This window comes from Ctenopharyngodon idella, chromosome 17, assembly GCF_019924925.1.
Source record: "Ctenopharyngodon idella isolate HZGC_01 chromosome 17, HZGC01, whole genome shotgun sequence".
In the NCBI taxonomy this organism is placed as follows: domain Eukaryota; kingdom Metazoa; phylum Chordata; class Actinopteri; order Cypriniformes; family Xenocyprididae; genus Ctenopharyngodon; species Ctenopharyngodon idella.
In genome coordinates, this window is record NC_067236.1 from 2,197,734 (window position 1) to 2,441,526 (window position 243,793).

The 243,793-nt window shown below is 37.1% G+C and overlaps 9 protein-coding genes, 1 long non-coding RNA gene and 1 other non-coding gene across 36 annotated transcripts; 6 read left to right on the forward strand and 5 right to left on the reverse strand.

Annotated features, from left to right (window-relative positions):
* The first annotated feature begins 3,773 nt into the window (after positions 1 to 3,773).
* On the forward strand, positions 3,774 to 20,796 carry shprh (SNF2 histone linker PHD RING helicase). 2 transcript variants are annotated; one of them, XR_007925975.1, is made up of 30 exons: positions 3,774 to 3,912; positions 4,457 to 5,050; positions 5,165 to 5,294; positions 5,807 to 6,025; positions 6,132 to 6,210; positions 6,353 to 6,503; positions 7,225 to 7,321; positions 8,487 to 8,743; positions 9,006 to 9,632; positions 10,358 to 10,609; positions 10,741 to 10,819; positions 11,028 to 11,191; positions 11,282 to 11,538; positions 11,639 to 11,760; positions 11,859 to 11,947; positions 12,035 to 12,127; positions 12,226 to 12,333; positions 12,424 to 12,566; positions 12,677 to 12,850; positions 13,194 to 13,256; positions 13,866 to 14,091; positions 14,171 to 14,308; positions 14,401 to 14,502; positions 15,259 to 15,330; positions 15,409 to 15,597; positions 15,761 to 15,853; positions 15,941 to 16,027; positions 17,962 to 18,243; positions 18,332 to 18,412; positions 19,766 to 20,796. XR_007925975.1 is itself a non-coding variant. In XM_051868509.1 (30 exons), the coding sequence occupies exons 2-30, from the start codon at positions 4,466 to 4,468 to the stop codon at positions 19,860 to 19,862; spliced, it is 4,953 nt and encodes a 1,650-aa protein (XP_051724469.1). In that variant the 5' UTR covers positions 3,774 to 3,912; positions 4,457 to 4,465; the 3' UTR covers positions 19,863 to 20,796. The 2 variants fall into 2 exon arrangements, 1 of the variants encoding a protein (XP_051724469.1); XM_051868509.1 differs by having other exon boundaries at positions 17,962 to 18,140.
* Positions 20,797 to 26,006: 5,210 nt separating this feature from the next.
* LOC127498776 (uncharacterized) lies at positions 26,007 to 28,117 on the forward strand. The gene is made up of 3 exons (XR_007925976.1): positions 26,007 to 26,643; positions 27,546 to 27,660; positions 27,739 to 28,117. It is a non-coding gene; the product is annotated as an uncharacterized LOC127498776 (long non-coding RNA).
* A 1,055-nt stretch (positions 28,118 to 29,172) lies between these two features.
* Positions 29,173 to 35,931, forward strand: fbxo30a (F-box protein 30a). Of its 2 annotated transcripts, none has more exons than XM_051868511.1 (3): positions 29,173 to 29,361; positions 31,599 to 33,664; positions 33,766 to 35,931. In XM_051868511.1, exons 2-3 carry the CDS (start codon positions 31,646 to 31,648, stop codon positions 33,967 to 33,969), a joined length of 2,223 nt encoding a protein of 740 aa, XP_051724471.1. In that variant the 5' UTR covers positions 29,173 to 29,361; positions 31,599 to 31,645; the 3' UTR covers positions 33,970 to 35,931. The 2 variants fall into 2 exon arrangements, with proteins under 2 accessions (XP_051724471.1, XP_051724472.1); XM_051868512.1 differs by lacking the exon at positions 33,766 to 35,931 and having other exon boundaries at positions 31,599 to 32,524; positions 32,701 to 32,907.
* A 1,354-nt stretch (positions 35,932 to 37,285) lies between these two features.
* On the reverse strand, positions 37,286 to 76,873 carry LOC127499080 (utrophin-like). 3 transcript variants are annotated; one of them, XM_051869190.1, is made up of 19 exons: positions 76,449 to 76,873; positions 73,075 to 73,205; positions 72,811 to 72,979; positions 71,788 to 71,911; positions 67,503 to 67,750; positions 63,465 to 63,543; positions 62,564 to 62,624; positions 61,893 to 61,954; positions 61,621 to 61,695; positions 60,717 to 60,918; positions 58,958 to 59,043; positions 58,493 to 58,650; positions 55,712 to 55,878; positions 49,476 to 49,587; positions 48,556 to 48,692; positions 44,214 to 44,252; positions 43,481 to 43,552; positions 39,312 to 39,435; positions 37,286 to 38,080 (listed from the first exon to the last, which is right to left on the reverse strand). In XM_051869190.1, the coding sequence occupies exons 1-19, from the start codon at positions 76,581 to 76,583 to the stop codon at positions 38,075 to 38,077; spliced, it is 2,187 nt and encodes a 728-aa protein (XP_051725150.1). In that variant the 5' UTR covers positions 76,584 to 76,873; the 3' UTR covers positions 37,286 to 38,074. The 3 variants fall into 3 exon arrangements, 2 of the variants coding, with proteins under 2 accessions (XP_051725150.1, XP_051725151.1); XR_007926038.1 differs by lacking the exons at positions 37,286 to 38,080; positions 55,712 to 55,878 and having other exon boundaries at positions 39,366 to 39,435; XM_051869191.1 differs by lacking the exons at positions 37,286 to 38,080; positions 39,312 to 39,435; positions 43,481 to 43,552; positions 44,214 to 44,252 and having other exon boundaries at positions 48,552 to 48,692.
* Positions 75,487 to 75,569, forward strand: trnal-uaa (transfer RNA leucine (anticodon UAA)). Its single transcript has one exon. It is a non-coding gene; the product is annotated as a tRNA-Leu (tRNA).
* A 4,856-nt stretch (positions 76,874 to 81,729) lies between the features above and the next one.
* Positions 81,730 to 84,090, reverse strand: stx11a (syntaxin 11a). The gene is made up of 2 exons (XM_051868662.1): positions 83,923 to 84,090; positions 81,730 to 83,024 (listed from the first exon to the last, which is right to left on the reverse strand). Exon 2 carries the CDS (start codon positions 83,017 to 83,019, stop codon positions 82,132 to 82,134), a length of 888 nt encoding a protein of 295 aa, XP_051724622.1. The 5' UTR covers positions 83,020 to 83,024; positions 83,923 to 84,090; the 3' UTR covers positions 81,730 to 82,131.
* Positions 84,091 to 93,610: 9,520 nt separating this feature from the next.
* On the forward strand, positions 93,611 to 105,542 carry akap12a (A kinase (PRKA) anchor protein 12a). 7 transcript variants are annotated; one of them, XR_007925889.1, is made up of 5 exons: positions 93,611 to 93,901; positions 96,389 to 96,488; positions 96,615 to 102,884; positions 103,227 to 104,202; positions 104,284 to 105,542. XR_007925889.1 is itself a non-coding variant. In XM_051867773.1 (3 exons), exons 1-2 carry the CDS (start codon positions 100,974 to 100,976, stop codon positions 104,163 to 104,165), a joined length of 2,850 nt encoding a protein of 949 aa, XP_051723733.1. In that variant the 5' UTR covers positions 100,965 to 100,973; the 3' UTR covers positions 104,166 to 104,202; positions 104,284 to 105,542. The 7 variants fall into 7 exon arrangements, 3 of the variants coding, with proteins under 3 accessions (XP_051723733.1, XP_051723734.1, XP_051723736.1); XR_007925890.1 differs by having other exon boundaries at positions 96,615 to 102,713; XR_007925891.1 differs by having other exon boundaries at positions 96,615 to 102,542.
* Positions 105,543 to 105,712: 170 nt separating this feature from the next.
* On the reverse strand, positions 105,713 to 108,957 carry zbtb2a (zinc finger and BTB domain containing 2a). Of its 2 annotated transcripts, none has more exons than XM_051867779.1 (3): positions 108,039 to 108,957; positions 107,179 to 107,362; positions 105,713 to 107,063 (listed from the first exon to the last, which is right to left on the reverse strand). In XM_051867779.1, exons 2-3 carry the CDS (start codon positions 107,349 to 107,351, stop codon positions 105,902 to 105,904), a joined length of 1,335 nt encoding a protein of 444 aa, XP_051723739.1. In that variant the 5' UTR covers positions 107,352 to 107,362; positions 108,039 to 108,957; the 3' UTR covers positions 105,713 to 105,901. The 2 variants fall into 2 exon arrangements, with proteins under 2 accessions (XP_051723739.1, XP_051723738.1); XM_051867778.1 differs by having other exon boundaries at positions 108,012 to 108,957.
* Positions 108,958 to 109,098: 141 nt separating this feature from the next.
* Positions 109,099 to 112,288, reverse strand: rmnd1 (required for meiotic nuclear division 1 homolog). 4 transcript variants are annotated; one of them, XM_051867781.1, is made up of 12 exons: positions 112,138 to 112,288; positions 111,372 to 111,787; positions 111,170 to 111,278; positions 110,999 to 111,074; positions 110,873 to 110,912; positions 110,573 to 110,673; positions 110,333 to 110,439; positions 110,178 to 110,242; positions 109,956 to 110,032; positions 109,741 to 109,861; positions 109,521 to 109,637; positions 109,099 to 109,318 (listed from the first exon to the last, which is right to left on the reverse strand). In XM_051867781.1, exons 2-12 carry the CDS (start codon positions 111,783 to 111,785, stop codon positions 109,286 to 109,288), a joined length of 1,260 nt encoding a protein of 419 aa, XP_051723741.1. In that variant the 5' UTR covers positions 111,786 to 111,787; positions 112,138 to 112,288; the 3' UTR covers positions 109,099 to 109,285. The 4 variants fall into 4 exon arrangements, 3 of the variants coding, with proteins under 3 accessions (XP_051723741.1, XP_051723742.1, XP_051723740.1); XM_051867782.1 differs by having other exon boundaries at positions 112,127 to 112,267; XM_051867780.1 differs by lacking the exon at positions 112,138 to 112,288 and adding an exon at positions 111,892 to 112,120.
* A 133-nt stretch (positions 112,289 to 112,421) lies between these two features.
* Positions 112,422 to 121,037, forward strand: ccdc170 (coiled-coil domain containing 170). Its single transcript, XM_051867777.1, has 11 exons — positions 112,422 to 113,037; positions 113,494 to 113,627; positions 113,706 to 113,953; positions 114,393 to 114,537; positions 114,613 to 114,798; positions 116,484 to 116,801; positions 116,876 to 117,055; positions 117,368 to 117,541; positions 118,551 to 118,793; positions 119,396 to 119,611; positions 120,478 to 121,037. Exons 2-11 carry the CDS (start codon positions 113,517 to 113,519, stop codon positions 120,754 to 120,756), a joined length of 2,100 nt encoding a protein of 699 aa, XP_051723737.1. The 5' UTR covers positions 112,422 to 113,037; positions 113,494 to 113,516; the 3' UTR covers positions 120,757 to 121,037.
* A 1,272-nt stretch (positions 121,038 to 122,309) lies between these two features.
* syne1b (spectrin repeat containing, nuclear envelope 1b) lies at positions 122,310 to 243,320 on the reverse strand. 12 transcript variants are annotated; one of them, XM_051867412.1, is made up of 146 exons: positions 243,086 to 243,320; positions 233,024 to 233,085; positions 223,418 to 223,513; positions 223,179 to 223,262; positions 221,327 to 221,419; positions 221,051 to 221,229; positions 220,701 to 220,897; positions 218,594 to 218,703; positions 218,309 to 218,356; positions 217,099 to 217,131; positions 216,768 to 216,875; positions 216,450 to 216,587; positions 215,284 to 215,448; positions 215,083 to 215,195; positions 213,880 to 214,048; positions 213,695 to 213,791; positions 210,051 to 210,253; positions 209,797 to 209,961; positions 209,420 to 209,572; positions 208,594 to 208,737; positions 208,341 to 208,508; positions 207,078 to 207,236; positions 206,660 to 206,824; positions 206,389 to 206,523; positions 205,982 to 206,140; positions 205,687 to 205,895; positions 204,763 to 204,871; positions 204,514 to 204,678; positions 203,978 to 204,145; positions 203,710 to 203,886; positions 203,017 to 203,157; positions 202,549 to 202,709; positions 202,289 to 202,439; positions 201,899 to 202,126; positions 201,724 to 201,822; positions 200,860 to 201,047; positions 200,606 to 200,729; positions 200,102 to 200,268; positions 199,793 to 199,946; positions 198,728 to 199,353; positions 198,463 to 198,642; positions 197,678 to 197,828; positions 197,405 to 197,563; positions 197,128 to 197,310; positions 196,943 to 197,044; positions 196,120 to 196,323; positions 195,153 to 195,360; positions 194,941 to 195,053; positions 194,197 to 194,402; positions 193,870 to 194,019; positions 192,963 to 193,254; positions 192,474 to 192,646; positions 192,083 to 192,392; positions 191,428 to 191,592; positions 190,045 to 190,401; positions 189,820 to 189,956; positions 186,190 to 186,367; positions 185,901 to 186,083; positions 185,181 to 185,324; positions 184,014 to 184,169; positions 182,966 to 183,130; positions 182,488 to 182,660; positions 180,861 to 181,014; positions 180,619 to 180,762; positions 180,379 to 180,543; positions 179,761 to 180,078; positions 179,247 to 179,402; positions 178,484 to 178,657; positions 177,661 to 177,987; positions 177,246 to 177,398; positions 176,995 to 177,162; positions 176,545 to 176,721; positions 176,310 to 176,456; positions 174,333 to 174,458; positions 174,071 to 174,247; positions 173,427 to 173,692; positions 171,148 to 173,308; positions 170,340 to 170,677; positions 170,033 to 170,177; positions 169,708 to 169,926; positions 169,215 to 169,483; positions 168,659 to 168,824; positions 168,210 to 168,365; positions 167,914 to 168,066; positions 167,624 to 167,806; positions 167,349 to 167,486; positions 167,051 to 167,236; positions 166,816 to 166,938; positions 166,243 to 166,425; positions 165,504 to 165,647; positions 164,183 to 164,371; positions 163,380 to 163,520; positions 161,561 to 161,680; positions 159,709 to 159,870; positions 159,381 to 159,575; positions 159,098 to 159,259; positions 158,222 to 158,413; positions 157,134 to 157,268; positions 156,876 to 156,976; positions 156,611 to 156,764; positions 155,897 to 156,028; positions 155,489 to 155,638; positions 153,933 to 154,142; positions 153,746 to 153,847; positions 152,218 to 152,337; positions 151,840 to 152,040; positions 151,580 to 151,753; positions 151,150 to 151,281; positions 150,791 to 150,987; positions 150,568 to 150,700; positions 150,116 to 150,298; positions 149,817 to 149,966; positions 149,417 to 149,593; positions 148,484 to 148,639; positions 148,216 to 148,371; positions 147,924 to 148,094; positions 147,701 to 147,834; positions 146,945 to 147,149; positions 146,495 to 146,677; positions 145,975 to 146,121; positions 145,659 to 145,813; positions 144,001 to 144,148; positions 143,794 to 143,888; positions 143,462 to 143,696; positions 141,749 to 141,943; positions 141,049 to 141,174; positions 140,816 to 140,971; positions 140,022 to 140,180; positions 139,288 to 139,454; positions 138,819 to 138,981; positions 138,549 to 138,736; positions 137,739 to 137,889; positions 137,479 to 137,661; positions 136,600 to 136,737; positions 136,334 to 136,525; positions 135,897 to 136,230; positions 135,549 to 135,617; positions 133,841 to 133,983; positions 133,592 to 133,718; positions 132,614 to 132,825; positions 130,948 to 131,148; positions 130,259 to 130,387; positions 129,959 to 130,171; positions 128,392 to 128,484; positions 127,020 to 127,078; positions 122,310 to 123,255 (listed from the first exon to the last, which is right to left on the reverse strand). In XM_051867412.1, exons 1-146 carry the CDS (start codon positions 243,150 to 243,152, stop codon positions 123,006 to 123,008), a joined length of 26,427 nt encoding a protein of 8,808 aa, XP_051723372.1. In that variant the 5' UTR covers positions 243,153 to 243,320; the 3' UTR covers positions 122,310 to 123,005. The 12 variants fall into 12 exon arrangements, with proteins under 12 accessions (XP_051723372.1, XP_051723371.1, XP_051723370.1 ...); XM_051867411.1 differs by lacking the exon at positions 243,086 to 243,320 and adding an exon at positions 235,156 to 235,396 and having other exon boundaries at positions 122,310 to 123,252; XM_051867410.1 differs by lacking the exon at positions 243,086 to 243,320 and adding an exon at positions 235,156 to 235,395.
* Positions 243,321 to 243,793: the final 473 nt, after the last annotated feature.

The window sequence follows — 243,793 nt, forward strand, 5'->3', positions numbered from 1 at the left end:
CGGAGGAGGCAGACCCAGCCCTAGCTTTGCTCTGTCCCGTCCGCGCTCTGCGCCTGTACGATCAGCTCTTTGTCTGTTACGGAGGCCAGCAGAAGGGAAAGGCTGTCTCCAAGCAGAGGATGGCCCACTGAATAGCGGATGCCATCGCCCTGATGTATGAATCCCAGGGCGTGCCTTGCCCGCTCGGGTTGAGAGCCCACTCCACTAGAGGAGTGGCCTCTTCCTGGGCGCTGGCGCACGGCGCCTCGCTGACAGATATCTGTAGAGCTGCGGGCTGGGCGACACCTAACATGTTCACTAGATTCTATAGCCTTCGTGTAGAACTGGTATCTTCCCTTGTACTTGCTTCCAGCAGCCGGTAGACGCGAAGAGCCCGTTCTAGTGTCGGCTTGCAATGCCACTCCCGCCCACTGGGCCGGATACGTGCATCCTTTTACTCCAGTCAAGTTCCCCGCTTGGCGAACCCTGTCGAGTTCCTCCGCCTCCCCCTTCGGCTCGGACATTGCAGAGTGTCTGATGCCAGGCCAAACCTCCGTCACTGATGTTGACATTTGGCTGGGTGCCATATGTCGTGACTCCTCCACGTGAGTGGTCCCATGTGTGTATTTGTCCACGGTCAACTTCCCACGGTGAGCCTGTGTCTTTCCCTTAGCAGAGCCAGCTCTGCTGTCACCTGTCAGATGAGTCTCCCCCTATTCAGGTGGAGCCATCCCAGGGACTCCATATGCGTACTGCCCATGGCCAGTCCATATGTGTATTCTCCACGTAAATTCCTCCCCTGCAGGGTAGGTAGTGGTCTTCGCAGCGTCCCCTATGGGTTCGCTTCCCCAGTGTAGTCTAGTTTACTTAGTGGGTATTTCGGAACAGCAGTAGACTCTCTCGGCGTAAGCTCGCCCCCTTCCCTGTCCCATTGGTGCGCTGGGTGGCTAGAGCTTGCGCTGGGCACTGGAAGGGGTTCATAACTGTGGCACTTTATTTGGGATCCCAATTCGCCAGTCACTACTGACGTACGTCGAACGTGACCGACTGAAAGGGAATGTCTCGGTTACATATGTAACCCTCATTCCCTGAAGGAGGGAACGGAGACGTACGTCCCGTCGCCACAGTTTCTGTACCCTCGCTGCAGTGCAGACTAGGTTGTCTCCTCAGCGAAAAACAGAGTGTGATTGCATCTGCTCCCCTATTTATACCACCTGGGGGGGGGGCGGTGCACATTATGCAAATATTGCACGCCAACTCCATTGGCCTGTTTTAGTTCACTCGAAGCTGATAGGGCTCTCTAGCTATATCCCAATTCGTCGGTCACTACTGACGTAAGTCTCCGTTTCCTCCTTCAGAGAACGAGGGTTACATACGTAACCGAGAAGATTTCAGTAAGCTACTGTGTCTTTCAACATATTTTCTATATTTTTATATGTTTCATTCTGCAAAGAGGAAAAGATGATCGCGTTCACTCACGATCCATGACAAGTGACAGCTGTTCAAGATGAAAACTGAAAAGTGACGCAGTCTTTGTTCAACTTTCTTTTCATAATATAAATAATTGCATAGCCTAGGCCTATTTACTTACCCTGTAAGTTTGTAATCAGAAGCTGCCTTATCATTAAAATATAAAAATAAAAATGATGGGTAGCCTATGACAGATTTTTTACTGCCCATCAAAAGCAACCTCTGAGATATATATATATATATATATATATATATATATATATACATATATACATATAAAACCATACAAAACCATACCACTTTTGAAAGTGGCAATTTTATCGGGTTGAGGTCAGGACTCTGTGCAGGCCAGTCAAGTTCCTCCACACCAAACTCACTCATCCATGTCTTTATGGACCTTGCTTTGTGTACTGCTTTGTGTACAGTCATGTTGGAACAGGAAGGGGCCATCCCCAAACTGTTCCCACAAAGTTGGAAGCATGAAATTGTCCAAAATGTCTTGGTATGCTGAAGCATTAAGAGTTCCTTTCACTGGAACTAAGGGGCCAAGCCCAACCCCTGAAAAACAACACCACACCATAATCCCCCCTCCACCAAACTTTACACATTAGGCACAATGCAGTCAGACAAGAACCGTTCTCCTGGCAACCGCCAAACCCAGACTTGTCCATCGGATTGCCAGACAGAGAAGCGTGATTCGTCACTCCAGAGAACACGTCTCCACTGCTCTAGAGTCCAGTGGCGGCGTGCTTTACACCACTGAATCCAATGCTTTGCATTGCACTTGGTGATGTAAGGCTTGGATACAGCTACTCAGCCATGGAAACCCATTCCATGAAGCTCTCTACACACTGTTCTTGAGCTAATCTGAAGGCCACATGAAGTTTGGAGGTCTGTAGCTATTGACTCTGCAGAAAGTTGGCGACTTCTGCGCACTGTGTGCCTCAGCATGCGCTGACCCTGCTCTGTGATTTTACGTGGCCTAGCACTTTGTGGCTGAGTTGCTGTTGTTCCCAATTGCTTCCACTTTGTTATGATACCACTAACAGTTGACCGTGGAATATTTAGTAGTGAGGAAAATTCATGAATGGACTTATTGCACAGGTGGCAACCTATCACGGTACCACACTTGAATTCACTGAGCTCCTGAGAGTGACCCATTCTTTCACAAATGTTTGTAGAAGCAGTCTGCATGCCTAGGTGCTTGATTTTATACACCTGTGGCCATGGAAGTGATTGGAACACCTGAATTCAAAGATTTGGAGGGGTGTCCCAAAACTTTTGGCAATATAGTCTGTCTGTCTGTCTGTCTATCTATCAAACTAAATCTATCTATCTATATATCTGTCTGTCCTTATTTATTGTATTTATTTATTTCAGTTTATAATGATTTGTAATAATTACCTTTCAATTTCCTATCATTTATGTCATTTTGTCATCATTTTATTGGATTATTTGTGCCCTACTGCTGCATAGGAATGCTATTTTGTCCTTTTTGAAACTGAGCCAGACAGTGTTTACTTCTTTATTAATGGAATAAAACACTAATTTCATCTATTTAAGCCAATCTTTAAAATAATTGCTGGAGGTTTGTCATTTTGTAAACGCATTAACACCATAGACTTAGACTCCCTGTGTTCTACTACCAGTCACTTTTGTGAACGGACATAAAACCCATTTTTTCATGGACTTTTCGATAATTTTTTTACATTATTGACATTGATTGTTTAATATCCTTACAAATACCATACGAATTCATATATGTCATCTCTGGAAAAAATTTGGGATTAAACGTGTTAATTATGACAGGTTTATACTGGGTTGATAATGAAAATTAAAAATCAAATACAAATTAGTTTTAATTTGATTTTTGATACAGTTCATGCTTCCCCGAATGAGGAAATGAAATTGCATTTGAGCATTTGATTTATCATTTGAGCAGCTGTTTTTAAACTTTGATTTATTATTTGATCTTTTTAAGCATTTGAATTTTCATTTGAATTTTGTTAGGAAAAAACTTCCATACTGCAGCTCAACAAACCAATGTCTAATACTAAGAATTCTGTTTACAAAGTAAACAATTTAGCAAAATATTCAACAAGACGTGAATACATATCTGCAGAAGACTACACTACATCCATCATAATTAGCCTACGGATTATAATAATTCAATTTCCACGTGACCCATTTTTTCCAAACCAAATACATTATATCTACCTAAATGTATATGAAATATGACTAAGAAGACTCCTATACTTCGCTGTAAAATGCTGTTTAACGCCATCTAGTGTTTGAGATATTACAGTGCAGTGGCATTGTTTTGGTTCAGACTGACGTCGCTTCCTGTATTTTAAATATGGCGGATAAACGCATGAGAATGTCCCGCTGGTTTTGGAGCTTATAAAAGTTATTTTATGACATTTATTTGCGGCTGATAAGAACACATCCCAAAGCAAAACAAAGGTACATTTCGACTGCTGATGAAGCGGTATACTGATAGTCTGTAATCTGCATCGTTTGACTTAATGAATGGAATATATCATTTCAATTCTGATATTGTTTATTTACACTGACATTCTACAGAATTGTTTTCAGTTGACCTTTTTTTTAATATAAAAATCATGTATTTGTATATTTACCAAGTAAGTAGATTAGTGCAGTAACATCGATCTGTTACCACAATTGGTTGTGTGCATAATTTAAATAGAATTATAGCTACAGTCTGACATATTGCAGTGTAATATAGTGCAGAATATGTGATTCTGTAAAGGAGAGACTGTGTAGTTTTGTAACGGTAAGATTTTGTTTAAACATCTGTAGATTCGTGTATTTATTTGCACTGTTTTAAAAATTGCCATAATACCCATATATTTCTGCTTCAAATTAAAGTGGTATACAAATCTGCTCATGCTTGCTGTTGCATTTAGTCTCATTTAATTTGAAGTATTTGAATTCAAAATGGTAAATAAATAGGATAATTAAACTTTGTGTCATTACATTTCTGCAGGTTTCCACTATGAGCAGCAGGAGGAAACGCGCGCCGCCGGTGCGCATGGACGAGGAGGCCAAGAGGAGAGTGGAGTGGAATATGCTTGAAGATCGGAGAAATGAAGGAGATTGTGAAGACATTCAGGAGTCAATCCCAGCACCGTCAGACAGCTGTCAACCTGGACCAGTGATTGAGAGCAGCCAGGAAGAGGAAAGCCAGTGTTTTATATCTTCTGCAGGCACAGAAGAAGGACCATCAGAAGAGCATCCAAGCTGCTCCATAAAGGATTCTCTTCCTGATACCATAGAACTGAATGTCATGCCTCTTTCTGCTCTCGAACAGGGATGGAATGCGCTGATTGGAGAGTTTAACCTGTATCCAAAGATTCCTTTTGTGCTTGGAGACGATTCCTTCTGCCTGCAGCAAACAGGTGACACACTAACTTTGAGACTGAATAGTGATGAATTGGAGGTTGAGACGGGCAGAAGTGATCCTGTCTGTCCTGTGCCGATTGAATGTTCCTTTGGTGGAAAATTGTTGGAGGATCTGGATTGGCTACAAAAGAGAAAGGTCATTAAATTGTGCCATGCTTCAGGAGATGTATCAGTGAAGGTGTGTATTTCAAAATCATAAGAATTAAGCGGGATTGTGATTTCAATACTCTAATCATTAAAACATAACATTAACAAATCACTGTGTTTTCTCTCCATTTGCTTTTTTGAACAGCTGAAAATTTTTCTTCTCGAATCCGGGTTGGGCAGACCAGAATTCCTCAGTGAAGGAAATGGGCGCATTAAAAAAGCCAGTCAGCTTCTGCAGAAATTAATGGAATTGTTTCATGACTTCGTCATCCCTGGTAATCTTAAATATCATTTTAATATGCCATCAATTAGATTCTCAGCAAAAAGTGTAGCGGGAATGCTAGGGGGTCTGTAAAAGATGTTTAGAGAAAAATTGCAAAAAAAGAAAAAAAATCAAGATGAATATAAATAAATATTAATCAGCAAAAATTTGATTCAATCAAACTTAGAAAATTAGATAAATAAATAAGTAAATACAGTACTGTAACAGTAAAGTACTATAATGACGTAAAAATGTAATAACATAACTTAATAGAATCTAAATATTCTCCAAATAATATTTTAGACACATTTTAAATATGTCTTTATGCAGGAAACTATATAGATGCCTTTTAATCTCGCCTGTTAAACTCAATTGTTTTTAAAAACTGCGACAAGCTGAAATGATCGCCAAATGGCAAAATATGATGCAGATTCTGTGCATAGACATTAATTAGAAAAAATATCCTGTAATATTCTTTTATGATTTGACTTTATTCCATTGTGATTTCATTTTTTGGGTCAATAGAGGTGATGGAGAATGAAGAGGAGGAGTGTGACACTGATCTGGAGCGTCAGAACGTTGAGGAGCTGTACGATCATGTTAGACACCTCCACCAGACAGAAGCAGTGGAGCAGAGCTTCGACGTCCAGCACCCTGGCCTCATACCTGTGCTGAGACCCTATCAGAGTCAGGCGGTCAGCTGGATGCTGAGGAGAGAGAAGTACAAAAGCAGCACCACTCAAGGTCCAGATGTGTTTTTCAAAGGGTTTATCATCATCATCTTTGCTGTATGTCAGCGCATGAAAAGAATTCTCATTACTAATTTACAGTGTTTGTATTCCTTGCACAGAGCAAAGGTTGCATTTTCTTTGGAGGGAAATGGTCACGATTTGTGGCAAAAAACTCTTTTACAATCCCTACACCGGATGGTAAGAGTATTTTCTACTTGGAGCAAAATATACTGAAACTGTAGTTAAAACAGATGTGCATGAAATATCCAATAATATATCATTTAGTTTTGTTGAGCAGTCATGCAAGTCATTGTTCTAATTACCCTGACCTCAATCACAGCTTGATCCGAGAGTTTCCTCTTGCTGGTGTGGACTGGCCTGGCGGGATCCTTGCTGATGAGATGGGGCTTGGGAAAACCGTGGAAGTACTGGCCCTTATTCTGTGTAACACCCGGCAAAACCTGGAGCACGGGGTTCTCACTTTACCTGTGGTCAGTTTACAATTACATGTGCCCTTAAGTGCGTGCAAATTAGTTTACAGAAAAAGCTCTGTAGTATTGTAATTTCAGTAACACTTTACAATAAGGTTCCAATATTTGATGCATTAACTAACATTAACTACAAATATGAGCAATACATTTGGTACAGCATATAGTCGTCTTTGTTAACGATAAAAAAATGCAACTGTTCTTTGTTAGTTCATGTTAGCTCATGTCCAACTTTTGATTTTAATAATGTATTAGTATATTTACATTAGAAATTAACATTAACTAAAATTAATAAATGCTTTAGAAGTATTTTTCATTGTTAGTTCATGTTAACTAATATGGGGGGCGCACAAGTACTGCAGGGGGGAAAAAGGGAAATTGCAACGTCGTTCTAGTGCGTGAATAGCGGTTGATGCTCTGTCTTTATAAAGAGGCATTGAATGCCAATGCCAATTCCACTGAATCGTTCTTCTTCAGATCGCTGACTTCTGAACTAGCCATCTAAACAAGCCTGACATAGAAGTTCCTCACCATAGAAAGACAGATTTTTTTAAAAAATAAAGGTGGGGCGCGACTGAAAAAGTTTGAGAACCACTAAATTATGTTAACAAATGGAACCTTTTTGTAAAGTGTTCCCAGAATTTTCTAATAACTGGCAACGGACAATGAAATATTTCTTTGGCTTTCCAGAAATGCAATTTTTTTGTGTCTCTGTCCTCTCCAGGGACGATCTGTGAATTACTTTGTCCCTCCTCCACCATTAGAGAGACAACGAACCATTAAACATGAGGTGAGACCCAAGGAGAAGATCATTTATCCAGGTAAAATGTTTTTAGAAACGTTTCATTTTACCAAATTTGATTTAACCAAATAGGACAAGTTCCTGGATCAACATCCTGATTAGTCCTGGAGCAGCATTCATATCAGCTATTTTTGGGGTAGGGAAAATATTTTAAATTAAAGGATTAGTTCACTTCAGAATTAAAATGTCCTGATAATTTACTCACCTCTATGTCATCCAAGATGTTTATGTCTTTCTTTCTTCAGTCGAAAAGAAAAGATGGTTTTTGAGGAAAACATTCCAGGATTTTTCTCCATATAGTGGACTTCAACAGCTACTAACGGGTTGAAGGTCCAAATTGCAGTTTAAATGCAGCTTCAAAGGGCTCTACATGATCCCAGATGAGGAATAAGAGTCTTATCTAGCGAAACAATCAGTCATTTTCTAAAAAAAATTAAAAATATATATACTTTTTAATCACAAATGCTCGTCTTTCACTAGCTCTGAGATGCTCCACGCATTACGTAATCATGTTGGAAAGGTCACGTGTGACGTAGACGGTAGTACACGTTTACAAAGCGAATGTGCAAAAACTAAGTCAAATGGCCTTTACAAAAAAAAAGTTAAAACAACTCTGTCAGACAGTTTTGAAATTAGAGGAGAAAATGAGATGGAGTTCTTCATCCTACCTCGGTACTTCAGCCTACGTCATGCGTGACCTTTCCCACGTGATTACGTAATGCGTGGCGCATCGCAGAGCAGTGCAAGACGAGCATTTGTGGTTAAAACATTTATAATTTTTATTTATTTTTATTTTTTTTTTTTAGAAAATGTCCAATCATTTTGCTAGATAAGACCCTTATTTCTCAGCTGGGATCGTTTAGAGCCCTTTGAAGCTGCATTGAAATTGCATTTGGGACCTTCAACCCATTGGTAGCCTTTGAAGTCCACTGTATGGAGAAAATTTCTGGAATGTTTTCCTCAAAAACCATCATTTCTTTTCGACTGAAGAAAGAAAGACATAAAAATCTTGGATGACATGGGGGTGAGTAAATTATCAGGAAATTTTAATTCTGAAGTGAACTAATTCTTTAACATGTCATAGGTTAGATAATGTTATTCAAGTACCAGCTAAGGTTGTTGATCCAAGAACAACATCTATTTGCATAAATAAGTTATTGCATTCACTTCCTCGCTCTTTTCAGCTGTTCGTGAGATGCTGTTGACTGCGATCAAGGAAATGAAGGTTGGGAAAGGAGCGTCAATCAATGCCATTTTTGCATATTTACGGACCATGTACAAGTACGACACCCTAAAGAACCGTAACCACATAAAGAAAATCTTGACCAAACTCATTAGTGAGAACATTGTGGAACAGATCAAAGGACGAGGGCTAGCAGGATCCTTCAAACTGGGGAAGAACTACAAAGAAAAGAAGAAGAAGCCCGCCGCTCATCGAACTGTGTGTAATTTTCACTTCTTCTATAGAGTTTTAAATTTTTATTTGGTGTATTAAAAATATAGATTTTTTTATTTAAGTATACATTATTATTATTATTGATGTTATTTAATGAGTTAGCTTAATAGTTAGCTTTTTAATTAAAAATATTTTTATTATTTTTTGTCATTTTATTGTGTAGTATCAATTTCATAAAACAAATAACATTCTTTAAATGTGTAGAATGGAGCATGCACTTTTTTCATGTTTTGTACTATTTTTGCAGAAATCTTTTGACAAGGCCACTCCAAGGAGAACATCTCGTCGAGTTTCTTCTCAGGATAAAGAGGCATCGCTGACCTCTTATACCACAGCTTCAGATTCTGAAGACAATGTTGAACCTCCTCTCCTGACAGAGGAACTGAAGTGTGAGCCAGATTCCCTTCTGGACGCAGAGAATCCACAACAGAAGACGTCAGTAGACATCACAGATGAAGATGATAAAGAAACCGCAGACAAACCCCAACATAAAATGACAAAAAACATCCATATCGAGAGTACTGAATCAGATCTTACACAAAACTTAAAGCCTGAACTCGAAACCCCAACTAGAGCGTCTGTGATCCCGTTTAATACTTCAGATTACCGCTTCGAGTGCATCTGTGGAGAGCTTGGGTTGGTGGACTATAAGCCACGGGTTCAGTGCCTCAATTGTCTGCTGTGGCAGCATGCAGAGTGTGTCAACTACAAAGAGGAGAACCTAGAAACCACTCCGTTTTATTGCCCTCATTGCCTGGTGGCAATGACACCTGTGTCTACTGGAGCCACTCTTATCATCTCACCCAGCTCCATCTGTCACCAATGGGTGGATGAAATTAACCGGCACATTCATACTTCCTCCCTTAGAGTGCTGGTAAGGACCAACTAGAGAGCAACTACTACTACTATTTAGTTAGTTTAACCAGTAGTGGGGACCTTGATTCTTTTTGATCACATTGTTTATTTAAAAGACTTAAAGGGATAGTTTACCCAAAGATAAAAATTCTGTCATCATTTACTCACCCTCAAGTTGTTCCAAAGCTGTATGAATTTCTTTCTTCTGCTGGTTACCCATATTTATTTTTGGGTGAACTATCCCTTTAAGGCCTGTTCTAACCAAGAACGATAAGTTATAAAGATAACTATAATAACTATGTGTTTATTATAAGCACACGCTGCAGTTTTGTCATCTGCCCACTTTAAGTGCTCACTCTCTTTAAAGTCGAGTGGATTCTGATTATTGCTCATCAGCTGGAAGAAAACGGTCTGAAATGATTCCAATGATATTTTTCCTTTATATCGTTATAGTATCATAGAACTCGAACTATCATTCAAACTTTATAGTTATCATTACAGTTATCGTCCTTGGTGTGAACGGGCCTTTATCCTCTGTTAAATGTGGCATGAAACGGAAGCTGTCTTTTCTTCTCTATTCTGACATGTATATCTGAGTGAAATGGTTTCCCGAACAAGAAAAAATGTAGTGCATAAAACATTTATTTATATTTAATACTGCAGTATTCCTTAAAAAAAAAAAAACAAAAAAAAAAACAAGAATTGTCTATTTTGATTTCATGGTGACTTGAAACTTGTTTTTAGGTGTATCAGGGTGTGAAGAGACATGGTTTCATCCAGCCCCACATTCTGGCGGAGCAGGATGTGGTCATCACCACTTACGATGTGCTGCGCACTGAACTCAATTACGTCGACATCCCCCACAGCAACAGCAAAGACGGCCGTCGATTCCGCAACCAGAAGCGCTACATGGCCATACCGAGCCCTTTAGTGGCCGTGGAGTGGTGGCGTGTCTGCTTGGATGAAGCTCAGATGGTGGAGTGCACCACAGCTAAGGTGATCACATCAATGTCACATTAATATTACTGATATTTATCTTGTTCATTTTTAATCTCAGAGATAGCACAATCAGAGAACAGCTTCATTTAGAAAGGCAAGGATGTTAATTTTTATAAAAATCTATTCAGGCAGCAGAGATGGCTTTGCGTCTCACATCTGTTAATCGTTGGTGTGTCAGTGGAACACCTGTGCAGAGAGGTTTGGAAGGTGAGCAGAATTAATATTTCATTCAAAAAATATCTTGATATGTATATATACATACACACTACCGTTCAGAAAAACAGTTTGGTACTTCCTTAAATTTCCAGAGTAATAGTACAAATTAATGTGTAAAAACTGATTACCTAAAAGGGAAATTTTTAGACAGTTTTATTATGTGATGATAATTGTTTTTGGTTTATATGTCATCTTTTAGACTTGTATGGTCTTGTCCTGTTTTTGGGAGTTGATCCCTATTGGGTGAAGTACTGGTGGGACCAGTTACTCTATCGCCCGTACCGCCACGGCAATACAGGACCACTCTACAATGTCATTGGTCAATTACTGTGGCGATCTGCCAAAAAAGATGTCATTGATCAGGTTAGCAGGTTAACTTTTTGACTTTAATGATCTAATCTTAACCAGCATCTTATCAGTGCTTTAATTTGGCATCATATACTTCATTTTCAGATCCAAATCCCCCCTCAAACAGAAGAGATCCACTGGCTTAACTTCTCCCCAGTAGAAGGACACTTTTACCACCGTCAGCATGAGGTTTGCTCCCAGGATGCTCTTGTAAAGCTAAGAAAGATCTCTGACTGGTCACTAAAGTTGGGTAGTTTGGACCGACGTACCGTCTCTACCATATTATACCCTCTCCTGCGTCTACGTCAGGCCTGCTGCCACCCGCAAGCTGTCAGAGGAGAATTTCTGCCCCTCCAGAAGAGGTACTTAGAAAAGATTTTAGATGCAGTTGATCAATTTTTTTGGGCAATGAAGTGATCTGGTTAATTACGTCCACATTGATTTGTTTGTTTCCTGTTTAAGCACAATGACAATGGAGGAATTGTTGAAGTCATTGCAGAAGAAATGTCGGGTGGAGTGTGAAGAAGCCCACAGGCAGCTGGTGTGTGCTCTAAATGGTCTGGCTGGCATCCACATCATTAGAGGTATTGTGAGCCTCATTTCTGAACATCTACAGTATTTATGTACCTGTATCTGCCTCAACTGCTGTTGACATTACTGAACGGTTTCCTGTCCTTGCCAGGAGAGTTTGCAGATGCAGCAGAGATGTACAGGGAAGTGTTGCGATCATCTGAAGAACATAAAGCAAGACTGAAAACTGATTCCCTTCAGGTAAATCATTCCAGTTCAACTTCCATCCATCCGTGCAATTTGTTGTTGCTTCTTAACGGTTTTTTTTTTTTTTTGTCTCAAATACAGAGGCTTCATGCAACCCATAATCTGATGGAGCTTCTAAATGCAAAGCATCCTGGGATTCCTCCAACCCTGAGAGATGACAGTCTCAAAGAAGAGGTTGGGTAATCGATCATAGGTTTAAATATAATATATTTTTTATTAAGACAATTAGTTCAGTTTGCTACCATTTCTAGCTCCATGTGTTTTCATCCCAGGCTGAGCAGCTGAAGCAGCATTACATGGCAAAGGTGAATTCTGAGGTTTCTGAAGCACATCAGAACCTGCAACCTGTTCTTCAGCACATTAAAGAGCTAAAACGCAAGGTAAAAGCTGTTATTGTTGAGCTAATTTTTTTTTTCAGTTGAGTTTTATTTATGCAGTTTAATAATTGATAATTGTGTGCTTTGTCCTAGGTGAACCTTCGCTCTCCCTGGTGGCTGGATGTCATACAGCAGGCCATTCAGTACTCCATGGATGACGACCTGGTGGGTCGCATCCAAAATGAGCTCACTTGCAGCTATAAACAACAAGCCAACAAGCTTTCATTGGCAGACAAGTAATCTAGCATCCATTCACTTGACAGATTAGTCAGATTTTTTTGCAGACATAACTTTTTTTTTTTGATGCATAAAAAAATACTATTCAACAAACATGTCTTATTCATAGGTTTCGAGATGCTCGTGGTCTTCAGTTTTTGCTCAGCACTCAAATGGATGATTTGATGAAATCACAGAAAACGGTCCAGGATGCTGTAAAGAAGCTGGAGGGGCCGCCATCTCAGCAAGTCATCGAGGAAGCGACACTTTGCCACCTGCGACCTGTTCGTCTGCCACTGAACAAGTAAAATCTTTTTAATGTTTATAGGTGAAGTGCATACTTTATATTACAGTACCAGGACCAAACTGAATTGAAAAAAAAAAAACTGTTACCAAACAGTGTGATTTAAAAATCCACTTGTGAATATGGATGAATTGAATGTACTAAATTTTTCATTGCACATTATATAACAATAATGCATTGCTAAGTAATATATGTTTTATAATTATCATTGTTTTTGCATTTTTTGGTTTGGAGCTTCTAGTGTTTAGGAAATTACACATTTCACCTTAAATGTCCTATTTGAAGATTGTTGTAATTGTTCATCTTGAATTTAAAATTTGTTCTTTTATTATTCGTCCCATAGCTGTGTGTTTTGCAAAGCTGATGAACTTTTTACGGACTATGAATCAAAACTGTTCTCTCACACGTAAGTTATAATATCATGTTAAATCAATATATCATTAGATATTGAATGTGCAATTTATGATATTTCACCAAGAAATGAAAGTTCTATCGCCATTTACCCTCATGTCGTTCCAAACCTGCATGAGTTTTCTTTCTTTTGTAGAACACAAAGGAGATGTGTAGCAGAATGCTTTCAAAAAAGCACAATAAAAGTATCATATGACGGAATGCACTATATTCCAGTTCATCTAAACCAATAAAAGAAAGTCATATGGGTTTCTAAAGACATTTGGGTAAACTGTTCTTTTAAAACACTATACGCATAAAGTATAGTCAGTAATTATTTTTTGGAAACTCTTAACAATAAGGTTTCATTTGTTAACTTTAACTACATTCGTGAACATGAACTAACAATGAACAATACTTCTACAGCATTTATTAATCTTAGTTAATGTTAATTTCTACGTTCACTGTGAACTAACATAAAAAAACCAAAAACATTAACAAAGGTTAACAAATGCTGTAAAAATATATTTCTCATAGTTAGTTCATGTAAAATAATGCATTAAATAATGTTAACAAATGAGACCTTATTGTAAAGTGTTATATTTTTTTAATGCATTCTGGGCAGAGTAAAGGGGCAGACAGCCATCTTTGAGGAGATGATTGAAGATGAGGATGGTCTGGTAGATGACAGACTCCCCACGACCAGTCGGGGGTTGTGGGCGGCCAGTGAGACAGAACGGGCCCTTAAAGCCATCCTGTCCTTCGCCAAAGTCCGCCGCATAGAGTCTGGCCTTATAGAGGAGGGAAGCTCCTTCATGGAGCTCTTTGAGTCCTGGAAGAAAGAATATAAGGTTTGCGATAATTTTCATGATGAATGATGAATGTCTTCATCAAAATGCCCGACTCACAGACCATCTTGTGCTTTTTCAGCTGCTGCATGAGTACTGGATGTCACTGCGGGATCATGTGTCAGCCATAGATGAGCTGGGCATGGCCACCGAAAGGATGCGTGTGCGGTTACCTGATGAGCCCAAACCCAAAGTGCTGCATATCATAGAACCTCACGAGGTGATGATGACAAAAAGAATTCCATCTGTAATGCTAAATGTGGTTTAAGAAAAGTAAGAACCATTAGTTTGTCTCTATTTACATGTGAACAGGTGGAGCAGAACAGGATAAAGCTGCTTAATGATAGGGCAGTGGCCAAATCACAACTGCAAAAAAAGCTTGGGCAGTTTCTCTATCTCACAAACCTGGAAAAGGTAAAAGGTCTTTCTCACTTTAAAGGAAACTTTTAGTAGCATTTTTACACAGAGTTCACCAATTTTCACACTTTTCTGATCCTTGGAGCTAAGTATTTTTTTGCTACTGTACCTTTAAGAGTTCCACCTTAAGGCAAGATGCAACAGACAAAACCATGTTTTTTTTTTTTTCATGCTCTGTTCAATTTTGAGTCTTTTTAGGGCTTTTTTGCTTCCGTAACATGTCTTCTTTCAGACTAGTAAAATAAAAACATCAAAAATACACATTTTAGTGTTGATTTTTATTACACTTTATCTATTTGCATCTGTAGATTTAAATTATAATACATATATTTAAAGGCCTTTTTTCCTGGCTTTTGGCAGTATTTTTGATTTTTCAGAAAGTTTGTAATACAAAACAATTGTCTGGTGAAAGTTTGGTGATACCTATCAGTTCCCCTATTCACCTGCAGTGTCGTGTCTTAAAGATATAGTACAAAACCTCTGTCATGACTGGCTGAACTTTTTGCATGTGAAATGAGTAGTAATGTCTCTAGATTAGCTTCTACAAAAGTTCCTGGTAGATTAGGGATGATATTTTACTTTACATTGTGAATGCGAGCCTGTCTACACTGTCTAGATTCAAACTTTTAAAAGAGCAGGAAAAATCCTGTTTTGCATAATATATCCTCTTTAAGACCCAGTGTACTTGTAGTACTGTATAGATAAATGAAACTGACGCGTTTGATGTAGTAATTCATGTATTGATTGATTCAGTCTCAGGATAAGTCCACTGGCGGTCTGAATCCAGAACCATGCCCAATCTGTGCTCGACCGTTGGGTCAGGAGGTAAAATAAAAACAAAAATGAATTTGTCTAGTGTATATATGTATGTATATACTCTGAACATGTGTTTTTGATTGATAGTGGGCCGTACTGACCTGTGGACACTGTTTCTGTAACGGGTGCATCGCCATCATCGTGGAGCAGTACAGCGTTGGCAATCGACGGAGAGCTATAAAGTGCGCCATATGCCGACAAACCACTTCACATTCAGAGATTTCATATGTGTTCACCACTCAGAGTGCCCACCAGGGGCAGGACATCCCTGTGAAGGTCAGAGGCAATTCCTGCTATATTTAGGCTTTTAAAATGTTTTTTTTTTTTTACAATGCAGGTAAAATACAATTTTACTTACTGCGATGAAACACTGATGTGTCACTTTTTCAGGCAGGTCCGATATAATTTTTGGCATCTCTGTAATCTCTTTACCCTGTAGGGTAGCCACTCCACGAAGGTCGAGGCTGTGGTTCGAGTCCTAAAGAAAATCCAGATGACCAACCCGGGAGCCAAGTCTCTTGTGTTCTCCACGGTAACGCTCTCATTAAATGAGTTACTACTTCAAAAAGCAGACTACAGCTCTTAACCTTTAACCTTACATTTATGCCTCGTCTCTCAGTGGCAGGGCGTCCTGGATATCATTGCAAAAGCCCTTTTCGACAACAACATGGAGTTTGCACAGATCAACGGAATTCACAAATTTCAGGTTTGTGTTGAATATGATGACAATGTAACAATAAAACGTTAGTCTTTTATGAAGGTTAGTCTTTTATGACTTTTTTCCTTTACTTTTTGTAATTACTAAAATATCTCATTATAAAACGGGGTAGATCCAACACTAAAATGAGCCATGTTTGATAAATGTAATCCTTTCTGTTGCCTTCAATTACCCAGTGTTTTTTTAAAAAAACACTGGGTTTATTGATTTTATTTGTGTGTTCGTTTGTTTGGTTATAAATGAGGCGCAAAAGTCTGTAAATTAAATGAGTCAATTTTAATTCGTCCTGGTTTTTGAAAATGTTTTTTTTTTTAAATATCTGTTTTTAAGTATCTGTTTTTAAATTTTTTTTTTATATATATATATATATATTTTTTTTTTTTTTTTTTTTTTTTTTTTTTTTTAATACAGTTGCAAGAAAAAGTATGTGAACCACTTGCGGAATCTGTGAAAATGTGAATAATTTTAACAAAATAAGAGAGATCATACAAAATGCATATTACTTTTTTGTTTAGTACTGTCCTGAGTAAGATATTTTACATAAAAGATGTTTATATCTAGTCGAAAAGCAATAAAAATAGCTGAATTTATTAAAATGACCCCACTCAAAAGTATGTGAACCATTGATTCTTAATACTGTGTGTGGTTACCTGGATGATCCACGACTGTTTTTTTGTTTTGTGATGGTTGTTCAGGAGTCTCTTGTTTGTTCTGAGCAGTTAAACTGAGCTCTGTTCTTCAGAAAAATCCTCCAGGTCCTGCAGATTCTTCAGTTTTCAAGGATTTTTTGCATATTTGAACCCTTTCTAGCAGTGACTGTATGATTTTGAGATCCGTCTTTTTACACTGAGGACAACTGAGGGACTCAAACACAACTATTAAAAAAGGTTCAAACATTCACTGATGCTCCAGAAGGAAACACGATGTATTAAGAGCCGGGAGGTGAAAACTTTTGAATTTGAAGATCAAGGTAAATTGTACTTAATTTTTCTTCCGGGAAGCATGCAAGTATCTTCTTTTGCTTCCGAAGGGCAGTACTACATGAAAAACAATGATATTTCAACAAAATAAGAATAATTGATACATCTTCATCCTTTTCAAAAGTTTTTGAGTCCCAGATCTCAAAATCATACAGTCACTGCAGGAAAGGGTTCAAATATGCAAAAAATCCTTGAAAACTGAAGAATCTGCAGGACCTGGAGGATTTTTCTGAAGAACAGAGCTCAGTTTAACTGTTCAGAACAAACAAGAGACTCATGAACAACCATCACAAAACAAAAACACAGTCATGGATCATCCAGGTAACCACACACAGTATTAAGAATCAATGGTTCACATACTTTTGAGTGGGGTCATTTTAATAAATTCAGCTATTTTTTATTGCTTTTCGACTAGATATAAACATCTTTTATGTAAAATATCTTACTCAGGGCAGTACTAAACAAAAAATAATATGCATTTTGTATGATCTCTCTTATTTTGTTAAAATTATTCACATTTTCACAGATTCTGCAAGTGGTTCACATACTTTTTCTTGAAACTGTATATATATATATTAAATATGCTATTAATTTAATTAATTGATTTCAAACAAAACTGGAAAAAAAATTTATTTTAGAACTGTTTTTTGAAAAGTAATTTTGTGCTAATATACTTTATTTACTTATTAATTTATGCATTTATTTCAGATGAGACAAACAAAACTCTGAAAATTAAATGAATCGATTTTGAAACTGATGAAAAGTACTGTTAGTTGAGTACAGTTAATGGTTGATGACAATAAACTTAAAATGGACAAATTTTATCCAAATAATCGGACTCGTTGATTATCCGTAGTTACCACTGCACTTCTTTAACCACAAAGCTGTCTCCTCATAATGCATATAAAATGTGAAATGTTGATTGGGGCATTCATTTTTTAGGAGAACCTGAGTGCTTTTAAATACGAGGATAAGATCAACATCTTGCTGTTGCCACTGCACACGGGCTCAAACGGGTTGAACATCATCGAGGCCACACATGTGCTGCTGGTGGAGCCCATCCTAAACCCCGCCCATGAGCTGCAGGCCATTGGAAGAGTGCATCGGATTGGCCAGACCAAGTAGGCATCAACCATGTTCAGCCTGCTCCAATACAAGTTGCTCACATGAGTTTGAATCACAGCATTTCTCTTGTATCAATAAAATGGCACAAATTCCAAAAAGGTTTTTGCATATTTAAACATATTTAGAAAAAACAATGAGGCCTGTGTGATGTTTACAGATTATTCAATTTTTTTAATAAATTTTACAGACCCACATTTGTTCATCGGTTTCTGATCAAGTCCACCATTGAGGAGCGAATGCAAGCCATGCTAAAAACAGCAGAAAAGAGGTGAGTCCTTGACACACAAGGAGGGTATTTTAAATAAATAGTCCTTGAAATCCAAATTTTAGTGCCTTTTAATCTATGCATATTTAACCCTCTATAACCATCCTCATACAAGTGCACTGTTAGAAGTTCCACCTTTTTAAATATGTCCCATTCCAATTCCTTGGTTGAAAAGGAAATATGTCAACACAGTAAGGAAAACTGCATTTGTCAAGCCACTTAATGGGATCTTTAAATCAATCTACGAGTAATTGTACTCTTAAAGGGATAGTTCACCCTATACAAGTATGAAGTAATCATTTACTCACCCTGGTATTGTTCTAATGCTGTATACCCTTCTTTCTTTTATGGACCACAAAAGGAGAATTTATTAAAAATGTCCCGCTCATGCTCGTCCATACAATGGCAGTGAATAGCGACCAACATCAAGCTTTTTAAAAAAAAAAAGATGCAAAAGTATCACAGAATGATCCCATGTGACACGTGCCATATATTCCAAGTGTTCTGGGGGTATACGATAGGGTTTGGTGAAAAACAAACCAAACTTTAATGTATTATTTAATTAATATTACTTATACATTAATACATAAACTTGGCCGTTGGCCTTCTCTGCACACCTGTACAATGTGCGCATTCGTAAGTCTCTGTTAGCACCGCAGTTCACTCCGTATCTCCCAGAAAAAGCACACAAGTTGTGAGAAATCAAGATTAACAAAAACGTGACATACCTCCTTCTCTGAGGTGAATATATCCGTTTTATTCGTCATAAGTTATCGCGTTTACATCTATCAACTGTCATTTTGACTGTCGTCAGAGTTCCGGTCCTGTGATATTTGACTCGGTGAAGATAGTACACGGATAATTTTTGGGGGATTTCTAGGCGTTGTTTCATGTCGTGCTTTTGTTAATCTTGATTTCTCAAAACTTGTGTGCCTTTTCTCGGTGATACTGAGCTAATAGAGTTACTAATAGAGTTACTGCAGCGCTAATGGAGTTATATGAACGCGCACTTCGCCAAACCCTATTGTATACCCCCAGAACACTTGGAATATATGACACGTCGCGTGGAATCATTTGATAATTTTGCGTCGTCTTTAAAAAGCTTGATTTTGGTCGCTATTTACTTAAATAGGCGAGCACAAGCGGGACAGTTTTATTTTTTTTTAATTCTCCTTTTGTGGTCCATAAAAGAAAGAAGGGTGTACGGCATTAGAAATGCACCAGGGTAAGTAAATGACAACTTAATTTTCATTTTAGGGTGAACTGTCCTTTAAGTCTTCTGTACATTTGCATTGTTTTTTTGCTTTGTTTACTGAAAATGACCTTGACTAATCTGTCTCAAATCAACATCTTCAGTCATAGCTCCACGTCCATGAAGCATTCGGAGGCCTCCGTATTTACAGTGGCAGATCTGGCCGAGCTGTTCACAGAGGATAGCGAGGCTCTTGAGTAAATGTCTCTTTAGACCCATCAGTCCAGAGGCCAGTAATGTGAACACTACACTAACACCAGCCAGGAGACAAGCTGCCCACTGCTCTCCAGCACTCCAATATGTTTGCTTTGCACATTCCCCTTTCTATACGGTCTATCTCATGGTGTAATTTATTCATTATACTCAATGTGGAAAAGAAAATGATTTAATGTATCAGTCTTGTATCTGTTTTCTAGATTGATTGATAGTGGGTGCAATTTTTATTAATACCTTGTTGTGCATAAATAAATGTTTTTTAATAATGATTAATGATCCGTATTTAAATTAGAATACATTTCTAATGTTAAACATGCTGTACAGTGGATTAGTTTTATCATTAGCACTCATGTATTTGTGATTAATTGAACAAACATTTTATAAGAAGCCCACTGTAATCACAGTCTGTCAATCTGTACTGTAAAGTTGATAAAACACAACATGTGACATTTTATTGGAAATATGCACTTGTTTTATTTTTAATCTAAATGCATTGTATGGGATTTTCCATTGTTTAAGAAGGAAATAGTTTGACTTTACAGCACTAATCTTTGTCGGAGTGTCTTCCGTTCAGATGCTCCATTTAGTGGATTGTCTGTGTAAAGTTGTAGCAGACCATTTTGAACATTTATCTGGTGCTATTTGCAAGACAAAAGACACCTGATTCAGTGTCTGTAAAACTCATCCAATAAAGAGCCCTTGTAAAAAGTAAAAACAGAAAGTAAAAGGGAAAAAAAAGAGACTTTCTTTGTCTTGGAAATACCATGTACAAAGACAGAGAAACTGAATTCTTTCTGTTAAGCTGTGTTAAAAAACTTTATAACATCTTTCACATCAGTTTGTGATAACCAAAATACAGTCTTACACATTTTCAAATGGACGAAAATTACCAATAAATTTCCTGTTTACAAAAAGAGAAGCATTTTTATTGTATATTTCCATTGTGCAGTTTTCCAATGTAATTTTCTCTCTCAGGGAAATATGCTTAGCAGACTGATCATTTTATTGAATAACCCCTGAAAATTCACTTCAGGCATCGATCGCAATGCCATAGTTTTGCATTTTACCATCTAAAATTTGAAAGTCCCTCACAAGGTTGAATGACTGACCTCTTTCTCTGTCCAAACAGTCTTAAAGACATCAACCCCATTGCAAAGGTGTCACTGAACTGCCCTTGACTCAGTCTGATGGGATTTCTTTTCAAGCGAGTCGTTGGGGTTCCCGAAACTGTAAAGCGTTTGCCATGCCCTTTAAAAACCTACACGGACAAAAGAGTGAGATAAAACAAGACACCGCCCCCGTACCTCCATTCCCTTTGCATGACAAACAAACTCCTTGTCGACCAACGCACTGTGACATGTAGTGCGGTGTCTGCTAAGTGGGTTGTCGGTAGTAATTTTTTTTCTGCTTTTGCCTGAAATCTAGTTGGTTGGTGTTACCTTGGTCTCCCCCAGCTTGTCCTATTCATGTGTGGAATCTTATTGTTGGTGTGGACATCATTCAAGCTGGTGTTCCAAAGCAACTGGAGGTTCCCACTTCATTAGAGCTGTGTTTCGGAGGGCTGGAGAGAGTGCAAGTACTACGTCTGGCTCTGACAGCTAGTTGAGGTGATCACAGAGAAGATTTGGTGGAAAGGGCCGAAGACGGAACTGAATTTCTGGGGAGAAGAAACCAGAAAGATTCTGCTTTAAGGATGACACCTGTTACTCTGGTTCTGACATGGTCTTTGCTCTCAATATGGACAGTAACTTCTGTGCAGATTGACGAAGGTAAGTCTAATCCAACACCTGCAGAGAGAAATATTAAAATGCATTATTTTATTATTACATGGATATAAATCAGTTCGGATTTGGGGATATATATGTTATATAACAGTAAATAATATTTGGATATTTTTGTTTTTAGTATATTTTTCTTTTGGAACACTAAAGCATGTACCATTGCCATATAATGTGTATTAATATTTAAACATTCTTCCCTTCTATTTTGTTCTAGAACTCAATCAGACAGTCATTTGCACCAATGATCAGATGAAAGTTATCATTCCTAGTGTGTTTTTTCTCAACAAGGAGCCGCCTGTTTATGTATGTTCATGCCATTTATATCACAAATAATTCAATCGATTGCAATAAATCATGCCTGAACTTGAATTAAACTGTTTCCACTGTTATGTCTACTCAGGTTTGGGATTTGCAGCTGAATGATCCTGAGTGTCGAGGTGTTGAGGTTGGGAATGACTATGTCTTCAGCATCAAGACAAACTTCACAGACTGTGGCACTATTTTGGTAATCCTCATTAGTGTCGCCAAGGCATTGTGTATAATCATAAAACCACTTCAGATGATTTCAAGGACTGGGTAATGTCCTCAGCCAATTAAAAATTGATGTCAGAACATTAAAGACTCTTAAAAAGGTTGTAAACACTTGTTGCATTAAGACAAACTACAAATTGGGTGTCTGTTTGGCTGTTAAACCTAAAAATACAAACAGTAAATTTCCCTATTTTACAGTCCCTTCATAGACTGAAAGGTGGCCATGTGATTTATTCATAGAATAAACCTTCTAAAAAAATTCTAATAATAAAATGTTATACATCTCATCCATGTTCATAATTATGTGCATTGTAATGAGTGACAACCGTAACGGTTTGATTTCCTTTTTAGGAAAAAATTTATTTATTTATTTATTTTTCACTATGCAAATGCACAGTGTTGTTCGTTTTCCTCCAAATTGGCTGGCTAGTCCATTCAGAGCTAAGAGGGGAGGGCAAACAGCCATGCAGCTCTAAATTATCCTGATTTATATGGAAATGATTACTGTGTTTTCAGCCGTGGTGAATAAGCCGGCCATAATTCAGTGTCGTACTTTATAGTCGTCCTTTTATTCTGCCTTACAGCCAACCTCAAACAGTGCTACCACAACCCATAGGACAAGCTTCACTCTGGCACGGCATAAATCTGTACTTGAGACCACGAGTATCGTTGAGAGCCTCTCTCAGGATTCACTAGACTATTTCTTGTAAAGCCAGTAAAAGGTTAATGTGGCTTTGAGAGGGGACAAATTCCCCCTTTTCCCCCTTTAGTAGTTTTACAAGCTTTTTCCAAACTTGCTGGTTAAAGTAGGGCGTTGTTGGATTAGAAAAATAAAATCCTTGGTTTTTTAAATTAGCTGCTTTTGAGAATTGGATCTAGAGTGGCAGTTTTCTGCTCCCAGTGCATCTTTTTATTTAAACAAAAAAATGTGAAGAAAATAACACAAACATTTGGTGATAGATAGTATCAAGAAGATGATTGTTTACTGAATCAGGAGGTGCGTTTGTAATAGTCAGGGAAATAAAAGGGCACTAAAGTTTGTTTTACCGGATGTGGTAGGGGGCAGTTTCAATAGCACATTGTTTCCTTTTGTTGCCCTTTAACTTATAGCATTTTATTGGCCTGTGAATGTCACTCAGACGTTATTAAAATCAAGAGTTGTTTTGCAATTTGAAGTTAGACGAGACAAAATGTATCACAAGAATTTCAACATAAACTACAAAAGGAACATTCGTCAGGATAAAGTTTGAATGATAGTTAGCGTAGTCTGTAAGGTTACAGTCGTATGAAGAATAGTTTGATGTCTGATGGTTATTTAACCCAGTGGTTCCCAACCTGGGGTCCACGCCCCCTTAGGGGGGGCACCAGAGTGCGGCAAAAATGAAAAGTCAGCAGCGGCTGGTGTGTATACAATAACGCAGTGAAAATGTGTTTATGGTTTAAACCTCTTTATTTTTAAAAAATCCAGAATTTTTCCACTTTCTTCTCTTCTTTTCCTAACATGGGAGCGTGTTCTCCTCATTAGAGCTTCAGGTGAAGGGTTGCCAGTAGTTGAGATGCACCGGTCTACCGACCATCAATCAGAACCGGCCAGTTCCGCATTCAGTTTTGTCCCGGACTTGCACACAAAATGCATTGCAATCATTTCCCAAAATGTAATTTGTGTGGACGTTAACAGAGGCCAGAGATGGGACACGCTGAAGACAGATGCAAAGAGAAGAGCAGAGAAAATACTGTAGGCTACCGGGCAGAGCAAGCTCACTGTTACGATGCTCAGAATATTGGAAGACAATTCTACACATTAAATTGGGGTGGGGGCTTATATGAATGCATTTCTGAAGGAACTGACTTACTTCACAAAAGTTTCGATGACATTTTCTTTTAATCTTACCTCCGTATGATACCTATTAAAGTAGTGTTTATATAAGTGCAGTGCTGGTGCTGCTTTGTTTACAGAGGTAACCAAGGAAACTCTACACTGCAAAAATGCTTTTCTTATTTAGTATTTTGTCTTGTTTCCAGTCTAAATATCTAAGAATTCTTAAATCAAGATGCTTTTACTAGATAAGTAAAATGACAGACAGATATTTTTTCTTGTTTTCTAGAAAATAAAATCAAAATGAAGTGAGTTTTTGCTTAAAACAAGCAAAATTATCTGCCAGTGGGGTAAGAAAAATAATCTTGTTTCTGTTTGAAATCTTGTTTCTTGTTACTGTCCCAAACAGAAACAAGATTATTTTCTTACCCCATTGACAGATAATTTTGCATGTTTTAAGCAAAAACTCACATTATTTTGATTTTTTTTTTTTTTTTTTTTTTTTTTTTTTTTTTCTCCAGAAAACAAGAAAAAATATCTTGTCATTTTACTTATCTAGTAAAAGCATCTTGATTTAAGATTTTTTAGATATTTAAATACTAAGTAAGAAAAGCATTTTTGCAATGTATTGCTGCTGTTCCATAAGCACCACCTTCTGGTAGAGAGTGAATTTGCATTTTTTTTTTTTTTTTTTTTCAGGCTTTCTTATATGTATGGAGGGGGGGCTTCATGGACAAAAGGTTAGGTTGGGAACCACTGATTTTGGGGTTGTGAACCCATATGTAATTTGAATACTTGGACAGTTAAAAGAAATTTTGAAGTTTGAGACTTATTTAAACTCTGAAAAGTTAATATGCCTTCTTGTGGGTGGGTGGGTGGATGGATGGATGGATGGATAGATAGATTGATTTTCAGATAGATTGATTTTAAGATGGATAGATTAGATATTAGATATTTACTCAATCATTAAAAGCATTTTTTTATTTCTGTTTTAATTCTCCCAGGCATCGAATGATACTCACATCATGTTCACCAACACGATCCGTAACAACGAAACAGATGTCATCACCAGAAGCTACATCAACATCACATTTGCATGCCGATACCCCATAAACTACACAGTCCAGCAGCAAAACGGGGAAAATCTGATCAGAGTGGATGTCCGGTGAGCTTCTTATAGTCATGACATCACCAGTTAATTAAGTCTGCAACATTTGTTTCAAAGCTCAGTCTGTCTGGGACTCCAGCACTCTATATGTAGTAGTGGCTTTAATTATCCAAGCTTAAAAAAGGCTGAGCCCCTCACTAATTGTTTGTTTGTATGTAAACACAATAAAGGAAGCTAATGCGAACAAAAGACTGCCCTGGGGTCTAACTCAAGTGTTTCCTTCAATATTCATTAAGCGAACCTTTCAGCCTGTTCAATGAGCCTTTTTTCACATTCTCTGCCCCACAGGACAATCACTCTAAACACGGAGGATGGAAATTTCTTGGTTTCTATGCTGCTCTATAAAGATGAAGAGTTTCAGGATAAATGGACCACTGTTCCTTCTCTCACACTTGAGGACAACATCTATGTCAAAGTTTACATGGTGTGTGTCGAACAGAATAGGTGATATTACAAACTACAAGCTATCAAGGGCTTTCATGAAAGCTGCGGTGCATTTCTTTATGCTGCAGCTGGGAAGTATATGTAGCTGTTTGTTTTCAGATAAACAGAGCTTTGTTTCATTAGTCATGTTGTTTGGGTTAAAACATCCATCCATCCATCATTACTACTTTGAATCACAAATTAAACATGGCAAACAGAATTCCCTTAATTATTTTCAAATAAGAATTCTAAACATCTTTAAATGTGCTAATGAAGATTTTCTGGACTTTTGTCTTGCAGATTCCAGCGACTCTTTTTCTGAGAGTGGAGAGATGTTGGGCCACACCAACCAACGAAACTTACAGCAAAATTCAGTACACCTTTATTAGGGACAGGTCTGTGGCATAATCAATTCCATCAACATTTTTAATGCAGCCATGAATTTTTAATATGTTTGACATGAGCTTTTGTGAATCAGGCATTAAATTTTAGTGATTTAAAAACAAATTTTGTTTATTAACTCCCTTCTATTGTGTAAAATGCCCTCCTTCACAGCTTCATTACTCCTTTGCTTGTGTTTTAAGTGCTTCATTCAGTCATAATTATCACCAGTGGTGTGAAAGGACGTTGAGACACGCTGTTGAAACCGTTGCTAAAGGAGCGGATGACTAAACAAAGTATGTCATGTGACGACAGTCTGCGCCCGGCCGTATGCATTTCAGTTTAACAGCTGTGCTTATCCTTGACTACCCAGAGAGACTCTCCACCAGGAAAAATCTATGAAGCATGTAATTTATGGGAACAATAGAGAAAACATGTCCAATTTAAATATCATTTCTTGAGTACAAATATCATATTGCCAACATTTCTCTTCACATCAGCTGTCCACTGTTATGGAAGGACCAGACGTTAGCCATCATGAAGAATGGTCAAGGACCAGAAGCTCTGTTCAGGATACAAATGTTCAAGTTTGTTGGCAGCTCCTACACAGTTTTCATGCACTGCAATGTCCAGATCTGTCATAACACAGGAGGAGTGTGCCAGCCTGTAAGTCCTCACTGACAAGATGATTCACATGTTTTGTGGTCAATTTTTTAATGTTTTTGAAAGACGTCTCTCTTGTGCTTATCAAGGCAGCATTAATTTCATTAAAAATACAGTAAAAACTGTAATATTTTGAAATATTATTACAATTTAAAATCACTGTTTTCTATTGCAATATTTTTTTAAAAATGTAATTTATTCCTGTGATTGCAAAGCTGAATTTTCAACATCATTGCTTCAGTCTTCAGTGTCACATGATCCTTCAGAAATCATTCTAATTTGCTGATTTGAAAAACTTTTCTTATTATTATCATCACTTTTGTTAATGGTTGTGATGCTTAATATTTTTGTGGAAACTGAGACATTATTTTCAGGATTCTTTGATAAATAGAAAGTTCAAAAGAAAAAAAGTTTATCTGAAATTGTTTTTTTTTTTTTTTTTGTAACAATGTTCTTTACTGTCACTTTTGATTAATTTAATGCATCCTTGTGAAATAGATTTATTAATCTTACTGACCTGAACAGTAAAGAACCTAATGCTTATCCAACACCCATCAAAGTTATTCAGCGGCATTATGATTATCTGTCAAGGTCAATAAAATGCACAAAACCACCTTTAAAGTACTATAAAGTACCATAAAAGAAGTCCACATGACTTGTGTACATATGCCAAATCTTCTAAAGTCTGAAATCCTGAACTTTGGATTCTTTTCAGGCCTTGCCAAATTGAATCGCCAACCTAAACATCTCCTTTTATATTCCATAGGGGGAAAAAAACATGCACATGCAACATGAGGGTGAAAAAATAATGGCAATTTTCTTGTTTTGGTGAACTTTGCCTTTAGAAATGTAGAAGTTGAGAAACATTGTTTGCATCTTAGTAACTTTAAACCCTTGGACCACAGAACTGCTCTGCTGAAGATTTATCAGTACGGACACGCAGGGATGTTGCATCGTCTCACACGGTCTCATATGGACCAATCGAAAGGCTCAAAGCCAACATGAAGAATACTAGTCTGAGTAAGTCTTATAAACTCTTACCATACTTATCAATGTGCTCAGACGTATTTTTAATGTCTATTTGAACATCTCTTCCAGGTTCAAATATGCCCTCTGTTGAAACGTTTGTTTTGGGTGGTCTGCTGTTCATCCTGATTGTCATCACAGGAGTTTTTGGGAAACTCTGGCTGCAGAGCAGAAACTCGTATCCAACCCAAGAGGCCCAACTCACCCTCTCCAACATCCACCATATCTCAGAGGTGGCTAGCTAACCTGGGATCTCATGTACACACAGTGTTGTATGAAATATGTTCAATTTGGAAGTGTTGTCTGCTAACCTGTAGTGCATTTTATGGTAGTTGTTCTTTTTGTCTTTTATTGTGAAATAAATAAACAAAATGCTTTTTGAATTTCTAACAGCTTACTTATCATATGAGTGTGTGTAGTATGAATGTAATAAAAGTCCCTTTAAGTGTTATTCTATAGTCTTTGATGTAATCCAAATCCGGACGTACTACATTCGCCATGCTGTCATTATCATGTGACCTTCCAGCGTCAGTTGCATCGCTTTACTATCCCATGAGGCAACGGAAATGGCAGCAAAGTGTCCATCGTACACACTTCAGAATCTCACCGGAAGTAGCAGGTCATCCGGGCACTTTTTGCCTACATCTTTTATGAGTACTGTGAATTCGGACATACTTCTTTTGTCACATACTGTTTTTTGGCTACTATATAGTATATAGGGAAGTTTGCGATTTCGGATGCAGTTAGTTTGATATTTAGTTATCTAATGCAATGACATTTTTGCAATTTTAAGTGTGACATAAGTGAAGTACTGAGGGTCACTGTACAACATGAAGTATTCTTTGACTTTAGTTCTTGCTTAGAAACCAAAAGTTTGTTAATATTTATATAATAATTATTAGGTTTTAAACAAGCATGGTTTTCATTAATATTGGTAATAAATTAGTTCATTAGGTAGATCAATCTAATGGTTTTAATTAAGCAATCTATTGTATTTGTTATGCAATCTATTGTATTGCCATTGTTGCATGAATGAATGACTAGGACAGGTTTTAAAATCTCTCCCCAACATATAACAATAATAATGCTTGATAAATGAAGTATTAGGTGTTAATTTCCAAATGTACTGAGACATGTTGAAAACAACTTCTGAGGACATTTGAAGTGATCCTCACTAAAAATCAGCCAAATCATATTTTGTCATAAACCTACTGATATCCACAGGTGTCTTGTGAGGGTTAGGGCTAGGGTAAAGTACACATTAATAATTATTTCAAATAAGTATGAAAACCATTGTGTCTGGGATAACATAGAAATCTGTGTGTTAAGGGACTGAATTGTAAAACAAAAAACAATAGAAGGACGTATTGGTACAGTTAATGGTATCATATGGTACTGGGGTGCTTATACCATATAATGCCATTTACATGGTACTCCAAAATATTGAAAACTATGGTAGTATCTAAACAGCATGGTATTTCCATGGCACTTTTTGTGTGGATATGTATGTTTAGTCTCCGCCCATCTAGGGCCTCAGTTCACTTAAGTACAGTGAGACAACAGATTTCAACAGAAACACCGACAGACAGCAGTGAAAACATTATCTCTGTCATTTAACTCGATGAAATATTAATAATTAATTAAACACGTCATTGTCCACAATCAAACTACTGAAGACTCGTCACAGATTAGACGGTAAGACACTTTCATGTCTGTTTACTTTGATTAGTTTCCTTACCGGCTCAAACCAAATAGACCCGGTCGTTGTTGAAATAGCAAAATACGTATTTCCTCTTTTTAACATGATCTATGTTTGTCAGTGTAGGACTTTTATTAATTGCGTATGTGTGTCGTTTATTATTTTATCCTGCAGTTCGCAGCTAACCAGCTAATGCTAAAAGGCTTTGTGTTTGTCAGTTAAACGAATGAAAACATTGACCTGTCATACTATAAACACGAAGATGTATGAGGATGGTTAATTTGCGTTAAATCGTTGATTATTGATCTATAGGTGATCATGGTAATGTCAGGTTCATATTGTCAGTCGTTATACTTAAGTTTTAGGAACAACAACAAAAGCTGCATCAGGTTTCATCAGGAGTTTGACTGGATTTAGTTTAGTCATAGTGCATTTGTAAACATGTTTGGCATCGTGTCATATTTGGGAAACATTTCGTGTTTTGTATCATATCATATTCATTATCATGTCATAGGTTTTAGACCCTTGATGATTATCTCAGCTGTCATCAGTTATCACTTTTTGGCAAATGAGTAGTTTTTCATAAAAATAATGAGATTTAACTATTTAATGATCTGTTTTTCCATGTCAGTTACAGTATAAGTTCAATACATCACATAGCCTACACCTTAAGCAAAAAAAAAAAAAAAAAAAAAAAAAAAAACAGGGTAGAATGGAATGAGTAATACAATTCTAAATATTTTAAGTAATAACATAAAAATATTTCTATTTAAATATATATATATATATATATATATAATTTATTTATTTCTCCTTTCTCCACTTTGGTTGTGATAAGGTTCTCCATCTCGTTTCATGGAATGCATCCCATCTGAATTTTATATTAAGAATAAAATGTATTATAATTATTATTATTATTATTTTATATTATTATTATGTAAGAGTTATACATTTCTGTCATATTTTCTTTAATTTCATGCAGTAAGGTGGTTAATATAGCATAAGCATAAGTCTTTTTTGGAAAACTTCTGGAGTTTATGTGTGTAGCTCGTGAATTTTCACATTACCTGTCATTGGAAAATTATTATATTAATCATTTCTATGTGCGCTCTACTTGACAATTACTTATCCATTTTTGTTTATTATTAGCAACATGTTTAAAATGAACCTATTACAATTTCAACTGGATTTAATTTATTTTGTGCTTTACAGGAATAGGTATATCATCTGCTTTCTGTTCCAGCACAAAATAAAATGCAACCAAATGAGCCTCTGTTTCTGACATGCATCAGTATACATCTGCAGACTATCAGATTTAATTGTGATAGCTTTTGTAAACAACATATGTCTACTAATAAACACAAATGTCTAATAACTGTCAGTAGTGCAAGTTTGAATGAATCCATAGGTTCTTGCACAAAAATGTAGCCTACTTCTGTATGCACATCTTTGATACTGAAATCCTCAAGTCATGTCATGTTTGGGATCATTTTGACATGCTGTTGCATGCTGTTTGTTGCAAGTACTTAAGAGCGATTGCTTGTGCAACTGTTATATTGCACATGAGCACTAGATACCAAACACCTAGTGTTCAAAAAAACATCCTCAGATGTGTTTTGCTGTTTCAAAAGCAGCCATCACAAGACATGTGGCAGGACAACACGCCGGCATTGTACACAAACGTTTCACAATGTTTATGCCCAGCTGGTATTACGAAGACTATGTTGAAAGTCAGCTCGATAGTTCAAAGCTTACACCACAGTATGACAGGATTCCCCCCCCACTTACCCCAACTGACTCAGACAGTTAGCATTTAGGTCATGCCGGCTGAGTCTAACTGCTTGTGTCCAGCCAAGCCTTGTCATGTTGGAGAGAGAGAAGCTTCTTAAATGACATAGCAAGATTTTTATGGAAGTTTCTTTTGGAAGCCATGTCTGATTCCTGTAACATGCCGTTCAGAAACAAGGGGTCATGTTCCTTCTCAGTCCTCGAAGAACCGGCGTGACCGTGCAACATAAGGAGAGTTGTGAAATGGCAGTGCGATGGTTTAGTAAACACACTGCTAGAGGGCAACTGTTTCTGATTTACACTTATCCCTTTTAAGAGACAGTGGGACTTTCCACATGAATGGCATGCATAGATGTTAAGCCATGTGATGTTGTATACAAAGACACCCCACATGTGTATCCAAAATAAGATCAGGTCTAACAGTCTGTTTTCTTTTCTTCCACAGTGTTTGCCATAGCCTCTCTGAGTTAAGTCGACTCACTAATAATTTCAATGGAGGAGCTTCATATCCATTGCCTGAAATGTGTCAACCGCCGATGTATGACAAGACCGGAGGCCAGCATTTCCTGTGACCTCATGGGTTGCCCTCTTGTGTGTGGGGCGGTTTTCCACTCATGCAAACTGAATGAACACCGCTTACTGTGTCCGTATGAAAGAGTCCCGTGTCTGAACTGTGGATTCGGATGTCCATTTACCCTTGCCAGGGTCAAAATGGCACAGCACCTTGAAACATGCCCAGCCAGTGTTGTGTGTTGCACTATGGAATGGAATCGATGGCCAGTGAGTTACACAGATCACAAGTCCTATGAGAACTTGAGTAAGGAGGTTTTTGATGTGGAGCAGCTTGACGTAGCTTTGGCCCTCCAGGATCAGCGAATGTTGCTGGAGTCACTTAAAGTGGTGACCACCGTGACAAAAGCTCTGGAAGAGCAAAATCAGGACAATTCCAGTCCCCAGGACCCTGAAAATGAATTGACTGAAATGGATGAGGAACCGTATGATGGACCTTACACAGCTTCAGTGGAAGACAGTAGAAGCTTTGCTGCCACTTTGGACATTCTCCGTAGTGCAAAGAATATTGACTTGATTGTGAACAATCCCAATGGTGAGGAACAGATAGGAGCTTGCAAGGGTGTCAGGAACGGCGATGGAGACTTTAGGAATGATGCAACGAAAGAAAGTGACACTGATTCAGATTCCGATCTGGGAGCAGTAGGTGGTGCTGACTGTCCTTTTCCAGTAGACCCCGAAGACGAAGGAGATGATTGGTTGGAGACCAGTGGATGCGGTGAATCTTCTGAAGAAGAATGCGAGGTGAATGGTGGGATAGAACTCAATGAACTTCATGATGAAGGGGATGTTGACAACCAGGTCAGTCTTGAAAGGATCAATGGTTCTTCAAATGTTAGGCAGGTTTTACCAGATCATTCCATACCTGTTTTAGTAGAGGATCCAGAAATGGCCCACTTGCCCCAACTACCTCTTCCTTTGCCTATCCCTCTGCCTAACCTGATGCACAACAATGTTCTGCACCATTTGCCTTTTAGAATTGAGGATCGATGGCTGGAGCGCAAGTTGGAGAATCTCCAGGTACTCAGGGGCATGAATTTGTTTACAATCAACGGTCGAAGGTCTCTATTATCCAACCCCTATTTATTCAAAGTCAAGATGGAGGACAAGGCGGTGGACACGTCGGACCTTGACGTGGCAGATGATCCAATGGGTCTCCACGGCATTGACCTCATCACTGCTGCCTTGCTCTTTTGTTTGGGGGACTCACCCGGAGGTAGGGGCATCTCGGACAGCCGCTTTGTAGACAGGTATCGCATTGACTTTGGCACACAGACCTTCTCCTTCCCTTCTGCCATACTGGCTACCAGCACCATGGTAGGGGACATTGCCTCAGCATCTGCCTGCGACCACGCCAGTCCACAACTCTCCAACCCCAGTCCATTCCACACCCTCAGATTAGACCTTGTTCTGGAGTGTGTGGCTCGCTATCAGACCAAACAGCGCTCAATGTTCACCTTTGTGTGCGGACAGCTGTTTCGCAGGGATGAATTTTCCTCCCACTTTAAGAATGTCCATGGGGACATCCATGCTGGCCTTAATGGTTGGATGGAGCAAAGGTGCCCGTTGGCATATTATGGATGCACCTACTCGCAAAGAAGGTTCTGCCCTTCGGTACAGGGTTTCAGAATAATCCATGACCGACACCTGGGCTCATTTGGAGTGCAACCTGGGTTAGTAGCTTGTCCTGATGAGCCTCTATCCAGAACTGACACCTGTCAGTTTAGGTCCCACTGTGACCACCTTAGTGACCTGCCCTTTGAGTTACTCCAGCACATTGCGAGCTTCCTGGACGGCTTTAGCCTGTGCCAACTCTCCAGAGTGTCTTGCAGTATGAGGAACGTGTGTGCCAGTCTTCTTAAATCCCGTGGCATGGTGGTCCTGCTCTGGGGGAAGATAAAGCGAGCTGATGGATCCTCATCCTGGCAGATACAAGACAAGGTAATCAGAGAGTATTCACCTTGTCATTATTTCTTAAAACACCAAGCATAAAAATCTTTTTTTACTATCTAAGTTGTTAACGCTAAGTTGTTTGGTTTTAGGTGTGGCGGTTCAGTACTGCGTTTGACACTGTGAACGAGTGGAAGTTTGCCAACATTTCCAGCATGGCCGACCACCTCAAGACGTGCAAGTTTAACACGATATCACGGAGGGAAGAAGCAGTCCCACTCCCGTGCATGAGTTTCACAAGAGAACTTACTAAAGAGGGACGCTCTCTACGTTCAGTGCTTAAACCGGTGATATAGACTGTAGAAGATGCAGAATGCAGAAGAGGAATTCATTTTATAATACAACATGCCTTATGTGTTTTGGTGAACAGCAACATAATCATTAAAACGAGCCTCAACTTAATAAACCACTTTTGGAAGTGATGAATTTTTTAACAATATCTACCTGTTGTATTGATGATGGTTGTGCTGTCTTTTTTTTCTTTCTTTTTTACAAATTCATTGCTTTTGTTGAGATATGTAGCTGCAAACCAGAAACACTGAATTGTTGAATGGTGATGACCAAATGGAAAACCATTGTGTGCATTTTTGTAAAGCAAGAATACAAGATGCATGTGTTTCTATCATGTAGATCAGTGATTCTCAACTGGTTTTATTTTGGACCCAGATTTACATTGTACATGAAATGGTGACTGTACACAATATCAGGCATAACCCATATTTACTGTTGCCTTGAATTTCAAGCAAACAGTCCATTTTGGCATTTAATTTGACAGATAAATTTGCTCCAAAATACAGTTTGATTGGATATCAAGCATAAGATACGGGAAGTGTTCTCCCTTTATTTTTTTTCACTATCCTACCTATGCTTGACTATATGGTTAGTTGCATTTGATTATAAGCATTTTCCCCCTTCTGTCACAGAACAGATCTGCAAACCACCATTTGAGAACTTTAATCTTTAATCTCCTGATTTCTCTCTCATAGATTTAAGAGTCTATAAAGACAGTCTTAGACATTTTTCCTTTTAATCAGTCAGGCAGAACTAATACATTACAATAATTTCTCTGAGAAGCACTGAAGGTATTGAGTTTTTGATACCGTCACACATGACACTTCCAGTGGTCATCCTCTGTGTCTTTTGAAAAGTAAACAAACATATGTAAATGTGCTTGATCTATGTTGATGGCATGTGCTGACTGACAAATTACATTTTACAATCTTCCTGATTGTGAGTCGCTGCACAAAACCTGCAGGACAGGTACAAGACTGCAGTTGTAGCCTGTCAGGATTCTTTGATTGCACACAGTGCATGTGCAGATGTACTTTTTTGTGTCTCAGGGGTTTAACATGAAGCATATGCCATTATAGACAGTTTATCTGTGAGAAACTTGATTTTAGCTTGTGATTCTTCCACTTTTATTTGTTAACAAAGTCAAGACAGTTTACAGTTCAGTTTACTGTATCTTTTCAGGTGTGCCGTTACAATGTTTTAGTTTGTTAACATTCTGAAATGTTGCAATATTTTCATCTGGAGAGAAAGCAATTATCTCAACCTTGTTTTTAGGTTAAGCTGAGATTTTTTGTAAGGAATTAGCTGTGTGATGTTTTACTCCATGTGCTTTCTACAAATCATGAGTATGACGGTCCTTATATTTGTGTTGAGTGATGAAAATAGGAGTTTCTGAATAATCTACTTCAAGCATCTTTGAAAAACTGAAGAGTCATAAAATGCTTATTTTTAAAGACATTATCAGATTTGACATCAGTTGATGTGCACCATGTTGTTGTTGTTTTTTCTAAAATTATTTTTTCCCCAAAGGAACAAAATGCATTCATAAATTGCGTAAACAGTGGGGAGCCATTTTTTGTTTTTTAAAGAATTGTTTGCATTTATTTAAATATATTTACTCAAGGTTTTCCAGACATATATTATTGTATGAGGGGACTCAGGTATTTAAAGAAGAGTTGTGCATAAGATTTGGTTGGTTTATTTACATTTATGTGGTTTTCATTGTATTTTTATTTTGAAAGTTAGTGTACAGTCAGTTCGCTCTCATCTCCAAACCATGTCACTTTTGTAATACAGTTTTCATATTTGTGATCTTTGTGGTTTCATAGGACTTCATGCATGTCTCAACCCCCCCATTTTCTATTGTAAATAGTTAAAAACTTTGTCTGTCTTGGTTAACTTAGAGTTGTTTCATTTGTATCATCATTTGCATTTTTTAAATATTATTTAATAAAGTGTGAAGAAATCCAGGTTGCCAGTGTGTATTTATTAAGCTTCAGATATGCAGCCAACCAAGTGTCAAAGATTTAAAATAAAGTCATTAAGCAAAGCTGGCAGAGAAATGAATTTTTCCAGTTTGACATCGATCATGTAATGGTTAGATAATCCTTTTCTTTACTAATTACTTTGCATTTTTTTTAACCATTGAAATATTAAAAGTAATCTAATAAGTAATGGGTCCACATATATCACTTAAGTGCATTATGTGGCTCTGATTTTACAGATTATAAATTGTAATAAAATCTCTCTTAATTGTTTTGTTTTTAAAGTGTTTCACCACTAGGTGGTGCTGCTGCAATTGAGAATCAAAAACCGCCGTTCTTTTTCACTGCACGTTTCTTGAGAGAAATTCCCAATTTGCTAATGAAATAATGAACTCGCTTCCTAAGACAATACTTAATGTTCATTAAAGTTGCTTCTGAATAGCCTATATATCACCATTCACGAGACAATATATCTCTATAAAATACTTTACGTCTCCTTTTCAGACTATTTCAGTATAATTTCGCCTCAGCACAGAAACATACACAGCTGGTGGAGAAAAAAAAACATTGATAAATGTCCTGACTGTATCCAAGGGCGAGGGGGCTCATCTGCTTCAGTAACCGAATGGAAATTGGCTGTTACAGCAAAAATCTCATGAGGGGTTTGACCGACAGGTCATACCACAACCGGTCATCAGGTTTCTGTTTAGCTAAACAAAGAAGCATGTAACATTTTGGAAGCAACAATGTTCTTCAATAAATGATGCGCGTTCCTTTAAAGTCCATCTTTAGAGAAAGTATTAATATATGCCCTATTTGACAAAACTCCAGTGTTTAAGCTTTTAAAGCTGTTTAATCCTTAAAGTAGTGATCTTTTTTGTTAGCAACATCTGCTTTGCATTATAATTTGCCAGTTATGTAATACAGTAATTACCAATTACATAATGAATCATGATGAGAGTTCCTTGAACCATTAGCCCATTAAACAGGCATTAAAAAGTTTCCATTGTCTCCTAAAACATAATAGAACATTAAACGTTAACTTTGTGTCTGAGCAGCCTTAATAGCATCCTGGTTTTAGAAACTGCGTTGTAACTGGCAGTCTGCATAAAAACAGGAAAAAATCACTGACAATAATCAAACAAAAGGAGATATCAAAATCCTCCAGTTCAAAACATCACTAATTAATCACGTACTATTGATATTCAGTTGAGTTTGAGACTGTTTATGAGTAATCTTTTAATTAAATGAGGCCTAAATGTGATTATAAATGATTAAAATTTGATTGAAAATACAGCAGGAACATCTGAGACAAATATATTTATTACAATGCAAATTTTCCAGTCAAATCCAATTAAGTTTAATGGTGGCAAAAGCTTTTCACAGCAGGACCAATAGCAAACAAGTGCATTTTCAATATAATTGTAAAGATTTGTTGCGACACCACAAGATGCATAGAAATATAGCATCATATGTAAGTAAACAAATGTATAACATTATATTGTTTCAGTCATCATTTTATGGAACAAAGATGGGAAACATCTATTACATTATCCAATATCACAAAATTGGAAGAGACACCACTTGTGTGGTTATTTTTCAAATTCTAGTTGATTTTGCCATAGATGGAAAAACAGTGCAAAATCAAACACAGAAAGAAAGAAAATCACAAAAAAACAACAAAAAAATAAAAATAAAACAAAATGAATGCTAGCAAAACCTTTGCAGCGCTACATCAGAATCCTTCCACAGTACACATTAAAGCAGACTTTGCATTGCTCAGAACTGACTGTCATGTTTGTGTAAATTTTTATCAGTGGCATTAAAGCATGACAGCAGTCTCTGTGGGAGGAAGTCGCGTGGGGTCTGATCTGTACAGTCATCCTCTAACGAACAGCTCATGGATTAACAAACACATCTGCACTGCGGTCGCCTACAGATCTTATCATTTTGAGAAGCAGAAGACAGTGACGATGAAAGTCCTGTCACACTAAAACTGCATCAGTCATCTTGGCGTGTGGTGTGAGATGAAATCGTATGCAAAGAACTCAAACTTCAGATCCCAGGCCTCCACTATCTCATCTGATTGAAGGCCGAGTCTCATGTGTAGTCACGAAAAACATCCTCAGACCTAAAGGAAAGAGGGTAGATACTAAATTAAAACTTAAGTTTGAACACTTTTTTAAACCAAAATAGTATAATGTTTAATATCGGCCTATCGGCATTCAAACCAAATATTTTTATCTACATTTAGCATAGGCATATTTAATCAGCATGTTAAGAGCATTTCATTTTAACAATGTTATAATTGGGTAAATTATTTGTAGAGGACAAGGAATTAAAACTTTTTTAAAATTACTAGTTAACTTTATTTTCTGCTCATAATGAGAGCATTTTTGATGATCTACATTGTTTTTCTTTTTTCTTTTTAGTATATACGTGTTTTAAGCAAAATATAAAAATGGTCTAGTCAAGAGGAAAATCCTTTATCTTTACAGTATCTTTTAACAGTCACCTTCTGCCATAAGTATTTAAATGTAAAAAATAATAACAGCCTGATAAAACATCGGATCTTACCATTTAATATTCATATCCAATTGGGCTCAACTGACAAATTTTTAATTTTTTTTTTTTTTTTTGGCTTTCTGGACCCAATATCCTCATCTTTGATGACTATTTTGACTGTTATTTATTTTATTTTATTTTATTTTACAAAGAACTACTGCTGACCTGGAAATATATATAACTATTTCAAAAATGTATTGTTTTAAACCTGGACCTCTTGGAACTTTAATTGAATACTCCTGTTCTATATAGTATGAAGATGTGTAGTATGAATGAAATTCAGACATACTACATCCTCCATGTTATCATTATCATGTGACCTACTGCGTCAGTTCCGTCACTTCACTGTCATTCATAAATCCTCTCCCATGGCCTAATGGGATAGTAAAGTGTCCATCAAATGTGAACTTCAGAATCTCACCGAAAATAGTAGATCATCCGAGTACTTTTCATGGTACTTTTCGGGTACTTGTCATGTGATCTACCAGTGTCCATATCAGTTATTCAAAAATCCTGTGGCCTCACGGGATAATAAAGTGTCCACTGGATGCACACTTCATAATCTCATTGGAAATATTAAGTATTTTTTGTTTTATGAATACTGTAAATTTGGACCACACTATTATTTTTTCACGTTTTTCACCTACTATATAGTAGGTATGTGATTGTGGATGCAGCCACATAGTTGTAGGCTATATGAAGATGTTTTGTTATCATTCATAAGGCATCAGGCCCCCAGAGGCATCAGAAACACATCAGTGCCCCTCAGCGTGTATCAGGTGACACAATACAGGTACCTGTCCGCCTCCAGACTGCAGAGAACGTTCCAGCTCATTCATCATCATCTCAGTGTCGGATGTGCTCTGATGAGCACGTATAGCTGGTCTCTTGTGAATCTGAGTGTGGATTTGGTCTTCACTCCTGCCATTAGATGACCAAGATGACACAGATCATTTAGCATACTCTTTTGCATATTATTGCATTTTGCATCACAGATAATGTCTAATTAATTATCTGTGTTCTCAAAGGAAAGCATCAATATTTTTATTTCTCATATTTATGGGTAAGGATTCCAAGAAAAACTTAACTGCCTCTGAATATATCATTTTTATTAACTGACACACATTTTTAAATTTGACTTTAAAGCCAATTGGTTTAGCCCATTCTTCTGTAGTTTAAGTTTAGTAGAGATTAAGTTTTCAAGAACATCATATTTATTTATTAAACATTTATGCAGAAAAAAATACTTGTATGGTGACTAATCAGTGACATGCATAGGAACAGACAACAAATAAAATGTTAACGCTTATACAAATTTTGCGCAATTATTCTCAGGATCACTATGATTACAGTTTTTTTCAACTGCTTACACACAAAATCCTAACGGCCATGTACACACTAAGTTTCAGGAGTGACAACCGCATTTAAATGCAGGAGTGAATCCCCTAAATTACCATTACATGTGTACAGAACACGACTCAATGCGATGATTGACAGCTTGGAAACCATAGCAACGTTCTGGCGTCTCTCGTGTTTGGTATCCATTATTGTGACCAAAGTAATATTACTGTGACAAAACACTCGTTATTTTCAGCAATTTAATTAAACACACTAACATAGTCGACAGAGGCGTCGTGTGTTGTTTATGTGTGTACAGCCTGTTTCACACAGAGCACTAGGGATGGGCAGATCGATACGAAGTATCGATATATCGATACTGACGTTGAGTATTGAAAGCATCGATACTCAAATTAAAATATCGATACTAAGGTAGGTTTTTTTACCAGTTATTTTGTTTATTTAACAATAAATTTAATGCATACAATATGCATTGAATTGTACAAATAATTTATAGTAGAAGTGTTTTCCTGCTCATCTGAACACGCAAATGCTGCAAGTCAGAACCAATCAATCACAGAGAGCGTTCGCTCACTGCCGACACTACATTCAAACAGGGCTGCGTTTAGTATCGTAAGAAACCATTGATGCTTTTGGGAAACGCAGCCCAGAACAATGCTTAACAGAAGACAGAAAAATATTATTATTATTATTAGTTATTTCACAATAAACAAAATTAAATAGCCTACATAGTTTGTGCAATTACATTTATTTAAATTGAACGTTAAAAGTTCATGTTGATGTTCTGTCAGAATACAAATGTTTCATTTTATGGGTGCAACAGCCTGTCACTGGCAGCTTATGGAAATGAACCATTACTACAGTGACCATAGTTCAGCTAGGCATATAGTAGGCTTATTTGTAGATTTTGCATGGTTTACCAAGTGAACATTTTAACCATGTGTAAACAAAAATATATATAATAAACTGCAATTAAGGCATATTGAATGTTAAAATGCCTTTCAAATATAATGGTAAGTGGGTATCATAACCCATTTTACTCTTAGTAATTCAATAATTGAATAAATGTTAAAATCTATAAATTCATATTAGAGGTATCGTATCAGTATCAATATCAGCGATATTGGCCTTGAAAGTATCGGTAGCGTATCAAAAACAAAATAAGTGGTATCGCCCATCCCTACAGAGCACACTCTTTCTGTGTTGCCATGATCACTCATTATAAGCGTTTTCGGATTTGTTGTTTAAGCTCATCTCATAAAGCTAACGGGTTTATGGAGTTATTAAAGTGCGCAGACATGAATCATGATATTTTGGTGTTATTTTCAGCATAAAGCATTTCGATTTATTTCGGTTTATTCGGCTTATTCTTGTTCGCTGATTTTTCTAGCAAGATCTGGCAACTTGAATGAGTCAGGGCTTGTGCTTTCCCTGTGATTTATCGCGACATCTCCGATTAACATTAAACGTCATTAACAGCTAGTTGTTTTGTGCTTACACACAAAATCTTTACTTGTCACACAATTTCTGAAACCTGACACTCAAACAGCAGAACCACACACCAAATCTGCAAAACCATACACTAATTCTCGGCTTTCAATTTCATAAAACACTTTTTGCAAAACACAACACACAATTCTCTATGTAACACAAAAATCTAACAGGAAGTATCTTGATTTCCTTTTTCAAACACAACCAATCAAAATGCCTCACTAATTCATCAGTGCCTCACACTAACTCCTCACATGTCCAAACACTCATTGCTTTACTTAACACCAACCAATCATGGCTTTAGAATAGGCCTATAAATAGGCCAAAGGTCAAGTTATAGGCTTTGAACAACTTTTCTGTTGTTTACTTGCTTCCATATTCATCATTTCTAAACCCTATTGAAGAATTTTTCTCCATATGGTGCTGGAAAGTGCTTGATCGTCGTCCCTATGTCAAAGTAACACTTCTCCAGGCAATGGAGGAGGCATGTGGAGACACTGACGCTGCCTCCATCCAAGGTTGGATACGCAAGAGAGAACATAGCATGTGACGTGGATGAAGTATTGTGGCCGGACCCAACCAGGAGGAGAGATGGAGCCTAGATACACCCAACCATCTCGCCCACCAACAAACGCACATACACACACACATGTTGGGTTTCCATGTTCTATGGGGACATTCCATAGGTGTAATGATTTTTATACTGTGTATTCTGTATATAAATGTCCCCACAAAGTCAAAATTCACTGGTATTACTATACTTGTGAAGACATTTGGTCCCCTACTAGGACACAAATACACACCATTCCTTTGGAATATTCACCTTTTTCAAAATTATGCTAGTTTTTTTTTTTTTTTTTGTCCAACTACACATGGTTGATTTATAATATTTTCTTACGTATTGTGCAATACTGTATTCACAACCACAAATGCTTACAGTAAAAAAATAAAAAAATAAATAAAAAATAGTTTGGTTTCAATCTTGCTTTCCTGTTTACCGTGAATTTTTCAACATCTCTCTGCCAATTACTTTCAATCTTGTACAGAAATACACATAGCAGCTTATGAAAGAAGAGCTTTAGGTTTTGAATAACTGTGTGTATATGATATATCCAAAAATAGAATATTATGGCAAATGTGTTTGAAAAGTAAGACAAATGTTTATTTTTGAGATGTGTTTGTGATATTTTGAATGCAGTGCTTCATTTTGCAAGAGATGTGAGGCATTTTGCATTTTGTGTGTGCAATTCTTGGATTTGTGTGTAAAGTTTTGAAAAAAAAGAGGCAAAGTTTTGAAAATATGTGTAAGCAGTTGAAAAAAACTGTAATTCAGTTGTAGAATGCGGTTGTCAGTCCCGTATTTTACTGAACTGTGTGTGTACAGAACGCGATTAAGCACTAAAAGTGTTACACAATTCTCTATGTAACGCACAAAAATCTAACAGGAAGTATCTTGATTTCCTTTTTCAAACACAACCATTGTTTCTGTCCAACTACACATGTTTGATCTTTTTTTTTTTATTTTGTAGGCTACTGTGTAATACTGTATTCACAACCACAAATGCTTACAGTAAAAAAATAAATAGTTTGGTTTCAATCTTGGTTTCATGTTTACCGTGAATTTTTCAACATCTCTCTACCAATTACTTTCAATCTTGTACAGAAATGGAGCTCATGAAAGAAGAGCTTTAGGTTTTGAATAACTGTGTATATGATATATCCAAAAATATAATATTATGGCAAAGGTGTTTGCAACATAAGACAAATGTTTGCTTTTGAGATGTGTTTGTGATATTCTGAATGCGGTGCTTCATTTTGCAAGTGATGTGAGGCATTTTGCATTTTGTGTGTGCAATTCTTGGATTTCTGTGTAAAGTTTTGGAAAAAAGAGGCAAAGTTTTAAAAAATGTGTGTAAGCAGTTGAAAAAAAACTGTAAACATGAGCATACTGCCATTATGTGCCTGTATTGAATTAGTCCTGATGGATGAAACAGATTGACCTCACAGTGAGGTCAAATCAAATGATCACTCATCAGTCTGTAAGTTTAGGTGTCACAGCGAGTGACAGAATGACAAACTGTTGTGCACATGAGCGAAACTATCAGGTGCGACTCACATTTTTCCTGTTGACAAGTGAGATTCTGGTACAGGTAAGATGGCACTATATTCTCCATCTCTTTGTGTCGACCTGAAAGTGGACAGATGTGTGAAAGAAAGTTCAGTGTGATGCAGGTATCCAACGGTAAAATAATGTGAAAATGTCTGAAGAGTTTTTTTTCTCTGCAGTTGTCAAAGTGAAATATTCAATTTAGCAAAACAGCTTGTTAAGGAAACAGGCAAAACACTTCAGCTTAAAGCACAACATTTTAAGCCATCCTCGGACACTTGTAATAGAATGAAAAAAAAAGATGCTTTATTTTAAAAAGCCTGCTCATTAGCGGATGCAGACTGGTATGGAAACCTTTTCAGTGTTGCCAATTAAGAAAACCTTTCCTGCTGTGTGAATACACTGTTTCAGCATCTACAGTGGGTCAACATGAATCCAGACACATAAAACACCATGCATTATGAAATGCCATTGCATTAGTTAAAATATTATACCAAAAGTGGCATTTATTGAAAAGAAAAATAGTATAAACAAACCTTTTTGGGTAAAAAAAAAAAAAAAAAAAAAACCAAGAAAAGCTTTTGAGCATATTTTAATACAACAACATTTCTACATTTTAATTGTGGCCACTGCATACTAAGAGCAAATACACTGCTTGAATTCCCTGAGGTCATTTAATGGTTCTGAAGTGGATGAAGGGTGGGTGGAGGACAGAACGAGAGGAGAGGCTGTAGATACTCACTCATACTCCTCTGGACACATGCTTAGAAATCCAACTGGGCTGCAAAAATACAGACAGTAGAGTAAGAAAATATCATGCAGTAGTTGACAACAAGAAGACCTGGTGAGTATTAATCGCACATGGGCATTTCTTCAACTTTTGTGAATTTCTAAAAATAAAACTGTATATACATCACAAGGAATTAATCACATTTTGTTTGAATAAATTCATTAATACAATTTGCAAAACATCTCAAATTTTGTCTGTAATAAACTTTTTATGGTTCTTTTAACATCTGCCCAAAGAACTACCAGTTGGCTAATACTGGCACATTTACAGAAATTTTAATTATTTTGTATTGTCCTTATAAATATTAAAGTAAATCAATATTCATCGTGTGGTAGAATTGATGTTAAACTTTTCTAGACAATTCTTTTGTACATAAATAATATTACCAAAAACACAAAAATTATTACTGCTTTCTGCTCACATGCGATATTTCCATTGATTTTTTTTTTTCTTCTCCACACATGAAGTCTCATGTTTCATCTCAAGCATAACAAGTACATATATTTTTTTTTAAGAACTTTATTATTGGCAAAATTGTTGATTGTGGTGGAAATTACACCATAACTGAAGGATAGTGGTCATTTTAAAAATAAAATAAAATAAATCACACGAAAAATTGGCGGTATGTTTAGGATCATTGTCGTGTTGGAAGGTGAATGACCTGCCCATCTTCAGCTGTTTCGCAAACATAGCGCTTGAACTTAGGTCCAAAAAGGTCAATTTTGGTCTTGTCAGACCATAGCACCTTTTGCCAAGGACTCTTCCAGGTGTGTTTTCGCATAGCGTAAACGAGACTGAGTGTGGCATTTGGCAAAAACAAACACAGCAAACCACCCAAAACACACCATACATACTGTGAAGCATGGTGGTGGCAGCATTATGTTGTGGGGGTGTTTCTCTTCAGTGGGGACTGGGCGACTGGTCAGGATTGAAGGGAAAATAAATGCTGCAAAGTACATCAAAATTCTTGAGGAAAACCTGTGTCCCTCTGCTAGACAGCTGAAGATGGGCAGGTCATTCATCTTCCAACACAACAATGATCCTAAACAAACCGCCCAAAGAACAACGCAATGGCTTAAGGGTAGGAAGGTGAATGTCCTTGAGTGGCCAAGTCAGAGCCCTGACTTGAATCCTATAGAAAATCTGTGGATGGACTTGAAGAGAGCAGTCCATTGCCGCTCACCACAGAATTTGACTGAACTTGAGCAATTCTGCGAGGACGAATAGGCAAATATTCCCAAATCTAGGTGTGCAAAGCTAGTACAGACATATCCAAATGATTAATAGCTGTAAATTAAATCAGAGGACTAATGACTTTTCCAACTCTGTTATTTTAGTTCTTCAGATTTTTCAGATAAATTTTCAGAACTGTTGCCTTTTTCTTTTCTTTTTTTGTTGTAAGGCAAAATTTGTAAATAAAGCTGGAAAACGTTTTTTCTGGAATGGATATAGTGGAAAATGGATAGCTGAGACAATAAATTTATTGCAAAAAATAAAAATGACCTAAAAAGTAGCAAAAATAAATTATGAACGAAAAACGTTAATTACAACTTTTAATTAAAGCTGCAAGCAGCGATGAAAGGGCCCTCGCACCCGAGGCCACCACCACCTGGTGGCCTTTGAAAACAGTGAATAGTGGGTGACATGCATGTAAGCGAGTAAATGCAGTTGAAATATGGCAAAGTCATTTCGACATGCCACACTTCCTGCTGCCAACAGGTGGCACTTTGACTATTACTGAATATTGCCATGTAGATGTCTTCAGGCTAAGACTATTATTGATCGTGAAGTTTGGAGCAGATCGGACATTGTTTGCCTGAGTTACAACAGCTTCCTGTTTCGTGGCATTAATTGCATACTTTAGCCAAGTGTTGAATGATTTAACGTGTTTCTAACATGTTCGGTACTTCATGGCATACTTAAATGTGTTTCTGGGAGTGAATTATTGTGCAAAGCATGCCATTTCCTGTTGTCAGCAGGTGGCGCTATGACTAACTGAATATTGGCATAGAGATGTCTTATCTAGGCCAGGACTCTTATCAAACGTGAAGTTTGGGGCAGATCGGACACTGTACAACAGCTTCCTCCATGGCGAAACATCCGACTTTGTCAGGCCGCCACAGACACGCCCTTCAGTGAAAACTCAAGATCTTTGCAATCTAACATCGCTAAGGCCTTAAGATTAGACTGACCAAATATGACCTTGATCTGATTAAAGCTCTAGGAGGAGTCTGTAAAAGTACAACGTCTGGAAATGGCAAAAACTGCTAAAATTTTGCAGAGAAAATTCAAAATATCTCACTTCCTGTTGGGTTTTCAGATTTTGCACCCAGGGATTTTTTGTAGGTATTGAGCTGTTACATATGTCTACCGAATTTTATACCTGTACGTGAAACGTAGTGTGAAGGGCGCTTAATTGAAATTTTGTAGGTGGCGCTATCAAGCCATTTTGCCACACCTTATTCTGAAAAGAAGTGATGAAAATTTACGTCTGATAAGGGTTTCAGAATTAGGTGATGTGTGTGCAAAGACTTCTGATGTGTGTGCAAAGACTTCTGATGTGTGTGCAAAGTTTCATGAGTTTGAGCATGTTTAGGCCCTCAAAAATGCGATTCATTTCGGAGAAGAAGAATAATTGACTGAGCAATTACAACAGGGTCCTCACACTATCGGTGCTCGGGCCCTAAAAATAACCTTCTGGGAACCAAAAACTATGTTATAATATGTTATATTAACATTACAAGAACATTAAATTTAACGTTATACAAACCAAAAACTAACATTCTGGGAACGTTAGATTAACGTTAGAATGACGTTAGAATAACATTCTGGGAATATTAAGAAAACTTTCCTAACTAACCATACGTTAGATTAACGTTAGAATAACGTTATGAGAATGTTAGATTAACTTTAGAATAACGTTATACAAACCAAAAACTAACGTTTTGGAAACGTTAGATTAACGTTAGAATAATGTTCTGGGAACCAAAAACTAACGTTCTGGGAACGATAGATTAACGTTACATTAACGTTCTGGGAACGTTAGATTAATGTTAGAATAACGTTATACAAACCAAAAACTAACGTTTTGGAAACGTTAGATTAACGTTAGAATAATGTTCTGGGAACCAAAAACTAACGTTCTGGGAACGATAGATTAACATTACATTAACGTTCTGGGAACGTTAGATTAACGTTAGAATAATGTTATGAGAACTAATGTTCTGGGAACATTAAAGCTGCAGTCCGTAACTTTTTTTGGTTAAAAATTATCCAAAATCAATTTTAGAGCAAGTACATAACCAGCCAGTGTTCAAAACTATCTCCTTACCTTAGCCCGATTCACAACAGTAAGCTTGTAATAATGTTTTAAAATAAAACAAGGCGAAACATCGAACTTTGTTACATCTGTCTACCGAACTTCATATCTGTACGTGAAACATGGCGCGAATGGCGCTTAATTGAAATTTTGTAGATGGCGCTATCAAGCCATTTTGCCACACCTAATTCTGAAACCCATATCAGACATAATTTTGCAAAGTTTCATGAGTTTTCGAGCATGTTTAGGCCCTCAAAAATGCGATTCATTTCGGAGAGGAAGAATAATTGACTGAGCAATTACAATAGGGTCCTCGCACCACCTCGGGCCCTAATTAGAGTTTTAAAAGAAAAAATGTTGAAATGGAGACAAAAGTGACTGTATTTGACAAAACACCCAAATACAGCCACACAGTTTCTCATATAATGAATCAGGACACCTAATAATGAAAATGCAAAATGGAAAAGGACACCTAATAATGAAAATGAACTCAAACCTGGTATGATTGTCGGTGCTCTGACATTACAACAGCCAGTGAGAACAGCTGGTTTATTTCAATATTAAAGACTGCCGTGAACATGATAAATGTCCTGTCTCTTCATTTCCCCCACGATCACACTAAACAGACACCTGATTGCTTTTGTAATTAAATTCACATCCACAAGAGGGAAGCAGCATTTGTGTGTTGATGTTAAAGTGGCAGCTTTGGAATTACATGAATGAACGGCCTCTAATTTGTTCCTGTGCAAAAAATGGCACATGAATAGACCTTCAGTAATTTAGGAACTCAGAAAAACAGAAGCATGTTTCCCATGAGGCTGAGTGATGACAGGAAGTCATTACTTCAATAGACAGAGTATGGCATCTTATGGTCAAATTATGATATTGCTTATACACTGTTCAAACAAGAAACATAGACAAATAAAAATCTGTAGATCTCAATAATATCTTAATATTTCCACTAGGAAAACTCACGTCTCCAAATGCTCTTCCTCTAGGATGGTCTGCACGGGCAGGTAGCCGAGCCGAGGGTGTTTGGTGAAGTACTTCTTTGAGCGGAACTTGTTTTTCAGCACCTTGGTGAAGTCCCGCACATCTTCTCCAGAGGTTGTCTGTAACAGAGAGGCTGTAGGGAAATGTTCTGTTGTGCATGAAGAATTACAGTGGCAGGTCTGGAGTGCGTTTAGGTTTGGAAAAAACAGAAAGAAAAAAATAAATATAAAAAATATATATATATATGACATGAGAGTCCCTGAGAGTCCCTTTCTCCTGTTTCAGACATTTGCTCATTTTCCCCCATGTTTTTGTGTACCGTGTAAGGTATTTTAGTTGTGTGTGAAATAATTGTATGGGAGGTTCTGGTCCACTGATTGTTAATGGATTTTTCCATTTTTATTCCCTGAAGGCAGGGCAAGTTGTATTTTCTTGTGTTTCATTATTTATTTAATGGTTTATATCTTAATTTAAGGAAGGGTGCCATTTATTTTGTATATATTTTTCTCCAGTTTATATTGAGTTAGAAAGGAAGTTAGGTTCTGTGTCTTTTGTTTGCATGTTTATTTTGTGTTTAGGTTATTTAGTTGACTTCTTTTGTTTGTTATTTTGGCATTGCCCCCTCCTGAAGTTAATTATTGCTTCCATTTAAAGATCTTTAGTTTCTTTGTTACTGTTTTTCTATGTTCCCTAAATAAATAAATAAGGCCTACATTTTAAAATTTATTCAAATAGAAAACAGTTCTTTTCTAATATGTAATAATATTAAAAAAAAAAAAAAACAGGGTGGTGCAACACCCGCCCTTTTTCCGCCCCTAATTTTTGCGGCCACAGTGAACCATATGAAAACACAACCATACTTTTTTTCTGAAATAAAAGCAGGAAGAGATCGAGATGCTCACAGGGGTGCAGTACTCCACCATGGGGTAGCTGAGATGATGGTCCTTGGTAATCCTTCCCGAGAAAAAACATGTCTGACACACGTTGTAGTTGAAGTGCTTTAGACTTCGATACCTAAAGGACAAACAGATGTTTCACACTGTAACAGCTATATGATCTGTTATTGCCAAGGGCAGTTCTAGGATTTCATCTTCAGGGGGGTTTAGCCCTCAGTGAGAATATGTAGCAAGAGACCACTGCCTAAGTGGTGCCTCTTGAAATCAATGCACTTATAGGCTACTGTTTGACTAACAGAAAATTGTTATCATATCATTATTATAAACAAGTTTTACTGCTAAAAAATAGCCAAAAATATTGACTCAGGGCTCAACACTAAGGATTTTTTAGATCAGATATTTACTTGGCCTGCCAAAACATTTACTGGCCCTGACTAAATAAATAAAGTTATTGCACAAACAGTATAGAGTGCTTGTGAAAATTGTGTGAAGAAAATATATACAGATACCCGTTAAAGCTACACAAGTTGCTTAATTAAGAGCAGCGAGTGATTCTCTCTTTTTCTTTTGTTGTTTAAATAACATTATTAACACAGGAAACAGAAGGTATGTGAGGCTGCTGTCACTTTAAGACCAAATGCACAGATACTGACACACATTCGTTATTTTCTTAACTGCTTACATTCACTTAAGACTGTGTTTACGGGGATACTCATAAAGACGGGCATTTTGACATAATTTTGTGTTTTTGCTCAAGAAGACTCTCAAGAAGACTCGAGTTCTCTTTCGCAGCGTCTTTGCGTTTGAATGGCTTAAAATCACTTGAATGTTTAAACTGACAAGACTTAAAAACACGTGAAAATGATCAACTTTGAGGAAGTAGCATTGGCCCGATCATTCAGATAGGTGATTAGTTTGAGGGAGGCTGAGACGACAGACAGGGGTACTGAAGTCCCCCTAAAAAGGGTCTAAGACCACCCCTGTGAAATGTTTTGTTAAGAAGATTCAGACATGCCACCAGTGCCTGTTGACTGACACTGTCAGATGAGAACAAAAGTCGAACCGAAGTGAATTGGATAATGACACAATTTTCTTACTGTTATTCAACTAAATTAAATCAACACTGAACTGACTTGAGAATAATGACAGTATTGCCTTCTGTAGAGCTGCTTTAAAGTTGAATTGAGTTTATTTCATAACGTACAAACTTGTACAAACTTGTTGTTAATGTTTGTAATGGGTGTGCCCTCATACTGATCACATATGTGACCTGTTATCCATAAATGGATATATGAAAAATTAAAAAAAGGTTCCAGTTCGACAGAAAAACCAAGTGGTGTGTGTGTTTTTCCTCCACATAATTTATTAAAGTTACCGGTTATCGTTCATGCAAATGGCTGCGCCAAAAGGTTATGGGCCCAGGAGAAAAGCAGGTAACCAATGGAGTAGACTGTATTTCGACGGAGATGAAAAGAACTATGATAGACAATATTTCTAGGCCACCTGTGTTTGCTAGGCCTAAAGGACACGATTTTATCAGATCCTCCCGCACGTGATGAGAAAGATGATGAAGATGCCGCCGATAAAAACGAGGACGCATATGCTGAGCTGATTCAGTACCTGGATGACAAAAGTTTGTCTCTTGTAATGAGAGATGCAGCGGACGACGGTAGGAAAGCGCTACAGATTTTGAGAGTGTAAGAATTGAAAATATCAAGATATTTTAAAATGAACAAAGACATTTGCTTTACTGTCTCAACCCCCTCTCTTTTGCTACAAGGGCCATTTGGAAGGCACAAAGGTGTTGAAGGTGATCAAGCCCTGTAGGCCAAGATGTGTGTACATCGGGGGTCTACAAATGGTCACACCTTTAGTACAGTGGGGGAAGTTTTAATTTCCTGATTGGTCAGTTTGAATGTCTCATATTTTGGTTTCAGTCACATGGTCAAGGAAGGGATAAAAGAGGATTGTAACTGTTGCTCTGGGTCTTTGATTCTTGGCTTTTCTTGGGCACTCTCTCTGGCCCTCTCTCTCTCTCTCTCTCTCTCTCTTTCTCTCTCTTTCTCTTTCACTCTCTGTCTCTCTATCTCTCTGGTAACTTTTGACATACATGATTTTATCATCTCATACATCTATTTTGTAATTATTTTAAGTGTAACCATAATCAGATATTGTCGTTAAACCCTTTATATTACAAATGATGTGCTAACTAGTTTTGATTTAGTGTTAACATTAATGTGCTCCCTATTGCAATACAATATTGTCACACTGTAGCAACGCTCTCCCACATATTTTGCTATTATAACTGCGCTTATTTCCGTCGTTGGTATAAGTTGCAGTGGGTGGTTATAGACAAGAAATGTACAGTTTTCTGCCATCTTGCTGATAACGTTTCTTTAGTCGCTCGGCAACCCTACAGCCTGAACCCCTGTAGGAGGTCCACCCTTACAAGAGACTATTATGCTGGTAAAGGAAAACCACAAATAATTAGCCTGTACACAGAGTTAACGTCACTGCAGAAAGTGGCAAACAAGAGCATAGAAGATTATATTATCAGAGCCGAAACACCACAGAGAAATGCTGAAGAGAGTCTCAGTGATGGACTGTTAATTGCGATGATTTTGACTCATTTAAACCATCAGCCATCCATATCACACAAAGTGATGTAAACATAATGCTTGCAGAATTCAAAACCAAGTTGAGAAGTTTAGAAAGTACAAAAGTTTCACACCAGCGCGAGTGATGATAACGTGATGAGACTGAGTGCCCCAGCCCCGGACAAAACGGGCATAAAGCCCATGCTTGCCCGAACCAACATTGCAAAAGACTGTGGTGTAGTTACTGCAAAAGCTCGACATACAAAGATGCAAACTACAGACGCAAAAAGAGAGACAACGTTAAACAAGCCACTGATAAAGAGGACAACAACAAACACACATTTATCTTTAAAGCGAGTGACTGCCAGTTCTACAGAGTGCAACGAAAGGGACTGATGGTGGACACGAATGCGACATCACACATTATTACGGACATTGGAAAAAATTTGACAACAAATTCCAGCTGGAGAAACACTACACTGAGTTGGCAGATGGGACCAGAACGAGTGGACGAGTGGAGTGGCTCTGAGAAGAGGTGACAGAGGTGTGTCTGATTCACACTGAGGGACAACAGGTGTTTGTGTACTTTCTAAAAGCTAATAGTGACACTGTGAAAGCTACTGAAAAGTTCATTGCTGACAGCAATAACAGCACTGAATTCATGGCAAAAGAGTTTCAGTCACTGCTAAGCAAGAACTGTAGGCTATTAGACATGAGGCCTCAGCATCATATATTCACCCCATCAAAATGGGACTGCTGAGAGAAATTGGAGAACATAGAGCCTCATTTATAAAACCGTCCTAAATTTGATCTTACGATAATTTCTCAGATGTGTGTACGTGTGATTCATAGAATGAACGTACACACAGAATATGAGCGTACGACTCTCTTTCAGATGTGAAATCTATAAATCGCAAATGAACTTGAACTTGTGTGCAGCTGAATGGTTTCAGTTCTCCGCATTGTAAACGACACCTAATTAATGTCATTTACATATAAAAGATCATCATCCAAATCCTTTACTTTAGAATGGCGAGCTGCAAGAATAGTTTAGATTTCCAAAAACCTGCAGTAATCTGACAATGAAAAGTGCATACGTCTGCTCAGACCCTGACGTGGCGCTAAGCACTTTTCCATGTCAAAGACCATTTTTATAAATATAAGCGTTGCCGTGGTTTTAAATGTACGCACTCTAAGATCAAATCTGTGTGTACGCATGTTTTATAAATGAGGCCCCCTGTTTGAGATGGCAAGATTTATGCTCCTAGAGAGCAAGCTACCAAAGATGCTGTGGACCTATGCTGTGATTGCCACAGTAATTCACAACAGGTTCTACAATGGCAGAATACAGCAAACCCCATACCAAAGATATGTATCCTCCCAGTCAAAAGAGAATGACTGATCAGACTCCAGAAGAGACTCATGAACCTCAAAATGAGACCAAAAATCAGGCTAGTGCTCAGACAGAGAGAGTTGATCACAGTACACATTACCCTACAAGAAATAGGAGAGCTCCCCAATAATTGAAAGATTATGTTTCTGATGTTGAGTGTGATGACCAGATTCTAACCAATGTTGACTACCGTTACTGAATAAGTGATGTACCACAGACATTCAAGGAAGCTATGAGTTCAAGTGAGTCACAGATGTGGGCTAAGGCCATGAAAGAGGAAATGGACTCCCTTAAGGAAAATGAGACATTTACCCTAATTACGCTATCAGAAGGTAAACATCCAGTTGGGGGTAGATGGGTCCATGCAATCAAAACCAATACAGATGAGACTCAGACATACAAGGCCAGATATGTCGCTAAAGGCTATAGTCAAGTGATGGGTGTAGGTTACAAAGAGATTTTCTCCCCAACAGCAAATATCACTGCCTTGTGCATTAATGCAAATGGCGGCACAATATGATCTTGACCTCCATCAGATGGATGTGAAAACTGCTTATTTGCATGTTCCAAGTGACTGTGAGATTTAAATGGTACAGACAGAAGGATTTGAAGTGAAGTCAGACATAGGGGAAAAATTAGTCTGTAAGCTGAAGAAGTTACTGTATGTTTTAAAACAGTCAGGTAGAAACTGATGTACTAATGTACTAAAAACATATTTAAATCAGTTCATGTGAGTACAGTGGTTCAATATTAATATTATAAAGCGACGAGAATATTTTTGGTGCGCCAAAAAAAAACAAAATAACGACTTATATAGTGATGGGCGATTTCAAAACACTGCTTCAGGAAGCTTCGGAGCGTTATGAATCAGCGTGTCGAATCATGATTCGGATCGCGTGTCAAATCGCCAGACTGCTGAAATCACGTGACTTTGGTGGTCCGAACCGCTGATTCGACACGCTGATTCCGAAGCTTCCTGAAGCAGTGTTTTGAAATCGGCCATCACTATACAAGTCGTTATTTTGTTTTTTTGGCCCACCAAAAATATTCTCGCCGCTTTATAATATTAATATTGAACCACTGTACTCACATGAACTGATTTAAATATGTGTTTAGTACATTAATGGATCTTGAGAGAGGAAATGTCATTGCTGGTTATGCAGAACTCACTGAGCCATCGGATTTCAACAAAAAATATCTTAATTTGCGTTCCGAAGATTAACGAAGGTTTTACAGGTGTGGAACAGCATGAGGGTGAGTAATAAATTACATTATTTTCATTTTTGGGTGAACTAACCCTTTAATATTGCTCCACAGAAGAAATGGTGGCTGATGTTATGACTAAACCAGACAAAACTTTGAGTAGGAGGAATTCAAGAGTTTCATAGTACAGGAGAGGACTGTGTTCATGTTATGTTGTTGTTGTAAACAGTATTGTACAGTATGAGAGCAAGTGGGATTGTTAACATTTGTCATGGGTGTGCCGTCATATTGATCATGTATATGAGAACTGTTATCCATAAATGCAAAATAAAAAAAGGTCTCGGTTCGATAGAAAAACCGAGTGGTGTGTGTGTGTGTGTGTGTGTGTGTGTGTGTGTGCGTGTGTGTGTGTGTGTGTGTGTATGTGTGTGTGTCTGTGTGTGTGTGTGTGTGTGTGTGTGTGTGTGTGTGTTTTCCTCCATATAATTTGTTAAAGTTACCAGTTATCATCCACGCAAATGGCTGCCCCAACACTAACCATTACTAATTAGTTATTTTACATTACTTTTTTTTTTTTTTTTTTTTTGCAACAATAAAAAGACAAATCTCACATTCTTTGGAGTGAGAACTGTTAGATGTGATATGCATGACAGCTCAATTTAGGGGGAAAAAAGTACAGTATTATATTATTATTACATTTTTATTTCATTTTAATAGTATATTTTTTATTTTAATGTTTTTTATTTGTCATGTTTGTTTAATATTTAATGCTAAAAATAATGAAATTACAAATATCAGGATTTTAAACTGTATTTTTGTTCTATTTCCATTAAGATGTTACAAAAATCTCAAACCTAAAAAAAAAATAATAATAATGATAATATAATATAGCTAAAATAATATTAGGTTTGACCTCCTGAGGTGGACAAACAACATTGTCTAAAGGTTATGCACCTCCTTTGCTGAATAAGAAAAAGAAACTTGAATTTCCAGCCCTATTTTGTCCACAGCAGTGACATAAATTTCACCATTATTCACTTTTGTTTTACCTGAAGCCCACCATGGGACACTCTTTACAGATGTTACATCTGGCCTGGTGTTTAGCCGTTTCTGCGGAGGCGACTCTATGAAGTACAGGCAACCACACCATGGACTGTGGCTCCAAATGCATCCAGTCCACAAACTGTTGCAGCTCAATGACATCATCACGGCCCACCTGAAACCCGCCAGCACAGACAAACCCCTCATTCATTACTGCAGTGCACTGCATGACATACTATAATGGAGCTGTCTGAGACTAAAAGCACTCAGATGGTCTATTTATCATTTCAGAAGTGTATTCATCTACAACCCAAAAACTATAATATCCCATCACAACCTTATTAGCCCGAGGGCAAGGGATCCATTAGTAATTTTGAAGTGAAGCAAATGGGGCCAATTGTGGTCATTTGTGTCTCCCCTATGGCATTAAAACTGCTACTACTGTTATGAATCAATTACAGCAGGCCAGTTAAGGCAGGGCTATCAAGAGTCTTTCATTACATGCAACATTAAATGAAAAGAGCTCCACTGTGACCCAAGTAAAACAGTGAAGTATTGGAGGCTCCGTCCAGGGCGACTTTCAGGAGAGCTGAACGGATTTATAAATACTCCATTATACCAGCGGATGTGGTACACATCATAAAGCACTCCATCATGTGATATTATGGGAATGCATGCACACAAATCAAGTGGATTTCATTTAAATATCTCTTGGTAGCTTGTGCATCAGCTGTCATATGAACCGCTAACCGTCGGAAAATGGCGTTGTAAATCCCCTGGCAGGCCTGCCACTCTTATAACTGAGTTCATCATTTATTTATATGTCAAAACTCACTGATGTGTAATGATGAGCCCCTATCCCCACATAAACAAGTCTGAGCATCCATTCAGCAGCTCCCTTTAGGAATATATGTCTCACACACCTGAATTATGTATCATCTTTTATTTGATTTGCATGTCAGTTAACCTTTTTGTTAAAGATTGTCATTTATTAATGTATGTGTATGTTTTTTCCTCAGTAAATAAAGTTTTTTGTTGTTGTTGTTGTTGTTATGGTTATATAATGAAGTTCAACAGAACAAAATTTGACCAAATGATGGACATCATCCAGAGGAACATCTAATTGCTCAGATGTTTCTCACAGATTTGTACTGAAAATATGCTTCCTTAGCACTAATTCACTGGTTACAGGCATCCCATTTAAGTCTAAAACAAATGCGGCTGAATGTAGATCATTTGGTCTTAGAAGAATTTGATGAGAAATATTTGAGTTCATTTTGAGATCTAGTGCAAGTGTTTTGGCAAATCTTAGTTTGAAACATTGTTGATATCTCTTTAAAAATTCTGTGTTTTTTCAGGTACTACCTTTTATGTAGTATAATATAACTGTAAAAGGTCTGTGAAGTTTTAAAGTGTACAACAGATGGAGATTTATTGTTTTCCAAAAGAAAGAACCGATTCTGAACAGCCTGAAACGAGTCAACAGTAATTCAAGTCTATACTTCCTGCACGAACCTACATAGGTTTGAAATTGTAACACATTTGGTCTTTATTGCATTGATACAGTAAAACAGACACCATTGTTACCGTTTGTATCAATGTGTAACAAGTGTTTAGGAAGCATCCGGGGCTTTTTTTTTTTTGGAAGCATCCGGAGCTGAAGTTATGGTAACAGCCGTTTCATTTCCGACACATGCTGTAAGCAGTCGACCAATCACAACAGACCGTCTGACCAATCAGAGCAGAGCAGGCTCTCAGAAAGGAGGGGTTTAGAGTAGGGATGTGCAAGACTATTCGACTAGTCGATTAAACGATACTGCTGCTGCTAGTCCACTTGTAAATATTAGTCGTTTACATTTTCTTTGCACATTTAATGTTTTGCTTTATATTTTTACAAAGTCTACGTTTAAATTAACGTCATGTTAATGTTACATTCTAAAATTAATACATTATTTTGAAAATCTGGAGCGGAAAACAAAATCATTTCAATTTACCTTGTTTTTGCATGTGTTGGTTTTCTCTGTTGCACTCGCGGCGGGTTCAGAGAAATGTCCACTATAGGAAGATGAACAAGGTGAGGGATTTTGACAGCCTACACAAAACGTTTCCATTTTCTTCAATGTCATGCCAAACTAGTATAGCAATTAAGCTTGCTTATAGGCTTGTTATACTACCGGTTATGAGGGACAATATGAAATTTTATATCGGATTAAAGGAGAAACATTATGAATGAAACTTACTTGACTGTTGAACAGTTGCTATATTAACATCCTAACAAAGAGAATACGCTTAAATAATGTATAGTTGTCAGTACACGTCAAGCTTTTCTTGCGATTTTGCCACTCATCATGTGTACAGATACTTTTCATACACAAGAAGCGTGGTTTCAGACATCTAGTCGGTTGCAAAATTTCTGTTTAAACGTTTATGAAATTAGTTGCACATCCCTAGTTTAGAGAGACTGAATCCTTTATTAAACCGTTTCAGACACTGTGAGAAAAGAGGTGATGCCGCAATGTATTATGAGAAAATTAAAGTGTTTTTTGTTTGTTTGTTTTAGCTTGGATGCATGTAAACTTATTGTAAGAGACCTCCAAAATTAAGGAAATTAGGAACAACTATATGAATATATGAATAACTAAAATAACACTGGTTCTCAGGAGAAAAATCTGACACACAAGTCTTCATTTCACCTTGATTTAATCTCATTGCTGTCTAGGATAAACAACTGATATGAATAGAGATATCTCATTATCTCGTTCTGTAACCCATAGGCAGTGTTAACTTACATATTGAAAGCAGCTACGGACACTGGGCTCCATGTTACTCCCTCCAAACGCGGCCGCCTCCCCGAGCTGATGTGGGATTTGGATGCCGTTGTGTAGCAGTAAAGCCAGCTGCCTCTGGTTACAGAGCCCTGCAGCGCTGGCCACCTGAGCGAACAGATCTGTGGAGGACAGCAGGAGCAAAACTCAAAGAACATCACATTATCAGACTAGGAGAGAGAGTGGGTAAGATTTTAGACTTAAGATCCAATTTATAAATGTCTTTGTGAGGGTCACAGCAAGGACAGTGCTGCATACCAAATCCACTTGGACTTTTAAAGACACTGAAATCAAAGTTTGCAATGAAATTGTGCACACATTTTAAAATGTAGGAAAGAAGCTAGCGTCTCACACATAATTTATCTCTATAAATTGAGAATGAACAAAATCTAATATTTTTATGCCACATATTTAATATAAAATACTTGCATTTATACTTGTCCTTTATGGGCCCTTTTGAAAGAGAAAACAAGCCAATCTTCATGGACAATACTTGAACTTTTCCACTTCTTCTGCTATTAAGAGGAAACAGATACAGTAAGAGGTTAATGGTTGATCTCAATGGTAATTTTTTTATGTTTCTGATATTAAAATACTTATACCCCAGTTACTCTGATATTTATAAAAATTATTTGTAAAAAAAAAAAATTGTGGTTCTGTGGGCCAATCAAAACACTGCTCTTAGTTTTAACAGCACAGTTCTGGCTAGAGTTACATTGATGTGCCACAGATATTATGCACTTATTGGGCCCTATCATACACCCAGCGCAATGCATGTGTTTTTTGCTAGTTTTGCTAGTTTAGCCTGACGCAGTAATCATTTTTACGTCCAGTGCCCACGTTGTTTAAATAGCAAATTCACTCGCACCCATCTGTTCGCCCATGTGCGTGCTGGTCGGAAAACAAGGTGTGTTCAGGTGCATTGTTGTCGTGTTGCTATTTTGAGGCAACTGAAACCGACTGCGCCACTGACCAACAAAAACCTGGTCTAAAGTCAATGGCACAGTATTTTTTTTTGTTGTTGTTGTTGTTTAAATAGTAATATGCGCCTATAGGCGGGTGCACAACACAAGTACACTCTGCGCGTGCAGCAGCACACAAACATACCAATTATTAAAAATAAAAGGATTACAATGCGAAAGATTATTATTGTGTACATAAAGATAAAAATGCCTACATGTCATAATGGATAGTCATTCCATGTATCAGAATTACCTATAGTAATGACGAATGAAATTGGCTAATTATTTGACCAATCGTGGCAATACACACATGTATTTAAACTCGTCAGGTTGAGGGTGTCTATATTCAGCAATGTAAATAGCAATCCACCATGGTGCAAGTGCACCTGACTTTTAAAGGGAATGGGAGATGACACTCTGATTGGTTTATTGCATGTTACGCCCAAAACACACCCATGACTCACTGAGAGACTAGGTACAACCCTTTTGGACCATTCGGCTGGCGTGCCGACCATTTTTTCCGTCGTTAAACTAGCAAAAGTGGATTCGGACACGCCCTAAGTAGACCTGCGCCATGCACTTCAGACCATGCGCTTAGATCGTTAAAATAGGGCCCTATATCTTCTATGTCCGGTAAATATCTTGGTGAATAATAACCAATGGTTATGTCTTTACTAAACAGTTTTGTGTCAGCTTATCTTCTTGTCAAAAATAGAAATATTGCTTTAGGACTGCAAATGAAATTAACATAAAACATTACATCAAATATGTATGAGAGCCACCATTAAGGAGGAGATTGTCTGCAATAGTTTAGAGGTCATGAGATTATTTATATTTTTATGAGAATATTTACAGTGGCACTAAAATGTATTTGGTCAATTAAGTCAGATGTAAAAATGTATAAATGTCATTGCATTCTTAGATAAAAATATTAAACCAACAGGAAAGCTTTTTTTCAGGACTATGGACACAACTGCAAAGTATCACTTTTTAACCTTTATTTTAAACCATATATCTATTGTTATATCAAACCAAATAAACTTTTATGTAAAAAAAGTACTTATGTTTATGCATAATATTGCAGTCAAACTTTCAAATAAATGCTTTATTTATTTACTTCTTTTAATAAATGCCACATATTTTGTTATTTAATGCAACATTCATACATCTTAAGTGTGACTAAATACGTTTAGGACCATTGTATTGAAGATAAGACCCATACAGACCTGTCATAAACTTTTAGAAGCCAGTTGAGACACAGATCCACACACAGAGGGATGTTAACCAGATCCGGATGCACCAGCTGTAGTTCATGGTAGATTGTGCAGAGACAGTTTATGATGCATGGTATCTCCAGTAGCTGCTCATTATGCGTGAGTTTGTGTTGATCAAAGACGCTCTGGACTCTGCTGAGCTCCAAAAGGTCCACTGAAACAGACAGACGGTATTCATATATATGATTTCATCTCCACTCATTTCTGGCTCCACAATGAATTCCATTCAGTGCATTTTAATGAAAGTCACCAGAGCGTAACTCATCCATTGGCGTGTAATGAAAATTCCCTAGTGAAAAGGCAGCAAAAAATTATATTTCTTATCGGCATTCATCAGATTTGCAACCAATTATACGTTTCAACAACTACCCTTTCTCAACATTACCCACATCCAAAGATATAAAGAAAAAAGCAGCTGCTGTCTGTTACCAAAAAACCATCCAACTAACCTGACTGCAGGCTATTTCTGCACAGCTTGTACTGTGTTAATGTTATCAGCAAGTTGCTTGCTGGCTCCAATGCTTTCAAAAATCCTACTGCAATTTCAAAGATCAAAGACTCATAGTTAGTGTACCATAAATGTCCCAAAAGTGCCTGACAAAATTAGCAGAGAGAGCTCAAGATTTCATGTTTAAAATTGTCTTTGTTATATGCAGTATTGTTTATTTACTTTGTATTTCCTCCAGTCATTTCGAGTGAGCAGTGAAGAGGAAAGTTCACACTGACAGTAATTTGCCAAGCAATGATAAATGTCCAAAAAAATATGATATTGCAATGGTACAAAATCCCCCACAGAAGTACCATAACTTTGTTAGTCAAGTAAGAAGTATAAGACAAATGATAAGGTATCACTCACAGCAGAGGGCCTTCTGTAGCCGGCGGCTCTTCATAGCTGTGCGGTAAGCGGAGAAACGCACTTGACTCAGATCAGCTGCACAGAGCGGAAAACATTAGGGTGAATTAGGAATGAAGAAAGTTCTAGATACGCTTTATTTTCAAACAAATACTGAGCAAAATACCATCTATGAGAAATCTGCATACTGAACATTTTGTACTTATATAAAGTAGTGAACAACACAGAGAGATTGACAGAACACTTGACACTGATTGACAAGTAAAAGGACAGACCCATTGACTGAAATAGTTGTGTCATCTTTGGATGATCCCATGAGGTGGTCTGCTGCTCGTGACTGAAACATAATTAATAATCATCAACATCAATTCCCTGGTTTGGATTCTGTCAAATCGAAGCATGAAAATGACAAAGATTTGGAAGGTTTCTCACACTTATTTGAAAATCACACTAATTTAAACATTAATTTGTTAATGAATACAATGTGGAATTATTAGTAGCTATACACTATCATTCAAAAGTTTGGGGTCAGTAAGATTTTTTTTATATACTAATGATTTCTGAAGGATCATGTGACACTGAAGACTGCAGTAATGATGCTGAAAATTCAGTTTTACCAAATTCAAAAAGAAAACTATTATTTTAAACTGCAATAACATTTCACAAAATTAATATTTCTATTGTATTTTTGATTAAATAAATGTAGCTTTGGTGAGCAGAAGAGACTTCTTTTAAAAACATCTTTTAAAAAAATCTTACAAAACCCAAACTTTTGAACGGTTTAAGTATTTGGGAGACCTATGGTTAATGTAATACATTTTAGTAAGGGTGACTGTGGAATTAGATTTAAATTTGTGAAATAACTTCATTCTGATGCAAAATTGAACACATGGGAAATCATATTAAGTGCCATAGTGGAGATGAGAATGTATGAAGCAAAACTTACTTGATATAATAAGGGACGCCATTATGAAAAACAGCTCTCTGCCATGGGAACTGAACGGAAACTGGTTGAGGAGACAGGAAGTCATGACACTTGAATAACTTTCAAGCAAAGCAGTTTTTATTGTTTAATGGAAAAAAAGAAAAAGCATTTAAGACAAATTGGGGTTTCCCCACTTTTTGACCAATTTTATGGCTTGTTCAGCTAATTCAAGTTGACTTTATATTTAAAAAAAATATATATTTATAGGGATTGTGTTCTACAAAAGCAATTTCTAGCCAATGAAATACTTCAGAGTTGAGTATAACTAAACAATTGTACACTACCATTCAAATGTTTGAAGTCAGTAAGATGTTTTTGAAAGTTCATCAAGACTGCATTTATTTTGATCAAAAATACAGTAAAAGCAGTAATATTGTGAAATTTTATTACAATTTTTATATAACTTTTCCTGTTATGCAAAGCAGAATTTTCAGCATCATTACTCCAGTCTTCAGTGTCACATGATCCTTAAGAAATCATTCTAATATGCTGATTTGCTGCTCAAGAAGCATTTCTTCTTATCATCAATGTTGAAAACAGTTGTGCTGCTTAATATTTTTTTTTGTGGAAACCGTGATACATTTTTTTCAGGATTCTTTGATGAATAGAAAGTTCAAAAGAACAGCATTGACAATGTAATATTCTTTATTGTAACTCGATTGAATGCATGCTTACTGAATTCAAGTCTGATTGACCCCAAACTTTTTAATTGGTAGTGTACAGTATATTCACTATAGAAATGACTTTTTATTAATTTGCACAAGTTTTCTAGGCCTGGAAATCACAATTTTAAATTTCAAACTGTTTTCCCTGATTATGGGAATGCTGAAAAATGTTTAAAAAAACATTCAACCCAACTTACCAGACAAGAAGTCGTGGGACAAATGTCTCTTATCCGTATGAGAGCATTGCAACTGCCGGTGCAAATTACCCATAGTCCCCTGACAAGATTTTGAAAAAGAAAAATGTTCTCAAATAATCAAGATTGAAAGATTATGACTACAACAGATGGCAAGACAAAAAAATGATGCCTAACATCTAACTGTGCTACCAGACCATAATGCACTGATGGAAATAGACCTCCCCAACAGAGACAAAATGGTAGCTCAGATCAGAGAGAAATTACAGGGCTTTAAAGGCTTTTTCATACAAAGAGAAGACTAAGCAGGGGGTAGGATGGAGAAAAATAAAGACATTGTTCAGGGAATATGAGAAAGAAATCTCTGGTACTTCACTTCTGAAATGACCAGACGCTCATTATCCAACATGCCTGTCTTCAAGAGCCTGTGGAGACACATCTCTGCCAAAATATAATGAGTGCCCTTTTCATCTTGTGTAATGCCACAGTGCCACATCCCAAAAACACAAACGGCGCAACTCTTTCAGTTACATTAATATAACTATTACATGAAATCCCAAGATACTCACTTGGGGTGTCAAATATAGTTGTTTGAGCTCCAAAAATGAGTTAGCTTGCAGCTGCCTGACTGTGGTTTGATGGGGGGGCGTTGGTGAAACAAGGCCCAAGAGTGTCATTGGGCGAGTAGCAGATTAATTATCTATGTTCTCCAGCTGCCCAGGTCGATATGGAAGGTCAATATTTCTGCCTACAGGATCCTCAAAACAACATGACAGTCACACACTCGTCAAGCCGCAGGATAAAGGAGCAATCAAAAACAAACTGGACTCCGTGTGGTCTGAGTGATCCTAATGCGAGATTAAAAATGATCGATTCTTCAAGGTCAGTGCTGGGGTTTGAAAGCATCTTATTAACAGGTCATTGAGGGATGCCAGACTGCTTAGACGATCTGTCCAACTAGCATCTTTATAACTATTATGTGGGTATTATGTATTCTATACCTGAAGTCTGAAATAATCTAAAATTCTCACCTTTAAGTGTGTAAATGACTGAGATAAAACCAGATGTCTCACGTGAGTGCATTTATTTACATTTAGCATGACAATGGATCCATACAGCTTAAAGAGACCATTTTATGCCTTTTACAAAGACTTGATTTTGTTTTTGGAGTAATATTAGAATAGGTCTTCATGCTTAAATGTTCAAAAAACACGTTATTTTTTACATATTTTACATTGTTGCAGCACCTCTCTTCCCAGTCTGTCAGTAACACGATGGCTGCGTCGAAAAAATGCTGCCTCCGCAGGCAGATTAAAGGAAGTAGGAAGGTAATTGTGATTGTGCCACATTCTGTCTCCTCAGATGCCTTTATCTGATGGATTTTTGAAGGCAGCATACATGTATCCTTCGCTGCCTTTGATATCCCACAATCCTGCATGTTCCATTCCCTGACTGTTGAGCTAAAAATTAAAGATGGCATCTAAAATTTTAGGTTGGTGGTCAGTTTTTGTGTAAAGTTTACATTTTGACCAACTTTCCCTACTTTTGATGACATTTCTAGCGAGAAGTTAGTATTGTAGTAATTAAATATTCAATTTCTTGTCACCAAAGCGCTCTCTGTTCTGTAACGCTGCCTCAGAAGTCTGTCCGAAATCAGTTTTGTGAGGTACCTTCATGCGCAAACAGTGCCTGCTAAGTCATTGTCTGACAGAGCAGCGAGGCAACAAGTCAGCTGCCTCGATTTTCAGATGCAGCCTCTGTTTATTTCCTGTCTCTATGAAGCCCCTCCTTCTGAAAAGAGCAATTTGCTCTGATTGGTCAGCTGGATCAGTGTAGTGATTGGTCAACCGCTTTGAGCGTGTTTGGGAAATGAGACTCTCATCCCTTACCATAACCGCGAGTTTCAACAGACGTTTCAACAACATATGTTCATTCCCGGAAGAAAACTCTACAATATAACTCTACAATCAGGGCGTTTCAGGGAGTTCAGAAACAGTAGAGAATAACTACCTTTGGAGTAACTTTGTGCTTAGTAACTTTGCAGACCTTTTACATGCTTAAAGGGTTAGTTCACACAAAAATGAAAATTCTGTCATTTATTACTCACCCTCATGTCGTTCCACACCTGTAAGACCTTCGATCATCTTCAGAACACAAATTAAGATATTTTTGATAAAATCTGATGGCTCAGTGAGGCCTCCATTGCCAGCAAGATCATTAACACTTCAGATGCCCAGAAAGGTACTAAAAACATATTTAAAACAGTTCATGTGAGTACAGTGGTTCAACCTTAATGTTATGAAGCGACGAGAATACTTTTTGTGCACCAAAAAAACAAAATAACGACTTTTCAACAATATCTAGTGATGGCCGATTTCAAAACACTGCTTCGAAACTTTACGAATCTTTTGTTTCGAATCAGTGGTTCGGAGCGTTTATCAAACTGCCAATGTCACGTGAACTATTGAAATTTCGAAACACGAAGCCTCGTTTACTGAAATCACGTGACTTTGGCGCTCTGAACCACTGATTCGAAACAAAAGATTCGTAAAGCTTTAAAGCAGTGTTTTGAAAACAGCCATCACTATATATTGTTGAAAAGTTGTTGTTTTGTTTTTCTGGCGCACAAAAAGTATTCTCGACGCTTTATAATATTAAGGTTGAACCACTGTACTCACATGAACTGTTTTAAATATGTTTTAGTACCTTTCTGGGCATCTGAAAGTGTTAATTAACACTGGCAATAGAGGCCTCACTGAGCCATCGGATTTCATCAAAAATATCTTAATTTGTGTTCCGAAGATGAACAAAGGTCTTACGGGTGTAGAATGACATGAGGGTGAGTAATTAATGACAGAATTTTCATTTTTGGGTGAACTAACCCTTTAAACAGCAACATTACACACTAAAAAGAAAATGTAAAAAAAAGCATAATTGGTCCTTTTTAAAGCGTTGTATTTTAGATAGTGTTGTGCCCATTACTGCACATCTCAGCATTTGACCAATGTAAGTCCATCTTGTTGTGGTCTGATGGCCTTCTGCATACTCAATACCTCTACCTAATCTTCCTTGGCAGGATAGTTTCATCAAACAGATACATTTACTCACATGAGAGGTCTTGCTTCCTTATTTATTGAAATGTCCTTGAGTAGTCAAATTTCTGCCTTATCTCATTCAAGGCTAAACTTACAACAAATATTTCATATTTGGTCATCACATGAGATATGAGACATGAGGAATGAGCTACCTGTGACAGATCTGAGTGTATAATAGAGTTCTGAAGCTATGGAGGTCAAACTGGAATAAACTGAAGACCAGAGAGTGACATCTGTTATACTAGAGTACATTTTCCCTCTTCTCTCAATAAACACTGATAATAATATCTCTAATAGACACATACCATAGACTGATTTCAATCCTAAATAAAAGACACCTTGAATATTAATTAATAAAAAATCATAAAAAATAAAAGTCATAAATTAATAACAGAGTTCATAAGAAGAGTTCCTAATAGAGACTGATAAGAAAGATATGCAAATTCTGGCTTATACCAAAATGTGATAATTTTACCTTATGGTAAATAAACCATCAAGTTGGTCAATAATATAATTCACCACTGTTTTTCATGTGTTTAAAACAAATTTCATCTAGAATTTTATAGGCTGAATTTGAAATCAGGCATTAAAACATTTTGAAACAATTCTGAAACCTGGAATTGAAAATGTACATGCTACTGTTTTAGAACTAACTAACTATATTAGGCTAGTTAACATGAGCTAAAAAAGCATTTATTAATCTTAGTTAGTATTACTTTCAACATTTACTAATACATTATTATAATCAAAAGTTTTATCTGTATTTAATCTGTTATTTAATGGATATGATCTTACATGAATAGTATTTTATAAGTAACGTAAACAAAGGTTAATAAATACTGTAACAAATGAATTGCTCAGTGTTAGTTATTTTATTGCATTTACTAACGTTAACTAATGGAGCCTTATGGTACATTATTACTGTAATTTATCTATTTGAACTCACGTTCTCCAGCACACAGCTGACCATGCTGCGTTCCTCAGAATGCCAGTTCTCATTTTCCATCTCAAGCAGACCAAGCTCCAGTTGGTTCATGGCATCCTGGAGGTCCTGAAGTTTCCCCAGAGCCCAGTCAACCTGGTATTGCCAGCTGGCGGCCTGAGCACTGAACCGTTCCCAGTGCTGCTGAACCTCAAAGGCCCGATCCTGAACCGCTTGAGCCAGCTGATGGATCTTCTCTTCCTGGGCTGTCTCTGTTGGAAGTTAAAAGGGGTTTTCAGTCAAATGACCTCAAACGAGATGTTATATATCATCATTTAGAGCGATTATTTCTTCCACAGTAACAATAACAAAGTTTTGCGGTCTGTGGGTAAAGAGTTTCTGCATAACATGATAGGAAAGTTATATGAATATACGTATGTGGCGTCCTTAACAACATTATTATGGTGACACTCTCCAGCCTCTTAAGTTCATTCAAGCTACACTTCAGACTGATCATTGTTTTAATGTCACATTTGTATAGCATGTAACTGCAATCTGGGGTAAACCAAGCAATATTTCTTTTGGCTTCGGAAATTTCGATTCATAGCAGTGAATCGGTTCGTCCTAACCGGTTCTCTCTCTTATGAAGCTTTTGAAAGTCCAATTCATTCTAAATGATTCTCTCTCTTTAAGTAGCTTTGGAAGGTCTGATTCAGTCTAGTCGTGATACCGATTCGTCCTAACTCGTCCTCTCATATAGTTTTCGAAAGTCTGATTCAGTCTAAAAGAATCGGTTTGTCCTAATCGCTCCTCTCTCTGCTTTGGAACGTTTGATTCTTTCCATGAATTCGGTTCGTTCAAACGGTTCTTGTAAACGAACATATCAAAGAGATGCACCTATTCGAATCCCAACGTGGCATTTCAACTTTATTTCGACAATTTAGTTTATTATGTCTTTGTTATATGTTCAAGATTATGTCATACTAACTGGAATTGTTTATTGATTTATGTTAGAAAACATTAGTTCTGATTATATTATAAATTATATAACTCATAACTTAGTTAAATTATTTGGCAATAAAGCTATTGCCCCCTTAAGTAGTTTCAATGTACTAATACTTTTTGTAAGAAGGAGTACCTGCTCATATTTATTTGTTAACCATGTCAGAGGCATATAGGGTTTTCCAGGACTGAACATTTTAGTTCATAAGACACAGAGACAAAGATTAGTCCTAACCATATTACTGTGGACCTGAACGTACCGTGTGTTATTACTGAGGAATCTAATCTTTCCTTTGTGATCAGATTTACATCCGTACCCTTCAGCACTCTCTCACTTTTCACTTTGTGTCCTATAAGGTTTATTGTCTCCACTGAGCCATTACAGAGACACATAAATCAAGCAGCAACGACGCTATAGACTAAAACTATGACCTCCAGAAATGAAAAGTGTGATAAAACATTAGTGTTTAAATCCAGGAGACGACCATTTACATCAGAAAGACAATACACATAAAATTTGACACTTTGTGGCATCTTTAATAGAAACAGACAACTGAGGACAAGACAAGACTGCTAGGTGAAATCTATCACTGCAATAAAGTGTGGTTAACAGTCAGGGTGATACATTGATAATAATAAGACATGTTTCTTGAGCAGCAAATCATCATACTAGAATGATTTCTGAAGGATCATGTGACACTGAAGACTGGCGTAATGGCTTTGCACACATGCAATGTGAGTAAATTTTTGTTGAAGTCTCCTGTAACGTGTATGTTCAGTTTTGGTTTTGTTTCTCTGCATTCTGTTCCTGTTTTACCTGCCTAAGTTCTTAGTTAGTATCCTTGATTGTTTTTTTGTTTTTTTTGTTTTGTTTTTTATTGCTTAATGTACATAAGACAGGGAACAATCAACAATGTAAGGCACTTCCATTGAAACAAATATTTAGAGTTTACATTAAAGAAAGGAAAAAAAAAACAGAGCAAGGATGAGGACAAAGAGGTAGCCGATGTAGACGTCAAAGAAGAAAAGAGACTAAAATAATAGATATTTTGACAAAGATAAACATAATGTTTCAGATTTTCTATTATGTTTTCTGAAGCATTTGAAACTCTTAACATATTTTTATGTGAGTTTGTGAAAATGCTTAAAGGAGGGCTTACACTTTTTCCATTTACAAGTGTGGATATGATATTTACCCATCAATAAAACAAAATTAACAACATCAGAGAAGGATGAATTTAAATCATACTTAAATAAAAAAGACATCTTGTTGAGTTATGGGAGGAATTGTCTCCATTTTTACTGACAACCAGCTATGTGTATCAAACCAAAATTTAGAAGTAGCATCACAGTAAAAGAAAAGGTGATCAAGTGTTTCAGGAAAAGAAGAACAAAAACCACAAGGATCCACCTCGAAATTAAATCGTTTTTGTATAAAATCACTAACTGGGTAAATCTTGAACATAATTTTGTAATGAGTCTCCTTGACCTTTGGAGCAGCAGGGTATGCCATATAACAGGTAAAAGCTTTATCCCTTACTGAAGTTTCAACATCTCCCAGAAAATAACACTGATAATCACCAGTGATGATACGTTTAAGTTCTTTGTAAATAAGTTTGTTATTACATTTACTGTCTAAAAGGTCTACATTACATATTTTTAAAGAGGGAAGAGAAGCTACCGGTCTAGATAAAGGATCAGAAGAACTGCTTTGGATTATTCTTAACAATCCAGTGGGTATAACACTGCATACTTTATCATAACCTTTTATTGTAATTCTAACCCTGTATTTATTAATAAAATCATTATGAGATAAAAAAAAAAATAGCCATCATCATCTAATAAATCATGAATAAAAATATTGCCTTTGTCATTACCAATCACTTTTAAACAAAGATTTCCTATTAATAACTACAGCCATATTGTTCCAAAGAGTAGAGTTGTGAGGGGAAGTTATGGGTAAATATCATTTTCCAAAAAAGCAATACTTGTTTATGAAAGTTTGATACCTTCAAAGGAATTTTACAAAGATGGTGATCACATCTCAACACAAATTCAAGGCCGCCAATATTTTTAAAAATGTGGTTAGGAATATGGTACCATATTGAGTGTGACTTAAACATTCTTTCAGATATTTTATTCTAAATGTACCAGAGATTCAAAATTAATGGCTCTCAAGCCTCCATGTTCAAAGTACCCTTGATTGTTAACTAGTCTCTCAAACCTGTTTCTGTTCCGTTTGATTACGTTCCCGTTGTATTTATGGCATGAGCTTCATTCTGTGCCTTTGTCCGGTATCGTCTTCACACAACACCGTTTTCAACTAAAAACGGAAAACTCGTTTTGGCCGTTCATTTACACAACGGCGTTTTGGTGGCCTGAAAACGTAAACTTTTGAAAAAACTAATTTCAAAGTGCAAGTTTTTGAAAAAACGATACCGTTGTCATCTCCGTGTAAACTGCAAAAGCATGAATCTGTGAAAACGGTGACGGCTTGTGTATTCCACCTTATTTGTGAACGCGGAATTAAGGTATTTATGTGAATGTGCGAGACTTCCGATTTATTAGCCGCTATAGGGAAATAATGAGAAGAATAGCCTATCAAAGTGCAAGTAAACTATAAAAATAAGGTGGATAGCCATGTTCGTTTGGCGGGAGTGCTCTGTATAAGAATGTGTATGCGCAGGCGTGTGATCTCTACAAAGTGACATCGCCAACTACTAGTCTGTCATTATACAGTGTTTTTAGTCATTTTCGCAGATCCGTGTGAACGGGGATATTTTTGATAACGTCGTCATCTGTACAAAGAAAAAACTTTTTTAGTACGTCACTGTTGTGTAAACATACCCTGCCTAAGTAGAGCATGGTTGTGTACATTTCTCCTGTGATCGCCTTAGTTTTCTTTTGTGGATTAAACTAAAGACTATTTATGCTCTCTGTCTCTTTCATCGTGCGCTTCATTACAGCCACCAGTGACACTGTATTTCTGAAACTCCCATACCCCCATAAATTTCACATCTACCCCCTCCAGAGTTTCAGAGAGGATCTCAACAATGGATCTCAAAATAAATGCTGAGCCTGCAACACCAAACCCTGCAATCAAAAGACTTCAATATGAACTCTTCAATATGGCATTTCTTATCAAATTTTCCCAAGACCAAATGATCTTAGCTTTTCTATCCACAATCATGTGTAAGTTGATATGAAACATAACTAAGAACTTCTGTGCAATAAAAGAAAAACCTCTAAAAAAATAAATAAAGTGTTCCTCTGGGAGGATGCAAAACATTCAAAAACAGTCTCTCACCTGCAGCCGTCTCTGTACTGCTCTGGACCTCCATTGTCGTAGGATGGACAGCCAGAGATAGACACACTTGATTCAGAGTGCCGTCTACATCCTGCCTCTGTCCAATCAACTCTCTGTGCAAGGCCTGTGTCGAACAGCACATTAAAGAAGCAGAGGTGTGACATTTAAACTAAAGTAGACATTCATTACATCTCATTCCAGACACATTAGAGGCGGTGAAATTGGAGATATAATTACTCGAAAAGCAATCAGAAAACAATGCATAAACCCAAACATTAGCTGAGCCGAAAGTGACAAATCGAGGAACAAAATCATTGAACCAGAGGTAAGACGTGTTGTGGTCGATATCAGAAGGAAAACTTTTGATTAATTCTGTGTGGTTTTTACTGATAAAGCAAGATAATATCACCAAATCACATGTAATAATGAGCCACCGACTATAATAATGACATAAAAATGAATATGTGGGGAAAATGAGGTGCATGTCTTTTTTTTTCAGTAAAATACTGAATAACTCAATCACCATTATATTTAAAAGAATACTTCTTAATGTTGTTTACAGCTATATTTATTTGAGGTCTGTTTGTGAAGACAATCTTATTGCAACTGATGTAAATAATGCAATGTTTTAATGCAGTAAATGCAATAAACTGCAATGATAAAATAGTGCCGTACATCTAGGACATCAATATTTCAGCAGTGCAATAACAAATAAAATCATTTCACAGCTTATGCTTGAGGGGAAAAGTAATCAAGGAGTATAATTATTTTGTATTGTATCTTTTTATTAAACTAGTGACATCTATAATATCTAAGGACTGCAAGACGCCTGTTTAAAAAGGCAGCGTAATCAATGTATGTGGGAGGTGCTGGTACAAAGTGGTAAATTATAAAACATTATAAGTGTAAAAATAATATAACATCACTCATAATGGAGTGTAAATATTTAATTCTCCTCCTACTGAAATGTAATGGTCCTTACAATCAGAAATGCCTTCAAGCATCTGTTTTATTTGGTTTAACCTGTGAACATGCACACAGTGAGACTTGCTGCTGCAGTAAAGTATGTACGTCCTCTCTCGCCGGCCTTTGCCGTGTCAGCTCCTCATCTTTCAGCTTTACCCAGAACCAAAGCTCTTCAAGGATGGCTATGAGTCCGGTCCATTTCTCCGCACCGGCCTCCAAACACTCTCTGTGAGCACATGACAATTTAAAAGAAAGTTCAGGACATTATGTTCTATTTTCGTGAAATCTGTTTGTTTACATTGCTGGATATATTGCACAGACCTTCTGCAGGCTATATGAATGTGGTCCACATCTCTGAACTTATCGAGCTCTTGTGCCTTGGTATTTGGGATCTGACCTCTCAAAGCCCTTTTAGAAAGATCAGTCTGGGTATCAACATCTGTTTGGATGTCCTGAGGAGAGAGTATGCAGAAGCTAAAATTGCACCAATTCAAACAAACCTCAATGGACTCTGATTAAGTGATCTTCTCCTTGTTCTCTCTCCTATAAATAGAATTAAAGTGAAGCAGAAATAACACTGCTTCAATAGCTGTTTAATGAGACTAATGCAGGAAAACAAAATCTGGAAAATAAGTGACAAGATCCAAAACATCTGTGGTAGACAGAACACTTGCAAAATAAAGTATTACATCAAACAGCAGACATCTCACCTGCCTTCAGCAGTCTGCTGTAATTCCTACCTCTAAAACTTTCATTTATGGTGGCAGTCACCTTAAAGCCTCCACAGACATATAATGACTGGTTGGTTTATATCAGAAGAAATGTAGCTCTCTTGTTTAGGGCCGCAGGGATGATGTACAACCAAAGAAAGACATCAAACAGAGACATAACAGACAATCTTTGCTTATTATGCTGGAAGCCATTAAAGTGCGAATAACGTTATCTATTCTGCTAATAATTAGAGCTGAAAAAGACTAAACAAAATGACATTTGCCATCATTATTACTGCCAGAGATGTTTAAAAAATTATCACAATCTTGTGTGCTCATTGGTATAAAAAATATTCAGTAGTTTGGGCTGCTGGATAGAAAAAACAACACTGCAATTCAACAGTTTAACATAACTAAATCATATAGCATTTTCACATTGGAGCATTCACCTAATTATTTATATGTAGGCCAACAATGACACAGCAAATGAAGAATGTGAAACTGAGTAATGTTAATAGCCTGCTCTAATCATGCGGTCTGAGCATGGAACAAAGCAAAGTCTTTTACAATAAACTCAAATACTGTATGATATACTGTGGCCTACGTGGATAAAAAACACTGTGAACACTAAATATTTGCCTCAAATTTAAGTTAACAAACGCCAAAATTAAGTTAATAGAACTTAAAAAAAATGATTTTGTACTACATAAACATGTTAATTGCAATTTAATTGAAACGTTGACTTAGCTAAGTCGTACAGTTTAATACGAATGAGATTCAAAAACAAAACAGGCTTTATTAATAATCCAAGCACTCTGAATGAACACACAGGAGAATAACACAATAATGCATAAACGACACAGCTGTTAAACTGAATATACGAAGCGAAGCAAACTTTTTTCTTAAATATCCACAACACAAACAACAAATTGTTAGTCACTCAGCAACAGTGGACCCTGTTACTATAGCAATCCCCCCCGCCCCCCCAAAGGGTTAGTTCACCCAAAAATGAAAATTCTGTCATCATTTACCTACCCTCATGTCATTAAAAAACCCTTAAGACATTCATCTTTGAAACACAAATAAAGATCTTTTAATAAAATCTGAGAGATTTCTGTCCCTCCACTGACAGTCCATACAACTACCACTTTGTCGCTTGAAAAAGTTCATATAAAGACATCGTAAAACTAATCCATATGAATCGAGTGGTTTATTCCAAATTTTTGAAGAGACACAGTTGCTTTATATGATGAACAGATTTAGTTTAGGCTTTTATTGACATACAAATATTCATCAACGCACACATCAGATATGGTAAACAGAAGCTCAAGCATGTTTGCTCGACACGCGAGAACCAATGAGGTTTATTCTCGCTTGTCGAGCAAGTACAGTTGAGCTTCTTTATGTTTGCTGATTAAAGTGCAGTGTCTATTCTTCCGTCGGTCCAGGCGGATAACTATAAGTCTCAATTAAATTGTTTGTGCAAGTAAATTGTAGAAAGTGCCTTTTAGAGCCTTATAAATCTAATATGGCCCTTACTAAGTATATCAAAAGAATTGTGAAACTTGCCATCTTTGAGATAAGCAGTAAGTTTTCTTGATTTTAATCTGAGAATTCCTAGATTGCACACTTGTGGTGAGGAAGACATTAAGAAGAGGTTTTTAAATGTCAATGCATTAATGTTCTTGGTGCCAGCTGCAGTTTATGCATAATGCAATATCTCTCTGTAAAGAATAGAGAGGAATTCGAGATGGTCCTCACTGCAGAACACAAGATCCAGATCCAAGATCCATTCTATGTCCTATACCAAATCTCTGAAAAGAGTATTGAAACTAGGCTTAGAATATCTTTCAGAAAAGCAGTAAAACTGTTTGTTTTTGGAAAATCAGATATTGGCATATTGTTTTAAGACATCAAGAAGTTCATAAATGTCAATGCATTAATGTTTCTGGCATCTCGTAGATACAATCCAAACTGTGTCCTTCCATGATGCAACATCTTGTTGAGAATCTTGTTAGTTATGACCAGGATGGCCGAGTGGTTAAGGCGTTGGACTTAAGATCCAATGGACAAATGTCCTCGTGGGTTCAAACCCCACTCCTGGTAGAACTTCATAACTTTAAACATAATGCAATATGCAATGTTCCACTTTAGTAGAAAATGTAGATATGCAACTGACAAAGTGAGCTTTGTTTAGAAGCCTAGTAAATCAATAACAAGCTTAGAGTACATTTACATGACAGTGATGTACTAAAAACGAGAACTTTTTTCTTTACATTCTTGAAAAGTTTTGCATATAGATAATAGCATTGTAAAAACGAGCCCCGTTCACATGGTTCTGCGAAAAACGCTGTATTATGCTGCCAAGCCAGTAGTTGGAGATGTCACTTTGTAAAGAAACACTACGCACCTGGACTGAACATATAATACGCATACACAGTTTTCATAAATTCTCTTTTTTGTAGTTTACACAGAGACGATAAAGGGTTTTTTTTTGTTTGTTTGTTTTTTTCAGATGTGGTCATTGGAAACAAAGAAACAACAAAATCTATTTCCTCAACTTGAGGTTATTTGCCACAAGGATGACTGAGTGGTTAAGACATTGGACTTAAAATCCAATGGACAAATGTCCTTATGGGTTCGAACCCCACTCCTGGTAATGACCTGTGTTTTTAAAAAGTTTATGCAAAAGCACACCTTTAATGAGGTTATGAAAATGTCTGTATAATTCATGAAAAATACAGTGCTTTGGGTTTGTACCAGAGAATAAACAACTGTGGCTTTCTATGCAAGATTACTGAAACAGCTTTGTTTCATCATTTAATGTTAAAACTTGGTTATTTTACTTTTCTTTTCTTGTGGTGCTATACCGAACCTCCCAAAACATCACTGAAAATCTGCGCCCCCAAATACACATCACAACTAGATCTGAATAAAATGCAACTCCAGTCTAAAGAAAGCAATTTCACATAAAACGCTTTTTACCTTGCAGAGTTTCTGATAACCTGGTGATGTGACAGCCATTCTTTGAAAGTGCTGTAGAAAAAGCATTACTTTCTGCAGTGAAGATCTCACCATAGCCATTATCTTCAGACTGCTGGGCTTGTGTAAGATTCTCATCCTAAAGGATTGCCACTCCTAATGTTTGCACAATTAGCACATCATCTAGGCTTTGAAAGTGCATCCAAATACTCCTACAGCATGTCCACCAACTTAGAAGGTCATTTGCAAGTGTGAAGTAGAGAAATTGGCTCTCCAAAGCAGCAAACAAAGCCAGCACAAAGATCCGACCCAAGGGATGTCCTGTCTTCAGGCTTGTACTTTAATCTTCAAAGGGATACTGAACAATGGAGAGAGGAGTGATTCAGAACCATGAAAATTGAAAGTTGAGCTACGGTGCAAAAGCTTGTTTCCTTGTCAGCAAAAACTCCCTCTGTGGATGAGATGATGCTGAGCGAGAGAACCAGAGTCTGAGTGAGTGGCAGAGAGAAAGAGAGAGAGAGAGATTTGGGGAGAGCACACAGTATGCACACTACAAGACTGCATGATACAGTCTTATACAATCAAAATGAAATCTTTTTTCATTGTAAATGATATTAAATAAACATTGCATCGATTTCAGAATGTCATATTTGATTTGTCTCCTTATACAGAATGAGAATGATTCATCTTGAGCTTCACTGGAAGCAATAACATCTGACTGTCTGTACAAAGAGTCACATGATCAAAGTCAATTTGATAAAGGGACCTAGAAAAATGTCTTGGCTTCTTTAATTATGATTATGAATTACAGGCATATTTAACTATCGGAGAGTACACAATCAACAGTTGTGTTAAATAAATCTAAACTGAACAATCTTAGAAGAAAAGGTTGTATATAGAACCATCAGGCGCCTTTTAGTGGTTCCCTACACAAGATCATTTTATGGATTTAGTTTTAATTAATTTTTAATGTTAATGAATTAAATAGCTCATAAACATACTTTATCACCAGAAAAATTTAAATAACCCATTAAACTTAATTCTTTCATGTTTAATGGGTTATTTCAATTTTTTCTGGTGATAAAATTGAAATAACAATCATTTAAGACACGTCTCTTTGGCATAAGGGGTTCTTTAAAACTGAGTCAAGAACTCTGGGGTTCTACAGAACCACACTAAATCATTTTTTCTAAAAGATGACTGAATTGACCTTAAGATTTTTGTGTGTTTGAACTCCACTCCTAATAGAATCTCCAAATCATTAAATCTAATATATTAATTGTACTTTGGGGGTAAATGTGCTATGACGAAGTAGCTCTTAAGTACCCTGTAAATCAATAACACATTTAGGTGATTAATAAATTTATAGGAACTTAAAAATTTTAACCCCACACAACTGTTCTGCAAGAGAGCTGAGTCACTTTTGATATTTGCTTAATGTTCCTATTCAATATTTTTCACCTGTATATTCATTATTAGATTTCATTTGCAAAATCATTGTTCTGTTAAGGCTTTATAAATGTGTAATTTTTTATCAGAATAAAAAAAAAAGCCCCAAAACTGTCACCCCAGATACAGACATAACAAAACAAATCTTACAAGAAACTCATGAAAAGAGGATAATAAGAGTAAAGCAGCATGGGGTGGGCAGTGAACAAACTGTTCTTTGACCAGGATGGCTGTGTGGTTAAGGCATTGGACTTAAGATCCAATGGGCAAATTCCCACATGAGTTTGAACCCCACTCCTGATAGAAGTGCTACACCTTTAATTGGGCTACTTTGATGTTTATAGGTGCATGTTTCTGAGAAGTGGTCCTGAAGCAGACAAACTAAGGGTATGTTTATACAACAACAATGTATTAAAAAAAAGTTTTTCCTTTGCGGTTTTCACATACAGACTCCAAGGTTGTCAAAATGATTCCCATTCACATGGATCTGCAAAAATGACTTAAAACGCTATATTATGCATGCCAGGCCAGTAGTTGGTGAAGTCTATTGGAAAAGAAACGCTACACGCCTATAGGCTGAACATGTAATACGCATGCTTATGATGTTACCATTTTCATAAATTTATGTTTTTGTAGTTTACACTGAGACAATAACAGTATCTTTTCAAAAACTTGCACTTTAAAACCTGTTTTCAAAAGTTTGCATTTTCAGGCCCCTAAGATATAGAGATTTTCTCTTCATTGACTTCATTTTCTTTAACATTTTAAGGGGGAATTTATACAACAACAACGTAGTGTTTCTTTACAAAGTGACATCGCCAACTACTGGAGTGGCCTGGCATGCATAACACAGAGTTTTTAGTTGTTTTCATGGATCAGTGTGAACAAGGATCATTTTGATAACTGTGCACACAAAAACGCAAAGAAAAAACGTTTTTAGTACATCGATTGCGTTACCATGGCGTTACGAAGGCTGTCCCAATTCGAAAGCTCCTCCAAATGTGTCCTTCGTTTCCCATGAAATGAATGATACAACAGATGAATTCTTTGTGGCCTTGCCTACCCCAGAATTCATTGCGCGCCAGTGACAACAGGATTTTTTTTGAGAGAGAATTACACTTTTAAACTTAAGTATTGGGTTTCAACTTAAATATTACTTAAACTTACTTAAATATCAAATGATACAAATGTAAAAATAATTTTTAAAAAAACTTTAAATCGATTAAAATGTTGACATATCTTACTAAGATGTGATTATATATAGTTTATACTCTTTATTATATGCAGAAATGGACCATGGTGAACATATCACAGTTTGTGAACCATTGTTTGTTTTCAGACAGTTTAATATAACTTTAAAATAAAGTCCAGTACAAACGTTACTGCTACTCATCAACGACAGTTGCTAGACGACAAGAACAATTTCCTGTAGGCTACCCTGTTCAAAAAAACAGCATATGCTGGTTAGGTATGTTTTGAAGCATGAACCAGCTTAGGACCAGCACTTGACCAGCTTAAACTAGCTTATGACCAGCTAAGGTCCAGCATGAACCAGCTCAAACCAGCTTCCATGCTTCAAAACATACCTAACCAGCATATGCTGTTTTTTTCAACGGGGTAGTCTGTACCAGTTAACAACGCACGTTCTGATCTTCGTGGCCTTTGAAGCCCGCGTCCTTCGAAGGATGCAGCCTCTGAAATAGGACGCAGGTAACGTGAAAAGAATCAGGGCTGTCTGAAATCTGCCCCCAACAAAGGCTGCAGTTCCATTTTCCACCACAGATTTACATTGGAAAATTGTGGGGCGCTGTAGAGCTGGGGAGGACTCAGGCACCCTCTGCACTGATTAGTACCACAACACACACCTGCCATACGTTGAATTGTAATAGCCTATATCCTGCTCACTTTACAACTTAAAATAGTCTAGTAAACCCAAAAAATATTTGTTTCAGAATGCTGAACACATTTACAATTTATTATTGATTCGGTGTATTTAGGTCTATGTTTTTGATTAATATTTTGGTGGGGCTGCCCCACCTGCCCTGACAGACGAGCCGCGGCAGGTCCAAAGATGTTTTATTATAGAAAGCAACTACATAATGTTTAATTAAATACACACAAATAGTTTATTACCATATCCTACACCAAATAATTTATTCAGTTGCTTATAGTCAATATACATTGTATTAATTTACTCCAGTATCTTGAACTTTATTTAACAGACACGAGACTCTCTGTTGAGACCTAAAAAGTTCAATACTGACATCTAACGGTGTAACATGGCAGCACAGTATTTTTAAGAACACTTAAACCTGATGGGGAAAATGTGACTTCAAATTTACTTTAAATATAAATAAATATTACTTTCTATGTACTTTATTATTAGAAAAATATTTAGAGTATCAATATGTGTTGCCTGATCTTGATTTAAAGCATCTGTGCACAAAACGAATCTTTAAAATCATCGCTCGAGTCCTAAAACGCTTTGACAGATAATTCATAAGTGTATGCTTGCTGAGAAAGACATTACAAAGGCATTCATAAATGCCAATGCATTCATTCATTGCCAACTGCAGTTAAAAAGTGAATTACAACATCAGATTGTCTGTAGGCCTCATTACATCACATCACAGCAAAATTCACAGAAGAAAAGACCAAAGTTGAAAATTACTAATGCAATATAACAGATTTAAGACATGTAGTCACAATACAGTCTGAACTGAGAAAAATGAAAGAAAATTCATTGTTATCTCATAAATGAAACTGTATTGATAAAAGCAAAGTGATATATATATAGTTTCTTTCTTTGCTGCATATACTGTACATTATTTGAGTTTAACTTATTTTATATTAAGTTAGCTACAAAATTGAATTGTGTGACCCCAAGCCTATATACAAGGCATTAAAACCCACACATGGGAACCATGATGGCTGAGAGGTTAAGGCATTGGATTTAAGATCCAATAGACAAATGTCCTTGTGGGTTCAAACCCCACTCCTGGTAGAACTTCATAACCTTTAATGCAATATATAAATGCTCTACTTTGGTAGATAATGTAGATATGCAACCAACAGAAAAGCTAGTGACAATGCTAACCTTGTTAATGCAATGATAAGATTCTTAAATGGTTTAACCACACTTTACTCTTCTTTCAGAAATTTGCCACTTTATACCAAAAGCACCAGTGTTGTTGTACTGTTTAAACTTTATGAATGTGCTTCTAAATTCTTTTTCAGAACTATCAAAAAGCTTCAAGATACAAATTTAAAACTTGTTACCTCAAATACACAACTACAATCAAAACTGAAAGACGCATCATACTACCTAGTTTAATGTGATGCATTTTCTTTTTAAAAAGAAAGCTCCTTTGTGGGTATGTGGTCATTTAAAACAGAAACAACAGAATCCATTTCCTCAGTTTGAGTTCACTCTACAGTGACCAGGATGGCTGAGTGGTTAAGGCCTTGTGGGTTTGAACCCTACTTCTGGTCGATTAAGTAGAGTTTTAAATGGATGCACTGTGATGCTACATTGAAAGTAAACATGGTTCTCAAAAAGAAGTTGACAGATTTCTCAAACTGATTCAGATGCAAATGCAACAACCTAAAGAGAGAATATACGGATTTGATTCTTCTCAGTGTTCGGTCAAATGAATGGAATTGCTGGGCTTTATTTCCAAACCACTAAACAATTTTACACAATGCCTTTTGCAAGTCACATTGCAGAAGTGAGTTTCATACTTGGGAAACCTACACTGATGCAATACGCATTGCATAAATGTTCTAATGATAAACTCTAGAACAATATGGTGATCAAACAAACATAACAAAGGCATTCAAAGATAAAATAATATTTATTAAATTAATACAACACATCACACACACACAAATGTACCTTAAAATAAAGCAGTAGATTTATCAATAAAACATGTTTCTGTATAATGTTTGCTTGCACTGTACATAGGCGTAAAACACTTGCGGTTTCCTTTTTAATATCTTTTACACATCAAGTGAATGTCCTGTGACACTCACAGAAGGGTAGCAGTGACATTGCAGTATCACTTTAGCTCAATTGCATTGCAGCTCCTGTGGTTTACAAGAAAACACAGTTTTTTGCAATGAACACCATCAAGTGCAGGCACTGGGCATGGGTTGTTCTCTACAAAGTAAATCACATGACATGGTTAACACTTAACACTAGAATCAAACACTGTTGTTTGTTTAATACGCTATAGCTTTAAGATGATTTATTGCAACATGGAAAACAGCAACAGAAGAGCTGCCGACAAGGGTTTTGCTTCTTGTATTTGACAGCCTTCTTTATCTGACTTGTAGCTTTGGCCACAAAGTCTTGGGTGGCATATACATTTGCCTCAATGTTGTCCACCATGGGCCCTTGTTCCTCCACCAGCAGAGCCAGCTGGAAAAACAGATCATGGATGTCTCGGATGCGACTTTCCAACTCCAAAAGCTCCTTGTGGCGATTCTCGATCTCAGTGAGTGCTGAGCGAGCGGTTCGCCCGTCTGTGAGCAAATCGTCGGAAAAAACGTTCCACTTGCCGGTCTCGATCATTTCTTCGATTTGATCTCCGCTCACTTCTTTACCCATGATCTCTGCTTGCCTTTGGATACGAGTCTTGCAGTTGTCCCTCTGTGCCATTTCGGCGTTGTTGTATTCATTCATAGCCTCATGAAAAGAACCTGTTATAGAGACGAACTGGCCGTGTATCATGCGCACCAAAGCTGAATGGGCTCCGTGTTTCTCTTCTAACTCTTTACAAAGCGCATCTAGCTTCTTTATCCGAGCATACAGGTTCTCCCCTTTTGTTTTGATGCTGCGTGCAATTGTGTTCGAGTCACGTTTGATGCTGCTAATGCGTCTCACAGAGGTGAGAAAGCGTGTGTTCTGTTTACCCAGTCTCTTCACCTCCATCCTGAGTTGGGCGATTTCTTTCTGGATGGATTGGGCTTCTCTGAAGGTGTCCTCCATGATGTCCTCGCCCTCGAACACCACCGCATGCTGTTCAAATTCAACATTGTCCACATCTTCTCCGCTATCCACTTGCTCTTCCTCTCTTTGGGCTTTGGTGGCAACACCTCCCAGTTCAGCCAGCCTGTCTCTCATCTTTCCTGGGAAATATACATTAAATCAGAGGGAAATTCAGATTCTTAGACTTTATGACCCACATGACAAGCTTTGACTCTACAAACATGTATGAGTACTTCATTGCCCAGTATGATATTCAACTGGAGGAACATAAAATCAGACACTGTTCACAACACAAGCCTGAAAGTGTGTGTTTTGGCCTCTCGTAAATGGTTTTAGCACAGAGGCAACAATTTATCTTAAAGCTAAACTATTTATATAAGACCAGAAGTGTCTGTGATACAGTTAGTCACCGCATGATGCTGCAAATTTCCCACCCCATATGGGTTAAAGACTAAAAAAGGGTGGGGACTTCCCTTTAGTCCTCTGTTGAACACTATGAGGCAATAAGAGCAAATAAGTGACTTAAGTGCTTAAATCTAAAATCCTGGAGTAAACTAGTTATTGTCTCATTATGAATAAACTCCAAGCAATAGATACACATGTGAACAGAACAATACTCTTATCTAAGACCATCCAGTCTATTCCCGGATGTACAGTCAACATTGTGCACTAATGAAATATGTCAATGTACATAAAACTTCATATGGAAGTGCAGCCAAAAAATAAGTATTGACTGTCCACTATTTTACAGTGAACACTGATAGTTCAGTCTCTTAATTCAGTTAAATATCTAACCATCTTCTTTTTGACTTCCTCAAAAAATCAAGTAGGCTAAGCAAGATCTCTTAAAAGTAACCACAAAATAGTAGTTAAAAACAATAGAAGAACAATAGACTCTGCAGTCGTGCTGTAATTTCAAGTTCCTTGTTTAATTCAGATTAAACGCTTGATTTGACGTTCCGCTAAACAACTTCGCGACAACTTTTTGTTTAAATCAAATTGAAATAAGTTGAAATGATATATAAATTGTCACGTTACCTTATTTCATGTCCCTTCGTTCAATTCAAACGCTATAAACAAGAGCTTTTATCGTTTGCTAACGCGCATCGCCTCATGTCACATTGCTGCAGGAAATAACGTTGCAGTCGAATGCCTGCCTGACTGACAGACTGATGGGAGTTTCCGACAAGTCAAAACACGAAAGTTAACTCATGTTTACTCAAGTTTAAAAATAAAGAATTCCCTTATATATATTTACCATATCCTACTGTAGAGTTTTACTGTAGTAACGTTTGGTATTTGGAAAAAGTCTCTTATTTCTCTCATTTCTTATGTCACTATTTTCATACTATTGTTAAGTTAATGTGGTGCAACATGGCAGATGTCATTTGATTTAATGCAGTGTTTTACCCTTTATTTGTCTTCACTGACACTTTTTAAACCCTAAAATGCCACACTTTCCTCCCATTACCACATATATGTTTAAAATCCCTTCTCAGCATTTTTTACTCGAACGTTTTCAATGTTCACTTACAAATCCAGTGACTGATTCCCTAGTGCAAAATCGATCACTTCTATTTTTACCAAAGGGCTCTTGTCAAAATGAATCCATTTACAATTGTGTCAGTGCTGGAGACTAACTTATAAATAAAAATCATATTATTTTAAACTGTAGCCTGAGTCCAACAATTCTGTCATTTAATGCTGCTTTGTTCTTGTCATTTACCTTGACTGACAACCTACTGTATAAGACAAACAGTTCATTGAATTATTTTGTATAGTCTACCCATTCATTCTTAATATTTTGACGGTTTCTTTGGAAACACCCAAACCGGCTGTCTTCTGAGGTAGGCCTATGATGTTGTAGGCAATTTATGGGTGGGTCTATAACAATTGTTCCTTTTAGAGAGGATCCATAGGCCTGGTTAAATCATAACTTAATCACACCTCCCATTCTGTTTGAATGAGAGGGGATTTTAGAGATACTGGTCAAAATACAAGCCACTTCCAAAGTAAATTCTTCGTAAACTGCTAGCAATTTTGAAAATCAGAAATTATATACAATTATGTCTAGCAGAATTAAAATGTGTTGACGCTCAAAAAAGCGAGGTAAGGTGTTCTGACTATTGATTGGCTTATATTTGTTCTGAAACTACTTCTAGAACAAATAGTAAGCCAAGATGAGTCATAGTAATCATGTGAGTGCAAAAGCAGAAGTGAAACAGTAAAAAGATTTTCTCCACAACATGATAGCCCAACTAATGGCGTTTGCATATGCAGGATAAAATACTTTACATAAGATGTTTTTGCAGTCAGATATTTATCTCTGTAATCTTAGTACTTTTAAAGGGAATTGGCTATTTTGGTCCATGCACTCACCGCACGATGGCAGCAGAGCTTGAATAATGAATTCTCAGAACCTTGTAACCTCTTTCTTCCTGAAGCGGTCACGTTTGAAATCTTTGCTTGTGTGGGTGTGATTGTATGTTTGTGTGAACACTTGTTTGAGCATTAGCTGTTTCCTGTGCGTTTTAGGTAAATCTAGGCAGACCAGATCAGTGTGGGTTTCCTCTTTATACCATGGTTCCTTCCTTACTCTCAGGGTCTCAGGGATTTTTTGCTTCCTGCTGAAACTTTGCGCTTGCATTACGGTTGTGTAGGCTTAAAAATGATGTCAGTTAGAGCAGTTATGTATGCTACCAATACCATATCAGTTCTCAACATTCATAAGGGCAAAACATGCTACTTGCGGCCTGATCAATGTGTTCATTATTTATTTGTTTTTGTGTTTATTTATTTAGTTGCCCTTTTATGAAAATGTAAATTAAATGTTCTCAAGTTTTATCCTCTCAAATTTAAATGTAGTCGATTTTAAACTGCATAAATGGCTATTAGCCTACAACATCGTAAAAGTGCAACTGGCCAAAGCGTAAACGAAAACTAAACATTTATTATTAATTCAAACATTATGAATATCTAAACATGTATAAACTTACCTACGTTACATTATTTTTTTGTTTTAATGTGTATACGATTCGGAAAATTCAAGTAGCTAGCCTACATGCTGAGCTCCGCTGCAACGATTCCCATTTCAATGGTAACAGACTAGCATAACGATTGGCGAAATCCTCTGGGTAGTGCTCGCTACCTCGTAAGCTATTTTATGTTTACAAGAAATCTACACAGAAGCATACTCCATCAATTAACCTCAGAGCACACTTATGTCTGTCTTACACTTACAGTATATCGCTAAAATTAATTTAAAGAAACTGAATGAGTTTTTATTTCCTGAACGGTACTGTTGCATTTTATCTTGAACTGTTATTTTATTTCGTCAAATTTGTGTCAGTACTGTGTTAGCGTTTTTATTGTTTTTATTGCAGTGATTTGTATTTTTCTTTGTGGTTTATGCACATTTTTCCGAGTAATTACGTCCAAATTTACATTTAAACCTTTGTCCATCAGGGCCTGTAGGCTATTAAGCATCTATCTGTTTAGTAACCATGGTATTTGTACTTTAAGGAAAAATTACTTTTTTCAAATCTTAAATCAAGAATTAAGGTAAGAAGTTTATGCAGCCCCAGGTCTTTACTTTGTGCTTGTGCTCATTGTTGAACTGCATACTTGATGTGCAATAATAGATTTGCCTGGTAATATGGTAATTTGTTAGATTTCAATTTTGCTGTTGATGTTTGGAATTGATAGCATGCATATCCTATATGCAACAGTGAGACATCACATGAGGCAACTACTGACATTAATTAAAAACATGCGAAGAAACGTTGTAATTCAAATATGATTACCTCTACAGTCAGATGACAGTGATCAGAATATTTATTAAGCTCGCACCCGTGTTAGAGTGCTGAGATATTGTTGGTTCTCATTGAGATAGCCTACTTTTCTGATATGATAGTAAACACACCCATATTGTTCACTTTAAAGTATGCAACTCGACTCTGAAAGCTTCAACCCTCTGCCAAAATGGAGTTTTACCTAATATGAACCACTGTGTTTCTGAGGTTACGGTTTTGTGCACTGTATATGATATTAAACTGTTTAGGTTACATAACTCTGTTATTGTACTTTCACTGTTTGCTCAATTTGTTTATGCATCTAATTGAATTACACCCTTCCGCCTGTAGTTCCACCTGTCTCTGCTATGTGAGAATAGTAAACAATAATATGCTGTGCAAACACAGACACAGAGTGTTTCCAAAATGAATTACATGGTCAGAATGTCATTTTTTTTATTATTATTACATTAGGATATTAAATCACTTTAGGAAAAAAGGACAAGCAATAGAGTTCATGACCTATCTGCAAGGGTCATGCAATGATTTTAATTTAGGAGCTATTCATAATCAGCAACCACCCTTCTTTAAAATGTAGGAATCTAGTTTTAATTACAATTGTTAGTCGGATATGCAAGAAATAGCACATTATCAGTCCAAGATTTGAGCATATTAGAAAAAGTTAATTAGGCAGATCACATTTGCATGTTCCAATACTAATCATCATACACACATACACAGCTGCTTCTGTAAGGACTTGTGGGTGTCTCAAGCTTTGTGAATGGGTAATATGTTTTTTTTTTTTTATGTGTGTGTGTGGACATAACAGGGAAACGAAACATTTTTACACTTGTATATAGTGATTTACTGATTAACTTTTGAACAAATTTTAATTTTACTTTTACTTTCATTTCGCTTGAACCAAAATTGAAATGACAGTTGTTACATTATATATTTCTAACTGATCTGACCCTGAAAACCAGTTTAGATGGAACCACATAAGTGTTTGTTATCTGACAAACATTATACACTGTGTATAATAACATGCAACATGCATTTTTTTTTATCCTACTCATCTCAGGAAGCACTGTTTTTACCATTTTGGACTATTTTATTTGTAGATATTTATCAAATGATTTCCTGTTCATGTAGTACCTCAAACAATCCTTTAGGTCGCAGCATCGGTCACATTAAAAAATATAAAATACATATGCATCCTTTTTCTTAAAAGTCCTCTGGCTCTCAGTCCTTCTGTAAGATTGCATTAAATGACACCGAGTAATTCACTTACCATTACAGAGCAAGGAACCACAACACACAATTATGCAATCAAACATCCTGCAAGCTGGGTAATTTGCATTCGTTGTCCTCAGGTTACATTTACTAATTCAAATATAATGTCTGTCTTTTAAACATGACGTTAAATCTGTGATTAGCGACACTGAACAGACAAACTGGATGCAAAACAAGGTTGCATGAACAGACAGACAAACTCTCAGGATGAGAGAGATGCATGCCTGTAGTGTATTCGCATGCATCATTTCATCCTTTCCAGGGTCTTTTAAACTGTATAATGCCTGAAGAAAACATCAGCTGGTTTTGGTTAGCCAGGCTGTGACTCAAATTAACTGATCCTGTTAACTTAGTATGAGAATCTCCACAGCAGCTCCAGTGTTTCAGGGCCTTTGATTGAATTAACGTTCATGTTTGTCATGTGTTTAGACATCTTTCTTGGCTCAATAATTGCCTGTTGCTGTTACTGTTCATTTCATTTATAAAGGAACAAAAACAAAGATAATTTGTTGTAATTTCTTAATAACAGCTCTCTGATTAGTCTATTCAAATTAACAATGACACATAAACACTAAAAGAAAACTAGATTTTATTTATCTATTTATTTATTTTAGAAAATGTTAAAGGAATAGTTCACCCAAAAATGAAAATTACCCCAAGATTTACTCACCCTCAAGCCATCCTAGGTGTTTATGACTATCTTCTTTCAGACGAACACAATCGGAGTTATATCAAAAAATATCCTGGCTCTTCCAAACTTGATAAAGATAGTGAAGGGGGCGTGAGATTTTGAAGCCCAAAAAAGCGCATCAATCCATCATAAATGTAATGTATGCGGATAGAGTGGGTTAATAAATGCCTTCTGAATTGAAGCTATGCAGTTTTTTGTAAGAAAAATATCCATATTTAAAACTTTATTAACTATAACATCTATCTTCCGGCAGACGGCCGTACGCATCTATTTACAGCAAAAGAGTAACCTCTGACGTGGCACAGGATGTAGGAGTATCGTAAGCTTAGACACCTTTCACGGTTTAAACAAATAGGGCTGTGCAACAAACTGAAACTCCTCTTATATCGAAATCCTCTGACATTTCTCTTTAAAAATGATTGTTTTAGACTTTTTGACCAGTGTTTTGTTTTGCTCTGTCCTCTGCGCTTCCGTGTTCGTCATTATGTCATGCGTCGGGTCAGAGGTTACTCTTTTGCCGTAAAACGATGCGTACGGCCGTCTGCCGGAAGCTAGTTATTATAGTTTATGAAGTTTTAAATATGGATATTTTTCTTACAAAAGTCCATCACTTCGCTTCAGAAGGCCTTTATGAACCCCTGGAGCCGTATGGTTTCTGAGGTGTTTTTGGGTTGTTGCTATGTGTTTACTTGCTTATTCTCCAAAGTCAGTGACTGTATGCTGTTCTGGTCAGGTTGTCTGTTTTTGTCTGCTGGCTGATAAGCTCTTTTTAAAAGATACTCTTTTTGCTCACATAATTCAAGAACATAAAGTAATCCTGTAAATTAGCAAACACGTGAATCTCACAGCGATTTGCTTGTTTATGGATTTTTAAAAGGACACATATTTGGTTTTAAAATACATGAATTTGGAATGTGATAAAGTCAAAAGGTTATTGAACAGGACTTTCACTTCCTGCTCTGTAGAAAGACAAGTTTCCTGTGAGATTTGGGTTCAACAACTTTGGGTTCAGTGGGATCAGACCACTGACATGTTGTAATACTTTCTCCAAAACATGACCAAAGGCTGATCCACTGAACATTTATTCTGCCCATGATGTGTTAGTTTCCTGACACAAGAGTGGGCAAATGTTTTTTTGGGTGAATTATCATGTTCATGTTAAGTTACTAAACATCAGAGGTGTTTTTGGACTTTCCTTTTGGAAATTTAAATGATCCTACTTTCGTGAAAGGTCAAACTTTCTCTTGAAATTAATGAACATGGCTTCAGAGGGACTTGGATATCTTTGAGAGATGCGCAACATAAGAGAACCATTGCAGGAGTGTTTTATGTGGGGTTGTTTGTCACACTCGTGATGTTTGAGTTCACATGGCCTCATTTAATTTCAAATTGCATTATGATAGAGACTGTTCCTCCTCAGAATAACATTTGACCAGTCAGTTGATTTTAATTCACCTTCTTCCCATACTTTCCGCTTTACTGCTTTTGGGCATGAGCTGCCCAAAATGGCTGGAAAATCTATATTATTTATCTTTACTTCCATTGCTCCCAAATTAACAGGCTTTTGTCTTACTGCTATTACATTATCCATTACCATGACTGTTGGAAGATATTTCAACCATTTGACCACAGATATCAACACGGAATCTGCTTTTATTTGTTCCTACATATTCACGTTGGCTGAGGTAATCATAATAATGATCATTCTTAATAATTTATATCATCCTTGTGCATATACAGTGCTCAACGTAAATGAGTACACCCCCTTTGAAAAGTAACATTTTAAACAATATCTCAATGAACACAAAAACAATTTCCAAAATGTTGACAAGACTAAGCTTAATATAACATCTGTTTAACTTATAACATGAAAGTAAGGTTAATAATATAACTTAGATTACACATTTTTCAGTTTTACTCAAATTAGGGTGATGCAAAAATGAGTACACCCCACAACATGATTTTTAATGACAGCACCAAGTCTTCTAGGCATGGAATGAACAAGTTGGCAACGTTTTGCAACATCTATCGTTTTCCATTCTTCAAGAATGACCTCTTTTAGAGACTGGATGCTAGCTGGAGAGTGATGCTCAACTTGTCTCTTCAGAATTCCCTATAGGTGTTCGATTGGGTTCAGATCAAGAGCCACTGAATCACTTTCACCCTGTTCTTCTTCAGAAATCCAACAGTGGCCTTAGATGTGTGTTTAGGATCATTGTCATGTTGGAAAAGTGCACGAGTGATGGTAGCATCCTCTCTTTCAGTATAGAGCAGTACATCTGTAAATTCATGATGCCATCAATGAAATGGCACCATGCAGCACTCATGCAGCCCCACATAAGGACACTGCCACCACCATGTTTCACTGTAGGCACCATGCATTTTTCTTTGTATTCCTCACCTTTGCGACGCCATACAGTTTTGAAGCCATCAGTTCCAAAAACATTTATCTTGGTCTCATCACTCCAAAGTATAGAGTCCCAGTAGTCTTCATCTTTGTCAGCATGGGCCCTGGCAAACTCTAGGCGGGCTTTTTTGTGCCTGGGCTTTAAGAGAGGCTTCTTTCGTGGACGGCACCCATGCATGCCATTCCTGTGCAGTGTACGCCGTATTGTGTCACAGGAAATAGTCACCCCACTTTGGCTTTCTACTTCTTTAGATAACTGCAGTGAACTTGCATGCTGATTTTCTTCAACCCTTCTCATCAGAAGACGCTCCTGTCGAGGTGTTAACGTCCATTAATTATATTAAATTTACAAAATCCATTTGAATCTCATATAAAAGTTGAAATTGCTTAAATTATTTTGATGAGATAATGTAAAAACATATGCTGACATGAATTATTGATCATATCATTTTTTACAGTGTATAAAAATGTATTATAATTTAAATTAAGGCAAAATACAATGGCTTGCATATGTTTGGAGGCCTTTATTTCATTTTCTCATTTCACTGAATTATAAATCCTACATCCGTAAATAGTGCTGCGTGGATTTACAATTGGATTATAAGAACAGGATTTTGGCTGGGCTTATGTAAGACATTCACCTTTACTGTTCTTGAGCCTGTGTTTATTTTACCTTGTGATTGGGATTACTGAAAGAACTTTCCCCTAAGCTTCCATTCTCAGCATACAGAAAGTGGTTCTCTGTTGTAGACATTCCCTACATGGTGCTCCATCAATGCAACAAGATGTCCAGACTCTGCTGATAGAAAGCAGCTCATCACCATGTTGTTTCAACCATCATACTTCTCTACTAGTAAGTCGTTCTTTGAGAGGTGAGTAGTAGGCCTATTACTGCCACAGTATGTAGCTAAAAAGTATATGGATACCCCCTTATAATGAATAGGTTTGAATATTCCAGTCATTTCTGTGAGGACAAATCTTTCTATAATGCTATACATCATATAATAGAGTATGGTCTTAAAGCTGAAGTCTGTAAGTTTTGCCTCTTTGTCTCCATTTCTGTTTGAAACCTGCAATTGCAGTTATTTGTGGAATTATCATCTTTACGTGGGTTGTGCATCAGCACGGCTCCTCAGCGCAGGTGAATCTAATGTTTGCTGTCAGTATCCACATCGGTGTGGATACTGTACATCCGAATCACAGATTCTACGTCTTGGAAGTATGACCAAAATAAGAATTTTTTTACCGCAAAATGTCATTTGAACAAGTAAGTAACATGTCTGCCACTTTTGTTCTGACCAACTGAGAAAATAAGCATTACAATAAATCGAGCTGCTAATGGTGCCATCAAAATGATAAGATTAATTGTTGCAACTGCTGTGAGAAAAGGCTATAAATGATCTGCCACATGCCAGATAGCCTTCTAGCTGGGACTCCTTCTTTATGTAAACAGACGTGACGTAATGACGCAAAGATGAATGGCTGCATGCTCAAATTTCCCACGGAAACCCACCAGTACCACCCTGAATTAGAAAACATTATTACAAGCTTACCGTTGTGAATCGGGCTAAGGTAAGAAGATATTTTTGAACACTGGCTGTTTATGTACTTGCTCAAAAATTGATTTTGGACAATTTTTAACCAAAAAAAGTTACGGACTGCAGCTTTAAATTATTGTTGAAGCAGGACGGCTGTTTCTGTCCCAGCATAGCAAAACTGAAATGCTGTGGTGTGGAGGAACTTCCTGGCCTGCACACCTCAGACCTGAACCCTGATGAACACCTTCAGGATCACTTGAAACACTAACTGCAAGCCAGGTCCCTTAATAGATGCTTTTGAGTCTAAATGGGATCAAATCCCTTCATTTTCAACATCTAGTGGAAGGCCTTCCCAGGCGAGTTTAAACTTTTACCAGTGAAGGGAGAGATTCATGCTTTTGAAATGTTCGACAAGCAATAAATACATTTCTACGTGGACCTAACATTGTCCATATGGCACTGTCATTCACAACAGAAGTAACATTTGTTTCACTGGAATTACTGGAATCTACAAACCTGTTAATTAGAATTACCTAATTAGGGAGTGTCCACATACTTTTGTCCATTTCATAATGAATTTGTGGGCCATTTGAATTATGAATTAGCCTATTTATTTGAATTTAATATTAATACATTGACATTAAAATATTTTTTTGGCAGTTTAATTGTTTTAAAAACAAATTATATCACAAAAATACATTTAGGACTTTTATTATTATTAAAGTAAAATTAAGTGTTTTTTTCCTCAAAGGGTCCCATGAGAACTGTAGCTTAATTTTTTTTTCCAACTCTGAAATTAACAACGTTTGTCTTTTTTTTAAAAATCACTTTTATAGTTATTCCGTTATGAGTTGTTTTTACAAGCCTTTAGTTCGCCTTAATGCAATACGTAGCCTAAAACATGCGATGATTAAAGAAGCATAATTATGAGATAAATACGTTCATTGTAGAGATTGTCCCTCGGTCATCCCAGGACTCTCTCCCACTGATCCATCGAGGCGTGCCAGTGTGTTCATGTGATGCAGGAAGGATGTGTCCTAAAAGAGTTTGCATCGAGCCAAACTGCATCACTTCTGAGTCCGACCACCGCTCGGCACTTATCTTTGGATATCCTCCCTTTCGCTTTAGTTACATTGGGTGAAAGGGAAGAAACCGAAGAGAACGAGAGAAGGATTGTGAAATGGGAGCTACGGCATCATCCGCGCAGCGGGACAGCAGATGTGAGGAGGACGCGGCGGCGGAGGAGCCCACTGCAGCAGCGAGCGATGCTCAGGATGACGGCAGTCCCGATGACAAGGTAGAATGCTTGAAATCAGCCTCCTGCACAAAGTTTCAAAGGCACGATGTCTGAATCTAAGGATACGCATGGGCTGTATCTCAAAACATAGTGAGCTGCCTATTGATAGCATTTTTGAGGTAATGCACAACATGCTTCTGATGTTAAAGATGTTTGGTTGGTAGACAAAGGAACAAATTATTTCTCAGTGGTTCTCAGTGTTTTTTTTAGCCCAGGAGAATAGAGTTCTCAGTTATGTTTTATCTGTCCGATGTTTCTCCTTGAGTGATAGCCTACATAAAATACACTAAAATTAGACATTTGTTGACAGTACAGAAAATTAATGTGGACAGCAGCTCAGTTAATTTAGTCTTTTGAGTAAGAAGTGAGAAGTGTGAGTAAGTAAGAAGTAAGAAGTGTGAGACTTCATATTGAGATCTATGAGTTTTGATTGCAGACTTTGGTGTTTTGGCAAACCTGAGCACAGTTTGAGACATTGTTGACATCTATTCTGAAACTGTAGAGAGGACACATGTGATATTACTTTTCTCAGAAACATTTTTTGGGACTGAAGCAATAATCTCCAGTTGATCTCAAACTCATTGCTGTTTAGGAGAAACATCTGATATATTTTCAGATGTAGCCATAAGATAAAAGGTCACATTGTCAAGCTCTCTGAAATAAGTTATATGATAATGATAGGGTGTTTTGCTTGGTGTAGGAAATGTATGAGTTATTCATGAAAAAAAAAATATGAAAGTGAGTTTTCTAGACAAAGTGAATTTCCAAAATCCAGTATCCTCATTTGCAGCTATTTACCTGCAGTAATGGTCAAAAGTTGAAAGGAAGAAGATTAGGTGACTTAGGTGTCATATTTATAGATGTTTGGCCTAAATTCACTTTAGTGAACAAAATATGCATTAGGTTCTGGTAGTTCAGATTAGATAGTTTAGCTTAATTTTTAAGAGAGCAAGTTATTGAGATTTGAATTAATTTTTATGTTAAAATCATATTTGTTTTAATATCTCTGTGGTGAATTCAGATTCAGGAAAGCTATATGGGACATATTCTTTATTTTGGCTGGTTCTGTTAAGAAAGACATTGAGGAAGTATCTGCATCTTGTGGCACGAGAACTGCAAGAGTAGACATATTTGGGTAAAATCACACACATATACAAATAATCTGCCAAGTGTTTCTGTTAATTCTGGAGCAAGAATAATATAGTAACACTAATAATTGATGCATCCTCAGTGGCTGGCAAAGAATATGGTATCTTTTTTTTTTTTTTTTTTTACACCTGAACTCTAAACTTCAAATTAAATTTAAAATTGTTTCATCACTACTACGCTGCTTCTTATTATGTTGATTAATTTTCTGGTTTAGCCTTTGATGTTTGCCAGCTCGTTCATCTGCATTATTTTATTGTATTAAATGTGTAGGTTAAGAATTTAAAATTCAATTTCCTTTTGTTTTTTTGAAAGATGGTTTATTTCAACATATCACAACTCTATTTGGCTTTGTCAGTGGTTTTGTACTAATGTGTGCACATTAATGGAGAGGGATATTTGTAGTGCTCTTATTCCCAAAGGATTGATGGAATTTTTCCTTACTGTACTGGGTGCATTGACTTTCCATGTAAAACATGATGAGGTCAGCCATGGTTTAACAGGAAATCTGTGAGATGGCTTTTGCTCAAAGCAGAGCTATCTGATACTCGGATTCCACGAATGTGTTCATTTATTTTGTTTGTAAGTTATCACAAAGGCCATCTTCTTCAAACTACATTGTGGTTAGGCGGTTAACATTCAAAAAATTTAGTCAAATGATATTGTGATAACTTTTGTAAAATGTTTGGGAAATTTCTTAACTTGAATCAGTCTCCATATACCTTTTTTAGTTTTTTGGCCTGACTGAGCAGTGCTGTATACAAAAGCCAAACTAATACTACAAACTCATTGAGATTGTTACTTAAAATAGCATATAGATAAATATGTATAGATAAAGATATATAGATATAGATTAAATGGCAAATCATTTATTATCATGATTTATATCTGCCTAAATAGGCATTTTAACCATAACCCTTTGAGTATGTTGTTGTGTATTTTATTGTCTTCTTATATACTTTGAGACAAAGGACATTAATACTTTCTTTATCAAATTTTTATTGATGTTTTGTCATCTTCATAACATACAAAATGATGTAGACAAACAATCAGCCGTACAAGTAAAAATCAAAACAACAGCAAAAATAAATAATAATAATACAATGAAAATTAACTGAAGAGTAAGAGTAACTGACAGAAATACACAAAACAAATTAGACAGTTGAGTCTTAAAGACATTAATGCATTTTTATAGCATAATTTGTATATTCATTTAGTTTTTGTAATGTTTGTACAATGCAAATTAACATTATTTCTAATTCTATAAGTCATGAGGACGGATAGATAAATCCATTGTTTACCTTGTTGGTCACTCCTTAATTTGTGCTGTCTTTTGCTTAGTTGTTACAGAAAAACGGACAGATCTCCAGATTGAATGTGAAGACAAGCAACCATGCAGATGAATTGAATGGGCAATTTGAAGAGAGAGTACTTGCAGATGGTAGGTGATGCTATGTTATTGCTATTTATTTAATTGTAATATTATTTAATTGTAAAGTATTACAAAACTATTACAATTACAAGCATACATACTCAGCTTTCTTCTTATTTATTTATTTTTTGTCAGTTGGCTCAGGGTTTGTGACTCTGAAAGACGATGGCACAGAAACAACTGAAGACCTTCAGGATATGGATGCTCTTCAACCAAACATTAAGAATGAGAGCACAGAGATGGTCAATACAGATGGTGTAGAACCTGAGGAGGACAACCAAGTTAATGATATCAATGAAGTTGGCTTTAAAAAAATCTTCAAATTTGTTGGATTTAAGTTCACCCTAAAAAAAGACACATGTGAAAAGACTGAAGCAATTGAGCAAGAAGAAAGTGTTGCAAGTCCCTCAGAGGACTCCAGTGACACTCAAGAGAACAGTGCAGTGGCAGCAAATGAAAACATAATTGATGAGACTCACAAAAGTGAGGTGTCTTCCCAGCCTGATGCAGCTGAAGCTTCTCAACAAACAGACAATGAAACAGAGCTCGATCAGGACATGAAGTTAGTGGAACATCATGTGGAGGACGCACCTGAAAAAGAAATGGCAAAAGAAAGTCCTGAGCCAGAGGAACAAATGTCACCAATCAAGCAGTTCTTTACACAGGGTATCTTTGCCAGTTTAAGAAAGAAAAGGAAAGAAGAGGAAATACAAAAAGAGAGTAAGGAAGAGGAACTCAAAAGAATCGAGAAAATTGGTGCAGAGGTGACTGAACATGAGGACAGTAAATGCATGTGTCTTGATATCCCTTATATTCTATCAGAGGAAGAAAAAGATTCACCGGAGAAAGCCGATGACAAGTTATTACCTGAAGGAGAGCTTCAGAACTTTCAAGAGAAAGATAAGGTACAAGGAAGTCCACTTAAAAGACTTTTTAGGAAATTTTCCACAAGAAAGCAGAGAGAAAGTAAAGCTGCAGAAAAGGTGATCGAGGCAGAGGAACAAGTCTCTGAACAGCCAAAGCCATCTTTGGAATTGACAGAACAAGGGAAAGTGGAGGAACCAGTGACTGAGGAACCAAAACCTGCTGAAGAGGAGCTGGTGGCTGATGTAAGCCCTCAAGAGTCCAAAAAGAAATCTGACACTACTGTTTCCTGGGAGGCACTGATTTGTGGTGGCTCCTCTAAAAAAAGGGCTAGAAAAACAAATGAGGATGAAACAGCAGACAAAGGAGGAGACTATGAGAAAACAACTGACTCTCCACTTGGAAGTTCCTTTGAGGGTGATTACGATCATCTTACATCATCTAATGAACAAACAGGAAGTCCTGCAGAGGGAGAGATGGGATCCACATGGAAAACATTTAAAAAAATGGTCACCCCAAAGAGAAAGGTCAGAACTGGAGAAAGTAGTAGCCCTGAGCAGATACCTTCAGACAGTGAGATGAACAAAGATGATTCATTTTCTATGAAGAAACTTATACCAGGGCACAAAAAAAGAAAATCGGAAGCAAGGCAAGAACAAACATCCTCTGATGAGGCTGCTAAGGATCATGATACAGGTGATGAAGATGATGAAACCCCAGCTATTATTCCCCTGTCTGAGTATGAAATAATTGAGCCTGAGAGTCTGAAAGAGGTGAATGAACAGCGAGTTGAAATCACAATAGAACATGAGATGCCAGAGATGACATCGCAAGTGTTAGAACAGGACACATCCAATGACTTGGTGCCGGAAATTGCAGCTAAAGTTTCAAGTAACATTGGACCAACAGTCATACCTGGTCTATCAGAGGACTTTGAAGAACTCACAGACTTTGTGAGCAAACATCAACAACTGAGTGATATACCAGAGGAAGGCATCATTGAGGAAAGCATTGAAACACCAGTATCATCTGCTGAGTGGACAACACAGGATGACACCTTAGCTGAAGACATTGTGGAGTTGACAGCTGATGCGGTCACTGCCCCAGAACCAGCAAGTGAGCAGTTTATTGGGGATGACACTACTGAAATGGTCTCTGCAGTCTCGCAACTAAGTGAATCACCCAGGACATCTGGACATGTTACACCAGTGCCAGCTGAATATAGTGTACAAACATCAGATGTGATTCTACAGGAAGCTATTCAGTCTATCTGCATGACTCCAAGTGTTCAATCAGTAACTACAAAAGATGAAAGCCAAGAATCTCTGGCTGTGTCATTTTCACCTTACATTGTACAGTCTTCCACACCAGAGGAAACAAAGGTTTTGGTTGCACATAAGAAAAGTGAGGCAACAGCAATATGTACAGGCCTAGTATCTCAAGAAATAGAGTCTGTTGAAGAACATCTCCCTGCACACATAGTGGAGGCAATACCTGAAGTGAGTGATGCTGTAACAACTGAATTAGTCTCTGATAACTTTACAGATAAACCTGAAGCTGCAGGACTTGGGACAGATGAGGTCTATGAAGCTGAAATCAAGGATGTGAAGACTGAGTATAAGGAAATAATTGTAAATGAAGAAGAATCTGCCACTGAAACTCAGCTAGAGGCTGCTGAACCTGAAAAAGAGATGAAGCTACCAGATGTTGAATTGTCACCTGCTGAGTTTGAGCAAGCTGCACTCACTGAAGGAGTTGAAACTTTGAAACATGGTATTGTAGACAACATTCCTGACACTACCACAAGTAAAGCCTCAGATGTCCCTGAGGAAGAAATTGAAATGATTGCCTCAGCGGTGGAGTGTCTGGAAAGCAAAGACACTGTTAGTATTATAAATCCAAGTTCAGATCACATAGTGGCAGAGAGATTGAAGTTAGAAGACAATTTAGAAGTAGAAGTTGAATCAATACATGCTGATGTCTGTGAAATACAAGTTGATGTAAAAGATGCAGTCTTATTAGCAGGTGATTCAGCAGTGACTGTAGAGGAAATCAGTGAGAAAATGAATGAAAATAATGATGGAAAAATAACACTGCAGGAGATTAAGGAAATATGTGTAGAGGAAGAGACTGAGAATGTTGTTGCTTCAGAAGTTGTTCAAAATATTGAGGCTGAAAACATTTCAGAAACTGTAGATGAATCATTAGCCAGAGAACAGTTGCCGACTAAGGAGGTGTCACTTCCAGAATCCATATTAGTTGAGGAGGCTGAAGAGATCCATAAAGAAGACATTGATACAGATGTGGATAATAACAAAGTTGAAGACAGTGCAAGTGACAGAATGGACATGGTTTTTGTGAAAGAGAAAGACGACCTTGCAGTAAAAGAAGGGCAACCATCAGCAAACACTGCAAGCAATGAAACAGACAATGATGTTTCTGCTCATACAAATATTACTGATGAATCTCCTGAAATAACTGTTGATGCAGAAACTGAAAATGGAGACATGGTTCATGGAAGAGAACCCACAGTTGTTCCTGAGTTTTCAAAAGATGTATTTGAGCACACAGAAACACCAGCAGAGCTCGAAACTAATTGTGAAGTCATACTGACACCACTAGAGACAGCGTTGTCAGAAGCTGAAGCAAGACCTCTACCAACTGAAATTGTGGCTTCTCAAACAGAGGAGTGGGGTGAAGACACCAAACATATTCCAGAACCACACAAAGAGAATGAACAACCAGTGACAACTGAGAATATTAAGACTGGCAAAGTTTTAGAGATGGTTGCCATTATTGAGAACACAACAAAACAGTCAGGGAAAGAGAAACTTATAATGGTTGAACCAGTAGCACAGGCACTCAAAATATCTGAGCTACCGAAGGCAACAGAACAAGAGGGTGATGCATCTGAAATGACTGTAGTTAATGCTGAAGCAATAGGCGATGACCAGGCCCCAGAAATGACATCAACATTAATGAAAGAAACTGCAGTTTCAGAAGTAAAGGATAAAATGGCTGTTGCAGAATCAGAAAGGTTTGACTCAGGGCTGACTGTGATTGAAGTGGCTCCAACCACAGTGCTGGCACAAAATGATACTGCTTCAAAAATGGAAGTTAGTAATGTGAGTGAACACAAGAATGAAGCAGATGAAGATGTTAGGCTAAAATGTGAACCTCTTGAACAGTTAATAGAAATGACACTGCCAAATAAGTTACAGGTAGACAAGGCAGAAATTAATGATGAAATACCAGCAGTAACGGAAGTAACACCTATAGCGCAGGTACCACCATTGAGCTCTGAAGTTACAGCAGAAATGGCAGACGTTTCAGTTTCTGAGATACAAACTCAAGTTGTGAGAGAACTCAGGGAGGCGACACTTGAAGTGACTGAACCGAAGGTTGAAATGCCAGTGGTAACAGAAGTTGAAGTAGAGACAGCTGTAGTAACTGAGCTGGAAGTGGAGACACCTATTGTCACATCAGTGGTTACAGAACTTGAAGTAGAAATGCCAGTGGTTACATCTATGGCAAAGACGACTGATACTCACAAATCTGTAACCACAGAATCAAAACATATACACTGACACATCAGTGTTGACAACAGTGGTCAAAGAACAAGTGGGGGAGATGCCCACTGTGGTAGTGACACCAGCTACAGATGAAGTAACACCAGTTGTAACTCTAGGCAATGAGTCAATGGTTGTAGCACCAGTAGAAGACACACCTGTTGTGAATGTAGCAGCAGAAACACCAAATGTTGAATCAGTGATTGTGAGGACTGCTGTGGCCCCAGCAGTAGAGATACAGAATGTGATTCCAGTGGTAGCAACACCAGATCTTGGTTCAGTGTTAGTAACAGAGGCTGCATCTTCAGTATTAGAAGCAGCAGAAGCAGCAGTTGTAAGCACAGTTGTAGAAACACCAGTTGTTTCTTTCACAGCAGTAAAACCAACTCCAGCTGTAGTGGCAGAGATGCCAGCTGCAATAGAGAAAACAAATATGTCCCCTGTTGTAGAGATCCCAGCAATACAGACACCATCTGTAGGCCCAGTGAAAATGTCATCAGCTGTAACATCTGTGGCAGAGACTCGAAGCCAAGTAATCGAAACTCCTCTGGTTTCCATCACATCAGTAACTGTAGCTACAGTGACACAGACACCAGTCGTTGAGATACCAGCTATAATTCCAGTGACAGTAACAGAGGCTGTATCTTCTGTAGTAGCTACATCAGCTGTAACTTCAGTAGAATCAGAAAAAAATGTGACCCTTGTAGTAGAAACTCCAGCAGTATCTTCAATTGCAGTGGCAGAGACATCACCTGTGACAACAGTGGAAGAAACACCAGCTCAGATTTCAGTAATTGTAACAGAAGCAGCACCTCCAGTTCCACCAGCAGCAACTTCAGCAGCAGAAACATCAGCTGTGATCCCAGTAGTAGAAGTTGTGAAGTCAACTCCAGTTGCAGTGGTTGAGACACCAGTTGTGTCCCCAGTGGTAGAGACACCAGGTCAGGTTTCAGTGATAGTAAAAGAGACTGCATCTACAGTAGTTTGTTCAGCAGTGACTGCAGCAGTAGAAACACATATTGTGATCCCAGTAGTAGAAACTCCAGTGTTAAAGTCAGCTCCGCTTGCAGTGGTTGAAACACCAGTTTTGACTCCTGTGGTACAGACACCACATCAGGTTTTAGTGACAGCAACAGAGGCTGCACCTCCAGTAGTTGTTTCAGCAGTGGCTTCAGCAGCAGAAACACCTGTTGTGATCCCAGTAGTAGAAACTCCAGCTGTAAAGCCAGCTCCAATTGCAGTGGTTGAGACACCAGTTTTGCCTCCAGTGGTACAGACACCAGATCAGGTTTTAGTGACAGTAACAGAGGCTGCACCTCCAGTAGTTGTTTCAGCAGTGGCTTCAGCAGCAGAAACACCTGTTGTGATCCCAGTAGTAGAAACTCCAGCTGTAAAGCCAGCTCCAATTGCAGTGGTTGAGACACCAGTTTTGCCTCCAGTGGTCCAGACCCCACATCAGGTTTTAGGGACAGTAACAGAGGCTGCACCTCCAGTAGTTGTTTCAGCAGTGGCTTCCGCAGCAGAAACACCTGTTGTGATCCCAGTAGTAAGAACTCCAGCTGTAAAGCCTGCTCCACTTGCAGTGGTTGAGACACCAGTTTTGCCTCCAGTGGTACAGACACCACATCAGGTTTTAGTGACAGTAACAGAGGCTGCACCTCCAGTAGTTGTTTCAGCAGTGGCTTCCGCAGCAGAAACACCTGTTGCGATCCCAGAAGTAGAAACTCCAGCTGTAAAGCCTGCTCCACTTACAGTGGTTGAGACACCAGTTTTGCCTCCAGTGGTACAGACACCACATCAGGTTTTAGTGACAGTAACAGAGGCTGCATCTCCAATAGTTGTTTCAGCAGTGGCTTCAGCAGCAGAAACACCTGTTGTGATCCCAGTAGTAAGAACTCCAGCTGTAAAACCTGCTCCACTTGCAGTGGTTGAGACACCAGTTTTGCCTCCAGTGGTACAGACACCACATCAGGTTTTAATGACAGTAACAGAGGCTGCACCTCCAGTAGTTGTTTCATCAGTGGCTTCAGCAGCAGAAACACCTGTTGCGATCCCAGTAGTAGAAACTCCAGCTGTAAAGCCTGCTCCACTTGCAGTGGTTGAGACACCAGTTTTGCCTCCAGTGGTACAGAGACCACATCAGGTTTTAGTGACAGTAACAGATGCTGCACCTCAAGTAGTTGTTTCTCCAGTAATTTCAGCAGCAGAAACACCTGTTGCGATCCCAGTAGTTGAAACTCCTGTAGTAAAGCCAACTCAATTTGCAGTGGTTGAGACACCAGTTTTGACTCCAGTGGTACAGACACCACATCAGGTTTTAGTGACAGTAACAGAGGCTGCACCTCAAGTAGTTCTTTCATCAGTGATTGCAGCAGCAGAAACACCTGTTGTAGTTGAAACTCCTGTAGTAAAGCCAACTCCAGTTGCAGTGGCAGAGACACCAGTTGTGACTCCAATAGCAGAAAGGTCAGTTGTGAGTCTAGTACAAGAAACTTCAGTAGGAGCAATTGCAGTAGCAGATATACCTGTTAGGATCCCAGTAGTACAGACACCGGCTCTGGTTTCAGTGATTGTAAAAGAGACTGCATCTCCAGTAGTTCTACCAGCAGTGACTGCAGCAGCAGAAACATCAGCTGTGAGCCCAATAGTAGAAACTCTAGGAGTAAAGCCAACAGTGGCCATGGCAGAGAAACCCGTGCCTGTAATTCCAGTAGCAGAAGCATCTGCTGTGACCCCAGCAGTACAGACACTGGTTGTAGAGCAGATAGTACAGACACCAACAACACCAGCCGTGCCTTTGGTAAAAGCGACACCAGTTGTGACTGTGATAGAGACATCTCCTGTGACTACTGTTGAAGACACGCCACAGGAAACACTAGCAGCACAGACACCTGCTTTAGCCCCTTTGATGGTGACACCAGCTATTAGCCCAGTTGTAGGGGCAGCAGCTGAAGCGCCATTTGTTGTGACACCAGAGGTAAAGGAAGCAGTGTTGCTGGTGGTTGAACAGGAAAAAACGGAAGCAAAGGCAACTCCTTCAGTTGTGTCTGATAATGTTGAACCACCACTTGTGGCAGCAAAAGAGGTAAAGACATCAATTTTACCTGAAGAAAAGGTACCCAAGAGTTCCTTGCAGCATGACCCTCAATCAGAATCTCAATCAGAAGTGGAGGATGATGTGTGGGAGGATGCTGTAGATATTATTGGAGATTCTCAGGGTCTAGTGAAACAAGCATCTGATGCTGGAATTTGAGAGTGGCATGCTAAACCAAACGAAAGCTATTGAGCAAGTAAGTAATTTTATTATATTGCATTTAGTTACCAGTCATTTTTTTTCTTTGAAATTAATAACACTGATTTTATCATTTCAGGTGCAAGTTAAACAAGGAAAGATGAGAACTTTTTACACTTGGAAGAGAATGTGTGCACAGCACAAAGTCAGCTGGGACTCACATTTCTCACAACAAAGAAATGACCAAACCACTGAGAAGTAAAATTGCATCATTAAAGTTCCATTAAGTTTATCTGTTCAGTAGATAAGCTGTTTTTTGACATATGAAACCCTTGAAAAGCAGCTATTTTGTCATATTCATACTAAGGATATTTGGCAAAGTATATGTATTATTTTTATGCTAAGCTTATCTCACATGATATCAGGTTGTATTACATATCTAAAACATAAAGTTTTAGGCATAATACAAAATATAAAACATTTGTACACATGCATTATATGCTATAGATTTGAAAGTTTGGCATGTTTAAATTAGGAAACTGATTCTCATTGTTGAAGGCAAATGCAATTGCCTGGTGTTTTAAGATATGTACTAATTAGATTTATTTTGAACCATGATATGCCTCTTGATATACCTCTAGGAGGAATTTCTATTATACTCTAAATATGATGTACACTTTACCAAAGCTATAATATGGATTAAAAGTTTAAACTTCACAATCATGTTCCATAAAAGAGATGATTAGACAGTATTCGGTCAGATTCAGTGAATTTCTAACTGAAAATGACAGATTGTTTAATTTGTTTTACAATAATATTTTACAAAGTCAAAATCTGATTATTTATTTGTTTGTCCACACTGCCATTTGTCATTGTTACAAATTATGTTTAATTTACAGAAATGCCCAATTCAAGAAAATATTTATGTGATTACTGTTAGCATAAAAATTTAAGCATGCAAACTAATGTTGCAATTACTGGCTTGTCCCCATGTGTTTTTTCTCTCTCCAGAGAAGCACTTAACATATAAATGTTCCATATAATGAAGATCAATACACTTTGTAATGCATATGATCATTAAACATTTTTGCATTTTTGTTAATATTATACAAGTTGCCTTGCTGTATTAAGGGGATTTGAAAGCATCTGGCCTGACAGAATAAGCCATTGCAGTATCAATATCATAATTTTAACTTATTCTAAATATTCCTAAGAGTTTGAAACCATCTGTACAGACTGATGATATGGGCTATGCATCTTTGAAGAAGTTGTAATATTAACAATCAACTAAATACAGGCGTATAGTATTGTTCGTGTATTTTGAGATATTTCAAAATGTATGGTTTAATACAAATTATATTTCAAGTTTTATTTAAATAATAAAAAAACTTAATCAGTGTTTGGCTTCTGATCTATGAGAAGTGGATGTACAGCACTAAAACAATTTTCAATTTATTTGGGTAATGGATGAAAGACAACTCAATAAAATGCTGGTTTATTTTTCAACTTTGTGCAATATAGGATGCTTTAAAGAGGCAACTCAGAAGTTTCTGATAGGAAACAGTAAATATAGTTTTGGCATTTTATTAGTTTCAAACAAATTCACAAATGACCTTTTAGTAACACACATATGGAAAAAAAATCCTGAAAGAAAAATGCAGAAAGAAATGTGCAATTCTCTCTGTTTATAACACAAACACACAAAAAAAGTTAAATATTGGCACTGAAACAGACTAATACTGCTTTAGCATGACATTTTAAGAAGGACTGGTAACTTCAGGAGTAGTTGTTGCCAAGTCCTTATTTTGATTTTCCCCCAGTGCATTTTCTGCCAATGGTACAGCTTCACTGTCAGTCAAACACTGATGTTTGGGAACCTCTGAAGGACTTGCAAAAGGAGCTGCACACATGCTACATTTATAGGGTCTTTCCGAAGACTGGAAGAGAGCTTCCACCTGACTGTTGTCTTCACCACCACACAGAACCAAACTCTGTTTGTTGACCATAATGTATGAGTCTGCATCCTGACTTATACAAACATGTCGAGCAGCTTGGTTTGCTCTGCAGAAGTTCTTTCCGCAAGCACTGCACTTATACGGTTTTCCTGTGTGAATGTACATGTGCTCACGCCAGTGGCTTTTCTGAATAAACTTGCGAGCACAGGTGGGACACTCAAATTTTCGGCGTTTCATTTCACGACCCATCTCGGTACCCTCCAGGTTGTCTAAATCAGCAATTTCAGAGGGAGGTGGGGTGTCTTCCATCCACACCTGTTGATCGGTATCACTAATAACATCACTGTCAGCATGCAAAGGGTCCTCCTCTATTTCCTGAGCTTCAAGCTCAATAGTGTGACCATTTTGCATAGACGAAACCTGTGGCTCAGTTGCTTGATTGGTGTGGACAAGTAGATGCTCCTTCAACTTGCACTTCTGGTTAAAACGGATTCCACAATAATTGCAGCCGTAATGCTTTCTGGAGGAAGCACTTCTACTCATTATGCCATATGTGAGGTGTTGGACAACCGTGGCTGCAGGGTTCTGGGTGAGTGTCTCTATGCCGACAGGTTGGGGAGATCTATAATCCATATCAGAAATTTCTGAAAATTCTTGGCCAACGATTTCACAGTTTTTAGCATAAACATCACCCTTGCACATTGAATTAATTTTGGGCCGGCTGCATGTCTGATCAGGTATCTGTATACCATAAAGTGAGTTTGTCAAAGGTACATACTGGGACTCTGGGTTCATAAGAAGACTTGCCTCCTGTAATAAGGGGTAAGCATGCAGGAATTTTACACCCTGCTCAAGGCGAAGAGGGTCAATGGGCTGCGTGGTGAATTTTCCAGTGTACATTAAGTTAAGCAGATAGCTGAAGATATCTGCTTGTATGTCTGAAGGCTTCAGTCGAACACAGTCACTACAAAAGAAAAGCAGAAAGAATCATTTAAATCCAGACCTGCTCTAAAATAATATAATTAAAAGTACTCCAAATGTGATTGAAAAACTTTTTTTTACAATCAAGTTCATGTTACCTGTCTTGATGGATAAACAGCATACGGAAGTAGTTTGAGAAAGCAGCAAGAACGGCCTTATGGGCTTTGAAAAGAACATCCCCAATGGCCACAGTACAGTCACAGAGGAAACCAAACTCTCTCTGAGCATTCAGACGCTTCAGAAGCACAAGACCATGATGTGCCAAGTCCATTTTTTCCCCACCTAAACACAACACAAACGAAAATATTATTATTATTATTATTATTATTATTAATAATAATAATTAGGATTTCAGTAGATTTTTTCCTGATCAATCAATTTATCTTGCTCCTCATTAAATATTTTATTACATAGTTTGGTCACCCAAACTGTGTTTTTTATGTGTGAACTTGTTTCTCTCTACGTATGAGGGTAACATTTCTAGTAACAATATCCTCACAAATACAGTAAAAACCTACTTAAGAGGACACTCAACACATGTAAAATTGGCAGGAGTGTGGTTTAAGTGTCTAAATAGGTTTTGAGGCAACAAGTACGTGTGTTTGTGTGTTGAGGCCCCGCCCATGTTAGTGAATTCCGAGTACAAAAGTTTCCGCGGACAAAATAGGAAACACGCGCTCACGCAAAGAACCCAGTAAAATAACGTACACGTTTTTAATGAGCGAAAGAAATCACACAAATGAACAAAGCAATTAAAAATGTTAATCTTCCAATAACGAAAGCCATGTCAATATGAAAACGGTCAAATTATTAATCATTTACAGACAAGATCCGTGAGTAATCAATAGTGCTCATCGTTACAGGGGTAAAAACGCCGACAACCGGTTTATTAAACACTTGTTTCAAATAAGACCCTTAAGGTGTCACTTACCGTTCTTTCACGACAGAATTCTAATACCTTATTCAGTTTGGTTTGTTGGCTGAAAACGGAGGAAACTTCTTCACCGAAGCAGTACGAGTCTAGCCAGTCAGTGATCCGCTGCTGTTTTCCGGAGAATCACATGACATGCGCGCGCCGGATCGAACGGCTGTCAGTCACAAGAGGCTGATCAGTCAATCAGCTGCATTAGAACATTAGAACATCAGCATGACCTCATGATGTGTTTTAAGCAGCATCAACTAGTGAAATGGTGAATGAATGCTGGAAAATCCAGTTTAAGATGGTGTCTGTGTTGTCATGTTCCAAAAACCAGCTTGACCACATTATAGAGTGTCGCAGCTTTTTGTGAAGTAAAATAAGTGTATTTTATTTCAGTAAATTTTAGTAGTATGATATTATGACATTATGACGGAGCTGTTTAAATATTACTAAAGCTCATATATACATTTCCTGGCAATGTAAGTTGTAAATTGAGGAGGGCTATCAATGTCACTTTCCTGATGATCTTCCATCTAAACATGGCCAAAAACGAATAACACACTGATCGAACATTTACCTCCGGTTTCACAGTCAAAACTTAAGACTATTCCCAGACTAAAATGCATGTTTGCTCTGTTTCAACTGAAAGACACATATCTTAAAATATGTCAGCGCCATTGTTTTGCCTCAAGATGCAGTAATGTTTTTTTTTCTTCTAAGGCACATTTATAAAAAGATACTTAAATGTCCTAGTTGAACTAAGGCCTAATCCTTGTTTAATCTAAGCTCTGTGTGTGAAACCAGGGCTTAATGAACTGTGACTTTTAGTCACAGATTTTCCTAGTCGCAGCTGTTCCAAGATGGTTGACTAGCTAACGACCAGCTCGGACCACTTCAAAACCAGCATGTTCCAAAACACGGCGATCAGCTAAATCTGGATTATCCAACAGAGGTCATTTCAGGACATAGATTCAACAGTCAATTGAATCCAATAACTCTCTGAGCGTCAGATATTGTAGCATTTGAATAAATTAATCTGAGTATATTTGTTCACAGAGATTATAAAAGAAGACACTAAATTAACAGAAACTAAATGAGCTACTATTTATCCACTGTATGTGGATCCTTCAAAAAAACTTTATTTCAGCTCTCAAAGTCACATTAAGAATAACAACAGATTAGATGACGAATCAATGAGTACTTCAGCTTAATTTACAGAAAAACAAAATGATTTGTTGGTTTACAAAAATATTTAAGTCCTCTTGTAAGACTATATCTGTGGGTCCTCAGAAGATTACACGAGCAAGTTCAAACATCACCTTCAGAGAGAAGAAAATAAATAAGTATTATATTGCATTTGCAAAACATATGTACATGATATGTAGACATTTCAAAATACCACATGCCAGTTTTTTTGACAGTGCAGCTGAATACACTTATTTAAACTGTTATTAAAAATGAAAGTGAGCTGGCTGGATGATATTAAATATGTGTACATAAGAGCATTCTGTGTTTTCTAACCTCAATGGTGATCAGCACGACGATCATCCACTCTAGTCTGAGACTGTGTTTCTCACTGAGGTGATTCCTCATCAGGTCTGTCAGTTCAGTGCAGTGCTGCAACTTTTCGTTCACAACCTAGAAAAACAGTGCATATTAGGATCAATGCAGCATTATTCCATCATTTGGTCAGGATAATTATGTCAAAGATATTTGTATTTTTGCAAGTACTTTCACTAACCTTGACTCTCCTGTTAATATTGAGGAACTGACAGGTCTTGTCATAGAGCTGCTCGAGATCTTCTCTGTCCCAGTAGAAATCAGGCGTGATCAGTAAGTCAGAGCTCAGGTTTATGCAGTGCCTGTAAAAGTGTAACGATATTGTGAGAATTAAACAGAGCAGTAGATTATCTCATACAATATAAACCAGATAAAGTCTTACATATGGATCCTGACCTCAGGGAAAAGAGCTCCCCAATCTTCTGCATAACTTCAGCCCTGGACAGTTTCACTCTTTGTCCAGACTTCAGCATCTGGTTAAAAAAGTTTATTGATATAACTGACTAATTTCAATAGGCCCTGTCCACATCTGTGCCATTCAATATACAGAACTATTTCAACTTTCAAAAAGCATCAAATGCTGGCATTACCTATGAAAGAGTACATAAGTGGATCTACCTCAGGAATTGACTGGATGGACTCAACAAAGTTGTCAAGAGAAACCTCCCATATTGCCAGTTTTACTGAAGTTAAAAGCACAAATGCAAGCATCAATATATAATTAGTCTCACAAAGTTTAATAAAAATGTGTGAAGATGCAAACATAATCCCACCTGACAGAGATAAAGCATTGGAAAATGCAAACTTCTCAAGAACAACCTGCTCATAATCCAGCTCTCCGTTAAACAAGAAGATTCCATGATGGAGCTTTGAATTACCCCTGATCCAACAAAAAACAAAAATAAAAGCATGGCTACATCTTAAAGCAGTACCATTACCAACTTTCAAGGAGTATTACATGATTTCAACAGTTTGTATATGTTGCATTAAGAAATGACAGATTTGTGACTGACTCTCCTACTGTATAATTGATTTCTTCATTTTCCCAGTGGATCAGAGCAATTTCATAGGGTTGAATTTCATGCTGCTCCAGTATCCTCATCGCTGTCTTTACCTGGGTATAAAATATTAGCAGGGCATGATTTGTAGCATGATTTTTAATTATGTGAAAGAACCTTTCAATATTTGCCAAACACCTGATTCAGATTCACCTGGCATATATAGATTAATACAACTTTTGAATAGTTTCCAGTTGATATTCGTCTATCAGAAAATCTGCCAGTTGCTTCAGTGTATGTTATAATAATACTTACAGTTTTCTCATCAACATTCCAGAACACCACTGAGCCTTCTCTAAAATGGTAAATAAAACAAAAAATAATTACCAATCAGAAATCAAAACCCAGAAATTCAAGTGATAAAAAAATCATTCAGAATACCTGAAGAAGAACATTGTGCCACTGTCATTTGGCTTTGCAGCATTCTCTGTTCCCATCACCAAAACATTGGAAGCGTCTGAAAAACACATTTACTTACAACAAATAAGAGACTGCATTCAAACAAGCATGCAATGCATTCTTTTTTTTAAAAAGTGACGCAGATGAACTGACCTCTGGGAAATTCTTTGATTTCACTGAAGCCATGAGCTATGAGATCGTGACAGAGTGTGGGTAAATGGTACTGATCTGCAGTTGCGTATGCAATGCACTGCATCATGTCCTGAAAAAAAAATAGCATTAAATACATAATGAAAAGTCATCTTATATATATATCCCATAAATGATTTTATGATAACACACAATAGTCACGCACCTCCTCCAGACTGGGCTGAGTGGTTCGTGATGGCTGTTTGGTTCTTGGTCCCTTAAAGGTCCTTTTTCCGGGCATACCTCCTTGTTTCAGTACTGATTTGGTGGCGGTTGTTGTGGACTGCAATCTCATTTGTATACTCCATGTTTTGGATATTAAATTTAAGGGAATCAGCGCTTCAAAATGTGGTCTTTGAAACATTCCTCTTTGCAATAAGTATCTATGGTGATGTAAACTGATGTGACAGCTGCTCTGGTCTTTAAGAAGGTTTGGTGTAGGTGCAATGGATGCCAGTGTTGAGCAGTTTAACCTCATGGCGCTGACACTGTTTAATCCATTTACTGTCCTGTTTCTAAATCCACAGGCTTGTGTCCATTTCAAGGGTTGATGTAACCTTTGTAATATCTTGAGAGACATGCCTATAAGAATCAAACAGTTTCAGCATTAAGAGTGTTAAATTAGGTCTATATCAACCAGAAAGCACCACTATATTTGTAGCCAAGAGGCCTTTATTTCAGCTGACCTTGAATGACAAGCATGTCAACACAAAGCACTGGTCATTGCTAACCGTCTCGATGGTTCATTAAATAAAGATAAATTTAAGCAAATGCAAACAAAACAGAACGTGTCTGCTTCTTTCTGATCAGCTGACATAAAGCAGATACGCTGTGAATTTCTTTCTGACAATACTGCCAACATAAGCTACACAGTAACTTAAAACTGATTCTGAATATTCAAGGTAATTCATTCGTCTTAACCTTCAGCGTACCTGACGCGTACCGTCCCGCCAAATATTAGAACGTTCGATGACAGAAACTGTTACACAGTAGATATATATGTTTCAACATTCTCACAGATTGACATAACGTTCCAACAGCACGAGTGATCCGGTCACTTCCTGTATTTTGGTGACGTCAAAATCATGTGAGGCAACCTAATGTTGCCCCGCCCCTGCAGAGACATACGACTAATTTAGAGCTTGTGAATTTTATTTGGAACCTCATTATTTTATTTGGTAATTTTCATGTAGATATAAGCAAATCTAAAGCACGTTGCAATATATAACCAAGTTTGTTATGTTTGTTCTCTTAAATATGTGAAAAATAAGAAATCGAGATAAACAATTTCACACCATAAAGAGATACATATCGAAGATTAGGATTTGAAAGTGCGGTCATTTGGCTATTTGTTTGTTTGTGTCCTTTCATTTAGCTTTTTTGATAATTACTATATATTGAACTGTAAACATATCATGTTTTAATTGTCTAGTCAAAGTTATAAACGCTTTTAGTGAGGAGAACTGTAATGCCTCTTTGAACTTAAATAACACACATTTATCAAGATTCTGTAGGAGGTAGATAGGAGGTTATATGTTATTTTTCATATATTCAAATCCATAATGCCAGCAGATTAAAAACTGAATGCATTGTACGTCGCTCCGATAAAAGCATCTACCAAATGCATAAATGTATGAACCATATAAACTGTATAAAACAAGGTATGAACGTAAAATACACTTGTACTAACATTTGATCTTGCGCCCCCTAATGGTTAGAACGTTAAATGTTGTTGTGTTGCTTGGATACCTGATAAACTACACAATCTACAGAGCACCGTGCATTAGTATGAGATGGTTTGATATATCGGCGTGGAGCAGCAACATAGACAAGTGAGTTTTAGTACATTGTGCCAATTTATAGAGTGATACATTCTCATAATTCTTTATAAAAAGAATCGTTGACTTGATTACTTTACTGCCTACTGCTATGACCATATATCATTTGATTTGTGTCATGATCAAAAAAATGGTGTAACATCTTGTAACATTTGTAATAAAGCAGACTAAATACATGCAAAGAAGAAAGAATTTAGTGATTAAAATGTGATATGTGATTGTACCACTTTTAATGTATCTTTTATGATCATCTAGCAATAAAGGTGCTTTTGTTGTTAATTCATAATCAAAGTGGTCCTTGGGGATTAATAAAATAGCATTGCATTGTTTGTAATTCAAAGTTAAATAATATACCCACCGTGATTTATTACTATTATAAAAAGTTATGAATATTCATTGTGAATGCTACTATTGCTATGGTTACACCAGGTTCTGTCTGTCAACATTCAGGTTTGATTGACAGCGTTTTCGCAATGGAGGAGTCTGTAATCCAGCAGCACCTCACACACTATAAACAGGCCATTGAGACAGCCCGTGAGGAGCTGGCCACCCTGCAGGCCAAATACAACAACCTACAATCACAGGTTTATATATTCGCTGGCAATTCAGGTAGTTTTTGGATGCACATTCTTTTTGTGAAATAACATATTTAATTTTAACAGTTCTTGGAAAGCCAATCCAAAATTGCATCTCAGGAAGAGACTTTGAAAAGCTTAAAGGATGCCATAGATAGACATAAAGAGAAAGAGGCGAGACAGGAGTCTCTCATCAGCTCGCTCAGAGAACGCAACTACAACGCAGAGCAAGAGATGATCTCCATCACCTCCTCCAAAAGCATCATGGACATGAGAATACAGACTCTTACAAAGGAGAACAAGGAGAAAATAATGGAACTTGATATCAAGTCGAAGTGAGCATTTATGGTGGTTTGCACACATCTAGCCATTCTTTTTTGTATTTCTGTTTTCTACATTTTAGAATAATAGTAAAGTAGTTTGCATCTCCTCAAAGTCATAAGGTGCTCATCTGAGATGCTTTTTCAAACAGATGGACACATATGAATATTTCAGCTGTGAAACTTGATTCGCGTTCTGATTGGTTCGCTCAGTGTATCGTTCTCAGCCAATCGATTCCCTTTTATAACCATGATGCATCCAAACGAATGCACTATCTCTGCGCGCTATGGAAGTTCTTATTCTAGCCCTCCGCCTCCCCAGCACCACCTGCCTAGATCTGCTAGTGTACATAACACTAAAGCTTATAATAAATTAGTCAATTAAAGCATCAACTATATTTGATTTTATTCCATGGATCCTTTTCTTTTAATAAACACTGTTACATATTTGCAGACAATATTTTGCAGAATGCAGCAAGGCAAAACAGGAAGCCACTGAGACCCAGAGAAGATGTGACGAGTTTATATCAACATTAGCAAACAAAGCCTCTGTAAATATGGCAGGAAAGGTGGATCCTATGGATTATATTGTATCTGTGGTGAGTGTTTTGGTATATGCTTTCTTCCAATACTTTAATATTCTCCTGATCTCTAACATATCTCTCTATGATAAGGTGGATGCATGTTTCAAGGACAGAGACCGGCTGAAGAACTGTATTTGTGCTTTAGAGGAGAGTGTGAAGTTGTATGAGGTGGAGTGTAAAGCCAGCAGAGAAACAGTAAAGAGACTGGCGACTGATGTAGACCGTGAACAGACGCTCTCAGCCTCCAGAGCAAATGAACTGAACTCTAACAGACAGGTATATTTCCAGATCAATAATGCAATTAAATACACACCTTTGTAGAAATCAGCTTGAACTACCCGCAACAAGCATCTTTTAGGGTGAATCTGACAAAACCTTATGAAAAAATATGTCTGGGTTATACACTACTGGTCAAAAGTTTGGAATCATTAAAATTTTTCCAAGAATGCTTTTATTTGATCAAAAATATTGGGAACGTTATTACAGTTTAAAATGATTTAAAATCCTGTGATGTCGAAGCTGAATTTTCAGCAGCTATTACTCCAGTCTTCAGTGTCACATGATCCCAGCTAACAAAAATATGTTCTAAGCACGTTTTGCTAACGTTTCCGTTATGTTCTCTGAACGTTCAGAATGTCCGTTTTTTTTAAATGTCTTTAAAAATGTTTTTTCTTAGTTATACAAACATTAAAGTGTTAGTTCACCCAAAAATGAAAATTCTGTCATTAATTACTCACCCTCGTGCCGTTTTACACCCGTAAGACCTTCGTTGATCTTCGGAACGCAAATTAAGATATTTTTGTTTAAATCCGATGGCTCCGTGAGGCCTACATAGGGAGCAATGACATTTCCTCTCTCAAGATCCATAAAGGTACTAAAAACAAATTTAAATCAGTTCACGTGAGTACAGTGGTTCAATATTAATATTATAAAACGACGAGAATAATTTTTGGTGCGCCAAAAAAAAAAAAAAAAAAAACGACTTATTTAGTGATGACCGATTTCAAAACACTGCTTCAGGAAGATTCGGAGCATAATGAATCAGCGTATCGAATCATGATTCGGATCGCTTGTCAAACCGCCAAACTGCTGAAATCACGTGACTTTGGCGCTCTGAACAGCTGATTCGACACGCTGATTCATTATGCTCCGAAGCTTCCTGAAGCTTCCTGAAGCAGTGTTTTGAAATCGGCCATCACTAAATAATTCATTATTTTGTTTTTTTTGGCGCACCAAAAATATTCTCGTCGCTTTATAATATTAATATTGAACTACTGTACTCACATAAACTGATTTAAATATGTTTTTAGCACCTTTATGGATCTTGAGAGAGGAAATGTCATTGCTCCCTATGCAGGCCTCACTGAGCCATTGGATTTAATCAAAAATATCTCAATTTGTGTTCCGAAGATTAATGAAGGTCTTACGGGTGTGGAACGGCATGAGCGTGAGTAATAAATGACAGAATTTTCATTTTGGGTGAACTAACCCTTTAAGGGAACATTCAATTTTATCATTTTGCAAATGAACGTTACTTTTGAATGTTCTCTAAATATTATGAAACAAGTAGTAACATTTAAAAAAAAAAGTTTCAGAAAAAATATTCAATGAACGTTTTATAAACAATTTGTGCTAACATTTTGAGAACATTATTGAAGATCAGATAACTCTGAATGAACATTCTATTAATGTTACTGGACAAATGTTTTTTTTTTCATAACTTGTTCTTGTTAGCTGGGATCCTTCAGAATTCATCTTGAAGACACTTTTTTCAAAAACATTAAAAATTATATTTATTCCAAACTTTTGACCAGTAGCTTATTTCACTTCATCAGAAGAAGTAAATATATTATGCATAAAGGATTTATTTATTTTTTTAACATTGTGACATTATTTTTAAGTATACATCCTGTAAAGCAAAATCAGTAAGAATAAATCAGCAATAAACTGTATTTTTTCAGGAATTGGATCTAATCTCACTGAAGAAACTAAGTTTAGAAAGGGAGAACCAGACCCTTAAAAACTCCCTTCAGGAGACTGAACTGGCGCTGGCGTCTGCACAGCAGCGCTGTCGCCACTATGAGAATCTGTCTCAAGATCTGGAAAATAAACTCCACAGCTGCCAGAATGAAGCTCAGGCATCTCACAGTCATCACGAGGCCTTCATGAGGAATGTGGAAGCCCTGCTGGATGATCAGTCTCTTCCTGTTCCACATACAGAGAATGATATATTGAAGGCACTTACAGCCCTTTGTACCAGCGAGAAAAGTGCACGAAAGGTCAATTGCATTTCAGAATATTATAAAACAGATTGCATTCTTACTTTTCAACCAATGCTTTCTGCATGCTCTAGTCTCAGATGGAGATGGAAAGCAGGCTGGCAGAAGTGACAGAGCAGTTGTCCAGCCACAAAGAGCATCAGAGCGTCTCAGAACGGAGAAAACAGGAGCTAGTGGACAGAATTCAGAGTTTGGAGGATGAGCTGCTGACTGCTGGAGTCTGCAAAGACGGAATGAATCAGGACAAACAGCATGTGAGGAAGTAGATTTATACAGCCAAAGCCTCAGTTCACATTGTAAAACTTTTCTGGCCACTGTACCAATCTTATTTTGCAGTTTCTCTGAATGTGTGAGATTTTCAGTTCATTAGCCACTATAGGTACATAATTAGAAGAATAGTGCAGTAAACAGTAAAACTACTTGCGCTACAGACCATTGTGTTTATAATTACAACAATACATTAAAATAACAGGTTACACTTTATTTTGATTAGGGTTAGTAGAATAAGTTGACATGAATTAGAATGTATCATAATTGTCCTAAAAAGACCTCTTCTTCTTCTGTAGTACCTGCGGTTTGTGGAGCAGCTCTCGGAGACGCTAAAAGTGGATCATGTTGCTGCAGATCTGGGATTTGATATGAGACTTGAGGCCATTCTTTCACGAGCACAACAGCTGACCAGGCAGGAAGGGACGACGTTACTGGAGACCAGGACGCAAATCTACAGCCTTCAGAGAAAGGTGCAGACATGTCAAAGTGGGCAGAATGAACCTAAGAAACTGTTATTTACTTAAATGTTTTGGTGCATAAATTTTGGGGTTCTGAATGTAAAATAAAACATGTTACAAATTACTGTCAGTTGTGTCAGATTTTACTGACATAAAATTTACAAAATTTATCAAAGCAAACATTTAAAAAGTAAAATAAAAATAATTAAAAATTAAATAAAAAATAGTGCAGTTTCCAAATGTCTAGTTTTGTAATATTTATGGTTTAATAAAAACAAAAACTAACAACTGAAAAAAAAAAAACCCATACAAAACTATTGAAATTTAATTTTAGATATAATTAAACTTTCAATCAAAATGAAAATTCTTCATATTTATATTATAATAAATTTGTCAGAATTATTATATTTTTTATTTTCTTATATATAAAACTTTTAAGTTTCAACTTAATATCAAAATACAAAGTTCTGCCATGAAACTCTAGATGGCGCAGGCTGATAAGTTCTTAACTAAATCTGCTTGCAATCACATCATTCTCTATAGGGCACAGCTGATTGGTTCCTGCTGTATCAGTAGCCAATGAGCTTACTGCTCAACCTTCAAATACTTGGTCAGCATTTGCTGTAGCAGTGCAGCACGCTTTCAGAAACCCTTCTGAAACCACCTTCCCCAGCTCCACCTGTATAGATTTGCTTCGGATACTTCATGTATGCTATATTGTGCAGCAGCAGCATGTCTTACTTGCTCACAGCAGCGTGTCGTGTATGTACTGGCAGTAGCAAGTTACATACTTTCTCTGTAGCAGCAGCAATAACAGCAACAGCATAGCAAATCTATTCCGCCAGGACCAAACATATCAACATTGTCACATCCATTTCAATGCCAAACCCTCAAGAGTTGTCATGACAGAAATGTAAATCTTAAATACAATTCTTTATCTAATTTTTAAATAATAACCATACAGCATTCTTAATATTATTTGATTATTATAATTGGTTATCATTTTCATCCATGGCCACAGCTTAAAGAACATAAGGAGCGTTCAGGAAGTAAAGACCTTCACCTGGAGCTGCTGAGGAGGAAGGTGGTCCAGCTGGAGGAGGAGAAGAGGAGCCGCTCAGCTCTGGCAGTGGAGAAAGATGATGCTGCTTTGACCTGTAAGAAGCTCCAGAAGCGGGTGGATCGACTGCAGGCGGAGCTGAGCACCTTACGCTTCTCCAACACGGAGCTGAAAGCCCAGCTGTCCCACACCAATGAGCTCAAGGTACAGGGAAGAGCCCTGGCCCACAGAGCCATTTCAGCATAAAATACAAAAACATTTTTAATAAAAAATGAAACTAAATAAAAAGTGAATCTGTAATACAAAAATGTTTATCTTAAGAATGCTTTGAGGGCATGATATACAGTAAAAATGACTTCTTTCTCTGTATAGGGTTCTTGATTTGACTATAAGTTTCTTTGGAGTTAAGAAATGCTCCTGTTTCACTATAAGTTCTTCAGATCAGTGTTTTAGTTTCTGAATTCATGTACTGATAAGATGTACTTTGAATACAATGCAAGTTGCTTTGGATTAAAGCATCTGCCAAATGCATAAATGTAAATGTTCTAAATCGAGCAAAAGAACGGAAGTAGCGACAGATCTTTTCTTCCATATTGTGACGTACAACTGAGTGAACTGGATTATCGAAAATGAAATGGATTATCTTTCACCGGAAGACTGAGTTATGACATTTTGATTAAGATTCATCAGATCAAAACAATCGTTAAAAGATTAATTGTTCACAATAAGATCAATAACATGCATTTACAAAATATATTGGGTGAATTGCATAAATGCTCAGTTTCTGCTGTCTTTGGTGCAACAAGATCAAAGTGATGGAACAAAACCAAACCATAGAGGAGCAGTGTAAGAATCTAGGAAAGCTTGAGAAGAACAAGGTAAAGACTGAGAAGAAGCTGACCACCATCAAGTCAGAGCTGCAAAACCAGGAACTCAGATCCAGAGATGAGATCCAACAAGCCCAAAGACTCCTGGACACACAGTGTAGTGCCATTGCAGATCTTAATCACAGTGAGAAACAGGTACGGGTCGACTTAAGACCACATATCTGCATGTAAAAAAATCCTAACCCAAAGTTTTGAATGGTAATATAACTCAGCAAAAAAGAAACATCCTCTCACTTTCAACTGCTTTTTTTTTTTTTTTTTTTTTGAAAATTTCTTAACATGTAAATATTTGTTTGAACATATAAAGATTGAGAAATAGACATAAACTGAACAAATTTCACAGACATTTGATGAACAGAGGGGGGGAGGGGGTCAATATCAAAAGTAACAGTCAGTATGTGGTGTGACACCAGATCCTTTAAGTTCTATAGAGCATCTCGTCCTCATGGACTGCAGCAGTTTGCCAGTTCTTGCTGTGAGAAGTTACTCCACTCTCCACCAAGGCACTTGCAAGTTCTTGAACACGTCTGTGTGGACACATGGTTACATGTGGTTTGGCACTGCAAAGACAATCAGCTGTCCTTCCTGTTTCCCTGTAGCACTGTCTTAGAAGTCTTACATTACAGACATTGCAGTTTATTGCTCTGTCCATCTGCAGTCCTCATGCCTCCTGCGGCATCTTTCTCCTGGTGTTTTTCAAAGTCATTAGAAAGGTCTCTTTAGTGTCTTAAGTTATTGTAACTGTGACTTTAATTGTCTACCACCTGTAAACTGTTGTCTTAAGGACTGTTCCACAGGTGCATGTGCTATATGGTTCATTGAACAAGCATGAAAAACATTGTTCAAACCCTTTCCAATAAAGATCTGTAAAGCTTATTTGGATCTTACTAAATTATCTTTAAAATACAGTATCCTTAAAAAAGGGACGTTTCTTTTTTTTGCTGAGTTATGAACATACTTTTGACATTGTTAAAAGTAACTAGTATGCTTGTACATTGCAGTTGCTGGACTTCTACACTGTGGTTTCTCAGATGTTGGGTGTTGACTGCACAGGCTGTGTGCCAAACTATGAAGTTCTCAGAAGACTGGAGCTTCTGATCCAATCACGTCACTGTCACTGTACTGCTTATCTACACCAGCATCACACGCCTCGCATCTGGGAAACTCCGGTTTCCTCCGTAAATGTTGCTCATTCTCATGAGTCCAAACCCCAGGCTCTGCCAGCTCCCCCTAGTACAACATCTGAGACACCAGTGACCCACGGTGATAATAACCTCTAGTTTAATGTTCATCCTACTGTAGCTGTACAGCCTGAATATCATATGAATTAGATTCTGATGTTCTGGTATCACCAACAGGCTTCTTAACTAGCATAATTTCATGGTTAAACAGCTTTAGCAAGTTATGATGAACAGCATGGCTACACTAGTCCATCAGATAGACCAGCACCAAACCAGCTGGTCTGAGATGGTTGTTTCTGAAGGTTAAGAAATATTTCCAGTTTTAGCTGGTAAGCATGTGCCAGTTAACCTCTGCTGGTAGATTCTTTAAAGGATTAGTTCACTTTAAAATGAAAATCACCTCAAGATTTACTCACCCTCAAGCCATCCTAGGTTTATATGACTTTCTTCTTTCTGATGAACACAATCGGAGATATGGTAATAAATATCTTTATAATGGCAGTGAACGGGGCCAACGAGTTTGAAGCTCAAGAAAGTGCCTCCATCCATCATAAACGTACTCCACATGGCTCCAGCGGGTTAATAAAGGCCTTCTGAAGTGAAATGTTTGTGTAAGAAAAATATCCATATTTAACAAGTTATAAAGTAAAATATCTAGCTTCCAGACCGCCATCCGTATTCAACTTACGAAGAAAGTGTAAAACTCTCGCAGTTCAAACTACGTCCTACGCCTTCAGTTACACTTTTTTAGTAAGTAGAATACGGAAGGTGGTCTGGCGGAAGCTAGATATTGTACTTTATAACTTGTTGAATATGGATACAAATGCACCGCTTCGCTTCAGAAGGCCTTTATTTACTGCGTGGAATATGTTTATGATAGATGGATGCACTTTCTTGAGCTTCAAACTCGTTGGTCCCGTTCACTGCCATTATAAAGCTTGGACACGTCAGGATATTTATTAATATAACTCCGGTTATGTTCATCAGAAAGAACAAAGTCATATACACCTAGGATGGCTTGAGGGTGAGTAAATCTTGGGGTAATTTTCATTTTAAAGTGAACTAATCCTTCAACTACACCTTTCTGGTAACAAAAAGTGTGTTTCAAAAAAAAAAAAAAAAATGAAATACCTAGTTCAGTCATGAAACTCTAGCTTATTGGCTGTCTTGTGGCTGGTTCAGCAGCCAATCTGCCACTTTTTTCTATCTAGGCTAGCCATATATACTTCATTCTGACCAGGTAGCATTATACTGTGTGCTCGTCTTAACCCTCCTCCGCCCCAGCACCACCTGTTTAGATCTGCTACGGGGTCTCTTACTTGCAGCAGCACTTTCATTGTCACTTTGTTTCTTACGGAGCAAGACTTCGTACTTTCTTTGTAGCAGCAGCAGTTTTCTTTCTGTTTTATCAGGGTCTGTGTACTTGCCTGCTGCGTAGCAGATCTAGTCCGCCAAAACCAAACCTATTTACATTAATATTTCTCATTAATAAAATATTGTTTCAAACTTCTCCGAGAGTTGTCATGACTAAAATGGAAGTATGTTGACAATGAATTGACGGCAGTGTTTAATACAACCCTGTGAATATTATTTGCAAATCAGTTCAATATTTAAGCAGAGATTGCTTCTGGTAAGAAAATAATGATTCACAATTAAATTACATTAATCTTTTATTTTAATGAAAAATACTAATCAGCAGGTTATGTGTATATCATATGTGTATTTTCATTGCAAAGGTTTCTTAGGCCTTAGCAAACTGTACATACATAAATACCCTTTTCTTTGATATCAGTGGTTTACATACAGTAAAGTATATATTCATGACAGTTAACTTGAATATTACAGCAGGTAAGTTAAGATCAAAAATTAAAAATCAACAACAAATTCAATGAAATCAATTATCGTTTTAAAACCAAAGGATGACCACATGCCAAAAATACATATAAAAAATATCTGCAATATAGAGTTCATAAATTTTTCATCTTTTTTTTTTTTTACAAGTTATTAATTTGATAAAAGCAATTCCACACCTTTCAGTTTTTTTCCAATAAATTCGATCTTCCCATGATTAAAAAGGCCTTTAGACCTCTTTCGACAGTACCAGTGTTGAGTTAATATCCTATGCTCTATTTTCCTCCCTTGTGTCAAATATGGAAGAACATCAGTAGAACTAACAACACCTGACAGCAGTTTTCAGTGCAATAGGCTTTGTTCTAACATCTACACAAGACTCAGTGACGTACTGTAAAATTAGCAGCTGTACAAGGACATGATAATAATTCACTTTGGCTGCCAAACTCTTAATTATGTCAGTTGCCAATTTAGGTGGAAACCCAATGCTGAGCTGCTCATATGGGTGGAGGCCCGTTGGTGTAGCTGAGCATGGGGTGGAAGGAGCGGGCAAAGTTGTTAAGTTGGGCACAGCTGTAGTCTTCCTCAGACGTAGGCACAAGACAGGCCACGACCACCACCAGCAGCAGGATGATCTGCAGGGGCAGAGCGGCCCAGAGGACACGCTTTATGAAGCTTTTGCACCAGGACGGTGGGTCTTCCTCTTCAGAATGGGAGGAAACGGATCCAGCGGCGCTGCGAGACCTGCTAAACATTAGACAGCACAAAGAGATGGAAATGCTCAGATGCAAAACTAGGTAAGTAAGAGAAATTACATTTGTTGTGTAGCTATTTCTAAAACTGTAGCTAAGGAAACGGATTAGAAGATGTAGGCTTCCATATTTACTGGATGGAATAATTTTTATATTTATCTCTTGTCTGTTATATGATATTTGGAAACACATTAGCTGCCCAAGCTTGACACAGATAGAGATAGTTTGAAATCTTCAGTAGCATTTAAAAGCAAAAGGGACAGTTTATTCTTTATAAATATGCCTTTTTGTTAAAGCGCTGTTAAACAGAGTGAATGCTAACAGGAAAAAGCACAGCTCAACAAGTATCAGATTAAGGCAAAGAGTTCTCCTTAAAGGTGCAGTATGTAGGATTTCTATCCGCTAGAGGTCACTAGAGGCCTATTTGAGCGCGGAATCTTTAAGTTTGAGCGCGGAATCTTGGGACATGTGGTCTTCACCTAAACGGACGGTGCAAAAGAATAGGGATAGGACTCGGGAAAAAATCATGTTCATGGATGTGATTATTAACGTTACTGTAGTATGAAGCAGAGCAGGACCGAGTGTTGTGGGAGCTGAACGAGGCCGCTGGAGCGATTGCGCAACGCATGCCAAGAGCAGTGGAACTTTTATTATGCCACAGTCGCCGGCGCCGCTTCCGCTTTTCCGGTCATGAGTATGAGGTAACACAGTGCTGTTTATCATATTAGATACATTTAAGAGTGTTGAAAATAATGTTATAACGTTACTCTGTGCGTTCGCTCGGTGGCTGCTGTGAGACACTGTTGCACACTGCAGTAAGCTAGATCGATTTTAGAATATAATATTAAATGCTGGATGTCTTGTGTTGATGAATGGCATGCAGTTCATTTTAAAATGTATTGTATGATGGAGAAAATTCTGTATTACTGTTACTAAAAGTAAAGCTGCATCTGATTATGGCTATGTTAGCTACTTGACAAAATAGTGTTTTTCTCTGAAGCATGGTAAAGCATGGTACACGCAGAAAATCAAGAAAATTAGATTTAAACAATAAGACTAAACGTGCTGAGCTTTACAACAAAGTAGTTTTCTATCTATAAATATATCAAAACAGTTGTTCCCTTGTCTATTAAAATGTGTAATATATTAAAGCGTCTTTGGTGTTTCCATGGTCTCTACAAAATAAAACCGGAAACTGAGGAAGACCGAGGGTTAACGCGGATATGACGCAATTGACAGGTGACTCCTTACACGTCCCGGAGCCTTGGTTAAAATTGCAATTTTCTCACGATTTACAAATAGTTGGAAACATTTGGGATATTCTAAGCACTCAAGTGAACAAAATATATAACACTGGCCTAGTGGTTTTTGGATATTTTACTGCGAAAATCTTACATATTGTACCTTTAATATCTGTGTGCAGGTGCTGTGGCCTAATGGTTAAAGAAATACACTGGAAGAAACTAAATGTTTTATGTTCGAAACCAACAAGGTGCAAACCAAGAATAATCACCATTGTGCCCTCTGAGCAAGATAATTACATCTCGGTTACAGCAGACAAACTGACTAATACTATGATACAAATGACTAATAATAATTTAATCTGACTTCCTTGAAACACTTATCACTAAAAAGTGACTGGAAATGCTAATACAGTCATTAGTTATTCATCTGGACTGCAGATGAATGTTGCATTGATCTCATGAGGAGAAAGTCTCCAAAATATAGAACAATATTACTTCATTATCTTTCATTCTGCGCAATCTCTCTTTTTTGTTTATATAGTTTTGAATATTGTACTGAGCTTGAATTTAATTTTATAAAAGTATCCTGCAATGATCTTAAAAGAAGAATTATCTTATAATAGAAAATCTTAAAGGTATAGTTCACACAAAAAAATGAAAATTCTGTCATCATTTGATCACCCTCATGTCGTTCCAAAACTGTATGACTTTCTTTTCTCTGTTTAACAATTATCTTATACCAAAATATAAAAATTGTAACAAAATGTGGTAATTCCATTGTGAATATGCATCTTTAAAGGTGACATTATGGGATTACGTTTCATTTTAATGGGACAATGATCTAATAATTTTTTTAAACATCCTATAATAAAAAAGATATTTTTATTATAATATAATGGGCCATATTATAACGATCTAAGTGCATGGTCTAAAGTGCACAGCGCAAGTGCACTTAGGGTGTCCGAATCCACTTTTGCTAGTTTAAGGACAGGAAAAGTGGTCGGCACACCCGGCACATGGTCTAAAAGGGTTGTCCCTATTCTCTTAATGAGTCGGGTGTATTTTGGGCAGAACGTGCAATAAACCAATCAGAGTCTCATCTCCAATTCTCTTTAAAAGCCAGCTGCGCTCGCACCATGGCAGATTCGCTATTTACATGGCGGAAAAACTGAACGCTTTTCTACTGAGGAAACGGATCTGCTTGTGCACGAGGTTAAAGCTCGCGAGCAGAACATCTACGGGAAAAGCTGGCTTCCACCAAAGCATTCTTATCTTTATGCACACAATAATAATCTTTTACATTGTAATCCTTTTATTTTTAATATTTGGCATGTTTGTGTGCTGCTGCACTTCCCTGTGTGTATAATAAGCAGAATGCACATGCGTTGTGCACTCGCATATGGGCGCATATTACTAATGTGCTCTTTAAATAACAAAACAAATATTGCAGCATTGACTTTAGACCAGGTTTCAGTTGGTCAATGGCGCAGTCTATTTCAGTTGCCTCAAAATAGTAACACGCCAACAATGTGCCTGAACACACCTCGTTTTCAGACCAGCACGCTCATGGGCGCACAAATGGGTGCAAATGCATTTGCTATTTAAACAACGTGGCGCTGGACTTGAAAATGATACGTTGCGCTTGGCGCCGCATTGCGCTGGGTGTATGATAGGGCCCATAGTGGTAATTTCATTGTGAATATGCATCTTTAAAGGGGACCTAATGGGATTATGTCTTTTACATATTAATGGGAAAATGGTATTATTACAAACAATTATTTTATAATAAAAAAATCTTTCACCATGACCCAATACAACTATTTGTAACTGAATAACCCTTTTTAATGCTGGCATATCATGGGAAACCGGACATTGTCACTCCTTTCAGAACTGTCCCAGCAGCTGAGAACCACTGGAATATGTTATCATGTGTTCTGACTTCTATGTAAGGCACAGTGATGTTTCTCTAGTATGTCATCAAACTGAACGGATGGCAGATTGGAGGAGGGAGAAGATGATTGATTAGTCGGTGAAAGAGCAGATGTAACACACCAGAGAGAGAAAAAGAGAGAAACTGTTGCCAAGATTGTTCATTGCAGACGCTTGCTGAATAGACAAGAAAATGAACGGCTCAGCAGCAAGCAGCCTAGCTTATCTATATTTAAAGCCAAGTATCAGAAAAATACATAAAACAAGCATGATTTTAAAAGGTGTTGTGATGCTTGTGCATGGTGCATGAGCTCCCTTCGTAGTGTCTATCTCAGCTCCCTAACCTGAGCAGTGTCTAGAATCACAGAAGATGATGGAAGTCATCAGCATGAGCCTTTAGGTTGCTAATATTTCTGCATGCATATCATGCTGAATTTCTGGGCCACTGCAAGGGTGGTCTGTCAGGGTTGTAGGACACTGTCCACTTAGGGGTCAACCAAGACCCATTAGCGCTAAGGGCCTACGGTCAGTTCATGGGTTGAGTTCCATTATCTTCCGAGTGTTCTAGAAACCAGGAGAAAGGTACCTGTGAAGTGGACTGCTCACACAGGCTCCGGGCTGTGACAGACTACTTTTGCCCCGTGGCTGTTTGCAATGAACAGGGGGGTAAAAGAAAGAAAGAATGTTTCAGTCCAGGCAAATAAAGACAAAGCTACTGATGAAAGAACCCAAAAAAGAAGAGCACCAACAAAATCAAATGAGGGGGTGACAGCACCTCTATGGAGACAAAGAAACTGGTTCTTCATGACACCGTTCTCAGAAAAATGGCCTTGCCAACAAGGGATTCTTAAATATTTAAAAAGCTTTGAAGACGTTTTAAGCTCATTTCATACATTCACTGGACAAATGGCTTGTTTTCTGAGAGTGACTCAAAATCTGCAGAGAACATGTCAAAGGTCATATTTCACCAAGGAAGTTATGTATTACATAAAGATCATAATGAATCCACCATTAAGATTTTTTTTTGCATTCCGATATTATTTTAATAAGCATTTTACCTCCAAATTCTCATTACTGCAATGCAGAAAAAATGTGCATTATAATACAAAAAAGTAGTATAAAAACATTCAAATTAATTATTATTATATTATAATATATAAAATAATATATTATGTGTATATATATATATATATATATATATATAATATTATTTTATATATTATAATACACAGTATTTATGAAAATATTCTTACATTACAGTAAGACTGTTGATTTATGTTATTTAAAATCATTGTATTACTGTGATGAGAATCTGATGCAAATTCTTATAAATAAAAATAAAATAACAGAATGAAACTATAGGACACATTACAGTAATAATTTAAAGGGAACATGTGCTTAAATGTGATTAAAATAATGTTGCAATGCAAAAAAAAAGGCATAATTTTCTTCATGAAAAATATAATTTCAGACTTTCTTATGATTTTGAGGTTAAATATGACCTGGACATATATATATATATATATATATATATATATATATTTTTTTTTTTTTCCATAGAACCAGTATTCCTTGAAGACTATAGTGTGGGAATCTAGAATAAACATGAATGTGGGAAAATGAGTAGAGGAACCAACCAAACCAGAATTTAGGGATGTGATACAGGTGTGACCAGTTGTTTTAAGGATGTAAAACGCACTTGGAGCAATCAACGGGATGTGGAAACAAAACAGGGATAAATCACATCTCCAGTCCTGATGCGGCTCTTGCATTAGAGGAGAGCATGCTGGGATAGGTTCTGAGTTTCGGAGGAACTCTGAGCAATATGCTAATTAGGTGTCAAGTGTGTTTTTGGAGGCCAAGTTTCAGGGACATTCAAGTGTCAAACTACCGCCTCAACGTGACAAGCAAACACTGATCTCTGAAGGGCCCAACAGAACATGAGCGTGATGTGTTACCGATCGCTGGCGACTGGGAGTGCTGCGTCCAGACACGGGGCTTAGGGAACCCGAAGTATCCAACTCATCAGCGGATGACCAAGATGACAAGTCCTACAGAGATTGTGTGTGTTGAGGAGGGTTGGAAAAAGAGAGTGTGAGGAAACTTAAACTAGACATAAAAACTGGAATAAGTTTAGTATAGCACATTAGGGTTATTATAGTTAACTGAAAACTAAAAGTATAAAAAAATATTTTTGTTACTTTTTTAAATAAAATAAACTTTAAAATAAAATAAAAAAACCCCCCTAAAACTAGTTAGTTAACTTGACGTACTAAAATAAATAAAACTAAAACGGAAATAAAATTAATGAAAACTATATAGGTATTGAAAAAAAACTAATAAAAATGGCAAAACAAAATTATTAAAACTTTAACTAAAATTAAAATAAAGAGGAAAATATAAAACATTTTCACAACACTTTCTTGGCTCCTAGAATATTTTATTGTATGAATATCTGAACATACAATATATTAAAAGAAAAAACAGCCTCTGCTTTAAAAAAATAAATAAATTCTAGCTTCATGTTATCTTTTTTATCAGCACTTGAATTTAGGAACGTTTCATAAAAAAAGCAACATTTTAAACAAAAAGCTGAGAAAATCATGTTCTTTTTCAAAGATTACAATGTGCATAAGCAATGCTTTTATCACTTGTTTCTGCTCCTTTTTTCCTGTGTTTTGATCCAGAGATTCTCTACTCTTTCAGAAGTTGTGTAATAGGGCCAAAGACGGAAAGCCATCAATGGCGGAAAGTGTTGTCTCATAAATGATGGAAAATTCTGTCAATGGCGGGGAAAGAGTTGATTCATTTCCAGGCACACTGCCCAGCTAATAAAAAAAAAAAAAAAAAACGCTATTTGGATTTTAATAGGCAAATACTTAGGAGTCTACGGATGGATCATTATTACAGTGATTATTATTTTTCTAGCATGTTATATGTTTGGCAACAGTTCTTTTAACCCTTAAAGATGGTGTGTGTAGCTTTTCTTATCTTAAACACCCATGTAGGAAGATGCATCATGGCTATATTCCAGGATGACAATGTCAAGATTCATCAGAAATAACATCACAAAATTTATTTCCATCAAGAGGTACATAAATTTTTGGTCAAGATCTTGTATTGACAATGCAAGAGGTGAGCACTCTGTAAAGTCTCCTCCAGCACATCCCAAAGACTTTCAATGAAATTAAGGTCAGGACTCAGGGGTGCCAAATCATGTGTAAAAAATGCCTCTTCATGCTCCCTCACAGACATTTTTTTTTACAATTTGATGAATCTTGACATTGTCATCCTGGAATATGGCCATGATGCGTCTTCCTACATTGTTGTTTAAGAAATGAAAAGCTACACACTCCATCTTTTAGGATTAAAAGAATTGTTGCCAAACATATAACATGCTAGAAAACATCCATAGACTTAAGTATTTGCCTATTAAAATCCAAACAGTGATTTTTGGGACAGGCAGTGTATTATTTTAGTCAAAACAGGCAAACTGTGGACATCCATGTTTTTGTGACAACTTACCTGCTGACTGCTGGTGATGTCTAGGGTCTTCTGTAGCTCTCTAATGTCTCGTGTGACCTCCTTCAGCAACAGCTTGAGACGGTTCCCGATCACATGCACCTTCTCTTTGGCTTCCAGACAGTCACTGCCTTCCGAGTGGACCAGCAGCTGAAGGGACATGTCCTGCAGGGACGCCACCTTCAGCTGCGTGTCCAGCAACTCTCGACGGATTTGCTGTGGAACAAGCGGTGTTTAATCAAAACAAGCCAAGCAAGCTGTAACCCAAATATGCTGTATAAACAGAAAAGAGAAATCATTTACCAGAAGCGTTTTGTGATGCTCCTGTAGCGTATCGCTGTCCTGAGTGTGGTCAATCGGGACAATCTCATTCCTCCTGCGATCGATATTCTCCAGCCACAGAAGGAGACCGTGACTCATCTCGTGGAAGTCCTGAGCATTAGGAAAAACAAGAATCAGATGCTTTTACATCATCTGTGTTTTTAGCCCCTAAACAATTACACCTTCCTGCATCATATTTGCTGAATGAAATCCAACACTTGTTTCTTACTCATTTTGGGGAGCTGATTCCAAAAATAGTGTCTGTTTTGTTCTAGCATGTCACACTTTTCACAAAATAGTCAGCATTTTTGGTGTGGAAATCTTGTGTTATCCCTTAAGCAGCAGAAAAACTCCCACAAAGACTTCTGATTCCTGTCTGCCTCTGAGCCAGGTTATAACTATTTGTTTATTTGTAATTCTCAGCTGATTTTCTTGTGTATAACATTATTTTATGCCTAATCCTGATTTCAAGGTTAGAATTGTGGCCAGTGACAGAACTGTGAAAAAACTGTACATGTTCAGGTAAATAGGTAATAGACCTTTTTCTGCAAATCAGCAGCATTTTTTCAAGATGCAGAGCTGTTATGAAAGCAAAATTTATGAATGTCTTCTCAAAGTGTACATCTTCTTATAAAAGCTTCAAGATCAGTTGTTGCTGAGGTGTTTCTTGCCTGGCACTGCATGAGAGCGTGTTGGAGAGCATTCCTCCACTCATCCAGAGAGCTGCTCAGACGTTCCCAGCGGTTATTCATCTCCTTCAGCCGTCGCTGCAGGTCTCTTGCCTCCTCGCTGTCCGACTGCACAAACTCAGCGCTGCAGAGGTTAATGGACAGCACAATGGCCTTACGCTTATCCAGAGCCTTCTGCAGCTCCTGCGTGGAGTCACAGGTCAACAGAGAAAAAAGTGTCAATGATGAACAAGCTGGACAACAAACAAACAACAAAACAACAACAAAAAAGATAACCCTTTCAAACAAAAACAGTTGTTCAAAAAATGTGGCATTCGTGATATTTATAGTATTTATTACAATTTTGAATTAGCTTTTATTTTTATGTTATCATTTTAATGATCAACATGATCAAAAATTTGCTAAAAAAACAATCTGCTACATGCCTTCTTTCGTCTGATTGGTAGTTTATACTTTTTTCGCAAGTAAAAAGCCCTTTATAGTATAATTGTAAAAATGTCCACTTTCAGGTCATGGTTCACAGTCTTTTTGCTTTTAACCATATAAATATCAGCAACTGCACCAAACTGCATATTTTTGTCCAGTTTTGGGCCTCTGAATAAATTTGAGGTGCTTTTCCTCTGCGAGTATGAGCTCCAAATTCTCACTATTTTATACTATATGAGCCATAAAAGCCTGATGGGTCAAATTTGATACTCAACAATAAAACATATACAAACCTTTTTTTTTAAGATTTTATATGTCTAAAGGTTCAATAAACTGTTCAATAAAAAAATAAAATAAAAAAAACATTTCCAAAGCTTTTCCAGGTTCAGTTTTAGTAATTTTGTTATGTGCTTTTGTCATGTCTATATTTCTACATAGCATCAGTTTTAGTAATTTTAGTACTTAAACCTATTGGTAACACTTTAAAATAAGATCTTATTTGTTAACAGTTTTTAATTGTTAACATTTTTACAGCGTTTATTAACTTTGCTAAAGTTAGTTCTGTCATGACAACTCTCAGAGTGTTTGGCATGGAAATGGATATGACAATGTTGATATGTTTTGGCGAAATAGATCTGCTACGCTGCTGCTGTTGGTTATTCCTGCTGCTGCTACAGAGCAAGTACGGGACCTGCTACTGCCAATACATACACGACACACTGCTGTGAGCAAGTAAGACATGCTGCTGCTGTACAATATTGCATACATGAATCACCCATAGCAGATCTATACAGGTGGAGCTGGGGAAGGGGGAGGGTTTCTGAAAGCGTGCTGCACTGCTACAGCAAATGCTGACCAAGTATTTGAAGGTTGAGCAGCAAGCTCATTGGCTACTGATACAGCAGGAACCAATCAGCTGTGCCCTATAGAGAATAATGTGATTGCAAGCAGATTGAATTAAGGACCTCTTAGCCTGTGCCATCCAGAGTTTTAGGACAGAACTTAATTGAAGTATTTAATAGAAATCTTTATGTTCATTTTAGTTAACAGCACATTAACTAAGGTTAACAGACACATGTCAACAAATGAAACCTATTGTAAAGTGTTACCATTGTGTTTCAGTTAGTTTTTTCATCTAATATTTATATATTATTTCAGTTTTATTTCAATTACTTTTCATTGTAAAATAAGATAGTTAACAATAATAACTGAAGTGTCTGACCTTGAGTTTCTTAATGCGTAGTTCGATGGTCTGTATGTCCGTGCTGAGGTCCTGTCCCCGCTGCTGCTCCAGCTCTTCTTCTGCCTGGTCCAGCCAGCTGCAGATGCTCTTCAGGTCTGAGTTGAACTGCTGCCACTGCTGCATGTTCTGCTTCATGCGCATCTCTTTACTGAGAGCCTGAGCCTGCAGCAGCTCCCAGCGCTCGATCACACCTGCACAATACAAATGACAACATCTGTTCAGAGCTCTGCATCACTGCTTATGTCATCTGGGTTACACTTTATAGTAACAATAATATTTAATAACATTAACAATCATTATTACATCGTATGGTGCATCAGACACAAGGAAATCAAAATCCACCATTCATTATTTTCTTAATAAATGCTTCTGATATTATTCAGTGCATGCTATTCTAAAAAATGTTATTTAATCCAAAATATATGCATTTAGCTGCGTTTTCATGATAAAATGCAATCTTTAATACCACGTCTCACCCACTAATAATTCATTTTTTCAAAACATTAAATTTAAAACATTCAAAATAGTTTGAAATGTTATGAAACTTTCATATAGACCTTAGTCACGTTAGACGCCATATTGAATTTAACATGGATGAAAATGAGGCTGCTTTAGTCATATAAAGGTCCAATATCACAATTTTTTTATTTTTTTTTGAAAAACATTGCTGAACAATCGTATGTTGTTAAACAACAGTACAAATCATTGAATACACTGCACTTGCAGCCTTGTTTTCATTCCTGTCAAAAAATTAAATTTGGCACTACCCTAAGGTCTATTCTATATTTCCACACATCTAGTATCTTATGCAACATATATAATGTTTATAATGACATATTCAGCTTTTTCCCTCTGCTCTATTGCTTATATAGGCTACTAACAGCATTAGTTTTAATGAGAAGTTTGAAGAATGCATGTGTTTATATGCATGGCACAGTGTATGATATGGTTTTGTACCTGAGGTTTGGGACTCAGAGCTGTTGGGGTTGACGAAGCCTGATGTCTTGTCTTCCTCGTCTTTCAGCTCAAATCCCACTCGCTTTACTGCATCTATGCTGCCACGGCATTCTTCAAGAAGACGCATCTGATAAAATAAAATATAACAAACAAGTCATTTTATTTATTTAGCAAATGCTTTCTTATTCAAAGCACATTTTTACTACAGTGACAGTTCCCCAAATATAGTCCTATAGTGTTTTCACTTACATAACCCATGTAGGTGGCATCCAGCTCAGGGCCAGTGGGAGTTCGGCTGCGTATGATGTTCTCCGTCTGCTGCAGATGGAAGCAGCTGGTGTTAAGAGCTTTATCCAGTTGTCTGATGTGAGTCTCCAGTGATCCGGTGTCACCTGTAGAGGAACACCAAACACTTATCAGTGCAGGAACAACAGGAAGTTGCTCTGAGCTGCATCTGTGCATTGAACTGCACTGTAGTTCGCAGGCCTGATGCAGTGCATGATCAAGAGATGGACATCACAACATTGCTTTCTCATTAGTCAAACATACTAGGTTCTTCTAATCAAATGTATCATTAGTCAAAGCAGTTTACAATCAGAGTGAATTTATGCACTCCTCCAGAATGCCATTCATATAATATTGTATGTTTGTTCACCATTATTTGTCTGGGGAGGTCAATTAAGAAATATTTTCTTATTTACAATGATGACCTGGCATAATGGAGATTTGATAGTTATGGGCCGACTAATTGGATGATATTTGGCATTTTGAGATGACTTCTTGTGTTAGTTCTGAAAACTGGCGACATCAAGCCTTTTTTTTTTTTTTTTTGCATTATGATCATATTTTCAAGACAATTAAACACATTTTCCCACAGAATTGTCATTTGTGTAATAGAGTATCAATTCTTCTTAATGTAATGCAAAAAAAAACATTATTTAAATTTTTTAGTATTTATAAATCTCATTTATAAACTAGTGTTGTTATTGTTAAGTATAACTATTAAAAATATTTTTAATTGAAATAAAGCTGAAATAAAATAAAGTATAAATATTAGATGGAAAAACTTAAAAAAAACTTGATGCCTTGGCAACTAACTGAAATAAAATAAGTTTAAAGTAATAAAATTACTAAGCTAAAACAAAAATAAATTAAAATAAATTAATTAAAGTTAAATAGAAATTTAAAAAAAGCTAATGCAAATGATAAAGAAAACAAAGTAACTGCAAAATGAAAACATAAAAATAAAAGCCAATTCAAAATAATAATAAATAATATGAAAGTGTATACTTAATATTAAAATAACACTAATTTAAACAAAAATCCTTGTATTACTGTATTTACTGTAATGCAGTAAAAAAATAATGTACAACAGCAATGTGAATCTAATTCCAAAAAATATGTATGTTTAACAGTAATGAGTAATTTTATTGTCATGAAAATAATGTCGAAAATAAATAAATGAATAAATAAATAAAAATGGAATGGTCCACAAATAAAATTCTCTCCCATTTTGACCCTTGTGACCTCTAGATATCGGCACCGGCCATTAAAAAAACCCATATCAGTCGACCACTAATATTTAAAGAGTAAACACTTAATTTAAATGCATTCGATTTTTAATTTCAATTGTTTATTTGCATTTTTTGTAATTCACAGTCTGCTCTGATTGTAAAATACTGTGAGTAATGCTGTCGATTTGGAAATCCAAAAGCATTAGAAACCAAGGACGAACACCATAGTGAACTTAGTGGGCATCAACCTGTGACACTACATGCAAACACTGGAAAACTGATTATACTGTGTGAAACAACACAAATCAAAAGAAGGGTTAGAAAATACAGCCGATGGTCGCAGCACGCGTCTCTGTGCTTTGATTAGGTTTGTGAGTAGAAACTAAAGATCAGGCAACAGACTAGTGAGCGAGTCCCAGATTTCTGTGACTGCTGTTGCCTACCAGCGCTGGACCTCAGAGTTTGCTCAGTAAGTTTTAGAAATGCCTCAGGACTCTCTGGAATCACTACATCTGAAAGAAACATATACATGCATACAGTACAAACATGATTGAATGCTGAACCACACTAAAAACTTTTCAGGTCAATCTCACACGTTTCATTTATATTCTCTTATTACACAACACTCTGAAATGCTTGATTCTGATTGGTCAGTCATTCCCCAATGATGACCGTCGCTTCGTGTCGGGGGTCCCAATCACTCCATCAGTGTTTACTTTGCAATAACAACTGTCTGGATCCCTTACTTATTCTATCTTATGTGTTTATTGGTCTAAAGAGCCCACACTGACCTGAGAGGGCAGATGCTGAGCCCTGCAGGTATCCATCCTCTCCTTGATCTCCTGGTTCGGAGGACAAGGCTCTGCTGGCGCTCTCCAAACCCCGACTCAGGTCGTAATCGTGGTCCCACTCTAGAGGGATAGAGTCCACACTGGCCGGAGTGTCTCGACCCGAGCGTTCGGCCCGCAGAGGAGCGGCCAGCGACGCAGACCGACTGGAGGAGGGCAGAGGGGACAGAAAACCGTCACCCAGACGCTCGCTCCACGGAAAGCTGGACACGTCAGCAGTTTCGTCCAGATCAAACTCCCGGTCCGAGTATGATACGTCATGTTCTTCGTCTGTGAGCTGGATAAAAAGTTATGATTTTTTTAAATATGAAAATAAAATGAATGTAAAAAGAATGCAAGAAAATACCAGTCAGAAAAAGCATCTGATGTATTCAATGTACCGGTAATCTGATAAGTTTCTTGTAGTAGCGTTCCATACGTCCAAACACTTCCTGGCAGTAACGCTGCAGTTCTTCAAGCTCTTCTTCGATCACAGCAGCATCTATCGGTTCACTCTTTTCTAGAAGAGCTTCACCCTGCTGGAATATGTGGTCAATCTTGGCTGTGTTCAGAGTGATCTCTTGCTGGAACGCCTGGACGGAGCAGAAAACCTCCATAAGAGAACGACACAGGAGAATATATGCAGTTCTAAAGAACAGATGCATACCCTCAGCTGTTTGATTTTGGCCTGGACGTCACATTCTGAGAAATGCTCAATGTTGGTTAATTGCAGGTCCATCTCAGTCAGCCAGACCAGGATACAGTCTCGTGCCGTCTCAAACTCCTCCCTCTGACATATAAAGTGCTGTGGTGGGCATAAAAAAATGTTTTGTGATCAAAAAACACATTCAGAGTAAAAGATCACTTGTATTTACCCAAATGGACTGCAAGGTTAATTTAAAAAATAATACTACTAATAAATAATGCTTTAAATAATATTTTAATAATAATTACATAAATTAAACATTAATAAAACATGTATATTATAATATAAATGTTTTAAATTATATATTTTATTAATAATTTTATGAGTAATTATATTAGTATGTATATAATATTAATAATAATAATTTTATTACTACCACAATATTTAAAAGTTATATAATACTATTTATGTAAACTTAAATTTTAAATAATAATCCACCTTATATCATCTAAAAATAAATAATAAAATAATAGGAAAGTTTAGCAGTAATTTATCTTTAAGACAGCTCATGATATTTTTTTCTATTTAGTTCTATATTTCAATACAAAATATTTAACTTTTAATGCTGAATGCATAGACATGAATACTTTGTTCATGTCTATAGTTTAAGTTAAAAAAATTAGTTACAATTATTGCTGGATACTATTATGCATTTGATAAATTAACTTTAATTTAACTTTAACTTATTTTGATGAGTAGTTATTAGACAGAGATGGAATGTTTTATTAGTATGAATATAAAATAAGTTCTTTTCACAGATTTGTGTTAGTATAATATACATTGATGAATGTCTAATTTTAGTTTAAATGTTGGTGGAAAACTAATCAAATGGCTCTGTACCTTTAACCTGCGTAGGACCGAGGACACTCTTCTCTGTAGGTTATCCCAGCGCTGGTTGGCATTGTGGGCCATTTCTCGCAGACTACAGGCCACGTCAGTGCGATTCTCACGTGCCAGTCGCTGATACTGTTTATTGATCAGCTCCAGCTGTGTCAAACTTTCATGCACCTGCCGCTGGAATGTCTGTAAAAGCACAGAAATGAGTGTTGATATAAATCTTTTCACTAATATTACCTTCATTTAGTTTGACTGAATCTCACCTCAAATTTCTTGAGCTCCTCTTTGGCAACAGTGTAAAGGACACCTGAAGAGTTTGGCAGTGCGGCTGTCTTCTCAGACATCGTGAGCCACTCCTCAAAATGCGAGAAGTCATCAAGAAACTTCTGCCAGAGGCGCCACGTCTCCTCAATCCTTTCAAATGAGCACAATTTAGGTTTAGGTTAATTGATATTTAGCAGATACATAACACATGTGGTGCTATTGTTGTTATCATTTTTTTTTTAATAAAATAAAATAAAATAAAATAAAAGTGAAGTACTAAAATTATTAAAACTAAAACAACTGAAATAAAAATAAAAACAAAATCACTAAAACTTAAAATGAAAATGGAAAAAGCTAATTCAAAATAATATTCAAAATATAATAGCATATAAAGAATACTAAAATAACACAAGGCATACTACCATAATACTCATACTACATTCTGCAGTATGCATCCTGGGCACAGTATGCATATTTTTCTGAGTAGATAACCCAAGGTGACCTGATGCACTTGTCAAAATGTGCAGTGTACAAGTGAACATGCCGTATCCCACAATACAATGCGCTCAATTTGACCTTACATTTTGAGAGTGATGATCTAGCCAGAAATCAGGTTGTAATATCAATCATATTAAAAGATACACATTTTAAATAAAATGACATTACAATGCAAAAAAGCTGCTTACTGAACGCACAAAAAAGATATATAGTATATATCTATATAGTAAATAGAAAATATAGTAAATATACTATATATAAAAGTAATATATAATTTTATATAGTAAATATAAAAAATCATCTGGTCATACTTGAGTCTCCTCTCCATGGACATGGCACAGATGCTCCTCCAGCGGCGGTCCAGGCTGCGTGTGGCCTGCTGGATGGAGTCACACTCAGCATCCGTAGCACAGGCATCACAGTCGTGCAGCAAAACCTCACACAGGTTCAGCACAGACGCCACACCTGTGCTGTGCTTCTCGATGTCTCTCTGCAGCTCCTGGACGAAGAACAAAATGAATGTTTTATCCAGAGTAAACGCATAAACTTAACAGGTGTATTTTTGAATGCATCATGTGTACCTGCTGCAGATCCAGTTTCCTCTGGATCTCCTGGTAGTCGCAGGTGTCGTAGACGATGGGACGGGACAATTCGGTCTCAATGTGGGCGAGCCAAGTGCGTAGACTATTCATGTTCTTATCCAACTGCTGAATGGCCACTAAAGTCTCCCGTAACTTCTTCATCCTGTAAAAACAAAGAAATGTTCAACACCTATATACAGCATACTATTTTATACTAAAATCTTTTAATATTCAAATTTATATTATATCGTTAAATTTATCATTTTAAAAACAGGAGGCTTATGAGGTAGGGAGAGGAAAATGTACAGTAATCGCAGCACAATGCGGATTTAAACCTGCATCTCCCTCATGATCACCATGGCTCAACATGACTGCAGCATGTGCGATCCAGCATTTTAAAGTAATTCTGACTAAATATTGTGTAAAATAGTGAGGATAATGCCAACAGATCCACAATGCAGTGTGTTACCTGGCCCCCATGAGGTCGAGCAGGTGCTGCCAGCGTTCGCTGACTTTGCTGAGTTTGTGTTCTATGTCAGAGGCTTTGCTCTCATGACTGGCCCGAGCTAAACGTTCACCCAGCTGCGTGAGCTCATGTTTATTCTCCTGAGCCACCGCCACCTCCTCCTGATAGTCCTGAGAGGCAAAGAGACAGTGCTGCGGTTAGATAGAGACATTGATAAGCATTCACAAAGTTCCTCATTGCAGTTTAGAAGTTTATAGTTATAGTTTATACAATTCAGTTAAATTCTAGTAGCTTTTGAAGAAGTGGCTATCGTTATGTTGTTACAAACACCTCATACAAAAAATGGGTTACAATGTTTTCTCAAAAATACTGTATGAGCTACAGTTGTTGTACATGCTATATTAAGGTATTGGGCAACCCTAACTTTAATTTTTATAAAACAATAAAGTAAAATGAAATAAAATAATATAATTAATTATGAATATTATGATTTAAAAAAATATGTTTAAATAAATTACTTACTTATACATTGTTATATATCATTTAAATAATATATAATACATAATAAAATTATATTTTACATCATTTTACATAATATAATTAATTAATAATTTATTATAAAATATATATAATATAAAATATATAATAATATAAAAATAAAATAACAAATATTTTAGTGATGAGCATAACAAGAAAAGAAATGAATTCAGTGGCAAAGATTTAGATTAGATTGTTACCTTTCGTAGTTTCTCAATCATCTCTTCGATGCTGATGTCTCCATTCTGGGATACTTTGCTTTCCATATGCGTCAGCCATTCACACAACTCCTTGTATTTATCATTGAAGATGGCCCATTCATTCAGCTTCTCACTCATCTGCTGTCTGCGCAGACACAACTGCACAAACAAATGCACAAAATCATAGTCCTTCAGAAATTACAAATATGTCTGTGCATTTAAGCTTAATTTAGGCAGTTTAAATCAAACATTCAGCCACAGCATCTTTCTGTAGCCTCATAATTTGCAAAACTAAAGTATAAACAAAACGCAGTTACGCGTGTCCAAAAGAGAAGAGTTTCTGACAGTCTGTATGTATATACCTACAGTTAAATCTGTCTTGTCAAACGTTCACTCACATCCTGTGGTGTCTCAGCTCACGCACCGGATGCCACAAAGAGCGAGCACGAAAAAATCATACTTGCTTTGCATTCAAGTTTCACTTTGAGCTAAATGCTGGTGCTTTGCATTACTCTCTACAAGCAAAAAACATATGGTAGTATATTCTGCAAAACATACTCTGATGCAGTAATGTTTGAAAAAGGAAATTTAACTAAAGCTGCACAGCAAATATCTACTCTGTTTTCTCTGCATTTAATTATGTGTTTTAGAAGACTATCTGTGGATGTGTTTTAAAACCCTATGGTGCACAGATAGCATCCATGTGAATGTGCCTATGATGATTTGAAAATGTCACCTGCACCAACAATAATGGGCATATGTAGTAAAACAGCACCACCTAAAGGCCATTGTACCTGGTGACAGATCTCCTCCCACTGACGGTGCAGGAGTTCAATGCGTTCCTGCAGCACACGCAGATCCTCTGGACTGATGTAACTGCACAGAGACTCCCTCAACACCGTCAGATGGGTTAAATCCTCCTTCCAGCCGTCAAACGTGCTCTCCAGATCCTGAAAGGAATGTAAAGTTTATTTTCCATCAATTCATTATTATTCAGTTCCACATACTGAATCTGAACTTTGCATACCTTGCAGCGCATTTGTTCAGACTGCAGCTCCTCATGACGATCTGGGAGTGGCTGGGAAAGCTGTCGTTTAAATGCTCTCAGTTTTTCCAGAGATCCACCGATACCTTTTTCACATTTCTCCCAATCCTACAGAGTTTGAATCAAGTAAAATGGTTTTATAGTATCATGCAGTGCTAAACTAATTTAGTGACATCTGATTTACAAACAAATCAGTCTTGTGAGCTAATTCTATGTAATGATTGGTTTGGCGTTATCTGAGAGACAAATTAAAAAAGAATGATATGGAAGTATAAGAAAGCAATATTTGACAAAATTAGGCTGACAGCATCTAACTCCACAATTATTTTAAACTAAAACTCCCTAATTTAACTAATAATAGTGTTATAATTTAACTAATAACTATTGTTTAAATATTTTATTATTCTTATTATTATTTAATATTTATATTTTAGTTTATAATATAATTGATAATTTATTTATATTACTTATATTTATATAATTACTGTAATATTTTTATATTTAGTAACTATACTTATTTAAACACAAGCAATAACACAAAAAACGTCTAGGAAAACTAAAATGAATCAATTTTTGGAAGAATTTTTTAGAAAGAAAAAAAATCATTAAAATTATACAGACATGTAGCAATAAAGACTGCAAATAAAGTCAACCGGTGGCGCTATGACATAAAGAACTCTACCCTGAGCAGGACAGCCAGCTCTTTCTTTTGCTCCTCCAGGCGAACGTTGGCTTGTCTCCAGCGCTCCTGTATGTTGAGCAGCTCCTCTTGTAGAGCCGCCTCGGCCCGTGTGTCAGCAGACAGAAGCAGCTGCCGCCCTGCCTCCACCGTTAGGATGTAACTGCCCTGCTGCCTAAGCAGAACCTTCTCCCTCAGCTGCAGAAACAACAGAGCATCAGCAGGGGTTGCTAACAGCCATCACAAAATCTGAACCAGTGGTGTGCGCGGTGGTGTTTTTAAATGAGGAGGCAAAGTCCTCACTTTTATATATATATATATATATATATATATATATATATATATATATATATATACACACTGTATATCAAATGTAAATTTATGTTATTACGGTTGGTGAGGTCTGAACGCGCTCTGACAACGGAAGTGATGTCTCACATTCATTGAAGTATAAGCGCGAGACATCACTTCCGTCATCAGAACGCGTTTTCAGACCTCACCAACCGGATGCGCAAGGCAGTTGGACATAGTGGTGTTTTAGAGGTGAAAAATGATATAAATACTGTTTGGTTTCTTGCACAATCAATGTGTCGTCACAAGCCGCAGGGTTTAATTTGGATTTGTCTGTACGTGTTTTTTGACTCTTATAGATAGAGTTAGCATTGACAGGTATTATACAACTGACAGACTGCAACGGTTGGAGTTAAAAATCATCATTTGTGTTCTACTGAAGAAACAAAATCACCTACATCTTGGATGCCCTGGGGGTAAGCAGATAAACATTAAATTTTCATTTTTGGGTGAACTATCCCTTTAAGTCAATAGGGACAGAGGAGGCAAGCCTCCCACTGTAACTTCACATGCTGGTGTAACTGTTGGACACTGTTACTTTATAAAAATGAGTGACTTTTACACTTTTTAATGTCACATTTAGTAATATGTTTTTGTTTTTGTAATATCGATTATTTTCTCATCCAGTTTTTTGAGGAGACACTGCCTCCTTTGTCTCCTCGAAGAAAATGCCCCTGATGTGATCCTGGGGCCTAGTTTAGAAAAGCATGCGTATAATGATCCTAAATGTGAACTTACATCCTATATGTTCCTATGAAGGATTTAAAAAATGTCTGTATGCACAAAAATGCATCTCTCTATATAAATTGCGGTTTATTTTTAATTAAAGCGCAATGTGAACAAGCCATTCAATTTTGCCAATAGAATGCCCACAAATATCTCTTTATGGTTTAGAAGAAATACGGCACTTATCATCATTGAGCAATGAAATCCAAGCTCACTCTCTGCAAATGTATGTGTGGTAGGCATGGCCTGTTGCACATTATATTAATGTATATATATATTAATTGCAAATTATATTAATGCAGTGTTATTTTAACATCACTGAGATACTATAGATACTATTAGTTACTGTTAATGTAGTTACTTTTTTTTTAAATACATCTATGTAGGTTTTATGAATTTTTATTTCAGTTTTAGCTTTATTTATTTTGCTACATCAAGTTAAACTCACTGATAGTAAAATAACACTAATGTGTCATCATTTTCAGTACCAAGTATAATTTTTTCCAAGGAAAAAATAGTAGTACGTGTTAGTATATAAAATTATTATTATTTTATTTATTTATTTTTATATAAAAAAAAGTGCTAGTTGTGTGGTGTGGAGGTTACATATGAGGTTCTCAGAGGTCCAAGGATATTTACCTGAACTGCGTCCAGCATGGCTCGTGCCTGCTGTAGTGGGACAGGTGCGCCTGCCTGCAGGGTCTCGGCCTGACGAGACACTTCCATCAACCATTTCCGAAGTTTCTCCCCCATCTCCCTGTAGCGCTGCCACTGACGCAGGAGACTGTCTATGATGCCCCGCCGCTGCTGTGCGCGTCTCACCACCCCCTGCCACTGGTTACTGAGCAGAGCTAGCTTCAGCTTGAACTCATCTCTGGAAACACGGTCACCATGAGTTTCAAATATAAGCACATATTATGAAGTATGCTGATATCTTGTATAAGCACATATCGGATGATGATGTCCCTCACCTGTCGTCCACCTGTCCCTGCTCCAGCATTCGCTGTCCATCGCTGATGATGGAGTGAAGGATCTGCTGTCTGCTGAACATCTCTGCCTGAAACAGCTGTAACAGACAAATACAGCTTTGTTTATTCACATTGGTCATTTATTAGTATCTAGACAAGATTTGAATTGCGTGATTGACACCTAAATGTCTCCTGTCACACACAGCTCACCTCATGAGCTCTCTGCTGCTCCATCAGGCTCTGGAAGTTTCCAGAAATCTCCACTGCAAGTTTCTCTTCCGTTTGCACCAGGAACTCCATCCACGTCTCACACTTCTCCAGAAATGTCTGCTGCTGTAGTATGAGGGCCTGAAGTTTACTGAGAAGAGAATTCACATACTTTAGAAGGTAAACAGACACTTGACAATATCTACTATTTCATTCATTCACCATTTCAGTCGTATCTGACTCTTAGTGATTATATGGGCCATCTCATACACGAGAGACTGTCTATGAATTTTCCTGGGAATGATTTTTTTTCCAGGGTAGGTTGCCAGGTCTTTCCCTAATATCTACTACAGTATATTGTATATTCCCATAAAGGCCTTTACATAAAGATGGGGATTTAACTCCAAAAAAAGTCTAAAGGGTTAGTTTACCCAAAAATGAAATTTATGTCAGTAATTACTCACCCTCATGTTGTTCCAAACCGTAAGACCTTCGTTCATCTTCCGAACACAAATTAAGATATTTTTGATGAAATCCAAGGGTTTTTTATCCCTCATAGAAAGCAACGTAATTACCGTCCTTCAAGGTCCAGAGAAGTAGTAAGACATTGTTAAATTAGTCAACGTGACTACAGTGGTTCAACCTTAATGTTATGAAGTGACGAGATTACTTTTTGTGCGCAAAAACAAAACAAAAATAACGCAGTTCAGCGCTTCCGTGTTTACGTCCGAACGCCGGCTCAGTATTGAGTGAGGCTGTTTACATGAGCACCACATCGCATGCGTGTAATGCTGATTTTGGAGCCGGCCAACACGGAAGCGCTGAACTGCATTCACTGCATACTAGTCTGACAGGGTAGAGAGGAAATTGTTGAATAAAGTTATTTTATAAAAAATTATTTTTTATTTTTTTGTGCACAAAAAGTATTCCCGTCACTTCATAACATTAAGTTTGAACCACTGTAGTCACGTTGACTACTTTAGTATGTCTTTAATACCTTTCTGAAACTTGAATGACAGAAAAATATCTTAATTTGTGTGAAGATGAAAGAAGGTCTTACGGGTGTGGTACGACACAAGGGTGAGTACTTAATTACATAAATTTCATTTTTGGGTGAACTAACCCTTTAATACACACATTTCTAAGGCCACTAAATAATAAACATGATCAAAACATGATTGATAGTATATACTTTTTTAGAAAGTAAAAACACCCACTTTCAGGTCGTGATACATGTCTTTTTGCTGTGAAATATTTACTGATTTTTATAAAGTAAATGTAAGAATAACTTTTATATTGTTGGCAGTATTTTAAGAACATTTACTGGACTTAATCAACTTAGGCTTATATCATTTAAAAAACAAAACAAAACAATCATTATTAGACTTTTGAGGAACATTTATTTGCTAATCTCTCAATCATCGTTGTATTGCATTGCATTATATGTTTTGCCCCCCACAATAAAAACTACAGAGCTTCAGAATTTCATTACTTTTTGGTCAGATTTTTTTTTAGAGCTTGTCAAAAGCTTCAATAAAGTGTTTCATTTAAAAAAAAAAAAAAAAAAACATTTTTCTGACTATTATTTCAATTGTCAGGATTTACAGGGTTAAGAAAGGGTTAAGAGAATGAAATATTCTTCATAATTAGCTGGAGCTAACCTGAATCTCTCAGTGGTCTGAGCTGAGGTGGTGGACCAGATCCTGTTAAGGTTCTGCATGCGTTTGATCTCGGAGTCGTTGAGAGGGAGTCTGTAACCCAGTTCATTCAGCCTCTCCAGATCAGGAGACATACTGCTGAACTTCAGCATTTGTTTCTGCAAAAAAAAAAAAAAAACATTTTATTTCAGGTTTATTTCAATTAACAAAAACAATTTTAATAGTTTTAATTAACAATAAAAACACTACCCTGATTTCTACATATTAGCATTAAAAAAATTCCTATCTCAGCATAATTTGTCCATTCAGGTTTGCATACCTTGAGTTCCTCCATGCGGTTCCAGATCAGTGACTGGTCAGAGGAACCGTTGGGATCCTGGTCTTTCAGAACCTCCTCAGCTTCCACAATCCAGCGGGACAAAGAGTCCAACTGTTCGTTAAACTTCTCATAGTCCCGAACTCCAGCCTGGGAAATAAAAAACCCTCAGTACCAGACACTAAAACACTCTCATACAGCAATGAACCGCTTTGGTATTTCTGATTATTTATTTATTAATAATCAGCTCTGTCAACATTAGAATTTACACCTGCTGGCTGTCCAGCAATTGTTTTGTATTTTATTTTATTGAGTTGTTTATATTGAGAAATGGTTTTTATGTAGTGTGTTATGTATTTTAACCATATATTTCTTTCTAGGGTGACTTGTAACATTCTGTCCAGGGAATACAGATGAAAAATAGCCTTCGGCTAATTCTGGTGCATTTACAGAAATGTTTTATTAATGTGCAATGTCCCTGTTAACTAAACAAATAAAATAAAGTAAAATTATCTCCACTCACCTGCAGCGCAACCTGCTGTCTGCTCAAGCTCTGCTCCACGGCACTGAGGCGTTGGGTGAGAGTCAGATGGTCAGACTGGATGGAGGCCACAGCCGATGTGTCTACCTGCTGTTTGAGCTGCTCTCCCAGCTCCAATAAAACCTGCAGAGATGCCTGGACAGGAGCCTGAGAGTGCAGCAGCTCCTGAGGGAACATGGGATGAGAGGAAATACAACTTGAAATGGATTCTACATTCTTAATGAGGGTGAATATAAAACATAAAACTTAACAGAAGTAGTTGTTATCCCTCTAAAACGTATAATGCAATGCTGTAGAATAATAATGTAAAAGTATTGTTCATGTCTTATTATAAGTCTTAGTTAATGTTAACAAATGAAACCTTATTGTGAAGCGCAACCACATAACCATATTTACGTGCACACACAGACAGACAATCTGAGTTTCACTCACAGAACAATCTTGAATCCAGGTGGACACTTCCTCCTCAGTGATGTCTTTGTGGCTGGCTGTCTTGAGCATCTGGTTTGCTCTCTCCTCGAGTGTCTGGACGCTGGAGCAGCTCTGTCCATAAAGGTCCTTATAGCTCTGCCACAGCTGCAGGAGACCCTTACTGCTCTTCAGACGCTCCACAATCTCCTCCTGTAGACTATTCCATCTGAATACCACAAAACACAAATGCATAAGACATTGACATTACAGGTTCAACTTCACTTAAAGATTACCATATTATTTTACCATGCTATGTACATGTTTCTCCAAGATACTTCCAAAAATATCATAGTACTACCATGATTAATGTCCAAAAAACAATTTGAATTGTCATTGCACCTTTTGGTACTTTTTTGTTAGTTTGTCAAGAATCATTAATAATTAGTAAATACATGCCTTCAATGTAAAAAAAGTTAAAAAACATAATTTTTTTATAGGTTAGTTGTTTAAAAAAAAAAATGAATAGGTTCATTCAGCAACAATGCATTAAATTGAACAAAACTGACAGAAAATAGTAATAATACTGTTTTTACTGTATTTTAGATCAAATAAATGCAGCCTTAGTGAGACTTCTTTCAAAAACAATAAAAAAATATGAATAATTTCAAACTTTTGAGCAGCACTCTATCTATATGGATAAGCAAATGGGTTGTTATTGTACTGATAGAAAGAATAGAAAGGACACTAAAGAGGCATCAAATTTAGCACCACATGCACCTGGCGTTGATGTCTTTTAGTGTGTTATTGAGAGTGTCAGACACAGACGGGTGACATTCCTCCAGAAGCTGATGTGTAATTGATCCGAACTTTCTCAGGCTGCTCTCTTGTTTCTCAAGCTCCTCCTGCAGGTTCTAAGGATATCAGAATAAAGAATAGGTGTCATTTTTCCATTTCAAATTGATAATTTGCAGAGTAATAGATGAACAGGAACTTGACTTACCTGTAGACTCTCCACCTGCAGTCGTGAAGCCTCCAGAGATCCTGTAAGCAGACGGTAGCGGGACACAGAGTAGCGTCCCTCCGTCAGGTAGCCGTTGATCTCTTCAGACGCTTGTTTGTACTGACTCCACTTGTCCTGGACAGACTTCAGGCTGATCTTGAGCTGCCCGATCTGAGACAAACAAAAACATAAATACATCAATAAATTTCGGTTCAAAACCTTAATTTTCTTCATTTTAACCATTAAATTATGGTCTAATTAAAATGAAATACAAATAAATATATAATAATACCAGGTGGTCCAGATTGGCCCATGTGTTATTCAGGGCTTGTAGAGACTCCATGACAACAGCACAAGCCTCGTCTGTCTTGTTTTGGACAAGGGCACAGGCTTGTTCCTCCACTCTCTCCAGCTCTCTCTCCTTCTCCTTCACCATCTCCTCCATTTCCTGTTACATGTGAGATCAAATAAAAAAAATTGTATTCCGGTGGTGGGGAAAGCCACCTCACAGAGGTCATGTTGAATAAAATAAGACTATGTGTCTGGTCAAATAGACAAACCTGACAGTCTTTGAGTGCGTTCTGTACGGAGGATAAATTCTCAATCCTGTGTTTTCTCTTGAGTCTCTCCTCCTGAGCGTTCAGCCATGCCTGAAGACCCTGAACTTTACCCTCATATTCAACCCAGTGTGCCAACAAGCCTTCCAGATATTGCACCTAAAGCAACAAAAATTAAATGTAACAAATGACACATTCATTCTATTTTATAGTACAATCATTATATACCAAACAGTAACAAAAACAGTAAATTATAAATCAGTGTATATATATTATATGTATATGAGTGATAATTAATAAATTATATAACTTAACTAAAATGCTAAATAAAAAACTAAATCAAGATGTAAACTAAAATCCTATATTTTCATCCCTCAATAACTATTGTTCTTGAAACTTATAGAATCACAATGAACTGTATTAACCTGACAATAAATTATTTAATAGGTAAATTATTTACTTATCAACTTACCTATTTATGTATTACCTATTAATTTACCAACTACCTATTATTGATTCTGTTAACAATATTATATAGGGGGCCTTCAGATATTGTGTTGGTGAGGGCCTTCAAGTAAAAAAGATTGAGAACCACTGCTCTATTAATATTGTTTTAATATATTTTATGGATGTGTACCATCATAAAGCCATTAATATTTTTGTTAATATTCTTCGAAGTACCTTAGAGTAACATGTCGTGTAAATACCATGGCACATAAAAATGGTAATGCCATTTCTAACCATTCCTGTGTCGTCATACTGCTACAAAATCTTTTTTTAAGGGCGATTCTCAATTGCAAACATTTAACATTTAATCAGTGCAATGAGAGATTTTAAAATTGTAATCTTAAATTTCTTAAAAAATTAATATTTCAGAATAAAATTATCTACAAAAAGTCTGTTTGAGAATTGCAGAAGTACGATCTGAAGTCTTACTCTCTCTGTAATGTGTGTCTGCAGTATCTGCCAGCGGCAGTTCATGGCACCCAGTTTCTCAGCGAAATCAGTCTTATCACTGCGTTTGCTCTCCACGTCCGCACCGCTAATCTGGAGTACTGACTGATTTACAAAGTCCACAGTGAGCTGTTTGCAGTTGACGTCCACTCTGAAGCCCTACAGGAAGTAGAGTAAAACAACACAGAGAAAATAGTCAGCACATAAAAACAGGCACTCCACACAAACATACATTCATAGTAATTAGTCTTATGTAGATATACTTCTGACTATCGCCATAAAATCCAGTCCAAATAGCAGTAATTTAGAAGAGAATCACCCACTTATACATGAAGGGCCATTTGTTGACTCTAACAGGGGTAAAACAGAAAAATTATGTCACCTTGTATCGCTGCAGGTACTCCTGGATGACCTTTGACCCAACAGCCCCTTTGAGATTTTCCTCATCCTCTCCTATCACTCTCTCCATCAATGAAATCCAGTTCACAAGCTCAGCAATAGCATGACGGGATGCCAGCTTATCCATCTGAGACTAAAACAAATGAACAATATATCTTTAAAAGACAATAAACTAAGAAAGATCAGACAGGAACTAGAAACCTCAGAAATGAAACTAATCCTATTTGTTGGAGCAGATTAGCCTGTTTAGAGAGCGGCATACTCAGAAGTGCTGGTCTGTACCTGGTGGAGTTTCTCTTGAACTATGGGAATACGGGCAAGTAGTTCGGACCACTGAGAGTCTAGACGGGCGAGTTCAGACCGCAGAGTCGCAGTGTCCATCTTCTTCAGTCTGAGCAGCTGGTTTCCCTCGTTCAGCACTGAGGCCTTTAGACTAGAGCGAGTCTCCACCTCCTTACTGAACTCCTGAACAGAACAAAAGACCACAGATGGAACTGCCTGTATTTTATAGTTTTTAGAATTACTTCCTTATTGACATGCAAGGATCTAAATAATTATGCACAAAAAATAATAAAATAAAGTAAATAAAAAATAAAATAAAACAAAACAAACCAAAAAAACTAAATCATCAGCATTCTGTGAGCCACAGTATGGTTCTTCTGGTGAAATTGGTTGACCAAATGCATCAACATCCCATGTTTGTGATTTCTTAACATTAAGACAGCCTGACTAACCAGAAAAGCAGACAGCTGGTCTTTAACAGTCTCCAGTTCCTGAGGACCAGCAACAGTCTGCGTGTTCCAGAACTCCAAGCGTTCCAGAGCTTCCTGTAGCCAGTGACTCAGTTCAGCAGACTCACGCTTATACCTGTGACAAACAACAAGCACATATCACCATGAAGATTATGGAATAAAATCAATAAAACAATGAATTTCAATCTAAAACTTAGCTCCTGACCTAGTTGAGTGCTTCAGGATGGAGTCCAGGTTCTGTAGCTCTTTGTTGATTTTGGTGGTGTTGTTGAGCCAGTGCTCGCCCAAAAGAGTGAGCTGGTTCTCCAGGCTGGAGCAGCTCACAGCTGACAGAAGATGCTTCCCGTCCTCCAGCACCTGATGCAGCTTGTGTTGGTGCTCCATCAGACTCGCCTTCAGGGCCTTAGGTGAAGATAATGGAAGATCAGATTGGAAAGTCGATCATATACAGTTAGTCTGGTATTATTAGATAATCTATCCTAATATACCAGTCATACCCATGTTGGCAAGTTACTCCAGACATCTCATTTTAACATGCCTGAAGGTATTTACTTTATTATGTACCTGATAGAGCTCTATTCTTTCATTCAGTCTCTCCTCTGTCTCCTCCACCAGGCCGACGCTCGGCAGACTGCCCTCCACAGTCTCAAGCAAACGGTACAGGGTCTTATAGTCCAAGACTAGACGACTCCATGTCTGATAAAGTCACAAACATACAAACAGATATGTATGTCATATGTTGATTTTGCTGCTCAAGAAACATTTCTTATTATTATCAGTGTTGAAAACAATTATGCTGCTTAATATTTTGGTGGAAACCATGAGAATTCTATTAATTCTTTGATGAAGAGAAAGTAAAAAAAACAGCATTTATTTAAAATAGAAGTCTTTTGTAACATTGAAAATGTCTTTACTGTCACTTTTGTCTTATTTGAGAAATCTTACTGGCCCCAAACTTTTGAACAATAGTGTGTATAAATTAAAATCATGTTACCTCTGAGATGCACTCAAGCTCAACTCCTTTTTTGTGCGCTTGCTTAAGCACATCCTGAGCGCGAGCTAGCGTCTCCTCCAGAGTCTGACGCTCACGTGGCAAAACAAAGGCACTAGTTTTCTTGTAGAATGTCTCGGTGAGGACCATGTGCCACTCTAAGCCTTGGAAAAATTCCTGGAAATGAAACATTTGGGCACATGTAATGAAGCAATGTTGCATACATTTTTAACACAAATAAGACATAGTTAAGTTTGGTGTACCTTGTGTTTGTCTAGAAGGTTGTGGACATCCTCTACTGAGCTGGCAATCATCTTCTGGCCAGCGGTCATCTTGTCCTGGGCTGTGTCCACCAGATCAATTAGATCTTGAAGAACTCGTTCATACTGATTCTTTAGTGCCATATTCTGGTTTAGCCCGCTCCGTCGAGAGCCCACCGTCATTACCAGCTCCTCATAAGCATCCTGTCCGGCAGACACATGGATAACTTTGAGAAGACCCAGGTATTTGAGGTCTTAACCACTATATTTTAGAGCTATATTGTCTGATTCTCTTTTTTATAATAAAATAGTGCACAAAAGTGCATGTAATAGTAAAAGTGATTGTTTCACCCATGTTGATGCCAATGATTGGTCCTGTACCTGTAGCTTTAGCAGCTCATTGGTGGAGAACTGGTCCGGGTGTAGCTCCGCCCCTCTGGCTTTCAGCTCTGTTATTCTGTGCTCAAAGTCTTTCAGTGTCTCTTCTACCTCTGCAATAGTCTGTCAAAATAAAAGTGACACAGCGATGACACGAGTTCACAGCGATAACTGTACTAATGTGTTGTTTTTGTTAGCTAAAACAAACTATTTAAATAATTTTTGTATAAAAATTAGATGAAAAACTGAATGTTGAAATAAGTTTTGAGGTACTAAAATTACTTCAACAGTAAATTACTAAAACAATAAAAATAAAGCTGAATTAAAAAAAAAAAAAAAAAATGACAACAGCACATTACAAAATGACCATAACTTAAACTAAAATTAAAATTAAAAATGGAAAAATAAAAATGCTAATTCAAAATATGAATGAATACTATAATATATAAATAATACTAAAATAATGTAAACTGATATAAAACTAAATTCACTGTTAATCCAATGCATTAATTAACTTTGGCTACAGTCATTCTTCAAAATATCTTCTTTTGTGTTCAGCAGAAGAAATAAACTCATACAGGTATGGAACAACTCGAGGGTGAGTAAATGAGGACAAGATTTTCATTTTTTTGTGAACTATCCCTAAATGCTTGCTAAAGACAACAACACATAATTGTAATTTGGATGCAAAACATGTTTGCACTACTTCAACACTTAGTCTACTATTTCCTTAATTAAAGGATATTCCTTGAAACATACATCAACAGGAAAAAACAAATACATTTTTCAAGAAAATACTTCATTGTTCATTTATCAAAACAATGGAATACAATCAATTTGAACAGTGTTCCCTTACAGTAATCAAATTGACCCCTGTACACTGTTGACCCTTTAACCAACACTTAAACCTACCCATATCACCAAACCTGTCTCTAACCTTACTCAGTTCCCACCTCAATAGCAGCAAAAGTGTTTTGCAATAGAACATGAACACAATAAGTACATTGTACCTAACAATTTTTTATTTTTTGGACACAAGTACATAGTAGTCAAAGACACCTAATATAAAGTGGGATCAGTCATTGTTATATTGTTCAATTTTCTGTTGAATATCTGGATCCCTCATAGCTACCAAACACCTTTTTGCATTTCTACATTTGTAAATGTAAAAAAGTGCATTAGGTAATATATGAACTGAAGTTTAATGACATTTGTTAGCATTCAAATGTACATTAACAAATAAGCTTTTAATCAGTGTATAACATCTGTTAAAATCATTTGTAGATTTTTAAGAAGTGGATGATTACATGAATTGAAAGTTTAATGATATAGTAAACATTAACAAGCACATTATCTCATATTTCTAGCTATTTGAATATACATTAACTGATGATCCATTAAGCATTATATAATGTGTTGTTATTTTTTTTAATTTATTTAATTTAATTTATTAATGAAAGTTATTATAAAGTGTTACCGACTTGCCTTAAAGGAACTTTGTTAATAATCAAATATGAACAGTTTTTCTTACTTCAAGCTGTTTAGTTGTTGTGTGGTCAAGAACTCCTGCCATTTTCTGGATAACCTGGAACTTGCTTTCACTAATTGCTGTAAAGAGCTGCTGCAACTCCGTCTGAAAAGAAACAGGAACTAAGATGATGTTGCAGTGCTGAATTAAAATACAGAACTGAATGGTGCCCATCAAGCCGGATTCCCACCTGGAAAGCCGTGAGCTCCCGCATTCTGCTCCGCATGGTGTCACAGCGGTGGTCCAGAGCTGAGTCCAGGGCTCCCAGGCGTCGAGACAGACAGTCGAGAGTGTCCTTCATCAGGGTCTGCTCTTCCTCAGATAGACCCACAGAGTCGCCGATCAGGCCCTGGCTGTGGCTGACCTCCCTGGTCACCTCCGTCACTTCTTTTCCCAATGTCTGCGAGGCAAGTAAAAATATAGGTAAGATATTTATAAATGTGTTTAATTTAATTCTACAGCTCTATCTATAGTATTACTTCTCACTATTGGCAGTATTACGCACTGTTAATGCTTACGCATTAGTGACCCATGAATAGGTACAGAACCGTTCAAGCTTTGGGGGTGTTGATGGATGTGACCTACTCTACTCTACTTTGATCGTCGTTCTGAATCTGATCCAGATGAAGTCTTTGACAAAAAAAGGTGTTTTTCTTAGCTTTTTTGTTCAAAATGTTGCTTTTTTTTTTTTACGAAACTTACATTCAAGTGTTGATAAAAGAATGCATGTAGCTAGTAGTGTTTTCAAAAGTACCAAATTCGATATCAAGTCGGTACTGAAATTTTAAAAATGTGATGCTTTGAGCACTCTTGAGCGGATTCGTAAACACCTCTGATTGGCCACTGTGTTTATGCTCTCATCAGATATGTCTGTGATAGGCTACAATGATCAACGCTTCAAAGCATCACATTTTTAAAATTTCAGTACTGACTTGGACCGGTCCGCTGATAGACGCCTGCTTTCAAACGCTCCCGCTTTCAAAACGCTTTTAAACACTTCCGTGTGCTTTCAAACGCTCTCGTGCGTTGATCGTTGTAGCCAATCACAGACATATATGTTGAGCGCGTGAACACAATGGCCAATCAGAGGTGTTTACAAATCTGCTCAACAGCGCTCAAAGCGTCACATTTTTAAAATTTCAGTTTCAATTTCATCGACGTGGTAACACTAAAAGCTAGAATAATTTTTTTTAAGCAGAGGCTCTGTTATTTCTTTTGATATATATTGTATGTTTAAAATATTCTGATGGCCATGAAATTTTGTGAAAATTATCAAAAATGCTGGCGCTGGCAATTTTAAATAATAATAATTAAAAAAAACGCTGGCAGGGAAAGAGTTTATAAACTTATAACCACCATAAAAGATTATAAATAATACTAAAATAATACTCATTATTAGGAATGCTTAAGTGCTTTAACATTTATATAAACATACAGGGTGCAATAGCCTGTATTTTATCTCTAATTAAAAAGTTTTGTTTTTTATTAAAATAATATAAAACATAAACATTCTTTAATAATATAAATAATAGTTTTAATAATTTAAAATGTATTTTTAAAAGTAATTTAAGTTTCTTAGGTTTACATTATTGTCCAGAAGTCACATATATGAGGCTATATAATATTATATTGTTTAGTGTAAAATGTCTTTAATAAGAAACAAACATCTGGAGAACTGAATGTGGGCGAATATGATGACTCATAGGAATTAGATATTAGCTAGCAAAATTTGCCGCCAGTTCAGACCTCATATGTGGACAGTTGTGTCTCAGCGTTCTCCGTCAGCAGCGCAGGGCCAGAAAACAGTGTGTTCTCCACATCATCCACCCAAGAGGAAGTGGCTGTGACTGCTGAATAAAGCTGCTGCTCCATCAGAATGACCTCCCGCTCTGTGGCCTGTAGAAACAATCACACATTATACACTGTTTACCAGGACACCAACAACGCACATGTTAATATAATAAGCTGTTAAGTTAAGCAATAGGTTGTGCATTTTAGTGATTTTACCATGGCTAAGGGGTGTAAATGTTTATAATAGCAAGTAATACAGTTCTTTAGCCTAAGTGTAGGCTGTTAAGGAACTTACTGTGTTGTTACAACTGTCACAACTGTATGCATTAAAGAGCCAGAACTGATTTATAATAATGATGCTACCTGAGGGGTCATTTCCTTTATTGTCTGACTGAATCCATTGTGCAGGGACATGAGGCTGGACTTGTCCTGGACGCGAGTCTCTCTCTTATAAACCGGGGCGGCAGTCTTCACACAAGCAGTTCTGGAGTAAAACTGTTAGAAAATATAAAACTTTCACAAAACACTTCACCAACAGAGAGAGTTTCCGAGTATTACAACTGTGCTCCAGTTACGCAAGAATTTTAGTATTCCCTGAAGGCAGCCGGGCCGCAAAAAGAATAGTGTTAAAGTTTAAATGTAATGATAGTTGAGAACCCAAATACAGAAAGAAGGAAAGAGAGACTGATAGTAGTATGCAACATAGATTGATAATTAGATTTATGAGAGGAATGCCAAGGTCATAGGTTTGATTTCCAAGGAATTCATGAATTAATCAAATTTATACCTTAAATGCAATGTAAGTTGCTTTGGACAAAAGCGTCTGCCAATTGCATTAATGTAAATGTATACTCACTGTATACAAGTATACACTGTAAATGGATTACATTGAATGTATGCACTTTTATTCATTCATGTCACATTCATTCATGTCACATTTTATAACTAATTAAGCAAACTGCAAAAAAGTTGAAAGGTGATTAAAATTTGCTGACCTAAAATATGCATTTTAATTTAAAATCCTGATGAACTACACTACATTTCAGCTATGTGGAGACTGTAAAGTAATCATTGTACCGGTTGTTTGCTGTCTTGCTCCAGGGTGTTCATGAGGAGCTGTAATTTAGTGGCCATATCTTTTTTAAGACTTTCCCATCTCTTTCTCCTGTGCTTTTTCACGGCCTGACTGTCTCCATCCAGCTCTATATCGGGGGACAGGATCTCCGTCGCACTGCAGAAGATTTGACAGACAGAAATGTAAAGCGAGAGCCAATAAAAGTTTGAGGTAAAAATGATAGGAAACAGTGAGCAGCAGTGAGAGAGAAATGCAGGTTCATGATACCTGGCTCTGACGGGTGAAGCTTGTTGGGTGAGTATTTCCTCTCCACGACTTGCTACAGACTTCAACAGCTTCTTTTGCTCTGCAAGTTGCTCTTCAAGCTCCTGAATTAACATAATATATTATCAATCCTCATTTAGTAGATGCTTTCTTATTTAAAACAACTTACTACAGGTTCAGTCCCACTGGAGGACACAATGTTGATAGTTCTAGATCTATTGTTTCGTCATTTAAAACAGTTTTATTCTTGTAAAATGTTACCTTCTGTTTCTGGAGGGTGTCCTGGTGCTGTAGGCTGCGTGTGGAGCGGGCCTGGGCCAGCCAGTCCTGCATGTTCGGACTCTGGGAGAGACTGGAGTCGGATTCACTGGAGTCTGACGGTTCTTGAAGGGAAGCCTTCAGGAAAGGGAAAATGCAAACATGAGTACTTATAGTGGCTTAATAGCCTTTAATACCAAATTTATCTGGTTGGAACTGAATCAATAAAAAAAAAAAAAAAAAAAAAAAAAAAAAAAATCAAAAGATCATCCAATCATGAATCAAATCATCAGTCTTCATTCTCATATTCCGCAATATTCTTGTGAATAACAGCAGGAAAAGAGGAAGCCATGCATGAGATTGTAGTATTCAGACCCAGTGCTGCTGAATTATTCTGCACATGTGACAAGCAAAACACCTATGATATGATATATTATTACACATGTTCTTTCAGGGCCTCTCAATTCCTCCCAAATTAAAGTCGCCTGCAGGACATAAAAGACAACACTTTAAGAGACAGAGAACCTTATAAAAACCATGTCTGGGTCACATTTGACTCCAAAAGAAAAATTTATATATGTATCTATTATTTGCAATGTAATTATGTAAAATTTGATTTTATTTGACTGTAAAATACCTATTTTATTTTAAAAACTTTAAAAATAGGTAAAAAAAACAAAAAAAAAACAACAACAACAAAAAACAAAAACAAATTGTTTTTATTGCTTTTATGCTTTTTTTTTTAATAAATATTTTTATTCTTACCTGTGAACCATTTTAAGATGCATTTTATGAAAGATGATATACAAATAAAATGTATTATTATTATTATTATTATTATTATTATGTACCATTACAATGTTTTTGGGCATGAAACTTGAGGAAACTTGGAGTACCATATAATACAATTATATGTGGTACATGCATAAGTATCACGATTCATTATCTTGACATATATCAAAGTACTATAGTACTAAACATCTAGCCTGAGTACTTTTTAAAGGGTAATATTTAATTTTTAATGTTCCCAAATGACCCTCTAGAACAAACATGTCTAAGTTTCTAGCCTTGATTCAGAGGTCAAGTCCCACCTGAATGTTGATCTGCTTGTCTTGCAGCATCCTCTGCAGCTCTAGCAGGCTGCCTTTCAGCGTACGCAATTTCCTGGTGAGCTGCTCCGCGTCTTCCCTGTTCTCCGGTCGGCCCTCCAGCAGAAGATTCTCGCTGTGTCTGGAGAGCTCGGAGAGAGCCAGCACCTTCTCTTCGATTTCCAGCAGCATGTTCTGCAGGAGCAACAGAAGCGAGGCCAGCTCAAACATGGTTCTGCAGCTCTGCACAGCCCGTTCTCATTCCAGGACCTTACCAACACCTACAGCACTGTACATTATCCATAATCCCTCACGTGCCATGCTCCCAGTAAATATGCATTCTTTAGGATAACAACAGGAATGCATAAAAGTACTTAAAATTTTATCAAAAATTCACTTGTCAAAGTGTCAAGACACTGCATATGCTTCTAAAAAAAACTCAAGGTGTTTCACAGCGGGACATCTGCCAGTTTGTAACCACCAATGCTGCAGCTACCCTCATGAATATGCAATAAGAGGCAGAACAGAATTCCAGTGAGCACCAATCCTCACACAGGAACCCTCTAATATCCTCAAGATCCATTATAACTGTGAACGGTGCTACACTGAGGCATTTACATAATCTGATTACGGCTCGTGCCACAGACGCTTAAGAATCAAGCCATCTGAATGCTGAGAAGCCTTCTAATACTGCTGTTTACAGATAACAAAACTTCCTGTTCTCTTAGGGGTTAACGAAAACACATTAATTTAAAAACACAAAGCAGGCCTTAATGTCGTGAGGTAACACAAAATAATACATTTTCTTTTTTAGATTAAAAAGTAAATTATAAATAATATATATATATTTTAGTACTTGGCAATAGGGGGCGCTCTAACCTGACAGTCTTTGAGTTGCTCTTCCATGTCTGAGTCCTGAAAGCAGGAAGTGATGTTACCACGAGTGCTCTGCAGCCATTGGTCCAGCTGGTCTGCCTGGTTCAGGTAGCTCTGTAAAGCCTGCGCCTGCTGCTGCTTTTCCACACGTTCACTCAGTCGCTCCTATACACATCAACATAAACATCTATAAATATCTACTGCGCATCTTTAAAGAGTTAAAATGTAATACAATTAATTTTTAAATGTAATACAATTAATTATTAAATTATTATTCAAGGTATACCTCAAGAAGTTGCCTTTTTCCTGAAGCCTTCATGTGGATGGTGGCCATTCTGTCCGCCAGCACAGTGAGTGTGGACTGCATGGCCAACTGATCCGCTGAGTCTGAGTCCACGGCATCAGACATCAGCTCTTCTGTGAAGCTGGACTGAAGTCCATCTATATCATCCTGCAGTCTGATAATTTCCTCCATCTGATTCTGGAGGAATATGGCAGTATGACGGTTTTGGTTTTGTTTTGCTGCCATATTCTTATACAGCTCCTATAGTCTACAGCCGGAGCAAAAGCAACAGAGAAAATCTTTCAGAACTTCAAATCTAGAATCCGCTCACCTGATGTAGGACCATTTGTCTGTCAGGACTGAGATCATGCATAGGGGGCTCGTTTAATCTGGTCTCGATGGACTCCATCTTAGAAGAGATGGACTGTAGAGATCCCTGATAGCGCTGTTGCTTCTCCAAAGCCTCGTAGAGTGTCTTCTGCTTTTCACTTATCTGTAAACATGAAGATAATCAAAAATCAAAGACCAGATTTTTTTTTTTTTTTTATTAGGAGTGCAAAAAATTCAACATACGGTGAACACAAAAACAACAATAAAACAGCAATGATAGTAACAGCAAGCAGAAATGACAAACGGTAATAGTAGAAGTATATATGTAGCAATAGCATGTATAATAATAATGATAATAATATATTGCGATGACGGCAACAGTAATATCAATAATAATAATAACAATAATAATAATAGTAATACTAAAGATGGTGATGATGATAATTTGTGTTGACGGCAATAGTAATATCAATAATAATAATAATAACATTAATAACAATAACAATAATAATAGTGATACTAATACTAAAGATGGTGATGATAATATTTTGTGATGATGGCAACAGTAATATCAGTAATAATAATAACAGTAATAACAGTAGTAATAATAACAATAGTGATACTAATACTAAAGATGGTGATGATAATATTTTGCGATGATGGCAACAGTAATAACAGTAGTAATAATAACAATAGTGATACTAATACTAAAGATGGTGATGATAATATTTTGCGATGATGGCAACAGTAATATCAGTAATAATAATAATAGTAATAACAGTAGTAATACTAAAGATGGTGATGATAATATTTTGTGTTGACGGCAACAGTAACATCAATAATAATAATAATAACATTTATATCAATAATATTAATAATAATATCAATAGTAATACTAATACTAAAGATGGTGATAATATTTTGTGATGGCAACAGTAATATCAATAATAATATAATAACATTAATAACAATAATAATAATAATAATAATAGCAATAATAAAGATGGTGATGATGATAATATTTTGTGATGACGGCAACAGTAAGATCAATAATAATAACAGTAGTAATAATAATAATGTAATAATGAAATAATGACACATACCCAACACATACCACACCTATCCTAGCTTCTGTGTCAGTGTGCATGTCTGTTTATTTATTTATATATATATATATATATATATATATATATATATATATATACACACACACACATACATATATATACACACACATACATATATATACACACATTTTTTTTTTTTTTTTTTCCTCATTCACAGTATGATTGCTATTTGTATATATATGTATGCCTAAGCTGAGGTGGTGCATTAAAAGAAGGGTGTGGTGCATTAAAATCAGCATTCGGTGCATTAAAATCGTGTGTGGTATATGTTGGGTGTAGACTTGATTTAGTTGTATTTATATATTTTAAATATATATATTAAATTATTTAAATTATTAAAGATATTCATTAAACCGTTACCCTCCTTATACTAAGCAAAATATCATCCCATCAACATCATCCTATTACTGCTCTATGTTTCTATGATATTAATAACATTATTAATAACAATATCGTCAATAATAATAATGAAAATACTCATAATATTACTAAAACCTTGTATAAATATGTATAATAATAAGTGAATACATGATTAATTAGGATGAGTGTGCCAGATTTGTAAGAGTTGAATGAGGTCTGATCTGGAGTGTTGTGGTTCCGATATACAGTTGTAATGAGGTGAAAAATATTCTAGGGAGATGTAGTCTGTGAGCAAATTTTTTTGTGGTGCTCACCAGATTTTAAATACTGGTGCATCTGACTTTTGAACACAAAAGACCAACGTACCACATTTTTCAGGGTCTCCCACGAGCGCTGAAGATCATCTAAACTGGCTACAGACTCCAGCGTGGGATTGTACAGCTCCTGGATGGGAGCTCTGGTGAGAGTGGCCCTTCCCATGGACATCTACATAAAGGACAGTCCAAGAGAAAACAATGCAAAATAAAATACTTCATGTTAATGTGCTGCAAAAGTCACTGCACTGCTGTCTGTCACAGACTTAAAATGTATTGATTCAGGCTAAAATTAATTGTGCCATATGTTCAGAATGACAAACAGGGTTATGCCAGAATCACCTACTACATTTACCAAAAAGTGCAGTATATAACCAGAGCACAGTACAGAGCACATGTTTCACATACTGTTATGTGAATTATCTGAATATACACCTCATCAATGTTATTATTGTTAACTAAAACTATAACTATTAAAAATCAGTGATTGAAAATAATTTAATTAAATCAAGCTAAAATAAAATAAAATATAAATATTAGATGAATACCTTCAATTAAGAAATGCTGCCATAGCAACTTACTGAAATAAGTTCTAAAGTACTAAAAAAAAAAAAAATAAATAAATAAAAAAATATAGTAAACTATATAGAAATATTCAAAATTATGCAATTTGCTTCTGTTTTGTGAAGGACAAATAAACCAGAATGGATATCAGTTGCAATCTTAAAGGTTTAGTTCACCTAAAAATTTAGCAGAATTTCTGTCATTAATTACTCACCCTCATGTCGTTCCAAACCTGCAAGACCTTCGTTCATCTTCAAAACACAATTTAATATATTTTTGATGAAATCCAAGGTTTTTTTTATTTATTTTTTTTTATCCCCCATAGAAAGCAATGTAATTACTATCATTCAAGGTCCAGAAAGGTACTAAAGACAATGTTAAAATAGTCAATGTGACTACAGTCGTTCAACCTTAATGTTATGAAGCAACGAGAATACTTTATGTGCGCAAAAACATTACAAAAATAACAACTTTATTCAACAATTTCTTCTCTACCCTGTCAGTCTCGTATGCAGTTGACGCAGTGAATGCAGTACAGAGGCTCCATGTTTATGTCCGAAACACCGGCTCAGTATTGGCCGACGCTGTTCACATGAGCACCACAAAGCATGCGTGTGATGCTGACACAGGAGCAACATGAGCCTGGCATTCGGACGTAAACACAGAAGCGCTGAAATGCATTCACTGTGAACGAGTCTGACAGGGTAGAGAAGAAATAGCCATTATTTTGGTTTTGTTTTTGCGCATAAAAAGTATTCTCGTTGCTTCATAACATTAAGGTTGAACCACTGTAGTCACGTTGACTATTTTAACAATGTCTTTAGTACTTTTCTGGACCTTGAATGATGGTAATTACGCTGCTTTCTATGGGATTAAAAAACCTCTTCGATTTTATCAAAAATATCTTAATTTGTGTTCTGAAGATGAAAGAAGGTTTTACAGGTTTGGAATGAGATGAGGGTGAGTAATTAATGACAGAAATTTCATTTTTGGGTGAACTAACCCTTTAACATTTATTTAGTGAATCATTATTTAAATAGACTTTTTTTACACAACAATTGACAAAATAGCACATTATTACTATACAAAACATTACTGCATGCTGTTTCACATACTATTTCATAAATAGTATGCAGTATACAGCATACACTATGCAGTAGACAGAATGTTAGGTTTCCATTCCAAACCTCATTTTCGAAAATGTTTCGAGTAAAATTGAGGTGAAACTGATAATTGCAAAAAGGCAGCAGGGTAAAAGTCTGCTAGAAATAAGATCAAGCACCTAATATTGACATTACTGCTAATACCTTGCTAATGGCTGCTTCAGTGTTAGTGACAGGAGAGGGAGATCGACAGAAAGCAGGAGAGCAGATCCCACTGCTGGTGCCCTCCTCCCCAGACTCCTCTGTCACAGGAGACAGGAGAGACTGACAACGACCAGCCGACATCTGACAGCATCACAAGCAGAGAGAGTCACGAAGCAGAAGATATTAGTCAATCAGTTCAGAGCTGTAAAGTTAATTGATTATGACATGCAAAGATCGCTGAGAGATGAGTTCAGTTAAGAGGGACAGTTTTTAGTAAACACACTGCAATTGATCTCTTATTTTGCATTATTTACTTGTTTTAGTTGTTTTCATGCAAAAATATCTGAAACAAGTTGTATTTACCAGAGAAGCAAAGCTGTGTAAGATAATGCGAGATTTGTTGAAGTTTTTTTTTAAAGCCATGCCAGCTTCTTTGGCTATTTTCATGGCGAAAACTATACTTATTATAGTCATTCAAATTTAAAATAGAAACTAAAGATATTTAAGATCCATTTTTCCTAAATTTGGATTAAAAACCTTTTCAAGGGTAACAAGTCTTAATATCTTATGTCATTTGCTTCTCAAGTAAATTTACCTTGTTTTAAGGATGATTGTATAAAAAAATAAAAAAATATTCTGATTAAACGATTAAAACATGATTAAAAATGATTTTTGTAGTGCACACAATTATTTAGAATACAAGAACAAACAGCAATCACTTTTTGAGACATTTAACACTCCGGTTTGTTTCCTTAACCCACGATTATACTGTCGTGCCCACGTTCAGAATAACAGTTACGTACCAAGACTTGTGACTGGGAATTTCTTTTAATAGCATCACCGTCCAGTTCCTCCAGACTCTCGGTTAAACCCTCTGCATCACTCACTGTCAGGAGCGTGGTGGCGTGTTTAGCTTTCACCGTCAGCATCTTACATTTGGAGTTCAGAGATGCAATCTGCTCCTGGTAGCCCTTGATTTTCTGGGCCAGTTCCTGTTTACATAAAAATAAACAGAAATATGACAGAATATGTTATTTAGCTGCCTTTTATTTTAATGCAAGAAACAGGAAAGATCATCTGGCTAACCACAAACAGTAGACATTAAAAATAAATTCAACAAAAACAAGATCTGAGGACAGTAGCTATGTTTCCATCCAAAGTTGTGAATTTAACTTAAGTGCAAACTTGTAATATTGCATAAAATATTTATGGATAAAACACTGTTTCCATCCCATGTGTTCAAGAGAACTATATCATCACTTCCAGGGAAATTGGTGCAAAATATCTTTAATAAAAATGAAAGTTGCTACAAATTGGAAAGACACTGTGGCTCTTTTTCATACATCATAATCACAATGTGTAAGACAGTTCCGGGTGGAAATTATACCCAACCATCTTGATGACAGACGTTGGCTCAGACATTTTAGACCAACATTTGAGATGCTGTGCAATGAAACTGGTCCACTGGTAACTCCAGTTATCAAATTAAATCCTCTGTTGAGGAAAAGTCATGTGAGTTTTTTGTTGCACATCAAGGGATTTATTTGGTAAATGTGTTTCCATCATAGTTTATGCGCATGTCATCTTTTTGGATTAAAAAATATACATTTTTTATGTGCATTTTTAGAATTTATGCACATCTTGGCATTTCCATTTTTTTTTTCTTTTTTTTTTTAGCTATAATCTATAATAAAAATAGGTGGATGGAAACATAACTAGTGTGGAGCTGAATATACATGACACATCATCAATGTTGCTATTGTTAACTAAAGCTAAAACTATTAAAATATTTTTTGGCAATTGAAATAAAGCTAAAAATAAAATAAAATATAAATATTAAATGAAAAACCTAAACTTGAATGAAAATTAGAAATGTTACCTTAGCAAGTGACTAAGTGGAATTTTGTGTATGCTGAAGTACTAAAATGATTAAAACTAAAACTGAAATAAAAATAAAGCTATATAGAAACATTAAAAAATAATAATAAAAATGACAAAAACAAAGTTACTAAAACTTAAGCAAACATAAAATATAAAAATAAAATCTAAATCAAAATGTTAATAAATACTATGATAGTAATATTAGTAAATACTAGTATAAATAATACTAAAATAACACTGCACCTCATGATGATTAATTTGTGCCTGCAGCTCTTGGATGTTGCTGGTGTTCACAGGTTGGTCCTGAATGACCCGGTGAGCATCTTCAATCATGCCCTGCAGGTTTCTCACTTCCTGTTCATACTGTTCGTACTGCACCACTGCCTCCTAAAACAGATATCACACACATTTATTTTTATATCATGATAGGAATGTCCTACTGGTTTTCTATTGTTCTTAATCAAGGTTAATTATAATTACTACACCCTAACCCTACCCCTTAACCCACCTCGTTCAGACACCTTTGAAATATTCAAATGCAAAATTAATACACTATTTAGTTCCTTTACGGAGCTGTTACATCATGTACACTTAATGATGTTAGCCTAGTTTTTGTGGGGACATTTAATGCAGCAAAACTCGACCCACTCTAAAAATAACCATCTGAATACATCCCTAAATTATAGTCCTTCTGAAAGATCATAAAACAAACACATCATTTGTGCCTAATAAGCAATAAGCACTCAACTCCTGATTAAGGATAATTTATTGTCCATACTCAGAAGATGAAAATTCCGACTTCCCAGTTGGAACTTTTAACTGGAACGCCCCCTCAATTCAGAGTGCCGACTTGGAAACTCAGAGGAACAGCAACAACCCTGACTTAAGAATACAGAATCCCGACTTCCGAGGTAAATGGAATGCAGCATTAAACGTATTTGGTGCTGAGCAGGTGTCTTTATTCCCATCTGGTGCCACCTACCTGCAGGATGTTGCATTGCTGGATGGCAGTGTGCTGCAGTTGACTGGCCTCTTGTTGCAGATTCAGAGCAGTGCGGCAAATGGACAAACTGGTCACCACTTCCTCAGGGACTCTTAGAGCGCTCTGACACTCCTGCACTGCCTCTACCTGCTGCTTGAAGCTCTCCATGTCTGCCAGCAAACGCTGAAAAAACAAACATAATCCATTCTACAAAAAGGGCTTCCCTTCTTTATACACTAAACTATGTAAACCAGGTTTACAGAAAGACTCAATAATTAATCAGAAGAACTTTTCTGTTGTCAGATCTTTAATCACTTACACTACAGCCAGACACATTTTTACAGCTTGTTTATTTAAAAGGGAGCAGAGAAGGTGGGAAAACAGGAAGAAGGACAGAATCAAGCTGAATTGAACTAACTACTAAGCCGGTGCTCCATAACTAAATTTATATTTAAAATCAATTTTATTACCCATATCAAGAACACAACATCTATAATGGAGTCAAGTAGGCTGTGCATGGAAATATACGGCTCAAATAACTTGTATGTTCAAGATCAAAGCAGATTAATGTACCTGTCTTTGAGTCAGTTGTTCTTTTAGACTCAGTCGGGCCAGTTCAGGAGACGTGAGAGTGGCTTGAACCTGCTCCAGAGACACATGCAGGGCCTTCACTTCACTCTCAAACCTCTCCATATCCTAAAAGAAAATACAAAGTCAGTCATGCTGAGCTTTTGTAGTTAACAGAATATATAATATAGTCAAATCTGAGGAAGGAGGAAATAGTTTTAGGGGCTTGAGATGCTCAAACCTTTGCTGCGTCCTGTAGACTTTGCAGTCGTGATCTGATGTTCTGCTCCAGCTCCTCAGTGTGACGGCTCAGTTCTGACACCTGCTGTCCCATGGCCTCCACCTGCAGCGTCTCAGACAGTATCTCCACCTTCTCCTGCATGGCCTCAAGATCACCATGGAGCTCACGCGACTCACGCAGAACAGACTGCAAGGTCAAAAGCACAGATTATTAATTTCACTGTAGACAACAGATATTTGCACCAAAATGGACTTAAATGTTATACACACATTAGATTTGTGTGTGTGTTGTGGTTCACCTGATAGATCCTGATCTGTTCTTGCAGGTGCGAGGAGGAGTTCCAGATGATGTTGGCCTTCACCAGGCTCCTGGCTCTGTCTGTCCACTTCACTATGAACTCAAACATCTCGTTGTACTCATCTAGATGTGCATCGGCCTTATGAAAAAAAAAAAAAAAAAAACAACGCATCACATCACATACAATGTACAACTGATACACATTCAACTGATTCTGTTTTTTTTCTATTAGCTGAATGTTCATTTTGTCTATTAGTAAAACATAATGTATCTTACCTTCTTCAGCCATATAGTCTTATATTCAGCCAGTCGAAGAGTGTGATGATGGATCTCTCGTAATTTGGCAATCGCATCAGCCAGCTGTCTGGCTATCAAAGGGTTACGGCGACCAAAGTCCTGCACTGCGGCTTCTAGCTCAGACAGATTTCTTCCACAGCCATCAAGTTCATCACAGAGACGCTGGAAATACAGAAAGGAGTTTAAGTACTTTAAAACAGTGAACATTTGTTTATAGAAAACACACTGAAATATTATCAATATAAAAATTATTAGGATGCCACACTTACTCTGGCCTCATCTTTTGCCTGGTCAATATCAGTGGCCTTTTCCTTTAGAGTGGCAGAGACAGCCTTCAATTTTTCAGATACGTCATGAATTCTGGAGTTGAACTCTTCTTTGATAACTCTGGTCTTTTGGATGTCTCTCTCCTTGGCTTGAACCTAAAGGTATGGATTAATTCATTTATATCTTATAATATGAAGTATTAGTAAAAAAAAAAAAAAAGTAATATTGTTCAAAACATTGATCTCCTATGGTTTAGTAAAGAAACTAAATCAATAAAAAAATAAGGGTAATTATGTACCTGGTCCTCAATGGACCCCAGTGCCAGGGACACTTCAGCCAGCTGCATTGAGATCTCTGATGGTAAAATAGTATACAGGTCCAAGTATTTACTTTGCTGCTGCTCTGCAAGTTTGTCCACGTTCTGACGATGAGTGATCAGCTCTCCATGCATCACCTGCATAAATTTAAAATACAATTAAGATTCATTCTACAATTCTATTTACATGCTACTACTATAGTCTGTACACTGTGCACAATATGTAAATCTTCTATATGCATGCAAAGCCAGGACGACACACTGAATTAGCTAAAATGTGTAGTATACAAGACATACTGCAATGGGTACTGCATCCCACAATGCAAAATGCTCAACTTCACCTAATTAAACATGCAAAATAGTGTAGCATACTAAAGTTTGAAGCAAATATTGTTGGATTCTGAATACTGTTTCACAATTTTTTTTTTCACCTCCAATTCTTGTGTCAGAATATCCAGATCAGATGTTGGGTTCAGCAGGAGCTCCCTGGAGTCCTGGATCCAGCTTTTGACCAAACTCAGTCCTCTCTCCACACCTTCCCTGTCTAATAGTTCCTGCTGGACTCGAGTCTTTCCTGTCCTGGCTTTCTGCAGGAGACTACAAGAGACACAGATTGCACAGATTAGCATTCAGTCAATAATGCTGGTACAAGCCAATTATCAGCATTGTTCTGTTCAAGCCAATATTGGAAGCAAAACTACACTAACATTAAACTGGTTAGCAATCTGTTTTTACGATTTGCACAAGCTACAAATACATTGGTTACTATAGACAGTTGAATTAATAGTTATTAATGGTCCTAAATAACTAATATTGCACAATATATCTGTCATCATATTGGTGTTAGCCAATATTAGAGTTACTTAAAAACAGTGTGCTCTTGACAGGTTTTAAAAATATTAGCATATTTTGTACTGGACATTATAATATTTTGGTGCCGGATTTCATAATTATTGTTTTGTATTGTTTTGGAGAAATATTACACACCTCTCTAGCTGATCTTGCACGGCCTTGATCTCCTTCAGACTTGGTAATTGCTCATGATCAGCTGTTGGCACAGACACCTCCACATCATGTAGGAGGCTGAGAGCATACTGTCGTAGGAGAGTTAGAGAAGACAGCTCCCTCTCTAAGTCCTGACCAACCAGCTCGTATTGGTCCAGATGTGACTGCAGTGTGGCTTTGGAGGCTTTTTCAGCGGTGCAATCAGGAACACGGCCCTTCAGCTCTTCTGTTACAGCTCTAACCTTCATCATCTAAAAAACATAGTTGTCTTGTTTGAAAAACTATGTAATTCTTTGCGACATTAACCTGATATATATATATATATATATATATATATTCAATATTCCATTTCAAACCATTTGATTTACTATTTAAAATGTTACAGCATTTTAACATTTCCATAATTTGTGTAGGGACAGAGCATCATAACATCAAATGAGTCCAGCAATATTTGTTACCACAAGTAAAACTGCACCTTTTCCCTGAAAGTTCTCCATTCGTGGGCCGTATCCTCCAGCACCCTCTCTTGCCCTCTTGCTACACTGCGTAACCTGGTCCAGCGCTGCCACACTGTGGTCATGGATCGACTTATGGTGGCTTTACTGGCGTCACTTCCAATCAGCTCTAACTGGGACGCTTGCTCTTCCAGACCAGTCAACTTTTCTTGGAAACTGTTCACCATGGATACTAACGACTGCAGGCCAAAGATAAAGCCATTTTTAATTGGTTTATCATCATGTAGACAGTTGAGTAAGTTTATTTTCTAAAGAAAGAGCATACTTATGGCATACTTAGCTCACCTTATGACTCCTGAGTTTCTCTTCAGCTTCCAGGCCCGTTGCAGCCTTGGCTGTGGAAAACTCTGTTAGCTTCTTCTCTGCCTCATTCATCAGCTCAATGACTGTCTGTCTGGCCTCCTGATATGAATTCCACTGGGTAACACAGCTGAAAAGGTCACATTATAACTTTGATTATTATTCAGGTCTACAACAAACTACAATAGTAGTCTTTATCAGCATAAAACTTGGCTCAGTTTACAACAAAAAACCCTTAATATATATAAGAGCTCAAATGTTTTGGAAAACTGTGCTCTGTACCAAACTGTACCTGTTTAAGATGTCTTGGTGGCACTGCAGCTGGTCTCTGACCTCCACACCTCTCTGCTGTGCAGACTCCACACTAAGTCGAAGCTGCTCTTTGGCTGTAGGGTTGACCAGGTTTTCAAGTTGAGGTGGCAATGATTCCAGCTCCTCAAGAACACCCAGGAACTCCTGTTCAGTGGCCATGATATCTTCTTGTTGCCTCAAACATTCCTCGTAATTCTCCACATCCACCCCGAGACTGGCCTGCTGCAAGAAGCCCACAGCATCCTCCAGCCACTCACATGCTGCTTGCATTCTGGAGTGATACTTCTGGCACAAGGCAAGAGCTTGCTCTAAAGTAATCTATAAGAGAAACATTTGGATTCATTAGTTAATAGTAAGCTACACTCTTAAAAATAAAGGTCCCAAAGTTTGTTTTTTTTGCAGCTATGCCATAGAAAGGACCATTTTTTTTGGGTTCCCCCAAGAACCGTTCATGTAACACTTCCTAAAAAAACCCATTTCTTTTAGTGTGAAGAACTTTTTGCGAGATAAAGAACTTTTTGAGCAATGGAAAGGTTCCATGGACATTTAAGTTTCTTCATGGAACCATATATACCAATAAAGAACCTTTATTCTTAAGAGTGTAGGGGAACCATTGGTTGACTAGGAACTCTTACTGGCTTAACTTATTAAGAGGCCTGGTAGGCATACCAGAATCCCAAGTTGGGGCATAGTATCTTAAACACAATATATTATGGTGAACATATATGCAAGGTTTTTGTGCTTTAACTAATAGTCTTGGTTAAATTGATGATTTCAATAGAACTTGCCTGTTTGGAGCTGAGGGCACGTTGAACATCAGCCTCCAGCTTGGCCATCTCTTGTAGACTTGAGTCCACGTGAGCGGGAACGAGCTCATTGGCACTGGTGTACTTCTGCTTCTCTCTGGTGCTAAGAGCTGCCACTATCCTCAACCTCGACTGCACTTCCTCTTGCATTATCTGTTGCTTCCGGATCTCCTCCTGGACCTTCTCAACCTTGACGTCTACCACCACCTCAGAGCCAAGTTCATCTTTGATTTGCTGGAGCCAAGTTAAGGTCCGATTGACTTCGGTCTCAAAGTCTTTACTCTGCACAAACCTGTTCTCACACTCCATAATTAGTTCTCCAACAGATGACTGTAAGGACTGAAGCTCTTCCTGCCAAGAGGTCACCCGCTGCTTTGAAGCCTCGTGTGCAGCGGTATCCATGTGGGATACCAGGTTATCCATCTGCTCCATGAGTCGAGTGAGGTGAGAGCTGGCACCTTGAAGACTAGCGGCCAGGGCATGATAGTTTTTCAGTCTCTCCTCAGCTGACTGAGTCTCCGCATTGACTTTCACCAGTTGCTCTTTGGTGGCCTTCAGCTCAGAATCAACCTGCATAGCCATGGCTTGATGGTCCTCGAAAGATTCCAGAGTGTCGTCGAGATGTTCTACCCTCTGCTCAATCAATCGTTTGAGTCCGTTGTAAAGGCTAACCAGTTGGGTCATTTCTTCAGGTCTCCAAGGTTGACCAGTGCTCCGAAATCCCTCTTTCTTCTGGTTAAGCTCACTGACGGCTTGTCCGAGATTGGTCAATTCCTCTAGAAGGGCTTTATAATCTGCCTGAAGACTGACAACTTCCTCAGTCTTAATGCTGACAGACTGCGTCCCTAAGTTGTAGAACTGTTCCTCAAGTTCTTTAAGTGCTTTGTGGGTGACATCAATAAAGGAGGCATATTCCTGTCGGGCGAGAATGGCTTGCTGTATCTTCTCCTGTTTCTCTTTTGCTAGTCCTAAAATATTATTGTACTGTTGAGGAAGAGCAATCAATTTCTCATCTAAGTAGCAATGGTCAACTTCATTCAGAGTGGGAAGTATTTCTTGACCCGTTCTTTGCACAGTTAGCAGAAGGTTCTCATATTCCATGGCTTGGTCCAATATTTGTTGGTATTTTGTAAGTTGTGAACTTAATTCTGCATCTCCATTCATGAGGTTGATCTCTGGGAAGGTCACAATATCAGCTTGCTTCAACCACTGGCATATCTTTTCAAGATCTGCCTTGAAGTATTTCCTAGTCACCAAAACTTTCTCCAGCTCCTGAAGCCTCTGGCTGCATTTCTGTAGGGCAACCTCGAAGGTATTCTGCAGTTCTTGGAGCTTGTTTAGCATCTCTGATTTCTCTTCTTCAGAGGCATCTTTCATCAAATCCCTACCTTGGGACCACAGGGAGGTCAGCTCACTCTGGTAGGCCCTCAAGCTACTCTGGATGTTCCTGCATGTCCTCACCTGCTTAGACAGGTCATCGGGAAGAAGGGCTATGTACTCCTCTGCTTGTGCTTTCTTCTCATTCTGTTGGACCCAGGTGATAGCTTGATTCACAGCCAACAGGAACTGGGTTCTCTCAGTGAAGGCTTTGCTTAGGTGTTTCCTACGTTGAGCCACTTTCACACTCAAGGACTCCACTTCTGCTTGAGTTTCTGAGATGAGCTGCTGCAGTCTTTGCCTTTCGTTTAGCCCAAGATGTGCTAAAACTCTATCTGCATCACTCATAGCCTGGGCCAGCAGAAGCTGCTTGACTTCCAGTTCACTGCATATGCTGAGATGGTCAAAGAGGAAACTCTGTGCCAGTTCAGGTGGAGGACTCATCTTCATGGCTTCGGACAGGGCAGGCCGCTGCTCTTCGGCCCATTCACGAGCTTCCCTCAAACGGGCCTCAACTTGGCCCATGTCTTCAAGGGTCACAATGGAGTCTTGGATCTTCCTCTCAATGAGGCTCTCTAAATGAGCCCATCGCTGCTCAAAGTGGCTGATCTGCTCCTTCACCAGCTCTTTGTCATCCAGGTTTAAGTGGTACATAACTTTTTGCTTCTGCTCTTTGAGGTCCTCAAGTGTGTTTTTCTTTTCTTTAAGAACAACGGAGAGTTTCCGAAGAGCCTCCAAATGATTAGATGAACTCTCAGCATCAGTTCTACAAAATCATGAAAGAATAATGTAAGTCCCAAAGTCTCAAATTACACTTTCAGTGTACCACTAATTAAAAGTGTCATACAAATACATTTACACTAAATCCTGAGTAATAGGTCTACCTGGCCAGGTTATCCCACTCCTTGGACACTTGTTCAAAGAGGGCTTCCATGGCACTGATACAGTCATGATACTCTTTAGTCCTCTGCAGATCTTCCTCTCTTTGAGCCTGCAATTTATTAGCCTGATGGCACAGATCTAGCCATGCATGACTCAGTCGACCAATCTCTATATGCTCAGGAGACTCCTTCCCTTCTGTCAGCTTACTCACAAGCTCTGTCATTTTAGTCAGAGTGCTTTGTCTGCTTTGAAGCTGCTGGCCAAATTCCTACATGCAACATGAGCACAGAGGATAAGACAAGCATAAAAAGAGAGACAACATGAGAAATGAAAACTCTTTTACGTTATAAATAAATCTCTGTGTCTGTGCGCATTATTCTAAAAATAAAAATGTCTGTTGTCATAATCTGTCATCAAAATGTAATAACTTGTCCATTTTTGTAATCAAGGCCAGGGCAGGTAAAAAATAATATTAACCAATAAAATCATAGCCAACTTTTTCCCACCCTACATTACATTTACCAATATATACAGTATATTAAAATATTTTTTTTATTTTAAAATTATAAACATACCATTTTAAAATATATAAAAAGACATTTAAAAAGTTTTATTATATGCATCAAGATCAGACACATATATTTACTTTGGCTTGATCAAGCATGTTTTGAGCAATCTTGGGCTCCAGCTCCGCAGGTCTCCTGGAGAGACTTTGCAATTGTTGTTCCATGTCCTGGAAAAGTGTTGAGAGTTCCTGTTTTTGCTCTTTAATCTCCCTCCAGCTATCTGACAGCTCTTGAGAAATGGTCATCCTCTCCTCAATCTGTAGAATTAAAAATCATTATTATTAACTAGATTACTTTTACATCCCAAAGCAGTATTAGTTAAGTCTGCATGGTCAAACTCACCATTGATTTGGTTTGCTGTATTTTGGCAGCTGTAGCCCTTACAGACTCATCAGATAAATCGCACACTGAACAAACCAGATCAAGATATGTACTGGCCTGCTCCTGTAGGGCCCTGAAGTGCTTCACCTGTGAAGTAGTCGAAATGTAACTAAATATCATAAAAACACTGAAGTATTGCTTATTCAAATAGTAATAGGCCTATATATTACATTTATATATATATACAGTGGGTACGGAAAGTATTCAGACCCCCTTAAATTTTTCACTCTTTGTTATATTGTAGCCATTTGCTAAAACCATTTAAGTTCATTTTTTTTCCTCATTAATGTACACACAGCACCCCATATTGACAGAAAAACACAGAATTGTTGACAGTTTTGCAGATTTATTAAAAAAGAAAAACTGAAATATCACATGGTCCTAAGTATTCAGACCCTTTGCTCAGTATTTAGTAGAAGCACCCTTTTGATCTAATACAGCCATGAGTCTTTTTGGGAAAGATGCAACAAGTTTTTCACGCCTGGATTTGGGGATCCTCTGCCATTTCTCCTTGCAGATCCTCTCCAGTTCTGTCAGGTTGGATGGTAAACGTTGGTGGACAGCCATTTTTAGGTCTCTCCAGAGATGCTCAATTGGGTTTAAGTCAGGGCTCTGGCTGGGCCATTCAAGAACAGTCACGGAGTTGTTGTGAAGCCACTCCTTCGTTATTTTAGCTGTGTGCTTAGGGTCATTGTCTTGTTGGAAGGTAAACCTTCGGCCCAGTCTGAGGTCCTGAGCACTCTGGAGAAGGTTTTCATCCAGGATATCCCTGTACTTGGCCGCATTCATCTTTCCCTCGATTGCAACCAGTCGTCCTGTCCCTGCAGCTGAAAAACACCCCCACAGCATGATGCTGCCACCACCATGCTTCACTGTTGGGACTGTATTGGACAGGTGATGAGCAGTGCCTGGTTTTCTCCACACATACCGCTTAGAATTAAGGCCAAAAAGTTCTATCTTGGTCTCATCAGACCAGAGAATCTTATTTCTCACCATCTTGGAGTCCTTCCATGCGGGCTTTCATGTGTCTTGCACTGAGGAGAGGCTTCCGTCGGGCCACTCTGCCATAATGCCCCGACTGGTGGAGGGCTGCAGTGATGGTTGACTTTCTACAACTTTCTCCCATCTCCCGACTGCATCTCTGGAGCTCAGCCACAGTGATCTTTGGGTTCTTCTTTACCTCTCTCACCAAGGCTCTTCTCCCCCGATAGCTCAGTTTGGCCGGACGGCCAGCTCTAGGAAGGGTTCTGGTCGTCCCAAACGTCTTCCATTTAAGGATTATGGAGGCCACTGTGCTCTTAGGAACCTTAAGTGCAGCAGAAATTTTTTTGTAACCTTGTCCAGATCTGTGCCTTGCCACAATTCTGTCTCTGAGCTCTTCAGGCAGTTCCTTTGACCTCATGATTCTCATTTGCTCTGACATGCACTGTGAGCTGTAAGGTCTTATATAGACAGGTGTGTGGCTTTCCTAATCAAGTCCAATCAGTATAATCAAACACAGCTGGACTCAAATGAAGGTGTAGAACCATCTCAAGGATGATCAGAAGAAATGGACAGCACCTGAGTTAAATATATGAGTGTCACAGCAAAGGGTCTGAATACTTAGGACCATGTGATATTTCAGTTTTTCTTTTTTAATAAATCTGCAAAAATGTCAACACTTCTGTGTTTTTCTGTCAATATGGGGTGCTGTGTGTACATTAATGAGGGAAAAAAAATGAACTTAAATGGTTTTAGCAAATGGCTGCAATATAACAAAGAGTGAAAAATTTAAGGGGGTCTGAATACTTTCCGTACCCACTGTATGTCTAAATCTGTTCAGACACCCTCTAAGGTGGTTTTAAATTTATATATATATGTCTAAATCTGTTCAGACACCTTCTAAACCGGTTTTGTAACAGTTAGCACAGAATCACTCTCTTGCTCTGTGGCATCTACCTGTTTCAGAGCCTCCTGAAGGCCATAGGGAGTCTGCGCCTGCAGCTCGATTTCCTCTTTAACGGTAGACAGCCACGTCTGACACTGCTGCAGGGTGTCCTGATGGCTGACGTGCTTTTGGAGTTCACGGTCAAGACTCTGATACACCTGATGAGCCAAACATTAAACATTAGACTATGAAATAAATAAGACGACATTTCTGATAATGAGATACTTTATTAGAAGGAGTGCTCACACGCTGAGCCGTGCTGCAGATAGCCGAATAACTGTCTCGGGTTCCCTGCTGGTGTGCCTGGATCTGCTGACTGATCTTGGCCTGGACTTGCTCCGTGCAGCTACTGGTGAGACGATCGCCTTTGTCCTTCAGGCTGGTCAAACGCTCCTCAAAACCAGATATTTCCTCCATTATTGCCTGAGGAGAAGCAGGCCAAATCAGAAATAGAATTGACAAAAATTACAAACTAAATATATTTATGCATATGTATTAAAAAATATAAATATGTACAAACAACATGCAAAATGATACAAAAGGAAACAGACTATGAAATTGTTTTCCGCATGGATTGTTATTTATTTTATGGATTTTTATGGTAGTTTTATTGCTTGCAAGTTGCTGCATTGTTCATGTATTGTTCATGGGATATCTGGAAGGTCAAATTAATAGCTATAATAACAGTGTACACACCTTGTGTCTGGCTAGCTGTTGTGTGGCCGTCTCTAAATTGCCACTTTGCATGGAATCAGAGGTGACCAGCCTGCTAGACATCTGTAACAGCCATTTCTCTACTTCTTGAAGTTCACAGTTATAGTCTTCATGCTCTCTCACGCTCTCCGTCAAACTCTGAACATGGACCTACAACAGACCAGCAAAATGCATGGAACACAGGTAGTAGAGACACACATTTTCAAAGGGTCTTGTATTATGCATGAGAGTACCTTGGCATCACTGCATAAGTCTTGATACTCGGCTTTCAGCTTGCCAATGTTCTCACTGACAGACGGGTCCCGGATCGTTTCAAGAAGTGCATCTCCCTTCTCTATAACCGATTTGACAGCTGACTCATGGGACTGGATGGTCTGCTGGATTGTCTAGAGGGGGACAAAGGAAGCATGTGACATAGTGAAGGGTTTACATGACTCTCTGAAGATGGTTATATTAGAAGCTATGCATAATTGTTCATGCTCACACAAATGGAGATGTGATTTATCATATTGTGCCTATTTATTCCTCGCTCTCTAAATGTTGCCATTAATGGCCACTTGATAAAATAAAACTCCTTATAAAATATTGTAACTAATTCACAGCAATTATCTTAATTTCTCACAAAAATAAAAATAAAAAATTCCTCACCTTATATTTGGCTAGCTGAGCCTTTTTTTGATAAAGTTCAGCCTTTGGCTCCACAGGGGACGCCAGCAGTGATTTTGTCTCTGTGAGCCATTGTGATTGAGTCTTGTATTTGTCCAGGAAGTCTTTGGAGAGCTGTATAGATTTCTCTGTGGCACTAAGCTCTGACCGCAGAGCTCTGATCAATGCCTCCAGCTGGGAGAGTCGGGTGTCGACTTCCTCCTTGAGCTTCTCTGCCTCGGGTTCCTCCAGGAACGTCATGGCACGATCAGTCTTTTCACGCATCATCTTCAGGAAGGTGTGACCCAGCTCCATATCACCCTGCAGAGCCTAAGACATAAAATGAAGAACTTCATATGTGGATATGGACTACCGTTTGGGGTCTGTGAGATTTTTTTCATGTTTTTGAAAGAGATCTCATATGCTTAGGATGCATTTATTTTATCAAAAATACAGTAAGGACAGTAATATTTAAAATAACTCTTTTAATGTATTTAAAAATGTAGTTTATTCCTGTGTTGCAAAGCTGAATTTTCAGCATCAGTGTCACATGATCCTCATTCTAATATACTGATTTGCTGCTAAAGAAACATTTCTTATTATTATCATCAATGTTGAAAACAGTTGTGCTGCTTGATATTTTGTGGAAACCATGATACATTTTTTCTTCATTCTTTGATGAATGGAAAATAGCAGCATTTATTTTTAAAATAGACTCCATTATTGACTCCAAACTTCTGAACAAAAGTGTAAACTTGCACACGTTAAAATATAAAGCTGCTTTATTTTTTTTAATCAAAGGTCATCACTATTATATTTGTCATACCTCTAATTTTTTCATCTTCTTCTCCATGGCAACACGATCAACCACATCAATGGTAGTGGTGCTCACACTACTGAAGTTCTTTTGTGCTGTGCTCAACCAATCAGAGAAGGTGCTAAAGACACTCTGGGATTCTTCAATACTGGACACTTCCTCCTTCAGCTGCTTGATAGTGTCCTGAAAATGCATATAAAATTAATAGTTCAATTCAGCATTGTAACCATTGTGCTGTATTTGCAGTATGTATGTGTTTCAAATCATTACTTTAAGGGCAAAATATCCTCAAAAATTATCTAAATCTGACTTTATTATGATGAGATATCTTTGAAGGAAAGAGTGTCTTATAAGTAAATAATATATTTTTTTTTAATTCTAAAAATGCCTTAGGTTGTCTTTTAAAGGTAAGTTTTGAGTTATAGTCAGTCTTTCACAATTATAAATGGGTTTATTTAAAAACAAAATAATTATGATATGTCCCCATTTAGATAGGCTTCTTAATGTTTTTTGTGGGTTTACTTATCTGTACTTTAGGTACAAAACTGCCTCAAGAAGTTACGTGTAGCTAAATCTCACACAACCACTCTTGGAAAGACTATTCGTAAATAGAGTAAATACTGCTTTTTCTTTTTATTCTAAAAATTGTGAAAATGTTTTTTAGGGTTAGGATTAGTCAGAGGTGATTAAAATTAGATTTATAAACACTTTATAGAAGGTTTATAGTATGTCTTAATTTAGATAGCTAGGTAAATGTGTGTTTCAAGTGTACCAGCAGGTGTAGCAGCAGGGCATGATAACGTGACGTCAGTTGTGTGGCTCTAGTGCTGACTCTGCTGCTTATGGGCGTCTCTTCTAAAACCTGTTGGGCCAGGACACTGAGACCCTCGATCTCCTCCTGATAGGCCAGCACCTCTTCATGCCAACCCTGAAGAATCAATCACAACAACATGTTACTGATTCCATCCATACATATTTTCTACTGGAACAGTTCTTTTGGAGCAACTGTACATTCATGAATAACCTCAACTTGGGTTTGAACCTATAACCTTTGGCGTACCAATACAGATTTATGGTAAATACGCTGTAAAAAGTTATTTTTCAAAGTTGTAAATAAACCTAAAAGATTACTGGAGTACAAAATACGTCTTCAAGTCTTTCTACTTCAAAATTTCACATTTAATTCAATGCGTTAATTGTTGTTTCTGTGTGACTATTTAATAGAAATTTCACAAATAGTAAATCCTACATCATTTTTTTTTTCAGTGAATGTTTCCTGTTCCAACCTTGAGGAGCTGTAGCTGTGCCTCTTTTGTTGCTCTGTCAGAGCGACGGCCGGAGCGTAACTGTCCTTTAGTTTCCATCCCTTTGAGCCAGTTATCCAGCCGCTGGAACTTCTGCTCAATCTGCCGGAGTTTGGCCAGAGCGCTGTTGAGCTGAGATCTGGTCTCACCCAGCCGGGCCTGATACGAGCCCCACTCCTGCTGGACTGTCTCCAGGCATCGGTCCTCTAACTGCGGGTCGCCCCAGGGAATCACCTGCTCTCGGGTTACCAGCAGTGTGTTGAGCAGAGCATGACCTTCTGTACAGTGCACCTGCAGCTCCTGGAGACAGATATTAGTTATTTCTCTAATGAATATTTATATTAAAGCCCCAAATAATCAAATTATTCAGCAGATAATTACAAAAAAACTGTAAATATAAATATGCATGCAATTGTAGATCACAACTGTATTGGCCAAAAATGGCATTACTAAATATAAAAAGCATTAGTCATTAAAAAAGAAAAAAATATTAGAACTCCTGCAAGATGTTTCGAAGTTAAGAAAGATAAAATGAACAAATAAGTTGTCAAATTTGCTCAGCATATAACGTCCGTTACAATAACAATTTCGTCTTCTGACCTGTAGTTTGCGTAGCGTGTCCTCTAGAGTCTCGACATCTCCCTCCAGCTGTGTGTAGCAGCTCAGTCTCTCCTGCTGTTGCTCCAGCCAGTCTTTAAACTCATGCAGACAGCGCTGATACTCCTGATGGGCCGACACCAGCTCCTCCGCTTTGGTAACTGCACACTGTGGCAGAAAAATGTGAGTGCATTAACACATGCTAAATATTCTATATGGTGACCAGTGAGGGATGAATTTTACCTGGGCTTTATTTTTGACAATATTATAGCGCTCTTGCAAGTCTTGAATCTCTAGCTGGGTGACATAGTGCTCAGCCATGTTGGATCCCTTCATGGATATGACGTCCAGAACACTTCTGTGACTTAAAACGTCCTCTAAGAGCAACTGAAATGAAGAGAATGTTTGTAAGACAGGACTGACATTTATTAGAATACAATTATAAATTATTCAGAGACTCAGAGACTCTGACAATATCATCGTACTTTGGCTTTGCCCAGATTGGTGGTTTTGTCTCTCATCTCAGAACACTGTTTGTCTGCAGAGTTTAAAGTCTCTTCCACAGTCTCCATCCAGCTCACAAACTGACGCACGTCCTCCTGGTAACTGGTCCACTGTGACAGAGCACCCTCCAGTTGACTGTTCGAACCCAAACATAACACACTTTAATATAGTAGCTCTTTTTATTAACAACCTTTTTTGTCTGTATAGGATTCTAGAGTTTAAAACATTTTGCTCTTTAAATTATGAAAACGTTATTTCTGAATGTTCTCTGAACCTTTAAAATTGCCAGTTTTTTAAATGTTCTGAAAATATTTTTCTTGGTTACACGAACGTTAAGGGAGCATTACATTTTATAATTTTGCAAACATTATTGGAACGTTACTTTTGAATGTTTTCTACACATTCTGAAAGAAGTAGTAACATTTAAAAAAATTTAGATGAAAATCCAACTTATTTGTTTCAGAAAAAAACTTAATTAACAATGTATAAATAATGTTTTTGTGCTAATGTTATTAAAAACCAAAGAGCTTTGAACAAATACTCTAATAACTTTTCTGGAATAATGTTTGTTCATAACTTTGAAAGAACCTTGTTAGAATGTTAGCCAAAGTTATGAGAAAGTTCCCTGTTAGCTGGGTGTGGGTGGTTTTCATACGCTAGGTTCCGAACAAAAAGAGAAAACGATCATGAGTTCTTTTCATTTGTAAAATTAAAAATATTCATATATATTCATATATTATATATATATATATATGAAACATACTGTCACGATCACCGTCTGTTCCTGTCAGTTCCTGGACTCCATTTCCCATAATCCTCCCTTCCAATCACATGCACACTCCACACCAATCACCAATTGCCACACACACCTGCAGATCATTACCTGGACTATTTAAGACACACACACACCCACACACACACACACACCCACACACACACACACACCCACACACACCCACACACACACACACACCCACACACACCCACACACACACACACACACACACACACACCCACACCCACACACACACCCACACACACACACACACACACACACACACACACACACACACACACCCCCACACACACCCACACACACACCCACACACACACCCACACACACCCACACACACCCACACCCACCCTTTGCGAAGTCTTGATTTGCCTTGGTGATCATTTCTGAGCGTTTTCCCGTGGACTGTTACCTGTTATCGTTTGGACTGTTTATTCTCTGTGACCCTTTGCTGCCTGCCCTGATCTTTGCCTGTTTCCTGGACTGTGATTGTTTGCTGCCTGCCCTGATCCTTGCCTGTACACTGACTCTGTTTGTCTGCCGCCTGCCTCGACCATTGCCTGTCCCAGTTTATGCCTCTGCCTTTGCCCTGTCTGCTCTGTAAGTTCTCTTAATAAACAGCTGCAAATGGATCCACATTCTGTCAACTCATCATTACACATACACTCTACTACCACCACATAATATTTCTTTACCATGGCATATTAGTGTAAATATACTTTTTATGACTTCTATCAAATATAAATTTATTTATCATCGAACGAAGTGTATTTTTGGTTAAGTTTTTGCACTGATTTTAATATGGCCATATTGACCTTTTGCATTGAATAGATGCTGACAGCAGTCCATCCCAGGAGTCCTTGAGGTCCTCGATTTGTTGGCGGACCAAAGGTACACCCTCAGCGGAGGTGTTCCTCTGAACAGACTCTCCTCTTGTTAGCAGCATTTTCAGCTGTATTTCCTTCTCTTGACGTGCCGTCAGTAAAGCCTGGGTAACATGTATGCATTTATGTCAGACCTCTCATTACATGTAAACTACAAGATAAGGGCCATGAAAAGTCAAATACTTTACAAAAATTTTTCAAAATGTGGCCCTGTGCTTAATGAAAACACAGTATATATTGTCCACTACAAAAGTAGTATGTGAAACAGTATGCAATATTCAACAATAAACATTTCAGTAGTGTAGTTTCTATTTTATCTTTGATTTATGTGGCATCCAGTTATCATTTTGAAAGTAATTATGGTTATTTAAGGAGAAATATACTGTATATTCTCCGCTGTGTTCTTCACCTCGAGTTTGATCATCCTGCTGTCCAGCACGTTTTTGTCTGCGGTGGGAGTGCAGTAGGTTTGCAGCATGTGACTGGTATCAGCCACCCAGTTCTGCAGCTCTTTCAGGCCCTGCGAGAACAGCTGGTGCTCGGACACAATGCGGTCGATTCTAGATGCTTTTTCCTACCAGACAAGCACAACATAATTGGATAAATAATCAGTTCTCAGAGATAAAGTGAATCAGTTGCTAAGTATAATATGTGCATGATTCATACATGATCATAACATACAGTTAATAATTAATCATTTGGTAGGGGTAGCATCATATTAGAAATAGTCAATGTGTTAAAAGGAAAGGAACAGCACTTTTTTAGTCATGTTGTATACTTATCAGGTCTGGATGATCCATATGATTTTTTTTTATTAGTATTTAGGCCATAAAAAATACTTACACTGCCCTAAATACATACTTTTTGTGCAACAATTACTTACTTGAGCCCTTAAGACAATGTGAATATGACATCAAAAACAATACTTTCTGAAACTGAATAACTATTCATGAGCTTAATTACTCCATGCAATGTTTTCAGATAAAATGTGTCCTCCACCCTAAATTGAAACACGTGGGCTGTGTCCAAAACTGAAGGTCACTGACTTAACAAATAGCGTTTATTTGAAAATACATATTAAGAAAAATTGTTTCAGATATCATCAATATCATGTTTTAATATAATTCAATATCATTTAGATATCCAAGCAAACATTTCATGACCACACTGCTTATTGAAATAAATGAAATTTTAGATAGATAGATAGATAGATAGATAGATAGATAGACTAATTTAAATTTATGAATTAATTTACTGCTCCATTTTTATGGTGACAAGACATGACATAAACATTGGATTTAGATGTGTCTTAATGTCTTCCAATCTTCATTTGACAGAAATTGACACCCGATAAAACATTTTTAAGGTTTCGGACACAGCCCTATGTGAACACACAGTCTGTCGACCCCTGCAGCACCGGGGACGGGTAGCCATCGGGCAGACAGATGGGACGTTACCTTGGTCAGGTTGCTTAAAGCTAGGTACTGAGCTGAGAGCTGCGAGACACGGTGCACAAAGCCCTTTCCGGCCGTGTGTCCGTCCCACAGCTGCTGGGCCTTCTCCCTCAACCTGTGCAGCTGAGACTCCTTAGAGGCTAATTCCTCTAGCAGAGACTGTGAAAGCATAGGCACGTTAGCACAGAGCAGCATCGCACACAGTCCTGTGTTAGTCAGATGATTAATAAAGCAACATGGCAGCACATGAACAGGACAAACGTTAAGACTGGGGATAAGCGATGTTAAAATGTGCATGACAGAGAAGCAGATTAAAGCATGACATGAAAGCAGCCGTTTTCTACACTCGATCACATGCACTGATCATTTTCTGTACATACATTCGGACATTAAAGTCAACGTAAAGCAAACTGACACTGCTTACTTTGTTAATACACATCCTTGGTCTTATTGTGCACACATCAGTGTTGTGATTATTGTTACTTAAAACAAAAACTAAAAGTTTTTTTTGTTAATTGAAATAACCTTAAATAAAATAAAATATAAATATTAAATTGAAAACTTAAAAAAAAATTAAATAAACTGAAATAAATATTCTGATGTACTAACTAAAGTACTAAAATGACTTAAACTAAAATACAAATAAATTAAAGCTAAATAGAAATATATTTTTAAAAAGCACATAAAATTACAAAAACTAAAAAAAATTATAAAATATTAATAAATAAATAATACTATAATCACATTGGCAAAAAATCATAACTGTCTTTATAATATTTAATCAAAATAAAATAACTTGCCTGGCCTCTAAAATGAATTTGCTTTTCGAATGATGTCACCAAGGCCACGCAGGCTATTTCATAACATTAACCAATGTTAAGCTATTTAACTTAGCCTTCTTTTCATAAGCCAAATAACTCCTGATGCATAAAATCCCTGCCCTACATATTTTTACAAATATTATAAAGTATACATATTTTTCTCATTGAATTTCCAATTTCACTATGAAATACATCACATTATGAAAATTAAATAAGTTGTGAATGCTATTTCATGTTCAGCAGCAATGCCATGAAGCGTAGCTACTCCGATCAGCTAGAATGATGCTTGTGAATGGCTCTTCTGCTAATGGCTGTGAATAGAGATGGTTTTGATTACGCTGTACTACACCTGTAACCTGTGCAGTTCCTGTTTCTTGGCTGTGAGGTCATGTAGCCGACTGCTGCTCTCCCGTACGGCTTCTTCGGTTTCATTCAGCCAGTCCTGGAGCGGTTCAACACTCGTTTCAAAGTCCCGCATCTGAGACTGAAGATTCTGGAAAAAAATGGTCAATGATGCTACATTTAAAGAGAGAATGATTGATTAGCTAGATCAGGAATTTACAATATTTTTTGTCTGCTGAGGTCCTATGATCTAAATTATTTACTTAAGTACACCTTGAGATTGCAAGTAATGTTATAACCTTTCAAGAAATATCGAATAGCATGAATAATAAATGTAGCTATATTTTTAGATGTTGCAGGTAGTTGCTATTGTGTTATGCAAAGGCTTTTTTGTATGGAATCTTGTTTCTGCCATGGAATAAAAAATAAAAGTTATTTGCACTTATCTAACAATACTGACTTTGTTCTCAAAATTGTGATATATAAACTCACTATTATGAGTTAAAGTCAGAATTGCAGGATACAGTATGAACTAGGAATTGTGAGAAAAAGTCCGAATTGTGAGATAAAACCTTTTCAAGTTTTTATTCCCTGGTAGAAACAAGTTTACATAGTTTTGAGTAGTAGATTACTGGCCACAATCAAGAGTCTCGGACTCAACAGATGTCAAAAGATTAATAAATGTGTGTGAATTTATGATTAAATGATCTCTCATAGTGTCAGACACCTGTAAGGCGGTCTCTCTCTGGTGCAGGTTTGTCATAAGTGTTTTCCAGTCTTCTCTGGTTGTGTTTATTTTGGCTCTGACCGACTCCGCTCTGTCATTGGCAGCGATACTCATCAGCAGCTCCCCGCTGGCTGCCACCATGTTCAGTTTGCCGTGGCCTTGCTCACGGTCACTTAGAAACTCCTGCAATAAGAAACACTTACTCTCATAAATGCAATGAATTAAATTTTGTGTTCCAAACTGGAATGGAATCAATTGGAAAACTCATAATAAATCAATAAAATGTTACCTGGATCTTCTGCAGGCTGGACGATGCTTCAGCCAAATTCTGAGGCACATCAAAACATTTGGCTGTATTGATTTTCGCATTGACCAGCCACTGCTGAAAGTCTCGAAAAGCAGCACGGAACCGTTGCTCCAGGAGCTTCTCCTTTCCCTGACACTCCCGAGACACCTGGAGACTGAGGCTACAGAGAAGAAGAAAGATGCAAACGAGAGTGCTGAAGAAAAAGATTTCACTGCAGGGATTTGAACAAAAATGATAACATGCAGTCTCAGTCTTAGATGGCACATCTACCATTTGCAGACTCTCTGATGCTGTTAGGGTTCTGTCACTTTGGTCTGGTTTATTCTTGATACGGTGACAGAGCTCTAATACTTCTATTGTCTTGTCTTTGTGTGAGTGTGGGTTTTCGAGTATGTGCGGAGCGTGGTGTTCAGATCCTGGCAATTCAGTCTAGTTTGGTGACGGTGTTCAGACATTTATGCTCCATGTTTTTTCTCTTGTTGGGAGCACACAGGTTGAGTGTTCATTCACTCACTGAGCACTCTTATCTCATGTGTGCTTTTGTCGAGCACCTGGTTTGCATTTTCATTGGCCAGGCGGCCTTGTGTTGTTGTGGTTTGTGTAGCACATGGCTCGTGTTTATCAACGACCTCATGCTTCTGTGTTGTCTTGTCCTGTCATATTTTGTGTGAGCACATGGCTTTGTTTTGTTTGTTTCTATGTGCCATGTGCTCTTGGCTCGACCTCGCCCCTCGTTACCTGATTATTGGTTTATTTATCCCACCTGTCCTCCCTCGTTACCCTCCTTGTTTTTTCTATTTATTCTCCCTGTGTCCCCTATCCTGTGCAAGTTCGTCGTCATACATTCCATGTGTGCTGCTCTCCCTAGCTCTGCCGTATCCCACTCCCAGCCTTGTCTGCTCAAGCCCTGCTCTGCCTGCTGTGCCGAAAGACTTCATTTTTTTCCCTACGGTGTAGTTTTAGTTGGTCTTTTGCTTTATTTTTCTATCTAAATAAAAACACTGAAGTGCATCTCTGCATTTGGGTCCTCACTTCCCAGCAGCATGCATAACAGATGAATACTGCACACAAAAATGCCAAACTTAAATCTGAATTGCCAGCTTCCGTACAATTTCTGTGAATCAGGGTTACAAAAATTAGCATTTCTGAATAAGAATGAGTAACTGGTTGTGCTACTAATTTGTACAGATCACCACACTTGGAACATGGGAAAAATATGTATATCGTGGCCACAAATTATCAATTCCTATGACTTATTAATATGTCAGCACGTTAATATGTCACCCTCGTTTTCCTAAATCGTGCAAACGATATAATTCATTCCCTGGTTTTACTAAATTTTGTGCGTGAAATAATTCCTTCCCTTGTTTTACTAAATTGTGTGCACAATATAATAATTTGTTCCCATTTTAGTTAAATCAAAAGGAGGGAATGAATTAGTCCAACGTGGCCAAGTTTTACTAAATCAAAGAAACACATTTTTATATTGTGCGCACGATTTAGTAAAACGAGAGAACAAATTATTATATCGTGCGCACAATTTACTTAAAATGAAGGAACAAATCAGTAAATCGTCGCCATGATTTACTAAATCGTGAGAACAAATTCTTAATTAGTGGCCATTATATATATATATACAGGTGCTGGTCATATAATTAGAATATCATCAAAAAGTTGATTTATTTCACTAATTCCATTCAAAAAGTGAAACTTGTATATTATATTCATTCATTACACACAGACTGATACATTTCAAATGTTTATTTCTTTTAATTTTGATGATTATAACTGACAACTAAGGAAAATCCCAAATTCAGTATCTCAGAAAATTAGAATATTCTGAAAAGGTTCAATATTGAAGACACCTGGTGCCACACTCTAATCAGCTAGTTAACTCAAAACACCTGCAAAGGCCTTTAAATGGTCTCTCAGTCTAATTCTGTAGGCTACACAATCATGGGGAAGACTGCTGACTTGACAGTTGTCCAAAAGACAACCATTGACACCTTGCACAAGGAGGGCAAGACACAGAAGGTCATTGCAAAAGAGGCTGGCTGTTCACAGAGCTCTGTGTCCAAGCACATTAATAGAGAGGCGAAGGGAAGGAAAAGATGTGGTAGAAAAAAGTGTACAAGCAATAGGGATAACCGCACCCTGGAGAGGATTGTGAAACAAAACCCATTCAAAAATGTGGGGGAGATTCACAAAGAGTGGACTGCAGTTGGAGTCAGTGCTTCAAGAGCCACTACGCACAGACATATGCAAGACATGGGTTTCAGCTGTTGCATTCCTTGTGTCAAGCCACTCTTGAACAACAGACAGTGTCTTGCCTGGCCTAAAGACAAAAAGGACTGGGCTGCTGCTGAGTGGTCCAAAGTTATGTTCTCTGATGAAAGTAAATTTTGCATTTCCTTTGGAAATCAGGGTCCCAGAGTCTGGAGGAAGAGAGGAGAGGCACACAATCCACGTTGCTTGAGGTCCAGTGTAAAGTTTCTACAGTCAGTGATGGTTTGGGGTGCCATGTCATCTGCTGGTGTTGGTCCACTGTGTTTTCTGAGGTCCAAGGTCAACGCAGCCGTATACCAGGAAGTTTTAGAGCACTTCATGCTTCCTGCTGCTGACCAACTTTATGGAGATGCAGATTTCATTTTCCAACAGGACTTGGCACCTGCACACAGTGCCAAAGCTACCAGTACCTGGTTTAAGGACCATAGTATCCCTGTTCTTAATTGGCCAGCAAACTCGCCTGACCTTAACCCCATAGATTTTCTATGGGGTATTGTGAAGAGGAAGATGCGATATGCCAGACCCAACAATGCAGAAGAGCTGAAGGCCACTATCAGAGCAACCTGGGCTCTTATAACACCTGAGCAGTGCCACAGACTAATCGACTCCATGCCACGCGGCATTGCTGCAGTAATTTAGGCAAAAGGAGCCCCAACTAAGTATTGAGTGCTGTACATGCTCATACTTTTCATGTTCATACTTTTCAGTTGGCCAAGATTTCTAAAAATCCTTTCTTTGTATTGGTCTTAAGTAATATTCTAATTTTCTGAGATACTGAATTTGGGATTTTCCTTAGTTGTCAGTTATAATCATCAAAATTAAAAGAAATAAACATTTGAAATATATCAGTCTGTGTGTAATGAATGAATATAATATACAAGTTTCACTTTTTGAATGGAATTAGTGAAATAAATCAACTTTTTGATGATATTCTAATTATATGACCAGCACCTGTATATATATATATATATATATATATATATATATATATATATATATATATATATATATATATATATATACACATTTTCATTTTAAGTTTTAGTAATTTTGTTATTTGCTTTTGCCATTATTGGTTTTGAGGTTTTTTAGATTTCTATTTAACCTTAATTTCTTTTATTTCAGTTTCAGTTTAGTAATTTTAGTACTTAGGCTCATATTAAGTTTTTATTTTATTGTACTTCAGCTTTATTTTAGTTAACGAAAATGAATGTTAATAGTTTTAGTTAACAATAATAACAATGGTCTGTCTCTGTGTATTCAAATGTTTTGCTAAAATTAAAACTTAAAGTAAGACCTAGAAGTGTTGGTCATGAGCTCTCCTACCTGTTGTATTCTTTAATGAGGCCAGACACTCTTTCAGATTGAGCGCCCAGATCTCTGGAGAACCGGCACAAGTCATTCAGCTGACACTTCAAATTTTCAGACATGGGCTCCACATTTAGCAATGCTTCCAGAGTGTCCTGAGTCATTAAAAACATTATTACAGTGACATTAAAAGGACAGAAAGAATTTATTTTTGGTTTTATTATTTTGCTCTTTAGGCTTTACCTTTGCTATCTGCCAGCCTTGCACAGCCTCTTCCCCAGAGGTCATTTCCTCCACCTGCTGCAGTTTGATGCGCCACTCCTGCAGCTTGCTGCTGAACTCCTGCAGGTCCTGCTCCAGCTGTGCAGCTGAGCTGTTGAACTCCTGCTCTGAGTTGGCCATTTGAGCCAGAACGCCCTCCAGACTAGAGCACACATGTTTAGCTCCACGCTCCCACTGTTCCCAGGCTGAGAGCAGCCCGGACTCCTCCCTCTCCAGAACTTCACAGCCCACCGTGGACGTGTGGTCCCGTGTAGCAGCACCACAGCTTTGCACACGTGTCAAACGCTCATGTCCTTGCTTCTTGGAGTCTAATAGCCCCTAAAATGGAATTACAATGCTTTGAAGTTAACATAAAATCTAAATTACAACTCTTTAAAGTCAACATGAAATCAAAACTGACTCAGTTTACTTATTTAATAAAGGTTTCTGGTTGCTGTTGTTGTGCATGATAAGATATCAGAGCACATGCCAAAAAAACAAAAAACAAAAAGATTATTGGAGTACATTTTATACAATACTATTTCAGTCTTTCTACTTAAAATGTTCATGTTTAATTCACTGTGTTACTTGCTTTCTTTGTAATTATTTATGAAATTTACTAGCAGTATCTGAGTTAAAACTGTTTCAGTGGAAATCATTCACCAAATTGTTTTCAGGGTGGTGTGAAACACCCACTTTTCAGAGTAAAATTAATTTACAATGAACAAGAATAACATATAACTTCCAATTTTAAAGAAATACAATATAAATACCACTTATAAAAAGTTTCATTGTATTACCATGTTTTTTTTCTGGACATGGTAACATGGGCACAGTATGGTATTCTATAATCTCAAGATGTTTTATAGCAGACCTCAGCTGATCTCATGTTTTTATGATATTGAAAGAAGTCTCTTATGCTCACCAAGGCTCCATTTATTAGATCAAAAATACAGTAAAAACAGTAATATCATGAAATATTATTACAATTTAAAATAACTATATATATTCTAAAATGTAATTTATTCCTGTGATGGCAAAGCTGAATTTTCAGTCTCACATGATCCTTCAGAAATCATTCAATATGCTGATTTGGTGCTTAAGAAACATTTCTTCTTAATATCATTGTTTGAAACAATTGTACTGCTTATATATTTTTTTTTCTTCAGGATTCTGTGATGAATAAGCATAAAAAATCTGAAACAGCATAAAAATCTTTTGTAACGACGTGAAATTCTTTACTGTCACATTTGATTAATTTAACGCATCTTTGCTGAATAAAAAAAAAAACAAAAAAAAAATCTTACTGATCCTAAACTTTTGAACGGTAGTGTATGCCAGTATAGTAAACACAGATAAACATACCCTGACTTTAGAGAGTTTCCTCTGAATAGAAGCTGCGTCTCCAGACATATCTGACCAGCGCTGGAGCTCTTCTTTAGCCGAGGTGAGCCAGTCGTTCAGGTCACGTACCGACTCCACATACTGCTCATGCTCTTTGACAATCTCTTCCATCTGTTGGACCTTACTCTTTAGCACAAGACAGTATACAACATATCAGAAGAAAGAAAACTCATACTACTTCATTTTTTAATAAATGTTTCTGGTCTTTTTATGAATAATTCATACTTCCCTATTATATAGTATGCGAAACAGTAGGCAAAAAGTGCCTAGATGACCTACTACTTCAGCCGAGATTCTGAAGTGCACATTTGATGGACACTTTACTATCCCATGAGACCATGGGAGTGGATTTATGAATGGCAGTGAAGTGACACAACTGACGCTGGTAGGTCATGTGACAGTAACAACATGGCCGATGTAGTATGCCCGAATTTCATTCATACTACCTATATTCATACTATATAGAACATAAATTTTTTACCGGTTGCAAAGTAAATTCAAAATCAAATGTAGTACCTACTCAGTATGTAATTTCGGATGCACTGTATTTTTATCCTGAGTGACTTACAGGAAGTGGGTTGAATTGTATGTTAATATTTAGTTTACATATTTTTACCTTAATGACAGCTGTGATGTTGGTAAACTGGGTGTTAAACTCCGATTTTGGTCCTTCTGCGAATGCCTGGTCTCCTGTTTTCTCATACAGCTCTGTGGCTTTCTCATTCAGACGGGTCAGTGCTGACGTATGGACTTCCACATCAGCCTGAATGGCCCGTAGGCGTTCCAGCAGAGAGGCCTTCTCTTTCAGCCCGGGCTGCTGTGGCAGAGCCACTCCAGCCTCCTGCTCCACCATCTCCATCCACTGCTGCAGCTGAGCTTTACTCTCCAGAAAACTGCCCCACTGAGCTACAGTCCATTCCAGACGACTACATCACACACACAAATGATTATTATATTATTCTTCAAAGTTATCATGAGGTATCATAAGAGGAGACAGTAACTCTCACCTGTGACAGCTCATGGCGGTCATGAGGATATTGGCCCAGGAATCCTTTAGACTCTTGAGCTGAGAGCGGATAACTTCCTGTTTATCCCTACTGCAATTCTTCAGCACCTGTTCTCCCTTCCCTATAGTCATGTTAAGCTTCACTTCCCCTTCACCCTTCATTAGCAAGATGTCCTGAAACAATGTCATCAAAATATCAATGATTATATATAATTTTTAAAAAAATCCTAAACAAATGTGTACATTATTAACTAACAAGACTAGTAATAAAATAAAATAATAAAATAAAATGTTTGGATGTTATATTTATATCAATAGTATAACAATATATTGTATGTAATATCATTAATATATAACATAATAATGAAAGAGTTGAGTTTAGTTAAAACATGTGAAAAGTAATAATATTTGCAGTATGAGAAATTTAAAAAAAAGTGCTAGAAAATAATCTGGGAATCCTCATATGAGTGGCATGACTCTATTTTCTGACCTGAACCAGGACCAGTCTCTTCTCCAGGGTCTCTTTATTCCCGTTGGTGCTGTTGAGTGAAGTGAGGCGCTCCTGAACACCGCTGAGCCATCCCCAGGTGCTCTGCAGCATCTCCTCAAAATTCTGCTGCTCCTGCAGGCTGAGCTGACATACACGCAGTCTCTCCCTCGCTGCCTTGAGAAGCGCCTGATGCTGCAGCTGCAGCTGCGCAGACGCCCGCAGCTCCGCCCCACTGCCGTGACCCCCCTCACTCAGACCCTGAGCCTCCTGGCACAGATTCTCAAACGAATCACTGCAGGATAAGAGATTGGAAAATAATTTGCATTTTACTAATAAATCAGTTTTATATAATTACTATTATATATTATAAAATGTAAATATTAGATCTGCAAATATGGGTAAATCTCATGAAAACATGTCCAGGTCACATTTCCCACAAATAAAAAAATATGTCATGAAAATAATTTCACATTGCAAAAAAAACATAAAACCTGCTAAAAACAGTTTAGGTCACATTTTCCTGCAAAATAAAATAAAACACACATATTTTGCATATAGATATCTCTATTTATTAAAAAATATGCTATTTGCAAAATACACATTTAAAAAAATAAATAAATAATTGAAATAATATTTGTTAAAATATTATAAATCATTTGTTGTTATTAATATTTATTTTATTTTATTTAATTTTATGATTGATTGATTGATTGATTGATTGATTCATTCAATTGTGTGTATTTTTGCATAAATGTATTTATTTATTTAGGGGGAAATATTTAGGATAGAATATCTTTAGGTATACATGGTAAATATTTTGCTGGTGCAAAAAACTGGGCTGTTTATTTACCCATTCGGAGGTCATAGAGAGGACAGATTGATATTTGTCAGTTTAACTTGTTCTAACCTCTCTTTAAGCACTTCATGTTGGAATTCTTCCACGCGCTCCAGCGTCACTTTCTCCTGATCACTGTGTCTCCCCTCAGGCAGCTCTGTGCTCATCCTCACATCCATGCGCTCCAGCCAGCGTGTCAACCTCTGCAGACAGCTCTCAAAGCTAGAAAAACAAAGCACAGATTTCAATTCAGAGGATTTAGGGCAAATAATCCCCTCCCAACTTGAGAGTCGAGAGTACGTCCTTGCTTCCAAAGCAAAGCTGTTTATACACAGGAATTATTTCAAACTAATATTTAACCCAGCAAGCAGCAGTATAAAGCTGCTGTTAAGTTCTAACCCGCTGAGCAGATTGGCGCTGTTTTCCAGGTTTTGCTGGTTCTGTTTACACTGCTCCACATAGCTGTCCCAGTCCTGCTGGATTGAGGAAAGGTTCTGCTGGACCTGGCCAGCGCTGGCTTTGGGGAGGTGTAGAAGAAGCTTCTCGCCCTCTGTACACACCAGCGTTAGACGACTGTCTCCATCATCCACCCGCTCCAGAGCTCCCTGTAAGACAGAAAAGTGACTTCGCAATGAGTGTTAAGTGTTAAACATACACAAGCCATCCTACTTTGTTTGTACCATGGATAAAACACGAAAAAAAAAAAAAATCCCACAGAATTACATTGTATTTTTGACTGTATTCTAACCATTCACAACACCTTGTCAACTGCATAGCTATTATGCAATAAAAATCACTGTAAAGACAATTTAAAAATGTAATAGCACACTACAACTCACATAACAGATGACATCTTTTCCAGTTAACTCTTCCATGTTTTTTATCTAACCAGTCACAGTAATCAATAGTGTTGTTTTATGACCAGATGCTTGGTATCTATTGTGAAGGACGCCCACACTGATCCAAAATCCCACTCAAAATAGCTCTATTTTTATCACTAAATATAGCTATTTTATTAGCTGCAATTTTGTCATTTTACATAGCATTTTGCTTTTCAGTGAGGTCAGAAAGATTACTTGACACTCTAAATCAATGTTTTACAAACTGCTCGGTTAGGATGATATTTTACGGAAGATGAAGTACCTTCAATTTCTGCAATTTTCGTTCCACCACGCTCATGTCACCAGAATGGTCGGCACATTCTCTCACAATGTCTTTCTGTCCAGAGAGCCATGTATGAAACTCCTTCACAAGATCTGAGAAGAGAAGAGAAGAAGGCAAAGCTGTGTTACAGCAACGTCTGTCCTTGATTCAAAGGAAAGATCATTTTTAATCAGGAATACAGTGATTCTCACCATTGAAGTGCTGCTGGAGGCCATGCTGCATGGACCCAAGCTTCTTAACACAGAGCTGATTGACTGTTTCATATTTCTTGATGAGGTCGGTCAGAGAGGAACCTAAACCAGCTAGTTCCTCTGAGGGGTATTTTCTGCAAAGCGTGTTCAGGCTTTCCCGGGCTGAGTCAATGCTAGTTTGCTGGTTTTGAAGCTCCTTTTGGATTTCCTACAAATTGTATGCACAGAAAACCTTTTATTTTCGTTGTTTTTGACCTATGTAGCCTTGCATTTTAATAATTAAGGTTGTCATGACACCAACTTTTTAGATACCAGTGATATATCACAATTCTCGATTCCATTTTTTTTTAATACCATAACAAAATCTATTAGCCTAACTCATATAAAGATCAAACATTTTTAAAAACAATCAGTAAGAAAATAAGTATAAATGAAAAAATTACAAGTAATAGCACAAATAAATACAACCAAACAAAGTTACAAATGAAATAACGTGCTTTAAGATTAACAGTAGTATTCAGGTAAGAACTACTTCCGAAAATTGAATAAATTAATCAAATGTAAAATAACACTGCATAGTCTTCACTGTATAAATTAAATATTAAATAATCCTTATTAAAGCTACAGACGTTTTTTAGTCAAGAGCAGTGAGTGATTTTCCTTTTGTCTTTTGTTGTTTGATTAACATTATTGACATGGACAGCAGCAGGTTTATTAGGCTGCTGTCACTTTAAGACCTGATGCACAAATCTGACACATATCCGACTGTTTACATTCATTTTAGACTCTGTAAATTATTTAGGACTGTGCTTACAAGGATACTCGCTAAAAAGTTTTTTTTGTGTGTGTGTGTTTTTGCCGTCAATTCCAGTCCTTATTTTTGAGCCCTGCCTAGAGCTTCTATATAAAATGATTGGCTAATCGTGATATGTTTCCTTCAAAATAGAAGAAATCACACTTTTTGTACCTTTACTCTGCAGATCTCTTCAGGAGCTGTTCCACAGGGTGAATCCACCAAAGATCTCTCAACGTTCATCAACCACTCAGACATCTGGGATAGAAAATCTTCCAGCTGCTTCTTCTGAGAGCAGAAATCTTGGAGGTTGCTCTTGGCTTGTTCACATAACTCTTCGATGTTACTAATTTTCCTTCTGAGGTCTGTCTCCATGACCTGGAAGGAATCAAAGATTTGAAGATGGCGTACAGATAATGAAACCAATGGAGAACTAAGAGAGATCAAATGGAGATCAGATTTAAGGCAAGCTCAAACTACACAAATTTTTGCTGAATTTTGCTGTCACAGACAGATTTTCAAGGTCTGTAACAAAACCCTCGGATCGCGGCCAAATTGGAGGTCATTACAGTCGCCGATGCTCTCTAAGTATGAACAGGTCAGCGACATGATCTGAGCAGTCACAAGCAGTCCCAGAAGCTGCAATATTTTCAAACTGTTTGATTTGATTATCTTCATGTGATCTTGTAGTTTGTAGTGTGTACAATGCAACGACAAGGTGGAATTAATCCAGCCAAACATAGTGCAGATAGTATAAACAGAAAAATGTGTGTGAATTTCTCACATGAATTTATGTGAGAATTTTTGTTTTCCGCTGTTGGTCAGGATTGCTTCTTGACCAAATGTCTTGTAGTTTGTGCATCTCGTCAGCATTGTGTTGTGTAGTATGTGCGCTGCTTTGACAAGACGACAACATATTATGACAAGAAAACTAGTTGTGTAGTGTGAACAGCAATTCAGCTAGTCTTACAGTCATGTAGTGTGAGCTTGCCCTCACCTGCAGTTTAGCAGGAACGTCGTGGCCACCACCAAGTTGTTTCAGCTCTAAAACTTTCTCTTGTAAAGCATCAATCTTCTTTTCTTTTAGGCCAACATCCACCTACACAGAAAAAAAGAATAATATATTACACAACTGGTGCTCTGGTTTTATAACTTTGTTTAATAATACTGTTTGGAACGTGCCTTGACTTCAGAGAGTTTGTTTGCAGTTTTCTGGCTATCATTGAAGTTATTGAGTCCATCTGTAAGATCCATAACCGAGCTGTTGGACCAGCTTTCAATTTCTCCACTGATATCGTAGATTTCCACCCACAAAGCAGAGCTCCTCTTGAGACTTTCAAGATTATCCTCGAGTTTCTCTGACACCTGTGTGTTGATATGAAGAATAATGGCTCTTAGATTCTGATATATGAGATTGTTTTTTAATAAAGATTTAATAATTGGCCATTGGCAAACTCACATCTAGCCACTGGTCTACTGTGGCATCTATTTCTGTCTTCACAATCTGGGTGTCGCAATCCGGGATCTTGCTTAATTCACTTAAAAGCTTCTTTCCTTTGCTGGAGAATCGCTCTAGCACATCCTGGTTACTGGCCATCTCTGCTTTTACAGCTTCATGCTACAGAGAGGAAGATAATTAAACCCCAACATTAAAGTTTATCTTGGATATTAAAAGTTAGTAACTCTTTTTAGCTGGTATTTTGCATTCTGCCTGCAGACTGGCAGGTTTTACCTTTAACAAGGATCTTCGTGTGTCCTCCTGGTCTTTCAGGACAGCTTTAATGTCGGATATAGCATCAGCGCTCTCCAATATCGTGTTTATTGAAGACTTCAGACTCTGGTAGTCTTTCATGTGGTCTAACAAAGAGCTGCTCCGCTCTTGCCTAGAACAAAATCACGTAGTAATGTCAGCTAGATGCTGAAAATTTGCACCTTTGCATAACTAAGATAGCAGACACCATGTGCCCATTAAAGACTTATGTTTTTAATTCTTTAAACATTAAAAGCAATTGTTTGTTTTCTGTCCAGGTCTATAATATTGTTATGACATGATTGACTGAATGAATGAGTGAATAAACGAATGAATGAATAAATAAATAAATAAATAAATAAAAATGGTTACATTTAATTTAATATGGCAAAAAAGGACCATTCAAGTCAAACATATAACTACTAAAGACTTTAAGAGATTAAATATAAAAATAAAATATGGCTAAAAGGGCAATTTGAACATTTTATTTATTTACTTATTTATTTTTATTAAATTAAATATACTGTAAAAAATAAAATATGGCTACCACCAAGGATGGAATCTAATGTCCAAGATTGGGAGGACCAAATATAAGAGTTTAGGAATTTGCCATTGACAAACCCCCATACTGACCAACCACTAATAAATGCAGGAATACTTTCTTATACTAAAACACTACAAATTTTTTCATAATCTCTCTACAAAGTGGCAAAAATACCAATAAAATATAACAAAAACAGTACAATAGCCCATTCCTGACCGCCCACCTTTCAGTGATGAGTTTCTTGGTGTCTTCCCAGGTGGTCTGAAGCAGGCTGATCTCCCTCAGTACTTCACCACCCAATTCAGCATCTCTCTGAGCCAGCTGTTGACCTTTATCCCTGAGCCACTGCTCCTCATGCTGGTGGGACTGGAGCTCATCTTCCAGCTGATTGAAGAACCGAAGCCTACACACATCACAAAGATGTGGCATTTCAATAAACACAACCACAGACATGTACAAACAACCCTTTTGAAAAAGGCAGTCCGTACCTCTGCTGTAGAGTATGTACATTGGGCTCTTTCAGGCCCTGTTGATCTGCCTTCTCTTCGATATCCTCCACTGTTTTGAGCAGCTGCTCTTTACGCTGTCTGAATGAGCTCCAAAGAGCACCGAGAGCCTCAGCTTCGCTTTGCTTCGAGCCCAGTAGGTTCCTCACGGCATCAACCTCAACACTCAAGGAGTCAGCCAATGAGCGGCACGAGGAGCGCGTCTCCTTTCCGTTGATCAGGTGGAGATGAGCCTTACAGAGGCTGCCGTCCAGGTTCACGGCAAGCGTTTCAAGGCGGCTGATATCAGGAACGATGGCTTCCAGGTCTCTCTGCAGCTCATCCACCCGGCTTTTATCCCAACTCCCAGCACTCTCCACAGTCTGTCTGAGGCCCTGAAGGACACCGGCCGCCACACTGTGGGTGTGTAGGAAGGCCTCTAGCTTCTCCAGACTCTCACCTCGTAGATCAACCAGCTGATGGGCCTCCAGGTACGGCTGCAAAGAGCTTTCCCATCTTCCCTGAAGCTGCTGAACCTCAGCAGGCTCACAAACGTCACACAAGACCTTTGTTTGCTGTTGAAGACTCTGTCTTACAATGCTTTGCTTCTGCAGATCATCTCTTCTCTCCTGGTGGGAAAGAGTATAAAACGTTACTACCTTTTAAAATCTACAATCTATCATCCTGGCAATATATAACATATTGTGTTTTACTCATTTTGTATTTACTAGGGTTCTCAATTTAACACATTAAACAACTGATTTAAATACAATTCACTTTTTTGATATTGCCTTTAACAGTTGTGCAGATTAATGTTTTTGTGGAAACCATAATAAATTGTTATATCAAGATTCTCTGATGTATAGAAAGTTCAAAAAGCAACATTTATTTAAAATAAATTAAAAGAAATCTTTTCTAACAATGTAAAAGTGTTTACACTTTTGAAAAGTAGTGTACATCATAAAACAATTTTCAATAAACAATTTGAGTTTGATAATGTCCATAAATAGGATAAATGATTTCTGGTATTGTTCATCATTGAATGGAGGCTCTCATAATGGAACGTACCTTGATATCACTGGTGAAAGGTTGAAGATCAGAGATATCAGCGTGAGAGAACGAATGTAAAGATGAGAGGAAAGACTCTCCCCATTTGAAGAACTTCTGTAGGGCCTGATCAAACTCTTCCACCTGAGAACGGTGCTCTTGAAGAACTTGGATTCTGTAATAAACGGTTTGATGTACTATGTTAGACATGCTCTATACGCTAACATTCATAATGCAAAAAAACATTATAAATAAACATGGGGAAAATATAAAATGAAATCCAAGTGTAGAATTCAGCCTGCAAATACTAATACAATACTTATAACTGACCTGTTAGGTATAGCTGTGGTCTGACACTTCCATCTTTTCTCAAGATTTTCATGGTCTTCTTTGAGTGTTTTCACACGTTCATCTGATGCAGTGGTGTAAAGAGTTGGTGTTTGGGCAATCAGCCTGTTGTAAACTGACTCCAGAGATTGAAGCTCACTCTGTAGATGCTTTAAAAGAACAATATTTAAGAAATTTGTGAAATTGACCTTATTTAATTTCTTAATAAATGTCTCTGGTCTTTATCAACATATATACTATATGCTCTAAAGAAAATAAAAGCTTGTTTTCACTAATTTTAATCAAAATGTAATTATTTTTCTGCCTAAAAAACAAGGCAGCATGGGCAAAAATAGCATTAACCATTAATAAGCCTGCTTTTTAAAATTGAATTAAATACCACCATTCATTATTTCCTATTAAATATTCTGTTGCACACAGAAAAATGTCACACTATAGAAGTAAAATGCATTGTTTCATGTTGTATTTAAGACTCTAGTTTATTACTTTCAATTCCAGCAGTTCTCCATCCAGTTTTAGTTTGTCAACCGGGAGGAACTGAGTGTCAGAGCTGGATACAGATTCACATCTCTCCAGGCACGACTGTAGGGCAGACCAATCCTTTTCATACCTGAAATAATCAAAGTGAGCGAAAGATTTAAATTAATAACTCTAATAAAAAGAATATCTACTAATACAAAGGGATTTTTTAGGATTAAAGCTGTAAATACATTAGATACCAACAGTGAAAATAACCATACTTTTGCCAATGTGACAGAAGGCTCTCCATTTGGTTCTGTCTCTCCTTGGCCTGTTTTAAACACTGCTCATAACTTTGCTGTAGGGCTGCCACGGCTTTCTCTGCCTTCTCCCTCTCACTAAGCCTGCGGGCGCCAGCACACAGAGACTGCAGGGTGGCTTTTAGCTTTTCCAGGGACTGGAACATATCCTGAAAACCAAACAAATAACTTATTCAGACTGAATTAGTGCAGAACAGATAAGGGTGTGTTCACACTTGGCAGGTTTGGTTTGAGTGAAACGACCTCTGGTGCGATTTCTCTGTTAGTGCGGTTTATTTGAAAAAGTATGAACGCTGCCAAACGAACCTTGGTGCACACCAAACAAGCGCACCGAGACCCACCTTTTCAAACAAACTCTGGTGCAGTTTGACTGAAATATGAACGCAACACTGACCAAAGACATCTAAATGAACCAAAATCAGGACATGATGTCACAAAATATGACCCTTTTCCTCATAATAGGAGCTACGTTGCCCATCACAGTTCTGTACAGGTGTCAAAACTGCTGTCTTCTTGCAGCATGTCTTCGTTTGTGTGCAACGGAAGAACTCTCTGTGCTTTTTTTTTTTTTTTTGTGTAAACTCCATATGTACGCACATACAATGAGCACATTTAGCCCAGCACACAGTTTTGGATGTTCAGTAAGTTCTGTCACAAAACTTACTGTTTTGTATCTTTAGGTTCGGTGTTAAAAGTAACAGTGTGAACCAAACTAAATATATCATTTTCTTTTTTTGGTCTGGACCAAAAGAACCAAGAGAGCCAAACTACAAGTGTCAATAGACCCTTAATCAAAATGTTTACAATTACATGCAGGTGTCATACCATGTGACTCTGTAGAGTTTTGTAGGTCTCAGATGAAGACACACAGGAGGTGACAGGGCTGTCAAGTTTCTTCTGGATATCTTCAACCTCTGATTGTACCTTTTAAAAGAATGCAATGTCATTAGGCAACATAAGACTTTACTAAGACTGCAGTAAACAGCATGTTCAAACATACCTGTTGAAGATTGGCATTAAACTTCATCTGGTGGGAGGAGCTCTCTTCCAACTGTCCATTCTGGTGTTCCACACTCTCTTTAAGCTCCTCCCAGTATCTGCCAATCTGTGTCAGACGGGCTTTGATTCGTGCAGACTCGCCAGAGGACACAAACTGGACCAGCGCTTGAGACTTCTCCTCCAGATTAGACAGGACCTCTGACCTTTCCTGCAGACCTTCTCTGATTGTCTACCCACCATAAATAAGTGATAAAACATATAGAATATAGTATATAATTCATTCAAATAAGTTATTTTTTATAAGGAAGTATAAAAGTTTTTAAATAAATATAGAAGCCATGCAGTCATCAATGCTTTATTCATTTATATAATGATATACTTATTGTTGCACCTTTACGGTACAGATCTGCTGGTCCAAAGGTGTGCTGGAGCTTTTCAAGGCATCCATTTCTCTTTCTTTCTCTGTTATCCATGTGGAAAATGCTTCAAACTCACTCCCAAAAGAATCCCACTGATCTTTCATTCCCTCCAAAGTCTTCACACTGAAAAATTAGACAGTAATCATGATATAGTTTCATAATTCATCGATAGATAACTCTTAATGCATCTGTCTATGAAATAAAATAAATATAAAATAAAGTAGGGGATTACTCTCGCTTGAGTCCAGTCTCAACTTTGTCCACTTGTTCACTCAGAGCACGTGCTTGATCCTGGAGGAGAGACTGATTTTTGGGGCCCAGTTGGATCTCTGTGGCCCTCTTGAGTAGAGTGTTCACCTGTCTGGCCTCCGTTTCACACTGTTTTAAGAGATCCTACAGGAATAACAGCAACAGATGAAGTTTCTTTGACACTGTTTTTGTTTTTGTGATGTAGAATACACCAAATAATTTCAAAATTAAACACTTCAGTTTTTTGGGTTACAGTTGAGTGCATACTGGCTATGTTACAATGTCTTGTTGTGAGGCTTATTCCACCAGGTTTTATTGCCAGAGCATTTTCTAATGAGGATTTGGGTTGTAAAAGCTCTAGCAGCTCTTCTATGTTCAAAATAAAGATGCTCATGTTTAATTAAAGGTGATTCATTACACTGAGCCCATGGAGATCAGGTGTTGTTCTCACCTTAGTCTGCTCCAGCTCTGTGCTGAGACTGTCTGGACTGCTGAAGTTCATCTCTCTCTCCGTGACTGATCGCACCTTACCCACAAACTCCCTCACTGCTGCCTGCTGACTGTCAAACTCCTGCCAAGCAGCCAAAGTCACCTGACAACACAGGGCGACATTCACCAACATTATTTCAAAGTCAGAAAATATTTTATCTGCTCAATCAAAAAAAGTCAGCATGCAACTACATTCACAACACATTTAACTTTGAATGTAATATAATTTCCAAATGAAAATAAAATGAATTAATTTTATTTAATTTGTCTTCAATCTCCTCATTCAACATTCTATAGAATATATGGAACATAAAAATGTAACTTGCATTACTTTTTGAAAAAGTAACTCAGATACTGTATTTTTTTGTAAATTCAAAAGTAATGCATTACTTTACTTGTTACTTGAAATGTGTTACTCCTATATTATATTATAATTAATATTATAATATAAAAAAGGTTTATATTTTATTTAATTTGACTTGAACATCTACCTCATTTTATTGTTACCCATCTCAGTTTATCTGTATTGTTTCTTTGTCTGCTGTCATGTTTATTTGAAATAATACTGTAAAGTGACTTTGAGTTTGCAGAACGGCATTGAATAAAATAAACTTATTATTATTATTATTATTATTATTATTATTATTATCCTCACCTCCAGGTTCTTTTCCTGTGACTCTGTGCTTTGATCCATTTTGCTCAAGGTGGTCTCTAGTTTCTGCAGATCTTCCTGTAAGCTCTCCTCCAGGGTCTCCTCTATCTGGAGCTGCTTTCCACGATTTATCTGCTCTTGCATTTCCTTCCTTTTCAGCCGGAGACGCTTCAGTTGTTGCTGTACATTAGGAACGCACATGAATGTTAGATATAAATATGATTTTCAGTTTCATATCTCAGGGTTGTGATTCATTCAGTGAAAATGGTACCTGATAAAGCATCAGCACTTGTTGGGCTTCTCTGACAGACTCAGAGTCCAAAATCTTGCCGATCTCTGACTGCAGCTCCTGCTGACCCTGCGTCAACTCCTCCAGTGTAGTTTTCACCTCCTCTCTGAACTGCACACAGTCGCTCACCGCCAGCACGACCTTCTCTGACTATTACAGCACACACATACAATCATCTGTTTTTATTTTAAATATTTAAATAACATAACATGGAACGTGGAAAACAGGACTTTTACTTTTTTAAACAGACATCTTAAAGGTACAGTAGCACAAAATCCTGCTTGATTCTAAGAGGGCAAAATTTTTATATTTTTTTTTTTTTTTTTTTCTCTTTGTGATTCAAATTTTAGACTGTTTGTTAGTTGTTGTATTTCTTAGGTTATTGAAAAAAAAGCTTAACCACTGTTTAAACACTGAATTTAGTGACTGACTGATTTCCTTCATTCAAAATCAGTCACCATATTTGCTTATATGGCAGATGATTTTGATCTATGGTTCTTAAAATTAGTTCGTTTTACCTCTGAAAGGGAAGTGAGGAAACCCTTAAAGTCATTGGAGAGTTTGCTGAGGGCGGCTCCCTGCCTCTGGGCGTCACTCTCTGTGCAAACCTCTATTAGAGCAGCCAATCGCGTCTTCAACCAGCTCACATTCCCCTCCTGTAGTTCAGCATCATTTCTCAGACTCTGCAATTCATGAAGGGACAATTGGTCAACATTTCACACACCTTTTCTTTCCACTTCCATTTCTTTTCCGTCTTTGTTTCTCACCTCAATTGTGGATTTGACCTGTCCGAACTTGCTGGGGTCTCCAGCTCTGTTTCGCAGAAGTCTGAGTTGACTTTCCTTTGACGTAACCCAAGCAGAGAGTTCAGAGAACCTGCAAATACACAAATAAGTAATAATGAATGATTAACAATATAAATTAATTAATATAGCATAAATTAAAATTAATTTAAATTATTCAGCAGTGATTTTACAAAACAATAAACACAATAGTCATGTCACATTTATTTATACACTTATATTACGTTATAATAGTGCTTTATACAATACAATACGATAAAGATCGTTGAAAAAATTAATCAAACATGAAAATGTAAGACAGCTCTACAGAAAGTAATATTGTCATTATATAGTTCAATTTAGTTAAACATTTTTTCAATTCAATTCAATAACTGTATCAATGCTGCAAAGTTCAATATAATACAGAAAACTCAAATCTCATGATTTGATCAATTTGATCAATTAAATTATTAATTTTATTGGTTTAATGTTATTGTTATAATCTATTTGTGGGTCCATTTTCATTTGTTATTTTCAATTCTGGTGTCAACTGCTTGTTCTTGCATGTAAAGCACTTTAAACTGCATTAATTTCTTGGGAAAAATGCTATATAAATAAACTTTGATTGATTGATTTATTAAACAATTATGAAATAAGTTCAATTCAGCTATAAGCAGCTCTACAGAAGGCACCAGTATCATTATTCAGCTCATTTCATTTTATTGTTCATTCATTTCGGTTCAATAACAGCAAGAAAATAGTGTTTTTATCCAGCTTAATTCAGTTCAAATTTTGTTTTCATCCGATAGCGTCAATTCAGTTAAATCAATAATCTTACTGAATATCAATATACTGAATATGTCTTTTAAACCAATTAATAGTATTCAATAGAGAAGACCAAAGGTTCACCTGGTATTAAACTCCTTCCACTTATCAGGGTGCTGCATTAGTTTCAGATGTGTGCCATCAATTTCCTCTTTGACCTCCACAAAAGCTGTCCTAGAGTTCTCCAAAGTTTGCTGGGCTTGTTCGTTCTCTGGAAGCTTCAAGCAAAGTTCCTCCATATGCTGTAACCGCTTCTCACAAAGAGCCTGAGGACCCTTTTCCTTAAAAAACATCTACATAAAAATATCCAACATAAGTGTTCCCTATTTCAAAGGACAAAACCAGTACTTATAGAGGGTTTAATGCAGGACGCTCTCACCCTGTGCTCTTTGATTAACCTCTCACTGCCCATGCTGGGCAGACTGCGGTTCTCACGGGCCAGTTCAGCCTGACACTCCTGCAGTGATGTCATCAGACGACTCTTCTCCAGTTCCACCTTCAGGTGCAGCAGGTGATAGGGAATCTCTGTTTGGACATCCTGCAAAAAACATGTATTTTCATATTGTTGGTACAATTCAACAAAACTTGTTGTTTTGAACTAAATTTAAAGCCATTTTGAATGTTTGACCATTTGCAAGTGGGTTAGCATAATTTCTAACATAATTTTACAATAATTCAGATGGATGGATGGATGGATGGATAATACATTTTAGAACCTTTTGAAATGCTACAGAGATGGATGATATTGTGAGGTGAGACTGTAAGAAGATGCAAGTGTTCTCTGACCTTCCACTGTTTGTGCAGTTTCCTGACTGTTTCCTGTAGATTTTGCTGTTCTTGCTCTGGTAGAATATCTGTGAGTTCATCACAGGCTTTAAGAAAAGCATTGAGAACTCTCTGATCCAGCTGCCCAAAGAACTCCTGGAGGAAATTCAAAAGAAATATAAAATGTCATCTTTGAAATTTCTCTGCTCATTTCCTTCTAGAGACCAAATAAATTCAAACTCTGCTTTCGGCCTATTTGCCGAGCACTAGAAAAGACTGTTTCATTTCTCACAGTGTGCTTTTTCAGAAGGTCCTCTGGGTTTCCTCTCTCAGTCATGGAGCTGCGAGCTATTTTCAGAACCTTCTCCAGCTCCACACGAGACTCCTCAAATCTCTTCATCAGGCTGCTGTTTGCCTCCACGTGTCTCTTCCATTCTGTGGTTTCTTTTACCATACCCTTTTTGAGATAAAGCATACAAAAACACACGTAGACACAATTGAAACATCAACTGTTTCTCCAATACTGCAATGAGACCAAATGGATGACTTCTGCCTAATTCACCTGATTTTCAGATTTTTGTTCAAAGTAAAAGGCTGCAATAAAAGCGATCTCAAACTATGCTCGGATTTACCAAGCTACCAAAGTTTGCAATAAAACTCATTCTTGTGAATAAGACATGATGTTCTTCTTCCATGGATGCAGTTCCCACCTGTGAAGAGGCCTGAAGCTCAGTGATTCTCCTCTCTAGCAGTGACGTGTCCAGGTGTTTTAGGTTCTTACTGGTGTCCAATGATTTCAGAATGACCTGATGGTTTTTATCAATCACTGACAGACACTTTTTACAGCTCTGCTGATAGGTCACAAGCTCCTGTTAATTGTATATACAGAGAAAACACAAAGAGAGAGAATTAATGGCAAATACATCGTATTCTATTAAGTGCTCTCAAAATCTTAAAGCCTGTCCACAACAAATTAAATGCAAATAAAGGACACAAAGGAACAAAATATCAAAAAATTTTGAACCAAAACTATTTAATGGACAATTTTCTACATTCTCTAAAAATTTTGGACTCCTGAATAAATTGTTTGACTTCAGAGTCAATTTTGGGCAAAATATTTCATTTTTAATTACACGAACAGTTTTAAGTAAGTAAGTAAGTAAATTTTATTTATATAGCACATTTAAACACAGCAAAGCTGACCAAAGTGCTGAACAGAGTATAGAAAAATAATAATAATAATAATAATAATAAATAAAATAAAATCAGAATAAAACAACATAGAAGACAACATACTACAATAACACAGTACTAAGATTAAATTAAAACGCCTGGGAAAAAAGATATGTTTTCAGCCTCTTTTTAAAAATGATAATAGAAGGAGCAAGGCAAATATCCAGTGGCAACTGATTCCATAAGCGAGGGGCAGTCACTGAAAAAGTTCTGTCGCCCTTGGTTTTTAAATGCGATCGAGGGACATATAAGAGATACTGATCAGCAGACCTTAAGGATCTACTAGATGAATGTGGAATAATAAGATCTTTTAAATAAGACGGGGCTTGATCATTAAGAGCTTTAAAAACAACAGAATTTTGAACTGAATCCTTAAATGGACTGGGAGCCAATGGAGCCAATGATAAAAACTATTCTTAACAACCGAATTTGTTTGCTTGGTTAAGCATAATTCAGAGTCTAAGATGACACCAACAGAGTTATTTTAGTATAATTGAGACATAACTATAGATTTTCTTTTATTTCAGCGAACGTTTATCCTTTTTCAAGTAACAAAACAAAACTTTTTCATGGTTTTAGTTTATAGTCAATAACTGCTACTTTTCAGTATTAAATGATATAGTACTTATACTCATGTTTAAAATCTTATAATACATTTTTTAAATGTGAACAGGCCTTTAAGGATGTGAAAAGTGTATCATGACCCTAAAGGCTTGGTCAACCCATAGGCCTTTAGTCACCTGACACTTCTGTTTGAAGTCTCCTGGAGCCTCAGAGTCCCGGGAGGAAGTGATGCGGCTCGCCTTCTCCAGCGACTGGTAGAACCCAGTGATATGTTTTTCCATCTCTTCTAATGGAGGCAGCATGGCCTGAGAGTCCCTCAGCAGGGGCAGAATTCTCTCTCTTATCTGAACCAGACATTGAGGTATAATGTGAGATGGTGTGATTATGGTCTAATGTGGCAATTCATGGGGGAAAACACAGGGCAGGCACCTTGCTAATCTCATCCTTGATGGTTGCCATGGTAGCCAGCATCTGTGCGATCTCCTCTTCTGTGATGTCTTTGGTCAGCTGCTGCGCGTTACGTGTGGCCGTCTTGTACGCCGCCTCCATGGACGGCACTTTGTGCTTAATGTCCTACGAGAAATGAGTTGATATTTATATAATCTTTAGCTCCAATGATACTGCAGTAAACATTACATGCACTACCATTCAAAAGTTTGGGCCAGTAAGATTTAAAAAAAATAAATAAATAAATCATCAAGGATGCGTTGTGACATTTTTCAATTTTAGACTATTACAAAAAAATCTTTCAAATACATGCTGTTCTTTTAAACTTACTATTTATCAAAAAATCATAATTTCCATATATTAAGCAGCACAATTGTTTTCACCATTGATAATAAGAAATGTTTCTTTAGCAGCAAATCAGTATATTAGAATGATCTCTGTAGGATTGTGTGGCACTGAAGAGTTAATGATGCTGAAAATTCAGCTTTGCCATCACAGATTTCATTTTAAAATATATTAAACTAGAAAACATTTATTTTAAACTGTTTTACAATATTACTGTTTTACTGTATTATTGATTAAATAAATGCAACCTTGGTGAGCATAAGAGATTTATTTAAAAAACATTGAAAAATCTTTCCAACCCTAAACTTTTGAACAGTAGTGTACATAAGTCTATGTACAGTCAGCTCATCAATGTCACAAATTCGAGGGATTTTATCTCTCTGAAGGGGTTTATGCTGTAATTGACCAATCAGAATCAAGTATTTCAGAGAGCCAGGTAGTACGCTTTATGAACTCTGATTACCTCAACGTCTTGTAGATATGTCCGTATGTTCAGAAAAGAAACTTGAACTGGAGTGTTCATCCTCTCATTGGCCGAGTCAATAAACGCTTTTAAAGCTTCAATCCCATCGTCATAATCCTTTCTCAGTTTGTCCACTTCATCTGCTCTTGCATACTAAGAAAAATATATATGTCATCAGAAATATGTTTACATGAACATCTACATTATTTCTTAAAAGGCGCAGAAGCAACCGACGGTCAGTGATGACTCAGGAAAACTGTCATGAAAAAATTATATTATTTTTGGTGAAGGAAACCATGACTTGAAGCATATGTGCAGTATAGAACATGAGCCCTTTATGATAAAAAAAACTTTAAACATGACGCCACTTGTCTTACATGTTTGACTTTGACAAACAACTCTCTCCATCTGCCGTTGAGAAGGAGCAACTGCTGTTTGAGTTCTCGTGACACAGTCTCGTCGCATGTCTCAATAAGGAAGTTTCCAGCATCGTTCATGTCCATGTGCTGCTGAATCCAGTGTGGTAGATTACGGAAAAACTCCTACAAAAGAATTCACACTGTTTGAATACGCAATAGCTGTTTGGCGTTAATCCCATTTCAACTGAAAGTCACAGACTTTGACAACACACCCGTTTGTCGCTCTCTGACTGGTTGAGCATCTTCTCAGCATCCTCCAACCAGGCCTGCAGGCTGGCCACTGTGCTGCTGTATTTCTCCCAGTTGCAGATCACTTCCTCCAGCATGCTGCGGACGCTGCGCACCTCCACTGACAGGTTCTTCCATTGCGCTGTTGCTTCGCTCAGAAACTTATTCACCCCTTCTACCTCATCAGCTGAATGAAAATCACATTATGAATAAAACTTGGTTAATAATAAAGTCTTGCATGCTTAAAGATATTACAAGAATGTCAGTAACCAAACAGATCTCGCCCCCCATTGACTACCATAGTATTTATTTTTCCTACTATGATAGTAAATGGGAGGCGAGATCTGTTTGGTTACTGACATTCTTCCAAAAATCTTCCTTTGTGTTTAGAAGAACAAAGAAATTCATACAGGTTTGAAACTACTTGAGGGTGAGTAAATGATGACAGAATTTTCATTTTTGGGTGAACTATCCCTTTAAAACAAATGCATGATTTTTGAGGTACACAAGAAATGCAAATCAATCCCTAGAGTCAAGAAGTTATGCACTGTTGTGGAGCATCAGCTACTGTAGATAAACTGATAGCTGGTGTTAGTAGAAGTGAAATCACTATAATCTGATGTTAAACACTTGTGCACAGTCAATCTAGATCAAGCACATTATCTAAACAGTCAGTTGTTACAGAGTACTCTGGTTCCTCTAAACTCACCTCTCTTGATGATTTTACCCCCTGGAATATGAAATAGTTAAATCACATTACTACACCTTACATGGTCCCTTCGTATTAGAGTGAATCTGTTTTTGAAACTGTCACGAACATATCCAGGTCATGTGTTTTGCCATTTTCAAAAGAATAAAAATAAGAAATTATATTTTGCATAAATTAGGTGTAGGTGGCGTCAAGTAACCGTCTTAATAAGTGAGTCATTCATTCAAACGATTCATTCCAATGGCTGATTCATTCAAGAATGAGGCAGTTGTTTATGAATGGGTCATTTAATCTTTGACTCAACCGATTCATTCAAAACGCTGAATCACTCAGTAATGAAAACAAGGCTGAGTGTTGCGCTATGGTTCTGCTGTGATCTTTGTTTGAAACTATTTTTGCTGCTAAAATAGAACAAAAACAGTCAATGTTCTTTCTAAAATGTAAGTGACTTAATATTAACTATTTGTTAACTGAACAGTTGTATGAAATTAGTGTCACGTTTTTAATCGTGACGGTAGCCTATTTAAGAAAACAGCGTTCTTGGTCGTGTGATTTTGCTTACCTGTATCAAGTTATAAAAACTTATTTTTGTGTGTGCTTCGCTCATGTTTCCATTTCTCCTCGAGATGGTGCGCGAGCCTCAACAACGCAACCTTGTTATCGTCACTACATTATACAGCCTATTATTATCCACTATGGATCGCCACTTAAACTAAATGTAATAAAATCAGTCATTCTAGTGTTTTTTTTGTTTGTTTTTTTGGTATTGACGTTTTAATCAGGTCCTAAAATTCTCTTTCACTTGCCCCTTCAAAAAATCCACTTATCCCGGGCTAATTGACAAGCGTTAGTGTCGAGCCCTGACATGTTAAACCAGCGCTAAAATCCTGATTTATAATGATTCGAGACGTTGTCTGACAAAATCACCATACACATAATATAAAGACATTTGCTGTGATTTTGGCTATATGTACACGTAAAATGATCACTCAGGTTAGAAGCATTAGTATCTATTTTATTTGTTCTCTGACATCCTCAACTGAATATACGCTGGTCCTCTCGCCACTGAACAGCAGACACAGAGAGAGGTACGCCTGCGGCAGGCAGTCAGTGTATGGTTTTTTGTTTGTTTGTTTTTTGTATGCATGAGCGTTTTTTTTATGCCTTTTTTGTATAATAAAATAAAACTTGTAACTATAGTTTGCCTTTTTTTTGCTAAATAATTTTGCCAGATACCTTAAGGTGCAGTGTGTAAATTTTCATAATAAAAACATAACGGTTCATTATGTAAGGTCTTTATACACCACAAAAAAAAAAAAAAAAAAAAAAAAAAAAAAAAAACATAGTTATGTATAAGCATGTGACGGTATAAAATTTTTGTGTTGCGATAATTGCTGAAGCTTTTATCACGGTATACGGTATTATCACGATATTGAAAAAAGTTGCAAAAAAGTGTCATACTATAACAGGTTTAATAACTTTTTTCTTGTAACAAAAATAACTGAGCATTTAAATACAATAAAGCAATACACAAAAAATGTAAAAAGTAAACATGTTTCAAACAGATTAAAGTGCAAAAGAATTATAAAGACTATTAACACTTTACAATAAGGTCTCATTAGTTAATGTTAGTTAATGCATTAACTAACATTAACAATGAGCAATAGCTAGATTTTTTACAGAAGTTATTATTCTTTGTTAACATTAGCTTAAAAATTCAACTGCTCAGGACCATTAAATAATACAGTTACACCTTTTGATTTTAATAATGTATTATTTAATGTTGAAATTAACATGAACTAAGATTACTAAATGCTTTAGAAGCATGTTTCATTGTCAGTTTATGTTAACTAATGAATTAACTAATGTTAACTAACGAAACCTTATTGTGAAGTGTGACTGAACAATAAATAAACATTTAAATACTGTTCATTAGCCTGGTTGCTTTGTTTACAGAGGTTACCAGGGTAACGGCTGCATTTCTGCTGTTTCATCAGCGCCATTTGCTGTCAGAGTGAATGTGCATTTTCATTCAGCGCGTCTCCTTCACTCGTTCTGCCACGCGCTTCTCGTGCACTTTGGGCTTGTTTACCTCAGTGCGCATGCCTCTTTGATGCAGCATACAGCGGTGTTGTGCATTTTAAACGGTTGATGGGTAAAGTATTCTGAAAATGCATTCTAAAAATATGAAAAATTCGTAATAATTATTCACGGTATTTTGAAGTGCCCACGATATTGTTATAATGTTCATTATCGTGATATATCATATTACCGTATACCGGCACATCTAGTTATGTATATTATATTGCATTTCTGTCAATAGATCCTCCTAAAATTTACACATTGCACCTTTAACTGAATTTAGTGTTTTGTTCTTCCCTTATATTTAAAATATTTAAAAGGTATCAAATATTTTCCTCATATTCTGATGGTTTAATCAAACTTGTAGGATCATTAAAAACAAATATCCCCTCTGGACATTCCTTTTGGAATACACACACACTACAGAAAGTTCAAAAGTTTGGGATCAGTTAAATGTTTTTTCTCTTATGCTTACGCCGAAAATAATGTGTCAATGCAAGAAAACGGTAATGGGTCTAAAAATAGGTTCTGTTTTCATTATGCAAAATATAATTGTTACTTTTTTCCCCTTGATTTTGGGGTGAAATATGACCTGAACATTCATTTGTGACAAATGAATGTAATTTTCAGTGAGAAATAATTATTAGTCCAGAGCAATTGTTTCGCCACTGTAATGATGGTTTCAAGGACGTTTGACAGAATGAGGCTGCCTGATCACAAAGCAATCGGCTCACTTTGGCTGCTAGAGTTCAGCATTGCTGCCAGAAAATGATTATAAAAAGCTGCATGAATCTCCAGCCTCAGGGGAGAAATGGATGAAAGTGAGATGCATCTTACCTGAAGCCCCAGATTTCAAGTATGTGTCTGCAGCTTGTTTCAGAGTCCGAAATATGGTTTCATATTGCTCAAAGAACTTATGGCCTTCGATGAACACCTGTGTGTAAATGAGGACATGTGATATGTTAGATGGCTCTTTTTTATAGAGCAGATTTAAAAGAGTTTAAGTATGCTGGAGGACGTACAATATAATTTTGCAGAAGAAGCTCCACTGAGTCCCGTCGGCCATATTTAATGATCCAAGATTTGAGCTTTGACTCCGCCAGCATAAGAAAAGCCATGAGACGATACTTCATCTCCCAGAATTCAAATTTAATCAGATGGACGTGAGATGATGTGGACACAAAATTAAACCTGTGAAAACAAGAAATAGTAGTAAATATAGCAGTAATCGATGAGATTTTGAGACCTTAGTTCCTATACTTGTAGTATTTCAAGTCAACATGAAATAATAATAATAATAATAATAATAATAATAATTTATTAATAAATGTTGCTGCTCTTATTGTGCATCATTCATTATTAGGTTGTTGTCCTCAAAATATAATAACATTCTTCATCTCAGAAAAAAATAATTTTTATGTGAATGTAACCAAGGTTACATGCGTCAGAAAAATTATATTAAAATAATATTGTATGATTTTTCAAATTTTATAAAACTCGCTGGCATGCTGCTAGAGTGTTCTGGGTGGTTGCTAGGGAGTTGCTATGTAGTTACTAGAGGGACTCTGGGTGGTTGCTAGGGATGCTCTGGGTGATGTTCTGAATGGTGTTCTAAGTGGCTGTTTGCACATTGCTATGTTGTAGCTAGCGGTGCTCTAGGTGGTTGCCAGGGCGTTGCTATGTGGTTGCTGAGTTGTTCCACATGTTCTGAATGGTTGTAAGCACATTGCTGTGTGGTTACTGGGGGTACTATGTTGTTGCTAGGGTGTTGCTATGTGGTTGCAGAGTTGTTCCACATGAGTGGTTGTGAGCTCATTGCTATGTGGTTACCAAGGGTATTATGTGGCTACTAGGGTGTTGCTATGTGGCTGCAGAGTTGTTCCACATGAGTGGTTGTGAGCACATTGCTATGTGGTTGCTAGGGGTTCTCTAGGTGGTTGCTAGGTGGCTCAAGTCAAAGTCTATTTGATGTTCTGGGCTCTAAATATGGCTAAGTTCCCTCTTTCATTATAAGCTTATGAATTTTTTTTGTCTGTTGGTCATCCATTCATGTCTATAGCACAAACAGTGTGGGACGAGTTACTCGCCAAAGTTTAATACTTGAAATCCCAACCAAAGTCTCACACTTTCACTCAAAAAATACATCACATAATAGACAGTAAATGCCCTGCAAATGCTGTTTCATGTTGCCTATAAACAGTGAACCTAAGGTCATCAGAATTGACCTTTCTGCCATGTCCTGAAGCTGCTCTGGTGGAACCGGGACACCGTTTACTGATCGGTCTCTGTGAATTTGTTGAAATGTCTGTCTGTGTCCCTCCAAATTCTTCAACACCTCCTGTACAGAAAGCACATCATTTCTAATTTTAGGAGCACAGTGATCAGAGCAAGTCCCTCAAGAAAGAAAACTAAGTTCTTCCACCTACCTTGTGCTGTTCCAGTTTTCTGTGGATGATGTTGGCCGTCTCTTCGTGGGCCTGTTGAATTGGTATGTCCTCTCTCAGGGAAAGTTCTGCCCGATGCAGCCAGGCTCCGATCACTCCCAGAGGGCCCGGCAAAGACTTGTCCAGATGGATGTGCCAGTCTAAGAGCTGCACAAGCCACACAAACGCATCAAAAATATCAAAAGGAGAGATCTGTTTTTAATGCCGCTCACTGTTTGTGAGGACCCTTCAAGCTGTTAAGAGTCTGGCCAGATTGCTGTTTCCAGTCTATGGACTTCTCTGTTCCTTTGAACAAAACAGTCTCTGTGTGTCTGTCCTCTTTCCTCAGTAATGAACCCAGTATCCACACTCTACGCTCCAATTCACACTTCATTACAGCTAATGACAACTAGACAAGTGCACACTCATTTATTCTCACAGCAGCAACCGTTCAGAATTTAAGTAAAACTATTTTCAGACAAAATCAACATAATAGTGATTTTATGTACAAAAAATATAGAGTTAATATTTACAATCTCCAGCTTAAGTTAAGGCATTTATTTACCTTTAAAAATTAACCATGAGTTCTATGAAAATATTAACAAACACTCGTTTTCCCTAATGCTAAAAAATATATAATATAAATAAAATATAATGAAAATATATAAATATATTCACTTTTAAATATTTATTTTAACAAAGGTTGAGATTTTATATGATTATTAGTGTTTTATCTTGAGATGATGAGATGTGTGTTAATTTTCTCTTCATCATAGCCATCAAAAATCACATTTGTGTATCCACATATTCAAACTTGGAATAATGAAACTAATTATACGGCACATGCAACAACCAAAGCCATTCAGTATCAAAGACAAAACCTGAGATTATAAGAGCTGCAGTGGTGGGGACATTTTAAGAGAATCAGTCTGTTCCTCACACAAAGCTATTGTACATCTTCGGACTACTTTATTGGGGCTTTTTCTGTCATTTTTGGTGCACAACAGTGTCTGTACCAATTCATTTCCATTGTATAAAAAGTAGTGTTAACATAATGCTAAACATCTCCTTTTGCATTCAATTGAAAAAAGAAACAATCGAATAAATGATGACAGAATTTTAATTTTTAGGTGAACAAACTCTTTAATTACATTTGATGAAGCACATACCCTGACAGAGACATGATCCCAGGACTGTTTGACCACAGCCTGATCCACTGACAGTTTGCCGTCCCTGTGTACGGGCTGCAGGAGAGACTCAATCTGTTTCTTTCTCATCTCATACTGCACACGGAAGCTCTTAAAGGCCTGCAGCCAAAAAAAGAAGGAAGGAGCAGCACTAAATACAAATGAACTGACAGCAAACTCACAACTCATTTCAAATGCAAAGAATCATTAATAGAGCTCATTTATATATAGAGGTTCTAATAACATCAAAAACAGCCTGTTTAATTCTAAAGATCATAGATGGAAAATTGTCAGCTTTACCTGGTATTTGTCAGTGAGACTCTCTTCAGATCCCTGTGCACGCAGAATATCTCTTTCGAGCTGATCCAGCCAGATCTTCACCTCCCTCAGCACCTTGCGTTCCTCTCTCTGTGCACATCAGACACAAAGAGACAACAATTTATCACTCGTTTAGCAGGTATTCAGCAATAAACCTTATAAAAAGGACCCACAGCAAGTAACACAGCAGTGTGAAACAGTGAAAAACAAGAGAGAGTCCAATTCCAAAGAAGAGTGAATATCTTCAACAATTTTGTATTTTGTTACACACAATAGAGCACTATTATGACCCTATACATTAATAACTACATACCTCAAGCATAAGCTCAATATCTTGTGGATCATACTGTCCAGGAGAGCAAAGGCACATCAAGAGATGCAAACACAACACAGTCAAGACGTTAGCAAGATAAAAGCCAGAGATAGAGAGGAAACAAGCAGAGAGCATCCACCGCAGAAAGGCCATTCTCAGGAAACGGTGACATTAGTGTGTTATATGTGTCTCCAATACTTACTACTCATATAATTAACATGATACTGAACTTATTTGGTCATTTAATTGTTTAGTGTGTAATGTAAAATATTCTTTACATAAAACACTATTTTTATTTTCAAATGTTCCCATTCACCATCTCTCTCTCTCTATCTCTCTCTCTCTCTATATATATATATATATATATATATATATATATATATATATATATATATATATATATAGATAGATAGATAGATAGATATATAAGAGTTATATTATACTAGGTTCATGTAAGATTATATAAAAAACTCTAAAAAAAATAATTTAATAATTTGTTTTAAATTTGATTCAAATGAAAAATATGATTTTGCAGTTGTTTTTCTGAGAATGTGCAGAATATTACTGTTCAAGCAATTTCTTTACAATATAGTTATTTCTTATTTCCCATAGCATAATTAATGTTATATATGTTATGGGATTTTTTTTTTTTCAGTATTTTACATAAAAAGCACCAGAATTCTGAATGTAAAATGTGGTGTGTGCAATAATATTTGCAAACTATGGCCATTATTTTTGATTATTCAACCCTAAACATTTTGGAAAAGCAAAATGCATGTTTTGAGAGACATATCATGAGTTACTAATTTTATTCCTATTTATAATGTGTGATTAATAACGCTTACAGAGAAAAAGAAAAAAAAAAACACAAATTTCCCATGTTTTCCACATGTGATCACATGGATTTCACATAGGAATTGATCCAAAACCACATTTCCCATGTGCAATATATGTATTTCACATGTGACCACGTGTGAAATTTATGTGGTTGTAGGGGAAGTCACACCGTGACGTAATTTTTTTTCACATGCAAAGTTATACTACAGGAATTTATTCAATTATCTATTAATTAAACTCTTGCAATTTAATAAGTTTGTGGTAGGGTTGTAATTATATTTCCTGAAATAGTATAGCACATATGGCATCATTTCTTGAGAATGTCCCATACACTAAGTGAACCTCATGCAGGTGAGACAAAATCGGCTCTTACCTGTAGAGCTGGGATAGAGAGAGCGAATGTAGGAATGGAACGAACCAGCTACAAATGCGCACGGTGAGTGACACAGACAGAGAGACAGAGTGAGCACATAGAGCAATGCATTATGGGTGTGATTCTAGAGTAAAATGCTCCTTGAATGGATTCCATATTGTGATGGACTATAGTAAATGGTTAGTGACTAATGAGCAAGCACTACAGCAGTGACTGCGTTAAATAACAACAGCAAGCGGCTAGTGTATTTTTAGCTCGTACATGAGCATCAGCACTAAATCGTACCTCCTCTTGCTGTCCATCTGTCTCAGACTGGTGGGGATCTGGGTAGTGCTTCAGGAACTGAGCTACATATGTCATTATGGATTTCTCATCAGGCTTGTCCACATCCACATCTGCAAGAAAAACAAATGTAAAGTTGGAGGTTTGAACCCCTCAAGGGGAAATGCTTGAGGTATTACCATTTTGGTAATTATCTATCCATGCATGCATGAACGTAGTTTTAGTTTCAGTTTTACTGTGCTTTACTGGCACTTCAAATGTAAATTTGCAGGATTTGCAGCTTACCAAAACCAAAAATAGTGCAAAGCAATGTACATAAGTTGATGAAAATAACAAAAGACAAAATATATACATTATCCTTTAAAAGATTTTGGGATGTTTTTTAAAGAAACGTATTCTTTTATTCACCAAGGGTGTATTAAATTGATCAAAAATGACAGTAAAGACATTTTTAATATTACAAAAGATCTTTTTTATTTCTAGAATTTCTATTTTAAATAAGTGCTGTTCTTTTGAACTTTCTACAGTATTCATCAAAGAATCCTGAAAAAATACATGACAGTTTCTGAAGGATCATGTGGAGTAATGGCTGGTAAAAATTCAGCTTTGTCATCACAGGGGAAAATGACATTTTAAAATATATTACAATTGAAAACAGTTATTTTAAATTGTAATAATATTTCACAATATTACTGTTTTTACTATATTTTGAATCAAATAGCCTCAGCCTTGGGGAGCAGAAGAGACTTGTTTTAAAATCTTACTGACCCCAAACGTTTGCTAAGTGAATGAAAAAAGAAAAAACATCACAGTAAAAATAATCATGGAAAATAATAAGAAAGCAAATGGAAATAAGGAAAATAAATACTAACAATTCTCAAAATCCACCCAGAATGGGGGTTACTAAGGCATTGTAAGAATCATAAAAACATAGCAATGGCATAGTAATGGAAGTACTCAATGCATATAGAACTTTCAAACATCAAATCTGCTCAAGTATTCAAACTACAAACTATATAAGACTTTTTAAGCTATTTTAATCTTTCAGAAAAGGCTTCTCTCAAGCTAACATTCAACAAAACTGACAAAAACATTCAACAAATTGTTTTGAAAAAAAAAATCTAGTTAAAAATGGCAATGCTCTATTATGACTGTGTAAAAGAAACCGGAAAAAAATGCACCATTGATTATAAAAGTAACTTGTTGGTTCAACACACATAGTGAATCATCAGGTGTTTTATAGACTTCATGTCATATTAGATACCTCCTAACCTGAAGAGACAAATGAGGCTTTTTATAGTCTCTTCAAAGGGATTCTGCAAGATCACATCATGATGTCATGCTATTCTGTATCTGTTCAGGCCTGATGTCATGCTTGAATAGCAGCATGACCTATATAAGAAACTATAACAGCGTCTGTCTGTAATGAAGCCTGATGATAGAGGATCCCCAGTATAATTATACAGTGTCTATTCACATCAAACTCAAAACAAATGAGTGGCTCTTTAACAGCACAACAGATCATTGACTGAATCTACATTATTAGCCACACAATACTAGTATTGGCGGTACATTTGTGGTATCAGACGGTTATACCATGGTACTTTGACATATATCCAGTGTTTTATATATACTGTATTTTGAATTCGTTTTTATTTTTATATTTTCCGTTTTCATTTTGAGGTTTTTTCAGAGCATTTAGTGTTTTTTTGTCATTTTATTATTAATATATTTTAAATATGTCTACATTGTTTAATACATTTTTATTTCCTTATAAAGATAAAATATGCTAAAATAAGTTTTTTTTTTATACTTTATTTCAGTTAATGTATTATTTCAAGTAACAAAAATGTTTTTTTATGGTTTTAGTTTTAGTTAACTATAATATATCATAGTAATGAATAATTCCCATATTAATATACCATGGTATTGGCATGGTAGTTCAAGGTAATTTAAAGAATGGTGTTATATTACCATTGCAAATGAGTTTAAAAAACAAGGTATTTCCATAGAACCATGTCCAAATACCATGGTGCTATTTTGTTAGAGGACACTGTCTATCTCAAGGGAAATTGGAGAGATTTTGAGGAAAAATAAGTTGTATTAGTACCTTCAGGATCTAGTAAACGTGGTATTCCCAGCTCATTCTCTGCAACACTGAAAGCCTCTTCTAGGTTCTCACGATTACTTCTTTTTCTCACGACATCCATGTCCACAAGCTCTGGTCGAATGGCATGAATAACGGAATGGAAGGCCACACCGCTGCGCCAACTAGGACCGAAGTCTTTAACTTCAATGCCAAGACGCCTTGCAAGAAGAAATAATGACTTCTTAGGGGCCTTATTTACAATTAAGCCTATTTTATACACAGTTGTCATTGGTTGACATATCCATTACAATTGGTCAACAGAGCTTGTATTTATTCTGAAATATTCCTTCAGCTGACAAAAAATGACATACTTGGTCGCTGTGCTTTGGACCCATCTGAGCAGGGCTCTTTTGGCATTGCCCTGAAACTTGGTGACCACCTTGCGTTTCACGGGCGGGCTGCCCGTCTCTGAGCTGGCCATGCTGTCCACCGAAGACGCACTGCTGGATAAAGCCTGAAGGGCTGGAAGATTACTGGTCAACTCCTCAATCTGCAAAAGATTGTGAAGACAGACCCTTAAAATACAGATATACATAGATAGACGTATGACAATTTTACAGGTCCTAATCATAATTGGCAAACATTACCTGGAAATAGAGGATAATGGTCCACATCAGCCCCAAGACAATGGATGGGCGTCCATCGGCAATGTCAGTGGCATTTATATTGACTAGTTTGATCTGTAAAATAAATATTTATCAGGTTAGAAACTCTGACTAAATCATTAAAATATCAATGCAACATATTATACATATAATCCACAGATCTGAGGTCAGGCAAACAAGCCAGTTTAAACCAGCACTACCTGCTGATGAATCGTGCAATAAAACCAGGAACATGCATTAACAAAGTAAATAGGGTCCATTTTGATATCATGTTGACTTTAATAAAGTCAAGTAGCCAGACTTATTCACTTCTTTAGGAATAAGCCAATATGAATAACATGTGAGTGAATAGAGAAAACTGCAATTTGCTCATATTTGCTCAGCCAGTCATGGACATTAAAAGAGATGCAGTAGAAAAAAACAAGCTTTCTAAAAATAATTGCAGCTCTTTCAGCCAGTAGCACCTACAGCAGAGATCGGTAAATAATGAATCACTGCATACGGTACGCATCATCAAACGCAGATATGCGTAACAAGAGCAGGTGTTTTGTGAGAACTGTGACTAGGAGAAGTACTGACCGGAGACCCTCGGTACACAGACTGAGACGAAACATGGTAAGAGAGAGGACACAGTTAGGAAAACAGTATGATGACAAATACCGGACTGGGACATATGGACGTATTCAATGATCAGATATGACTGCGGATTAGGCTGGATCGTTCCTACTGTGCAGTTTAACACTACCATTCAAAAGTTTTGGGTCAGTACGATTTTTTTTTTATTATTTAAACTATAGCAAAGATGCATTTATTGATCAAAATTAACAGGAAAGACATTTAAAATTCTATTTTAAATAAATGCTTTATTATATTAATCAAAAAAGAATCCTGCAAAAAATGTATTACAGTTTCCACAAAAATATTAAAGAGCACAACTATTTCAAAATTTGATAATAATAAAAAAAAAAATTCTTGAGCAGCAAATCAGCCTATTAAAATGATTTCTGAAGGATCATGTGACACTGAAGACTGGAGTAATGATGATGAAATTAAGCTTTGCCATCACAAGAATAAAAAACACTTCAAAATATATTCAAATAAAAAAACAGCATATTTTACATTAGAATAATATTTCACAATATTACTGTTTTTTTTTTTACTTTACTGTATTTTTAATAAATATATATATGTAAAAATAAATGAAGTCTTGGTGAGCAAAAGAGACTTCTTTCAATTTAAAAAAATATATATATATTACAGACGTCAAACTTTTGAACAGTAGTGTACTGTATGTCTTAATATATTGGATAAATAATGAAACAAAAAAATCATATTAGTTTTTCTTTTATCACAATGAAGGGAAAATATTTCATAAAAAATATATTAAATTTAAAAATACGAAATAATATTCTAATTGGTAATCAATTAATATTTTTTTTCTTCCATACCATATCTTATATATATATATATATATATATATAAAAATCCCTTTATCAAAAAGAAGCCTTATTAATCACATGGAAGTGACAAACAAAAACAAAAAAAAAAATGTCAATTCCTTACTGAGCAATGACTAACTTTAGTTCTTTATTACCATTCTGTTCAAATCTTGTCCTTGCCTGATCTTGACCAGAGCATATTTCTGACAGTCTAGTGTATCCTTTTATAGAAATACTTCCTTAAATTAACGTGCAAGCAAAATGCAATTTAAAAAAAAAAAAAAGAGTTTGAAAGGTACTGCAGAAAAGGAATGACCCGGCTGGGAGTGTTATACAGAATATCACCATTTAATTAAGACAGATGAGATAACCCGAGTGTTAATAGGGTCGCCTACCTTCCTACCCTCCAGGAACTTAAGAGCTGTGCCGATGTTGGACACCCAGTGGATCCTTTTGAGTTGGCGGCCCTGTTCGCATGGCTGCAGGGAAATAAGACAGGTTTATCAGGAGCAGAAATGAGCCCATCATCTTGGCAAAAGACACTGAAGGCGGACACTCGCCAGCTGCTCCTGTGCTCAATGCAGAGGTTTCACAAAGGGATAATCTGCAGATATTGCATCACAGCAACACTTACTAATCTCTGTCCAGACAGCACCTCTAACAGAGCCAGCAGTTTCACCCCATCCTTGATGTCCTCAAAGAGGTCGTTGACTTCAAAAGGAGGTTTGTGCTGGAAAAAGACGAAAAAAAAAAAAAAGAGGAATAATTAAATGATGAACCTAAAGTGCCCCTATTATGCTATTTTAAAGGTTATTCATTTTGTTTTGGAGGTTTAATACAATAGCTTTACATGCATTCAAGGTCAAAAAACACTTTTATTTTCTCATAATATACATTGCACATAACCTTATTTCTTAGAGTCTGAAAACGGTCTTTCTGAACCCTTCTTTCTGCGAGCCTACTCTGCTCTGATTGGTCAGACAGCCCAGGCTGTTCTGACTGGTCGACCGCTTACAGCGTGTGTCGGAAACAAAGCGACCAATACCGTATTCAGATACCCAGTGAAATTCAGATACCCAGTATTACATTGTTACATAGGTATTTAACAGGAAGTGAGACTGGAATTGCTGACGACTCATTTCAGCAGTTCAGAATCGATTCTTTCTTTTAGGAGACAACTTTATTTGTCATGCACTTTGATCTTTAAAACTTTGCAGAACTTTTACATTCACACACTGCATGAAAGGTAATATTCGAAAAAGCATAATGGGGACGTTTCATGCTGTTGTGCTACTGTGTTCTCGTTCTAAATTCTTCTCATTTTACTTTATGCTTATTCTACTTTAAATTTCTTAGGAGAAATAAAAATAGGGCCAACTGAATGAATTATTGATATACGGTAAGTGTATAGAGCTATAAAATGAATGTGGATAGCATCTCAGATCAATTAAAGAAGAGTTAGGTTCATATTAATCTCAGCCTCAGATGTCACAACTACTGTCAGGTTTAGCTGATAAAACCCAAACGCAGAACAGCCAGGAAAACTCAAAAAGATCTTCATAGAAAAATAAAATGCAATACAAAAAAATTAATACAAAAAGAAACCCAGATATCAGCCAACAGGGCTGGGAAACAAAAAGGCCCAACAAAACAAATTAAACACAGCAGGTGAAAAAGAACAGCAGAAGACTAGGCCAACCAGTAAACTGGGGAAATGGGCAGCGATACAAAATGAACCAGCACAGGGAAGGATTAAATAGGGAAGGGAATCAGGAGGCTAACCTGGGAGAGCAGGTGGGGCAAATAAACCAATAATTAGGTAACAAGAGGGTGGGGCCAAGACTAGAGACTGACAGAAGAGCACATGGCACACACATAAAAACATGACAGAAGCCATGTGTTCACACAAACACTCAAGACAAGACAGAAGAGCGCACGGCCCAGGAACAACCCCAAAGCCGTATGCTCACACAAGGACGAGACAAACAACATGGGTGTCAAAGCTGTTGTGACAGCAAACCGCCTCATGGAAGAAGAAAGCCATTGATTTTACAACTGTGACAATAAATGCTTATCAGGATCAACTAAATGCTGGATTTTCAAAAGATGTGAAGTTCACAGCACCATTGTTGCACCATTGTTGCAGTAAACTTGCACAACAAGGAATGAATTGCACGCCTGTTGTGGCCTGCGGTTGTGAAACCGATTGTACAATTTGATGCCTTTAAACATGACACTGAACAAAACAAACTATTATTGGTTGCTTTACATGTCGGTCCTCTTGGGCGGTCCTTGCTCCAATGAAAGCTGCTATGGAGTCCGGACCTTCTGCCGTCAGTCAGAAGGTCTGGCTATGCAAGACTACGTTAATATGTTGTTTGAGATGTTCAAACAAGAGTTGGTAAAGTGTCCATTTACGCAAGAATCTTTATCTCTTCGTGAATACTGATACACATAACGTCTTGCTCAATTCCTCAGTCTCACATCATGCTTTAACCAGAATTGTCATGTAGTTAGAAAAGACTGTCTGCATTCTGACTTGTGATTACACTCAAAGACTGAAACTACAATCTGTGCAGACAGATGAAACCCTGATGCACTGTAAAAAGTAATACGCTCTATCTACTCAAAATTGTGGCAACAGATTACAAGCAATATTATTAATTAAATTCAACATATAAGAATTGAGTTAGAATTAATCAAATTAAATCCTTAAAAGTCAACCATTTAAAATGTTTAAAATTAGCAAACACCATTACAAAAACCACAAACTGACATAAAAAGCAAAGAGTGAAACTGCCCAACTAAATGGAATACTGATCCCCATAATGGCGACCAAACATTTACAATAAAATCAACATCAACATCTAAACCTCTTACTTCATGTGTTTCTCTTTCCTTCAGTGATTCTGCTTGTTATCAGGTGTCTTCAATGTTGGCAATAAAAAATAAAGAGTTCTTAATTCACCATTGACATCTGTCTGTTATTCAGATATTTTGTCTAAATTTCACTTAAATTTTACTCATTTTAAATGGTTTACATTTAAGGAATTAATTTGATTAATTCTAACTCAATTCTATTTGTTGAATTTAATTAATAATATTGCTTGTAATCTGTTGCCACAATTTTGCGGAGCGTATTACTTTTTACAGTGTGAAAAAAATTATTAAATATTAAACTATTTTAAAAGCACATGCATTTTTATGGTGGAGTAGAATTTTTGGGTGTAATCTTTGCAGAGGAAATAACAAAGGCAAAATAAATACTATCATTCAAAAGTTTGGGGTCAGTCAGTACAATTTTTTTAAAGAAATCAATAGATTTATTCAGCGAGGATGCATTAATTGATTAAAAGGACAGTAAAGCCATTTATAATGTTACAAAAGTATTCTATTTCAAATAAATGCTGTTCTTTTGAACTCTCTACAGTATTCATCAAAGAATCCTGAAAAAAATATATCACAGTTTGCACAAAAACATTAAGCAGCTCAACTGTTTTCAACATTGATAATAATAAGAAATGTTTAAATCAGCATATTAGAACGATTTCTGAAGGATCATGTGACACTGAAGACTGGAGTAATGATGCTGAAAATTCAGCTTTGCCATCACAGGAATTAAATTACATATTAAAATATATATTTAAATAGAAAAAAATATCATAATATTAATATTACTTTTAATTACTATTAATATTATTTTAATATTTCACAATATTACTGTTTTTACTGTATTTTTAGTAAAATAAATTCAGCCTTGGTGAGCAGAAGAGACTTATTTCAACATTTATAAATCTTACAGACTCCAAACATTTAAATGGTAGTGTATGAATACAATGTACTATAGTATTACCATCTGGTACCTGCTTCATCATACCATATTTGTAAGAATTAGCACTATACTGAAGTATATAGACATGATTCAGACAGGTAGGAGTTTAGTTTGAAATCTCAGATCAGCTGCTCCTGTACAAACATCATAAAAAAGTGCAAATCTGCTTTAAAATGTTAAAGGAAATGGACACAATAGGAAAAAATAACACATGTGCCAGAGGTCAAACAAAAATAGACAAAACTTTCCATCAACCTTATAAGTGATGTGCAAACACATTTGCTTTGGTCGTGACTACTGAGAAAATAATAAAATAAAGAAAGCAAGAAATGTAAATCTAGATTTATTTTTGTTGAACAAACACAAAAATATTCAATAAAACATTTTAACAAAAAAAAAAAAAAAAAAATAGCTGGACAGATAGGCCAACAAGCAGACGGACACACAGGCACAGACAGCAATGTGAATCTGTAAGTATTGCAGACATAAAGCATTACATAGCATATTCTGCAGCTCAGTTAGTATGCACCGAGCGTGTGCTTTCTGTACAGCAGGGACGCTGCCTCACTGCAGTGGACCCACTGGCTGCACACATTACTGGGATTCTTCAAACTTTTCGTAGCCGTGCTTTGAACTGTGGTGCAGCAGATTGTGTGGAACAAAAGGCCCCTCAGTGCAATCTGCACTGACTGGAATACTTAAACCCACCATTTGTGTCAGATTATCCTCTCTTTGTGTGCTGCAAAGTGCCCCGTCACCCAAGCAACTAATCACGCATAATGAGGCGAGAGGGAGGGGCAACAACACTCTCAACATCTCACAACAGCTCCACTTCGGTTTCTATGATCTGCATGTGGGTCATTATACAAATCCATGTGACTTTAACAATGGACAGTTGATGTCATCATTTACTACATGCCATTAAAGCCATTTCTGTTACCACATCAACAAAAATATAGTAACTTCCTTTTCAATTTAAATGCTTTTTCTATCAATCTCTTCATGAGGATGTCTTTTTTTGGCCTGTCCAAACCCTGTTTTTCCAACTTCTCTTCGCTGTATAAGCAAATGCACACGTTTTGGTTTAAAAAAGATAGTTTATTAATCTGTTTTGTTATGTTTTCTGATTTTGTATAGTAAGCAATTGATTTCTGAAAAATGGAGATTTGTAAAAATGTCAAATTAAGCTGTAAAATGGTCATCCTCAACATTTCTGAAGGCATAATTATAACCCAATATATATTAAAATATATTCATTATGACTTATCACAATTTAATTTAATATCACTTAAAGTCAACATGAAATCAAAATTGATTAATTTATTTATTTCAATAGGGAAATGTTTCTCTTTCAATTTCATCAAAATGCAACAACTTCTAAATGACTTTTCTTTTCGGCACAAATTTCTCTTATTTTTCAACATTTTTAATAGCCAATCAATTCCTTACAGATATCCATTTTCACTCTAAGGGTACGTTTACACGTCAAAAATATACTAAAAACGGAAAATTTAAAAAAAAAAAAAAAAAAAAGCGATTTTGAAAAGTTTCGAGTACAGACGACAACGTTTTCAAAATGATCCCCGTTCACATGGACCAAAAATGACCAAAAAAGCGGTATTATTCATGCTAGACTAGTAGTTGGTGATGTCACTTTGTAAAGTAACACTTCACCCCTTATAGACTGAACATGTGACATAATATGCATGTCGATGACTTCACAGTTTCCACAAATTCGCATTTTTGTAGTTTACACAAAGATGATAACGGTATAGTTTTAAAAAACTTGCACTTTGAAATCTGTTTTCAAACGTTTCAGTCCCCCAAAACACTGTTGTCGTGTAAAATAATTCACATTATGGCAGTAAGTTGAGTAGCAAGCATTTCATGCTGACTTTAAATAAATTAGTTATCTGACAGAATCTTCTACGAATCAGGAATTAACAACTTTTTCAAATTAATCACTTTCTCAAAATGTAACATGCACCCATATAATGCTAAACAAAGCCTGAGTGATTGTTTGATTGTTTCTAAAATGATCTTGCTAATGCTCTGTTGTTGATTCTTAATCACACCATCTGAAATCAATGGGCACACACGTCAAAGACCTCAGGAGCGAAGCATGCTTCTTCCCACTGAGAATTGTTCCAGCCCCTCTCGACAACCATCTGCATATACCTACAGTGTCCAAGACTTCCCAGAAATACACTTGTCTCCATGAACATAGATTCAGTCCACATTTCCACATAACATAAGTTGCATTCAGGTTAAATATCTCAACAATGTCGAATGTAACCCATTACGACAGATGGTCTGACAAAAAATCTCTGTCCAGTTAAAACACTTCACCTGTCAGACAAGTGTCTGTCCCATGCTGCTACTTTAGCAAGAGACACAACATGTTAACACAGTGTGTCTGCAAACAGAGGAAGTTCTGATGTCACCGAGGATACTGAAAACGCTCCATTAAACAGAGCACCGAATACCTGCATCCTTCCTAAAAGTGGTCTATCACATATCATTTATTTTTGTCCCTGAGATCAAAATAAATGTAATTTTTCATGATATGACCATCATATATACAGTACCTCACAGAAGTGAGTACACCCTCACATTTTTGTAAATATTTTATTATATCTTTTCATGTGACAACACTGAAGAAATGATACTTTGTTACAATGTAAAGTAGTGTACAGCTTGTATAACAGTGTAAATTTGCTGTCCCTTTAAAATAACTCAACACACAACCATTAATGTCTAAACTGCTGGCCACAAAAGTGAGTACACCCCTAAGTGAAAATGTCCAAATTGGGCCCAAAGTGTCAATATTTTGTGTGGCCACCATTATTTTCCAGCACTGCCTTAACCCTCTTGGGCATGGAGTTCACCAGAGCTTCACAGGTTGCCACTGGAGTCCTCTTCCACTCCTCCATGACGACTTCACGGAGCTGGTGGATGTTAGAGACCTTGCGCTCCTCCACCTTCCGTTTGAGGATGCCCTACAGATGCTCAACAGGGTTTAGGTACCCTCAGCTTCTTTAGCAAGGCAGTGGTCGTTTTGGAGGTGTGTTTGGGGTCGTTATCATGTTGGAATACTGCCCTGCGTCCCAGTCTCCGAAGGGAGTATGTCAAATTACATGTTGGCATTCATGGTTCCCTCAATGAACTGTAGCTCCCTAGTGCCAGCAGCACTCATGCAGCCCCAGACCATGACACTCCCACCACCATACTTGACTGTAGGCAAGACACACTTGTCTTTGTACTCCTCACCTGGTTGCCGCCACACACGCTTGACACCATCTGAACCAAATAAGTTTATCTTGGTCTCATCAGACCACAGGACATGGTTCCAGTAATCCATGTCCTTAGTCTGCTTGTCTTCAGCAAACTGTTTGTGGGCTTTCTTGTGCATCATCTTTAGAAGAGGCTTCCTTCTGGGACGACAGCAATGCAGACCATTTTGATGCAGTGTGCGGCATATGGTCTGAGCACTGACAGGCTGACCCCCCGCCCCTTCAACCTCTGCAGCAATGCTGGCAGCACTCATACGTCTATTTCCCAAACACAACCTCCGGATATGACGCTGAGCACATTCACTCAACTTCTTTGGTCGACCATGGCGAGGCCTGTTCTGAGTGGAACCTGTCCTGTTAAACCGCTGTATGGTCTTGGCCACCATGCTGCAGCTCAGTTTCAGGGTCTTGGCAGTCTTCTTATAGCCTACGCCATCTTTATGTAGAGCAACAATTCTTTTTTTCAGATCCTCAGAGAGTTCTTTGCCATGAGGTGCCATGTTGAACTTCCAGTGACCAGTATGAGAGAGTGAGAGCGATGACACCAAATTTAACACACCTGCTCCCCATTCACACCTGAGACCTTGTAACACTAACGAGTCACATGACACCGGGGAGAGAAAATGGCTAATTGGGCCCAATTTGGACATTCACTTTACTCACTTTTGTGGCCAGCGGTTTAGTCATTAATGGCTGTATGTTAAGTTATTTTGAGGGGACAGCAAATTTAGACTGTTATACAAGCTGTACACTCACTACTTTACATTGTAGCAAAGTGTCATTTCTTCAGTGTTGTCACATGAAAAGATATAATAAAATATTTACAAAAATGTGAGGGGTGTACTCACTTCTGTAAGATACTGTACTGTAAATCATAATTAAATTTAAATAAATAATTATGACACAAAACATAATTATGACACAAGCCAACATTATGAGATAAAAGGTATATTAATGAGATAAAAAGTCAATCTTTTATGTCATAAAATTATTATACATAATTATACATAAAATTATGGATTATAATTCTGACTTTTTCAGTGAATTCCAAACAGCGTTTTTGCACCTTTGAAAAGCACTTCGGGAAAGGGACGCCATTTGTAGGGGTGTTCCAAACAAAAATGAACATCTGAATTACTTCACGAAGGGCCCTTCCACAAGTCTGTTAGCGAAGGGAACATGCGATGGTCACATCAAGGAAGTAATTTTATCATTTATGGTCATGTGACTCAGGTGACGAATCTTGAAGATTCATTTTAAAGCTAGATATGGCGAGAGAGTTGGAGTTAATGTATAAACACAATAATTCAAGTCAGAGGTTACACTTCCGTCGTAAGTTAATTTGCGTACGAATGTTTGCCAGAAGTTGGTTATTATAGTTTATAAAGTTGTAAATATGGATATTTTTCTTAAAAAAAAAAAAAAACACTGATTCACTTTAGAAGGCCTTTGTTAACCCCCTGGAGTCGTATGGATTACTTTTATGATGGATAGATGCACTATTTTGGGCTTCAAAATCGTGGGCGCCATTCGCTACTATTATAAAGCTTGAAAGAGCCAGGATATTTTTTTAATATTACACAAATTGTGTTTGTCTGAGAGAAGATAGTCATGTACACCTTGGATGTAATCCAGTGCGAATAGTACTACAAGCAAATCATGTGATAATTTTCATTCTTGGGTGAACTATCCCTTTAAGTTTAAAAAAGTTTCATAGGTAAGAAATGTATTTAAAGCTGTATACATTTAATGCTTAACTTTAAGAGTTAAGATCAGATAGGGAACACACACACAAAGCATATTTTAAAAACTTTTATTTACATTTATTTGTATCATATTAACCCCAACAATAAGATATTCCTGTTTTTGCTACCTAGCGTTGTCATGGTAACATTCCATGTGAAGCTACTGAGGAAATTACATTGTCTTTCATTTCTTCCATCGCCAAGTGCGTTCCAAATGGCTTCATTATGACACACAAGTACCCTGCTCCCTCCAAAAGTCCCCACTTCAAGGGCTCTGCCCTTCGGAGTGAGTAGGGCATAGGGACGCTCACTTCAGATAGGAATTTGCCCTTTATATCATAATGACTTTTATGTTTTAGTATGTCATAATTGACTTTTATGTTTTAGGTTTTAATGCGTCAATTATAACATAAAAAGCTGAAATTGACATAAAAAGTCATAATTATGACATAAAAATTAGCTTTAAGTCAATTTCATCTTTTTATGTTATAATTATTACTTTTTTGCTATAATTATGATTTACCAAAGCATGTTTTTATGTGGTGGAAACGGGCTTCCATATCTATATCTCACATATATGTCACCATTTCGTAAATTCAGAGCAGGTTTTCAGAGTCTTTAATGCTCAGCGTACTAACACAAGATCACCCACTCATCTTGGCCATAGCAGTGGGACGCCATCACAACACAGCATTCATTCTCAAAGCGCACAGCACAAACAGCGCCCTTCATGCTTTTTTATTAGAGTATTACAGCATTACGCCCCCTCACTCACTGTTTACTGTCCGGACAGCGATCAGCCTTTAATCATCTGAGCTTTACTCAGTTACACAGACATTTGCCCTTTAGAGTCATAATGACATTAGGCTACAAAACTAATCACATGGAACATTCACTGCTCATGGATGATAGGTTAGGAAGACAGGAGGAAGGTAACACAGCCATCACTGCTTAAGATGCTGGTGTGTTCCCTCAGAGTAAAATCAACATCAACTGTCTAGCATTATATGCTCACTTAGTGACTGTCTATCATGATATATAGTGGCATAAAAAACTCCTTAAACTTCTTATGCTCACCAAAGCTGCATTTATTTGATGAAAAATACAGTAAATATTGTGAAATATTCTTACAATTTAAAATAACTATTTGAATATACTGTATATATATATTTTTTGCCACACCAGGATAAAAACTTATAAAAAGACATTTGATATTTTGTTATCTAAAGCAATAAAATACAAGCATTTCTAAAAGTACTAAAGTGCCCCATTACTGTTTGGAGTCACTGTTGTATTGTAATCCAGTGTGAATAGTACTACGAGCAAAACGTTGTGGCATTCAGATGAAAAAAGATTACAAAATATCCTACCTTGGCCAAGTGCGAATTAATCCACTTTGTAAAAGTTCTTTTCTGCACCGACTCCTGTTCATCTGCAGAATAGAGAAACACAATAACTATGTAAGTGATCAGATGTTTTACTTTTTTTAAAATCCAGTGAGATATTACAGTTCCCTTTCTTCTTCATTCTGCTCACAACCATCATTACTCACCTGGTTATTTTGTTATATTTGTGAGAAATAAATGCATTCAAGAGGATTTAATAATGAATATTGTACAGTTCCATTACTGTAAGCCTGCATTCAAAGCAAGAGAGGAGATATTCACCAGCACAGGAGAGCTGAGAATCCACATGTGGCATGGGCAAAAACATTGACATGATATCAGAAACATGGGGCAATATTCTATATACTAATAGTTTATAGTATATACTCAACATTAACAACATAAGTGCATATTTTAATAAGACAACATTGCTCATAATTTCCATTTACGTGCCAATCACAAGCTTTCAAGGAGACTTCATTTAACTAGATTTTTACATTTCATGAAGAAAATGTGAATAGTGCTTGCCTGTGCAAAAGTCATTGCCACAATGCTATGGTGTCATGGGATGGTTGCTAGGGCATTGCTATGCAGTTGTTAGGATTTTCTGGATGGTTGCCAGGGTGTTGTTATGCGGTTATTAGTGTGTTCTGGTTTTTGCCAGGCTGTTGATATACAACCATAAAGATGTTCTGAGTGGCTGTCAGGGAAGGCACTGCTATGAAGTTGCTAAGATGTTCTGGGTGGTTGCCAGGGTGTTGCTATGTGGTTATTAGTGTGTTCTGACTGGTTACCAGGGTGTTGCTAAGTGGCTGCTGGTAAGTTTCTATGCAGCCATAAAGATGTTCTGAGTGGTTTCTAGAATGCTCCGTGTGGTTGTCAGGGCATTGCTATGAAGTTGCTAGAATGATATGAGCGGTTGCTAGGGTGTTGCTAAGTGGTTGCAAAGGAGTTCTGAGTGTTTGCCAGGCCATTGCTATGCAGCCATAAAGATGTTCTGAGTCATTGTCAGGGCATTGTTATGCAGTTGCTAAGATGTCTAGGTGGTTGCCAAGGCATTGAAAAGTGGCTGTTCGGAATGGTTGCAAGGGTGTTGCTATGTGGTTGCTAAGCAGCCATAAAAACGTTATGAGTGGCTGCTAGGATGTTCTAGGTGGTTGCTAGAATGCTCTGTGTGGTTGTCAGGGCATTGCTATGAAGTTGCTACAGTAGGATTATATGAGCAGTTGCCATGGTGTTGCTATGTGGTCGCAAAGGGCTTCTAAATGGTTGCCAGGCCGTTGCTATGCAGCCATAAAAATGTTCTGAGTTGTTGTCAGGGCATTGCTATGCGGTGTCTAGGTGGTTGCGGAGGCATTGAAAAGTGGCTGTTCTGAATGGTTGCAAGGGTGTTGCTATGTGGTTGCTTTGCAGGCATAAAGATGTTCTGAGTGGTACCTAGAGTGTTCTGGGTGTTGCTGTTACTGCCAGGTGGAAAAAGTTTAATACTGTAACCATTTAATACTGATCAAATCATTAACCCTGAGTATGAGCAATAGCACTGTTTTGACTTCGCAAACAGCAGAAATGTAAGTTTGTGACATCTGTTAACACAATATACGCATCTTGCAGAGCATTTCAAGATACAGATAAGGTCATTCAGGTTACTCACACCCACCAGACATATTTATGCATGATCGGCTCAGACAGACCACCGATATACACAAGAGACAACATTCTATGTTTGCATGCATGTTCTAATGCAATGCACAGGGCATGTTTAAGAAGCATCCATATACTGTAGCGCACATGGCATGCTGGTGCAGCCTTAAGCACACCACAGCCATTATAATCCAACATGCGCAGCTGTAAAGAGGTTAACATCAGCACTCGTGTGCAGCCGTGACCCGTGCCAGCACGGTGATTACCTCTCCTGAGGAGGAAGACGAGGAAGACCTCAGCTGGCCATTAATGTCTAGTGAGCCATATGACCCAGAGACGTGTCACTGCATATCTGGATCATGCATCTGTTTCACCTACATTTAGTGAAGCACAGACTACATGTAATTCTGAGCTATTGGCTCCCACACTCCTGAAATATCCAGTCAGATGAGAAGAGACACTGATATCCCACTTACCGCGGAGATACTGAAAGAATCCTGTCACCAGATTCAGAGACGTGGTCTTTTTCACAGCTATGTCCTTAAAGTGAGCCATTGTGCACCCTGCATTCCCTCCGTTTGTTTGTGTCCTTCATGTGTGATATTGCGCGCATGTCATTCAGGGAGGAAAACCAGATCAGCTATCCTTTATTTCCTCCGGGAAGCAGGAGCTTTCCGTGTGAAAACACAGCGCGACTGAGTGCTGGAGGATGGAACCTCCCCCTCCTCCTGTTGTCTCCCTCTCTCTCTCTCTCTCTCGCTCTCTCGCTCTCTCGCTCTCTCGCTCTCTCGCTCTCTCGCGCTCTCTCCTCCGCTGTGGATAGGCTGCTAATCGAGGGCAGTTTTTATGAGCCAGGCGACTTCCTGTTGTTAGCAGAGCTGGGGAGTCATGCTGGTGTGGATGCTCCGTTCAGGTCTGTTCTAGTTCTAGCAGCATCCCACAGCTGCAGCCATACTAACCGGCTATGGCACTGATCCTCCAATCAGCACACGGGGGGCTGTGATGTCACCGGGCAGCTGGTGTTATCCTGATTTATATGGGTGGGTGGGGGTCAGTACTCGTGCTACACAGCTTGAACTCCGGTGGGGCCTCCACTACAAGCACTGCAGACACCCTAATGCAGGAATGGCTTAACAAATAATCAGATTCACTGCAGGCCGGAATTCTGTACAACATGGGACTTATGGGTACATAACACAATTACTGTGGGTGTGTATGAGTTTGCATGTGTAAGAATCTTGCTTAGTGATAGTGACTGAACAAACTACTAAATTGTTAATAATTTCTTATTTCTTGGGCTTTACATTTTGACTTTTGTGTCTTGGGCTTTTTCCATTATATTATGTGCACAGCATGTACACACCTAGACAAAACAAGTAGTCGTCCTTGGACACACTGACACTCTCACACGCAACCAGAAGTTGAAGACACACACACACATTTACGCACATACATTTCTTACTTGTTATTATATTTCTTGAAATGCCATACATGGTAAGGTTTGATTCTTAAGTAGTATGATTGGATGCTCAAGCCATCTTGGAGATTGTTGTTTGACCTATGTCTATAAATATGACCCTTCTTCCTGAATAAATCTGAGAATGCTTTGTACCACACTTGCTCTGTGTCTGCTTGGTCATTCTCCCAAGATCTCGCGCTGCTGCTGCCACACATTACAGGAGTTGAGGCGCCTGTTTCTAAACTGATGACTGAGACCACAAATATTCTACCTGAGATTGAGATTTTAATCTCAATTTTAATAAACATAACTCAGTATTAAAATTTGGAAAGTAATTTATCCTACAGCATGTGCGCTACAGACATAAATGATACTTCAAAATCATGAGTCATGTGTCCATAGACTTAGACTGAAGGAGGAATAAAGAGACCTCGAAGTGGGCTCTTTTGACTTGGACAATCGCTTAGCAACCACCTAGCAACACCCTGGCAACCACCCAGAACACCCTGTACTAAAAAAAAAAAACAATGCCTCAACAATCCTCATATTTTCTTAAAAAATAAATAAATAAAGATCTGAAATAGAAAGCTTTTGTAACATTATAAATGTTTTACTGTCACTTTTGATCAATTTAATGCATTCTTGCTGAATGAAAGTATTAAATTTTTACTGACCCCAAACTTTTGCACAGAAGTGTATAATGTTACAAAAGATTATATTTCAGATAAATGCTGTTCTTTTGAATTTTCTATTAATCAGAGAATTCTGAAAAACAAAATGTACACAACTGTTTTCAACACTGATAATAATAAATTTTTCCTGAGCAGCAAATCAGCATATTAGAATGATTTCTGAAGGATCATGTGACACTGAAGATTAGAGTAACGATGCTGAAAATTCAGCTTTGCATCACAGGAATAAATTACATTGTAAAATACATTTAAATTGTTATAAATAGTCATAATTTCACCATATTTACTGTATTTTTTGATGCGGCTTTGGTAAACATAAGAGACTTCTTTCAAAAAAAATTAAAAATCTTACCAACTTCTAACTTTTGTAGTAAAATCAAGTCACTTACTCATTTAATATTCTATTTCACTCATGTTGACTTTAAATCCTTTAAGTCTTTTTGATTCTATTGCAAAAATCATTCATGGCATGAATTTAATCATACTAAATAATACATGCATTATTTGCAAATGGCTATAAGGCAACTGGGAACCAACTGCACTCAAAGTATTGAATCATTTATGTCACAGCTAGAGCAAAAGCATCTGCCACCTGCTACAGTGCAGTCAGTGACATCACTCTATTATTCCTGATCATCAGCCACAGCATGAGGTCCGCACAAACCCAATCCACCTGACAAAATATTTATTTGTGTCCTGATATTTATTTCATTGTGCAATTATAAGACCATCTTATGACCAGAAATGGACATCCCCTATGTCTTGATCTTCCAGGCATGCATTGTTGTGTTGTGTCTTTAATAAAACACCCTTTATTAAATTACTTAATTCAATCTCATGTCTTGGTGCTTTGAAATGTAAGTGCATTTACAAAATATAATTGTTCCTTCGCAAATCCACTTAGAGGAAAAATCCATTCTCCACTCACTCACAGTGGCATTGCTCAGGTATTTATATCTCAAAAAGCCTTTTGTGCTAAAGATCGAGGAATGTATCTCAAACTGTTTCAGTCACAGAAGATAATGAAATTTGTGGAAAAAAGCGCTATTCCCATCACATGCTCATCTAATGAGTCACAGTTTGTTTCTATCAGTTAATAGGTTTAAAGCTCAGTGTGTGTGTGTGTGTGTGTTCCGAGCTCTTCCCCATATATGGATGAAGTATTTTATGGAGCTGTCCAGTACTGAAATGTTATTTTAGGATAATGTAAAGCTTTTCAGGATACAATATTGAGTTTAAATAGGGCTAAAACAAATTTATTACTAGTGTAGAACACAAACGCAAATTTGCAAAAGCCACACAGTTCTCCATCAGCAATCAATAGATGATCATTAGTGTTTAACATCTACAGTCAATGCTTGTGCTGCAACACGACAAACTGGATCGTTCCAGCTATAATAAAGAAGTGTGCAATGTGCACATATATCAGTCTAAACAGCTTTATTTTTGATAATGTTCTTCTAGTTTGTAGAGTCAACCACTTGCACTCATTGTTAAGAATTACAGTTAATTAAAGTATTAATGAATGTACAGTCGCTTTCACTGTAGACACAAAGAAATAAGAGAAACAAGCATCTGAAATTTAAATGAGAGTGTTCAACACAAACTCGGGACAGATGATATCTTGGGCAACGGGTCAGATGTTGCGGTCATCTGCTGAATGGAGCAATGAATGGAGAATGTCTTTAATACTCTTCACATCACTGCTGCAGTTTCAACTGACCACTTTAAAGAAATGCAAATGTTGATTTCATGTATTAGGCCAAAAAAATAACAAGGATAAATACATAATAATTTAAATATTTAGAAAAAATATTGAATACCGAAATACTGCCATCTAGTGTCCTTTTAAAACATTCTGCGACAGCATTAAAAGATTAGTTCACTTCAGAATTAAAATTTCACTCACTCCATGTCATCCAAGATGTTTATGTCTTTCTTTCTTCAGTCGAAAAGAAATTAATGTTTTTGAGGAAAACATTCTAGGATTTTTCTCCATATAGTGGACTTCACTGGGGTACAACGGGTTCAAGGTCCAAAATGCAGTTTCAATGCAGCTTCAAATGGCTCTACATGATCCCAGACGAGGAATAAGAGTCTTATCTAGCGAAACGATCGGTCATTTTCTAAAAAAAATAAAAATGTATACTTTTTAACCACAAATGCTCATCTTGCACTAGCTCTGTGATACGCCACACATAGTCACATTGGAAAGGTCATGCTTAATTTCTTTTTGACTGAAGAAAGAAAGACATAAACATCTTGGATGACATGGAGGTGAGTAAATTATCAAGAAATTTTAATTCTGAAGTAAACTAATCCTTTAAATGGCCTACAACTATATTGCAATATATAACAATGTGTTTTGTTCAATGTGATAAGGGCAATGTCTTTAATTAGAACATCAGATAAGTGTCAGATCTGAGCGTTGCCGACCGCAATCACTTTTATCATCGTTTTAACAATATATTTAAACCGTTGCTGATACAACACCAACAGATTTACAATTCGATCAAGACAACAACCTTCTTATACAAACTTTCTCAATAAAACTACAAGATCCTTCTTCGATGGAGAGTTTTCATCTGACATGTGTCTAAAGGAAATGGCTGCTGTGTAAAATCATTCGTGCCAATGAAGGGAAGATAAAATATGCTTTTTTACCACACACGCTAAACAGGCATGCGCCAGTCACCATTGAGGGGGAAACCAAAAGGAGGTACTCTGAAAGCAGTAACCACAGACCTTCTGTCACATAAACCACACATCGCCTTATATCGCTGTTGATGTGCCATGGTAACGAGCACACACCTCTTCTGTTGTGACTTCAATGCAAAATACATTTGACCACATGCACATGCAATTCAACTGAATTTGCCAAAAATGCAACTGCTGTGCCAATATCAAATGCCAAATCTACTTTGCATAAGAAAATGTACAGGCTACATTAAATCAGAAACTTAACAGGCACTTTAAATCATGTTCTAAATGTATGTAAATGATGCTTGTCAGTGCAAAATTTACCGTCATGTTGCTACGGTATTTTGGATGGTTGCTAGGGCGTTGCTATGCAGTTGCTAAAGTGGGGTTATATGTGGGTAGGTTGAGTAGGTACATTTTCCATCTAAAAACAGACATACTTTATTCTGGACTTCCTACAATAAAGCTGCAAATGCATGTGTCACTCTTGAAATTTTGGCGGTACAAGCAGAAGTGCCAGTTATCACGCATACGCAACTTCCTTCCTGGAGTGTTTTAATAATAAGTTCCTCTGCAGCTTACTTCACGCTTCTTGTTTCATCCTGAAGACTATGAGTACTGTATGTGGGCATTGCCATGGTGATCAGAAATAAACATAGGCTAAATTCTCCACAAGGAAGTAGCACAATATTCTCCACAGGTTACATAGGAAACGCTTTAGAGGCTTTGAATTGGTGCATCTGCCACACACTTTCATCTCTGAACAATTTTAACTATTCATGAAGTGTTTTTTCATGAACTTTAAGAGATTTTCAAAACAGGACTGTGAGTTTTAGTATAGGCTAATGTGAAATTAAAACCTCAAACAGATAAAACCATAATGTCAACCTGACATTAATGTTAACACTATTTACTTTCTTTAATCACCTTCCTGATCTTATTATGCATTATTTATCAGATTACTATTATACAGGCTTTTTACCATCAAATCCAAATGATTGGATTAACAAAATCAAGTCCCATCTGACATTCTTTCTCAAAATATATTATAAAAAGTAAAATGAGTTTCAAACTGTTTCATGTTTATTTTAAATGAATTAGATAATCAATTGTACCTGAACTAAAATGAAAATCTCATGTCACAGTCAGTCACCTGCTAGTAGATTATTATTGTGTTACCCAGCATGCCTGGTTACTAAGTTTAGACCTGGTTATTAAGTTTAAAAGGAGTTAGGACTTAACAACAATTATGCTTGTATTATCGCTCTTTCCATATACTCCTGCTCTGTTTATTGTCATAAGAGCTGTCGAAATCATTCTTAAATCGATTATTGAGCAGAAAATATTACCAGCCTGTTCCTGTTATTACTCTTCTATGAAATCCCACAGCGAAACATCTGCTTTCAGTTAGTCACGGGATTAACGCTCTCAAAGGTCTTGCTGTACTCGACCAGCGGGTTGCCATCAAACCATGTAGAGGGGCACAAGAATGAGATGACACAACTAAATACAGCTAATTTGTCATTTTTATAGACTTGCCCCTGTCCACTGCCAACACTTGAGTAACAGCCATCAGTCAATAAGAAGGGGCACACAACGCCAGAGAGTCCAATTATCGATCTGTTCCATCTTCCAAGGACAGGACATCTTCCAAAGAGGTGTCAGGTTCTACCTGTTCCCACACAGACTACCTACTCCACCAGCTCTTAACACAAAAACACTGAACAATATATAGGCATCGAGCATACTGGTTGGTCTGGGTGTTTTATTACTATCTAGATTTTTAAACTTTCTTGGGTTTGTTCAAAGTAAAAGCAACAGTAATAGTGATGCAAGCTTAAAGTGATTTCTGAGAAAAGCTGTTGAAAGTAGATCAAATATCAACAGTGTTTCTCAGCAATCGTTTACTGCACCTTTAAAACGATACTCCACCAAAACATTTTAATTCTATCATCATTTATGCACTTTTTTTGACATTCTTTCTACTGTGGAAGACAAAAAAAAAAGATATTTTGAAGAATGTTGGGAAACAAACAACATAGGAGCCCTTTGATTTTCATTGTATGGAGAAAAAAAAAAAACAAGGAGACATTTTTGTGCTCCACAGAACAGTGTTCTTTTAGTATTATTTACTGTATATAGTATCATAGTATTTATTAATATTTTGAATGAGCTTTTGTGTAATATTTTTTGTTTTATTTTAATTTAAAGGTCCGTATTTTTATTATGAGTATAAGTATAAGTTTTATTATCCGTATTTTAGTTGCCAAAGCAACTGTTCTTTAAGTTTAAGTCTTTCATTTAATATTTATATTGTATTTTATTTCAACTTTATTTAAATTACAGATAACATTTTTAATTAGTTAACAATAACAACACTGTCAGAAGAAATAAAATCATACAGATTTGGAACCATCTGAAGGTGTAAATGATGGCAAATGTTACATTTTCGGGTGAACTAACCCTTTAATGTGGATTTGGTGATGGATATTGGATAATATTGAAGCTGCCCAGCAAAACAGGTGAATTATGGAAACATTTTCCTACCAGCATGAGTCCCTGCATCACAACGTCATCACTTCTATGTTTTTCTTTTGGGTGGTTTTATATTTTGTCTTCCCCCAAAAATGATTGCAAAAACACCTTTCCTGCCACCTAAAAAGCCATACTCATAATGATGGCAGGCACCATATCAGAAGAATTGTGTCTTAAATGCATTTGGTATGACATAACATAGCACTCCAGTAAACTAAAACAACCTTATCATTAAGACTGTAAATATCATTCAAGCAAGAAAGGTCAAACAAAACTATTCTCTCTATGGCAACACAAGAAAAGGGCCTTTTGTCAAGGCCAACTTCCTGTAAGAAAAAACAATGATGACCTTCATGGGCTAAACTTATTTTAAACACAAATCCCCTATGAATAACCTCAAAGTCTCGGTCTTTCATCAATTTTCTTTGTGAAAAAAAAAACAGCCATTACTAGGGCAATTTAACAATACAGCTCTTTGTAGATAAATGACATGGCATCTATGCAATTTTAATTAAATTACCAATTTATGTCAGCACCAAGCAGACACAATTATGTCTAAAAATATGCAGAAAGCATCACGACACAAGTATGTCCTCTGTTTCTAGTTAAAAGTTGAAAACAATCGGACCTTTCCTTAAGCACTGCAGCACAAAACCAGTCAATTCGAACCCTCAGCTGATAAAACAAGGTGTCTGCAAGCCATCATAATGAAAGTGCATGATTCCCTCGGGACAGTTCAAATGCACAAACATTTCTGTTTGCAACACTGCCATAAGCTGTATTTGATGTCAACATTAGCTTAAAGATAAATGGATGGACACGCATAGCCATTATGTAAAGCATCAATATTGATTTCTCAAGTGGGTAAGTTCCTGTGCTAATAAATATGGTGCATTTGTGCAACAAGAGGGATCTGGCAAACTCTTAGTGTGAAGGCACTGAATCAGCAAAATTCCTCCTGACTCATAGAGCCAGAGGACGGTTGTGGGAGGTAAAGAACAGAAATACAGCATCACCTACCTTGCAGCCTTTGCATCACATTCATAATGTCCTTGCTGGACCGTCCGAAAGGGCTTAGCGAAGCCATGGTCCCTCTCTACAGTCCTGTGCTCCTCTGACACCGGATCACTCATACAGTCGGCACAGTAGACAGCAGATACTGCGCTATTTCTTAAGGGGGCATCCCCATCTGCCCCTCCTACAACTCTCTTTCTTCCTCTCTCTCTCTCTGATGCAGAAACTCCAGGAACTTGATATGATCCAATAGAAAAACAGGTTTCATTTAGGTGCCCAACCGGGTAGTCGACCAATCAGAAGTCCTCTTCTATCTAGTCAGTGAACCGAGAAGAAAAAGTAACAGCATAGAACAGAACACTAAAAAGATTTAGATGAGGTAACATATGAACTAATTAATGTAACTTAAAAAAAAAAAAAATCATTAATTATAACTAAATCAATAAGGTTACACAAACAAAAGTAATTTTTAAGATCACGTAGAAAACTGCACATTTCCACTTTTTAAACATCATTGTGTTTCTATGTACTGTATGCACACTTTAGTCATGCTGTACATGCATGTTTGCACACAGACCAGGTCCCTTTTATCTGACATAAATTGCTGTTATTTATTTATTTATTCAGTTTAATAATAGTAATAGTAGGGATAACTTTTCATCTTTCACTGCACATGAAATGCATCATGGACTTACATGCATATTTATCAGCCAA

Excerpts from the sequence above, each read along its gene's own strand:
- zbtb2a (XM_051867779.1), bottom strand. The coding sequence starts at position 107,351 with ATGGACTTGGCACATCATGGTCTTGTGCTTCTGAAGCGTCTGAATGCT. Across the intron at positions 107,064-107,178 it reads CTGTTTATCCATCAAGACAG|TGACTGTGTTCGACTGAAGC; the intron begins GTAACATGAACT and ends TTTCTTTTGTAG.
- akap12a (XM_051867773.1), top strand. The coding sequence starts at position 100,974 with ATGCCCACTGTGGTAGTGACACCAGCTACAGATGAAGTAACACCAGTT. Across the intron at positions 102,885-103,226 it reads TGGTACAGACACCACATCAG|GTTTTAGTGACAGTAACAGA; the intron begins GTTTTAATGACA and ends ACACCACATCAG.
- ccdc170 (XM_051867777.1), top strand. The coding sequence starts at position 113,517 with ATGGAGGAGTCTGTAATCCAGCAGCACCTCACACACTATAAACAGGCC. Across the intron at positions 114,799-116,483 it reads AACTGAACTCTAACAGACAG|GAATTGGATCTAATCTCACT; the intron begins GTATATTTCCAG and ends GTATTTTTTCAG. Across the intron at positions 117,056-117,367 it reads TGAATCAGGACAAACAGCAT|TACCTGCGGTTTGTGGAGCA; the intron begins GTGAGGAAGTAG and ends CTTCTTCTGTAG.
- shprh (XM_051868509.1), top strand. The coding sequence starts at position 4,466 with ATGAGCAGCAGGAGGAAACGCGCGCCGCCGGTGCGCATGGACGAGGAG. Across the intron at positions 5,295-5,806 it reads TCATGACTTCGTCATCCCTG|AGGTGATGGAGAATGAAGAG; the intron begins GTAATCTTAAAT and ends TTGGGTCAATAG. Across the intron at positions 18,141-18,331 it reads CATCGGATTGGCCAGACCAA|ACCCACATTTGTTCATCGGT; the intron begins GTAGGCATCAAC and ends TAAATTTTACAG.
- stx11a (XM_051868662.1), bottom strand. The coding sequence starts at position 83,019 with ATGAGAGACAGGCTGGCTGAACTGGGAGGTGTTGCCACCAAAGCCCAA.
- fbxo30a (XM_051868511.1), top strand. The coding sequence starts at position 31,646 with ATGGAGGAGCTTCATATCCATTGCCTGAAATGTGTCAACCGCCGATGT. Across the intron at positions 33,665-33,765 it reads CCTGGCAGATACAAGACAAG|GTGTGGCGGTTCAGTACTGC; the intron begins GTAATCAGAGAG and ends GTTTGGTTTTAG.
- rmnd1 (XM_051867780.1), bottom strand. Across the intron at positions 111,075-111,169 it reads AATCAAAGAATTTCCCAGAG|ACGCTTCCAATGTTTTGGTG; the intron begins GTCAGTTCATCT and ends TGTGTTTTTCAG. Across the intron at positions 110,674-110,872 it reads GGAATGTTGATGAGAAAACT|GTAAAGACAGCGATGAGGAT; the intron begins GTAAGTATTATT and ends TTTTATACCCAG.
- LOC127499080 (XM_051869190.1), bottom strand. The coding sequence starts at position 76,583 with ATGAGAATCTTACACAAGCCCAGCAGTCTGAAGATAATGGCTATGGTG. Across the intron at positions 71,912-72,810 it reads CACTGTGTGCATGTTCACAG|GCCTTGCACAGAGAGTTGAT; the intron begins GTTAAACCAAAT and ends TGTTCGACACAG. Across the intron at positions 44,253-48,555 it reads GAGGAAGAGCATTTGGAGAC|CCCAGTTGGATTTCTAAGCA; the intron begins GTGAGTTTTCCT and ends GTATTTTTGCAG.
- syne1b (XM_051867410.1), bottom strand. The coding sequence starts at position 235,234 with ATGGCTCACTTTAAGGACATAGCTGTGAAAAAGACCACGTCTCTGAAT. Across the intron at positions 180,079-180,378 it reads ACACGCTACGCAAACTACAG|GAGCTGCAGGTGCACTGTAC; the intron begins GTCAGAAGACGA and ends ATCTGTCTCCAG. Across the intron at positions 146,122-146,494 it reads GACAGCAGGTTGCGCTGCAG|GCTGGAGTTCGGGACTATGA; the intron begins GTGAGTGGAGAT and ends TTTATTTCCCAG.